General features: G+C 45.3%; 4 protein-coding genes and 2 pseudogenes across 12 annotated transcripts; 5 read left to right on the top strand and 1 right to left on the bottom strand.

Annotated features, from left to right (window-relative positions):
• The first annotated feature begins 21,142 nt into the window (after positions 1-21,142).
• LOC103065533 (cytochrome P450 2J4-like) lies at positions 21,143-37,054 on the top strand. The gene is made up of 9 exons (XM_025176763.2): positions 21,143-21,316; positions 23,628-23,790; positions 25,273-25,422; positions 27,448-27,608; positions 28,747-28,923; positions 30,128-30,269; positions 31,954-32,141; positions 34,006-34,147; positions 36,876-37,054. The coding sequence occupies exons 1-9, from the start codon at positions 21,143-21,145 to the stop codon at positions 37,052-37,054; spliced, it is 1,476 nt and encodes a 491-aa protein (XP_025032531.2).
• Positions 37,055-50,107: 13,053 nt separating this feature from the next.
• Positions 50,108-111,368, bottom strand: LOC103060118 (cytochrome P450 2J5-like). 7 transcript variants are annotated; one of them, XM_088132307.1, is made up of 11 exons: positions 96,212-96,346; positions 95,281-95,506; positions 88,938-89,326; positions 85,539-85,701; positions 84,592-84,741; positions 77,830-77,990; positions 77,379-77,555; positions 68,560-68,701; positions 56,995-57,182; positions 53,431-53,572; positions 50,108-51,758 (listed from the first exon to the last, which is right to left on the bottom strand). In XM_088132307.1, exons 3-11 carry the CDS (start codon positions 89,103-89,105, stop codon positions 51,568-51,570), a joined length of 1,482 nt encoding a protein of 493 aa, XP_087988433.1. In that variant the 5' UTR covers positions 89,106-89,326; positions 95,281-95,506; positions 96,212-96,346; the 3' UTR covers positions 50,108-51,567. The 7 variants fall into 7 exon arrangements, with proteins under 7 accessions (XP_087988433.1, XP_087988436.1, XP_087988434.1 ...); XM_088132310.1 differs by lacking the exons at positions 95,281-95,506; positions 96,212-96,346 and adding an exon at positions 111,284-111,368; XM_088132308.1 differs by lacking the exon at positions 95,281-95,506 and having other exon boundaries at positions 96,212-96,334.
• Positions 66,659-161,676, top strand: LOC148213506 (cytochrome P450 2J2-like). Its single transcript, XM_088132313.1, has 8 exons — positions 66,659-66,793; positions 147,578-147,727; positions 149,063-149,223; positions 150,776-150,952; positions 152,324-152,465; positions 154,309-154,496; positions 155,744-155,918; positions 161,554-161,676. Exons 1-7 carry the CDS (start codon positions 66,682-66,684, stop codon positions 155,789-155,791), a joined length of 978 nt encoding a protein of 325 aa, XP_087988439.1. The 5' UTR covers positions 66,659-66,681; the 3' UTR covers positions 155,792-155,918; positions 161,554-161,676.
• Positions 161,677-161,686: 10 nt separating this feature from the next.
• Positions 161,687-177,345, top strand: LOC148213505 (cytochrome P450 2J2-like; annotated as a pseudogene).
• A 5,824-nt stretch (positions 177,346-183,169) lies between these two features.
• LOC103066907 (cytochrome P450 2J4-like) lies at positions 183,170-205,287 on the top strand (annotated as a pseudogene). Its single transcript, XR_015794452.1, has 9 exons — positions 183,170-183,364; positions 184,429-184,591; positions 190,591-190,740; positions 192,079-192,239; positions 193,794-193,969; positions 195,341-195,482; positions 197,330-197,517; positions 198,686-198,827; positions 199,866-205,287. The product of XR_015794452.1 is annotated as a cytochrome P450 2J4-like (transcript).
• A 14,697-nt stretch (positions 205,288-219,984) lies between these two features.
• On the top strand, positions 219,985-236,349 carry LOC103063946 (cytochrome P450 2J4-like). 2 transcript variants are annotated; one of them, XM_088131787.1, is made up of 9 exons: positions 219,985-220,197; positions 222,029-222,191; positions 223,271-223,420; positions 224,811-224,971; positions 225,287-225,463; positions 226,731-226,866; positions 228,056-228,243; positions 233,844-233,985; positions 235,019-236,349. In XM_088131787.1, the coding sequence occupies exons 1-9, from the start codon at positions 220,027-220,029 to the stop codon at positions 235,207-235,209; spliced, it is 1,479 nt and encodes a 492-aa protein (XP_087987913.1). In that variant the 5' UTR covers positions 219,985-220,026; the 3' UTR covers positions 235,210-236,349. The 2 variants fall into 2 exon arrangements, with proteins under 2 accessions (XP_087987913.1, XP_087987912.1); XM_088131786.1 differs by having other exon boundaries at positions 219,986-220,197; positions 226,725-226,866.
• Positions 236,350-239,161: the final 2,812 nt, after the last annotated feature.

Below are 239,161 nucleotides of genomic sequence, written 5' to 3'. Positions count from 1 at the left end.
CATGAGAGTTTTTGTAGTATATAGATGGAATATTGTGTATAAAATGCAACATATTAAAGGCAGTTGAACAGAAAAGGTCAATAATGTCATTGATGAGGTGATGCCTGCATCTATCTAGTGTTACCAAAACAATTTGTTATCTTCTAGGATGGTTTTTCAAATTCCCAGTTTAGCCTCCAGTCCTGGGTTCTCCTAGTGGTCACCTATCCAAGTACTATCCAAGACTGGCCTGGCTTGGCTTCTGCGATTGGCCACAGTTCATTAGAATCTGCTACCAGTTGAAGAGTATTGGTGAAAGTTGCATTTAAAAAACACATTTTGAAGTCATTTTAAAAATGACACAGTAGGGAAATTGGCAAACAGTTTTCCCCAGCAGAAAAATAGTAAAATTTAACCTTTGATCTTATTGCATTGTAGATAGTGGCCAGAATTAATCAATCATTGGCAAGCCTGGTAAATGCCTTCTCTGTAATTCCTCTTGAATCTATGGTTCTGGGCTGGTCTACGGCAGATGGATACAATTTGTGTTCTGTTTTATTCTGCCTCTTTCTACCATCAATTTTCTTTCTTCCTGGTTTACAAGATTGTTTTTTTTTTAAAAGGGTGATCCCCATAATCTTCTTTTTCACTTCCCTGTTTGCCAGACTGTCTGGATATCAGCTGAGCAAAAGATGTGGAAATCAAATTCAGTCTGGGATTATAATCCTGGATATGTCTATTCAGTCATAAGCCTCACTGAATTTAATGGGATTTAGGACTGCAACCAATTAGTCTAGGCTAAAATGGGTTTAAATATTTTGTGTCTGGTTTGGTTTGTTGTAGGAGCAAGTCTATGTGCCCACCATGTTGGATGAACCAAGCCATCACATTAAACTAGAACAGTGTGTTTCAAATTTGGCAACTTTTAAAATGGGTGGACTTCAACTCCCAGAATTCCTCAGCTAGCATGCTGGGAGTTGAACTCTACCCATACTGGTTGGGGAATTTTAGAAGTTGAGGTCCTCACATGCTGTCTGGGGGAGTTGGTTGACTCATGCTAATTGGGGAATTCTGGGATTTGAGGTCTGTGCATGCTTGTTGGGGGAGTTGGTCCACTCATGCTGATTGGGGAATTCTAGGAGATGAAGTCACATATCTTAAAGTTGCCAAGGTTGAGAAACGTTGATCTAGACAAAAGGGGTAAAACATGCTTTAAGTCCAGAACAACAAGATAACATTTGGAAGTGACTCAGGCAGACGCCTCCCTGATTCACTGGGGTATGAGAAGGAGGGGGGGGTATAACAGTCAGACTTGCTTTTCCCCTGGACGTTAACATTTGCAGTGTTTATTTCAATTATACTATCACTCCCATACAAAACCCTAAAATGCTCCTTCTACCCTTCCCACACTTCGTTTTTATCCCAAACCATTTCATCATTTTTACTTTTAATAAGGTTTTTAACTCCATTCATTCTGCTGGAAGTGGGTGAAGCGTCAAATGTTGGTTTACAAACCATAGTCTGGAATTGTGCAGCCTGTTAAACCAGAATTAAGCAACACGCTAATTTTGTGTAATGTGTAAACCAGGCCTGGGAATCTGTGCCTTATCAGATCCACAAAGGGACAAAATAAACACAAGTTTTAAAATTTACTTCCCGGTTTTCCCCCATCACTGAACTTCTGACACCCACCCTAGGAGAAAGTAGAGATGCCACATTTCCATCTCACCTCCAGTCCTGGGGAAAATGCAGTCCCCGAGAGGAAACTATTATTGGAAAAAGAAAAGCAATCACATAAATCTAAAACTTACATGGAAGAGCATTCTGTGACTGCTTATTTTTTAAAAGCGTGCTTAAAACTCTGTTTCCCTTGGAACAGTCTTTAATTCTCCCCAAAGACAGATATTTAATACAGTACTAATAAGGATATTTAATACTGCTTTTCTCCAAAGAGATACTGAATTCTTCACTAATAAAATGACTGTTCAATGAATGATCTACTGAGGCTATTAAAGTGTCTTTCCCCCCCCCCCCCCCGATATTCACCTGGTGGTCCAGGAAATTTTCTGCCTTTGAAATATCACACTCTCTGCTTTTCCTTTGGGAGCCCACAATACTTTGTTTCTGCTGCCTTTTCTGGCTCCGATTCTGCCCTTGTCCAGATGTAAGATGATGCGATAACTGATCTTTTCTTTTTGAAATAGCTGTGGTGAAGGAGGATTTATGTGAGTCAAATGTTGATCTGGAGTCATTTCACCCACCCCAGCAGAAAAATCTATCATACTGGGGCCTTTGCCCCCAAAGTTGGCATTTCTACAATGTAGGCTACGTCAGGCAATATACTAAATTTGTCAGTTAAAATCCAAATGGAGGCATTTGCATAACATACGAAACATGCTTAGTATGAACCCCAATGGTGGGCGTCTGATTTTTGCAGTTGTTCAGCTCCGTTGTTTCATTTATGTGTCACAACTGAACAAAACCCTCAAAGCAGGTGAATTCAGTAACCAAGTTAAGTGTGGTACAGAAGACAGTAACAAGATCTTTTAAAAATATTTCTTAGAGAAAGGAAGGGAATAAAGAGAAGGAAATAATGAATGAAAGAACCCTAAATAATACTTTAAAATTTTAAATCTTTCCCTTTGTAATATGATTATATCGGTTGCAGGTAGTGGCCACTGCTTAGAGTCACTTTCACTGAAGCAGTTTATAAATTCACCAATAAATAAATAAGCACGCTTTTGATCTAGTAATTTAAAGTAATTTTACAGCTGTATTCATCTCCCACCTGAGATTCCCAGCGATATTAGTATATAATTCAAAGGAACATCAACAACTACTGTACAAAAACCCCAATGAGTTTTGAAAGCGCCTTTTACACATTTTAAAATTTTGGATGGAACGATACTTTTTATTTTATAAAGCACCCTGATAGGAAGTCTATTCTTCTGTCCTGAACCATTCGGCACTTCTGTCTCTGGGGCTAAATAGAAGGCGCTCGTCCTGTGACTTTCTCAGCTTTCTTTTCCTGAGGCGCACCAGACTTTCCCCAAGCTGTCTCAACAAGTTGGACAAGTGGATCCCGTTTTCTTAACCCTCGCCTGCCAATAGCTGAAATCTCTAAGTGCATCTCTTTTTTGCTCAGTGTTTTAGTTAGTTCAGTGTCTTTTTCATCCCCATTGTACTCATTTACACAAGTGTAACCAGGAATGAGTTTTTACTTCTGACAGCCAGGACTATCAGCAGGAATAGGGGTGGGGCAAAGAAGTTGAGATGGAGTCCCCAGAGTTCTCTGAGCTTGGCTGTTTTCTTGCAAACATTTCATTACCCGGCTAGGTAACATCTTCAGTGCACTCCAGGGACTCAACAGTTCAACCCTGAGCTACACATATTCTCTTCTATAAGTTGAGATGGGGAGGTGGGAGGGTACAATTGAAGCCCCAAAGGTTGCAGTTGCCATCTTGACTTTTTGACTGACCCCCCTGCAGATGCCCCATCTGGCTGCTGCAAAACTAAAGTTGAGGTCCGAATTCTGCATGAGGGGTTCCCATCAGTATCTTTTTTTTTGTTTTTCATCATTAGTTCTGTGTGGCCTACGTTTCACAGCCTCTCAGTCTTCATCATGCCCAGCAACGTCTTGCATAAATGTTCCCTCGGTCTTTCCCGCCCTTGCACCCTTCCTGTGCTTCTACAAACAAAGCTGAAGCATGGATACTCAGGAACAAGGGGAATATATTAGCAAAATCAGAACAACCTCAAGGTTTACTGGGATCAAGGGCAAATCATCCTTTAGGGTTGGAGAACTCTTTCTCCCCAAACACCCTGATACTGCAACAGCACGGAAGGTGGACATATTTAAAAAAAATAAGTAAGTCCCAGGAAAGGCATTGGAGTGAAGGGGCTTTGCGAGCTGCGTTGGTTACCTGCCAGTTTCTGGATGCAATTTAAGGGGCTGGTTGCCACTATAGAGTTCTTCATGGCGCAGAGCCTGGCTGCCTGAGGGACCCCCATCTTTAAGTGCCATCCGGTACGACTGGGCACCGTGGTGTGCCCTGGGTACCTTCTGTCAAATGGGGACATCTTATGGGAACTGAGGAAATGTGTCTTCTCGGCTGTGCGCCATCCCTCCAGAGATATATATGGCTCTGTTCTCAGGCCTGGGGTTAGGATGTTTATGAGCATGAGGCAACTTTTCTGGATTTTATTCATGTGGTTCTGTCCAGATGGTTCAGGTTCCTTAAAAAAAAAAAAAAAAAGCATTCTTTTGAATATTGTAAGCCACCCATTTGGGGCTCGACATCCAATAGAGAAGCAATCAAATAAAGCAGATATCATATTCTTATTAAATATTGCCTAAAGCAGAATGTGGTGGAGCCATTCTGACTATAATCCAGACACTGAGGCAGCTGACTCAAAATTAGGTCTGAATCTAGTGGAATCTCTAGCTTGTTCTCTGAGAAGCGACTTGTTCCCTATTTTGATATGCATGCATTTTTTCCTCCCATCTCAGTGCAGGGTTGTACTTCCATCTCTATCGAAATTCATTCGGGTTAATTTTGGCTTAGTTCTGCCAAATCTGCCAAGGGAATCTTGAATCATAATTTCTAAGGCAGTGTTTCTCAACCTTGGCAGCTTTCAGATGTGCGGACTTCAACTCCCAGAATTCCCCAGCCAGCAAGGCTGGCTGGGGAATTCTAGGAGTTGAAGTCCGCACATCTGAAAGCTGCCAAGGTTGAGAAACACTGTTCTAAAGTGTTTGCACTATGGTTTGTTTGCAAGTGGTTAAACTCTTCAGTGCAGAACTGTGTGCCCCTCTCCGCCCCCCCCTTTGTAGCCATCGGCAACTACAAACTCCTCCAACTGCCTCTAGCCAAGTCGCCAACAAGAATTTGGGCGGTCTGCTTTCAGCATAAGTTTTGCTGAAATAAAAAAAAAGCCCAAACCCTCAGGAAAACTTTATCCACATTTCTCAACGTGGCCAGACCTGGAATGCTAAAAGGATTTTGGCTTCTAATTGTGAAACCTGTGCTGATCATGCATTCCCCCCCCTCCCCCACCTAAATTACAAAGGGACTCCTTATGTATCAGTAAAGGAGGAGTCCCTGAGCCTGGGAATAAAAAATAGATTGAAGGGCATTATTTTGATACACAATTTTATATTCTATATATAAATATATATGCTTCACATAATGTATAACCATACCTGTAACAGTGTACTCTATTTTATTTCTAAAGGGTTAACCTGCTTTTGTTTTGTAAAGAGCACTGGTTTCTTGCCATACAAGATCATGTATCTCCATGATCAAAACTTTGTAGAGTTGTGTCTCAAGAACAGGAGAACAGTTTCATGCTCATTGCTTCAGTGATGCTCTCTAACCATCTCATCCTCTGCCGTCCCCTTCTCCTTTTGCCTTCCATCTTTCCCAGCATCAGGGTCTCTTCTCATCTCTTCGCATTAGGTGACCAAAGTATCTGAGCTTGAGCTTCATTATCAATCCTTCCAATGAGCAGTCAGGGTTGATTTCCTTTAAGATTGACTGGTTTGACCTCCTAGCAGTCCGGGGGACTCTTAAGAGTCTTCTCCAGCACCACAGCTCAAAGGCACCAATTCTTCGGCGCTCGGCCTTCTTTATGGTCCACCTGAGAAAAAAGACCAAATGTTTTCATGCCTCAGATGGTGTGGTCGCTGGTCCACTGCAAGGGAACTAAGTTGGGCGTCCTTTTGAATCTGCTAGTAGAAGTGATCCCGTTTCTATGTTCTTCCTCTAATCTGCTGTTTATGCTCCCACCCCTTATTACTTTTCCTAACCAGGAACAGCTGGCTTTACCTGTAAAATCTGCAGTGTAACTCCTATTACATCAGAGAAATCACAACCAGGCTTCTATAGGGCTTTCAGACAAGGTGGTGGTATTTTGGTCGATGCTTTCATTCATATTGCCACCCACTCGACATGTGACTCAGGGCAGCCTGCACAATTAAAAAGAAAACAATAATAATACATGGCAACTATCAGAAATAGAAAGTATAACACAATATATTATGATGGTTTCACTGGTAGAATTTCAATTAAAATGGAAAAATCCCAAGGCTGGTCTTTTCTCAAGAACCAGCACTGTTTTTCAAAAGCAGATGTTCAAGACACAGCCCAACGTACCTCGCAGGGTTGCTGTTCCTGTGGGGAAAAATGAGAGGAGGGAGGATTATGTATGCCAACACTGGCTGGAGTCCTGAATGAAAAGTGGGGTATAAATCTAGCCAATCAATCATTCAATCAATTATTGCCCTTGAAATTCTCAATGTATTATGAAAGCAAAGGATTAAAAGGAGGGAGAAAAATTCATATGGGGCAATACCCTTATAGTGCTAGGTCAAGCTGAAATTACATATGCAAATTTGATGCTGGTTTGTTCCCTAGACTTGATTGAAGTGCTTCTCCTGGTCTCTTTCCTCTTGATAAACACACCCCTGCAGCAAAACACAGGGGTGAGAGAGTTGAAATTTTCTGGCAGCTGATCTGCTGTAGAATCAAGTGCTGGGTTTGCTGAGGAAAGTCTCACAGTGAAATTTACCTGCTGAGGGGGATCTTAGCAGCTTACAATGAGGACTAGTGACTTTATTTTTTTTTACTTTACTAGGTTCAATTTTAGGAGATGCTCCCCCAACAGTAACTCAGCGGCAATGTTTTCAGACTGAAAATTATTTTAGGACAGTCTGATTTCCAGGATATTGGGCTGTGGATTTTTATCATCTGCCACGTTGGAGAAGAATCTGTAAGAGAGACCTTCTGAATTTATTTCCATCTCATTTATGACTTACAAGTTTTCTCTCCCTTCTCAAGATGAGGCTTGTTTGTCTACTCAAGCAGGACTCTAGAGCAGTGTTTTTTTCAACCCTGGCAAGTTTAAGATGCGTGGACTTCAAGTCCCAGAATTCCCCAGCCAGCATGCTGGCTGGGGAATTCTGGGCATTGAAGGCCACACATATTGGTTGGGGAATTCTGGGAGTTGGTCCACGATCTTAAACAATGCTTTAGAGTAATTCAGTCTCTAAAATGTATGATGGATTTGCAAAACCAGGTCAAGCACACATGAGCACTTTCAGTAACTCTCCATGGGCAAGAATTGAAACAGAGAAAATCAGGTGTATTTATAATTGAGCAACAAGGAATTACAGGAAAATAACATGATTTGTTCTCCTTCATGGATCACTGCCTTTTCGTGGCGAAGGGGCTTGCGTAACTCAGTGAAGCCATGAGCTATACCGTGCAGGGCCACCCAAGACGGACAGGTCATGACAGAGAGTTCTGACAAAATGTGGTCCACTGGAGAAGGAAATGGCAACCCACTCCAGGATCCTTGCCAAGAAGACCCCATGGACAATGTTAGAAGGCTAAAAGATATGATGCCGGAAGATGAGCCCCTCAGGTCGGAAGGTGTCCAATATGCTACTGGGGAAGAGCGGAGGGCAATTCCAAGTAGCTCCAGAAAGAGTGAAGCGGCTGGGCCAAAGCCGAAAGGACGTTCAGCTGTGGATGTATCTGGAAGCGAAAAGAAGGTCCGATGCTGTAAAGAACAATATTGTATAGGTACCTGGAATGTAAGATCTATGAACCAAGGCAAGCTGGATGTGGTCAAACATGAGATGACAAGACTGAACGTCGACATCTTGGGAATCAGCTAATTGAAATGGACGGGAATGGGTGAATTTAATTCGGGTGACCATTATATCTACTACTGTGGCCAAGAAACCCTTAGAAGAAATGGAGTTGCACTCATAGTCAATAAGAGAGTGGGAAAGGCAGTAATGGGGTACAACCTCAAAAACGACAGAATGATCTCAGTGCGTATCCAAGGCAAACCATTCAATATCACAGTCATCCAAGTCTATGCCCCAACCACTGATGCCGAAGAAGCTGAAGTTGACCGGTTCTATGAAGACCTACAACACCTTCTAGAACTAGCACCAAAAAGATGTCCTTTTCATCATAGGGGATTGGAATGCTAAAGTAGGAAGTCAAGGAGTAATCGGAATAACAGGCACGTTTGGCCTTGGAGTACAAAATGAAGCAGGGCAAAGGCTAATAGAGTTCTGTCAAGAGAACAAGCTAGTCATAGCAAACACTCTTTTCCAACAACACAAGAGACGACTCTACACATGGACATCACTAGATGGTCAATACCGAAACCAGATTGATTACATACTTTGCAGCCAAAGATGGAGAAGCTCTATACAGACAGCAAAAACAAGACCAGGAGCTGACTGTGGCTCAGATCATGAGCTTCTTACTGCAAAATTTAGGCTTAAATTGAAGAATGTAGGGAAAACCACTAGACAACTCAGGTATGACTTAGATCATATTCCTTGTGAGTACGCAGTGAAGGTGATGAATAGATTTAGAGGGTTAGATTTGGTAGGCAGAGTGCCTGAAGAAATATGGACGGAGGTCTGTAACATTGTACAGGAGGCAGCAACTAAAACCATCCCAAGGAAAAAGAAATGTAAGAAAGCAAAATGGCTGTCTGATGAGGCTTTACAAATAGCTGTGGAATGCGAAAAGCAAGGGTGAAAGGGAAAGATATAGGCAACTGAATGCAGATTTCCAGAGAATAGCAAGGAGAGATAAGAAGGCCTTCTTAAATGAACAATGCAAAGAAATTGAGGAAAGCAATAGAATGGGGAAGACTAGAGATCTCTACAAGAAAATTGGAGATATGAAAGGAACGTTTAGTGCAAAGATGGGCATGATAAAGGACAAAAAAGGCAGGGACCTAACAGAAGCAGAAGAGATTAAGAAGAGGTGGCAAGAATACACAGAAGAACTATACAAGAAAGATCTTAATGTCCCTGATGTCCACGCTGGTGTGATCACTGACCTTGAGCCAGACATCCTAGAGAGTGAAGTCAAGTGGGCCTTAGGAAGCATTGCTAACAACAAAGCTAGTGGAGATGACAGTATTCCAGCTGAGTTATTTAAAATACTAAAAGATGATGCTGTTAAAGTGCTGCACTCAATATGCCAGCAAGTTTGGAAAACGCAACAATGGCCACGGGATTGGAAAAGGTCAGTTTATGTTCCAATTCCAAAGAAGGGCAATGCCAAAGAATGCTCAAACTATCGCACAATTGCACTCATTTCACATGTTACCAAGGTTATGCTCAAAATCCTACAAGCTAGGCTTCAGCAGTACGTGAACCGAGAACTACTGGATGTACAAGCTGGGTTTCGAAGAGGCAGAGGAACTAGAGATCAAATCGCCAACATTCGCTGGATCATGGAGAAAGCACGAGAGTTCCAGAAAAACATCTACTTCTGCTTCATTGACTATGCAAAAGCCTTTGATTGTGTGGATCACAACAAACTGTGGCAAATTCTTCAAGAGATGGGGGTACCAGACCATCTTACCTGTGTCCTGAGAAATCTGTATGCGGGCCAAGAAGCAACAGTTAGAACCGGTCACAGAACAACCGATTGGTTCAAAATAGGGAAAGGTGTACGACAAGGCTGTATACTGTCACCCTGCTTATTTAACCTATATGCAGAGTACATCATGAGAAATGCCAGGCTGGAAGAATCACAAGCCGGAATTAAGATTGCAGGGAGAATCATCAATAACCTCAGATATGCAGATGACACCACCCTAATGGCAGAAAGTGAAGAAGAACTAAAGAGCCTCTTGATGAGGGTGAAAGAGGAGAGTGCGAAAGCTGGCTTGAAACTCAACATTAAAAAAACTAAGATCATGGCATCTGGACCCATCAATTCCTGGCAAATAGAAGGGGTAGAAATGGAAGCAGTAACAGACTTCATTTATTTGGGCTCCAAGATCACCACAGACGGAGACTGCAGCCATGAAATTAAAAGACGCTTGCTCCTTGGGAGGAAAGCTATGGCAAACCTAGATAGCATATTAAAAAGCAGAGACGTCACCTTGCCAACAAAGATCCGCATAGTCAAAGCTATGGTTTTCCCAGTAGTAATGTATGGTTGTGAGAGGTGGACCATAAAGAAGGCTGAGCGCCAAAGAATTGATGCCTTTGAACTGTGGTGCTGGAGAAGACTCTTAAGAGTCCCCTGGACTGCTAGGAGGTCAAACCAGTCAATCTTAAAGGAAATCAACCCTGATTGCTCATTGTAAGGATTGATAATGAAGCTCAAGCTCAGATACTTTGGTCACCTAATGCGAAGAGAGGAGTCTTTGGAAAAGACCCTGATGCTGGGAAAGATTGAAGGCAAAAGGAGAAGAGGACGGCAGAGGATGAGATGGTTAGATAGCATCACTGAAGCAATGACCATGAAATTGAGCAAACTCAGGGAGGCAGTGAAGGACAGGAAGGCCTGGCGCAATATGGTTCATGGGGTCACGAAGAGTCGGATACGACTAAACGACTGAACAACAAACATGATTTGTTACCAAACATTTAAAATGGGTTCTGTATGTTGTGTTGCACCTGTTAAATGCCAAACCACACCTCTCCACTGGTTCTAATGGCCTGACCAACTTCCTCTTGAAATCTAACCACTCATACAGGTAAAGCCATGCTAAAAACTTGCTAATTAGTGCCTGCTGTACTTAAAACTTTTGCCCTGCTCAGGAGCTCCATGCTAAATCATTTACTCATGTTCGAATTGCTTACATTCTTCCACAGCAGCAAACTCCCTCCCCTCAGACATTTGTGATGTAGAGCCATGGCAGGGTTGTAACATAATAAAATGGTTGTCCAGCTATATTTTCCCAATAAACGTTGTTTTATTTGGCCTATGCATTGTCTTTGTATGCCGCTGGTATTTTGCAGGAGGTACACTAATACAAGGTTTCCTTAATTCCACCCAGAGTTGTTTTGGATGGCACCTAAATCTAATTCATTTATTAATTAAATTCAAAAACAAGGCATTTTAGATTCTAATCTTCTCATCTCCTGCCTCAGGCCTCTCGTTCCAAGGTTGTGTCTATTTCTGAATTTCTATTGTGCTAAAATTTTAGAAATAGCATTTGAATGGCTGTGGAGGAAATGTGAATACTCCTTGGCCCTTCTCAAGGATTCCTCCATGTTGATGGACAGCCTGTCTTTAAAGCTTTCTTCCCCACAGGTGAAGCCCATTTTCCCCAGCGTTCTCAGTCTGCCTTGTGGTCGTGGCGAATAAGTCTGTGGCTGGGGAACTGCCAAGGTGAGTCAAGGGGTGGAAAAAACAAGAATGCTAACTAAAAAAAAAAAAAGTGAGTGGGAATAGTTTGCCCCTTGGAGGGATCATCCACATGGATGGAATTACTAAATTAAGCACTTTTGAGATTCATTTATGGACTTGCTAGGGATTACATCACAGAAATTCCAGTTTTTTTGGGGGGGGGACCAAAACACACACAGACACACACTGCTTCTTTTGCTGTTGAGAGATAAGGTGCTCAAAATGGGGCTACAAAACTGTCACTCGGAAAATGGAAAAAGCAATCACTGGAAGTATGTCAGCAAAATATTAGCCATCCCTCTCTACCCTGAAGGCAGTAAATAAATAAGGCACCCCACTCTAGAAGAAAACTAGCTGTAATAAGGCAAAGAAAATTTGCCTGAGAAAGAAATTGGCAGCGGAAGTCAGAGACCAATAAGTCAATTTCAGTTCTTCAGCTCCACAGGAATAGCTGGTCACAGGGAAATCCAAGAAGGAAAGGGGCAAAAAAGGCAAAATGGTGGCTGCAATTGTGCAACTGAGGCCCCACCTTTTTGTTACCATCTGCATATTAAAAAGGGGAGGGGCTTCAGTTGCACACTCATGGACACCATCTTGACTTTTTAAATCCTCCCTTCTAACAGATGCCCCTCCCCAGTTGCACAATCCTGGACTATTCTGCCTCCTTTCCCCCTATGGCTGTTTCTGCCTGGGCATCATCTTCTGGTTTCTTTATTCCACATGATTTTATGTTGGGGATGCCCAGATGGGTGTTGCAGACAAGCCAACCAGGATAAGACATGGTAGGAGGAGAACCATGTTAATTTATGGGAGCAAAACATCAGGGTGAGTCTGATAGCACCTTTTCTGACGAACACATTTGACTCAAAGGCACATGTTTACATGTGCTGCAGCTCGTTATAAAATGGGCTTGTCAAAAAAGGTGCTGTCAGGCTTGTCCTGATGTTTGGCGACCTAAAGAAGCCAGCCGGGGTCCTGACATCCATTCCTAGTGCTAGGATTGGTAGACACTTCTTCCCACTGGTTGAAGCTGTTGTCAAGCAGGTTTTTCCAAAGAGATCTCAAAGAAAAAAAACAGCATTCGACAGGCTGAAACAAAATGGTTTCATAAATCGTAGACATCGCGCTAAAAGGAGCAAGCAGCAAATCCATCAGGACAAGCCCATTCAGGAGTGACCCAGAGCAGGCTCAATAGGAGCCGAATAGGGATGGGCAATGGAGCACCTGTTTTTATGCACCCTGACATTGTTGCATGCTGACTTACGGGTGGGTGAGGAACACTTTAATCCAGCAATGTCTTTGCTGCTTGATCTAAGGGTGCAATAACCAGTACATTTTAATTCCTCCCTCAGCCATTTTTGGTTCTCCTCTTTGGACTGTCACTCAGCTTCCTGGGTCTATGGCAGTCAGGATTTGCATTAGGAATTTGTTCTTTCTAAAAGTCCTGGTCTTTGGAAGTTGGTTGACATCTCCCTTGAGTTTCTGATCGCTTTGAATCCAATCCGGTTGGGACACACCATCTGGATTCCCATTTAGATGGTCCTACCGGGACATTAAAATACTGTATTTATTGGTGTATAACACGCACCTTAATTTTAAGAAGGAAGTTTGAGTAAAAAAATTTAAATTTAAAATAAAAATGCTGCAAAGAGAGGAGGGAAACTCGCGGTACTTTAGTGACATCACCTGCGCGGTCCGGCACGTAGTAATGAATCTGAGTGCTGGACCGCGTGGGTGATGTTACTAAAGACTGCAAACAGAGGAGGCATGGTTTAAGTGCCATCAATCAGAGGAGGAGGTGGGAAGCGTGTGGTTGCAGCCCTGGTTACAGCCCTGGCTCAAATGAAGGCTCCAGTCTCCCAGCCCTGCTGCTTGAGGTGAGAAGCCGTAGGGTTTATACAGGGGCTTATACATCGGCGTATAACATGCAGCTAGGATTTCAGCCCCAAATTTTAGGGAAAAAAATGTGGGTTATACGCCGATAAATATGGCAATGCTAAGTGAGATTGTACACTGGTTTGGCTTAAAAGAACCAGGGTCTTTAAGGGTTTAACTACTTGCAGCCTGTGATTTATGAAACCGTTTTGTTTCAGCCTGTCGAACACTGTTCTTTTTCCCTGAGATCTCTTTGGAAAAACCTGCTTGACAACAGCTTTGCATTGTTACTGTTTTAAATGTCCGTCTCCCTCTTAAATGTTTGCTTCGCTATCATGATGGTTTATATTGGGTGGTGAGATTATCTTCTGGGAAGCACCCGGGGAACTGATTGCTTCTGATTGAGGCAGAATTAATACCATATGCACCATATTGTGTATGTGTGTGTGTGTGATTTATTTTCAGATATGTAGTGCACCATTTCAGATCTTTATTTGCAGAAATTCTTCCCCACTTTTTTCCTTCAAGAGGCTTCAATGGTCAGAGATTTCCTGATTCATCTTTACCCTATGAGGCATCTCTGCTTTCCTAGGTAAATGAACGGCCAACTTTGCATACTACATGGGCTATCTTTGGCAATTTATTTGACATGCTATGGAAGCTGTGTGGCCATGTGATAGCACTAAAATGCTGGTTTCATTCTCATGATCACTCTCAAATAACTTTATGGAGAAATCAGAGTTAAATATGGCAAGGCAATCCTTTTATTGGCAGAATATAGACTGCGTATCTTAGATCTTCATGCCTAAAATTAGATGTTGAGTCTTTCTTATTAAGAACTGTCACACAGGCTCATTTGCTAATGATACAGAAGAGCAATGTCTTCAGTACACCCTTCTTCTGACATCTAGATAACCCCAAGCATTTCTATATCCCCTCTAGTAACAGAAGATTTAACATGCATTTTACAAGGTAATAAGGCTATAATAATGACCTATAAAGAATATTTGTTGAGGAGGCATGGCATAAGGAATTCCAGTGTCCAGTACAGGAATGTCAATAGAAGATCATTTTTATGTCAATATGCCATTTCTGGGGTTAATGTGACACACAAATACCATTTACAGGTAGTCCTTATTTAGCAACACAACTGGGACTGGCAACTTGTAATGTGAAGCGGTCGCTAAGTGAAACTGCAACTGTGCTTACCATCTTCCTTCAGTTTTCTTTTGCTTTACAGACCTGTGGAAGTTGTAAATGCGAGGATTGATTGTAAAGTTACTTTTTCCTCACTGTCATAACTGCAAACAGTCACTAAATGAGGCAGCTGCTAAATGAGGACTACCTGCAGGGTCTGCTGGGCACCTTGGTGTTAAGAAGCAGTTGATAGGTTCAGCCAATTATAACACAGAATGCAGTCTGGCTCTTACATTGTAGCCCTTTTGTATATTAATTTTGTTTTGGAAGTCTCACTGGCTTTTGTAGATCCTTGTGTTCTTTGAATGATTATACCGACAATTTAGAATCTAACAGGAAAGCAGCAGAAAGGGATATGTCATATTTTTATGAACACAATAATCTCCCAACATTACAAGAGTGGCAGGACATTTTAGTCTCCATTAATTTTTCAATGAACTGAAAAATTCACCTCTTTTTCTATATACAGTGGTACTTCGGGATACGAACTTAATGCGTTCCGTGACTCTGGGCATATCCTGAGTTGGTCGTAACCCGATGCAAATTTCCCCATAGGGTTCAATGTAAATCCGGTTAATCCGTTCCGCCCTCCGAATTTGGTCGCACCCCGAAACAAATTTTCCCATAAGGTTCAATGTAATTACCGTTAATCCGTTCTGGCATCCGCGGACCATGCGTCAGGGGCGGGAGAACGGCCGGGCGCCGCGCGGCATGGCGGGAAAAAGGCCAGGCGCCACGCAGCGCTGCAGGAGAATGGCCGGGCGCCGCGCGGCGCGGCGGGAGAACGGTCGGGCACAGCGCGGCGCGGCAGGAGAATGGCAGGGCGCCGTGCGGCGCGGTGGGAGAATGGCCGCGGACCACGTGTCAGGGGCGGAAAAATGGCCGCGGACCACGTGTCAGGGCGGAAAAATGACTGTACCCCGAGGCGGAGTTCGCACATCAAGGTAAATTTTTGCGGCCGGAGCTGGTCGTAACCCGAAAAGTTCGTTAGTAGAGGCATTCGTATCCCGAGGTACCACTGTATGACCAAGTCAGGCACCGCAAACCTCTGTTTTTATGAACTGCTCAATTCTCAGCTGATTCAATATTGGCAGTGATTGCTGACTAGTCCATGCAACATTAAAAATCAGCACCCAACAGGAGAGGGAAAAAATTGCTGCAAAATCTAGCAGCTTGAGATGACAATCAAATACAACACTCAAAGAGATGAAAGGACGTGCTCCGGCCGAAATTATCAAATTGTTTCATTGCATTCAATAAATTGAACAGTGAGAACTTAGCTGAAGCCACCTGCTGTAGCTTTGTGTTTTAATCCTTGTAACTTGTCACTGTGGTGACATGGGTGGTGATATAAATCATTTAAACAAACAAAGAAATAAATCTGACACTCTGTTATCAGCAGCCACTGAAAATGGTGGTACCGAGAAATATAATCGAGAAGGCAGTGCTGTGAGGACTTTGGTGCCCCACCATATAAGGCACTGGAGGCCAAAACTAGCACTTTGAATTGCGCCTGGAAACTTATTGGCAACCAACACAACGGCAGGTGCCATAAAACAGGTGTTATATGACCATAGTGATTTTGATTTGCTAACATATAGGCCTCTACATTTTGCACCAACTGCAATTTCTGGTAGTCTTCAAAGGCTGCCCCATGTAGAGTGCATTGTAGTAGTCCAAATGGGTATGAGCATGAGTTATTGTGGCAAGGCTTCCCCCCCAACATGTATGGCTGTAAGTAGTACACCCACCAAAGCTGGTTGAGGGCCCCTTTAGCCACACCTTCACCTGCCTTCAAGCAGTAACTGTGAGTCTAAGAGGATCCCTAAGTCATGGACGTGTTCTTTTAGTGGGACTCCCACCCATTCAAGACTTATCGCTGGAGATGACAAAGATCCATTCTGCACAAACAGCAACTCTATCCCGCTTGGGTTCAGCTTTGACTTATTTCACCCCATCCAAACAGCCTCCAACTGGTCCAAGACTTCCAACGCACCTTCAGCTCAGCCTAGAGTGGAGATGTATAGCTGAAAATCATCAGCATACTGAGGGTATCTTACATCACACTGAGAAGTGACCTCTCCTAGCAGCCTCATATATAAGAGAATCAAACCCTATGGGACCCCACGAATGAGGCCTCACAAGGCTGATTTCTCTTTCCCCACTGCTACTGACTACTACCAACCACTCAGGTGGGGAAAACACTGCAGCACAGGGCCCCCGATCTCCAACTCTTGTAGTCAGTCCAGGAGATAGTTGTGACTGATGGAATCAAAAGCTGCTGGGAGGTCTAAAAGGACCAGGAGGGGTGGGTGCTCCTCCCATCCACATTTCAGTGGTGGTAATCTACCAGAGCAACCAATGCTGTTTTTGTCCCATGGCCAGGTCTGAATCCAGACTGAAATGGTTCTAGCTAATCCACTTCCTAAAGAGTGTTCTGCCATTTACAACCCATCATTTTCTCAACGACCTTTCCAAGAAAGAGGAGGTTGAAGAACTGGCAATAGTTGTCTAAAACTGTCGGGGATGGCTTCCTAAGGAAAGAGCCTCTTTCAAGGCTGATGAAAGGAGGCAATGACCATCCTGTGACCCATCATACCATCTACTTCCTGGCTCCCTGAAGAAGCCAAGAGAAGCATGGAACAAGCTCACATGTGGCACCTTACCATAGATACTACAGGTTGAAAAGAATCCCAGATAATATGGCAATGGGTTTCTCCAGGCAACATCTCCAGGCAAAACCACCTAACGGAGGTTTTTGCATCTTCAAAAACAACAACAAGAACCTTTTGCTAAATTGATGAGCTAGTTTCCATTCCCAGGCATAACGGCGTATGTCTGAATCTTTTAATCTAGGACTTTTCCCCTTATGCCAACGTCAGCTTTTCTGGAATTAATTCCTTAAGCGCTTGTAAGCAGCAATTCTCCCACAAATCTGCTGTGCTAGGATAGATTTCAAACCTTGAGTTTCAGGATGAGATATTGTAGTGATGTATGAGTTTATGTCTAAATTAAGTAGCATGTATTATAGTGTTGAGTAATTAGGGAGATGACATTTCTGGGTTAAGTCATAGGCCACCTAAAACTCTCACCCCTTCTCTGGTGTGACTTGGAGTTTTAGGGGGGGAAAATCCCACTGGTGCCAAATTTTCCCTTTGGGGGCAACAAGGAAGTGGAAAGTTAAGGAAAGCGACCAACGAGTGGTCTAGGTGGGTAAGATGCTGGTCAGGAAATCCCTAGTTACTTTAATTGAATTAAAGTTTTGAGGGCCCAAATGTTCTAAGGAACCAAAGAAAACCTTCTGTATGAAAGCCATTACTCCAAATACAGCTGTGGCACCTCAGGAACCTTGCTATCCCTCATAGTATTCTTCATATTAAAAACAGATTTGAAGCAAACAGCTATTCAAAGAAAGGATGCTTTAAAATAAAGCATTGCTCATAAAGGAAGACCCAGAGTTATCTGAAGTTCTGTCTGTAATATCTGCTATAATTTAGGGCTTTTTCTCTAACCCCCCCCCATCTCATCAATCTTTAATTAATTCCTCATTTTATTATATATTCACTTTACCTATTATACACCTCTCTTTTCCATCTACAGGTAGAAGACAATATTAAAGGACTGAACAGCAAAACAAAGCTCAGCAATTTCATTAGGACATTAACTGATCAGGTATGTGCCAGCAAGTTGGTGTTGACTCTTAGTGACTACAGAGATAGATTTTGTCTGTGACATTAGAATATACAATCTGGCATTAAAATGACTGTGAAGAAACAAAGCATTCAGATCTTCATTGTGTAATAATTTGTAGTGTTATGACATAGTAATAATTAAAGCGGAGGAAGATTCTCAGATTCTCTGCTCTGTGGATTAGTGTCATCACAGCGGTAACTTCACTCTTATACAGCCGCTTGTGCAATCTTACAAATACTGTGGCAGCAGTTTGAGCAATTGGCAATTAAACATACTCATGCAAACATCTGAAAACTTGCAACATCTTGCAGACAAGGTGATGTCTTGTAGCAAAAGATTTAATCAGAAAAAAAGGTTTTCTTTTTTTACCTGAATACTTTAGGAATTAACATTTATTTGATTAATGTGATTTTATATCTCATCTTTCTCTTTGCAAGGCACTCAGAATAGTAGGTGGAAAAGAAGAAGTGAGAAAAGTGGGAAGGGTATAAGAGAAGCAGAGACAATGGATTCAATGGGGTGAAGAAGTTCTGGAGAAGTTCTATGCCCTTCCACATTTTGGGAGCTCACCCTACTTCTTTCTTCTCCCCAGTCCCCTCACCCCCTGCCCCAAGGAGAAAAGGAAGATCAGGGAGAAGAAGGGATCCCATCTGAAGTTTGAACTGTTGAAAACAACCAAGTTACTGAATGATTAAAGGCAAAAATTCAGTAAAAGCACTTTGTTAGTGACTGAAACTTCCAGCAGCTGTTGTAAATGCTATTGTTCCTGCAGTACTGCTGTTGATGCTTATTCATTGGCTGTCTTCATGCAACAGGCTTGAGCAAGTCTTAGCAGTTGCATGTCTGCACGGTAAATGATCACATGGTCATGCCCACCATCTTGATGTTTTTGACTTCCCCTGCAGACATCCCTGCTGGTTAGACATCTCAGAGAAAGTCTGGGAAGTTTGAGGGAAGTGGGAAGAAAATGGGAAAGATGGTATGAGTCACTTGTTACATGATCAAACTTTCTATAAGAAAGATCATGACTTTAGTGAGTTAAAAGCTGATGTCCCTTCTGGTTTAGTGTCTTTGTAGATTTCTGGAAGGAGACAGAGCTCAACACTGGACATTCTAAACCAGTGTTTCTCAACCTTGGCAACTTTAACCGTGGACTTCAACTCCCAGAATTCACCAGCTAGCATTGCTGGCTGGAGAATTCTGGGAGTTGAAGTTCACACACCTTAAAGTTGCCAAGGTTGAGAAACACTGTTCTAAACTGAGGAGAGGCACCCACACCATGCAAAAGTCCACTTTGCACATCGTTCCCATTTACACCACAAACATGGATATTGGGAAAGGTTTGGAAAGGTCAGAGTGGACCCCCTCCCCTGCCTACCTACTGGCTTCCCTGGAGCAAAGCTAATAGTAACTGTAAAGGAACTCTTTGATTCCCATCAGAAGGCAAAGAGTCCTTTTCTGCTGTTATCTATGAAAATGGGTTTCATCCAGCAGACTCCATTCATTGCCAGTCACTCCCCTGGCTCAGATGAGTCAATTCAAGCTCTGGCTCACTGCTAGGCTTGGAACGGCCTGTTTCCATGATGTACTAAATCTTATCTGGGTACCAGGGTGCAAATGTCCTCCTCCATTCCTTACCTCAAAATAAAAAGGGGAGGAGAGTAGAGATAGGACAACTTTTTTGGTTTTTTTATTAGTAACATTTTTTAAAGTCATAGGAATATTGATCTCTTGCTCTGGAAGATTATGGAAGATCGAGAGATCAAGCTTCACTTGGTGAAAGTTAACCCCCTGTCCATGTATTGGAATCTCTCAGCACGTAAGAGAGGTTATAGATAACGTTTTATGAGAGCTGTACTCAGGTTTCAAAGGAAAAGTGCTCTGGAAGAAAGGCATGTGATGGTTCCATGTATACATCAACCCCCACTGTGAGATACTGATCCCCAGGAGATTGGTATTGTTTTGATTGTGCAAGCCAGATGTCCAGTTTTGCTTGCAGCCAAGATGAAGTGTTAGTAGTGTCCCAGCCACAAGATGCAGAACAAGTGAGCCTGTTCAGGGCAGGGTGGCTGAGTCAACTGGACCTAAGTAAATCACTTTCCCCAGCTGGGTCATCCCCACTAGGTCCCTCACCTTCTTACATTGTTGGGATGGCCAGCTTTGGGTAGGGAGAAGAAGGAAAACACTATTCTCAAAGCAGGACATCTAAGGATGGCCTTAGGCTGTGATAGCAGTGGGCTGGGGAGGAGATGGAGGTAACTCATGAGGATGGGTCCCTCAAAGCCAGTAAGGCATCTTCATGATGCAGCAAGCAAGATGTCATGTTCACTCATTGATTTCTCAAGCATCCACATTTCTGGCTTCATTTGGAAGACTAAAAAAAATGGGATTGCCTTAATTATTTTCATCCCATACGTTAGCTGTCAAGATCATTTTTAATTTTTATTTCTGTGTTCTGGGGGATTAGCTATCTACTCTTAGGTCATCTGCAAAGACAATGAACTGCTTTCATTTTGTTCTCATATTATGCTGCAGTGATTTTTAATTCCCCTGGAAGGCCAACCCAAAATCAGAATTTCATGCAGTGGAAATAAAACAGAAAGGGAGAGAAAAGGAAGACTTTCTGGATAGTTTTCTTCAGACTGTGGAACTCTTTTCTTAAGAAACTTACCTCCTCGTACCACTGGTTTCATGCTTGTGAGATTATTACTAATAATAGAGTAATTCGTAATTTTGCTGATTTTATTAATGTTCTTTATGTTTTCTTTAACTTGTTTATTAGTTCTTGGTTTTCAATGTAGGAAAAAGAGGAACTTACTCTTTTTTTAAATTTCAAAATAAAATTTATGAGTTTCTTACTGATCAAACAATGGGATAAAACATTTAGAAACAAAGAAATGAAGGTATGGAACATGTCACTTTGGAAGTAGATGGAGCAATGCCAACTTAATGTTTCACTTAAGGCACACCAGTGTAAGAGGAGTTACTCAGCAAGGCATGCAGTTTCGTTCATCAAACTTACAACACGATTTTTTGAACAAGCTCCAACCTAGAAAATGCCCTGAGCAGAGATGTGGGATGGGAAGAGGACATACCAAAGAGGGAGGGAAAATGGAAATCCTCCACCCATGGGACCAAAATTAGGAGAACAAAAGGGTTCTGCAGGTACCCATCCCAGCACAGAGCACACTCCTCTGAGAAGCTGCGCAGAAATGCTTGTGTTAAGCTCCATTTTTATTCTGCTTGTTCTATGCATTCTGATTGTCCAGCTGTTGAGGCTCCAGTTCCAAAGAAGACTCTATCCACCGGGACCAACGCCCTTGCCTTTCATAGGATGCTTATGGCAGCTCAAATTCCTTCGAATAAACCGTGAACTCTTGACTGAGGTATTTGCTTTCTAACCCTTTCATCAGCTGATTGACTGTGCCAAAGGATGCATGATTGCTAGGAGAGGTGAAGGGATAATTTATTGCTAAGGGACATTGTGGCTTTTGTGTGGCCAAAGAGATGGGGGCCAACAGTGTTTTCAAGTAAGGGCTACTGCTCGTGCCCACCATGTCCTCCAAATGGACAAATGTTGATCTTTTTTGATAACTCTAATGAGAACAAAAAACATGGAGTAAATGTTTTTCCTCTTCCATTGGCCTCTCTCTCTTTGGCCTGCCTCCTTCCAATATCAACATCTATGCTCAAGGCATTTTGTACATGGGAGCACATTCAGAACACTGTGGTATGGGAATTGGTAAAAGGAAAGGTACCCCAGCTGTATCAGATCTTTCATTCTTGAGGAACCCTGTAAAAATCCTCACAAATTATATGGCTGGAAGTAAGGTGGTGTTATCCTAGTTACCAAAAAAATTAGAAGACTGATGGAACTCCAGACTGAGGCATCTGACTTGGGCGATAGGAAGAAATCAGAACAAATTCTAAAAACCTTAATCTGGAAGTCTGGTAACCATGAAGAGATTAGTGGACATTACATAGATTTGTCAAACCTAGAACCTGCTAGAATAGCATTATCTTTTTTTCTGATCAGTTAGAAGCTTAATGTATTGTTGAAAAGCATGTGTTAAAGGTCCACATCATATTTTGCATTCCAAAACTGATTCAAGGTGAGTTATGGGATAGTTGTACAGTTAAGATGGACTAGCTGACGTTGGCTGATCTCAAAGGAATCAAAACAGGGTAGGATCTGGGCTATAGGAGACCATCAAGGTTTGATGGTTAGATTGGGAAACTAAACAGATATCCCAGAAGAACACGGTGGCAAACTTTCTCCACTGTTGCCAAGAAAACAACATGAAGTTATCTGGAGTTGAGTTTGATCTGAGGGAGGCTCTGAAAATGGTATCAGAGAAGAGTCCCTTGCTCTTAAAACATGAGGCCCATGTGTATTCTTGAAGTCCTGTCCCATGACAGTACTGTGCCATACTGTGAGGGGTTGGCTTTCTTCCTTTTGTGTGCTGTGCTCCAAAAATAAATTTGTGAGCAGCTTGAAAGGATTTGAACTGTGGCAGCTGGAAGAAGTGAACTTGCTTCTACTTGGTGTGGTGGAGTTGATGCACTAGGAAATGGCTATCTGGGCTGGGTGACGTGCATCTGGAATGATAATGTGGGTGTTTAGGGTATGTTGCCATATGTTTCTAGGTTCAATTCTAGGTACTGGAAGTGACCTATAAGGCTCTTCATGGCATGGGGTGGTTTACTTGTGGGACCGTCTCTTCCTGCTTATGTCTACCTGTCCTGTTAGATCCAGCAGAAGAGGCATACTCTAGGTCCCATGGATGAAAGAGTGTCATCTAGAGGAATCCAGGAAGACATCCTTTTCTGTTGTGGCGCCCACCCTCTGGAACACCATCTCCCTAGAGATTAGTCTTGCCCCAGCCCTAATAACCCAGAAGACCTGCTTTTGTTAGTGATCCTGGGGCCCGGGGCCCAGGGCCCTTAGCCTTATCATGGCTATGCTGATTGTGCTGGCTAGTTTTATCTTGCCTGCTATATTTGTTATTGTTCTGGTTGTGATGCTTTTATCTGTTTTCATTCCTTGTTGTCCCCCTAGAGTAATCAGTTGGAGATGGATGGCCATATAAATTGAATTTAAAGACAAAAATAGATAAATAAATAATTTTCCCAACCTGCCTTTCTGACCCTCTGTATTTGAAGAGCTTTCAATATCTACATTAGATACCGTTAAGTCAGGAGCTGCAAATCTTTGTTCCTCTGGAGATCTTTCAGAACACCCTGGACATATATTTAGACCTCTAGCTGGGTAAACCAGGTTGGAATGTGGGATATACTGTATTAAGGCTAATGGGCATACCAGGATTGCAGGTTATCCTTCTGACAAATCTTTACAAAGTTTGAGAAGCTATTGTAAGGACTGAGTTTAGAGAAACAGATGAGGGAGACAAGGGTATTTCATTCATTCATTCATTCATTCATTCATTCATTCATTCATTCATTCAATTTGTCTCCGCCCATCTCCCCCCACTGACAGCAGCCCGCCAGCCAAACATTTTGCTCGGGGACCTTCCCTTTTTTTCTAGTTCAAAGCAAGCATCAAACAAGTTTGATTGAATTCCTCCCGAGTCTCATATCATAGTCACGAATGCTATGAAGGACTCAAGCTTTTTAGGTCTAGACAAGTTAAAAAAGACAAGAATCTTAAAAGGCTGTATGTGGTCATTTTTCTAACAGATGGCAAAGATCTATGGGAACATCTTTACTTTGTGGTTTGGGTCCTATCCTGTGGTTATGTTAAATGGTTTCCAAGCTGTGAAGGATGGTCTCACCAGCCACCCGGAAGATGTTGCTGGCCGGCCTATCCCCCCATTTTTTAAAGCACTAGCAAATAATACAGGTAAGATTAATTGACTTTTTCAGGTGGGGGGCCCAGGCCCCAGGACAATATTCCTTTCCTTGGTGTCACCTCTATCGTGGTAGAGCTGCAATACACAAAGTGGAGTCCCTTCAATATGTTCTCAATTTTTTCCATATGAAATTTGCCATTTTTCCCCCTAGAAATTTATTGGCCTCTTGTTTTAAAAAGTACGGTGAATTAGAATAATTATTTCATGGGGATAATTCACAAAGATTAGAAATGACATTAATGTTAAGGTTTTTTTAGTTTAATAAGAAGTTATACCCTTAAATATTCACATACTGAGCAGACTGATTTTTAGAAATTAAAGAAATTTTCCAGGAATTTCAACTGCACCGGAAGGAGGTTTAGTTGCCCACCTAATGTTAAGGAAATTGATGTCACTCTTGGTATGATGGCATCTGGAAAGGACCCAGGGCCAGATGGAATAACTACAGAAAAAATTAAGGAGAGAATCAATCCTATGTTATTGGAGAAAACTTATTCGAAAGAGGTCCTGCCACCTTTATATTATGAACCTTGCAAACTTTAATTTGAAAGGTGGAAAGGTATGAATTGTACAAGGTATCATCTGATGCTGCTGTTAAATGCTGACACTAAGATTGGCAAGAAAGTTATAGAAAGCATGATCTACAATAATTCTTCCAGCACAATCCACAAACTTCAGATAATACTGGAGTCTTGGACAATGTGCTATTCTTAAAAATATGAATCGACAGTTTTGGCATTGCTGGATGCAAAAAAAGGTCTTTGTTCTGGTACAAATTACGTTTTTGGTTCAAGTGATGAAGAAGCGTAACTAATAAAAACTGACAGAATTTTACAAAGGAAAAATAACTTACTTAAAATGGCTGAACGGCAAAATATTTGACATGTTCCTTGTTCGGCTCCCCTGTCCTCAAGGCACTGAGTGTATTGGAGGCGCCTTCCCTGAGTCTAAACTGGCCGTGTATTACTATCATACTTAAAAAAAAAAAATTACAAAAATAACTTTGGATAATATACAAGATACCCAGAATAGAGAATTGTTCAAAAATTAAATGCTAACCATTTGTATTCGTCAAAAATTTAAAGTGGTAGAATGTTAATGTAATTTTGAAATTTGATGATTCATTAAACGGCTTTTTTAGTTTAGTTTTTTCTTTTATTTCTCCCCCCCCCCCCGTATTTTACTTCTTGGTTTGCTGGCTTGTTTCTAAATGTTTTTCCCCTCTTCTTCTTGTTTTGTTTTTCTTAATTTTTGGGGGGTCCCCTTTTAGTTAGATTGGTTTAGGCTTTCTTTTTACGCATGCAGTTTCTTACTAACTCCAGAGCCCATGCTGCCCACGTGGCAGAGGTGGACTTCAGGTTTTCAGAGGCAGCCTCCTACCACAATTTTCTAGGAAGTGGATTCTGCCTTCCAGCTGGGTTTATGGACTCATTTGAGGCCAATAATCTATCCTCGTGGTTCCGTGTCATCAGGGATTTTACTGGCCACCGGTCCTACCTGGAAACATCAAAGGAGATTTTCCATGATGGCTCTGAAGACCCTCGGCTTGGGGAAGAGCATTCTGGAGTATCAGATCCAAGAAGAGGCAGAATATTTGGTGGAGGAGTTTAGGAAAAGTGAAGGTACTACGAAGTTGAAATCTTTATTTTCTTGCCAGAAGCCTGTTTTTTGTTTTGGTTTTAATTTCACAAAATTTAAACGCTAAGGCAAAAAAGACATTTCTAACAGGGGTGTCTGCAAAGGAAGGCAAAGGGTCAAAAAGGTCAAGATGGTGGCTGTGCCCACACGATCGGAGCTCTGGCCCTTTTTACATATCTTGTGCAAGGAAATATGTAAAAGGGGTGGGGCTTTGACTGCACAGCTGTGGCTTCCATCTTGACTGTTTTGAACCTCTGCAGTCACCCCAGCAAGAAGAACTTTTAAAAAAACTTCATGAAGCATTTTCATTATATGCCTATTTAAATTCATTTGTGACCTATATGCCCCATCTGATCATCTACAGGTTACCCAATGCAATTTATCTTCCTGCAGAAAGTGTGTCCAAGCCTATTTTATCTCATTACTGTGTGGCTGGGTTCATTCCATATGACTAACCTGGTTTCTAAATTAACTCCTCTTTCTGGATTAGTACAATGCCTGTGCTTAGTTTAGTATGACCTAAATTAAGCAAATGGTTGACTTCACACAATACAGTAACCCACCCCCTCGGAAAACCCTAGTCAAAGTTAAAATAAGAAAACTTTGCATGTTGACAAATGCATCTACAGTACTGGGTTTTCCACTGAGCTGGTTCACTTCTGCTGTCCTGTCACTTTCAAACTGAGTTCGGTCAACCAAAATAACCCAGAATCCCAAAGCAAATGTAATCAGAGGTAATCTGAGGTAAACTGATCCAAACGTGGGAAAGGCAACCACTTCTAAAAACAGGGGCATGCATGGAAGGGATTGGGGTGTGTGTACTGTACGTGTCAGCCCTTCAAGGTAGACCAGACAAGGACATCAAGAGTTATGCATGCTAATACTACTTTTATTATAAGTTACAGCAACAGAATTTTGTAAGTCTGAATGTGCTTCCCTCCTTCCTGCCTTTATCTTCACGAGAACTAAGGAGGGTCTTGTCTGAGATGCTGTCTCAGGATACAGTTCTGCCCTGGACTCAGATTTCTTTTATCAGATCATTGTCTTGGTTGCAGCTCTTCCTCCTGTTCCTCAAGGTTATTCCTACTTTCCATTACAATATGTGTGTGTGTTAAAAAAAGTCAAGATGCATGTAAAAAAGGGCAGAACTGCAATTGCATGATTGTGGCCACCATCTTGACTTTTTTGACCTCATTTGCAGATACCCCTGTCTAAGAACATGTTCGTCAGAACTCAAGACCCTAAATTCTCTCTCCCCATCACACAGTCCTGCTCTGATTTGATGGCACATAATCAATCCAAAGGAAGTAAAGACAAGGTCAAACTCTTGTTTCCAGATCCTGTCGAGTCTTAGCTGAAACATGCAGGTTTTTTTTTTAACTTGGATTTTTACATTAAAAAAATAGATATATTTTTCCTTATTTTTTATTCTGTTTAAGTTTCTTTCTTGTTGTTTATTAGTTGGGGTTTTTTGGGGGGGTATTTTGGTGTTCTTTTGCATTTTTGTTGAGTTTTTGCAAACTTGTTATAAAATACAATAAAAAGGGGGGAAAAGAAGAAATGTGCAGCTTTAGTTTTAATGATTGTTATTCTAGCCAGAAAAAAAATCACTCTTATTCTTACATTCCAGATGTGGTCATGCAGAAGAAGGGCTAAAACAGAAACATTTGTAAAATATCTCAAGATCTCTAAATCGATATCCTCTCTTTACTTGGGAGAAATGGTATCCAAATGCTGTCAATAAATAAAAAAATAATAGAAGAACTACTCACTAGCCCAGTGTTTCTCAACCTTGGCAACTTGAAGATGTGCGGATTTCAACTCCCAGAATTCTGGCTGGGGAATCCTGGGAGTTGAAGTCCACACATCTTCAAGTTGCCAAGGCTGAGACACACTGCACTGGCCCATCTAGCATAGTGAATTCACGGCTGCCTGTAACCCTTCTCTGTGTGCCCTGTGCCATCTTTGCAAAACGCATGCCAGTTATGAGTCAATCTTTCTATTTGCAGGAAAACCGATGAATCCTTCTTTTGCCCTTAGCCTTGGGGTTTCAAATGTGATTTGCGCGGTTGTCTTTGGACATCGCTTCTCCACAGAGGACGAAACTTTTCTTCACCTGCTGGAAGCAATAAAAAACATTTTCCAAGTCGGTGGCACTCTCGCGAATCACGTGAGCAAAGGATCTCTTCCCTTTTTCTAACGGGACAAACATCAACATGTTAGGGTTACTGAACAGGCCCCAAGCGGGAGAAAAACTTGCAGTGGGCACTAAAGGCTAGCAGGGAAGCAGGGCTATCTGCAGGAAGAGAGGTCAATAAAGTCAAGGTGGCAGCCATGACGGTGCAATTGAAGCCCCACTCCCTTTCTTTGGGGATCATGCATGTTTCACAGGTATAAAAAGGGCAGAACTTTGATTACATGATAGTGGCAGCCATCTTTTCGACCCCACCTTGGTTGTCATCCATGCTGGGGGAAGTTGGTTGGTATTCCCATCTCTATGACAGCTGTCTCTTTCTGATTCCTTTTAGTTCAGATGCTGGTGTACAAAGGTCCCTGCCTACAGTATTTTGAAATCCCGTATCTCTGAGGTTTTGCACCAAATAATCCAAACAAGAACAGCCAAATTTTAAAGATGAAAATCCTTGATAATGATACTCTCAAATGTTCCCCTGTAAGGGGAAATGATACTCTCAGACTTTAAGGGGCGCTTAGATTAATTTCAGACTCTAGACTTAATGGCCTTGTGTTTCCCTCCTTTATAGGATGATCTGTTTCTTTATTTAATGGGGGGGGGGGCTGGAATATTGTCCCAGAGTTTTGTGTTCCACTGAAATAAAAGGAAAAAAATGCCTTGCCGTTCTCAGCAACCGTTCAAGAATACAGTGTTGATACACTGCAAATACAGCAGAAAGATGAAAAGAGGAAAGTACTATCAAACAGAAAAATAAGAAAAGACCACTCATTGGCCCTCAGAACTTCCTTTATGCCTCTTCCTACAAAGATTTTTAAAACAACTAGGATTTAATTCATCTTGGAGTTAAAAGAGGATCTAGTGAAGGATGTCCCTGTTGCATTGTCTTAATAACTTCTCCAAAGGCCATTCACAAGAGAGTGACCTCCTGCATCCTTTCCCCAGGCTTTGCTCTCAAATCAATCCTATTCCCTCCATTTAATATGTATTTTTTATTTATTGTCTTTATTTATTATCTTTATATATTTAACTATTAAATTTATATTTACTGTATATATTTATATCTCACGTGACGTGACTCTGGGCAGCGTGCAAACGTTTCTTCTCTTCCCTCCAGCTATATGATATTTTCCCTTGGATTATGCAGTACCTCCCAGGACCACACAAGAGGGCTTTATTCTCACGTGACTTTGTGTGGGCGTTCATAAGAACTGAGATCAGGAAGCACCAAGAAGCAGGCGATCAAGAAAAAGGCCAAGACTTCATTCATTTTTACCTTGCTGAAATAGAGAAAGTAAGTGAGTGCTCTTCCATGGGACTATGAGACACCTGATAATGGCATCTTCTTATTTTCAGCTGTAAGGACAGTTATATTATGCAGGTTGGAGAAGTACTGTAGCACGATGTCCTGGGAGACATTTTGGTGAACTCAGATATCAGAGTTTCAGGTGTGAACTCAGAGTGTAACCAGCCAATTGAATCCCTTCATTTCCTGGGCATGTGCATTGAACCATAAACTAAATAGGGCTGGATCCACACAACGTACTATGCCACCCAATGGGCCACCAAGATTAACGCTAGCCATGTTTTGCATGTTGTAAAAAAGCAGCCACTAGCCCTCAGCTGAGTAGGATCATCAATCATCCTCAAAAGCTTTCACATTAGGGTGACAGTACTGTAAGTTGCATGTGGAAGGATGGGCAATTTAAGAAGGAAAAGACAGAGAGCTTCATTTGTTTTATCGTATGCAATGAAGTAGGGTGGAAGGGTTTATGAAAAAGGAGAAAAAAGTGAGTGATTACAAAGAAAACGAGAGAGAGAGAGAGCAGACATGAAAAGTCAGTTTGAGAGAAAAAAATAAATCACAATGCAGAGAATATCTGGCTGAAATTGATAAAGACCTTTTTTACACTGACATCAGGGAGAGTAATTCGAAGTAAAGAAGTGAAACCACCCCCTATAAAAAGTTGGTTTGGCCTCAGAGTTCATTCTTGAAGTGTGAAAAACCACTGGAGGTCTCCTTGAATATGAGAGCAGGGGGACTGGGAGGTGGGGGGAGTAAAGATGGCATTTGTGACTGTGTGATGAAAGCTCTGCCCCTCATTGCATTTTTTATCCCCCTTATGGATGCCCCTGCATGAGGAGCGCAATATTTCCTGTTGGGGAGAAAAGCAATATTTAAATTTAAATATTAAATATTACATTTCATTTAATAATTATTTGGCTGGGGAATTCTGGGAGTTGAAGTCCACACATCTTAATGTTGCCAAGGTTGAGAAACCCTGGCCTTGAGAATCATTTTCACTGGGGATCGTGACAATGCACCATCGGAGGGGACTGTCAGGGCTTTGTTACTCCATAGGAACAAATGCTTTTTTGGCACTGCCTGCTGTCCTCTTCCCCAAGGGGAGAAGGTTGAAGCTGTTGGAAGTGGCAGGGACAGGATGGAAGAATGACCTTCCAAGCTTCACAGATATTCATTTCTCTTTGTTCTGTAGACAAAAAACCAACCTGAACCACCCTATGATGAAAAGAACATGGTTCAGAGCATCTTTGATCTCTTCCTGGGTGGAACAGAGACGTCAAGCGTCACTCTCTACTGGGCGTTGTTATATATGGTGCTTTACCCAGACATTCAAGGTGAGAGAAGAATCATAGGATGGAAGAGTTAGACGGGACCTTTGTAGTCCAACCTATGCTTGGTACCTGAAGCTACTAGAAGCAGCTTAACCTGTAATTGACAAGTATTATTGGGAGAATTCTTTGGTACTCCCGGTGGTCCAAATGACAAGATATTATTTCCCACTCAAAATATCGGATGATCCAAGCAGGCCTAGCCTTTGTCTCTTCAGGCCACTTCAACTGGCATGATAAGAACAGATACTTCAGAGAGGGTGATGGTCATGTGAGGTATTTGGGGAAGACTACTAACTGTTAACTGTTGAGTAAACACAGCAGGTGTTCAGGGTGTGCCAGATACACCCCAGGTACACTCCCTTAGCATTATAGATCAGTGCCAGTGTTCATCTGTTCTCAATACCCAAGACCATGGTTTATCTGTAGCTTTTGATGTAATATTTGTCTGAGCTTCATCCAATCTAAATTACAGATTGTTACCAAATTTTATGGTGTTGCATGTTTCAGAAATTACTCAGAAGTGGGTTGGAACTTAGGTGAGTGCAAGCACAGGCCCTTTTAGCTATTCCTTAAAACACTGTTTCTTAAAATATGGTGCTAGGACTTCTGGGGGTCCCCCTAGATCCTTTCAGGGGTCTGTGAAATCCAAATTATTTGCCAGGCTGTGTTGAAATACAATATTAAAATCCCATCAAATGACCGTGAGAAGCGGGAGTGGCAGCAAATGCCTCAATTTTTATTTTTAATATGGTAAATATCAATAAATATAACCTATACAAACAAAAGCTCTTTGGGGGTCCTCCATAATTTTTAAAAGTGGGAAGGGGTCCTGAGAGAAAAAAAGTTTAAGAAAGACTTCCTTAAAGCATGTGAAGGAAGCTACCAACTGAATGACAGGCTGACCTGCATGGAGGAGGGCAAAGGGAACAGAAATGGGTTTAATGTTCTTACAGAAGAGCACTAAATCCATGTTCAAAAGGAGAAGTCATCTGTGCAAAACACTTGTACAAACCCAGAGCAAATTTTGACAGATAGCTAAATGGGCTGAGCCATCCATCTGTCGAAATTTGTCTGCTCCTCAGCCCCAATCTACTTTAAGGAGGGTGATAGATAGATGATTTCCTACTAGGGTGTGACATTTAGTGGGTGGAGAGCAAGAAAGTGCCAGGAGAATTCACTAATCCCTATCCTTTATATGCCCTGCACATAGTAAATAAGGCTACAATCATTTGTTGCATTGAGCCTGTGGCTGAGTAAGGACCAGCAGTAGGAGTAGCAAATTATGTGTTGGTAAAATTTTCTGTTGATTCAAGGACTGCTGGAGAGCATTTTTACTTGGCTGAAGGGAATTACCTTCTGATGACCGTGGCTAAGAACTAAATCTTTGCTGTAATTATGGAATGGCAACCATAGCAAAGAATTGGCAGTCTCTGAATGGGCAGGAAAGATGATACAGAACGGACGGTACCCAGTCTTTCAAAACCTATTTACTCCCCCTCCCCATCTCATCCATGCATTGAGGACAGTTGCATGTTTACATTCTCAGCATTCCTGCTTTCTTGTCTTTGCAGTTCACTCCTGCTAGGCTGAGCCTCTGCCATTAATAGACCATAGACAGCTGGGGCCATACTCAGATGCTTATTAATCCTAGCGCTAGTTAATGTGCACAATATTTGCTTCTCCTCAGACAAAGTTCAAAAGGAAATGGATACAGTTCTAACCCCAGGGCAGTCACTCTGTTATGAGGATCGCAAGAAGCTTCCGTACACAAATGCTGTGGTGCACGAAATCCAGCGCTTTAGCAATGTCATTGCAGTTGGGATGCCCAGATACTGCATAAGGGACACAATGATCCAGCAGTTTCTCATTAGAAAGGTAACCAAATCCTTGTGGCCTAGAGTCCTCCTTTCTTCTGCTCACGGTATTGCTAGATGAAGCACACGCAATTATAGGTAGTCCTCAGTTAACGATGGTAAATGGGACTGGGAATTCTGTTGCCAAGTGACATGGCCGTAAAGTGTGATGTCACGTGACTGCACCATCTTACATCGGTGGTTCCGGCAGCTCCAGTTGCTGTCATTAGGCAAATCCCACACGGTTGTTAGGCATGACATCACGTGATTGCCATTTGCAACCTCCTGCCACCTTCCCCATTGACTTTGCTTGTCAGAAGCCAGCAGTGAAGGTCACAAACGGCAACCGCTGACTGCAGGATGCTGCGACTGTTGTAATTATGAGCTGATTGCCAAGCGCTTGAATCACGATCAAAGGACCACAGGAATACTGCGATGGCTGCAACCTTGAGGACAGCCGTAAGTTTCCTTGTTCAACACCATCATAACTTCAAAGAGTTGCTGAACGAATGGTCGTTAACCGAGGACTACCTATATTTATATATGTTCATAACTGCTACTGTTGTCCTCCAATTATGTTTGGTCAGTATAACCAAAAGCTGGAGCAGCGTGAGAGAAGAAGCCAAGCAGATTTGCGGAGTGCCAAGTCGGGGAAAGCGGTGTGCCCCCACTCCCATGGCCTTCAGGAACAGTGTGAAATCTTGGCTATGCCAGATGGCCTGAGGGCCGGATGGGGGCTTGCACCAGTGGAAGTGGCTTGTGCTGTAATTGTTTTTACGCCCCGTCATCCTGAATGTTTTTAGTTTTTTATGTATTGGGTTCTTTTTATATAGCCTGGCTTTTAATTAATGTGGGTATTTATTTTTTTAACGGTTTGTGGGTTTTATTCTAATTGTGAGCCACCCAGAGTCACCCACTGGGGGAGATGGGCAGCATACGAATTTAATAAATAAATAAATGAATAAATTATTGGCCTGCTGTTTTTACACCTACAAGATCATGCCCAAAGCCATTCCCAAGCATCAAACAGGAGTAATAACTAAAAGTAATAGACTTTTGCTATTTCCTGACACCCTTTTTACTGCTGCAGAGCAGAGCAAATGAGAACAAGAAAATGATAAAGTGGGTATCAACCATCATGATGCCCCTTATGTGCCCATCATCCAAAGTCTAAAGGGGGGAGGTTGTGCCGTGACACTGTGATGCACATTTTGTCATCCCTGGGGTTAGCTGGGGGTGCATCTGTTTCCAATGTCTGTTCTTCACTCTGATTTCTTGACTAGCTTGTCAAGTTAGTTCTCGTCAGTCTATGCATGAAGTTAGGCTCATTCTTTGTTAAGGCTGAAGCACAAACATTTAAAATACATGTAGCTCTCTTTTTCTTCACACACAAAAAAGTGGATGTTTGCTCTCTTTTGAGTTGAGCTCAGCTCCTGGTCACTTCATAGAGACATATATATCATTTTTATGGCAACAAATCAGAAGTGGTTGGCCATTACTTTTTCCACAATGGATGTGTTTTTCAACTGCCCAGCCTAACATCGAGCTCACGTAAATTTCCTGGTGGTTTCTCATCCATGTGGTCCAACCGGCTTAACTGTTTAAGATCATCCAAGGTCAGTTTCAAAAAATAGAAGGTTTATTAAGATTCTTCTTTTTTTTTTTTTAAAGAAGTATTTTAATTACTGTTTGTTTAACCTATTTGCATTTTTTAGAAGAAAAAATCTTCTTTCTTCTTTCTGATCTTTAAAGCTGTGTGTTTAAATTGATTATGTAATTTCCTATTGATTTCTTGCCTTGGACTCTTTTGTCAGCAGATATAACAAACTCTTTTTGTTCCCTTAGAATGAAAAGATGAACTTAATTGCTCATTCTCTTTTTGGCAGGGCTCCACCATTTACCCAAACATGGCTTCTGCCTTGTATGATCCCAATGAATGGGAGACGCCTCTCTGGTTCAACCCAAATCATTTCCTTGACAAGGATGGGAATTTCACCTGCCGAGAAGCTTTCATCCCATTTTCTCTAGGTGCTCATTCAGCTTGTTAAAATTTCACTGAGTCTTTAATGACATGCATTGAATGTTCCTTCTTCAGGCATCAAATACTACTATAAAGAGATATTTGGTGGAGTACTTGATCCTCTCTGAGCTTGGTTGTTTGCTTGCAAACATTTCATTACCTGACTAGGTAAATCATCAGTGCTCCAAGTATTCCCCGCTGTCCAACCATTCATTCAGTGACTGTTCGAAGTTACGACAGCACTGAATGAAGGGACTTACGACCTGACCTGAAGTTACGGCAATCTGGACCCTTGGCAATTGGTTCGCCTTATGACTGGTTGCCAAGCACCCCATCATCATGTGATCACCATTTGCAATCTTCCGTGCTGCCTGCCAGGAAAGTAGGCGGCAGGAAAGTCACAAGCCGCCGCTGCCGCCTGCTGAGAGGACTTCCTCTCATCTCTGAGGGCTGCCTGATTTTGGCACAGGCAACCCTGAAAACTTTGTGCTGAAATCCTGTTTGGATTTCCAGCATGAAGGTTTTTCAGGCAGCCCCCAAAGCCCCATGCAAAGCTGTTACAGGCAGCTGTAACAACTTTGCACAGGGCTTTGGGAACTGCCTGAAAAAAGCTTTGTGCCAAAAATCCAAGCAGGATTTTCAGCCATGGAGGATGGGGGAGGGAGCAGGTGGGGAGGGAGGGAGGGGGGGCAGGGGGGTGTGTGGGAGGGTGGGGTGGGGTGCGTGGGTAAGCGGTGTGGGTTGGGTGCATGAGGATGCCCCTGCGCACCCAACCCCACCCTCCCACCCAGCCCCATGCACCCCCTCGCTCCCTCCCCCACCTGGGGCTTGCAGCTTCCTTCCAGTTTCCCCACTGACTTGACTGTGGGAAGCCGGCAGGAAGTTGCCTCACCCAACGGCCAGGGCATTCACTTAATGATGCCAACTAGGACTGCCAGAATTGTGGTTGCTAAGCAATGCGGTCATGTGATGTTTCACCTAATGACCGCATTGCTTAGCAGCCAAAGTTCCAGTCTCAACTGTGGTTGGATAGTGAGGACTACCTGTAGTGCGTGAGGGGTTTGTTCCCTGTTTTTATACAATAGCTTGCCTTGCCAGGGTTGCCTTGCCCAAGAAGAAAAAATGGGAGCCATCTACACCATGCAGTGTAGGGACTGTAACAGCCACTACATAGGACAGACAGGCAGAAGGCTAGCAGAGCACACCCATGAACACCAACTAGCATTCAGAAGACACAATGAAAACTCCTTAATCTCATAACATGTGGACAGACTCAACCATAGTTTCAGCTGGGAAACTGCAAGCATCCTAGACCAAGCTAAATCCAAAAATGCTAGGGAATTTCTGGAAGCCAGGCATTCAGACAAGACAGCCATCCATAGACACATTGAGATAAACCACACTGACACACCATTCAAAAGAGACAATAAAAAAGCTAAGAAGGAAACAAGAAGACCAGAACACATCCTCTCCAGCAACCAACACCCAGATAAGCAGGGATTAACCCCAGACAAACAATCAAGCAGAAAACAATATCCTAATCAAGGATTTACCAAGGAGAAAACCACACCAACACTGGCAGGTCAAGCTACTATATATAAACGGGGCAACCCCCCCCCCCCGCCACACTAGCACTGATGTTAGTGGGTAATGAAATGTCTGCAAGCAAACAATGAAGCTCAGAGAGCATTGAGGACTCCACAGTTCAACTCTGAACTACTATATTCTCTTCTATTGGATGTGCATTTCATGATGGACATGACTTCTCATTATGGGCAGCATGAAACACATATTTACTGTCAGCAGTACACTATTCCTTTCATGAATAGTAATCTGTACCAAGAATGTTTTAAATCAGAAAAACAATTTTGTGGTGGGTTGGCAACAGGAGTGTCTGTAGATTGTTGTCCAAAAAGCTGAGATGGCAGCCATGATGGTGCAATCAAAACTCCACCTGGTTTGTATATTCTTCAATTGTACTGCTGTGGCCGCCATCTTGATTTTTTTAAACATATCCTGTGGGCACCCTGTTGGGCATATCACATCCCAGTATTAGCTGGTCTGCAGCAGTAGCCTAGTTCAATGGAATTGCTATATTAATGCATACTGTGGATCAGCTCCAGCTAGGGATAGGAGATATTATATGTTAGGAAACACAATCTCTGATTATGTAAATATACACATACGTGTGTTCCAAAAATGCTGATAGATATCTCAGCTAAAAAACAGATGAGGTAACCAATTGAACAGATAGAACTTTTATGAACTGGGGAAAAAAAAGAAAAAGAAGAACATGGTGTGTGCTTACGGGTTCAGGTTTAATGTCTAGATCATACTACACAACCGAAGACTAAGTGGCTGTGTTCTTATGTGTGAGAGATTGTGAGGATGATGGGAGAGGAATGGAAGGAATATTACACATATAGAATCAAGAGACAGGAGGGGAGTTTCTTGTTGTCTTGTCTCATAAATGGCGAGAAACCTGGGAAGAAGCATTTAAGATCCTTCAAAGAGACTCCATCTTAATTCATTCACCGTCAAGGGGGGTGCTAAATTCTTGCACTTTCCCAGATTCTGTATTTACCCCAGAGAAGCATTATGGTATTCCACCTCTTTGGTTAGTTGTGTCTTGGGTAAATCCAGAATATGGGTTAATCCAACAACAGATTAAGCACACTATAACCCCTAAACAACCATCACCAGCACTGATTGTTTTTTCCCCCTCTTCATTCCTAGGTCATCGAGCATGCTTGGGAGACAATTTGGCAAAGACAGAGGTCTTCCTTTTCTTTGGCAACCTTCTGCAAACGTTCAAATTCCAGTTGGCCGATGGATCAAAAGACGTAACGCTTGAGCCTGTTTGGGGAGGCACTCTGCAGCCTCACTACTTTGAGATCTGTGCGATTCCTCGATAGGGCCTGTATGTCAGGTTGAATAGCAGCCGTGGATACTGGGACTGGGTATCCAAGCATCTGGGTTTGTGTCCTCCAACTTTTGTCCGAAAACAAAGAGCAAGTTTCTAGCCCTTGTTGTTGTGGAAGAAAAATCTATACAACCTAGGCCCTTTCTGCAACATGGGCTTTTGAGTACAGCCTGGCCAGCATCATCAGTGTTGGGCTGCTCTCTATATTCTTGTCATTTACCTAGTTCCACTTGCACCCTTATAACTGGGCTCCTAATCTGACCACATGTTTAAAATTAAGTTTTATTATTTGCAAAAAGGAAGAGAAGCAAGGGAAAAGGAAAAGGAAAAGGAAAACTTTAGATGATTGTTCACCACTCTTTGAATAGTCCCTTTTTTTATATATAAACTTCATAACACACAGCAAACATGTTGACATTTAGTTCAGCCTCCCTGACTTTAGAAGAGAAAGAGGAGAGTTAAAGATATAAAATAATATAAGCAGATCAAATTTTGCAGTAATTTTCCAGATGAGTCTCCCCAAAAAGGGATGCTAATTATCGCTCTGTTCTAGATGTCCTTTTTTCGTGCAATTTTGGTTGAATTTTCTTTGCTTTTTTTCTTAGTGCTTTGGACCTGTCAGAGGAATCTTGTTCACAGAGCTGCCTTTTGGGGGAACCCAGATTTAACATTAGGATCATGGATAAAGCAAGGAATGGAGACTCCACCTTTTGCTGTCTTCTACCATCTCATGAGATGCATTTTCCTTTGCTTTTAGCTATACTTGGCAGTCTAGAATTGCATATTTTGAGTTGCTGTGAAGTCAGACTTAGGCTAGAATAGGGAGTAATACTTAGCCAACTTTGGCTAGTCTCAGAAAAGCTTAGCAGGGTTAGACTTGGTTAATAGTTACATGGGAGGCCAGCACAAAATCCCTGGATAAATTGACCTACATTTGGGTAATTAAAAAAAATCCTAGAAGGAAACTACACGGACACTGAGGAGTTGATCTTGACTTGAAGAAGTCTTAAGTCAGACTTAAATTACTTTGAAGTGGAGAAGCCAGAGATAGTGCAAATGGTTTACTTATGCCTTGGTCATATCCCATCTTGATTATCTAAATCCAAACTTGGCAGCCTCCTGATGCAATATCCACGTCTACCACTAGGTGTCGGCCACACACTGTTTTTTAAACTTTTCTAAAACTAAATGGACACTTTATCAATTCTCCTTCACCCAGATGTTCATAGAGCAGTTGGCAACTGAGTAGTATCTGCTAGGATTACTGGATGCCTCTTCCCTTCAGCTTACTCCTGTGTAGCCATCATCTCAGAAATGAGCAGGGGAATCCTGTAAATACATGCAAAATCATTTTTTTTTAATGAGAAAAACACAATCTGTGGAGAATTTTATATTATGCCTACATATAGTGCCAGATTTTAAAAACAACATGGAACTTTGAAGAGAAGTAGGAGACATGGAAATTAGAAGAGAAATTAGGATCCAATATTAAACACCAATTTTTAAAAAATCTCATTTAATATTTGAAATGTGTTTTATTACTAGGTGTCCCAACCCTTTATGAAATGCTAATATTCTATGTGCAGGGAATTTGCTGTAAGAACTAGGGATGTGCAAAATGTCCAGTTCCAAGAAGTCTGGAACATTCCATTCTTCCCAGGGGTGTCCACATGGGTGTGTGTGGTTATGCATGTGCAGGTATGTGTCAAAATGAGTAAGATGGTAGAAATGGGATTGCAGCGCAAGTCCTACCCCATACAAAAGAGGTGAAGTTTGCATCATATGCCATGTCCACCATCTTGTCTGCATTAACTCCCCTCCTCCACAGATGTTGCTGGTTCTTCCTCCAAACCATGACTTTTGGCAGGACAGTGGTGGTGAAACCTGGCAAATAAGCTTTCTAGAACAGGAAATAATTTATAGTGTCTTGGAATGTATGGACATTTCAGACTAATTTTACTTCTGGAAAACTGTCCGCCCATTTCAGAACTTGCACCACTTGGCAATTTGCATTGCTCAAAATAGAACATTAGCTGTGTCTATTGTTGTTGTTTAGTCGTTAAGTCGTGTCCGACTCTTCGTGACCCCATGAACCATATTGCGCCAGGCCTTCCTGTCCTTCACTGCCTCCCTGAGTTTGCTCAGTTTCATGCTCATTGCTTCAGTGATGCTATCTAACCATCTCATCCTCTGCCGTCCTCTTCTCCTTTTGCCTTCAATCTTTCCCAGCATCAGGGTCTTCTCCAAAGAGATCTCTCTTCGCATTAGGTGGCCAAAATATCTGAGCTTGAGCTTCATTATCGATCCTTCCAATGAGCAATCAGGGTTGATTTCCTTTAAGATTGACTGGTTTGACCTCCTAGCAGTCCAGGGGACTCTCAAGAGTCTTCTCCAGCACCACAGTTCAAAGGCATCAATTCTTCGGCGCTCAGCCTTTTTATGGTCCAGCTCTCACAGCCATACATTACTACTGGAAAAACCATAGCTTTGACTATGCGGATCTTTGTCGGCAAGGTGACGTCTCTGCTTTTTAATATGCTATCTAGGCTTGCCATAGCTTTCCTCCCAAGGAGCAAGCGTCTTTTAATTTCATGGCTGCAGTCTCCGTCTGCGGTGATCTTGGAGCCCAAATAAATGAAGTCTGTTACTGCTTCCATTTCTACCCCTTCTATTTGCCAGGAATTGATGGGTCCAGATGCCATGATCTTCGTTTTTTTAATGTTGAGTTTCAAGCCAGCTTTTGCACTCTCCTCTTTCACCCTCATCAAGAGGCTCTTTAGTTCTTCTTCACTTTCTGCCATTAGGGTGGTATCGTCCGCATATCTGAGGTTGTTGATGATTCTCCCTGCAATCTTAATTCCGGCTTGTGATTCTTCCAGCCTGGCATTTCTCATGATGTACTCTGCATATAGGTTAAATAAGCAGGGTGACAGTATACAGCCTTGTCGTACACCTTTCCCTATTTTGAACCAATCGGTTGTTCCATGACCGGTTCTAACTGTTGCTTCTTGGCCCGCATACAGATTTCTCAGGAGACAGGTAAGGTGGTCTGGTATTCCCATCTCTTTAAGAATTTGCCATAGTTTGTTGTGATCCACACAATCAAAGGCTTTTGCATAGTCAATGAAGCAGAAGTAGATATTTTTCTGGAACTCTCGTGCTTTCTCCATGATCCAGCGAATGTTGGCGATTTGATCTCTAGTTCCTCTGCCTCTTCGAAACCCAGCTTGTACATCCGGTAGTTCTCGGTTCATGTATTGCTGAAGCCTAGCTTGTAGGATTTTGAGCATAACCTTGCTAGCATGTGAAATGAGTGCAATTGTGCGATAGTTTGAGCATTCTTTGGCGTTGCCCTTCTTTGGAATTGGAACGTAAACTGACCTTTTCCAATCCCGTGGCCACTGTTGCGTTTTCCAAACTTGCTGGCATATTGAGTGCAGCACTTTAACACCATCATCTTTTAGTATTTTAAATAACTCAGCTGGAATACTGTCATCTCCACTAGCTTTGTTGTTAGCAATGCTTCCTAAGGCCCACTTGACTTCACTCTCTAGGATGTCTGGCTCAAGGTCAGTGATCACACCAGCGTGGACATCAGGGACATTAAGATCTTTCTTGTATAGTTCTTCTGTGTATTCTTGCCACCTCTTCTTAATCTCTTCTGCTTCTGTTAGGTCCCTGCCTTTTTTGTCCTTTATCATGCCCATCTTTGCACTAAACGTTCCTTTCATATCTCCAATTTTCTTGTAGAGATCTCTAGTCTTCCCCATTCTATTGTTTTCCTCAATTTCTTTGCATTGTTCATTTAAGAAGGCCTTCTTATCTCTCCTGGCTATTCTCTGGAAATCTGCATTCAGTTGCTTATATCTTTCCCTTTCACCCTTGCTTTTTGCATTCCTTCTTTCCACAGCTATTTGTAAAGCCTCATCAGACAGCCATTTTGCTTTCTTGCATTTCTTTTTCTTTGGGATGGTTTTAGTTGCTGCCTCCTGTACAATGTTACGGACCTCCGTCCATAGTTCTTCAGGCACTCTGTCTACCAAATCTAATCCTCTAAATCTATTCATCACCTTCACTGTGTACTCACAAGGAATATGATCTAAGTCATACCTGAGTGGTCTAGTGGTTTTCCCTACATTCTTCAATTTAAGCCTAAATTTTGCAGTAAGAAGCTCATGATCTGAGCCACAGTCAGCTCCTGGTCTTGTTTTTGCTGTCTGTATAGAGCTTCTCCATCTTTGGCTGCAAAGTATATAATCAATCTGGTTTCGGTATTGACCATCTGGTGATGTCCATGTGTAGAGTCGTCTCTTGTGTTGTTGGAAAAGAGTGTTTGCTATGACTAGCTTGTTCTCTTGACCGAACTCTATTAGCCTTTGCCCTGCTTCATTTTGTACTCCAAGGCCAAACCTGCCTGTTATTCCGATTACTCCTTGACTTCCTACTTTAGCATTCCAATCCCCTATGATGAAAAGGACATCTTTTTTTGGTGCCAGTTCTAGAAGGTGTTGTAGGTCTTCATAGAAGCGGTCAACTTCAGCTTCTTCAGCATCAGTGGTTGGGGCGTAGACTTGGATGACTGTGATGTTGAATGGTTTGCCTTGGATACGCACTGAGATCATTCTGTCGTTTTTGAGGTTGTACCCCATTACTGCCTTTCCCACTCTCTTATTGACTATGAGCGCTACGCCATTTCTTCTAAGGGTTTCTTGCCCACAGTAGTAGATATAATGGTCACCCGAATTAAATTCACCCATTCCCGTCCATTTCAGTTCGCTGATTCCCAAGATATCGATGTTCAGTCTTGTCATCTCATGTTTGACCACATCCAGCTTGCCTTGGTTCATAGATCTTACATTCCAGGTACCTATACAATATTGTTCTTTACAGCATCGGACCTTCTTTTCGCTTCCAGATACATCCACAGCTGAACGTCCTTTCGGCTTTGGCCCAGCCGCTTCACTCTTTCTGGAGCTACTTGGAAATGCCCTCCGCTCTTCCCCAGTAGCATATTGGACACCTTCCGACCTGAGGGGCTCATCTTCCGGCATCATATCTTTTAGCCTTTTAACATTGTCCATGGGGTTTTCTTGGCAAGGATCCTGGAGTGGGTTGCCATTTCCTTCTCCAGTGGACCACATTTTGTCAGAACTCTCTGTCATGACCTGTCCGTCTTGGGTGGCCCTGCACGGTATAGCTCATGGCTTCACTGAGTTACGCAAGCCCCTTCGCCACGACAAGGCAGTGATCCATGAAGGGGTGTGTCTATTGAGTCTGGGTCAATTTGGTATGGGTGGTTCAGAAAAAGAACCTGCGACACACCCGTCTTCCATAAATAACTCTGGCGTGTATGTTCTATTCCCGATTAATATGGTTTCCAAATATAGAATTCCCTTAATTGCTAAAGTTCAGTCAGAGTTAACCAAATCATTGACCGAGTGTTGGTTTCATTATCACGGGATGCCTGCTCACCTACATTCTGATCCGGGGCAAAACATGAACTATTGTTTGAATTCTCTGGGTTAAAGCTGAAGAGGCAGAGCTGACAGACTGCCTGAAGACCTGGCAGGCTATAAGACACCAGCTATAGGAGACCATGAATCTGATCCAGTGAGATCTTATTCAGATAATGTGAGACCAGATTCTGGCAGGGTATCTAATCCGGAATAAACTGGCACTTACAAAGGGCAGAGCAGAGGTGATCAACATGCTTCCTTGACAACAGAGGGAACCTACTTAAATCACACCAGCACAAGAGTTGTGAATGCTTTAATTGTACCTACTGTGAACATTGCTATCAGGAGGTGGAGAGAATACCTTAGATCCCTAGTTTTCCCATAAAGTAGTAACACTCATGCTTCTACAGGTTGTTCTCCATTTTATCTCTTCTTTGGAGAGACCCTAAAATGCCTTTAGGTCCTTTGCAAGTTGTCCTAGAGGTTGGTGCTGCTGCTGTTGAAATTCTTGATGGTTTTGGACCATTATTGAAGATACAGTGCAAGAGGGAGAGAATGTACGGTTGGAAGGCAGGAGGTGCCCTAATACAACTCTGAGACTGAGTGTTGGTGAAATAGTGTAGAAATCAGGGAAGAAGCAAAAATGGAGACTAAAGGAAAGTCCAGAACTCATCACTGTAACGCATCAAGATCTTAACTCACCTATATCTGTCATCCCCATGTGAGAAGTGATAAACATCAAATGTTTATCAAAGAGTAATGAGATCCTGGTTCCTGTAAGGGAAAAGGGAAATATGATAATCCTTTGGAGAACAATTTTCCAGAATTATTGTTACAGGAGCCTGACATTGCATGTGTAACTGTTGGAGGATGGGAAACGGATAGGATCTAATACAGTCCTCCACACACATTTGTTCTTCTGCCAACTAAAATTACTTGTATCATTAATCATTTGCACTTATATTTCCAGTAGACAGTGGCTCTCTCTTCTATGTGTGTGCACATCACAGTCTACTATCTATTTATTTACAGAGCTGCTTTGAAGGTCCTTAGCTTTGTTAACTTCTCCTCTAGAAAGTTTTGCTTTATTGCTCCTGGCCTTTTGTAACATCTTGTGTGGATTCAGGTAGTGACTTAGTGGGTGTGTAAAATTTATTAAAAAAAAAAAAGAGTTAGTAGGTGCATAAAAAGGGGGCAGGCTTCAATTGCACAGAAACAGCCACCCTCCTGACACCCTTGTCCAGTCCTTTCTTTACACTAAGCTTTTTGGAGATCAGCCAAAGTAGGGTAGTGGTGCCTAAGGGCCAAGGTCTAGCTATTTGGGCATAGGGTGTCAGGGGAACCCAGTAACTCTGTTTAGATAACCCAAGTTTTTGGCATATTGTACGAACCTAGCCACTAAACCAGTCCAGCCTGTTGTTGGCTAAAAATTTGATGATCAAGATGGGATTATAGTTTTATCAAGTTTATTTCTCCTGGATCTTGACCTTCAGTGATATAGCTTGATTCTTACGTTGTGCCTAGCTCCTTGTCCTTGGATATTCTGAACTCTGCTTCTTGATCTCCCTTGCTTGCTACTTTTCTTTCCTTTTCTTGATGCTTGGCTCCACCCTCGGTGCACTTGTAGCCCAGGATTCAGTGGGATGACTGTGACTGGTGCCCTTCAAGGAGAGGGACATTTGTGACACTTTCCCCCCAGGGATTTGACATCTGGATGAATTAATTTCTTGATTGCTGCCCCAAGAGCTGAACCTCTCAGAGCAGTTCACAAAATTTCACAGACCTGGTAACCACAGCCTCTAATCAGTCACAGATGCACCCATCTGCTGGGCTCTAGACTGCCTTTGGGACTTGGCTTGGCTTCTCCTGCACCACTGGTTGCACTTCATGTCAGGAAGAAGCTGGCCACACAGGACACACTTCCTGGTGAAGCAGATGGACAAGGACAGAATGACCATGGTGCAAAGGAGGAAACAAGGAGCAGGCAAGGTAGAACTCCATGTTTGGACTTCGGGATACTCTTGATTGCCACCCCAAGAGATGAACCTCTCAGGGCAGTTCACAAAATATCACAAAATAACCCTGGTAAGTTGTCTTCTGATAAATGCTGATGCCCACAGCATGTCAAAAGGGGCTAGGCTAGGTCTCCATGTGCAGCCTGGAAACTCAGGGCCCCTGTTGCCTTGTCTTGAGCCTGACTCAATCCACCCTGGGCTCACCTTGGCTGTTTTCTCCCAACACGCAAAGCTTCAGAACCCAGTTGAGAAACCCCAGTGGCAGGTTTTTTATGCCCAAGTAAACCATATGAAGGTGTAAGGGGAAGTTTGATTACCATTAATTGTTGAGATGATGGCTGAATTCCCATGATATCTTGATCCACAAACTCTCCACTCTGCTTGAGCCTAGTCCATTGTGTCCTGTGAATTTTGTTTTACTTTCCTAGGGGAAAAAACATTGGCAGATGAGATGTTGTGCTTCGAAATACTGACAGATCTCTCTCCATCTTTCCTATTTATAGTAACATGGTAGAAACTGGTGGAGACATTTTCCTCTCCCACTTTTGGTTATACGTCAGCTGCTTTATTTGGAAGTCCTTTCCAAGCAGTCTGCAATATGGAAGTTACCCTTTTCACTTCTGCTTTGTCCTAACTTTTTTTACATCACAGGAAAACCTTTTCTTCGTTAGTTATTGACAGAGTCCCCCAAACTGCCGGGAAAACCCAATTTTACTCGTTCTCCCCTGATGCTTCTTCCATGATCAATTCCGATGTGGTTCTCGTGTTCCATTCCACCAAATTTAAGAGGCTTCTTTCTTGAGCCACTGCAACTGCAACAATGGCTAACCCTTGTAATCCTTTTCCCATGACCAGATCAGCCATGATAGTCTTACACTTGGTTACTTGCACTTGGGTGACAGCGACAAGAAGCTGGTGCCTCTACCTTAGTATAGAAGGTACATTAGACCTGCCATTGGCTGTTCACCAACCAATCAGCATCCTCAGGGTATTGCTCTGTAAGAATGACATCTTTTGGTCATCTTCTGCAAACTGCAAACACTGCATTCACACAATATGGTGAATCTGCTCGTTAAATTAACCCATTTTCTGGCTTTACCAGCTAACCAAATAGTCTGGGTTTGCACAAAACACTGAATCACAAAAATCTAACAGCTGATTGTACAGGATGCAGCTGCTAAGGTCTTCGAGCAAGTTGGATACATTCAGACATCCATGCATTAACCAAGTTTCACAATGTGCTAAGCTTGCCTTGTGTGTTGCCCTTTTGATTACTTTATGGTCCAGTCTTTTGTGAGTTCAAAAAAAGCTAATTCAGGAAGCAGGTTAAGCATATCATGTGAAAATGTCAAAACATGATCATGGCCTGTTTGGGGTTTAATTGGTCCAACCAAGTTTTGCAATGATGTCCAGATCCAGGCTGATGTATCAATTATGTGGCATTAAATTGGTCTCAAGTCTTAACAACCCCATAGATAGATTTTTCTCCAGGACCCTTTGGGTCTTCCAATGATGCCCCCATCACTGCTGTAACTGAGTCCTTCCACCTTGCTGCTGATCATCGTCTTCTTCTCTTTCCCTCCACCTTTCCCGGCATCAGAGCCTTCTCCAGAGGGCTGGGTCTTCGTGTAATGTGCCCAGAGTAGGATAATTTGAGCCTGGTCATTTGTGCCTCAGTGAGAACTGTGGATTGACTTGTCTGATGATCCATTGGTTTGTTTTCTTGGCCACCCGTGGCATTCTCAGGAGTCTTCTCCAACAAAACCTTGGCTAATGGCTAATTAAAGTTCAGAAGTATAAGCCCACCAAGAAACCAGAGCAGAATCTTGGAAGAAGTGCAAAGCAGAACTCCTTCAACACCACCCTTTCCATGGCTTCCTCATTTTTGGTTTCCCAAAGGCACCTGGGGGCACTTGGGTGCTGCCTTAAAGACCAAAGAGCTGGGGAGGGCCAATCCAATGAGAAGACGCCAGTCTCAACAGAGGTCCTTCAGCTCAGTTTTGGCATTATACTTCTGCAGCTGCTGCATTTTGTTTGCAGTTGCAGTTTCTGAACATTTTTTCTTGTAAAAATCAAATTTGGACGTCCCTCAAGCATCAAAGACTGTGACTGGATTGCATTCTCTCTGCAGTTAACGGAGATGCTGAAGAACGTGGAAATGGAGCTGTGGATCAGGCAAGCTAATGGATGAATTATTGCTTTATGAGCTGTAAAGAAAAGGAAGAACAATACAATTGTATGCAATAGAAAATTCACTTGTGGAATTTCCTGCCACGAGGTACTGCAGAAAGGACTGGAATGAAGAAAGTGTGGTTTGCAGACTAGATATTTCCTGCATGAAAGACTTGCTACCCTTGGTCTGGATTCACACAACACCCTTTCCCAAGCCAGTGAAAGATCTAACATTCTAAGCCAGATGCTGAACTTGGTTCGATTTTGTGTGGCATGTGGTGATGTAGGAGTGGCCTACAGTATTTGGATAGCGTCAAGGTCAGATATTGTTTGAACCCAGAACAATGGTTAGTTCAGTAACCAAGAAGCCTTTTGTGCTCCCATTTGACTCTTTTGACCCCTCCAATGGGTGCCTCTAACAGCACCTACGTTTACAGTGCTGAGAGTTCCCCCCTCCTCCACCTTTGGACATCTTCCTGATTGTGTTCTCTGTGAACACCTTGGATAGGTTCATTTGGAAGCTAGAAACCATGAGATGTTAATCCTACTTCAATTTGGATTGGAAGGAGCAGGAGTTGGAGTTGGTGGCTTCAGTGACCCCTTTCAACTTTCAGCTCCCTCGATTCATTCACATAATCCACTTACAGTACCTGAATTAACTGAGGAAGTTGCACAATGCATTGAACAGGAACCAAGTGGACGGATGCTAAACTACATAAACCATGATTCATACTCATTAATTTTCTGGTTTTCATATCAAATATGTCTAATTCATATTTGAATTTTATATAATTAGAAGTAATATTCTTTTTGACGTGCTCATGTAAATAAGGCAGAGACTTCCTTTTACCCTAAGTACAGTGGTACCTCTACTTATGAACGCCCCTACTTATGAAAATTTCGAGATAGGATCAGCTCCGGCCCCAAAAATTTACCTCTACTTATGAATTTGTCTTGACTTACGAGCCATTTTTCCACCCGTGCGACGTGGTCCGCGGCCATTTTCAGCCCATTCCACGTGGTCCACGGCCATTTTTCCGCCCATGCCACGTGGTCCGCGGCCATTTTTCCACCCGTTCCACGTGGTCCGCGGCCATTTTCTGCCCGTTCCACGTGGTCTGCGGCCGTTTTTCCGCCCCTGACACGTGGTCCGCAGACGCCGGAACAGATTAACAGTAATTACGTTGAACCTTATGGGAAAATTTACTTCGACTTGCAACCAACTCGACTTGCGATCAGAGTCATGGAATGGATTAAGTTCGTAAGTAGAGGTACCTCTGTATTTGTATCCTTCTGGGGCAAATTGATTTATGGCATTTCCATTCATTAGCTGTAATCCATCTTCTTCAACAATTTTGTCTCCTTCCTTGGTACATTAGGCAGAATAACAAACACATTGAATAAATTCTTACAGAAATATTTCAACTGTATCAGCTGCAGATTAATTTTAAAAAGCCCACTTTGCTGGATACACATGATATCTTTTGACGTTACGTGGAGAGTTCCAGGGTTTCTGGTTGGAACTTGAATTTCCAGAGAACACCAGTCAAAGATGTGATTCCTGTTTCTTCGTTCTGGGCTATGTTCCTGGGAGAATGGCCAGCCTGCCCCAGCCTCAGTGCTCTTCTTTGCGACCTTAGGAATACATTCAACTGATTTTATTACTGATCTCCTCCCTGTACAGAGGCATAGAGTCCTTCAGAGGCATTTGCGTGAATGTAGCCTTATTTTCTTTTTTTAATTTAGCTTCTGGGTGCAGCTGTAGCGTCACCACTCTGCAGCCGTTTCACTGATCTTTTTCACTCTTTTTGGCAGCTGGAGAATGAATGCCCTCAGCAGCTGACCAAGAAGGACCATCCTTGCCAGCTGCCCTCCAGGTCACACTCAGGACTCTGCAAAGAAAATCACAGGAAGATGGGAAGGACTTTTCCCACTTTCCTCCATCAGGCACCGAGCAGCTGCACCCATTCACTTCAGCGCCCCAAACTTTCCGGCCCACTTTTCAGATGCTGCACTTTGGAAGTGGATAGTTTGGGGGAACGCAAACCCTCACTGACTCAAGTCTCCCAGAGAGCTCCACGATCAAGCTGGGATTGGACCTGGTTTCCCAGGACGCACTTTACTTTTCCCCCTAACAATTATTTTATGTCCCAGTGTTTTCCCCCCCTTCTCCTTTCCTTCCTCTCCTTTTGTGAGAGAGCGGGCAGGCTGGGAGCTCGGCCTGATGAGGTGGCTACGTAGCTTGACTGCAGCCATGATGCAGCCAAGGTTTGATTCAGCTTGCTCGGTTAAGCTAATCGGGGCGAGAGAGAGGGAAGGAGAGGCCCTTGTAACTTGCAGTGAGGAAGGGGTGACAGAGCAGAGAATACGTGGGAATGAGACGGGAGGAAACTGCCACGATTCCCTGTGCGGCTGGAACCTGAGGGGGAGAGACCCCACGTTTGCTCACGGATCGATTCTGCCTGTTGTTGAGCCAGGTAACTGGAGGCCGAGGATGCGCAGGCAAGATATAGGCTGAAATCAGGCTAATTAGAAGCTCTTTGCATTCAAATTGTACGATGAGAGTAGCACAGCAGTACAACGTCACGCTTGGCTGTGATTAACGCCTTTGTTTTTCTTCAAGTTTCGTGTCTCTGTAAGAGCCCACCCCAAGAAGGGATGGGCTTTGCAAGAACCGTGTAAACGGAACTCGCCCTAAGGGGGGGGGGTGCTGGCTCTGGATTGCTTTTTCTTGCACCCTTTATTTGCGCAAATAAAGGTTTACTCCAGCCTCTACTCTCGGTCTGTGACGGGCTTTGCATGCTGGGCCAAGCCGATTGCTCTGGAATGACGAGCCTTTCCTCCCTTTGGGGTCACCTGGATGGCCAGGTGTAATAAATAAAGGTAATAAAGGTTTCCCTCATCCTTTTTTCCTCTCCCTTTGTGAGGGACAGAGCAGGCCAAGAGGTCAGCCGTGGCCTTTCCCTCCTTCGGGGCCGCTTGGGCAGCAAGCGAGGCTCCCAGAGAGCAGGGACGCTGCGTGTCCCCCGCCATTCCCCAGAGGTCCTTTTTCTTCCCATTTTCCCCTCAGCGATGTCTCTGGCTGAGGAGCGGCTCCCGCTTCCTCAGCCCCTCCGAGAGGCAGCGCGAGCAAGATGGCGGAGGAGAGAAGCCCTCTGGCGGGAAAGGCCTCCCTTGTGCAGCCGGGCCCCCTTTCCTGGGGGAAGAAGCCGTGGGCCCTGATCTCCCCCGGCCTCTGGTGCACTAGAGGGAGGCCATCTTGCTTCCCTTCTGACAGAAATCCAGCAAGAGGGAGGTTTTCATGGCTCTGGCATCGCTCCCACCGTGGCCTTTGGCCAGAGACCCAGGATCAGGACCGGCACCGTTGCGTTTCCCAGGGAGGCACCGACACGGTTCTGCAGCATTAATTCCCTTTATTAAAGCTTTTCCTTCCCCTCACAAAGGAACCCAAAGAAAGAAGGTGATATTCACACTGCCCATTGAAAGAGGAATAGCAGAAACCCGAGAGTCCAATTTTCCCCTTCGGTCAGCCCGTTTCGAGGAAAGCAAGCCCATAAAGCTGCCTCAGCTGGCAGGCAGTTGGCAACCTCATTGTAGGGGCAGTAAAGAGATTTATTTGTCTTCCTTAAATCTGTATCCCACATCACCCTTGTCACAGAAAGAATAATTTCCAGATATTTGCGTTGCCCAGCAGCTGTCCCTGTTGACTAGACAAGAGTAGGAAAATAACCAGGATTTATTCTGCAATTGCAAACCTTGAGTCAAATGTGGTGCCTTACCAGGAAATTCTTATGCCAAAGAATATGCAAATATAATTGGGTCATGATTTCCGTGGTGAAATCAGGTCATCACCAAAAGTAAGTTTTCACTACTGATCTCTAAGATTCAAGGCTCCCCCAACTTATTGTTACATTTTCCAAAACTTACTTAAGATTCTCCTATTTAGAGTAAGCCTAACTAACACCATCCTCTGACACGCTAAAGGCTTTTCAGGGAGAATCTCCCTTCATTCGAACCCCACAGCAGCAACCTTGCTAGCAGTTAAGACCGGCATGCACACAAGACACTAAACCTGGTTACCCTTAAATTTCATTAGGATTTCTTTGAGACTTAGTACGTTGTGTGAGCTCAGCAGTTTCACCAGCTTATGATCCACTGCATTATGCAAACCAAGAAAATGGGTAATTTCAGCCAGGTTAATACTGTATGCTATGTGAATGCAGCTGTGTTCAACCCATTTTCTGATTGTGGACAATCTATAATGTACTGAACCATCTAACTAACAGGTTTACAGAAACACACTGACCCACTTGAAAAACTAACCATGATTATCGCTAATCAAATGAATGGATTGCAAACTCACTCCTTGCACCTACTGTATATTAACTGCAACTCCAAGATCTCAACACTGAACCTTGAAGGTGAACAATCTACAAATGTTGATTGAAACAGAGAGCGATAGTAACCTGTGTTGCAACAAATAAAGTTCTGTACTGTAAATGCTCTGATATCTAAGGAAAATAAACTCCCATTTTGAGAGTTCAAAGTCGCCACTTGCTTTCCCCAGGAAGGGCCTAATATCCCATGAGCCCTTGCAACAGGACGGTAATGGCAAGGCTGCATTACATCATAGCCCCTTCCCCTCTTGGTCAGGTATGTAGTAGTAGCCGCTACCAGCAGGCAGCGTGTGACAGCTATCTTTGCACTGCCTGGGACGCATAGGAAGCTGACTGATGCTGAGAGATGCTGGGAGGAGTCATTCAGCAAGATAAGAAGAGACAATCTTGAAGGTGATGGATCTACTAAGTGTTGAACCAGACAGACATCATAACATGGGAAGCCGCTCTTGTTATTGGTTCATATTATGGTGTCCTGGTACGAGGAAGAGCACAAATCTTGTAAGGAGGGGGATGCAGAGTCAACCCTATTATGGATTCTTGACTGAGCTTTTCCACTCCTTCTGGTAGCTCCAACCTAAATTCCCTCAGCAGGCTGGTAAAGACGATGAAGAACTCAGTCTTTGCAAGGAGTTCCCCCAAGCAGGAACGAGTTCCTACACAAAAAATGAAGGAAAAACAAGAAATCAGTAATAATCCATTTTGCCTATTCGTTAAGCATTTCCCCACTTTGCAACGATCATGTGAAGGGAATTTGAGCTGATGGGTGAAGTCCTCCTCCTTCAAGAGAAGCATCCTAAGTGTACCTTAAATGCTAAAATGCTGAACTTGGTTAGTGTTCAATGTGGTCTGTGTTTCTGTGTTTTATCTCACTGTGTGAGCTCAGCCAATTGGGTAATTCATGTTTTAAAAGATCCAGTGAATCTAGAAAATGAGTTATTTCACTAACCAAGTTAATCATATTAAGTTAATGCTACAAAAGTATTGGTCTTTTTCCTTTATTTTGTGTCTTGCAGAACTGGATCATCTGTTGTGACAATTCATTCCTATTAATTTTTTTTTTCAAGTCCCATTTCCACCATGGAGGATAATGGGATGTTTTTCACCCATCCGCCTTTGCCTTTTTCCTCTCTTCCTTCCCTTGTTTCTTCCCTCCTTCTCTGTTGACTTCTGTTGTTGTTGTTTAGTCGTTAAGTCGTGTCCGACTCTTCGTGACCCCATGAACCATATTGCGCCAGGCCTTCCTGTCCTTCACTGCCTCCCTGAGTTTGCTCAGTTTCATGCTCATTGCTAGAGCTCCAAAATATTCCTAGGTCATATCATAGTAGTGTTATATTGTCACTCCAACATTCTCTAACAATGAAAAGAAGCTGTTACTTGGACAGGAAATTTTAAGATGGCCAGAAAGGGCAGAGGGATGCATGAATTCCCCTAAAATGCAGTGGTGGGGATTCTTTGGCAGATCCCTTTGCCATCCTCAGGGGGCTGCCATTCTGCCCTTCGGCTCAGGATACAGATTCAGGGACAGACCTGTGGAGGGATTCCATATTTTACCTGAGGCTCCACTGACTTTTTCTCGGTGCTTTTCCTATGATGCAACCCAGCAACTCTGAGTCACTGCTGTCATCATCACACACCAGCAGCACCTGATATGGGGTGGCTGGGTCTGCATGGCAATGGCCAGTTTTACACCTTTCCAGCTGCAGTGAAGGTACCTAGGGGACACCCATTTCCTGATGAACTTCCTTTTGCTTCCCTTATTTTCTCTACTTGGAGCAAACTATCCTTTAAGGAATACCCAGAGGAAAAAACAAAACCTTGGCCATTGTGAAAAGATTCAAGGGTGTCCTACTCACTTCCCACCTGTTTCTGGTCATTCTTGAAGCCCACTATGTGGCGGGGGGGGGGGGGGGGAGAAACCAAAAGCCATAGAGAGAGAGTGCCCACAAAGGACCCATTTCTATGGGGCCTCTCTAGGAAGTCTGTCTGGATGTCAGGAGAAATATGGGTTAGGTAACCTCGTGAACGGTAGTTCCCACAAGAGGAGACTGCCTGGAGTTAGTTTAACCGACTAGATTACTGAATCTGTTTAGAGTAAATTTAAGACCATGAGGTTTACTTCTCTGTATCAATTAACTCTTTCTAGAGTTCCAATGAATCTTAATCTTTCCCTCCATTGATCCAGTTAAGCATGTTATGGAAAGAGAGTCCTTCATTTTACATTAGTCAAATCCCCAGATGTCATGGAGCAAATATTTCTTTGCCTTTTTCTCCCCCCTCCTAAAATAAGTATCATTTGCCAGTCATAACTGCTTTTCTACACATTACCGGCTCCAAAGGGAAGAAATGCTTCTTTTAGCACAAAATTCCCTTCCTTGTCCAAAAAATTATTTGGGTTGAACTCTTCAGGCATCTCCCAATGTTCAGGATCCGAAAGAACAGAACGTAAGTCTGGAAGAATAACAGCTCCCTGTAAGGAAGAAATAAACTGACTTAAACATCAAGACAAGCATGCCTTGCATTTCCCAGCTATTCCATTTCTCTTAGGATTCAAATGTATTTAAAACTCTACATGCATTTAATTTAGAAGGCACTAGCAGATTTAAGACATTTAACAAACAAAGAAGCTGAGATGGAGATTGGCGGGAACAACAGGCTGGGTTGATCCTCCACTGAGATAGTTAGTGTCCCCAAAGAGTTATGGGGCCGGGCTTTTTGTCCACTTTTTCTTTAACTGCCCCATATGCTGTCTATAAGCTATATAATCTCACTGCTTACCATTTAATCCACATCATTTACAAACAAACGTAATAGTGCATGCCCAAGACCATTCTTAGGAAGAAATCTTGGCTATATCCTTTCATTGCGAGAAGAGTAAGCTTGTCTCGCTTTTCCAAGTTGCATCAGAGCCAGTCTCCCATGGTACAATACAGTTCCCTACTCGCAACAGTTTCCTGCTGAAGCCAATCCTTCTGCAGCCACCAGGACTGGCCCGTACATAATGTTACCAGCACAACTAAGGCCTCCTCCACAGATCTCCCTCTCCCAGTTGCAAGACACACTGCTCATTGTTTCAGAGGACATGTCCTCACAACAGAGCCTCCATCTCAGGGCCAGCCTACATTAAGGCAAGCTGAGGCCAGGTGAAAGTGGTGTCTTCCCACCAAAAACAGAACAAGCCCTCCTTTTTATATGTCACAGGGATAAGGATCCTGAAGGATGTTAGCAATCAACCCTTTTCATCCAGCTACTTTTGCTTTGGTGACTTGGAGAGCAGAGAGCCTCACCTGGCAGCCAAACTGATTGATTTCACTGAACTTTTCTCTTCCAGCATAATCCCAAAGATACTCAGCCACACTGGGTGGCTTACATATAATATAAAAAGGTAATTTAAAACATCCATGGTGAAATCTAGAACTTACCCCTAGTCAAAAACATCATAAATAACAATATTAAACTACACTGAGCAAAGAAAAAGGCAATGAAAGTTAAAAGTTGAGGATGGGAACATCACATCAGGGAAGGCGGCAACAGAAAAGCAGCACCTCCTTGACTCAGCCCCTTGAACTTTCCCAGAACGTAGAATTTGCAGCAGTATGTCTAACTGATTGGGCTGAAACTGACTGGATAACTATCTTATCCATTTTTTAATTTATTTTACTAGATGTATGAACCACCTGATTCCCAGTGATAAGTTAGTCCTGTAGGTATCCAGGTGCTAATCTATGAAGAGCTTCATAGATCAAAACCAGCACCTTAAACTAAAACCCAGAAACCAATTGGCAACCAGTGCAGGGTCCACAAAACTGGGGTTTTGTGCTCCCAACATCAGAGCCCAAAGGTATGCAGGCTGATGCATTTTGGACCAACTGCAGTTTCTGAATATTCTTTAAAGGCAGCCCCAAGTAGAGTGCATTACAGTAGTCTAGGTGGCAAGTTACACTTGCCAGATCCACCTGCCCAAGTAAGGCCTCAATTGGTGCCCCAACTGGAATTGTGATAGGCCCCTCTGGCTACAGTTTCCACCTGCTCAATCAGCAGGAGCTGTAAGGACCCCTAAGTCATGAACATGCTCCCTGAGGGGTAGTGCCTGGCCATCACAGAGTAATCCTGGTAGCAACAGAGATCTCCAATGTGACAGCAGCAACTTTGACTTGCCAGGGTTCATCTTCAGTCTGCTTTCTAATATCCAGACCCTGACAGCTTCCAGACACTGGGAAAAGATGTCGACGGCATCTCCTTCACAGCCTGTGGTAGCGATGTATGGTTGGGTATCATCAGCATACTGATGATAGTGAATCCAGAATCATCAGAAGACCTCTCCCAGCACTTTCATATACACGTCAAAAATCAGAGGTGAGAGGACCAACCCTTGCAGCATCCCGCACATCAAAGGCTACCAGGCGAAACTCTGTCGCTGCCAGAATTACTCTTTGATGGACGGGCTCTACCCATCAGAGACAGGGTGCTGTCTCAGTTCTCTTCTGCCACTTGCCATTTGGGTCCCTGCCCTTCCTGATTTGTAAGGGAAGTGAGTGGGCTGATGAAGCTTCTCCTCCCTTCTTACACCTACGCTCGGTTGGCTTTGGTCTGCAGCTCTTGGCCCACAGCTGGAGGCATCATTAATTCAAGTCTTCCAGAGGCTTGGAACAACTTTTTCTCTGGCGATCCTCTTGCTGGAAGGATCTGCCCTTGGGCAGTGAAGGGGAGAGAGGCAAGGATTCCCACTCTCCAGAACACTCATACACATGCACAAACACTTCCCTTGCAACATTTTGTGGTGGGTTATTCTTGCTAGCTGGAGAGGAAAACAAAAGCTACATGCTTTCAGAGACCACACACTGTATATCATATGACTTGCTCAGTTTAGGCTGAACTGCCTGTTACATTCAGTCTTACGCTAACCCAATGAACTCGCTTCCCACAGCACGCTCCACCACAAAATATCTAAGCAAGTATATCATACTGTGCAAGTCCATCTGCCAGGTCTTTTCATTCTTCTTTTAAAGGCATTTCTGTTGTTAGAATAATGAAATAGGAAGGCAACACAAAACTACATACATACAGATAGTAACCGTTGAATAAGGCAAACAGCTACCAAGCCTAAATAAAAACATTATGGGAAGGCTTTCTAGCGACACATTCTCCCCTTCCCTTCCATTGTTTCCCCGTCAGTTTTGCCAATGCTGCATATTCTTCCATTGGTCTCCCAACCTGATGTTACTGGCAAGATTCCTCTTTTCCAATGTTGTGCCAAATTTATTGTTGCAGCTGTCGGCATATATCCTAGTAAATTGCAGTATTTTTCACTTATGCTTTCTGGGATTATATCTAATAGAAATATTTGTGGTTTCAGTTCCAATTTTATTTTCAGGATTTTCTAAATTTTTGATGTATTTCTTTCCAGTACTTTTGAGGGTTTTTTTTTTACATAACTACCACAGATGATACAATGTTCCTTCTTTGTTGTGGCATTTCTAGCATGTATTGTTACATAATTTGTCCATCTTGCTAATTATTAATATAGTTATATATCATCACTAAAGTATTTTGTACCAATTCATCTGCTAGGTCTTTACCTAACGTGGTCAGCAGACTCTAGCCACTGCTTTGTCTGAAAGCCATATACTTGAGATTGTGACATAGCTTTCATTCATTTGTGAAATGAGAACTCAGGTTTTCAGCTGCACATTTTCTGAGTTCACACGCAGTATTAAGTATATTTTGCTTAACCATGTTTTACTGAGCTAACCCTAATTGGCTGAATTCACACAACACCCTAAGTTAAAAGACACATATACATACAAACAGAGTAGGAGCTTAGCCAAAGTGTTCCTACATGAGGATGGAGCCCTTAAACTGCAGCAGTCCAGAAGAATCCATATTCTGTACCTTGGGGATGATAAAACCATTCAGATAGACATCCTTCACACATTGTCTCGCAAGCCCAAACAATAAGGCATATTTGTTTCGCATGATCTCATGAATTACGGCACTGGTGTAGGGCAGTTTCTTCCAATCTTTGTAACAGATTGAGTGAGATGAATTGAAAACTTCTTCCAGCTCCTTGTGGACTTTATCTGTGAAAGAGTGAAAGTGGAAGGTTTATTTCAGATCCTGTAATTTGTCTCTGAAAAGAAATAAGGTGAATATTGAGAGATATTATACCACCATTAAAATCTTGACATCAAGGATCTAAGGACTGGATTGATCTGAGACTGAGACACAACAAGTCTTGCACTCCAGTTATGTTTTATTTTATCCCCCTCTGGACTAAGGGGAACTTTATTTCACAATGTCAAACCTTGCCTTGACATAAAGAATTATACACTTCTGCTTCTTTTACAGACCTTTATTTATTTCTAACTTAGATTTCTATTACTTTTTCTTTCCAATTCCTTTTGAGTTCTCTGGTTTTCTGTCTTTTTGCACAAACAACAGGTAATGGGTCTACTATAGCTCTTCTCTTCTGCCTCTGCTTCTTTTAAGCTTATGAAGAAACCTGGTAGGTTTTTTATTTTCAGATTTAAATACAAGCTTTTTCCTTCTTTCTGACTGGGGAGAGGGGAGAGGGAAAACCTCAATTTTCCCAGCAGCTGTTAGCCCCGCTGCCTCCTCTTCTTGGCATGGCTTCCGCTCCACAGCTAGATCTTTTTTGTTTTTATTTTTCTTTAACTTTGTCCAGCGATCCCTCAGGGCTGAGGGAAAAAAATCTCCTCCCTCTACAGATGGTCCAAGAAAGAATAGATGATCTAGATCCCCTTCAGTCAGGATTCAGGCTCAGTCATAGGACAGAAATGGCCTGGGTCCCTTTGAAAAATGACCTTTGTTGGGATCTAGATAGGATGTGTATGCCCTTCTTGGCCCTGTTAGATCTCTCTGCATTATTGCATACCTTGGTGGCCTTCTGGAGGGCTGCAAGGTTTCAGAATGGAGGCACTGATCTAGTTGGCGGGCATGGCAGCAAAGCACCAAACCCCGAGGGATCTCCAGTATGGGACTCCAAAGTGCTTGGTGTTTTCCCCATGTTGCTTACCATCTACATTAAACCTCTGGGAGAAGTCTTCTGCATGGTGATGGCACTTAATTACAGATTGCCACCCCAGTGGAAACCAGAGATGCCATGGAAGTCTTTAATTGCTTTTAATATTTAATATACTGTCCCCAAAATACATAGTCTGTGATTTGGGGGTCCTCCTGGATTCTTGGCTCCTGCTCAAGCATTAGGTAGAAGCTGTGCCCAGGGTGGGGGGTGGAATTGACCAGCTATGGCTTTTGTGCCAGTTAAGACCATAGCTACCTGATCACACTTATCACTGTTTGACTGGAGTACTGCAATGTACTCTAGCTGAGGCAGAGTTTGGAGATGATCCAGAAGTGCCAGCAGATAGAAAACATAGCCAGACACCTGGCCCTAAAACTCCACAAGGGATGACTTACACGTACATTACAGTCATTACACTGGTTACCAGTAGGCTTCCATCAGTGCCTTGCCAGAGCTGAGTCTGGTGGTCTGCTGAAGGTCCCATCTTGCAAAGCACATGGGATATAGGTGGGAGAGCACACTTTGTGTCTTGTAGACCCCAGTTAGTAGAATACCCTCTCCCCAGAGATGTGTCAGAACCTGCATTACCCAACTATTGTTATTTTACATTGTATTGCATTCAATGGGAGTTGGATTGATTTGTTTCTGCGAATTGTAACTATGGGGGGGTGTTGCAGTTTAAGATTGTAATAGGAGTAGTAACGGAAGGTGGGATGGAGCTTAACCATATATGGGCAATTTAGGCTGGCCTGATTGCAGGCAAGGCAGCTGGGGCCCAAAGAGCCAGGAAGGAACTCGGGTAGGAGGGGGAGGAAGGAAAGAGGTCAACACCAGGTGAAGAGGAATCGAGACGCCAGGCAATTAGAGGAGGGGGGATAAATAGAGGGAAGTTTACCCAAGGCTTTAGTTTTAGCAATGTTTTGTTTGCAAGCTACATGTACCACTTAATAAAGAAGTATTTTTCTGAACGAAGCCTGGTTGTGTGAGAATGCTTCTGAATTGGGTTTTGGACACTGTGTACTTGACATTTTGCTAAAACTCCCTGATACTGGATTTCACATGAGAGGAAACTCTACGAGGAATTTCCAGCAACTTAGAATGGCCTCTGAGGAGCTGCAGATAAGTTTGCCTGAGGCACCAGCAGAAGAGGAGAGAGAAATCCTACAAATGGAGGCAGATAGGGCAAGACTGAACCTTGGAGCAGGGGTGGAGGGCGGCTGGACCAGCTCCCCACCAACAAAAGTAGAGGAATGGCAAATCCCCCTCACTGAAGCGCTAGCGGGCGCCATACCGAAGGATCCAACAAGGCGCCTGGCCCACCGCTGGGACCCACTGAGAGACCTGAGCATCTGGGAAGACGCTGGAAGGTTCACCCCAGAGGTGGCAGCCCGCCCTCAATGATCGAGAGCCATAGGAACAGCGACCGGAGTTACAACACCCTGGGATGAGGGGCAACGAGTGAGGAAGCTGGAAGGCGAAGTGCGCACCCTGAGGGAGGAATTGGGCAAGCTGGGGATTATGGTGTGACCTCCTGTGCAACCTCCCAAAGCCAGACAGGGGCCGGCGCAGCTCACCCAACCCTCCCCGTTCGCTCCATGGGAACCACCGAACTTTCCCCCCCCCCACATCCGGTCCAGCCCCCCCGCAGGACACGGCTGGGAAGCAGACCAATAGCAAGCCGCCCAACAACCTCATCAGGAGGAAGGGGACCTATTGAGAAGATGGGGGCTAGTAGAGAAGTACGACGGAGACCCTGCCCAACTGCCTGCCTTCTTGAACCAGGTGAGAATCTGCATGGGCACATGCGGGCGCCTGTTTGCAAGCGATGCCTGGAGGGTGCTGTATGTATCCCGCTTCCTAGTAGGCATGGCAGCTGAGTGGGTGAATGACTTGAATGAAGTGGAGGCCCCAGAACTGGGGGACTTTGACCGATTCATCACAGCTCTACGGGACCGATTTGAAGACCAATGTGCCCGCATGCACGCAGCGAAGACAATCAGGGAGCTGAAACAAGGGGCGCGCCCAGTGTCCGAATACGCGCTGGAGTTCAAATAATTGGCGGCGAAGCTCCCAGACTGGCCAGAAGGGTTCCTCGTGCGGGTGTTCCAGGAGGGGCTGGACCAAAGGCTATTCAAGAGGGCCGTGGTGCGAGGGTGCCCGGAGACCTTGGCGGGATGGATCACCCATGTCTCCGTATTGGAGATGCAACTGGCCAAAGTCAAACCGCACAGGACAGAGGCGAGATGGCGGCCCCCTAGCGCCACATGGCAAACAGGGAGGAAACCAGCAATGAAGGAGTTAACCCCCTTGGCAAGGTCACAGGCCACGGGGAAAGCCTACTTCATTTGTGGCGAGAAGGGGCACTTCGTGGCAGCCTGCCCCAGAAGGGAAAAGGGAAAAAAGCCGAAAAACCTGCAAAGCCGATAAAAGCAACATGGAAAAGTACAGCGGCGAGAGGCGAAGAAGAGAGGCTGAAAATTTCCTACCTCTCCGACAGCGAGGACGAAGGGGAGAGTGCCGGCGAGTGGGAGGAGAGCCCGAGGCACGACCAGCCGATCTTGAGCAAATCGATCGAGGACATCCGGGTGAGTCCGATGACATATGAGGTAGTGATCCGGGCACCACGATCGACTCGTCGAGCCCGGCTCACAGCATTGCTTGATTCAGGTTGCTCCCAGAGTTTAATCAGCCCCGTGATCGTCACTGGATTAAATTTAAAAGTTCACCGGCTGAAAACTCCCATAATCTTCAGGCAAGTGGATGGAACAGTGGTGGGGGGAGGTGCGGTCCGCTACTATACCGAGGCTTTTGAGTTAAAAGTCGGAACGCACCGGGAAACTTTAAAATGCCTGGTCACGCCGCTGGCTAGTTACCCCCTCATTCTGGGAATGTCCTGGCTGGAACTGTGGGACCCCCACATCAGCTGGCGGGAAAAGACTCTGACCTTTCCAGATGGCAGGCATGGGATTGTGAAAGGGGAGCCCAAACAACGAGGGGAGCTGGGGTTAGCAGCCCTGAATGAACAGCGCCAAGGGAGGAAGCCCCATGCGGGAGGAGGGGAAGAAATCCCCTGGCAATATAGGGACTTGGCAAAAGTCTTTAGCGAAAAGGAGTCTGACCAACTACCGCCACACTGCCCCACCGACTGCGAGATTGAGATGGTGCCAGGGGTGAAGTACCCAACCCCAAAGATGTACTCAATGACCCCAAAGGAAATGGGGGCGTTGAGGGAATTCATTGACAAAAACTTGAGCCGGGGTTTCATAGTGCCCGCCAAATTCCCCCTGGCGGCGCCAGTATTGTTCAGAGAAAAAAAAGACGGGACTTTACGCTTATGCACGGACTATAGGGGGTTAAATGCAATATGCACAGAGAACTAGTACCCTCTGCCATTAATGAAAGACTTTTTAGCTCATTTGGCAAAGGGAAAGATTTTTACCAAACTAGATTTGAGAGAGGCATATTTTCGCATGCGAATAAAAGCTGGACACGAATGGCGCACCGCCTTTAGATGCCCTCTGAGACACTACATGTATCGAGTTCTCCCATTCGGATTAAAAGGCGCACCCGGGGTATTCATGCAACTGATTAATGAGGTGTTGCACGAGTTTCTCTACCAAGGAGTGTTGGTGTACTTGGATGACATTTTAATCTACACCAAAACAATGGAGGAACACATGGAATTAGTCAGGAAAGTATTGGAGAAACTGCTAAATGCGCAGCTGTATGCAAAACTATCCAAATGTGAATTCCATAAAGATTGCATTGACTATCTGGGCTACAGAATATCTAATAAAGCAGTGGAAATGGACCCAAATAAGGTGCGGGATGTCCTAGCCTGGGAGGCCCCAAAAACCAGGAGATAACTGCAAAGTTTCCTTGGCTTTGCCAACTTTTACAGACAGTTTATTCCTAATTTTGCACAAGTAGCCCTCCCTTTGACTGATTTATTAAAAACAAAGGACAAACCCACGGTAGCAGCAAAAGCCCCAGGGGCCTCTTTAAAATGGACAATAGAATGTCAGGAGGCTTTTGAAAGACTCAAGCAATTATTCACTGCTGAACCCATCCTGAAGCACCCGGACCCAGCAAGGCCTTTTGTCATTCAGGCAGATGCCTCAGATGTGGCAACTGGGGCAGTCCTCTTACAAAAGGACGGGGAAGGAGTGTTAAAACCATGTGCTTACTTATCTCAAAAGTTCTCTGAAACTGAGAGGAGGTGGCTAGTGTGGGAAAAGGAGGCTTTAGCGGTGAAATGGGCTTTAACGAATTGGAGACATTTGCTGGAAGGAGCGGAGGACACTTTTGAGGTTTGGACAGACCATAAGAATTTGGAGGCTTTGACATCACCCAGAAAGTTGTGTCCTAAACAAATAAGATGGGTGCAATTCTTCAGCAGATTTAATTTCACTTTAAAATACATCCCGGGGGGGCGGAACTTTTTGGCAGATGCTCTATCCCGGCTGCCTCAGCACAATAGCCAGCGGGAAAAGGTGGTATCAGCTGTAATCCCCAACCGGAGGGAGCCAGAATTGGCAGCTGGGGTCACCATATCACAAAGTAAAGCCACCAAACCTCTCCTTAAATCAGAGTTATTAACAGACTTAAATCAATTCCTGGAACAGGATGAATGGTTCCAGGAGAATAAGGAAGAACTAACCCAGAAGGAGGGGGCATGGTGGAAAGCAGATAGACTGTACGTTCCCAAGAGGCTGGTAAGCAGGTACTGCAAAGAGGCCATGATGATAAAACAGCAGGATACTTTGGATTTGTCAAAACTTTACATCTACTATGCAGGCAATTTTGGTGGCCTTCTCTCAGAAGAGATGTAGCGGAATATGTAAATACCTGTCCTGTATGTGCTATGGCCAAACGGCAAGGGGGGAAACCATGTGGATTGTTACGAACTGAGGCAAGCCCTGCAAGACCCTGGAAAGAGATTGCAATGGATTTTATTGTAGGTCTACCAGAGAGCAGGAAAATGACTGTAATTTGGACTGTTACTGATCTCTTCTCTAAACAAACTCACTTCATGCCGTGCAAAGCCATCCCCTCAGCGCCTGAACTAGCTGCATTGTTTATCCAACACATATACAAATTACACGGTTGTCCTGAAAGAGTGATCAGCGACACGGGGGTCCAGTTTTCATCTAAATTCTGGAGGGCATTTTTAACCCTTTTGGGGTCCAAGCAAGCAATGAGCTCTTCCTTTCATCCTCAGACAGATGGAGCGACAGAGAGGAGGCATGCGGGGTTGGAACAATATTTAAGATGTTTCATTAATTATCAACAGGACAATTGGGTGGACTTATTACCTTATGCTGAAGTGGCTTACAATAATGCTGTCCACGATAGTACTGGGCTGTCACCTTTCCAAATTGTATCAGGGCAAGACTTTGTACCTATACCTGAACTTCCTCATGCTCAGACAGGGGTTAAAACAGTGGATGAATGGGGTAACAGGATAAGACAATTGTGGCCAATCGCTACAAGCTATTGCAAAAAGCCACAGAAAGTTACAAAGCCCAGGTAGATAAGAAGAGAGCCCCACATGAACCGTGGAAAGTGGGGGACAAAGTGTGGTTATCTACTAAGAATCTGAAATCTTCCAGAGCATGTAGAAAACTTGATAATAAATTCATAGGACTTTTCATGGTGGATAGAGTAATTGACCCTGTTTCTGTACGCTTGAAACTCCCCAAAACCCTCAGGAAGATTAATCCTGTTTTCCACAGTGAACTATTGAAATCATACAAGGAATCTGATAAGTGGAGGCCAGCAGTGGCCCCTCCTGACCCTATTATGATCGAGGGGGAGCAACACTTTGAAATCAGGGAAATATTGGACTCTAGAAAATTTAAAGGAGACAGTCAGTATTTGGTGCATTGGAAACATTTCCCTAAATCATTAGCTGAATGGGTCTCCAAAAGACATGTTAAGGCTCCTGACTTAATTTTGGACTTTTATAAAAAATATCCAAACAAACCCAGGTAAACTTGTTGGACTCTATGGACTGTATATCTTCATAATTCCAATTCTTCTATTTATTATTTTCCAGGTTTCCAGACCATCGTGGTGAAGAGGAGTGTTTTTTTTGCGGGGGCAGTATGTCAGAACCTGCATCACCCAACTATTGTTATTTTACATTGTATTGCATTCGATGGGAGTTGGATTGATTTGTTTCTGTGAATTGTAACTACGAGGGGGGGGGTGTTGCAGTTTAAGATTGTAATAGGAATAGTAACGGGAGGTGGGATGGAGCTTAACCATATATGGGCAATTTAGGCTGGCCTGATTGCAGGCAAGGCAGCTGGGCCCGAAAGAGCCAGGAAGGAACTCGGGTAGGAGGGGGAGGAAGGAAAGAGGTCAACACCAGGTGAAGAGGAATCGAGACGCCAGGCAATTAGGGGAGGGGGGATAAATAGAGGGAAGTTTATCCAAGGCTTTAGTTTTAGCAATGTTTTGTTTGCAAGCTACATGTACCACTTAATAAAGAAGTATTTTTCTGAACGAAGCCTGGTTGTGTGAGAATGCTTCTGAACTGGGTTTTGGACACGGTGGACTTGACAAGATGTATATACAACCCCCACTTTGTTGAAGGCAGTTTAATTCCAATGAGCCTTTTGGCCCCAGTTCATTAATTGTGGGCACCTATTTTGAGTTTATATTTGTTTTGCGATGTTTTTAATTGCGGGATTTTTTTTCTTTTTCTTTTTGCTTATATTTGTTGCTATACCCCATCTACGGCACCCCAGGACTTGAGTGAGTAATAAGTACCATTAAATAAATCAATAAATAGTTTATGGTAACAGTCATACAAAAACCTCTGGTTTATAGGCTGCTTAGCTTTCAGATTACTTTTAGTTATTCAAGGGAATATATTATGCACAGCGCTCCTCTAAAAAGGCTAGGAGAGAACTCAGAAATCACTGCATCCACCATGAGTAATTCTTGACTGACAGATAAGAGGTATCCAGAGAAAGCGTGAGCGGTTGGATGGGGATGCTGGGACAGTAACAAAAAGAATGTTAGAGATCAACAGCCAAGCGATCAGAGGGGAGTCAGTTGGTAGCTCATCTCAGAAATACCAGCTCAGTCCAGGGTACAAAATGCCCAGGAAGAAAAGACTGAATATCCAAAAAAATTCTGTGTTAATGAACTCATTAATAAATTCTTCTCACAGTTTCCAAGGTTCTGTATTTACTCCACATCTTAGCATTAGGAGTAGCTGCTCCTTGTGAGTAGAACGCAGGGATCAACGTTTTGTGGTCCGCTTATGAGTTGAGCGGCTGGGAGTCAAGGGAGGAACCATCTTTGCTCACAGTTGTCAACACAGCCTTTTTTAAGGACATAAAGCTTGACCAAGCCTCAATTTTAATCACTTTGGATTTCTTCTTCTTTTTTTTACTACCTTGGAAATATTAAGAACCTTCAGAATGGCAAGTTATACAGTATTCACTGGGTGAGTCACCTTCTCCTTGGAGAAATAATTTTTAAGTAAGATTTTAAAGGTTTGGAAAAATATTGTTTTTTGGATTAAACAACAAAAGGATGCTTGGAGTATAGATTTTGGAAAGTTAACAATGGATTAAGGGCCCAGATGGATTTGGAATTACAATTTTGAAATAATTAGAAGAATTCTCCCCCTGATTTCAAGTTAAGGAGAAGAATCTGGATCGGGAGGCCCTTCTCTCAGTCACTCATGCCCTGGTCATCTCCCTTATGGATGATTGCAATGCACTCTACAAGGGGCTACCCTTGAAAAGTATTCGAAAGCTGCAGCTGGTGCAGAATGCGGCAGCACAGGCAGTTATGGGCACCTCTAGGACTGCGCATACAACCCCTCTGCTGCGCAAGCTGCACTGGGTGCCGATCTGCTTCCAGGTCCAATTCAAGAAGTTGGTTATGACCTTTAAAGCCCTTCCTGGCATGGGCCCAGGTTACCTGAGGAACCGTCTCATCCCCATCACATCAGCCCATCCCACCCGGTCTGGCAGGAAGGGTATGTTACAGACCCCACCGCCGAGACAGTTCCGACTGGCAGGGCCCAGGAGGAGAGCCTTTTCCGCCGTGGCTCCAGCCCTCTGGAACACCTTGCCCCCTGAGGTGAGATTGGCCCCCACTCTGTTGGCCTTCCGAAAAGGCGTCAAGACCTGGCTCTGCCAGCTTGCATGGGGACCCAATGGGGGTTCACAGCACCAGGGATGGCTGGTAGCCAGAGCATGCTCTGCCTTTTTAGTTTGAACCATAGTTTTAACTTAGTTTTAATTTTAACCTTTTGTAATTTTTAACTTGTATATTTTTTTTCTAAGATTTTATCGTTTTTTACTTGTAATGCTGCCTAGAGTCACTTGTACAGTGAGATGGGCGGCATATATAAATTTGGAAAATAAATAAATAAAATAAATAAATCCTTCCTGTGATTGTTTGGGTTGACTATTTGAGTTTCTTTTAGAGAAAACATGTTAATGGGACTTCGAGGATTTGACATTAGAGGAAGCTAGAGGATAATAAATCTGTCTTGTCAATAAAGAATGGAGCAACAAACTCTGATAGATATTTTTGAATGCTGGTCTTCGAAATTACTTGACGTGATAGACAGAGGGTGTGTTAATGAAGTTACAGAAGGAGAACAAGCTACCCCAGGTAAGTGTGAAACTAATCTGAATGTGGATTTAAACGTGGCAAGCAATGAGAAGGATATGGAGAAAGATGTAGTAGATATACAAACAAAACTGGTTCATGTTTCACTGCTTAAAGAAGATGTACAATTATTAAATCAGAAAACTGATTTGTATAACTTTCTCTTACCGGATATACAAAAGAGTTCTGTTAAAGCTTTGCAAGATTGTTGGGACAAAAAAAAAGATGAACAGAAATCAAGCTCTGGGTCTTTATCTGAAGGGGTTAAAAATTAAGATTGTTAAAAGCACAGGGAAGGAATACAGGGGTGGCCCATTCGATCAAGGTTAACAGATAATTAATTATGTCTGGTATCCCTTACTGGAATTTCGTTGATAAGGAACGAATGACAAGGCTTTTGGATCTTGTCTTTAGTCAAGAGATGAGTTATGGGGTGAAGAGAATATATGTTGTATTAAGAGATTGTGATAAGCTACTAAAATTGTTTATACTTGCTGGGATGAAGGGGAAAGCTACTTCTCTCCTCTCCTTTTTTCATTTTTTTTTGGACACTATTTTTATATTTTTTGTAGATTATTAGTTTTTATTCTTTCTATTTGTAATCTTTAATACAGTTATTTGGGAAAAAAAAGGAGCAACTTTGGATTTACTCAGAATATAGGTCAGTTCCAGTGGTTTAGTTTATGATGATGATGATGATGATACAGGTAGTCCCCAGTTTAAGAACAAGTTCCATTCCCAAGATCTGTCCTTAAGTCAAATTTGTACGTAAGCCGGAACAATATTATTGTATAATACTGTATAAGTAGCATTGTGTAATTAATTCGAACCATTGTGTATTTAACTTGAATCACTGTGTATTTAACTCAAATTTTGCTATAGTAGGCTCCGTTCTTAACCATGGTTCATCTATAAATCTGGCGTTTTTAGCCCAGGGACTACCTATAATTTATTAAATACATATGCCTCCTGACTCCCAGAGACTCTGGGCAGTTTAATTTAAATGAATTCAAGTTTCCAGGGCCAGATGTATTACTTTTTAAGGTGCTGTAGGAATAGCTGAAGTGACTGCAGAAATACTAATCGTAATCTTAGACCTCCTGGAACATTAGTGAAATTGGGCTCTTGATGTTCCCTGAGCTTGGCATTTTCCTTACAGATGTTTCATTACTTTGCTTGGTAACAGAATCGATTTATTAGCATCATTGTATTAATATGGAGTCTGGTGGCTGTTTATTTACAGAAGGTTTTCTTACCAGCTTTTGCTTTTGTTTGTTCACTGATTGTTGCTGCTGATCTGTGGTGGTTCCTGCTTCTCTGGATGTTGATTATTAGGTGGGAGAAGAGTGTAAGGTAATTTGAAAATCATTTGTCTATATGTTTGCTGATGGCTAAATTTATCAGAGTGCCAGGCTTTGAGGAAATCTCTCGCCTTCTTAGACTTGGCTTAGTCAAAAATATGTCGAGTTTCCTAAACTATGAAACTATGGTTGAACTGTGTGTTGTGAAATTACAAAATCTTCCTCTTGTCTTTTGACTGCCAACTGATGTTCATGGATGTGTTCTGCCAGTCCTTTACCTGTCTGTCCTACATAGTTATTTTCACAATCTTTGCATTTAACTAGGATTTGTTAAAAAGTAATGCCTTCACCTCCATACCTTTGGTTTAAACAGGGACATTTAAATAAACAAAACAGAAAAATAATCCTTGAAATAGATTTGTTGTCTGTATTATATCCTATTGTCACCACTACATCACTTTGTCCCACCTTGGATATCCAGATGAGTCGCCATGAGAAGCAATGCCCAATGGAGAGAAGCTGAGGTTGTATCTGTCCCAGCAATAAAGAGGTCAACAATGCACTGAGCCATGTTGTCTTCATCATAGGTAGAATTGGGATCATCCTTGCTCTAGAATTAACAGTAAGAAGGGTGAAATAGCATTGTTACCAATACTTCCCCAACCTAATGCCTCCCTATTCTACTCCATGGGCCATCTTGTCTGGGGAAAAGAGGACTGTAGCTCAAACCATCAGGATGGCATAAGATTGGGGAGGATGAACATAAACTTGGGACAAGTTCAATATTAAGAACTTTAATAGAAGAAAATATTAGGAGCAATTGGAACACCATTGTTGAGCTTTCCCCTGCCTGGTGAACTAACAAAGCTGTGCAAAATGGCTCTGGACGCATGATAATTAGAGGGGGAAAAATGTTTCCACCTCTTTCACTCTTCCATGTGGATACTGTAATCTTGCAGGGTGAAAGACATCTAGCTTTGCCTTGTATTGGACTACCAGCCTAATCATCAGAAATGAAAAGGAATTCCAGAAAGATGGAATTCCACCCCTTAAACCCCATATCCAAGTTTACAAAACACAATTTCTCCTATCACACAACATGCTAACTCCAAACAAATACACTACATTATGACTTAAGACACTATAGTCTTATTCACACTATATATATTAAGGCAATAGTTGGATGTCGTGGACCACCACAAACTTTCCAACATCATTTGGGGGTAATTTAGTGTGTTCAATATCATATCTTTTAACCATATCTGTCCAACAGACAGCACCACACATGGTCTTGGTCACTCTGACATCCTGCCTGTCTTTTCTCCTGACAGTGACATAGTCCATGAGATGCCAATGCTTACAGCGGGGGTGCATCCAGGAGGTCTTTTTTATGGGTAGGCAGGTGGAAAGTTATTCTGGTGATGAGGAGGTCACGTGCTGCACAGGTCTTCAGTAAGAGTAGACCATTACTGTTATACTTGCCCACTCGTCTCCCAATGACTCCCTGCCAGGCTGCAGAATCACACCCTACTCTTACTGCCAAGTTCTGCTCACTGCTGATAGTAGGGTATCTAGTTTTTCATAGGACCCATCTTTCATTTCGTCGAGGTTGGTCATGGGGTGGCATGGGCACTGATCAGGGTGGCTTGACTTCTATTCTGCAGTGGAAGCTGCAGTGTCATGAGCTGGTCGTTCACACCCTTGGGGAGACTAACAAGTTTCCAAACAAGGTGACTCCTGATGGCAAATCCAATGCCAGCATCGTGACGCTCATCACTGCCATGACCGCTCCAGAAACAAAGTGTATCCATCTCCAATTTCAGTCAGCTGACCTTCGTTGGCAAGATGAGTCTCACTCAGGGCTGCAAGGTCAATGTTACATCTGTCAGGTTCGGTCAGCACGAGGCTTCAGGGAAGCACGGGGTTGCAGGGAAGCTCGCAACCAGACCACGCGGAATCCACCGGCGGTAGCTAGCGGGGAAAAGAGGAACCGAAAGCGCCGCTAATTAACGAGCCACCTGCGGCCAGCTAAACAGGAAAACCGCAGCGGAAGCTTTTAATTATGAACTGATAACGGCGCGAGCAAGCAAGGAACGGGGCCGCAGGGCAGCGAAACAAGATCGCAACGCAGCACAGAACCCGCGGGTCTGCACGTAGCAGGGAGGGGCCAACCCAGCCGGAGGGGGACTGGCAATCAAGGACAATGGACTCTGACCGACCCTGCCATCATGAACGATCAGGGGGACATTGGGGGGCCTAATAGCCCACAGCCGCAACGCGATCACGAGGCGGGAAAAAGCGCGGGAAGGGGGAATATAACAAGTGATGCAATTGTACCAAGCCAGTCCTGGCTTTGCTTGTGACTACTACGTTACGCATGAGTAAACCTTCTTTGTGAACCACACGTGTCACGAGAGTTTCTCTGTCGAACGGGGCAAATCTCACATAAAGCCAGGACTCACCGTCAGCGCTACCCGGTACCACCGAGGAGCGTTTTCTTTCTCAATACAGGCATGACCAGCGACGAGGAATCCGTGGGTCAGCTGGAGCGCGAGGGATCCAGGCTCGCGGAAGGGCGGTCGGAGCCGCCCGGGAGCGACGGGGCAGCGGCCAGGGCCGGGCGCACTCCATCCGAGCGGTGGTCGATGGGCGTGAACCAAGGACCAGACGATTCGGGCGTTACGATGACCCGGGGTTCGGGGTTCCGGAACCGTGAGTGGAGCGAGAAATTCGCCCGACTAGAGGAGAGAGTCGAGCGACGCCTAGACGCCGTGGAGGCGATGCTCCAGACCCTACTACAGAGAGTGGGGCCACCGGCGGTGAACGAGGAGGCGAGCGACAGGGGGCGGTCCGACACCCCCGCCGGCACCACCCACGGCGCCCCGGTCGGAGGACCAACGGGCGGCAGACGCCCTGAGACTTCGAGGTATCACTGGGAAGTTCTCAGGGGACCCCGAACAGCTGCCGCACTTTCTGACGCACGTCAGGGGGTTCATGCAGAGGGGTGGTCACCTATTCGCTAGAGACGAGGACAGGGTATCCTACGTGGCCGAGCTGCTAGATGGCCAAGCCGCCAGCTGGGTGATCGGGCTGTACGATGCCAACGCGGCGGAACTACGGAGTTTCCCGGACTTCATGCAGGCGCTCCGGGACAGATTCGAGGACACATTGAGCGCCAAGCGGGCGGAGGGCGACATCCTACAATTCAGGCAGCGGGGCAAATCGGTATCGGAATATGCCCTGGAGTTCCGGAGGTTGGCCGAGAAGCTCGCGGACTGGCCGGAGTCCCTGAAGGTGAAGTATTTTAAGAGGGGACTCAACCCAGAGATCCTGGAACGGGCACTGGGGCGGGACGACCCGGCCACAGTGAAGGATTGGATCTGGCTGGCCGGAACGGCGGAATCGGCGTGGCGGCAGATCCAACAGAGCACAAGACGACGGGACCAGACGAGGGACCGGCCGAGGGAGAGGACCCCCGAGGAGAGACGGAGCGGTCGACGGCAGTCCACCGGGAGGCGAGAGGCGACCAGAGCCCCGAATCTGTGCTTCCGATGCGGAGGCAGAGGCCACCGAGCGGCGCAGTGCCCGACGGAGCGGGAAGGCGCCCCACCACGGCCCGAAGTCAAAACCCCGCGTGCGAACGGGAAAAGGACCGGTGACCGACCGCGGAAGGGGGCAGTGGCGGCGGTGACCGAGAAAGGACGCGGGGGGTGGTCGACCCCGGAGACAGCATCCTACGGAGAGGACTCGGAGCCGGCGGGAAACGAGGCGCGCTCGCACTGAACGGCGTCCCAGTGCGAGCAGGGGAGTCGAGGCGCGCGGACCCAATAGGAGACGAGGACTGCCCACCGTTCCGGGTGAGGATACACGTCCGGGGGTGAGATCCGGAGGGAGGCGCAGCTACGGGCGCTACTGGACTCGGGCTGCACCCACTGCTTGATGCACCCAGCGGTGGTCTCGGGGCTCGGGCTACAGCTGAGGCGCCTCCGGGAGCCCATTTCATTCAGCCAGTTAGATGGCACGCTGGCAGGGGGGGGGCCAGCTCAGTATTACACCGAGCCGGTCCAGATGACGATCGGGAGTCACCGGGAAGAACTGAGGTTCGTGGTGGTCCCGGTGGCCGACTACGCGGTGGTACTCGGCTTGGCGTGGCTGCGGCGGCGGAACCCACGAGTCGACTGGACGGCGGAGGCAGTGCGGTTCGGGGTCGACAGACCGGCGAGGGGCGAGAGCAGAGGGGACCGAGCCGTGGAGACGGAGGCAGCCGCAACCACCGGCGGGCAAGCGGAGGGTCCGGGACACCGGGAGACGGGGCGAGAGCAGATGGGGCCCGAGACCCGGGCGGCAACAGCAACAGCAGCAGCAGCAGCGCCGGGACCCCGGAGACCCGCCACGATCCCGAGGCGAGGGAGGCAGCGGCGACTGGCGAGGCGACCGCAAAGCGAGGGGCCGGACCCGGGGAACCCCCGACGGGCGGCGGAATCCCGAGGCAGTATCGAGACCTGGCGGCAGCGTTCGGGGAGAAGGAGTCTGACCAGCTCCCACCACACCGGCCCAGTGATTGCGCCATCGAGCTAGAGCCAGGAGCGACCCTGCCTAAGCCAAAAATGTACTCCCTGTCGAGGAGGGAGATGGGAGCCCTGCGCGAGTTCATAGACAAGAACCTAGCACGGGGATTCATCCAACCCGCGAAGTCACCATTAGCGGCCCCGGTGTTATTCCGGGAGAAGAAGGACGGCTCGCTCCGTATGTGCGTAGACTACCGGGGGCTGAACGCAATCAGCACGGAGTACAAATACCCCCTCCCCCTGATGAAGGACTTGATGTCGCATCTGTCGAAGGGGAGGGTGTTCACAAAACTGGACTTGCGCGAAGCCTACTTCAGAGTTAGGATCCGCGCAAAAGATGAGTGGAAGACGGCGTTCAACACCCCGCTCGGAAGCTACCAGTTTTCCGTGATGCCGTTCGGATTAAAAGGGGCCCCGGGGGTATTTATGCAGCTAATTAATGAGGTGCTGCACGACCTACTCTACCGGGGCGTCCTGGTCTACCTGGACGACATCCTCATCTACACCGAGACCCTGGCGGAGCACGTGAGCCTGGTGCGCACGGTGCTCCAGAGACTGCTGAAGGCACAGCTGTACGCAAAGCTCTCGAAATGCGAGTTCCATCGAGAGCAACTAGACTACCTCGGCTACCGAATATCCAGCCGGGGAATTGAGATGGACCCGGCGAAAGTAAGGGATGTCCTGGGCTGGGAAGCGCCGCGAACCCGGAGGCAACTCCAAAGCTTCCTAGGGTTTGCGAACTTCTATCGTCAGTTCATCCCGAACTTCGCCCAAATCGCCCTTCCCCTAACCGACCTGCTAAAAACCAAGGGCACTGGGAAACCCCCAAGCCCAGCATGGCACTCGCGTGGACTGCAGAATGCCAGGGGGCGTTTGAGGAACTAAAACAGCGGTTCACCGCGGAGCCGATCCTGCGCCATCCCGACCCAGACCGGCGGTTTATAATCCAAGTGGATGCATCAGACGTGGCAACGGGAGCAGTCCTGCTCCAACCCAGCCCGGAGGGGCCATCCACCCGTGCGCCTACGCCTCCCGCAAATTCACCGAGACGGAGAGGAGGTGGATGGTGTGGGAAAGAGGCGTACGCGGTCAAGTGGGCGCTGGCCACGTGGAGGCATCTACTGGAGGGGGCAACTGAACCGTTCGAGGTGTGGACGGACCATAAGAACCTCGAGGCCCTGAAGACCCCGCGTAAGCTATCCCCCAAACAGGCACGGTGGTCCCAATACTTCGGGAGGTTCAGGTTCACACTGAAACACATCCCCGGGAAGCGCAACTTCTTAGCGGATGGACTGTCTCGCATGCCCCAACACGCCAGCCTACGGGAGGAGATCGTGGACTCCGTCATCCCCGCCAGCAGGCTGGCTGCAAAGGCGGTGACCCGAAGCCAGACCAAGGGGGAGCGACGGGACGCGGCGTCTGAAGTAAGGCAAGGGTTCGCGGAGGCAGCGGAGCGGGACGGTTGGCTCAAGCAGAACCGAGAGGCGTTAACCGGCCAAGAGGGGTTGTGGTGGCACGAAGGAAAGCTGTACGTGCCCGAGGGTTGCCGACGGGAGGTCATGGAGAGAGCCCACGACAGCCGGAGCGCGGGGCATTACGGCTTCGTAAAGACACTCCACTTAATCCGGCGGCAGTTTTGGTGGCCCACGCTCCGGAAGGACGTGGAGGCGTACTCGGGGGTTGCCCGGTGTGCGCAACAGCGAAAGGAGCCAAAGGCAAACCTAGAGGCCTACTCCAGCCGGTAGCGGAACCCGACGGGCCTTGGCAAGAGGTCGCCATGGACTTCATAGTGGAGCTCCCGGAGAGTAAGGGGAAGACCGCCATTTGGGTGGTCACGGACTTATTCTCCAAACAAGCGCACTTTGTAGCGTGCCGGCGAGTCCCCACGGCCGAGGGGCTGGCGAAACTGTTCGTGCAACATGTCTACCGACTCCACGGCGCACCTCGACGTATCGTCAGCGATCGGGGCGGCAACTTCATCGCGCGGTTCTGGCGGGAGTTCCTGAAGCGGGTGGGGACGAAACAAGCCCTATCCTCCGCGGCGCACCCGCAGACGGACGGAGCCACGGAACGCCTGAACGGGGGCTCGAACAGTACCTGCGCTGCTACGTGGGGCACCAACAGGACGATTGGGCGGAGCTACTACCATTCGCGGAGGTGGCATACAACAACGCCGTCCACAAGAGCACCGGGTTCTCTCCGTTCAAAGTAGCCACCGGGAGAGATTTCGTCCCCATGCCGGAGCTGCCTCAGCCGGAATCCCAGATCAACTCCCTGGACGCCTGGTTCGCCCAAATCGACGAGACCCGGCGAGCGGCGCACGCGGCATTGCAAAGAGCCAAAGCCGACTACAAGAAGCACGCGGACCGCAAGAGGCTCCCCGAGGAAAAGTGGAAAGTGGGGGACCAGGTGTATCTGTCAACCAAAAACCTAAAGACGCACCAGGCATCGAAAAAACTCAGCCCGAGGTTTGTGGGGCCGTTCCCCATTTCGGAGATCATCAATCCGGTGACCGTCAGGCTGACGCTCCCGAAAAGCCTCGGGAAGATCCACCCGGTGTTCCATTGCAGCCTGCTAAAGTTGCACCAGCCGGGGAACGCCAGGCACAAGGCGGAGGGAGTACCACCACCCATCATGGTCGGGGGGGAGCAGCATTTCGAAATCAACCGGATACTGGACGCCCGGAGGCACAAGGGGCAGACCCAGCTCCTAGTGCAATGGAAACATTTCCCCAAGTCCCACAGCGAATGGGTGAGTAAAACCCACATAAGGGCGCCGGACCTAGTGCGGGACTTTTACAGTAAATACCCCGGGAAGCCGAAATAGGACCGAGGGGGGGGAGTTGTCGTCAGGGGGGCGGCATGTCAGGTTCGGTCAGCACGAGGCTTCAGGGAAGCACGGGGTTGCAGGGAAGCTCGCAACCAGACCACGCGGAATCCACCGGCGGTAGCTAGCGGGGAAAAGAGGAACCGAAAGCGCCGCTAATTAACGAGCCACCTGCGGCCAGCTAAACAGGAAAACCGCAGCGGAAGCTTTTAATTATGAACTGATAACGGCGCGAGCAAGCAAGGAACGGGGCCGCAGGGCAGCGAAACAAGATCGCAACGCAGCACAGAACCCGTGGGTCTGCACGTAGCAGGGAGGGGCCAACCCAGCCGGAGGGGGACTGGCAATCAAGGACAATGGACTCTGACCGACCCTGCCATCATGAACGATCAGGGGGGACATTGGGGGGCCTAATAGCCCACAGCCGCAACGCGATCACGAGGCGGGAAAAAGCGCGGGAAGGGGGGAATATAACAAGTGATGCAATTGTACCAAGCCAGTCCTGGCTTTGCTTGTGACTACTACGTTACGCATGAGTAAACCTTCTTTGTGAACCACACGTGTCACGAGAGTTTCTCTGTCGAACGGGGCAAATCTCACAACATCTTGCAAGCTCTGTGGCAACTAAGGCTGTTCTTCTCTCTGGTCTGTCTGCTGCAGGGTTGTCCAAAAGCATGCATATGTTCCAAGTGCCAATGATGAGTGGTATCACCTTGCATTTCTTGTGTTTGTTTGACTGCCAAGATGGGATCCCGGCCAGCTGCGGTAAAGTGACCAGGGTGTAGTGAAGCAGGCAATGTTTAGGGCACCTTTTCTAGCCCCTTCCTCATACTACGGAGCTGAGCAGTGCGTTCCTAGAGAGGGCTGCTCAGTCGCCCAGGTAGACGCCAAGTTTCACTGCTGCTTTGGTCAGTGAAAAAGTGACCGTTAGACCTGAGCTGCCTGTGTGCCTTCCAAGGTCTCATCTGCTCAGTCCGCCGGAGTCCGTCTTCACGTAGGCAGCTCCCCGTCTCGCCAAGGGTTTAAGGCCGGCTAAAGGTGAGAGCTGAGTGCCAGGTGGGGACCAAAGGTGGGCAAATCGCCTAGAAATGATGTGGCATGTTCCCCTGCCAAAGGTGTTACCCCTCCCTGACACCCCAAACACCCCATATACACATGCATACGATTTAAACAACAGCATTGCCATGTTGACAGTTTTCAATACCTTTTCTAATTGGATTTTCTTTTTTTATGCCTCCTGCGCACTGTTACCACTTTCACTGAACTACCATCAGTTGGCACCGAAGAGGGCTCTCTGGTCTTCTTCCTGCTCAGTTGCAAACAGCTCAGGCCACATCAATGTATATGTGAAGTTTGCCCCATTCTGCATCATCTGACACTTATTTAAATTTAACTAGTCATAATGAAAATTATGGAGAAACTCTACTTCTTACTTCCCTCTGTTGAGAAAACTGCTGAGTTTTTAAGGTGATCCAGAGTTTCACATCCCATTTCCCAAAGGTGCTTCAGAGTGGGCAGGATTGAAGACTGAGCACCTTCTCTCAGGACAGCCATGCACTCTGAAGCACTTTTCTTGAGATTGAATCTGAATTATTGGACACTTGGAGCATTCATTCCTAGTCTTTGCTTTCTATTTTTTAACCAATCAGCTACCATAAAAGGACAGGGCCAGTATTCCCATGACTCTAGAGCCTTCGATGAGGATCATTGTTGAATGCTTTTTAAAACAACTTCATTCTGGCCTCAATGTTTTGTTTTGTTTTAAACCATCAAATATTATCAGTCACTCAGGGAATCTTCTAACTGATACTATAGAAGACATGCGCAGGAATAGATGAGAGCTATGCACTGTTTCTTCATCAAGCAATATTCCCAGATAAAGCAAACACTTACTTTCTCCATTTGAAATATATAGAAGTCAATTAAATCCTGTGGCTCATGCAGGTTCGGGTTCTCCTTATGCTGTCTGATCTCCTTCTTTACAAATGAAACAATCATCTCCACAGCAGATAGGGCAGTCTGGTGAGGGCCTGGCAAATGTTTTAATATACACGGGAAAAGTTCATAGAGCTACCAAAAAGAGAGGGAGGGGGAGAATGAATGTAGTTACAATATTGGACTACAGGTTCCAAAATCCTATTCTCTGTTATTTCTTAACAAAAGGCAAGCTTTCATTCCTTGCAGTTAAGTCAGTAAGTGGACTGAATTTATATATGGACTGAATTTCTACACCAGTCTTCTGAAACTTCTGTTAATGACCATAGATCTATTGTTCTGCAAAATCCCAAATTAACTAACTCAGATGTGAAAGAGAAGATGGAGAAGCAAGAATACTGCTACTTACTATATAATAGCAGTTGCCTCCAAACTTTAAGGCAATCCAAAGGGCTTGCATCAACTCCAGGAAGTCCTCATCTTCAATGGAAAAGCAATGTCCAAAAGCTGTAGCACAGATTACATTGCAGACCGATTTCATGATGGGTAGTAATGGGTCAGTTGGCTGCCCTGAAAACAAAAGGATAGAAATGAATGTTCACATGAATTTTCCTTCTCCTGATTATACCAAAACTGAGATGTCTTGTAGAGCGTATTAGAGACAAAGAAGAAAAGTTGGGCTCCTTATTTATTTATTTATTTATTTATTTTTGATAGCTCACTTTCTGTTGAAAATACAAAACTCATAAGTGTAGCATAGCCAACGTAATTGGAAAAACCTATCAATGTTCAATTCTTGCTCTCCTTGATCTCTCAGCGGCTTTTGATACCGTCGACCACGGTATCCTATTGGGATGGCTCAGGGACTTGGGGGTGGGCGGCACAGTCTTGTGCTGGTTCACCTCCTTTCTCCAGGGCCAATCCCAATCAGTGGTGATAGGGAGCGAGAGGTCCCATCCTCGGCCCCTCCTCTGAGGGGTGCTGCAGGGTTCGGTTCTCTCTCCGCTCTTCTTCAACATCTACATGAAACCGCTGGGTGAGATCATCTGTCATCATGGGATGAGGTATCATCAGCATGCTGATGATACTCAACTATATATCTCCATCCCTGGTGAGGTAAGTGATGCCGTGACCGCCCTCTCGTGGTGTCTGGAGGCTGCAAGGGTCTGGATGGGGAACAACAGGCTCCAGCTAAACCCTGGTAAGACGGAGTGGTTGTGGGTTAATGGCTCCTCTGTATCCGGGACATTGTCATCGTTGGTGCTGGATGGGGTAGCGCTGCCCCAGACAGATCCAGTATGTAATTTGGGGGTCCTCCTGAACTCACGGCTCCTGCTCAAAGAGCAGGTGGCAGCCATGGCCAGAAGGGCTTTTGCACAGCTCTGGGTTGTGTGCCAGTTACTCCCTTTCCTGGATCAGAATGCCCTTCGGTCACTTGTGCCCTTGTTATCTCCCAGATAGACTACTGCAATGAGCTCTACATGGGGCGACCCTTGAAGAGTATCCAGAAGCTTCAGCTGGTCCAGAATGCAGCCGTGTAAGCTATTTTTGGGGTCTGAAGAAGGACCCATGTAACACCCTTGCTCCGTGAGCTGCACTGGGTACTGGTTTGCTTCCAGGTCCAATTCAAGGTGTTGGTTATCACCTTTAAAGCCCTACATGGCATGGGGCCAGGTTACCTGAGGGACCGCCTCTCCTCCACGATTTCAATCCGTCCCACCCGATCACAGAGAGAGGGCATGCTCCGGACCCCCTCAGAAAAAGAACTCTGACTAGCGGGGTCCAGAAGGCAGGCCTTCTCTGCTGTAGCCCCCGCCCTTTGGAACGACTTGCCCCCGGAGGTGAGACAGGCCCCCTTACTCCAGGTCTTTTGGAGGGACTTGAAGATCTGGCTCTGCCATCTGGCCTGGGGTGGGGAGGGAGGTCATCAGATGTGGGGTTGGCTATCCCCCTAGAGGCCCGGTGTTGCTACCATTGGCCTCCTGGATTTCTTTTCCTTTTATTTTTGTAAATGTGTCTTGTTATAAATTTTAATTGTATATTTATTTTTTGTTTTTAATATGTTGTGAGCCGCCTAGAGCCCCCATTGGGGGGAGATGGGTGAGGGCAAGTTTAATAAATAAATAAATAAAATAAAATAAATTTCACCCGAATTCCTTGGCTATCAATATCCTTTCTCCACGTCCCTTAAGGTCTATTTCTCATTCAGGTTTTGTTTATGTATGTAATCAGAAACAGCTTAGCATTTACTGCCATGTAGAAGGTCATTTCAGAAGTGATCAACAGTACCTGGAAGCCCAGTTGGAGCTAGTACAGGATGCAGAGCAGTGGCATTATCTAGGCCACAAGAGGAACACCATTGCTGCATTCTGGACCAGCTGCAACTTCCAAATGCTCTTCAAAGGCAGCCCCACGTAAAGCGCATTACACTAATCAGAAGGGACATGGTGTAATATGTCATGTGTGGTTGTTCATCTGAGGTTGTATTTACCTACTTTGGAGAACTGCTAAGGACCAGATGATTTTTATGATGTCCTGATACGTAAAACCATAGAACTCAAAGAGGGTGTACTTTCTTTTTCACACAACTGTTGTTGTTGTTGTTTAGTCGTTAAGTCGTGTCCGACTCTTCGTGACCCCATGAACCATATTGCGCCAGGCCTTCCTGTCCTTCACTGCCTCCCTGAGTTTGCTCAGTTTCATGCTCATTGCTTCAGTGATGCTATCTAACCATCTCATCCTCTGCCGTCCTCTTCTCCTTTTGCCTTCAATCTTTCCCAGCATCAGGGTCTTCTCCAAAGAGATCTCTCTTCGCATTAGGTGACCAAAATATCTGAGCTTGAGCTTCATTATCAGTCCTTCCAATGAGCAATCAGGGTTGATTTCCTTTAAGATTGACTGGTTTGACCTCCTAGCAGTCCAGGGGACTCTCAAGAGTCTTCTCCAGCACCACAGTTCAAAGGCATCAATTCTTCGGCGCTCAGCCTTCTTTATGGTCCAGCTCTCACAGCCATACATTACTACTGGAAAAACCATAGCTTTGACTATGCGGATCTTTGTCGGCAAGGTGACGTCTCTGCTTTTTAATATGCTATCTAGGCTTGCCATAGCTTTCCTCCCAAGGAGCAAGCGTCTTTTAATTTCATGGCTGCAGTCTCCGTCTGCGGTGATCTTGGAGCCCAAATAAATGAAGTCTGTTACTGCTTCCATTTCTACCCCTTCTATTTGCCAGGAATTGATGAGTCCAGATGCCATGATCTTAGTTTTTTTAATGTTGAGTTTCAAGCCAGCTTTCGCACTCTCCTCTTTCACCCTCATCAAGAGGCTCTTTAGTTCTTCTTCACTTTCTGCCATTAGGGTGGTGTCATCTGCATATCTGAGGTTATTGATGATTCTCCCTGCAATCTTAATTCCGGCTTGTGATTCTTCCAGCCTGGCATTTCTCATGATGTACTCTGCATATAGGTTAAATAAGCAGGGTGACAGTATACAGCCTTGTCGTACACCTTTCCCTATTTTGAACCAATCGGTTGTTCTGTGACCGGTTCTAACTGTTGCTTCTTGGCCCGCATACAGATTTCTCAGGAGACAGGTAAGGTGGTCTGGTATTCCCATCTCTTTAAGAATTTGCCACAGTTTGTTGTGATCCACACAATCAAAGGCTTTTGCATAGTCAATGAAGCAGAAGTAGATGTTTTTCTGGAACTCTCGTGCTTTCTCCATGATCCAGCGAATGTTGGCGATTTGATCTCTAGTTCCTCTGCCTCTTCGAAACCCAGCTTGTACATCCGGTAGTTCTCGGTTCATGTATTGCTGAAGCCTAGCTTGTAGGATTTTGAGCATAACCTTGCTAGCATGTGAAATGAGTGCAATTGTGCGATAGTTTGAGCATTCTTTGGCATTGCCCTTCTTTGGAATTGGAACATAAACTGACCTTTTCCAATCCCGTGGCCATTGTTGCGTTTTCCAAACTTGCTGGCATATTGAGTGCAGCACTTTAACAGCATCGTCTTTTAGTATTTTAAATAACTCAGCTGGAATACTGTCATCTCCACTAGCTTTGTTGTTAGCAATGCTTCCTAAGGCCCACTTGACTTCACTCTCTAGGATGTCTGGCTCAAGGTCAGTGATCACACCAGCGTGGACATCAGGGACATTAGGATCTTTCTTGTATAGTTCTTCTGTGTATTCTTGCCACCTCTTCTTAATCTCTTCTGCTTCTGTTAGGTCCCTGCCTTTTTTGTCCTTTATCATGCCCATCTTTGCACTAAACGTTCCTTTCATATCTCCAATTTTCTTGAAGAGATCTCTAGTCTTCCCCATTCTATTGCTTTCCTCAATTTCTTTGCATTGTTCATTTAAGAAGGCCTTCTTATCTCTCCTGGCTATTCTCTGGAAATCTGCATTCAGTTGCTTATATCTTTCCCTTTCACCCTTGCTTTTCGCATTCCGTCTTTCCACAGCTATTTTAAAGCCTCATCAGACAGCCATTTTGCTTTCTTGCATTTCTTTTTCTTTGGGATGGTTTTAGTTGCTGCCTCCTGTACAATGTTACGGACCTCTGTCCATAGTTCTTCAGGCACTCTGTCTACCAAATCTAATCCTCTAAATCTATTCATCACCTTCACTGTGTACTCACAAGGAATATGATCTAAGTCATACCTGAGTGGTCTAGTGGTTTTCCCTACATTCTTCAATTTAAGCCTAAATTTTGCAGTAAGAAGCTCATGATCTAAGCCACAGTCAGCTCCTGGTCTTGTTTTTGCTGTCTGTATAGAGCTTCTCCATCTTTGGCTGCAAAGTATATAATCAATCTGGTTTCGGTATTGACCATCTGGTGATGGTCCATGTGTAGAGTCGTCTCTTGTGTTGTTGGAAAAGAGTGTTTGCTATGACTAGCTTGTTCTCTTGACAGAACTCTATTAGCCTTTGCCCTGCTTCATTTTGTACTCCAAGGCCAAACTTGCCTGTTATTCCGATTACTCCTTGACTTCCTACTTTAGCATTCCAATCCCCTATGATAAAAAGGACATCTTTTTTTGGTGCTAGTTCTAGAAGGTGTTGTAGGTCTTCATAGAACCGGTCAACTTCAGCTTCTTCGGCATCAGTGGTTGGGGCATAGACTTGGATTACTGTGATGTTGAATGGTTTGCCTTGGATACGCACTGAGATCATTCTGTCGTTTTTGAGGTTGTACCCCATTACTGCCTTTCCCACTCTCTTATTGACTATGAGCGCAACTCCATTTCTTCTAAGGGTTTCTTGGCCACAGTAGTAGATATAATGGTCACCCGAATTAAATTCACCCATTCCCGTCCATTTCAGTTCGCTGATTCCCAAGATGTCGATGTTCAGTCTTGTCATCTCATGTTTGACCACATCCAGCTTGCCTTGGTTCATAGATCTTACATTCCAGGTACCTATACAATATTGTTCTTTACAGCATCGGACCTTCTTTTCGCTTCCAGATACATCCACAGCTGAGCGTCCTTTCGGCTTTGGCCCAGCTGCTTCACTCTTTCTGGAGCTACTTGGAATTGCCCTCCGCTCTTCCCCAGTAGCATATTGGACACCTTCCGACCTGAGGGGCTCATCTTCCGGCGTCATATCTTTTAGCCTTTTAACATTGTCCATGGGGTTTTCTTGGCAAGGATACTGGAGTGGGTTGCCATTTCCTTCTCCAGTGGACCACATTTTGTCAGAACTCTCTGTCATGACCTGTCCGTCTTGGGTGGCCCTGCACGGTATAGCTCATGGCTTCACTGAGTTACGCAAGCCCCTTCGCCACGACAAGGCAGTGATCCATGAAGGGGTCGCACAACTGTACATCACATATAATAATTAATGATATTTTAGAAAGCTATAACCTCCTTGACATTTTTGTATCGCTAGCTTATTTATCCAAATTATAGTCTTTTATTCCTTTTTCATGTTCTCTCTTGCATTGTTTATACATTTTCTTTAAAGTGTTCTTTTAAAAAAACAGAACGGCCCATGTGCTAAGCCACAAAATCTTACTAGTTCTCAAAAATGTTGTAAGACTTTGCAACAAACAGTAATCTCAGCGTATCTCCTGGATAACACTAATTATAGCAGCCATTTCATTGCTCAAGGGAGTGGGAAATGAAGAAGAGCAGAATTGAAAGCGTTCTAGACACTATGAGAGGTGATAAATTAACTTAACCATGCAGGGGAAAAGTGGATCAAAGGAAGTCAGAGCAATCAGCTTGGCACTGGTACAGGGGAAAGATTGCCAGAAGCCAGCAAAGGTTTGGTTAGAAACAGGCCCTACCAGACAAATCATAATGCTTTATTTTTATTTTGCAAAGTGACTAGGTTAGTGGACCAAGGAAATGCTGTGGTTGTGCACTTAGACTTCAGTAAGATGTCTGGTAAAGGACCACAGCCTCCTCCTTGATAAAATGGAACATTATGGGATAGATGCTCCCATTGCCAGATGAATTTTCAGCTGGCTGAACAGTCAAAGCCAAAGCGTCATTCTTAATAGTTCTGTCTCAGTATGAAAGGTGATACCCAGTAGGATAACTGGGCTCAGTACTTTTCAACAGCTTCATAAATGTCTTAGATGAGGGGCTAGAAGGATGCTCATCAAATTTGTAGATACCACAAAGCTGGGGGCGAGACTGCTACCAGCAAAGAAAGGAGACTCAATGTTCAAAAGGATCTTGATGGATTTGAACATTGGGCATTGTCCAACAAAATGCAGTATGTTGGTGATAAATGTAAGTTTTTGTAATTGCGTAGGAAAAAACAGACATAAGGACAGTCTTCCATTACTTGAAGGCATGTCACAGGGAAGATGCTGTGGATGACGTGATGTGGATGATGTGAAGCACAGGACAAAAAGCAATACATGGAAGCTATACAAAAGGAGATCCAAATTTGAAATGAGGAGGAAGTTCCTGACTGTGAGAGCTACTCAGCAATGGAACAGGCTACCTTAGGAGCCACGGATGCTTGATCAGCTTGGATAGCCATTTATCTGAGATGGTACAAGGATTCCTGCCATGGGCAAGATGTTGGACTAGAAGACCGTAATCCATTCCAACCCTATGATTCTATGAATCTATGATCCAGCAGATAATGAACACCACTGAAAGATTTCTGTGCACTTACACTCATGCCACTATCATCTCAGATTATCACATACCCTTTGTATCTGCAAAGAATTCCACAAGCTGTTGGGCCTGCTCCTGGATTTGGGATTCCATGCCTTTTTTCCCCAGTCCCAACTTTCTCATGGTAACAACACCAAACCGTCTTTGCTGCTGCCAGGTGTGACCGTTTGAAAAGATAATACCTGAAGCCATCAAGGAACACCAAGAAATTATTGTATTGTATAAAGTACAATATACTGTATATATGCAATTTATCCTGCTGCATTGAACAATCTAACCCTTTCTATCCAGCTTTGATACTGAATAGTAATCTATGTCTCAGAAAATGTGGAGAAACCAACAATCCTCAAGGAAAATCTGGAGCCTTAATAACATAGGAAGCCTTGACTGATACAGAGTGATATTATAGAAGTTCACCTTTATTATGTGAGAGTTCTGAGGACAGTTTTAAGCTCACAGGTGGACTATTGAAATCCCATCGTCTTTCTCTATAGTCAAGGCTCCTTATATCTCATATAAATGTATGGGAGAAACCTCTGAAAAATATTATTAATACAGCCACGTGGCTGTCTATACTCCTGAACTTCCTCCACCATGTTCAAATAAGGTCTGTTCTACCTTGATTTGTCTATCAAAAAGTACCCATTTACTGATCTTGCTCCTCATGGGAGCCACCACATCATCTCCCTTTTGAGAATAAATTGCTATCATCGTTCTTGATTTATGTGAGCCTTACTGACCAGATGATGTGACAGCTTCCTTCCTCACAATGTGGTTGAGAAATACAGTGCAGAAGGTACTTCCAGATTTACTGGAATCAGGTGGGATAGTCAAAGGAAACTTGGGTTCCTTTTCATGTGATGCTTCTCCAGAACTACCATCATCGGTTCCCAGGACAGCATGACTGTTGGCCATGTTGGTGTTCAGTGCCACAGTACAACAAGACAGAACACAGTAACTACCTACAATTTTGACTTACCCCTTTTTTTGTTGGTAGCGAAAAGGAAAGGTGAGACTGGGCGATCAACAAAGGCTTCTGAATGGTCTATCAGTCCTTCTTTCACAGCTTGGTATCCACAGAGAACTATGCAATGATAACCGCCTCCCCACAGAGAAAAGATGTTCCCATATTGCTTTGCCAGCTGCGGTTTGAAACAGAGAAGAGAAATGTTCTACATTTTTACACATAATTGCAGGTCAATATCAAACCTTCGGTTCCAGTTTCCTATCTCTTGCCTTCTCACCTTCCTTTTTTCTTTTACAAGAGGCATTGTGAACGCCAGTTTGCAGCACTATGTGCCCCACAGAAACAATTTTTAGTTTTGATCAGTTGATAATGCTGACTGCAGAATAGTAGCTGTAGTTGCAGTAGTAGTACTAGTAATAGTAAAAGACCTTTTTTTTTTCCTCAGCAGGTGACTGTTGTGGGGAAATGGCTCCCCAGAAAAGGTGCGGAGTTGGGACTGAGAATGGCGTGTTCCAGGATTTGTGGACTGTGGAATTCTTATTTTATAAATGGAAATGTTCTTTTCCTGATTTGGAGGAAGCATTTCCTACCCAGCAGAAATGCAACGTTGATGGGATCTTCTTCACCAGACGGAGTACTTATGAGTACCTGAAGCACAAATCTGTGGTGACAGGAAAGTAGAGCTAAAACAGTGGCAGATAGTGAACTAGTGTCAACAAAGCTACTGCCATCTAGTGAAGGGGAAGAAGTGCTTCATGGAGCTACGTTGCTCACGCCAGACAGGAAGAAATGTCTGGAAGCATGAGCTATTCATGGAAGAACTGTTGCACACTACATTCGTGACACAGCTATGATATCGAGGCCTTCTGGACAGAAAGTGCTAATCGTCTCTCTCTTAGGGGAAACACCCAGCTGTAGGGAGTTCCTCTTTAAGAAAGAGAAGCAAAGAATCGTTGTGGAACAAAAATGGGCCAGTGACAAGAAGTTGAGTCTTATGATGAGACACTGAAAGAACTGGGAATGCTTACTCGTGAAAAGCCTGAGTGGGGACATGATAAAAGAGGAAAATAGAAGTACGTCATATAGAAGGATTTTGAGATCTTTCCTCTGTTATTTCAAAGCTCAGGGCACAGAATAGTGGATCTGAATGCCAGGAAGACAGACTGTCATTGAAGAAAGACGCTAAGAAAAACGTCCGAAGAGTGAAAGCAGTCGGACAGCAGAATCACATTCCCAGAGAAGCGGTAGAGCTTCCCCTCACTTGGCATGAGGCTGCCCAGCCATCTGCCCCAGATGCTTCAATTTTCATCCTGCATTCCAGGAATTGGACTTGGGCTTAAATGTGTTTATATCATGTGCTTCATCTGCTTCCTGAATTAACCCATTTTCTGGATTTGCACAATACATGCATTAGCCAAACAGTCTGGGTTTGCCAAGCAAACTAAAGCACAAGGTGTGAGAAAACACCAGTATTAAAACTGATGAAGCTTAGTGTGTTGTACAAATGAAGCTGGAGGGCTTTGGTTGTCCTAATTAAGTGAGCTGTACCAAGAAAGCCTCCGATTCTTTGTTCCCTGTATCCTCTTTGGTGGAGCGAACGAGTTACATAAATTTGCCTGTGACAGTTTGAAAGGCAGCTGGGACATATTGCACCCTATCCTACATTATCAAGTGAAGAGAATGAAGATACACGTGACGGACATGTCCTTTCATGTATTTGTTCTGTGTTCCCAAATAGGTCAACGCATAGGAGACCGTCTTTTTATAATAATCTCTTAAAAGCCATTTGTAGTGCTGAAGCACAAACGTTCTGAGAACAGCACATAGAGCAGTGGCTGCAAGTGGTTGGACAAATGGTAAGAGAATAGCTGACACCCAAACTTCAGGTCCGTTGTTATGTCCTCCCCTTCCTTCCCCCAGTATTAATTCAGAAACGGGACTTGGCAAAACTCTTTTATCCCACGTGAGCCTAAGACTGGCACCGGAGGCTCCTCGGGTATCCCACCCCCACTGGATTAAGGCAAGTAGGCAGGGACTCAGTTCTGAGCAATGGCTTGTCCTCGCAGAAGAGGTTGGCTTATTCCTGTCTTTCCTCGTCCTTTAAAGAACGATCAAGGCATCTCTTTCAGCAAGCCTTGGTGTCTGATGTATTCTTCTCTACATCCTTTGATCAGCTGTGATTTATGTACATAGAGAGCTCAGGACAAGCAGGGCGCTCCAAAGCCCTGCAGGATGGCCCAGCATATAGAAGACCTCCAAGGTCCCTTCCAGCCCTGTGATTCTATGACATCAGGCTAGAAAGATGCAGCTGATCGAAAGGTTGGTTGCCGCAAATTGGAGATATGATAAAGGCCCCCCTTATCTTATTATCTTTTCTTATCTTATCTTATCTTATCATTATATTATATCACAGGATCATCAGCCCTCACCTTGAGCAAACTCGGGGGGGGGGGAATCTGAGGTCAGGATTTCCTAATTAAAAACAACAACAAAACCCTCCAACTGCAGAGATCAGAAGAATCTGCCAGGCTTCAGAGCTCTCTCTCCAATTACATCGAGAAGAATTGAAATAGCCTATAGCCACTAGGACATTATGCAGTGGGAAAGTATTGAAGATTGACATGAAAGACATGGAAGATTTCCTTGTAAAATTCCACAAAGGAGCCGGGGAGATTGCACAATCAAAACCTCGCTGAGAAACACCCACAATGTCAGCAGTTTGGGGTATATGCTAAATTAACTATTTTCAACCGAACACCTTTTTGTGACGGATGAGATTTAACTTGGACCAATGGAGACAAAATATATCCAAGTACAAAAAATCTAGCCTAGCAGTAAATTATTCCCGTGCAAACTTTAATAAAGCCATGTTCATGCAACACCCTTATCAACATTCATTCAAACCCGATAGATGCGTTCACATAACTTATTAAATCCGGTGAGTTTTCACCTTGTTTTGTTTGGGTCTGCTACACCCTGCTACACCAGATTGCTTGAATCCTGCCTGTTAGTTAAGCAACAAGCTAAGGGGGTGGTGTGAACACAGCCACTTGGTAATTGACTGAATGCGAGTCCATAAATTGGAATTGCTCCAGAGGCAAAAAATTATCTTTTATAAGCAGTGCATTAGAGTGATAAGTGGAATTCAACTCAGCCTGGATGGGATTTTCATTCCCACTAATGCTGAGGAGCCAAATGATGTAGTGGTTCAAGTGCTTAATTAGGAGCAAAAAGACCCTGGTTCAAGTCCACCCTCAGCCATGGAAATTCTCTGGGTGGCTTGTCCCACTCGCTCTCTCTCAATCCGCCTCTCCCACACGGTTCTTGTGGGCCTCTAAAGGAAATAAACAGAACAGGAATTTTGCAGCTTCCCCTTGCCTCTTGTTGGATGCCATATTTAGGAAGTCATACCTTCCGGAAAGTTGTCTCTGACAGACTAATTCCAACTCGCCACGTGCTTCCTATCATGGGAAGTGGAAAAGGCCCTGGCGGATGGCGTTTGCGTGAGCAGATCTCTTTCAGATGCCAGAGAATCAGGCGTGGAATCCAAAGGATCAGAATGAACAGTAGCTTCAACATTCTCCTGCCTTCTCAGTCTCCAGCCCTACCATCTGCTGTAGAACTTGTGCCTGGACTGCTTTTTTCTCTTAGCTCATTGCCTTCTTCAGAGAAGTTTGTTCTTTCGATGTCTTTGCTATGACACTCTTCTGTACTCTCTCCTGACGTCTCAATTAAGCAGTTCTGGAAGGTGCTCCTCCATGAATGTTTGAGGCAAGCAGAATTTCAGAGTGCTATTAATTCTGAAACAATTGATGAGCTGGTTAGTATCGAAGGTCACAATTATCCAACTCTAGCCTTAGAGAAGACCAATTATGGATTGCAGATATTATAGATAACCAAGTTTATATGTAAGTAATCTATAAGGGATCCTTTTATTTCCAGAACCTTCCATAGTTCCTTATCCTAGATATCAATGCAAAGAGATCTTTATTTGATACATTGATTTTTCAAATGCCTTCTTCAGCTCTTTTTTCCCATGCCTCCCATCAACTTCTAATACATTTGCCTTTGTATTAATTAAATTACCACTAGAAGAGAATATAGGTAGGTCAGGGTTGAACTGTGGAGTCCTTGGGCTCTCCAAGCTCGGTGGTTTGCTTGCAGACCTTTCGTTACCTGGCTAGGTAACATCTTCAGTGCACATAATTACCACTAGTGAATCTTAATATCTTTTGTTGTCCCTTCAGAAAACCAGTTTAATATCCAGATCTACTGAGTTTATCATACCTCTGGGAAGTAATTGTTAGTCAGCAATAGTGAATAGCTGTGGGTTTGTGTCATTCCAAAATGCAAACATGTTTTAATCTGACATGGCTAATATTTTCCTGCTTATGATCTAGCCAAGAAGCCCTGGGTTAAGTGGAGCGTGGTGCCATGGATGCCATCAAATGAGCTAAGCCTTCTCCAACCTCATATCTTCAAACCTTTACCCTCCAGAAGAACAAGTTAGCAACACTCCCTGTATTCCCTGCTTCAGGACTCAGTCAAAGAACAGAGAGCAAGAAACATCTAGGTCAACCTTCCCCAAAGTGGTATATTTGAAATGTATTCCAACTGTACTACCCAGAATTCCTGTCCAGCATAGCTGGAAGCTCTGGGAATTGTGGTTTTAATTCATCTGAGGATACCATAGTTGCAAACACCAATCTCAGGGGATTTGCTTAATCTGATTGTTGAAAATGAAGAACATCTTTACAGGTAGTCCTCGACTTATGACCACAATTGTGACCGGAATTACGGTCAGTAAGTGGTGTGGTCATAAAACCATACATCACATGACTGCATCGCTTAGTGATGCAATCCCAGCAATTCCCCTTGCTGTTGTTAAGCAAATTTTACTGGTCGTTAGCCAAGGACCCATCCAAAGCCAAGCCATTCCAGGTTTCGCCCCTCCCAGCCCCGAGCCTCAATAAGGTAAGGGACTGCCTCCAACTCCCCCCACCCACCTATCTCCCCCCCATCTCTGCACTTTTGGCTGCCCTGTACCTTGCCTTCGGGGTGGCAAGCAGTCCCAGAGCTGTGCAGCTCTGGGCCGCAAGAAGCCCCTGAGCCACAGGGCAGCTGGAAGCCGCAGCCACTCCTGGAAGCCTCAGACGCTGCAGCCCGCCCCAGGAAGCACCAGCAAGTTACAGCAGCTGGGAAGCGCCAGTGTCAGCTAGCATTCGTTCACCCAGCTGCCTTTGCTGTCTCCTTGGGGTTCTCTGAGCTTGGTTGTTTTCTTGCAAACGTTTCATTACCCAGCTAGGTAACGTCTTCAGTGCTAGAAGTGAGTGGGGTTTGCTCTCTGTTTATATACTCTGTTTATATTTGCTGTCTCCTTTTCGGACCCAGCTTCTCCTGCAAACGTTTCCTCCATGTGGCTCCCTGAGCCTTCGGAGAGCTGTCCTCTCTTTCCGAAGAATAAGTGCTTCTAGGGATACTAAATATCAGCCTTAAAAGCCTTGTCTGAAAAATGTCATAGTTAAAGGTTGTTCAGAAGCTGGATCTCTAATAAAAAGGAATAGAACTTGATTATAATAAATACAAAAGTCACTGAATTTGATGATCACCAGTAGATTACCAGAGTTTTAACAAGCTACTTACCTGTTTCCAGACAGGAAAATGCTAAATTAGCATAGCAGTAAGAAAAAAAAAGAGATCAGTGTGATAATAGCCTATCTGCTACACTTGGGAATGATTTGTTGTTTTTTCCATAATTATTTTAAATACTAGACAATCTGCGACCTATTGGGTCATCGTTCCTTCCTTCCTTCCTTCCCTCCCTCCCTTTTCCTTCCTTCCTCCCTCCCTCCTTCTTCCCTCCCTTCCCTCTCTCTTCCCTCCCTCCCTCCCTCCATTTCGACAGATAATATAGGCTTGCGCCATTTGCCCTCCACTCATGACCCTCAGGAGCACCTCAGTGAAGCCTCCTCCTCCTCCTCCTATGTTGTACACGTGCAGTTGCTTAGTTGACCATGAGAAAAACAGCACCCATGGTCCCCATTCTGGCATGTTCCCAAGGGCCCCCTCCCTTCAGGGAGGAAGAATGCTCATGTCGACCACCGGCACCTCCTAGGCAGCCCTACCTCACCAGCAGGCATCCATGTCACTCCCTCATCCTTCCCTCAATGCCCACCACCGTTAAAAGATTTCAGATTTTTGCCTCGTTTCCAAAGCAGCGAATTGCCACTCACCCGTTCGGCCGTGCCGCCAGCCGACCGGGTGCAGGAGACAGGAGGAGGCAGGAAAGAGGTCGAGGATACATCCATGACAATCATGTGGCCTGGGCTGACCACGGTGGCAGAGCGGCACAGCAGTGCTGAAGCAGCCACAATTTCCCAAATTTCAGTCCTACGGGAGTAATGGGTCCCAGATTTTGGACACATTCGATAAGTTAGTCCATCTGAAGTACTTGGTTCAAAAATTCTTGCCTATGACACACCATTTCAGCCACTTGAAGGTTACAGGCACAAGAGTTTTAGCAGTATATAGATAGTATTACAGTAATTATTGAGTGCTATGATCAGTAAATGCATGACACCATACATTAGAAGTGGGATCACTCCTCTCGCCAACCTTCACCAAGAGAAACAGAGCAGCTCTTAGTTTTTTTGCTCACGTTAAGAAATAGTTTGAAAGGCAGTGAAGCAAGGATCTATCCCTATTTCAGTGCACTTCAAGCATTCTTACAACCCATGATGCATATTGTATGCAGATGCCACATTCGCACAGCATACTCACCACCGAGTTCCTGAATTAATCCACTGTAATCTTAGGAACAACACCGAGAACTATTGATCAACCACAAAGGCACTTGTGTTCATACAGAACATAGAAAACCCAGCCAGGGTTAACACTAACCAAGCTTTGTATGTGCAAATGCGTCTATTAGACCTTAGTGGGATTTCTTCAGATGTGTTTCCTGGAAACAGTCAGTTGGTAAATGCTAGAAACATCTGATCCAAATTCTTATTAATCCCAAAGACTGTTATTTTTGTTTATTCATCCGACAAACATTGCAGTGTTTAGATTGAGTATTCTATTTTGCAAAAAGAAAATGTTGTGGAGGACCGCAAGAAGAAATTAAAGGACTTTTTTGAGATCAACCTAGATAAAGGTGTAGTTTTAAAAACTGTGTGGGATGCCAGTAAAGCGGTTATGAGGGGAAATTTTATGCATCATAATCGTATTCCTAAGAAAAAGTCTCAAGAAAAATTACAAATGATTTTAGATCAGATTAAGTTGAAGGAGAAGGAACTCCAGAAAAAACCGTCTGATAATAATATTGTTTATCAACTTAAGTTACTACATCAACAAATTTCAGTGTTGACGGTGAAAGAAATTGAAATGAAATTAAGATATGCTAGACAGAGACACGTTGAATTTGCAAATAAACCAGGAAGATGGTTAGCATACAAATTAAGGAAAGAGGGAGATAAGAAAATGATTTCTAAAATTCAAGAAGGAAATGTGGAACTATTGGACAATAAAAAAATTTAAAAAGCATTTCATAATTTCCTTTCTAACTTATATAAAAAACAAGAATTTTTTTTAGAAAAGTTTGATGAATATTTGAACAAGCAAAAATTACCAAAACTTTCACAGCCACAGAAATTAATATCGAACAGTCCTATAACTACGTTTGAAATAGTTGAAGCTATAAAGAGAACCAAACTGGGAAAAGCACCAGGACCTGATGGATTACCTGCAATATATTATAAATGTTTTGAAGATGAGATTCTTCAAAAGAACCTTTTAAAAGATTGATGAATTCTATATTGTTCGGTGTGGCAATGCCTGACTCATGGAAGGAAGCCAACATTGCGCTTCTACCTAAAGAAGGACAGGATCCTCTTTTAATTAAGAATTATAGACCAATTTCATTGTTGAAGAACGATTATAAAATATTTGCTTCAGTGTTGGCAGAAAGGTTAAAAAATTTTTGCAGGAATTTATTCATCATGATCAATGTGGATTTTTGCCTAAAAGACAATTAAGAGACAATGTTAGAGTCATGTTGGATATTATAGAATATTTACAATATCATAATGAATGTCAAACGGCTCTTATTTTTTGGAAATGTTCATAGGGTGAAGGAACCTTTTATCACTTGTGGTGGACTTGTGAAAAGGCTAAAAAATTTTGGGACCAGATATGCATTGCTATTCAAAAGATTCTTAAAATGAATATTAAAAAAAAACCAGAATTGTTCTTACTGGGTTTGATGGAGAAAGGATTGGAGAAACAATATGGATATTTGCTTCTATATATGATCACAGCTGCAAGACTGTTAGATGCACAAAGATGGAAAGACTCACAAATAGCTACAGTGGAAGAGTGGATTATTAAACTAATGGACTTGGCTCAAATGGCGAAGCTAACAGCTTTAATAGGAGATAATACTGTTTCTAAATTTGTCTCCTCATGGCAACCCTTCCTAGATTACGTGCTTGGGTTGGGAAAAATGAAGCTTTGATTGTGGGATTTAACAATTAGATGGTTTGTGTTGGCAGAAATAATGTGAATTAGGATTAAATAGTGGTAAGAGATTAAATTTCTTTTTTAATTTGTACTCATATCAGTATTGGAGACAGTCGGATGTCACTTTCTGTTTTATCTTTCTACTTGATCTCACTCTTTTAGTTTTTGTCTTTTTCCTTTAGTTCTATCTTCTTTCTCTTCTATACTTTCTGATTTGTATTTTAATTGTACTTTTTATATATCTTAATAAAAGTTTTGATAAAACAATGATCTGAGATGTGGGAGGCATGGACAGCTGTGGCATGACAAAGCTAAGGTGAATGTAGATTTTAACAATCATTATGTCAGGAGGGCTATTCTTGGAGTATGGAATAAATATAAATTTAGGTTCTTCCTGAAAATACCTTTGTGGCACAAAAAGCACTTTATAGACGAGAAATGATAAGTAAAAATAAATGGTTAACTTATGGTGATATACTAGAATTTTCTCAAAGGGATTATAAAATAAAATCAAGAGAAATAACAGAAGGTTATACTTGTCAGTGGTTTTCCTATGTACAATTATCAGAAAGGTTTAAAGTGGATAAAAGATTTTATGGTTTGCAGGACTGAGTTTGAAATAGAATTAGGTACAAATGATGAACATGTTATTGCTAAAATGTATAAACTTTTGTTGAAATAGGAGACAGAAGAACAAGTGAAAGAATGTATGATAAAATGGACTAAAAAGTTTGGTTACAATATAGAAATGGATCAATGGGAAAATACGTGGTTGACAGGGTTGAAATTTACATTACATTCTAGCCTTAAAGGGAATTTTTATAAAATGATGTCCTGTTGGTACAGTACTTGTCACCAGAGGAATTGTCTAGAATGTATAAAGGTACTTTGAATTTATGCTGGAAATGTGAACAACATGAAGGGACATTTTATCCTGTAGGGCGGACATGTGAAGAAGCCAAAACATTTTGGATACAGATAAATACACTCATTCAGAAGATGCTACAAAAGAACACACGCGCGCACGCACACCCACACACCCTCGTTTATAAATAAGGCAAGCTACTTCTTGATGTCATCTCGAACGTCAGTCCATACCAGTCAATGGGACTCATGACAAACTTAAGCATTAACCGATTCTCTGGGTGTGCAGGAGACGCTGAGCCTCAAAGTAATCAAACGGGTTACCCACCAAACGGGTCACCAGCAATCGAAAAGAGAAATTAACACTAACCAGGCTTAATATGTCGTACACGCACAGTTGCTTAATCGATCCGTTCAGATATGTTCCGTGAACACACCCTGCATTTGTGCAGGTAGTTCCGTGGGCTCCGGGTTAATTGTCGCGCGGAGAGGCTCCGTAGTAGAATCGGAGGCTTTCTTGGAAAACCAAGGGCTTGCTTCGGCTACCCCAGGCCGGACGCATTCAGCACACGGAGTAGTTTGGGCAGAAGAGGCAACTGCAAGCAGAAATCAGATAAAGGCGGGGGGGTGCGCGCCATCGCACGCAGGGTTGGGGCAGCCCCAAGCCCTTGGCAACTTGCCCGTTCAGGTTGCAGAACCCGTTTCCAGCCAAGGGCTGCTTGCTCGCGGTGGCTCCCCCCGTGGAAGAAAGCAAGCCCCGGTGGGAAAGCCCTTGCCTCGCGAGGGGCTGCCCAGAGCTCCTCGGTGCCTCAGAGCTGGGAGGACGTCCTTCAGCAGCCCCCCCCCCCCCCCGCCCCGCAATGTGCCGCTCCCAGCCGCCCCACCGGCCCGCCCACCGTGCCTGCCTTCACTTTACTGCCGGCTCCTGAAGCCCCGCGAACAGACCCCTGCTTGAGCTCTCAACTTCAGCAGCCTTGCAGAGCGCCACCGTTCCGCTCTGGACTTGGGGCCGGGTCAGCTCAAAGACACCCCCTTTCAGCTCCAGGCGGACGAGACCTCCCCGACCGTCCTCCAGCTCCAGATCGCAACCCCGGACTCAGAGCCCAACCCTCAGCCGTGGCCCCAGCTGTAGGAGGAGGAGGAGGAGGAGGAGGAGGCAGCTGAAAAATGCTTAAATGAGCTCAACCAAGTGAATACAGCTCTTGGCCTGAAGATCAGTAGAAAGAAAACCCGATATAAGTGCAACCCGCTTCATGAAACTAAGCTAGGAAATAAGCAGATAGAAGATGTTAGATTCTTACCTCTCTCTTGGCCGAGAACTCAAGAACATATACAAAATCGACCAAGAAATATTGCGCAGGACAGCAGCATGGCTCGGCTCTAATTGCATAAAACAAATCTCCAAGAGATGGGCAACACCAGGAACAGAGCTCCCTCCCTCCCCTTCATCCTCTCCTTCTCCTCCCTCTGCCGCCCTCTCCTCCCTCCCTCCCTCCCTTTTTTCTCCCTCTCCTCTCTCCTTCCTTCCTTCTCTTTTCCTCTCCCTCCCCTCCCTCCCTCCCTCCCTTCCTTTTCAATGGGCTGTTCAGTCCCTTCATATTAGTTGAAAATAGTTTCATTTGCCAATAGAAGCGAATCTGTGTAGCTCAGGGCTGAACTGTGGAGTCCTTGGGGTTCTCTGGGCTTGGCTGTTTTCTTGCAAACATTTCGTTACCCGCCTATGGGTCACATCTCCAGTGCTAAAAGTGAGTGGGGTTTGCTCTCTGTTTATATACTGTGGCATGCCCTGCCTGTGTTGGTGGGGGTGGGGGTTTGGTTTTGTTCTATTTTTTCCTCTGGCAGTCCCTTGATTAGGGTATTGTTCCCTGCTTGACTGTGTGTCGGTGGTAACCTCTGCTTATCAGGGTGATGATTGCTGGTGAGGAGATGTTCTGGTCTTTTGTTTTCCTTTCTACTGTTTTTTCATTTGATGATATAAATTCTTGGGTTAATTTATGAAGAAATAGCAGCTGCTTGGCCCAATTTTGATCTTCCATCTGTTCTCAAACTTTATTCCCCTGTCCTGTTACAGTTAACCTTGGCCATAAAGACCTCTAGATGAAACATCTATATCTAATATTTCTGTCCTGAAGAACAGTTGTCAAAAATCTGATTTGTCCTCTTTCTATGTACAGTATAGTTCAGAGGTGCATCTGGTAGAATCTCAATTTTTGTATCTCCAAGTTTTAAAGGAGTTTCACTCCTTTTTAATTCTATAATGACTTTTTTGTTTTACAGTGTATTAATTGTACAAGTGGCAGTTTTCTCTTTCATGCTGTCCAAGAATACAAACTAAATTCGGAAAGAAAAAGGAAAATAAAGAGAGTAGAAAATGCAAGAAAAGAAAAAAGAGGAAAAAATAAGAAAAAGGGAAAAGAAGTATTTAAAGAAGTTATCCAATCTTCATCACAAGTACAAACAAACATAGTGATACTTCACCCTTATAAGGATACATGCAAGTATCTCTTCTTCCCATAACCTATCCCTTAGCCATATGCAAATCCATAAATCATTAACACTTCAGTCCTGGTATCAGCAAAATATCCAGAAAGGCTTCCCCGAATTTTATAGATACATGTCTTATTTTAATCTTGGTCAAATAAATCAATTGTGTACTCCTTCCTTTTGCTTCTAACAATCTTGATCTTAATTCATTCAGATGTTGTCATAGATTTGATCTCTCTTTAGTTTGTTTGTTTTTCCCCATCTCAATGGCTTCTTCAAGGCTTTAGTAAACCTCTTTTGTAAATCTAGTAAGGAGTCATTATCCAGGTCATTGTCACGGCTTGTCATTTGTATTTCCACTTTAACTGTCATTTATAATCCACCATTTTTTTTAAATTTTCCAGTATTTCAACAATTTATAATCTAATATTTCTGCATCAGATGACATTTGCTTCAGATCTTTATCCTGTAGATCCTCCAAGGCATTCCCTTTCACTTTTGTCATTTCGTCTTTAACACCTTTTGGACATAATCTATCCATAGAAGCAGACATCACTGCTGACATTGTAGCTGCTAGTTTCTGTCCCCATTCTTCAAATATCTCCTGGAGTATTTCAAGTGTTCTACCATTTTCTGTGATTTTGTCTCAATGCTGAGCAAAGCCAAAAGGCAAGCCTGTCTCTCTCTCTCTCTTTTCTTCCTTTTATGCGTGAAATCTTTAGTCCCCTCTAGTGTCCAATTTCCAAAATCATAGTCTCAAGTTTCTGTTGCGGTTTTGCTGTCCGCATCAGGGTGGGCCACTCATGGGGTCTCGACAGGCGAGAGTGAAGACAAACACGCAGGTTTTCCTCGAGGTGAGTGAGCCCAGAGCGTGTTCTGAACTACTCTTTTATTGGGTATTACAAGTCAGGAAGCAGGTGGTGGGGGCATATAGCCTTTTATAGTCATGCAACAGCTTTAAGCAACACTATTGGTTTATTCTATGTTTCCTGTATAGCCTGTCATGGTTATACGTTTCCCTATTTGCTTACGTAGCATCAGGTATTTTTCAAGCAGTGATCGCCTTATCGTGCTTTTAGGTGCTTTTATTATCTGGTACCTTCCCTCATCCTAGGTTTCTGGTTCGTGTGTCAGCCACTGGCCTGGCCACACTGCAGAAGCCTGAATCAAGTTTCTGATAAGCAAGCATTTTATTCCAACATCTCCTCCGTTTTTGTTTTAAAAGTAAAACTGGTGGATTCCAACTCTTCGTCAGAGTCTAATATGCGGAGGGATGCTTTTTCCATATTTTCTCCAGACCGTATTGGTTGGTAATGGTGGCGTTCCAGTACCATATTTTCCAAGGCACCTATTTTAGTTTCCACAAATTTTGTTAGGCGAGATAGAATGCAGGGGCCAAATGTACATGCAAGGAGTAGCAATATCAGTGGTCCTGCTATGGTACCTATCAGGGTGGTCAACCATGGGGAAAAGTTGAACCAGGATTGAGACCATCCTTGCTGACCCTCCCTCTCCTTTTTACGTTTATCCAGGCCCTCCCTGAGTTTGGTCATGGAGTCCTGCACTATGCCAGAGTGATCTGCATAGAAGCAACATTCTTCTCTTAAAGCCACACATAACCCCCTCTTTTAGAAAAAGTAAATCAAGGCCTCTTCTGTTCTGCAAGACCATTTCTGAGAGGGAGGTTAGGGATTTTTGTAAGTGAGAGATCGAAGTTTCTATTCTCTCTAAGTCTTCATCGATGGCTGCCCTAAGGTGGTGGTATTGGACATACTGATTTGCAAAGGATGCTATCCCAGTTCCTGCTCCTGTTAGGCCAAGTCCTACCAAGAGAGCTACTGTGAGGGTGGAAATGGGTTCACGCTTGTGTCTTGTGAGTTCTGACCCTGAGTAAATGTTGTAAACTTCTTCTTCTGTGTGGTAGTATATGCGTGGCATGACCTGGACAAGGATGCAAAAACCTTTGGTGCTTATTACATGACCATGGGCACAGGCCGTGAGGCCTGTAGAGCAAGCCCACCATCCATCTGTGGGTGGTATGTAAAAGAGTGTTGTATCAACCTCACTATGTGTTGTGTTGCAGTATTGTTCGTACTGTGTGGGAACCTGTCCAAGGCAGGTTCCCTTGCCTGAGATTGACTGCAATGTTTGTGAGCCATGTTTCCATCTGCATGCCTTGTCATTCGAGGAAGTGTTGTATGGAGAAACAAGCCCTACAGCCTCATAATATGGGGGTCGAACATCGTAGCAAAACCAGCAGGCTGTAGTAAGGTTGGGATTGGTGTCATTGACCATGTGATAGGTGGCTGTGACGATGTCCCAAAGAGGGTTCCCAGGGCGGCTCTGTGAAGGGGAAAAAGAATAACCGATGGAAGTAGGCGAACTTTTCCCGGGAGTGGGGGTGGGTTGTGGGGGTGGCTCCCTGCGGTTGGCTGGTATTGTCTTGGGGCCCACCGGTACCGGGGGTTCTATGGGGGTTTGTGTTAGGCGTATAGTAAAAATATTCCCCGGCTCCCCGGTTTTATCATGAACCCGGCCTCCCCAAGTGACCCCTGACTGCCACCCCGTGTGTCGTTTTCCCTCAGCGGTGAAAGAGATTTTAACCGGATTACAATTAACATATGTTCCAAATTGGTTTTGCTCACATCATACGTTCCCACCAGTCCGTCTGAGCGTAATAAGATCACCTCTGAAAGGAGGGTTCCATGTTATTTCTCCCGTGGAGACGCAGCTCCAGTCCGCACAAAAGTAATCGTTTTCCCCACCACACTTCTTCCGGTATGTTGTTGCCCTGACATGGCCGGGGCAGACATAAAGGGGCCATCTCTTGATCCATCTGTGGCTAACCATACCCGGTCTGTTGGGAGAAGTGGTGGTGTCCATCATCACACCAAAGTCAAAGTACAGGTCAGGAAACCAGGACCCCGGCACCGCCATAGATGAAGTGGAGTTCAGGATGTCTGCGTGTGCGTCCAATACCGCCCACGTTAGGTTCTGGGGTTGATGGGGATTGTGCTGCGCATAGTTAGGTGCGCAGAGGGCAACGCTCAGTAGCTGAAGGGCAACCGGGAACCACAGTATACTTCCCAATTGAGGCAGATGTGACATTTTGACTGAGGCCCTTCCCTTGGTCTACCTTCTGTTGTCCCTGCTGTCCTCTTCCTCGGCCGTACGTTGAGGGTCAGCTTCCGGAGTGACACCAGTAAGGCCTCTTATGTGGGGAGGAGGAGGGGCGTCTTGGGCGTCCGGCGAAAGCGGGAGATGACAAGGACAGACGCAGCGACCAGGGACCCACAGAACCTTATCGGGAAGCTGAATGGCCGCGTAACCTCGACCCCAGGTGATGAGTTGCGCAGGCCCTCTCCAGGCGGGGTCTGGCAGGCAACGATAGTAGACAAGTGGTCGTTGGTGGTCAGTGGCAGGTTGTGAGGCAAAGTGACGACAAGCAGCAGAAGTGGCAGGTAGTCCGGTCAAGTTGAGAAAGTTAAGAGTATAGAGGCAAAGGTTGAGAATGTCTTGCACCGCTGGGAGGCTAGGGGGCCCTTTCCCCTTTGTTTCTATATATCTGTCAAGAGCATGTTTTAAGGTCTGATTTGCTCTTTCAATTATGGCTTGACCTTTGCTGTTGTATGGTATGCCGAATTTGTGTGTGATTCCCCATTTCTGGCAAAAGGCGGCAAAAGCACTGCCTGTATAGCCAGGCCCATTGTCTGTTTTAAGTTCTTTTGGGCGTCCCAGCGTTGCAAAGGTTCGAATACAATGATTAATAATGTGTTTAGAGGCTTCGCCCCTTTGAGGGGTGGCCATGATGAACCCCGAGTAAATGTCAATGGAAACGTGTAAGTACTTCCATGGGGAAAAGGAAGCATATTGGGTAACATCCATTTGCCAAATTTGGTTGCACTCTGTCCCCCTGGGGTTAACTCCCATGGGCACAGAGTGCGCTTGTTTGCTACAGGTGGGGCATTGCTGTAAAATTGCAGTGGCCTCTGTAGCAGAAATTTTGAACTGCTTAATGAGCGCCTTTTTATTCTGGTGGAAATAGGAATGACTTTCCCACGGAGTGGGAGAGGAAAAGGCAAAAATGAGTGGGGAGGAAGATGCAGCCGCGGCCACAGCGTCGGCCACGCCATTCCCTTCCTGGAGGATACCAGGGAACGGTTGGTGGCTACGAATGTGTGCAACATGGAAAGAATGAGTCCTTTGAGAAATGAGGTGTTGTAAGGACAGAAACAAAGATAGAAGAGTTGGTTCGATAGAGGGGGATAAGTAGGCTTGATAAATGGAGGAAATAATTTGGGAAACATAAAGACTGTCAAGAATAAGGTTAAAAGATTGATGAGGAAAGGCCTCAAAAGCAAGGATGGAAGCATAAAGCTCTGCCCGTTGGGCGGAGGATTGTGGAGGGGTGGTTTTTGTGTGCCATTGGCCGTCAATCTGCCAGGCGCAGGCGCCAAATTTTTTGCTGCCGTCGGCAAAGACAGTGACTGCATCATGAATGGGGAAAGGAGACATAGGAGTTTGCCAAATAAAGGGAGTGGTTTTGAGAAGTTGTACCCGAGGGTCTGGTGGTGGATGGCAAGAGACAGTGCCAGGCCAGTCAGCGAGGGCAAACTGAAGGTGGTCGCTGACCGCTAGCAGTGACTCCCATGTGGAGAGAGAACAAGGAACATAAATGACAGAGGGTTCAACACCAGCTAGGGCCTTAGACCGCAGCCGACCTTTGGTAATAAGGGAAGCAAATTGAGCGGGTTTAGTAGTAAGCGTTGCACGAGGCGTGTGAGACAGGTGGATCCATTCAAGGATTAGCAACGAAGGTGTCACCTGAACCACCGTACCTGTTGGCAGTGTCAGCGTGTTCAGTAGGAGCAAAGAGAAAGGCAAGTTGTCTTTCATGCGATCCACCCATTTGGTACGTAGGGCCTGATTAATTAATTTTACAGTGTCCAATTGTTCCTTTTGCAAAGGGATGACATCTGCAGGTTGCTTTCCTTTAGTTAGTGCCGTGAATAAGGGAGAAAGTTGAATGGTGGAAAGACCTATGTAGGGGCGGATCCAGTTGATGGATCCCAAATATTGCTGTAATTGTAGCAAGGTAGGCGCAGGTGGCAATTGAATGTTCGGCAAACAGGGGTTAGCGTGTGATTCAAGCACCTTGTGTCCCAAATAATGAAAAGGTGATGAAAGTTGTACTTTGTCTGGTGCAATATGTAATCCTCCTTGTTGCAATATGTGTTGTAGGTGAGGCAATGTTTTTAAAACAGTACCTTTGGGTCCTGGTGCAGCAACCAGAATGTCATCCATGTAATGATAAACTAAAAATGACGAGTATTTATCCCTATAGGGTTGTAAAACCTGCGATACAAAGTATTGACACATGGTGGGGCTGTTCAGCATTCCCTGTGGCAAAACTTTCCATTGATAGCGAGAAGTTGGTTGAGAATTATTGAGCGCAGGTACAGTAAAGGCAAAGATATGTTTATCTTTAGGATGCAAGGGTATAGAGAAAAAGCAATCTTTAAGATCAATGATCATCATATCGTAATTTTGAGGAATCAAATTTGGATTTGGGAGGCCGCATTGCAGCGCCCCCATTGGTTTGATAATTGCATTCACCGCCCTAAGGTCATGAAGAAATCTCCATTTACCGGATTTCTTTTTAATTACAAAGACTGGAGTGTTATAAGGGCTTAAAGAGGGCTCAAGGTGCCCATTGTCCAATTGTTCATTGACCAATTGTTTTAATACAGTGAGTTTTTCCACTGTGAGCGGCCATTGATCTATCCAGACTGGAGTTTGAGATCGCAATTCCAGCCGCAAAACAGCTGAAACAGCCATTATTGCAAAATAAGCTTGATTTGAAATTGGGACATCAAATCTCGTCCCCACAAGTTAGTATGTAAAGGTAAAACTACGGGCTTAATGAAAGCGGTAACAGGGCTTGTGGCTGACGTGACTGAGATCCAATTGCAGCTGATCTGAGCCGTCTGGATCCCTCCTACCCCTCTGATGGATGGGGCAGGGTCAGTAGGCCAATCGGCAGGCCATTCAGCTGAGCAGATGACCGAGACGTCGGCACCGGTATCTAGAAGACCGGAAAAAAAACGTCCATTGAGTTTAAACTCGGCTACTGGCCTTTTGGAGTTGACGTTTTGCTCTATAGTCATACAGTCAGAAAAAGTCTCAAGGGGGATCATTGTCGCCACCACATCTCCCTGTTTGATGGTTACCGGAGAATTAACCATAATTGCCAAGGCGAAATCAGAAAAGGAGTCAGCACTGCGCAAAAAGGGGGCAGCTATGACTCCTTGAGCGGTAAGGTCCAAGTTAGGGAAAACAAGCACCGGCATTTGGGGGGGCAATGTCAAAGGCAAGCGAGGCGATATAAAAAGATGATAAACATGAGCGGGTAAAGAATAGGTCACAGTCTCGTCCGCAGTCATCTCTACAGAGTGAGGGGACGGGTCCTCATTGGGTAATTCAGCCTTGGGGGTGGGGCTGGCTGCATGCCCCACAATTAGTTTCCCGAATTCTGCTGACTTTGATTAAAGGACCTGCATTGGTTGGCCCAATGAAATCCTTTTTTGCATTTTGGACAAACGGTCTTAGGTTTGACTGCCTGTTGGGAGGAACTGCGATGTGCGCCCCCTCCTGGTGCCCTGCACTGAGATTTGAAATGACCAGGTTTCCCGCAATTGAAGCAATTTCCGGCAGGGCGTGACACAGGAAGTGCGTCTTGTGGCGCGAGGGAGGAAGAAGAAGGCGGAAGCAAGGTTGTGGTAATGGCGGAGGCCAGCGCAGCCATTTTGTGGCTGGTGGTTCCGACAATACGACATGCTTGGAGAAAATCAGCCAGGGTGATGCCAGGTTTGTTAGCTATGGGCTGGAGCACCTTTTGACAGTCCGAATTAGCATTTTCATAAGCCAATTTCATACACAGTTCACCTCTAGCATCTACGTTGTCAATTTGGCGTTCTAATGCAACTTGAAGGCGACTAATAAAGGAAGAATAGTCTTCTGTAGGCGATTGAATTATTTTAGGAAAGGTTTGCAAAGGTTTGCCCTGATTGTCATCAACCTTTCGTAAGGCCGCTAAGGCACAATTTTTAATAATAGGAAAAGCAGCTCTATCGGAGTTTTGCTGTTGTGCGATAGTGCTGATGGTGCCAGTCCCCAGGACATCGTCAGCAGTAACATTTTGAGGGAGTCCGGCATTTATGGCAACGGCAGCCTGTTTGCCGTACTCCGAATTCCAAATTACATATTGAGCAGGGGTTAAAATCATGCCAAAAAGCGACTGCCAATCTGCAAGCAGCATTTCCACAGCAGCAGTAGAAAGCGAAGTAAGCAAGCCCATAACATAACGCGACTGCAGGCCATAATCTCTAACAGCACTTTTAATCTCTTTGATTTGTTTGTAATCTATGTGCGTATGCACCGGCTGGCCGGGAGCGCCCGCAGCAGCTCCGGCGGGCACCACCCAGGTCACCGGAAACATTGCACACGCTTCAAGATCCTCAGCAGAGAGTTGACCTGACTGCTGAGCAGTCTGCATAGCTCTGATTATGTGACCCCCCCTTTGAGGTTTTATAGTCAGGGGGGGACTTGGAGCCATGGGAGCCGTGGGACCATTGGCTGGATCAAGGCACCCAGAACCTGCTGACATGGGAAGTAAAGTGGCCGGAGAATTTTTAACAGAATCATACGGGGGTGGTATGGGTTCTGCCGGCATTTGGTTGTCGAATTTATGGTGAATCATTAAGCATTCCATGACCACACGCCATGAGGTCAGAATTTGGACCGGGGCCCTAGGGGCCGCGTGGAAGTATTCCCCCAATTTTGTCCATGTGGATATTTTCAGTGACCCTTTTTCAGGGTATGATGGACATTGTTGCCAAATGTAAGACAAAAGGCCAATTAATTCTTTGTTTTTCAAACGGGGGAGGGTTTTGCCTCCGTTTGAAGAAATTTTAGAGGATGATTCGGTTAATTCCCTCAATTCCTTCAGATGCGCTGTCTGTTGTTGAGAGAATTTTCCGCCCATACTTACGAATATCCAGCCGTGTTTCAGACGGGATGAGTGCACAGCTCCCCTCGAGCGAATAAGTAAGGACGGTCCGAGACGCACCTCGTGAAATCACGCGATCACGTCGGGGTCACCACAATGCAGTTTTGCTGTCCGCATCAGGGTGGGCCACTCATGGGGTCTCGACAGGCGAGAGTGAAGACAAACACGCAGGTTTTCCTCGAGGTGAGTGAGCCCAGAGCGTGTTCTGAACTACTCTTTTATTGGGTATTACAAGTCAGGAAGCAGGTGGTGGGGGCAGGTTGTGGGGGCATATAGCCTTTTATAGTCATGCAACAGCTTTAAGCAACACTATTGGTTTATTCTATGTTTCCTGTATAGCCTGTCATGGTTATACGTTTCCCTACTTGCTTACGTAGCATCAGGTATTTTTCAAGCAGTGATCGCCTTATCGTGCTTTTAGGTGCTTTTATTATCTGGTACCTTCCCTCATCCTAGGTTTCTGGTTCGTGTGTCGGCCACTGGCCTGGCCACACTGCAGAAGCCTGAATCAAGTTTCTGATAAGCAAGCATTTTATTCCAACATTCTGTTATGACCTAAGGCAGAGTAAACAATTTAGTTCCCATGAAGGTGCTGATTATTTATATAATTATTTCCAAAACGTTATAGCAAAAGTCCTAATATTCCAAATTTGTCTTGTCCCTTAATTTGTTTATAACCTTCTTGAATTAAAGTCTTATTTCGCTTTTTGCCATTTATTTCAAATTCTTTAAATTCTTAAGCTTATAACTAATTTTCTTTTATTCTGAAATGAAGGTAAACTCAGCAGGTAGCTTTACAAACTTGTCATTTTGAAGATCTCTATTAGCCTTAAGACAGTTGAACAGGTAATTTTTGAAGGTAATGGGAAAGTGAGGTTAGCAAACCCTGTGTCCTTTAAAAGGCTCCACCACAGTTGAGAGCATGACGGCTTCCTTTCATCTCCCAGTACTCAAACCCCGAGAAACTGCAATCCTGCATTCTCCTTGCAAGGAGCAGCCATCCAGGGCACAAGTGGGTGATCTCCCATTCTCCCCTTATCTGGAGGGGTTGTATGGGACCAGCCTACTTGCCACTTCTTCAGTCGTGGCCATGATGTCATCTCCACTCATTCGGAGATGTGCTAGCTTGCCATTCCTTACCCTGAAGTCCTAATCTTCAAGATGTTTTTGAGTAATTCTGTTTCAGCTACTTCTAATTTCAATTCCAGTTTGTTTAATGTTGTCTTCTGAAGCATGTGGATAGTTCCAGATGTCCTCCCTGCAAATCTGTAGTGCCTTTATTCTGATGTTCTGAGTTATTCATCTATCTAGTTATTAATCTAATATGCAGTTCACTTCTTCCAGTTTTGATTCTTCAGCAGTAACCTTAATTCCAGAGAACATAGTCTTTGTTTTGTCAATGCATCATTGTCTTTGTTGTACCACCCTCATTACTTCAAAGCACCAGCCTGACCACCTCACTTTTTCTGATCTGTTTTGCTGCTATATTTCAGTAAATACTTTATTGTATTTAGTACTTTGGAAATTCAGGACATTCCCAATATTCTAATTAGTATAAAGCTATATATACATCTAGGGGTTGTGCCCCCACAACTCTTTAGGTATTGCTCTAATATCTCTGGTACTCTGATCAATCATTTGTGCTTCAATGGAAGAATGTGACTGGTGCCATGGATGCCATCTAATGAGCTAAGGCTTCTCCAACCTCCTATCTTCAAACCTTTACCATCCAGAAGAACAAGTTAGCAACACTCCCTGTTTTCCCTGCCTCAGGACTGAGTCAAAGAACACAGAGCAATAAACATCTAGGTCAGCCTTCCCCAAAGTGGTCTATTTGAAATGTATTGTGACTGTACTACCCAGAATCCAGTCATTTGTGCTTCAGTGGAAGAATGTGACCGATGCCCATTATTAAAGATGGAGAAATTGTCTTCAGTACTAACAATTCTTCTATTCCTAATACAAGTTCTTTGACATTCATATTACAAGGTAAAAACAGTGATGGAACTAATCTGATCTGACAAGAAGCCAGCTCAAAAATCTCCAATTTATGAGGAAGACCCTTTAAAAGATGGGTTTATTGTTAACCTTGCTCTGGGTATATTGTGCCTGGAGATATGAGCTAATGATAGCGTGAAGCCAGATTTGCAAGATTTATAAAAAAACTAAAGATCCAGAACACAGAAAGAACCCTCGACAGTTCTTCCAGCAATGTTTGAAGCCATGTGATGTTCAACCCTGCACTTCACAAAATTCCACCAAACTTGATGATAAATGTTAAGAAGCCTCTTCTTTCTTCTTTATTATTTATGGTCCCAGACCAAGAAATCATAGGTACAAAATTTAAAATACAGAAAAACTAAAGTTGAGACAATTAATAATGAAAAGAGGGTTCCAACCAACTTCTGCAAGCCATAGCAATGGCTAAAAACTTGACAACTTTTTTAGCGGTGGCCCATATTTAACCTTGTGGAAGGAGGTTGGCAGTGAAGATTTCGGACAATTGGGTTTACGAGTGCCAAATGCCGTGGGAGGTACAAGGGGCAGTTTAGTAATACATGGGTTACTGACTCAATCTCTGTACAGTTACTGTATAGGAGATTACTATGTTTGCCTGTGGTCTCCATAATAGGTAGCACGCCAAGTTGAGCCAGGGTGAAAAATCTCCAATATGGAAGAAGTAAGATATGATAGAGATAACTAGGAATTGTTCACGGAGAACCTGCAATTATACCATAATAAGGGAGGGTGATTTTAGCCATATAATCTTGCAGATCTACATCCCAGATCCTCTTAAGTCTGATGCTTAAGGCTTTATCTGGGCTGAATGATGAATTTGCAAAGAATGAGAAGCCACAATATGCCAGATCAGAGTCAATTTGCCTTTGTCCAGATGGAAAATAGTACTAACTCCTATGTAATAGGGGGTAAAATCATCAACCTATAGTCTGGAAGTCCCTCTGGAGCTCCAGAAGATGAGTGTACCCTCTGTGTCACCTGGAGTAGACCCATTGAGGACCATCAGGCCAAAAATGAAACAGCTTGAGTGATTGCATGTCCCTGGTAACTCAGGAGGCAATTCAAGATGGGACAACTCCCTGATGGAGATAATCATTCCTGTTGAGAAGGTAGATTAACTTTTCTCATGAGAATATCGCCATGCTGCTGAATGCCTCCCCTTGTTCTTGTCATTAAGGCCAGATTTCAAAAAGGGTCATAAAGGCTTGATTGTGATCTAAAGATCCAATCAGGGTAAATGTGGGTAAATCTGAAAAGATGCCAAATAATTTTGAGATTTCTTAATAGCAGAAGACAAATACACACATACACACACACCCCCACACATACACACACATACTGGGGAAACATTCTTCCTGCCATGTTGAAAATGGCTGAAATTATACAGAGAAAACCACCTGGGGATAAACGAAAATGTGTTCCTTCATCAGCCAACCAACACAGAGAAAACGTTGCTGAAGATCTGAAGAAGAAAGTATTATAACAAATTATACAGTGAGGGTGTGTTTGACGTAGAGTGGGATGAAAGTACCGATGTTTCTGACCTGTCTTACCGTACAGTATTTGCCAAATTCTGTTTCAATCATGAGAAGCTACTTTTTGGTGAGCTACGAAAGGAAAGTTGTACGGGAGAAGCTATATGCTCACAGCAAAGGACACTTCATAAAAACAATGTTTTGTGGAAAAACTGTAAATGTAACCAACGATGGAGTTGCAGCTTCTTTGACTAGAATTTTGAAAAAGGTCTCCTGGATAAGGTTACAGAAATAGCAATTCAAGTGAAACTCACTCACTGCATCATTTATAAGCAAGCTTTTGCCGCAAAGATGTTGGAGCCCAAAGTGCACAAAATGCGGCAGGGCGTCATCCGTGTGCTTAATTATAACATAACGCAGATACGTGCTTCTAAATAGTAGAATCCAGTTTGGTTGGTAGACCCAGTTTGGCATAGTATTTCAGGCCCCAGGCTGGTAATTGGGAGCCTGTGAGTTCTGGTCCCACCCAGGCACAAACTCTAGGAAGCAGGCAAAGGGAAACCACTTCTGAAATCTTGCCAAGGAAACTGCAGAATCTTGACAATACTTTGATGTAGGGACTTGTCTGGGCAGTTGCCAGGAGTAAAAAACCAAACCAAACCAAACCAAACCAAACCAAAAGCTGATTCAAAAGCACCAAAAATAAAAAAAAGTACAATCTTGACAATTCTTTGAATGAGATGAGGGGCAGCTGTGAAAATCTTTTGTAGCACGCGGCCATTCCCTGGCTAGCTGGTGGCAAAGGGTGGAAAAGACTTGCGGGACTTAAAGATGGGCTGCCGTGTTTCTCTTACAAAGAGAAAAGTCCTCCAAACTTGCTAGTGTTTGTTGTGATGACAAGCGGCTTTCAACACTATGGTACCCTGCGGGTATTTTTTCTAAAGAAATAAACACACGTAATCCGTCCCTTCAAGAGGGAGTAAGAAAATGACTGTGTTTCTACACAGACAGAATGTTGAAAACGGGTGTTTGGAAGTGTTTCTTTCATTATTTGATGCTGTTTCCAAAAACAATATAGGTGTGTCATCCATAAAAGTGCTCATGTTGCACGCAGTAGAAACTGGGAAACAGAATTTTTTTCTAACCTGTTTCCTAATGTTCCGAACGAAGAGTTTCAGTGGGTTTTGAATCCGTGTTTTTGTTTGAAAATCTAAAAACGCAACACCTTCTGATTTGTTTGCAAGAACAAATGAGTGAGATCAGGGAAGATGGAAATCTACTAGCCAAAGTTCAACAAAACGTTTGCGTAATTGATGGCTGGGAGTGAAAAATGAGTATCGTGATTTAGTAGCTACAAACAACAAAACATTTCTTCCATCTCAAACTTCGTATAAAATAATAATCTTAATAACAATAATAAAATAGTAACTTTTAGTACGTACAAAATATTTTGCACTGTTAACAAATGAAATACAACTACTTTAAAAATACTGCTTATTTCACCTTTATCTCTTCCTTTCCAACTTTTTATTTTGTGTAGTATCTTTTAGAAAGTGCATATTAAGTGTGTGTGTGTGTAATATTTCAAAATAAATATACATATATTGGGGTGGATACTCTAAAAGGTTTTACTCATCAGGGAATATAATTGCAAAGGTTTGGCAACCGCTGCCTTAGATTATCATCTAGGCTGTCCTAGCCAAATAGGGATCAATAAGCGGCATTTTTATACTCTTTAATAATAGAGTATAAAAGTGAAAATGAAAGACCATAAGTTTCCAGTAAAGATTTGAGAAAGGGATCTTCCCTCTAGTTCACTCTCATTCTTATACTGAATGTCCTTTTCAGGATAAAGCATGAATTCACCCAAGGCTGTTTGCTTGGCGTGAAAGCAATCACGTATTTTCCTTAGGTTTTCAGGAGAGTTTACAAGGAGAAAGGGGCTTTCCACAACTGCAGCAAACCAGGAGACGAACCCATGCTGGCAGCCTCTCTTTTCCAGCTCTTGTTCTCATTCATCTCTTTCCCAGAGATGAACGAGAGAGCCTCAGATTGTCCTTCCAAGGACTCGTTGCTTGCAAGCACTTCCAACCAATGATTGGCTGTTACATGGAAGAAGAACTCCATGTTGCTCCTAGTTACGGCACAGATTTTGATAGTATTTCCTGCAGCCCTTTTTAAATTATTTTGAACTAATCTATACCATAATTAATGAAATAGTTCTTACTATTGGCAAGAGTCACAAGGCGAGGCCTTAGAGAAGATTGTGTTGTTGTCTATAAATTAAAAAGCAGCATTGTCCTAATAATGATTAAACAAGAACAAACCTGGCTGGTGTGGGTCTTCCGGGCTGTGTGGCCGTGGTCTTGAAGTCTTGTTTCCTAACGTTTCGCCAGCACCTGTGACCGGCATCTTCAGAGTGCAGGAGCACAGACAGGAGCAGTTCTCTCTGTGCCCAGGGTGAAGTGACCCTTCTGTGGGTATTTATAGAGATCTGGGGGGGGGGTTGGGTTACTGAGTGGCTGCTTGTTTTGGAGTCAGCATCTGTGTGTATTTTCCTGGGGATTAGGCAGGGTTTTTCTTCTACTGAATTGTTAACGAGGGGCTGCTGGGGGTGATTAGCAAGTTCATTGTGTGAACTGTTCACATGTCCTGGTGGTTGAGCTGAGTTCGTTGACCTTTTGCAGGCTGTATTTTTCAGGATTGGTAGCCAGGTTTTGTTGATTTTTAGACTCTCCTCTTTTTTATTGAAACTGTGCTGGTGTTTGTGAATCTCAATGGCTTCCCGGTATAGCCTGGTATAGTGGCTGTTGGTGTTGTCCAGTATCTCTGTGTTTTCAAATAGGATTTTGTGTCCAGTGTGCTTGAGAGCATGTTCAGCTACTGCAGATTTTTCTGGTTGCTGTAGTCTGCAGTGTCTTTCGTGTTCTTTTATCCTGGTATGGATGCTGCGTTTTGTGGTCCCGATGTATACTTGTCCGCAACTGCATGGTATGCGGTATACTCCTGCAGCGGTGAGGGGATCCCTTTTGTCTTTTGCTGATTTTAGCACTTCTTGTACTTTTCTGGTGGGTCTGAAGATTGTTTGGAAGTTGTGTTTTTCCATCAGTTTTCCCATGCGGTCTGTGACCCCTTTGATATAGGGCAGAAATACTTTATTGGTGGGTGGCTGTTTTTCTTCTTCAGTCGCATGTTGCTTTCTTGGTTTGATGGCTCTTTTTATTTCATTCTTGGAGTAGCCATTCGCTTGTAGGACCCAATTAAGGTGGTTAAGTTCAGAGTTTAGGAATTGGGTTTTGCAGATCCGATTGGCACGATCCATGAGGGTTTTGATAATGCCTCTTTTCTGACATGGGTGGTGGTTGGAGTTTTTGTGTAGGTACCGGTCTGTGTGGGTGGGTTTTCTGTAGACTTTGTGTCCTAATTTGAGGTCTGGTTTGCTCAACTCAACCCCACAGACAAACTGGTCAGCTTTGACGTGGTCTCCCTGTTCACTAAGGTACCAGTGAGGGACACCCTGGCACTCATCAAACAGATCTTTCCAGAAGACATCACAGCCTTATTTCAGCACTGCCTAACAACCAGTTACTTCCTATGGGACAATGAGTACTATGAACAGATGGACGGTGTCGCCATGGGAAGCCCCCTGAGCCCAGTCGTAGCAAATTTCTACATGGAACATTTTGAAAAACGGGCTTTAGAAACCGCACCCGTTACCCCAACAGTCTGGTTCCGATTTGTGGATGACACCTTCGCAATTTGGAGTCAGGATGAAGAAGACCTACAGAAGTTCCTGAACCACCTAAACAGCGTCCACCCCAATATACAATTCACCATGGAAAAAGAAGTGAACGGCTAACTTCCATTTCTAGACACGTTGGTCATACGCAAACCAGACCTCAAATTAGGACACAAAGTCTACAGAAAACCCACCCACACAGACCGGTACCTACACAAAAACTCCAACCACCACCGGCAGGAAAACTGATGGAAAAACACAACTTCCAAACAATCTTCAGACCCACCAGAAAAGTACAAGAAGTGCTAAAATCAGCAAAAGACAAAAGGGATCCCCTCACCGCTGCAGGAGTATACCGCATACCATGCAGTTGCGGACAAGTATACATCGGGACCACAAAACGCAGCATCCATACCAGGATAAAAGAACACGAAAGACACTGCAGACTACAGCAACCAGAAAAATCTGCAGTAGCTGAACATGCTCTCAAGCACACTGGACACAAAATCCTATTTGAAAACACAGAGATACTGGACAACACCAACAGCCACTATACCAGGCTATACCGGGAAGCCATTGAGATTCACAAACACCAGCACAGTTTCAATAAAAAAGAGGAGAGTCTAAAAATCAACAAAACCTGGCTACCAATCCTGAAAAATACAGCCTGCAAAAGGTCAACGAACTCAGCTCAACCACCAGGACATGTGAACAGTTCACACAATGAACTTGCTAATCACCCCCAGCAGCCCCTCGTTAACAATTCAGTAGAAGAAAAAACCCTGCCTAATCCCCAGGAAAATACATACAGATGCTGACTCCAAAACAAGCAGCCACTCAGTAACCCAACCCCCCACACACCACACCCCCCCCCCCCGATCTCTATAAATACCCACAAAAGGGTCACATCACCCTGGGCACAGAGAGAACTGCTCCTGTCTGTGCTCCTGCACTCTGAAGATGCCGGTCACAGGTGCTGGCGAAACGTTAGGAAACAAGACTTCAAGACCACGGCCACACAGCCCGGAAGACCCACACCAGCCATCGTATGCCGGCCGTGAAAGCCTTCGACAATACAAAGAACAAACCTGTTGGTGGTGTGTGTTGAAGGCTTGTCTAGTTGAAAATAAACCAGGTAATTTAGAAATCTTGCGTGAACTCTTATTAGAAGCATCCTGTGGGTGTCTTATGTTGAAAACAGTGTGATAAAGCTAGCCATGGAACCCACGGGAAGCTTGTTAGCAGCCTCAGCTGTTGGACCCCATGGGAAAGATTAGGAAAGCAACCTCACATTTCTGATCATTGAGGGATTCACAAACGTCAACAAATTTCCAGTCTTCTACAACGGTGTTTCTCAGCCTTAGCAATTGTAAAATGCATGGAATGCATCTTCAACTCCCATGATGGCTAGGGAATTCTGGGAGTTGAAGTCTACACATCTTAAAGTCGCTGAGGATGAGAAACACTGTTCTACCAGAAGGTAATTTTTGCCTGAAAACGAAATATGTGGGCACTCAGAAGCAGTCCAGATCTAGGATGATGTGGTATATTTTCTTGAAGCGCAACAGAATGGACAAACTTACAATGTCTAGGCTTAGATCTAATGTTTTTGGGAGAGGTGAGGTCCATAGCACTGGGTGATGGTGCAAAATGAATAGCGCTGTTACAACATGGCCAGCCTGGGATTTTTTTGTTTGGGGACTGGGTTTAAGTAAACAAATAGTCTGACTGATTCAAGGCAAGATCATAAGTTAAAAGATTTATCCCTATACATAGACAGACATACACTCTATAATTTTCTTTGAGATTTCTTAGTATGATATTGCTAATTTCATAATATGCTTTGAATAATTCCTGTAATTAATTTTTCTTTTGTTCAGAGTTGAAGTTAAACTCACCTGGTGACTTCTCAGATTTGTCATTCTGAAGGTCTCTAATAGCTTTAAGATAGTTCATCTTTTTTACACACACACACTTTATTAAAAGTTTTAAAAAGAATATAAAAACTTACAAAAACTAAAACAAAGTAAAGAAACAAAAGAAAGGCAAAAAGAGAAAGAAAGGAATGGACAAAAGTGGAAAAAGAAAAGAGAAAAAGAAATAGAAGAAGCTTCCGATTTCCTTTGCAGCAAATTCAAGTAATTATCTCTTACTCTATGGTTACAAAAAAGGTTACTCTTTTCTATTATCTAATATTTTCTAATCATCAAAACCACAAATCCAAAGTTCGTTTTTGTCTGTTTCATGCAAAAAATCTGTAAGGGGTATCCAGTCAGCCATAAATGTAGATGTTGTTTTTTTCTCTAATCAAAGAAGTCACTTTAGCCATCTCTGCCAGTTCCATCATCTTCACCAGCCACTCCTCCTTTGTGGGTAGTGCCAAACCTTTCCACTTCTGAGCGTGTAACAACCTTGCTGCAGTTGTCAAATATAAAAACAAAGTTTCATGACTTTTTTCCAGCTGTTTGTCCATCAATCCCAAAAGAAAAGTCTCTGCTTTCAATTGTACATTAGTCTTTAAAATCTTCTGAATTAGTGCATGTATTTGAATCCAACATTTTCTGGCTTTTTTACACATTCACCAAACATGATAAAATGTCCCTTCATGTTGTTCACATTTCCAGCATAAATTCAAAGTAACTTTATGCATTCTAGACAATTTCTCTGTTGTCATATACCAATGGTGCACCGTTTTATATAAATTCTCTTTAAGGCTAGAACACAGTGTAAATTTCAAGCCTTGCAACCACATATTTGCCCATTGTTCCATTTGTATATTCTAACCAGTTTTTAAGCCCATTTTATTATACATTCTTTTGCTTGCTCTTGATCCGTCTCAAACTTCAACCAAAGTTTATACATTTTAGCAATTATGTGTTCATCATTTGTACACAATTCTATTTACTTCTATTATTTACAACACTATCCAAGATATAAAAGTGATATATACAAACGTGTGTGTCAGGCCTAGCCCAAGGAATTCCCAGAGACCATGTAAATTCAGTCCAGCAACGTTTATTAGCTACAACCTCTAGCAAGAGTCTTCCCAGACTGAAACCCCAGCTCCCTAGCAATGCCAGCCACAACATTGTGAATTCCTCAGGGAGGTGCCAGTCTCATCCTCCTATATTTCCCACACTCTTCAGGAGGTGAAAGAACATGTTTTTCTCCCTAAGCCTGGCCTTCATAATTCCATTCCATCACAGTGTGTGAGTTGTTTCTATAACTATTCTCTTAACCTACACTCTGTTTACTAAACAATTTTCTCTATACTATATTCTCCTACTATTGCTATTACTATACAGTATACTATTAATTCTACTACTTATATTTTTTATATTTTTAAAAGAAACTTTATTAATTTTCAATAAAGAATAAAATATAAGGAAACAGAAAAAACAAAGAGAAAGAAAAGGTTAAAAAAAAATAAAGTTAAAAGTACAGAAAAGAAAAATGAAGAGAAGAGAAGAGAAAGAGTAGGTGATTTCCAACTCTCCCTGTTGCAGATACAAATATAGAATACATACGTCTTTTACTCTAAGAATATAACTAGCACAAAATACTTCTCTAATCCTAAAATTTAATAATTATCAAAACCCCAGGTCAACATGGCATTTTACAATCCCAAGCAAAAAAAGAAAAACAAAAGCAATTTCCGGACAGGAGCAGGGCTACCCCCCTTTTTAATTTCAGTGCACTCTGTCATCTGAAAAAATCCTCCCGGCAGTTTGCTCTCTTAATAGCCATGGTCAATGGCGTTCTCTAGCATCAAAAGTACAAATTACATTCTATCCAAAGGAAATGGTGAAAGGGAGAACGTCTCTGTATCTTGCTTAAAATTCCTCTCCCATCAGGGCCAATTAAGTAAGAAAACAAAGCAGAGTCCACACAGTTCCCATATCCACATCCCAATATTACAAACCCAAGCGCAGATTCACCAGGAAAAAAATAAATAAAAAGAATTCCTTTTCCCTTGTTTCTTAAAAATTAATAAAAAGTCCAAGCCTTTGCTTTTTTTTGCTGAATATACAAAACTATTTATCCTAATCAAACAGAGAAAGCAAAGTATCTGTAGTAGCCAAAAGGAAAAAATATACTGTAACTAAAAGAAGCCTCTCTTTAACCCTATAGAAGTTTTTAAAAAATGTGATTTTGGAAATGAGAAGGTCAGCGCAAGTGTCCGCTACCCCCCCCCCCCTTCTGCACAGCTGGGAACTTGCGGTTAACCCCGCCTCCCAGCTGATCACTGGCCAGTAGATCCCAAAAGTCTCCTTTGCGAGGTCTTCTGGCTGTGAAAAGCTGTCCGGAGGTCGTATGGGGTGATTTCTACAGTAGGGTTCTCCTTGGATCTGGAGAATTCTTCAGGCTCCAGGAAGCCTGTCTGAGCCAAAAGGGTCTGTGAAGAAGACCCTCTGCTTGAAAAGGAGAGCCTAACCCGTGGCCGTTACTCATGGGACGTCGCTATTACTTCTACAGTACTACCACTACCATTACTTCTACACTATTCTACCACTCCTGTTACTCGTGCGCTGTTTCTGTTGCTCTTTTGCTCCTACTGTTACTAGGATGCCCAAGTCTCTCTCTGTCTTCCTCTGGGATTTCTTCTGCTTTTTCTTTTAATGGCCACCTTGAAGAGCTCTTGCACCTCTTTCCTCCTCGTGCTTTGTCCTCCTTGGCTGCTAAACGTCCTTTCCTCTCCTTTGGACCTTCAGCAGCTGCTTTCGTGTGGCGGCAGCGGCTGCTAAACCACGCGTGTCTCCTCCGCCCTCCTCTCCCACCTGTCCAAGGTTACGTTGGACATTTGCAAGATCTACACCTTTAACAGTATTAACCATAGAGTTAATAAGAGATTGTTTTTGGCTGTGAACTATTAGAATCAGGTGGCAAACTCTGTATAAGAGAAGCATCCTTCCTCTTACTTGTTCTGCTGCTTTCCTGATTTTACCTTTTTAGGCTCACTGCTTATTCCCTGCTGTCTGGTATATTTGTAATATATTATTTATATTCTTTGTTGTCACTTTTGTATTGCTGAAGATATATTTTACGTTTAAGTTGACCTTTTGTATATTTTAAATAGATACTGTATAAAGGTTGATAATTTATATTTGTTGTCTCCTCTTAATCTCATTACCCGACAGGTTGCAGCTTTGTTGGCACCTCTGCCTGCTGACGCAGGGGGGAAGGCTCAGGTAGGAGGGGAGCGAGGTGGCACGGGGGCCTGCCATTCTCTCTCTGCAGCCTTTTCTTCCACGTGCATCATACAAAAATGAGATTAAAAATAAACGGGAAAATAATTTGAAAGATGAATTGAAACACCTATGGGCACAGATGCCCAACTACGTTTTGTACAGAGAAATACAGAAAAAGAAATATGAATTAACTACTATGATATCACAACAGACAGAATTTATGCCAACATGTTTACGACAGATACTGGGAGACTGTGAAAGACCCGGTAAGATCTTGGCTAATCGTTTAAAGCAAATGAATAAATAAATACAAAATAGGGCAATGATTAGAGGTTAGATTATTGGGCAATGATTAGAGGTGAAAGAGATGAAATGTATAAAACTCCAGTGGATATTAACTGTCAATTTTTAAAATTCTATTCAGAATTCTATAGCAAACCAGAGGATGTATCGAATGAAGATATAGAGGCTTTTAAAAATAAAATTAACTTACCACAATTAGATGACACACATAAACAACTCTTATTCGCTCCACTATCGGAGGTAGAGATTAAACAAATAATTCTAAAAATGGCAAGTGGTAAAGCACCAGGATTAGATGGATTTCCTATCGAGTGGTACAAAAGATTTACAGATCTTTTGGTGCCAAAACTTCATGAAATACATGAAGAGATACTTGATAAGGGAATTTTATCACTGGCATTTAACCAGGGTTATATTACAGTTACACCAAAAGTAGGTAAAGATCATACTCAGTGTGCGAACTATCGTCCAATCTCATTGATTAATGTCGACACAAAGATCCTAACAGCAGCGCTAGCAAACAGATTACATGAAGTGATATTGTTCGTATTAAGAATGATCAAGCAGGGTTCATAAAAACTGGGCAAGCAGCAGAGAACATTAGGTTAGCTGTAGATTTAATAGGCTTGAATAGAAACAAGCCGATTTGTAATTTTATCATTAAATGCTGAAAAAGCCTTTGACAAAATACCCAAGCGGTATATGTTTGCCGTATTAAATAGATTTCGATTTCCTTTGGAATTTATAAAATGGATTAAGATATTACTGTATATGAGTCACCCACTTCTAAAGTAAAGGTTAATGGTATGTGTTCTCCTACTTTTCCACTATTAAGAGGGACTAGACAAGGATGTCCACTTTCACCCTTGCTCTTTAACATTTGCGTGGAACCCTTGGCCTGTGCTATTAGACAACACAGGGAGATCTACGGAGCAGTTCACAATTCAGTTGAACATAAACTGGTTTTATTTGCAGATGACGTTCGTTAGTTTATCTCTAAACCTCACACTACTATTCCAGTGTTGAAGCAAATGATAGATGCCTTTAGTCAAATAGCTAAAGGTCCAAATTTTAACTGGTCCAAATCAAAATTGATGCCAATAGCTCAAAACATGGTTACCCATTCATTTAAGGAATATCGATTCCGTATTTGTACCAAATCTATTAAATATTTAGGTATGTCTGTACCAAAGGATGTAACTCAGTTAGCAACATGTAATATAAATAAAATATAGAGAGAAGTTTCTTCAGATATCAATAAGTGGGAGTCATTAAACTTCACCCTTTGAGGAAAAGTGAACGCTCTCAAAATTAATCTTCTTCCCAGATTCATTTATATTCTGAGAGGAATTTGGGTTTTTATATCTGGAAAATATTTTCAGAAAATAAATTCTTTCCTTAGAAAATGTCTATGGGGATCTTTACAGAAAATGCAATTATCACTTGCTGAGGGAGGATTCGGTCTCCCAAATCTGGAGCTATATCATCATGCTTACTATTCTCAAGTATTAAATACTGGAAGCCAGCAAGTGGTGTTAATTTTCCGATCTGGGCAACTTTGGAATATGCATAGATAACAACTTTGTTCGGATGGACAGTATTAGGATCAAAATACACTGAAACTCTAATATCTCCATAAACTATGGCTGGTGTGGGTCTTCCGGGCTGTGTGGCCGTGTTCTGGAAGTTTTGTTTCCTAACCTTTCGCCAGCATCTGTGACCGGCATCTTCAGAGAGCAGGAGCACAGACAGGAGCAGTTCTCTCTGTGCCCAGCTCCTGTCTGTGCTCCTGTCTGTGCTCCTGCTCTCTGAAGATGCCGGTCACAGGTGCTGACGAAAGGTTAGGAAACAAAACTTCCAGAACACGGCCACACAGCCCGGAAGACCCACACCAGCCATCGTATTCCGGCCGTGAAAGCCTACGACAATACATCTCCATAAACAATTTTATCAGAAAGCTATGGAACATAATGTCTAATAAAAAAAGATTTGACTCTTTTTCCCCTGCCAAATTGATTTTATGGGGGAAACCCAACTTTAACGATTGGGAAAAAGATGGTTATATGGAAAAATTGAATGGAAGAGTGGATACTGACTTTGGACCAACTGACAGATGATGAAGATGATTTTTAACATATGCTCTATGAAGAGTTAAATATCATCTATCAGATGTAACCCAATGGCAATACTTACAGTTACAACCTTTGTTAACAACATTGTTCGGACCAGCAGCATTTTCAGTTTCTGAGACACCTGAGACATTAGAACAACTTGTTAAATCCTTTAAAACTAAAAAAACCTACTATTAGTTTGTATAGATATTTGTTATCAATAAATCAATTTGATATGCAGATGCTAAGGGATGAGTGGAATAAAGAATTAGAGGTTTCTATATTGCCTAGACAATGGGAGAGTGCCTTAACTTCTATAGCAAGAGTGTCAGTGGACCTTAAGCTACAACTTATGCAACAGAAGAGAATATTTAGAATTCACTGGACTCCACTACGTCTGTATAGAAAAGGATTTTCAAAACCAGCAGGTCCAAAGTCAAGGGAGGTTGTGAAGACGATCCGGAGCTGTCTCTCTTTTTAATCCCCTTGGATAAGTAAAAGAAAGACGTGGACACAGAGAATGCCGAGATCTTAGCATAGTTGCTTTGATTTGTAATGCTACCATAACAGTAGTAATATATGTTGTGGGAAGTCGTGTCTGAATAGCAGAATAAAAGCAGAGACTAAGGCAGAACTGGAGCAGAGAATGCATAAAATGAACAAGTGGGACTTATTTAAGATGGGTTGACCAGAGAAACACCTAACTCTGTTCAGCGGAGGACTGCACTGCATCTTTATTCACCTACTGGTTTGCCTCCTGGCGATCATTCTCAACAATGACCACAGTGAAAATGCATGGCTTAAATGGCATAATTCTGATGTAAATGAGTTCTTTCTCTCTTCCTCATGCAGCTCTATGATTTATTCCCACGGATTATGAGATACCTCCCAGGCTGTCAGGTTCAGCCCAAAGAACTCCAAGAGACAATGCAAATACAGTTCTGCTGCGTTTATTAGCTACAACCTCCAGACAGAAAATCTGAACCCTAGTTCCCAAGCCAGCCAGCCACAACACCATGAATTCCTTAGGGAGGTGCCAGCCTCATCTTCTTGAACTTCCCACGCTCCTGCTGTGGGCTAAGAACACACTTATCTCCCTGAGCCTGGCCTTCATAAGTCCATTCCCTCACACAGGCCCTCACCAGAAGGCAATTGCTTTTGCTGACTCCTTACTTTCTTTTGCAATGAAGGAGATCAGCAGTCATGAGAAGAATGGGTCACTAAATGATCCACGGGATTTCACTGATTTTTACTTGGCTCAGATGGCAAAAGTAAGAGATGACCCTTAGTATACCATTCTCCAAATTCAAATTTGTCTAGGCTCAGTAAGTATCTTCTTCCCAGCAAGTTCTCAGCAGAACCCCATCTCTGCTGCTGTTCTATCCACTCTTTGCCCTTGGTAGTTCCAAGCTTTTGGGCAAGAAAGTCAGGATATTATTTTTCAACACAGGTCTGCTGTATCATCTGTGATGGCTGAGGGTGGTTGAGGGATTAATTTCAGAGCAAGAGCCATCACGGTGGTAGAAATTAAATCCTTCTTCCTTCTGCTTCTTATCCTCTTTTCCCCATTTCAGCACCAGAAGGAAACCAGAGGGGAGAAGAATGTCCAGTAGAAGAGACTTCTGAGCAAAGGCTATCAGAGGGTGGTGATCTATCACCAATCAGTAGCCCCATCTGCTCTTGCAACTGGTTGTTCTTCCCCATGTTTTATGTGTGATTTTGATGAAGACACATTTAAGTTGCAAAGCCTTTTATCACCATGCCTCACATGGGTAACAGCGTTGTCTTGAGGAATCTTGCTCAGACTTTCAGAGGAAAACTCCTAGGCTGAGAGAATTGGAAGCCAGTAAGATTATACAGGGATTGTGGTGTTACCACTAAAGAGCCTTAGTTTCCTCTTCCCTCTAAGTTCCAATGGCGATGTCAGCCCAACAAGGTAGACCAGACTAAGAAACCAGTGCCGCAGAGGTCAGGACTACTTTTATTGTAACAGCTGTAGGAACAGAATCTGCCAAGTCTGGATGGGCTTTCCCTTCCTTCACTTGATCTTCCTGTGAACTAGGGAGGGGCGTGACTGAGACGTTTTCTCAAGTTATTTCCTTGGCCCGGGCTCAAGTCCCACTTATCTGTTTCCTTGATAGCGGCTCTTTCTCCTGTCCTTCAAGGCCATTCCCTATATCCTTTACAGGTGGTCATTTACCAGAGCAGCCAATGCCATTTCTGTCCAGGACCAGGTCTGAACCAAGTCTGAAAATAATCCAGGACTCATTGTAGGTGATGCATCACCACCTTAGCTCAAAAACCTTCCTTCGGAAGGGAAGGTTGGAGACTGTGCAAATGTTATCAAGCACAGCTAGATCTAATATATAATATATAATATGACATATGATATATATCTATACATGCACACACACACAAACATCTATATGAAGATCTTGGGAGAAGTTATTACCAGTTTGGGATGCAGTATCATCAATACGGTGCTACCAAGTTGTACATCACTGTCCCAAGCTTTCACCACCACTGAGATCCTGTGCCAGTATCTGAAAGCTGTGAGTGTCTAGATGGTTGAAAACAACCTCAGATTAAATCCCTGCAAAATGATTGATTCGTGATTGATCTGCTTTGATTCCAGATCCAGCTTTGACTCTGGATAAATTTGCACTATCCCTAATGGAGCAGGTCCATGATTTGGGGTCCTCCTGAAATCCTGATTCCTGGTAAAACAGCAGGTGAAGATGTGAAGTAGGGTCATCTTTACTCTGTAAAGGCAAATCAAGATGCTCAGGTGAAGGGACAGGAAGAATCTATCTATCTATCTATCTATCTATCTATCTATCTATCTATCTATCTATCTATCATCTATTTATATTTTGAATTCTGAAGGGACAGGAAGCATTTATTTAGTTATTTATGTATATTTCCAATTTGGACACTGCCCATCTCATGAGGAAGTGACAAGAATGTGAGACAGTTTGGATCCACAAGACCTGCATTTGTTTCATAAGAAGCTTGATTAAGAATCAAGTCCCTTGATTAGAACCTTGGTTAGTTGATACAGAGACTGGGCAGAAGATGCTAGATTCCCCTATTAGGAAAATCTGGAAATAAATCTCAATCAAAGCCTACTCAGTCAATTTTGCAGCTGAAGTGGAGTCTTGGATCAAGACACTGTCCACCGTCCACTCCTATGATCACTATTCTGTACTGAGGGATTTGTTTCCAGTGCTGTTGTGCTAAACAATTGGACAGTCACTGCAAGTTAGATAAGATGGTACTAGGTTACTTGTTCTGCTGTCCTAAAAGGCTGGCTTGCTTGTATGTTTATTGGCTGTGTATTTTCCAGAGGATGCAAAGTGTTTTGCAATATCAACATTTAAAACCACTGGCAATCTAACTTAATTGACATAATACTCAGCAGCATCAGCACATAAAATCAGTGTTGTTAAGGTCTTACCAAAAAGTAGGTGCTGATGAGTATTGCTTAGGTAAGGAGGCTTGGTGTTCCACGGGGTGGGGGCAACCATTAAGAAGAGGCAATACTGACCTCCCACCACCTTCACCTCTTGAGTGGTGGCAACTCACGGGCATTCCTTCCCTTCAAGGCTGCACAGGGCAGGCACAAAATTATTCTACTTTGGCAGGGGGAGATTTGTGAGGTGGGTCATATGAGGGAATTTGAAACTTAGGGTGCCAGTGCTGAAAAGTCCCTTTGTTTTTTCTCTTTTCATAGAGAACGTCAGGAAGGGCTTCAGTACCAGATGTGAAAACATGTGCAGATAAGAATGATGCTTCTGAATGGTTCCTTAGATTGTTACATAGGCCATCCAAGACATTTAGCACTAAGAAATGAACTTTATACTCTCTAATAATAGTATACTGTTTTATTGCCATGCACAGCTACAGTGGGCTGCTGGCCACCAGAATGTAAAAGAGCCCCAAACTAAGCAAGGTTAAGGGTTATACACTCCTAGAACTGTTATGCAGAAATGATAATAAGCAAGGTGAATCATACCAGAAGTGCCTCTCAAAGAGATGGCACCGTAACGCACCCCAGATAATGTTCGCATTCAATTTTTGTTTTAGGAGTGCGTACGGAGGGGCAATTTTATTTTGTGATAATTTAAACAAATTTCTTTGTTTAAGAAGAAAGGCATCCAGCACCCTGTTTTTAAATAATAGGCTATTATTGGCGTTATTTGAGTTCAGAAAGAATTCCGGGAAAAAACCAAAGGTGCGCATGGATAAAAATGTAAACCAATTGGTACAAGAAAGAGTGGAGAAATTCATTTGCTCCAGGAGGCCCTGCTTAACAAGTCCAGGATCAGGTCGTTCAAGGAGTCCAGCCCAATAATTAAATGCCCTTACAATTATTCTAGGTTTAATTGGGTATGTGCCAGTTTCTGCATAGAGAAAGGGGATAGGAGCGCCATTGGGTACACCTAAAACTGTTCTAAGGAGCTTGTTTGGAAAGATTTCCATATCACAAGGGGTAGAAATTCCCCATAATTCTGCTGCATATGAAAAGTAAGGAACTGATTTGGTTTTTAGCAGAGTTAGGATTGGAGGAATATGCACTTTATTATTCCTGGCAAAGCTTTCTCAGTTTTTATTTTTTGGGCCTGATAGTGAGAATGCCAACTGCTTGAAGCATTAAAAAGGATGCCCCAGGATCTCTCAGAGAGAACTGGCTCTATATTATATTCCCCAATTCCCCTCTTGTGTCTTTTCCTTTTCTCCCCAAACACCACCACCTTTGATGTTTCCACATTCACCGCTAGACAGTTGAAGAAGCAACAGCTATCCAAAGCGCTTAACTGTCTGCGAAAGCCTATCTGGGAATGAGATTTAAGCAGTAAATCACCTGCATAAAGCAATACAGACAAGCTCCTATTTCCCGCCTTGACTGGAAAAAAGTGTTTCTCCACTCAGGGCTGGAAAAATATCATTAATAAATAGATGAAATAATAATGGTGGAAGCATACATCCTTGTTTTACTCCTTTAAAAGTCTTGATATTATCTGTCAGATGCCCTACTGGGGTGAACCTAATCTGAATCTGAGTATTTGTATATAAAGCCACGATCAAAATTACTCACCTTCTATCCAAATTCAACTGATCTAGTTCAATCCATAGTTTGTTTCTATCAGTAGAATCAAAAGCTGCACGAAAATCCATGAAGGCAACATACAGTTTCCTGTGGGCATGTTTTACATCCTTATTTATCGGATGATCCAATACAAAACGATGATCAGTTGTTGAATAACCTGCTCTGAACCCGGCCTGTTCCTCTGCAAGGATATTGTTATCGATGACCCAAAAATTCTAACTAATTAGCTAGCTGTTTTGCATAAATGTTAGCTGCAATATTAATTAGACTAATTGATCTATCATTCTCCGGGTGGCTCCGATCACCTTTTTTGTACATTGGGATCATTACGCTCATATTCCAACCTTGGGGGAGTTGGCCAGAGGAATTAATGTTATTAAACAGTTTAGCCAAAATAGGCTTCCACCAGACAATATTAGCTTTTAATAAATCACCAGGGATGTCATCTTCTCCAGGGGCTTTGCCTGATGACAACGCCAGGATCCGATATTCAATTTCTTTTAAGGAGACAGGGGACCAGGGTGTAGCGTCACAGAGTTTTAGATTAATTGGGGAATTAACTGAAGTGGGATGGGGAGCAAACACTGTAGCATAACGGTTCTCCCATTCCTCTTTGGACACTCGAGCCTCTAAGATGGTCTTATTTTTGCCCAAATTGGCATTTACCAGTTTCCAGAATAATGTTGTGTCTTTAGAATCTATGGCAATCAGGAGAGAGTGTCAAAGAGTCGTTTGGTATAATATCTTCTTATGCTTTAGGAGAAGTTTATATTCCCTTTTCTTCCTAAGCAATTCCATAATTATCTATCTTTTGCTCTCCTTGCCAAATTCCTAACCATACCACGTGCTGTTCGACATTCCATATCAAACCAGCGGCTACGTTGTTGGTGAATTGAGCTTAACTTAGAGGTGTCCTGCCTTAATTCTGGTTTTAAGTTGTCAACTGTTTGTTGATAGTGGCTCAGGAAAACAGGAGAACTTGAATCAGCATTAATCAATTTAAGTTGAATATCTGCCAGATGGTTTGAGTGAAATAGTGATTTTATCAGCTAAATTTACAGACCATTTAATTTTTTTTTGGCCTGAAAGTTTTAATGCAGGCATGTGATCATTATGAATTTTCACCATTCCACTATCTTCAAAGCCAGTATATTGGAATGTGATAGGTTGGTGACCAATGCAACCTTGTGAAATAACCTTCATGTTTTGAAATTTTCCTATTTTGGCAGAGGGGATACATACATAGTCAATTATTGATGTTCCATTTGTCGATGTATGTAAAATTACCTGGATAGTCTCTAGGGCAAGAGCCATTCAGAATGTGAAAATTCCGTTTGTAAAGTAAATTTAGAAGTTTAAGCCCTGCCAGGCTTGCTTTAGAGTCCTTCAACGTATGCCCTTTTTGCAAGGAAAGTATAGAAGATTTTACCCATTATTTATTGTATTGCCCTATTTCTGCTTCAGCACGTGGAAAATTTCTGGAGTCCCTTTTGATAAGAAAATAATTTTGGCCTGATTCATTTAAAATTGAGTATCTAACGAATTTAGACAAGGAGACACCGCCATGGAAATTAGCAAGCTTTGCACAGGCTTTTGCTAAACAGAGAGAATATTTTATCAAATGTTCCTAATGTTTTCTAATATTTTACTGGTTGTAATAACACTGTTTTGATGTTTTTACTGATTTTTGTCTGTTTTAATGTATTTTATGAATGTATGGCCACTTTTGTGCAGGTTTTACCTTATTTGTTACGACCTGTGGTCAAAACAATAAATAAATTGAATTGAAATACTACAAGCTTTTCAGCCAGAATGTAACATCTGATAATACAATGGGATGCCCTTACTATGTTCTGGCCCAGTGCCCCTGAATTCCACATTCCTACAAAAGCTCCAAGGCTGTCCTCTTCTACTAATAGCAGCGTCTTCTAATATAAATAATGTCTTGTGTTGCGCCTATATAGAGCCTCTTTTCACATCAGGAAAACACAACCACCTGGTTTCTATTATCTCCTTCTTCCCCTTCAGGGTCATCCAGCTGTTTCGGTTCTGCTACCGTCTCTCATACAGGCAGTCCTCGCCTAACAACCACAATTGGGACCGGAATCTCAATTGTTGAGCAAAGTGGTCATTAAGTGAGATGCCCATGTGACTGCTTCGCTCAGCGACCAGAATCTGGGCACTCCCAGTTGCGGTCGTTAAGCAATCTCCCGGGTAGTTAAGTAGACAGAGTGAAAGGACTTTCTACTGAAGGATTTCAGCTCCGCGCAGAGCTGAAATCCTTCAGCAGACAGCTCTTTCGCTCCATCCTCTTTCCACTCCCCTCTCTCAGCAGTGTGCAGGAACAGAGCTCAGATCTACTGGGTTCGAGCCCCATTCCTGCACACTGCTGCATCCCCTCCGCTTGCCACCTTCCCTGCAGGCTTCCAATGGGGAAGCCGGCAAAGAAGATTGCAAATGGCGATCACATGATCGCGGGGTGCTTGGCAGCTGGTCATAAATGCGAGCTGGTTGCCAAGTGCCCAAAATACGGCCACATGACTGCAGGGGGAGTGGCATGACATTTTATGACAGCCGGAAGTGCTTTATAGGCCATAAAGTATCTTTCCAAGGCCATTGTAACTTCAAACCATCGTTAAACCAACAGTCATTAAGTGAGGACTACCTGTACACACTTCAGAATCATAAGAAAAGTCTAGAATGTTATTTGTCCCCCACATATATGTTTGGGTCCAGCCAATTGACCCTAATTTCCAGGTTCGGGACTTGGTGCGAGGTAGACAAAACACCAAGACGAAAATCAGACTTTTTCTATCCACTTTATTTTAGAGCTCTAAACAACCTGGAGACTCCCAGCTAATGGAGGGAGTCCTGATTACAGATTTTACATAGCATATATACTTTTTCTTCACAGGATCCACGTGACAGCTTAAACAAAGAAACCGGTTAACTTCTTACAAACATCTGTTTCACCAGGTCTCTGTGACTTCAACCAAAGATGGACATCGTTCCGGCTATACATTAATTATTACTCATTATCCATCTTAAACCTATCTTAACCCCAGCTCTCTTCCCCTTACCCTGTCAGGATAATAACATTACAGCCTTATGGATCTTGTCTGTCCTGTCAGTTGCCCAAGCCATGACCCCTTATCAGACTGATCTTATCTGTTCTGTCAGTTGAATAACGTTACAGGCATATAGGTCTTGTACGTCCTGTCAGTTGCCTCAGCCATGGCCCCTTATCAGACTGACCACAACTGGTCTCTCCCATCTCTGCTATAGGATCAAGGAAATCAGAAATCATACAACCATTCTTATCTTCAAGGATACAACGAAAGCATTAAAATAGTATAGCTATCTTTAAAGCTTAAAGATTACAAAAACAAGCAAGGGGGTTACAAGGAAGTCATAAAGCACATAACTATCTTTAGAAATTGCATGCGCATGTCATTGGGAAGGAATATATCACTCTTGACAAGAACACTGAACACAGTTTCTATCACAGATGCACACCCTCTCATATGCTAGCCCACCACACATGTCTTCATAGGCAGGTACAACTTCCACATACTCTGGTTCACTATCAGATTCAGTCCCGATGTCCATTCCCATCATATATCTGGTTGGTAACACACAAAAAGGCCCTGCAAAAAAAACAAAAAAACAAAACCTGATATAATAAAATGGAAAAAGTAACAATCCTTCAATGCGAAAATTTCAAATAAATACAAATTCTGATTGGTGGGAATGAAAATCTATAGAGCACATCTCTGCTCCTGAGTACACAAATTAACGAACAGAGCAGGTGATTCTCACTGGTACAATTATACAACCCAACAGGGGAAAAAGGAGCGCAAGTTCGACAATTTAAGGAAGGGAATAATATTTACTAAAAGCAAAGCAGAGAGAAAGGAACAACAATGGATTGGGGGGGGCAGGGAGGGAGAAGGTAAAAAAAAAAAAAAGGAAACCAGAAAATACATACTGTTTCCCTAAGAGATTGTTTCTCAACCTTAGCCATTTTAAGATTTGTGAACTTCAGCTCCCAGAATTCCCCAGCCAGCATGCCTGGCCTCCAACTCCCAGAGTTGGGGAATTCTGGGAGCTGAAGTCCACAAATCTTAAAGTGGCTGCGGCTGAGAAACCCTGGTCTAGGATACGCTGATAGAACAAGCAAATGTGTAATCGAGAGGCGAAAATAGAGCTTGACAGCCCGGCTGCGTGAACCGTAAGGGCAGATCTGTGATGGAATGGAATTATGAAAGTCGAGCTCAGGGAGAGAAACATTTTCTTAGCTCTCCAGAACCGCGTGGGAGGATCAAGAGGATGAGACTGGCACCTCCCTGAGGAATTCACACCGTTGTGCCTGGAGGACTTTGGGAACTGGGGTTTTAGTCTGGGAAGATTCTTGCTAGAGGTTGTAGCTAATAAACATAGCTGGACTGAACTGGCATTGTCTCTCGGAGTTCCTTGGGCTAGGCCTGACATCAATCTGTGAATTCCTCAGGGAGGTGCCAGTCTCATCCTCTTGATCCTCTCACGCGGCTCTGGCGAGCTAAGAAAATGTTTCTCTCCCTGAGCTCGGCCTTCATAGTTCCATTCCATCACAAGATGGTAGGAAAAGGCCCTCCTGCTCCTTCAGAAGCTGTTCTAAAGGATGAGGCCTTTCAGAGCTTTCACGGGATTTGCATAACTCCGCAGGAGCCATTCGCGCCTCTCCCAGCAGCTGCCTACGTTGCCCCCTGGTGGGAGGAAGGTAACAGGCTGGCTTTCCCCGGTAATCCAACCACACCACAGTTGTCTGCTTCCGGCTGTGACTGTTGATACTAGAGCAAATGAACAGTTAATAAAAATAACTCTGTTGGGAGCTGAAGAATGCAGATGGCTATCAGACTAGAGCTGCGTCTTAAGCGGCAGCCAAGATTTTCTCTCTCGCTTCAGGCAAACGTGGTCCACTTACTCCAAAATGGTCCTCATACACGGCAGGGGCTCTCCTGCGATTCGGGTTTCCTGCCCGGTTTGGAAATCCTAAACCTGCATCAGGGACTTTTCCAGACATGAGTGCACCTGGGTACATACAGAACCCAGCCGGTAACAGAGAATGGAGCAGATTCTGCTCATTGCTGGAGCAGATCTGGAGTCTTCCCCTTAAGGGTTTCTATTTCGGATGTGTGAATTGTATGAAATCTTGTTTCTACCATTGTCTACTAGCGCCAAAAAATGGTGTTTGGAAACTCCATCAAAATTGTTTAAGAAACCACTAAGAGGCCTTTCCTTCTTATGTGACACTAGCTTTCTCAACCAGGTTGCTTTCAGATCCATTGGACTACAACTCCCACTATCCCCTGCCATGGAGGTTGAAGTCCTCTCCATCTGCAGGACTCCAGTCTGGAGGGGAATTATTTATGTCAGCAGGAGATGAAACCGCTCGTAATGCTCACAGCCCTTCTTGTTGCCTTTCCTCCTGCCACTCTGGTGTAGGTCAGCGAGTCTGTTTGGGAGAAAATTTAGCCAGGATGGAACTCTTCCTTTTCTTCGCCAACCTGCTGAGAAGGTTCCACTTCCAGCTCACAGAAGGAGTGACCGAAGTGAACACAAACTACATTAAAGGCATGACGTTGCAGCCACACCCACAGATGCTCCGGGCTCTTCCTCGCTAGCTGAACCTTACCTTGTGAGTCGCTGAAAATCCATTCCGCTGGTCATTTGGGTATTGGCAGTTGGTGTCGCCATCTTCCTGTTCCAACAGCCTCATGCATCCTGCTATTCTCTTTGTATTTCAGAGACTGAGGTGCCTGTTTCTTTACCAAGAGATTCTTACGCATGGTCATTAACATTGCACCATCTGAACCGCAGCTTACAGGTGGTCCCTTTTCTCCCTCTTTCCAGTCAAGTTCCACAATCATGATGGCAGCCCACCAAGTCCTGTGACATAACCTTGCTTCGACCTGAAATATACCTCCCTAGTTCAAGATCAAAAACATTGTTTGACTTTACCGAATTCTGGGTTGGGTTCACACAACATGTTATGCTGCAAAAAGAAAAAAGAAGGAACACTTGGCAAGCTTAGCTTGTTATGCACATAAGGCTGCTAGGCCTTTAGATGGACTATGTGAATATAGCCATCTACAGACACACAGAGATAAACCACATCCCATTCAAAAGAGACATTAAAAAAAAAAACTAGGAGGGAAACAAAAAGGCTAGAACATATTGCCTCTAGCAGCCAATACTCAGATAAAAGGGACCAACAGCAGACAAACAATCAGGCAGAAAACAATACTCTAATCAAGGAGCCACCAAGGAGGAAACTGCACCCTTACCGGGACGGGCAGGGCAAGCTAATACATATAAACAGGCAGCAAACCCCACGCTCACTCTCACTGAAGGATGTTACCTAGTTGGGTAATGAAATGTGTGCAAGGAAACATTTTCCTGCCAATTGGCATGAACCAGAACTCCCCAGGGCACACGGAGAGCCCAGCTATTATGGTGCAGCCCTCTGACATGACTTGTCTACCATCCAACTGCCCTTCTTCTCCACAGCCTTGCAATATGTTGAAGATTTACGCGTGTGCATAGGGACTCTGCTGTCCTTCTCTGTCACTTAGCAGAGCAGGGCCGTAGGGCTAACCTAGCCACACTACAGTTTTGCAAGATGCTGGTAGGCCATTTGATATCCCAAGGACCAAAGTCCTTGACAAGCTGTTTTAAGACTCTCGTCCCACACCTCAGAAAGGGAGCTTTCCACATGTGGGAGATGATTGGCTGTTGTTGCCCACGGATCCTGGATTTTGTAATCTGTGTTTATCCTATTTGCGATTCATAGTAATCCAAGCAACCCCCTTTACTAACACTAACCCAGGGTTTCCCATCCTCAGCAACTTTAAGATGTGTGGACGTCAACCCCCAGAATTCCACAGCCAGCGTGGGAGTTGGTCCATACATCTTAAAGTCGCTGAGGTTGAGAAACACTGCACTAACCTGTCACCCCATGAAATGCTCGTGCGAAGCCTAACCCAGGAAGTAACCAGTTTCAGACCTCTGGCTCTAACCCAAGCCTTCAGCTGCCCCATTCCATGCTGAGGGGCTTAAAGAGCTCCAGAGGCAACCGTGCCAGCCCTTCCCTGAGCCTGCTGAACAAGCAGCACAGCTGGAGGAGGAGGATTACATGCTAATCCAGGTCCATCAGGTGGAAGGGACCCTCCCAGGCTCTGGTGGTGGCCCCTCAGCCATCAAGCCTACAGGGAAGGCGGGACTGGACACCCATCTCCCACTGCAAGAAAGTAGGCCCATCTCCTCCTGCCAAGAACGATTCTGCCCCCCTCTTGTCCCGGTTTTGATTGGAAACCTTGGTGTCAGAGTTGCATTTTGCATAAAAATCCATGAGCTCGCTGAAGAGGGGAAGAAATATTTCCCAATACGTGCACCGGGACTGGGTGTCACTCCCAGGATGAGGAGCAATCCGGTGGCCCTGGAGGTTAGGAAAGGAAGGGGGAGAGGTTGGCACTCGCGTCCTCCGATCCGCAAGAGGTGTGGATCTGCTTATGGGCAGGACAGGGAAAGATCTGTAACAGCATCCACAACGTCATCAATATCATCAGGGGAGAATGTGAAGGTGATGCCTTGGAGAGGGCACCTTTGTTCGGACTCGCACGAAGACCTGAGGAAAGTCAAGCCTGCTGTAACGCGAGAGTGAGAGGCGCTTCTGGCAACTTTCTTCCAGCTCAGAACCTGGGAAACTATTCTGGAAGACCGGTAGGGCAGAGAACAGGCTTGTTGGAGAAGGTAAGCAGCATCAAAGAAGACATACATCACACAGAAGGGAAGTCCAGCAGACAACACTGGCTTCCTGCAATAATCCTGCAGAAACAATGACGGTTGCGGAGACATCCTTGTGGAAGGACTGCCTGCCTGAGCAGGTGAGAGGCACCTGTGCCCCTCCCTTCCTGGCCCACCCCCATCGCCAGGATGACCCGGCTGCCAATCACACAACAGCAGCCAATGAAACGGCAGGCTTGGGCAGCGGGGAGGAGGGAAGGCAAGATGGCTGCCCTGGAGCCACTCAGCCACGGGCCTCCTGAAGCAGAGGCGGACTGAGCAGAGCCACAGCCCGGGCAAGCTAAGCGATGAGCGGCCCTGAGGAGAAGAGGCGACCGGGAAGGGGCAGCAGCTGAGGAAACCGAGGGGGGGGGCGTTTTTTCCTTCTCTCAGGACCGGCGTGAGGGAAAAGATCTCCCAGCCGTTTCCCTCAGATGGAGCCGAGAGGCAGGAGAGGAGAAGAGTCGAGAGGCCCAGCCGGGAGCCCCCGAGCCGAAAGGTGGGGAAAAATGGAAGACTTGGACAGAACAGAAATGGAAAACAGGAACCGGGGAAGATGAGAGACAGTAGAAGGAGTGTGACACTGGAGATATATTAAGGCCACAGAAATGTAGAAGTCAGCCCTAAAGAAATCTCTTGAAGATATAGAATAGAAAGAGGTGAAAATATAGTGAAATTGGTCTTCAAAGAATATAGTGTAGGTAAAGAGCTTATAGAAAATAGATGGTTAAAATAGGGAATCGTTTTATTATTATTAATTTCTACACTAGTCTTCAACTTCCTTTCTTTTATTTGTAAGCTTTTCTTTTGTAAAATAAAAGTCTCTCCTAGCCACTGAAGGGAGATACAAAAGCCCAACCAGGTGTCCAAGTTACTTTTTATATATATAATTTTTATTAAAGATTTTCACATAAGTAAAAGATAAACATGAAATTATATAGACTGAAATTAAAAAGAAATAGAGGTAAAAGACAAAGTAGAAAAAAGCGCAGGTAGAAAAGAAAAGAAAAGAAAAGAAAAAACTTCCAATCTTCTTTACAGTAGTTACAAACAAGTTCATTACTTCTCCCTCTTTAAAGTTACAACATGGTTCTCTTCTTCCCATTTTCAATCCCTTTTTAATCAGCAAATCCATAAATCACCAACTGGTTTTGTTCCCCCACATTTTCACCAAGAAAGTCCATAACAGGTTTTTAATCTTATAAAAGTACTTCTTGTCTTATCCCTGATCAAACAGGTCAGTTTGACCATTTTGACAAGCTCCGCCATCTTCACGATCCCCTCCTCCATTGTAGGTATTTCCGTATTATTCCATCTTTGTGGATATAATAGTCTCACTGAAGGTACGATATACAAAATCAATCTTCCATAAGTCGTATCTAATTGGCTATCCATAAGTCTCCAGCTGTCCAAGTTTCCAGTGCTTTCTGTCTATGGAGTCTGGGTCAATCTGGTTATGGGTGGGTCAAAAAAAGGACGGGCAACAACTGGTGGCAGAGGTAGGATTGCCTCACTCAAGGAGACCTATAAGTGCTGTGAACGGAAAGGAAAAAATAATTGGAGGCAGAGAATTTTGTCCGTGTAGATGACATACCCTACAGGCACTGTTCAGCATATTGACCTCAGAAACAAGACCACAAACCAGAGGTTATAGTAGGCGAGTAGGGTCGGAAAAGACTGAGGGTGCTACTATTCCTGTGGATGCCAAGGGCGCTGCTCCTTCTGCATAAGCAGATATCCAGCCTCAGCCTAATGTTAAGTCAAAGGGAAGGTTGGAACAGTTAGAAAGGGGGTTAGATCCTGCTTCTTTGGCTAATAGTATTACAGAAATGCTAAAGCAATAACAGGAAGAAAGGGCTCGATTAATCATGAAAGATGAACGTGAGTGGATTTGAAGGGAGGCTGAGTAGAAGGAAGGGTTGGAATGGGAAAAGTGTGAGAGAGAGGCACATAGATAAATGTTTAGGGGATTGCTGGATCTAATAAAGGGAGCCCAGGCTCCGCGAGAGGTCCCTTCCCCTCCAACAGCTCCTGAACAGGTAGGGAGGGGAGGTGGCCCCAAAGATATATAAAAAAACAAAATTAACAGAGGAGGAAGATTTGTTGTTTAGTCGTTAAGTCGTGTCCGACTCTTCGTGACCCCATGAACCATATTGCGCCAGGCCTTCCGGTCCTTCACTGCCTCCCTGACTTTGCTCAGTTTCATGCTCATTGCTTCAGTGATGCTATCTAACCATCTCATTCTCTGCCGTCCTCTTCTCCTTTTGCCTTCAATCTTTCCCAGCATCAGGGTCTTCTCCAAAGGAGGAGGAAGATACTGAAGCATTTTTTTTTTACTATGTCTGAGCGGGTTGCTGACCATGCAAATGGTCTGAAGATGAATGGATGGCCTGGACGGCCCCCAGTTTAACAGGCAGAGCCTTAAGCACCTATACCAGTCTTCCATCCAGGAAGGTAACAGATTACCGTTATGTTAAAAAATGTGATCCTGTACAGATATGATGTAACTCCTTTCACATATCGAAAAAGTTTAAAAATTATACTTAGGATGCCAGGGAAGGGTTAAGTGAATTATGGGCAAGACTGGCTGATTTGGGTAGAAAATGGCTACAGGCAACATACCACATAATGAGGCTGAGCCAGATGCTGTTGAAGCTGGTCTTATCAGTGCCTTTGGATCCCTGCCCAAGGATGAGCAAGAGACCATTCTATTAAAGCTAGATAACCTTAAGAGAACTGTACTGGCTACTATTGCCACAGCCGAGCCTCTTATTGATCTTGTGTTTCCCATCATCCTCAACCGTTGCCCTCCTATGGCAGATTAAGAGTCTGCAGGAGTATGTCCTCTTAATACTCTTTGTCCTTGCCTCCATGCAGCAGAACAGGAGTTGGCTAGAGCTTGTCAGTGTCAGATTCAGCACGGCTAGTTTTTGCCCAGCCCCGCTGAGTCAGTTCTACCGCCGCCTGCAAGCCGAGAAAAAGGGGAAGTGAAACCCGCGGCTGATTAATGAGCCACCTGAGACCACTTAATTAATGAGCCACCTGAGACCGCTTAACAAAAAACCGCAGAGCGGATATTTTGTATCGACGCTGATTAGCCGCGAGCGCCGAGACAAAGGGTTGAGCAGCGGCTCGTGGAAAAGCGATCAGCGCGCGATTGGAAAACCCCGGCTTTGCGTGCAACTGAAAGAACCAAGAGGAACCATGACCACGCCAGCGGGGCAGAGCAATCAAGGAACAAACAACAACTGAACTGAATCTGCCATTTCGGTGGAAGGGGGGATTAGACCAAGAGATTTGTAACATGGCAACGGAGCAAAGCGCAGGAAGGGGAGAACTATAAATTGTATCACAAGATGTGCCAAGCCAGTCCTGGCTTTGTCTGTAATTACGTACGTTACGCTTGAGTAAACTTCTTTGTGGAACACACGTGTCACGAGAGTTTCTGTAGACGGACGGGGTAAACCTTACAGTCAGGTCATGTCATTTGTGATGGAGGAGGTACCTTCCACTCCCCATGATGATGCTGAACGTTCTCTTTTAGAGTCCAATATTCCACCCTGTGAAATTCTACAGAGCCTTTTAACACCCTATCCCATTTTTCCAATGTGGAGCTCACTATAGTAGTTGCTGCAGCTACTCAGTTGAAAGTTGCCCTCCAAATTCAGAGGGTGATGCCTTTAGTGGGAACTCCAGCTTTGGCTTCATCTTCATCTCAGATTTCTGTTGGGCTAAAGCAGTCCTCTGATGTTTATTTCCCAGATTTAACAGAAAACTAGCTAAAGATTTCTCTTTTGAATTCAGATGCCCTTCTTCAATTGCATTCTCTAATATGCTCATCTGATTCTTGTGAATAGGCAATGTTACTTTTTTTTTTAATCCGTTCAGTCACGTCCAGTTCTCAGAGACTGCCTGGACAAGTCCCTGCAGTTTTCGTGATGAAGTTTTTCAGAGGTGGTTCGCCACTGCTTCCTTCCTAGGGCTGAGAGAAAGTGGCTGGCCCAAGGTCACCCAGCTGGCTTTGCACCTAGGCGGGACTAGAACACACAGTCTTCCAGTTTCTAGCCTGATGCCTTAACCATTACAGCAAACTGGCTTTCCAATACTTTATTACTTTACAATATTAATAAATGTTAATATTTATATTAATTATATTATTCATATTAATACATATTCATAGATAATATTAAAATATTACTTTACAGTCTATTATCCAGATTCTTCAAATCCCACTGACAAGATTTCCATCAGCCACCTTGGGTCCTTCTTGTATGAAGTCCAAATCTTGGTATGATGCAGATTGCATCAAAGCTAAAAATACCCTTTTGCATGCGCTAAATGTGTTCTGACAAGGCAATTTACCTCATGTCCAATTCTCCAAGTGCCTTTCCATTATTCAAAGAGCAAAAGAAAAATTTAAAAAATATTTTAAAATTAAATAAAATATAACCTGTGAAAGAGGAAGGGAGGAATTTAATTGCAGCAGCCAAACATAAGAACCCTTCCCATATGACTAAAACCAAGCTATTGTCATTTCATTCTATAAACATGACAGAAATAGACTTGACCCTACAAATTACCAGCCAATTAGTTTACTCAATACTATACAATAAGTAAGCTCTGTGTCAGATTTTTATATACAAAATTTCTGGAATGGGTCCAAAGTGATAATGTTTTTGCAGAAGAGCCGCTGCCTTCAGAGGGGAATGATCAACTATGGACCACTGTCTGGTCCCTGATCATCTGGCTGAAGAATACTCTCTTCCCCTCACCAAGGCTCTCTATTTGCAACCTTTCTTGACATTAAATCAGCCTTTGACCAATCCCAAAGGGAACACTGTGGGTCAGATTAGAGCAATCCCCCAGAGATAGAAGGTTGCTCTTACTTATCCAGTCTCTCTAACACCTTTTTGAGAGGTAGATGTTCCTCCCAGGGCCACCTCTCTGAAGCTGTTCCTACATACAGGGAAGTGAGGCAAGTCTGCATACTAACCCCCTTACTTTTCAATATCTACATCAATCCAATAACACAGGCACTCACAGTCCCTGCTCATCATCCTCCTGTTCTAGCAGAACGTGTGATCCCAGCACTTTTCTTTGCAGATGATGTAGTTATCAACTCCATTTGGTTTTTCCTTGTCAACTTCTGGTAAAAATTCATTTTCTTCCCTATAGGTCTGGTCCCTTTGGTCCTCAGAGACAGTTTTAAATCAATGTGGCTTAAGAAAACTACTGATAAAATCTATTTATTAGGTTTTGAATGGAGAGCCTCTGCTCCTTAGGTTTGGAAAAAGCCAGGTGTGCGTTTCAAGCAACGGATCTGGGACATGGACCTTCAATCTAATCTACGTCTAGTGTTTAGTCCCATAAGTCGGGAGATTCTTCCAAAGGGCTTTATGCCGGCCTCCTACTGATCATCTATTACAACGTTGAAGGTTTGTAGGGCTTTTACTTTAGCCAGGCTAAATACGCTGCCTTTATCAGTCCTCTTTCAGTGCATCAGAGCCTATGCCCATGTGGCGATGGCTCAATAGAGTTCCTTTTACAGAGACTCTAAGATGAGTCTCATCCACCCCATCCTGAAGACATGTACAGGCAGAGAGCACAAGTTTTATTTTTCGGTCCCCTTATCTGATAAGATCCCAAGTATATTCTCCCAGGTCGCCAGGTTTTCTGGTTCTGTGTGTGCTATGCGTTCTACTTATAGTCCTATTATTTACTTACTGGTATTTTATGTTATCTTATTCTATCATTATAGTACTTTTATCCCTGCATATTTTAAGATTCTATATTTCATTCATATTACATTTTTAGTTTTTGTTACAGGTAGTCCTGTAATTGGTAATTAGGATCGGCAACTCCGTCGCTAAGCGACTTGGTCATAAAGCATCGCGCCATGTGACCGCACTGATTTACGATGGCCGTTGCGGCAGTTCCAGTTTCCTTCATTAGGCAAAGAATTAAGAAAAGAAATCCCTGCATTCCTTACTCAGTTTGTTTCATCGGACACCATACAATTGCAAGAACAGCTCCAAAGCACAAACTTTCTTAAACAACTGGCATTCTCACAGACATCAGTAATCATCTGAATGAACTCAACCTGAAGCTCCAAGGAAGGAACCAGCTGATGTCAAATCTAGTGGGAAACATAAATGGGTTTCGTAATAAGCTAAACCTTTTCAAAGTTCTTTTGGAAAAAATGACCTTGCCCATTTTTCAAGCCTTCAGCAACTAGCTGAAGAACTTAAAAATGAAGAAATACTGGATTTTTCTGAATTCAGTGCAAATACCGAAGAGAACATGAATGAGTTTAACACAAGATTTAAAGAATTTGAAAGACTAAAAAACAGCATCCTGCTGTTCAACAATCCCTTGGTGTCCACACTGAAGAAGAATGAGCCAACTTTCAACTTCAATTGTGTCACGTGGAAGCTGAGGCATTCCTTCAGACCAGGCAAGAAAAGGACCAGATTTCTTCAAACTTCTTTCCAATGAACATTTTCCAAACCTGATAGTTTTGGATGAAAAATGACCTTGAGGTTTGGTAGCACCTTCATATGTGAAAATGTGTTCTCCACAATGAAGTTTCTCAAGAAGGCGACAGAAGTTGTCTCACAGATTCTTCTCTGCTTCCCCTTCTGAGATGGGCAACTACAGAAATTGAGGTGGACATTCCTGCTCTGGTTAATGCAGCAGATTGGTCCCAACTGTCACATGGAACATTGATCTTGTGGAGAAGTCTCATTTTTATTGTAGATGTTTTTCAGTGCATCAAAAAGTGAGTATTTTTTAGAAGAAATAGATTTGAATTTCATATTTTTGAATCGGAAATTGTAATATTTATTATTTTCTTTTGGTTGTTTTTTGGGCAAGCCTAATTTAGAAAACACTTGCACTAACCTGAACCAAAATTTACTTGACTTCAGAAATCTAGGTTAGGCTAGTTTAGGTAAAGTTTAACTTTAGTTAGAATATTTTTTTTTTCTGAATTAGAAGATATAATCAAAATATTTAACTAAAAAATTGTGCTTGCTTAAATTCCTTTTTTTCAAAACATGTAAAAGCATCTTGAAAGACGTGAAAGGCTAGTTAAACAGTATCAGTTCACCTTTACTTCAGAAGTGTCACTTTTTCTCATTTTTATGTAATTCGGCAAAAACTGGTTGATTAGATGCAGCCCACCACTTGACTCGTGAATACAGTTGTGGCCCTTGGGCTCTTTGAACCTGGATACCCCTGGTATAAGTATTGTAAATCCTGTCCTGTCTGTCAGGTAATCTGTTCTATCTTGGAAACTTCAGGAGCAATTTTTGTTTTCTGTTTCTTGTATGTTCACTTCTTCTCAGTAGTATGTTAGAAATGAAAGTATGCAGTGAAGGGATATTTTACCACGTTTGGTGGTGTTAGGTACTAGCCTTTGTTTATTCATTTACCCAAGTTTAGAGAACCAAATTAACCTGAGACGAGGCTTTTATTTAGCTAACAGAGGTTTTATTGGCCAAGGAACCTTCTGGATGGTTCATCCAACACCGTGGCAGGAGTGTTGCCCAGAACCACACCTTGCAAAGCAAGCAACAAAGATTTTATAGGCATATTCAGATGTATTCAGATAGTACATCCCCTCATATCCATACAAGGGAATTTTGGGATGGTCCAGGGAGGAGTAAAGGTGGATCCTAAAGAGGTGAATCTAAGTTTAACTTTTTTCTTCTGGTTACCAAGGAAATAGCCCATGTCGGTCCTTATCTCTTCTTTGTTCCTCTTCTTCTGTTACCAAAGAAATGCCTACCTCCTTATCTTTCTTTGGCTTTCTTTGTAACTTCTTTGAAATTTGGTGTCTCTGCCTGCCCCGTACAAATCTAATTTATAGCTTACTTGTTCAGTCAGGCATCTGGCCAATTGCTTCTAAAGGAAATGGGGTGGGGGAATGGTGTGCTCTCTTGGAAGGCAATCAGGCATTCAACAAAGAGATAAGGTGGGGGAAAGAAACGCTGTGCTCTTTACAAAGCAAGTTAATCCTTTGTAAATAAGATAGAGTGCACTGTCACATGCATTCCCACACATTATGAGAGAGTGTAAAATTGTATAACAAAACAATGCCCTTCATTTCCTCCCTTTGCTTTTGAACATAAGATGCTTCTTATGTATGTGATTTTACTTATACGTTTTCGGAAGAAAGCGAAGGATCATAAGTTTGGCAGATGTTTGTGCTTGATTTCTGTGGGCTGTAACTTCAGTTAAACCATTGGTTCTCAACGGGGGTGGTACTGCCCCCCGGGGTGGCGGTGGGAGTATGCTGAGGGGCAGTGAACTTGTTTTGGGTGGTAGGGGGGCGGTGGGCATGTTTTGGGTGGTAGAGGGGCGATGAGCATGTTTTGGCATTCAAACTTAATTTTAAAACACCCCCAAAATTTATTAAATCGATTATCTGGTTTACACCATTTGTACCAGCAATAAAACGAACTTACGCGACGGCTGCCCTCACGCACTTCTAAGAACGGTGAGACGAATTTGTATTCTAGGTAGGCTGACCTTGAAGAACTCGACATGACGATTCTTCTCCGATCCCAACCAGCACAGCGCATGCATCAGCTGTCTTCCTGCACGATTAATCGCAGTGCGTGCGTTGAGCGTCCTTTCAATATGAATGTTTGATTTGACCCGTGTTTCTTGAGTTGCTTTTCATTCGCTTCATTTCTGTTTTTTCCCCTCAGTTTCGATTTACTTTCATTGTTTATTTGGCCAGTCGGCTAGGTAAGTGCGCTTATTAGTTCTTTATCGTGGTCGTGAATTATTAATTTTGAGAAATAGTTGAGAAATAGCCTTCCCTTCCTTCTACCTTGTCGAGCGAGGATTCTGTGCTGTGACTGATCTAATTACAAAAAAGAGAAGTCGACTCCAAATCGTGGAAAGAGGGGACTTGCGCCTTCATCTCTCTAACAATATTGAACTGAACATTCAGAAAATGGCTCTGAACCATCAAGCACAACCGTCCCACTGACATAATCAAGCATGTTTCATTGATATTACTCTTTTAGCGTATTTTTTTGCTGTTTTTTTTTAATTATCTAATTAAGAATAAAGAATTTTTAAACATTAAAAAAGCATTTGCAAAAATAAATAAATAAATAAAATTAAAAATTAAAAAAAATTAAAAACAAGCATCAAAAAAATAAATAAATGTATTTACAGCATTTTGAAATAAATGTATTTACATAAAACAGCATTTAAGCATTTTTTTTTTGCATTAGTCATTTTAATTTTAATAAAAGGAATGCAATTACCTTCCAGGGCAAAAGTATCGAGTTAAATCGAACAAATTTGGTTTGTAAGTCTACTGAAAAAAATTACTTAAAATTTTTGCCTTTTATAATTCAGTAACTCCCCCCCCCCCATACCCTAAATTACAGGATTTTCACAAAGGGTGGCGTTGAAAAATTTTCTGCTCCTTAGGGGGGCGGCAGCTTCAAAAAGGTTGAGAATCACTGAGTTAAACCATCATTCATGGAAACAACAACATTTCCTTTCCTTTCCTTTCCTTTCCTTTCCTTTCCTTTCCTTTCCTTTCCTTTCCTTTCCTTTCCTTTCCTTTTTACACACACACATATACACACTCTATGGCAGTTAGCAGTCCACAGCCATTGCTCATCACACATCCTGTTGCCCGCACCTGCTCGCTCACTCGCTCTCTTGCCCTTTACATCCATCAATCTTTTCCTGTGATCTTTCACTAAACCTCCAGTGAAAATCTCAGTTTACAAAATATGAGGAGTCTTCCCATTGTCCCTCTTGGGACCTTTGGGGAATAGGGAAAACAATTTTGTCCCTTCTTGCTCTTTAAGAGCCAAGGGGGGAGATCGAATTGGCCGCAGGCAGGTTTATCCAGACACCAGTTCTCTCTCACTTTTCCTTGCACAATAGTTATTCTGGATCGTTTGGTTAAATACACATTTTTGATCTGTTTTGTAAGTGCATACATAGCTTTCATCATCGTGAGGGTATGATTACAAACCACTGAAATCACCATAGAACAAACATTCACATCAATTCTTCCCACTTCCACTCGTTTCTTAAGTTCATGAGGATCATGTTGCTGAACACATATTGGTGGTTTTATCCAACATTTCTACTCCAAGAGCAACAGCCCCATCTATGTGGGGGCCCTGTTTCAGTCCCATTCCCAATATCATCCTCTTAAGTGTATCAAAATAAGCTTGAGCAATTCCACTCTGGGGTCTTTTCCCAGTGAAAACCAACTTAGTCCTGATTTTGTACCACCATTCTGCTGGGACAGGAAGGGCTTAGTGAACCCCTGGGGCTATAGGTAAACATACCCAACAATCTCTTGCTATTTTGGGGTTGCCTTCCTGCAGCAGAGTTTGGGACAAAATCACAGCATGCATTATGTGTCTTATTAAGCCATAAACGGGACACAAACTCCTCTTTATCTTTTCTACGTATTACCTTATAAGTCAGTGCAGATGGAGTGGTTTCCAAACTCCATACCTTTGGATATAAGCATCAATATTGTCAACCAAAAGGAACACCTCAATTATCAATAGCTTATGATCAAATTTTCAAACAAACACTCTTTGATTTGTCCCTGGGCATCCAGGGCATTAAAACATCTTCCCTCCAATAAATAGTAATTCTCTTCCCCAAAAGACATGGGGAAACCAACAACAAAGGAAAAGTATTTCAGAACAAACAATCAACGCAATAAAAACAATATCAGTTTCACAACTTAGTTTGTGGCAAAGCCAGCACGTCTAGGGGTTATGTGGCTGGTAGAATCTATGATGCCAAATCTTGTTCTTGAATTAGGTCGCTACTGGTGGACCTAATCAATCTTTGAAAAGATCTGTTGGAGAAGCTAGAGAGTGCTGCAATTTTAATTTGAGTCTATTGACCGAGGAAACTCGCCAAATGTCTGGGGGTTCCTTCACCTGCTCGATCCTGGATCCGTGCACCCAAGCTTTGATGCCCTCGATTTTTACAGCAGTTGGCATGCTCAGTAGGACTTGCTTCAGCTTGGACCACTTCAGATCAGTGCAGGATGGGAACAGCTTCTTCACTCTGACCCACTGGCCTGGCTGGGCAATGGGTGGTACGTCAGGAACAATTGGCAAGGCATTTTGGACCTGCAGGGAAATATAGAACGTGTGCCAGCTTCACCTGTCCATGCAGTTTGCACTTCATGGGGTACAAACAGTCTCCCATAAAGCATTTCGAAGGGGGACAGCAATAGTGGCCCTCTGAGCATAGCCCTGATACGTGTTAAAGCAAGGGGCAGTATTTTTGGGCCACAGCAACTGAGTCGCTTTGCAAGCTGAGCTTTTAAAGTATGATCTTCAGCCCCCTTTCATGTCTTCAGCCCTGGCTGAAACCTGAGGCTTGTAATTAGAATGTGAATACCAAGGAATGTCCAGGAATTTACTAACTTGCTGAATGACTTCAAAGGTGAAGTGCCGGCTGTTATCTGATTTAACCTTTTAGGGACCAAAAATCTTGGAATGATGTACTCCACTAGGGCCCTAACCACTTTTCCTGCACATTGGAAGCAGGGAAGGCTTCAGGCCATCCGGAGAACAAATCCACAAAGACCAAAAGATGATTTTTGGGTCCCTTTTTGGGAAGTTCAGTAAAGTCCACTTGCCAGGCTTCTCCTGGGTATTGAGCAGTACGGAGGTGGCCTGGAGGGGTAGGTTTACCACTCTTTGGGGTATTTCCATGGCAAACAGTGCATTGAGCTACAGCTGATTGGCAAAGGTGCCTCAGCTTCTTGTTGCTGTATCTTTGAGAAAGCCACTTAAGAAGAGGTTTGGGGCCACAGTGGGCCATGACATGACTTCTTTTGATAACCATCCTCTGCTACCAGTGGGCGATCAGGCTTTACAGGAATGAGGGGCAAAAGTTGGTGAGTTTCTGCAGGCATGGCATCATCCCCACGAGCAGCTTGTTTTGCCCAATAATCAGCAGCATGATTGCCATGGGAGATTTCACCTCGATCAGTCTGGTGGCCTCTGCAATAAACTATTGCTAATTGGGTAGATCAAGAAGAGATTTCATTTTCACGGCTTTTCCATTCCACATATTCTCGGGCCTTCCAAAAAGCAGCACGTGTGTGAGCAGCTGTCAGTAAAAATGTTGGCAAGATAGCAAGCTTCTATGAGGGCTAACAGTTCAGCTGCTTGGGCTGACCAGTGGGAGGGCAATTTACATAGTCAAATAGGTCCATCAGTGGTGACCACACCCAAACCTGTCTGGCGGACCCCATTTTCAACAAAAGAAGAACCATCAGTTCAAAACTGACATTCTGCCAAGTTAAAGGGTTCACTTGGAGGTCAGGCCGAATTCCAACAATAGTCTCTAAAACCTGATGGCAGTCATGGGGGCCTTCTGATGGGCCAGCCCCCTCTGATGGTCAAGGCAGGAGGGTGGCTGGGTTGAGCGTGTTGTCGGGGCTAGGAATGCACAAGGTCACACTTCTGTGAGAACCAAAAGTGGTGCCTAGATTGAAGGGGGGACAAGGGGGGTAAAAGTAGAGGGAAAATGACGCAGGCTTTAGTTTTAGCAATGCTTTCCTTAGAGCTACATGTATCCTCCAATAAATGAAATCTTTTCTGAATCTGCTTTGGATTTCAAGAGATTTGTCCATATTGGGGCTTGAACATTGTAGACCTGACAATCACCTTCCAAGAGGTGTAAAGTTCTTTTTACTTCTGCCATTCACCATCCAGTGCAGTACTGGGTAAAAGGTTATGACCACTACAGGAATGTTTTGCTAGCATCTAGTAGCTGTCTTGGCTACGCAGCCCAGATCTGGGAGCCCTAATATTACCTAACACTTGTCATCAGGGATCGATAGGATTTTGTTTTAACTTCCCCTGTAGCTCTACGAATTGTTTCCATGGCTAATGAAACATCTCCCCGGGCCTCATCAGAAGATAGTAGCATCCATGGAGACAGGTATGTTACTTGTGAGTGAAGCAACCGGCGGTAGACTGGGACCTGGCCACGGCCAGGGGAACCTGGAAGGTTGTAGGACACTGAGGGAGCCGCCGCTCGAATCGACGGACCCAACAAGGACGACCCAGCTGGAGGCGAAAGGCGGAGCCCAACCCCCAAGGGAAAAGCAGGGAAAGGGAGCCGAGCCGGAGCTGAGGCGGCGCTGTGCGGAGGCGAGCGAGGGAGACCCCTGGTTGGTAAACAACAAGGACTCCCTGAAGAAACAAGGGACCTGCTGGGAGCACAAGGGGAGGCTCTACGTTCCAGAAGCTTGCCGGGTGGATGTGCTCCGGAGAGGGCACACCGAGGACACTACGGGACACTGTGGGTTTGTTAGGACTTTCCACCTCCTGCGTGAACAGTTCTGATGGCCGTCTCTCCGGAGGGATACGAGGGAGTACCTGGCCAGCTGCTCGACGTGCGCAGCGGCGAAGGAAGGGAAGGAGGGGAAGGAGAACCTTCGGGGACCCGTCCTATAAGTGACTCGGCCATGGTAAGGCCAAAACCCCAAGTCAAGGAAAGGCACACCGTTATGGCAGGTGGGGGGCAGCACCCTAGTAGCCCAATTAAGAGGGGGACTTGTCTTCAGGGGGGCGGTATGTCAGGTTCGGTCAGCACGGGGCTTCAGGGAAGCTCGCAGCCAGCGAACTCCACCGGCGGTAGCTAGCGAGGAAAAGAGGAACTGAAAGCGCCGCTAATTAATGGGCTACCTGCGCCCAGCCAAACAGGAAAACCGCAGAGGAAGCTTTAACTATACACTGATAACGGCGCGAGCCAACAATGAACGGGGCCGCAGGCAGCGAAACAAGATCGCTGCGCAGCACAGAACCCTCGGGCTTGCACGTAACGGGGAGGGACCAACCCAAGCCGGAGGGGACTGCCAATCAAGGACAATGGACCCTGACCGAACCTGCCATCATGAACAATCAAGAGGGATTATTGGGGGGCCGATAATCCGCAGCGGTAACGCGATCGCGGGGCAGGAAAAAGCGCGGGAAGGGGGGAATATAACGAGTGATGCAATTGTACCAAGCCAGTCCTGGCTTTGCTTGTGACTGCGACGTTACGCATGAGTAAACCTCTTTTGTGAACCACACGTGTCACGGGAGTTTCTCTGTTGAACGGGGCAAACCTCACATTCTGTATGTACAGGGAAGAGTGGAAAAGGTGTGTGAGTGGAGCTGGGAAAGAGTGCAAGGGAAGCTAAGAATAACTGGGTTGCAAGAAGCTTCAGAGAGCCATCTAGCTGCCTCTGACACTGCAATTGTTATCTGTTCAACTTGTAAGTCATGCTTATGGAGCTCCTTTAAAGTGTGAATCTCACATTGACTCCTCAGGGATTGCATTGGCAAACGGTCACACCTGGAAACAGCAGAGACGTTTTGCCTTAGGTGCTCTACGCAAGCTGGGACTGGGGAAGAAAGACTTGCAGCACAGAATTGAAGAGGAGGCCCATCAGCTGGTGGAGATCTTTGCGCGCACAAAAGGTAGGAGAAGTTAGACAATGATGATTGCATCGAGATTGGGAGAAAGTTCCACAATTCAGTTTTTTTGTTTCCCCCTCCCTCCCTGCCTCCCATTTCCGCATCACTTGTCTCCATATCAACTCTAGGCAGCTCACAACTTGAAACAAAATCACAAATATACAATCAGACTAAAAACATGAAGCATGAATCTGGCCCACACCAACAAAATGTGTCTTAGACGCCCAGCAAGGGGCTCCAACCAACTTAGCCCAGGGCCTGGGAGAAGGTCTTTAAGGCCCTCTGGGACACCAACAGGTTGGGGCCACCCAAATTTCGGGGGAGCCTCATTCCAAAAGGCAGGTGCCACGACAGAGAAGGCACATTTCCAGGGTCCCGATGGATGGTACAACTTAATTGAAGGAACCCAGAGCATGCCAACCCTGCTGGATAGAATTGTTTGGCAGACAGACCCAGGTGATAAGCACCCTCAGCTAACCAAACCCTATGCAATGTCGGGCTTTATAGGTCACATCCAGCACCTTGAATCATACTTGGAAGCAAATGGATAGTGCAGCTTGCAAAACAGAAGTATCACATTGGCATACCAAGACATGTCCATGACTGTCTGTGCTGTTGAATTCTGGACCAGCTGAAGCTTCTGCGTGGTGTGCAAGGGCAGCCCCATATAGAGCACATTGCACTCATCAAGCTGTGAGGTGACTAGGGTCTGGGTGACCTTCAGAAGGGCCCCCTGATCTAAGAAAAGGCACAAGCAGGGCACCAGATGAAGCTTTGCAAAGACCTTCCAGGCAACAGCTTCTACCTGTTCCGTGAGCAACAGCTGGGAGTCTGGGAAGAGCCCCCGATTATGCACCATTCTTGCATAGGGAAGTGCTACCCCATCCAAGGTAAAGATGGAATATCTCCAGGTCTAGGTGGCCCTATCTTCCACAGCCACTCAAACTTGATATGATTGAGTCAGTTCCTCCCCATCCAAACCTGCAGAGCTCCCAGACACTAGGACAGAACCTCACCTGGCTGGTACTGTGGTACCAAACCCCAACCTGGTGAAGGGCCTCACCCAGCGGCTTCATGTAGATGTTGTATAGGATGGGAGAGAGTTGAGCCCTGTGGCACCGCAAAGAGGAGGGGCCTAGGGAGCAACCTATTCCCCCAAACCAACACTGACTGAAACCAAACCTGAAGGAAGGAAGAGAACCACCATGAAACCGTGAAACTATTCCCATCCCTCAACAATTAAATGATATTTCTAACCATCTCCCTAACGTCTTCATGAGGTTCTGCTGCTCCAAACTGGAACACTATTAAGATGGCTGTGAATAATTTGATTTACAGGGCAGCCAATTGATCCTTTACTATCCATCAGTAATTCAGCCTGTAATGTGATTTGCCTTTTGAGTTTTGGACACTGGTTTTCCCATGAAGACACAAAGTTCCAGACGGCAATAGAAGACATTAATAATTATGCGAAATTCGGAGGCTCCGCTTTCTTGTTGGTGAGTGATCGTTTTCTTATTCAGTGTCACAGGACTCTCCAAGCCTCTTATTAGCACTCTGAAGACCACCATACTAGAGTGGCTGATAAATGTAGACAAGTAGACCAAAGTTTTAATTTACCCAGACACTTGGGCTAATTCTGATTTTAAAGTCGATACTATGGTCTGTTCTTTGGAGGAACAAAGTGTCCAATGTTAGCTTCACATTGCTTTCCAGAGTTAAATTGTTCCTGCTTGATTATTTTATGACCTGTTCTTCAGAGGCCTCTCCTCATTTGCCACTAAAAATTTGTCACAGGGCTACAATGGAAAGATGGTTTGGAAAACAACTCTCTTTAGATTTGGAGCCACCATAGGAAATTCTCTGTTTTGTGATTAGGCAAGTTTGGTGGAAGGTTAAGGTATTGGACTAGGCCCAAGGAGAGCAGGTTGAAGTTCACCTTCTGATACAGAACTTCATTGGAGGATTTGAGATCAGCCTCTTTTTCAGCTAATTTATCTGAGAGGTTGGTTGTTGTGGGGAAAAGTGGGAGGAGGGACTGCTAGATATGCCAACGTAAACTCCTGGAGGAAAGGCAGCCTAGAAATCTAAGAAAGAAATAAACAATTCTAACGATGGCGAGACACAGAGCAGAGTTTCAGAAGGGGGAAAGCAGTTCTGAAGATATTTTGGTCAAAGTGGGAACTGAGGGCCTTTGAAGGTCCACACCTAGTTTTGAACAGAATCTAGAAAATAGTTAACCAGTACAACTGACATCAGCATATCCTAAATTCTGTGGAGCCCCAATGCAACTGCAGTTCTGGACCAGTTAAAGGACCTGGGTGGCCCTTAAAGTCTACATCCAAATCGCAGGAGTTAGACTATTAGGGCTTGGATGTAACTACAACATGAGTCAGTGTGATGCTTCTTTCAAAGAGTTCATTGTCAGAATCTGCAGCAATCAAAATATATATCAACTAGAGGACTGTTTTATTAGTATAGTAAATGCCATTTGTATACTTTGATTTTAGGGAATGTTTTCTTAGCTTGCTTTGATTCTGCCATTCTCATTGGTGAGTGGGGGAGTGAAAGAAGACAGAGCCGGAGGAAGATTGAAGGCCAGGGAGAAGACGTGTTATCGGGGCTAGGAATGCACAAGGTCACACCTCTGTGAGAACCAAAAGTGGTGCCTAGATTGAAGGGGGGACAAGGGGGGTAAAAGTAGAGGGAAAATGACGCGGGCTTTAGTTTTAGCAATGCTTTCCTTAGAGCTACATGTATCCTCCAATAAATGAAATCTTTTCTGAATCTGCTTTGGATTTCAAGAGATTTGTCCATATTGGGGCTTGAACATTGTAGACCTGACATTCACCTTCCAAGAGGTGTAAAGTTCTTGTTACTTCTGCCATTCACCATCCAGTGCAGTACTGGGTAAAAGGTTATGACCACTACAGGAATGTTTTGCTAGCATCTAGTAGCTGTCTTGGCTACGCAGCCCAGATCTGGGAGCCCTAATATTACCTAACACTTGTCATCAGGGATCGATAGGATTTTGTTTTAACTTCCCTGTAGCTCTACGAATTGTTTCCATGGCTAATGAAACATCTCCCCGGGCCTCATCAGAAGATAGTAGCATCCATGGAGACAGGTATGTTACTTGTAAAGGAAGAGATGGAGAAACACAAGCAAGATTTGGCCCTGCGTGAGCCCCAGGATTTCCTAGATCTCTACCTTCTCCAGATAGAGAAGGTAAGGATCCCTTGGGGAATTCTACTCGTGCCTGCTGGGCTCTGCAGGCATGCCAAGAGGATTTTCCGAGCCTTCAAGAACAATTCACAGGACTGCTTTGTTCTTTGCCCATACAGGTTATTTATTCATACACAAACAATAGTGTATAAATCTCTTTATTTCAGTGTTAATACTATCACTGGAACTCTGCTATCCATTCTCATATCAAGAAATCCTGATGGGATTAATATTCTCATATCAACCAAGTGAACAGTTTGAGTGGTGGTTTAATACTTCTTCTTTTAAATTTTTTTAAAAAGTACATCAGTTAAAATCTTGGGGAAAATTAAAACAGTGGAACGAGCAGATGAGGTGCTCTAAGAATGTGCAAAACCTGTGGAATTCAAAATACTTCAAGCTTGAAATGGGTTAGACTGGCTTCACTGAATGTGTTCTGTCACTGTTCCTAACTGGAAGTGTTCTGGATTTGAAACTTTTCAAATTCAAAAACACTGGCACACCTCTCCTTGATCCCAATACCAACAAGAGCATCATAGGTGGATGGACGGATGGACGGATGGATAATCTGTTTAGAAATCCCTATTAAAGGTGATCAATGGAACTTACTTTGGTCTCATGGCTTCTTGTAAATTAATTCAAAATTAAGAACCAAGTATTCAAAAACACCCTGAACCAGCTGTTTGATGTCATCACACGAGGGTAGCACAATGATCAGATAATCTTCAGTGTGACCTGTACATGATAAACAGGGATGCACATTCTGTTCTGAGAATGGAACATTACAGAGAACTGCAGAACATTCTGTTTCTTCTCCAGCCGTGCCAACCTGGTGGTTCCAGATGGTTCAGTGATTTCTTTGATCTGGAAGCAATTCATGGCATTCCATGTGGGTTTCACTGCTGAAACGATCCTGTGTCATTTCGAATCCCATGAGCTACTTCCAGTGTATAGGGTTCGCTTCTGGGAAATTAGCTTTTATTGTGGATCACAACAGCTCAATCAACATGATCCAGAGACAAAGTGGAAAGTTCCAGATTTTTCTGGAATGATCTATTCCTGAAAAAATAGATTTTGCATATACCTAATTCTAATTAAGACCAGTTAATTAGAAACCAGTTCGGTGTAGTGGTTCAGGCATCAGGCTAGAAACCAGGGAATGTGAGTTCCAGTCCCACCTTAGGCACAAAGCCAGCTGGGTGACTTTGGGCCAGTCACTCTGTCTCAGCCATAGGAAGCAGGCAATGGGAAACCACTTCTGAAATCTTGCCAAGAAGACTGCGGGGACTTGTCCAGGCAATCAGCAGGAGTCAAGACTGATTCAAAAGCACCAAAATAATGAATAATTCTAACTGCAATCTCCCCCTTTGTTAGAAACAGAGTGAGCCCAGCTCTACCTTTGATCATGAAAACATGGCTCATTGCATTTTGGAATTCTTTGTTGCTGGGACAGACACAGCAGGAGGTTCTCTGTATTGGGCTTTGTTCCTCATGGTGACGTATCCAGATATCCAAGGTAAGAGCAAGAGTAGTTCTGGCTCATCTAGGAAATAAGACTGAATAAATGATCACAGAGGCAAATGTCCCTCATGCCCAGCCTCATCCTGAAGGACGCACCATCATATCTGCCAAGGAAATCCTCAATTCCAGGAGATAGCCCCATTTTTCTGAAGATCTTCATGAGATAATGGGAGGGGGGATCTCTATGCTTCTTGTTTTCTCAGTACCATTTACGAAAGTCATGCATGGTGACAGTGATCCATCTGATCTTGGATCACATCTACCGTTTCCATGAATAGGCCTTTTGTCATCCGGCCACCAGCCTTGACCCATTGAACAGGGGCATGTGGAGAAGGTATCAGGTGAACATGTCAGGGTCCTGGCAAGTAGATATGGGAAAGTCTGCGCAAAGGGCTTATCTCCTGAGAATTATCATAGCACGTTGTTTTAATTATGTCTAAATATTTAGATATAATGAAACTTTTTGTTTTTTCTTTTCTTTTTCTATTTCCTTTTCACTTACTCATCACTTTTCTTTATTTTTTTCCCTTCCTTTCCAAAATTCATATTGCTTTTATCTCATTAAAAATATTTCATAAAAATTATATATATTGTATGGCACCTTTTATTTCCCAAGTTTCAGTAAAGCCAAATAAGAAGACTTGAGATGAGGCTTTTTAATTAACAGAAGTTTTATTGGCCAAGGAACCTTCTGGATGGCTCAGTCAACACCGTGGCAGGAGTGTTGCCCAGAACCACACCTTGCAAAGCAAGCAACAAAGATTTTATAGGCATATTCAGATGTATTCAGATAGTACATCCCCTCATATCCATACAAGGGAATTTTGGGATGACCCAGGGAGGAGTAAAGGTGGGCCCTAAAGAGGTGAAAACTAAGTTTAACTTTTTTCTTCTGGTTACCAAGGAAATAGCCCATGTTGATCCTTATCTCTTCTTTGTTCCTCTTCTTCTGTTACCAAAGAAATGGCTACCTCCTTATCTTTCTCTGGCTTTCTTTGCAACTTCTTTGGAATTTGGTGTCTCTGCCTGCCCGGTACGAATCTAATTTATAGCTTACTTGTTCAGTCAGGCATCTGGCCAATTGCTTCTAAAGGAAATGGGGTGGGGGAATGGTGTGCTCTCTTGGAAGGCAATCAGGCATTCAACAAAGAGATAAGGTGGGGGAAAGAAACGCTGTGCTCTTTACAAAGCAAGTTAATCCTTTGTAAATAAGATAGAGTGCACTGTCACATGCATGCCCACACATTATGAGAGAGTGTAAAATTGTGTATCAAAACAATGCCCTTCAATATATATAAAGAAATGTAATAAAAATGAGAGATGACACATTATGTTACTACATGCTCCAATTTTAATGAAAAAATCAATGATTGAATTAACTCCAGATAAGAATTTACTTAACATATGGTTCTTTTTATTAATTTGTGGTGGTTGTATTCAGTTCACTTAACTATGTAATAGTTAAATGCATGAAGTACAATAAGATAATGTATTAAATATTATCACCTTTTGGGTTTGCATTTTACTGTTTTAACAATGAAGTATTTTTAATGCACAAAGGCTTTAAATATGGGTTTAGAGATGGGAGATATGAAATCAGATGTTAAGCCCTAAAGAAAATATTCCATGCCATTTTATCACACGTATTGCCCCAAAAATGACAGTGGGTTCTTGGATCCATTTCGTAGTAAATGGGACCTCACCAGATGGATCTCACCTTGTAGTAGCATTATGCAGCTGGAAAGGATTGTAGAGATCATCACCTCTAACACCCTCTGCAATAGGGTGGTTTATTTGAGCTGAAATGCAGCAATGTCGTTTTCTACCATTTCACCCAGATAAAGTCTACAACGAGATGGAGACTGTTTTGGGTTCCTCTGACTCAATCTGCTATGAAGATCGGGGGAAATTGCCTTACACCCATGCTGTGGTTCACGAAATTCTACGTTCAAGATATGTCTTATTGTTTGGGGTTCCCAGGCAAACAGCGAAAAATGTAAACACATGTGGTTTCTCTATTCCAAAGGTAAGAGAGTGGGGGATGGCTTAATTCCTGAGAGACGAGCATCAGAGGGTGCCACTTTATGCCATAAATCCTTAGAAGAACATCTCGTGTTAGGAAAGTCTTAGAGGCACAGATGCCCTTTCACACTAGAGAAATCGAAGGAACAAGGACCTTTACAGTTCATGTATATGCTTACAATCAGTCGCACATACATTCTCTCTTGGGTTTGTTGGAAGAAAGGTTTATCTTACCAGGTCCGTTTCTGAGCCGGGAGTCAGGTCCCGGGAGTCAGGTCAAGACAGTTTATCTGCTTACATGAATTGCCTTCCAGTCAGGAAGAGGCAAACCATGAGGGCAGTTAACGCATCCTTGAGATATTGAGAAGTGTTGAGGGTCACATCCTCAAAATGGAACCTTTTGATAAGGTGACTGGGATGATCCTTACGGTCAGCTGCATGTGGCATGGGTGCAACTGAGGCTGATAAGCTGCCCTATCTCTTCTCTACTTTACTAAAAGCCTCAGCTGAGCAAAGCCATGCTGTGCACAGAGAAGGAGCTACAAAGAAGCGAGTCATTAATCAACACTACACAATGGTTGGTGAAGATGATGGAACTGTAGAGATGTCTCCGTTGACTTCCTTGATTAGAGAAAAAACAGTATCTACATTTATAGCTGAATGGAAACCCCTTATAGACTTTTTGCATGAAATGCGAAAAATGCACTTATTGTGGTTTTGATGATTAGAAAAAAACTGGATAATAGAAAAAAAGGAGGTTTTTTTGTAATCACAGAGCAAGAGTTAATTTTGTAATTGTACTTATTTTTCCTCCAAAAAAATTGAAAGCTTCTTTATTTTTATTTTTATTTTTGTTCTCTCTGTTTGCACTTTGCACACCTTTAAAGATACATGCCTTTGAAAGCGGGCCGTAAGTATATTCTTTTTTTATTCTGACATTTGAGTTTTTATAAACATTCCAGTTACAAAGTGGGTTCTCATTTCTAGCCAAGTAAACCCTAAATGGTGCAAACAGTCTATCAAAAGTGGCACCCACCCAGAAAAGATTAGAATTAATCCAACTTCTGTTTTTTCTTTCAAACTGTCTTCTAAAGCAAATTTTTGTTTTGCGTACTTTGAACAGAAAAACTGTTCAAACCCTAACCCTAGCAGACTTTGTTCAGCACCACTTTTCATATTGCAGCAGACTCTGTTTTGGCAGAGAGCCACAACTGGCCCTCCAAGATCTCCAACGCTGTTTTTCTTTTACAGGAGGCTGCAATTGGAAATACTCAACAGGATACAGTAGAAAAGAAATAGGCTACCATTGACTATGGAATCCCTCTTGAGATTTCTCCCAAGGACTTTATCATCTTGTCAGAAAACGACAGACACGGGTTCGGTTGTCCAGTAGACAGAAGTTTTTTTATTGGGCACGTTTGCAAAGGTGGGTCCCTCCCGCAGCAATGGAGGATCCCCGAAACAAGGTCTGACAGGTTTTTTTATACCCCCTATCTGTCCTCCCCCTCCTAAGAGGGCTTGGCTCACAATCTCACCTTTTTTTACCGCCCCGGAGAGCCGCTAATTAACGGCAAAACCGCAGACATTCCACTTTCCGAATCCAATCAGCGCAATACACATTCCAATCCCCACTTGACCCGACAGCCGCCCCTGCCGTTTCTCTCCACTCTGGTGCGAACGTGCCTCTTGCCTGCAGTCTTTCCTCCCTCCTGCCGCCCCTCTTCACTCTGGTGCGAACGTGCCTTTTGCCTGCAGTCTTTCCTCCCTCCTGCTGCCCCCCCCAAGGCTGCCCCATGGTGCACAGCGCTCTCCCCTAGCAAACATGGTTCGTTTGAGGCCCTCACTTCTCCCTGCCTTCTCACAATCCCCCCTTTTTCTTTTCACGCCTCTGTTGGGCCTCAAACCTGGCTAACAGGATTGCTCCCTCGTCCCGGACCAGGGGCTTCACACACTGGGACAGGTAATTCCCACAAGCAGGAAGGCATTGCATTAAGCAACATACTAGGACCAGTAAGGCAATGAAGCCAATAGCTAGCACAGAAAGTTGTTTTAACCAAGCAAAGTTAGGTATCCAACTAGTGAGCCACGACCAATTCCATCCCTCTGGATCCTCGGATATGCGAGAGGCTAAGGTCTTCAACTTGGCTAGTTTTGCTTCAATATAATTCTCATTGTTGGTTAGGTTAAAGCAACAAAGACCTTGAAAAGATTCACAGCCTTGTCCTGCCCTTAATAGGAGATAGTCTATAGCTATCCGATTTTGAATGACCGCCCTCCTGATCTCAGTGACTTCTTCAGTGAGAGCTGCAATGAGAGAGGATGTAAGGTTGACACTTTTAGCCAGGAGGCAGGCCACCTTCCTTAGGTCCAGGTAAGCTCTTCCGCTTAGTGCAGGAACCCCTACTAAGGAGAGGGCCAGAGCCATGGCTTCTGTTTCGGACAAGAGTGTCACATCACTCTCACAATCAGATGGCAGCTCCCTTTTTCTTTTTTCTTTTGATGGGTGCGCTTGCATCGGAGGCAGGGCATATAGAGAGGTCAGGCGCCCTACGGCACAAGGGCCCCCTGAACTATAGGCTGGAACATAGGTATAAGCTTCATGTCCACACAACAAAAAGAAACCTTTAGGTAGGTATAGAGGGGTTGAAGCGTAAGGGATATTATAGACCCCTCCACAAGTGAAAGCAGGACCTTTTGAGGGCAATGGGTGGGTACGGTTCTGGGTATTGTTGAAATATACACATTGAGTTGCATTGGTTATCCCCAAAGATTTAGAGCCATTTGCCTTTGATTAGTCCAGGGTCTTGGTGTGGGAGAAGACCCAAAATGATAGAACATCCCCCCCCACGGGGGATCATCCCCAGTGATATCAATATTCGCTATCTGAGTAACATTCTTCAGTGCTTCCAAGCTGATGGGCGTTCCAAAGAAACAGGTGGAAGTGACACCATTCACAGTCAAGAGTTGCCCCACACAAAAAGTTGAGCTGTTCAAAGCTGTCTGTGCCAATTCTACAAAAAAATTGTTGTTAGAGCTGTGCTGTAGAGCATCTAAGCAGTGACATAACAGAATAACCTGGATGCAAGCCTTTATGTTGGTCATCTCCTCCCCTGCCTTAGTTCAGTTCCTTTTAAGTTTTACTTTGAGTCCATCTCCCGGTTGGGCAGTCCATGGTCGGGGGTCAGGAGCTCGCTTAACCCGATGGTAGTGGGTCCAACCCCCCTGTCGGGTCCGAACCGCTGATTCAGTTGTCAGGAGAACTTGGTATGGTCCCTCCCAAGACGGTTTCAGCTTCTCATCCTTCCACGTCTTTATCAGGACCCAATCCCCTGGCTTGTGGGGGTGTTGGTCTTCCAGCAAGGGGGCCGTTGAGTGAGGAGTCCCTGTTTTCTTAGAGACAAGAGAGATTGTGACAGTACCCAGAGATACTTTCTTAGGAAGGCATCCTTTAGTGAGACCCTTCGTGCAGTTTCTCCACCATCCCCTCATGTCAGCACGGCTCGCTACTGGGGTCCCCTCAATTGTAACCCAACAACCTGCTTCCTCCCTGCAATCTTCCCTTTCCAGCAGCTGTGAGTAAACCCCGTTCCAGCCAAATTTTCCCGAAAGTGTGCACTACTCCCCCAGGCGTATCGCGAGTCTGTGTAAACGGTGAGGGTCACTCCCTTTCCCAATTCTAGTGCCCGTTTCAAAGCGTGCACTTCACACAGCTGGGCTGACCAGTCCGCTGGTAGTGCCCCCTTCTCTACTGTCTCTCCCTCCGCCGCCACTATCGCATACCCTGACTTCCTTTGTCCCTGCTGTACTCGGCTAGACCCATCCACAAACCAGACCTCACCCTCCTCCAGCGGGACCTCCTGCAGGTCCTGCACCAGCCTGTAACTATTGTCCTTCTTCACAGCTAAGATAGGGGAGTTGAAGGGGGACATAGCCGGTTCCAACAGCCCTTGCCGCCTCAGCCCATCTATGATGGGCTTCAGCCCACGCCTCCCATCCCAGGACAGCAGGTATTGGGCTTGCCGCAAACCCGTCACCCCCGGTTTCGAGGGGATGCTAATTGGGGCAATGCGAAACCGACCCGCCCCCCCCTCCCCTGCCCATACCTCAGGGTTCACAACCTCCATGTCTGCCTCCCCTGCAACAAACACATCCTTTCTGCCTGTTCCACATTCCACAACTCCACTCCTAGACTACCCATTAGATCCCTTCCCAGCAGGTTCACTCCCGCCTGTGGGATCAGTAACACATCTGCAGTTACCTCCTTCCCATTCCACTCCAATCTTACTCCCTCCAGTACGTCTGCCTTGACCGGAGAACCTCCCACCCCCATCACTGATACCGACGCGCCCCGGGATTTTGCAATCCCTGGGATCGGTTGGCACAGCGATGTTCGAGAGGCTCCGGTGTCCACGAGGAACTGCCGTTCCTCGCCAGTGGGACCCACCGTGATGTTTACCAAGGGTTCCCCGTGGGTCCCGGTTGGGGAACCATGACCCTCCTAGTCATACAGGGGGAAACTCCTCTCATGTTCTGCCGATGCTCAGCATTATTGGGATCCCAATTTGGGTCCGCCAGAGGGAATTTAGTATCCGCGGCTGGGGCACTCGGGACGTTTGCATTCCTTCGCTCCCAAGCCCCGAGCGCGGCTCGCCGAATCTGGCCCCTCTCTTCTGGCGTATAGAGGTGGGCTAAAATGTAATTCAGTTCCCCCCAGGAGTATTCCACCGGGCTGAGAAAAAGTTCCAATTGTTCAGCGGCAGTATGGGCGTCCTCTTGCATACGAGGGAGGGTCTTTTTTAATTCCCTCAACTCACTGGGTTTGATGGGAACCGTTATGTAACTGGTGACGGCCACCCCCTGTGCGTTCATTCCGTTCGGGACCTCCCAGACGGGGAAGGCACTGGCCGACCTTAGAATAAAGGGCAAGTTCTGAATGTCTTGGTTCAGCTGGTCCAGCTCTTTCCGCAGCCCGGGATAGGCTGGGGGTGCCGGAGGGGGAGCGATAGGAAGAGGAGGAGGAGGAGGAGGTGGCGGCCCCCATTGGGGTCCAGTCAGCCAGAAGTCCTCCTCATCCTCCTGTTCTTTTTGGACAAAACCTTTGGCTAACTTGGGTCGAGGCCCCTCCCAGTGAACATGGAACCAGACTTCTACATCCTTGGTTAACAATTTATGCTCCACAATGTAGTTTTTTTAGTTGGGTCACCCAGTAATTACTGGGGATTCCAAGAGTATCCCAATGGTAGGGGAATTCGGGGTCCACTAGTGGATATTTTGGCCATTCTTTAGTGCACAAAGTTATCATGGTCGGTTTTTCCAGACCCCTGGTGAATGGACACAACCAGGGTGTCTCCCATTGTTGCAACAATTGTCCTAATGGAGAATCCGTGGGGATTCCCCCTACTGCGTTTTTCCCATTGGCCCCTGGCCTTACACGCTTACTCTGTGCCTTACCCATCCTTCCTGACTACGTTTCCCACCTTACAGAAGGTCCCGGACTCTTCTGTCCCCTTGCAGCGTCCAACGCCTCGTAACCACGCTAATCTCCCCGAGATTATGGGTAGGCTGTACTCACCAGACCTCCCAGAGGTCCCCTCGTCAGCGGACTTCCTCTTTACTTCTGTCTGACTGGCGATTGGAGTCCCGTCCCGGACCCGACTCCGGGGAAAACGGGAGACACCTCAACGGGGTGCTACGACCAATTACTCACCGGTTCCCCACAGTCCGGTCCACGTCGAGGACTCCTGGCTGACTCGCCAATTTTGTCAGAAAACGACAGACACGGGTTCGGTTGTCCAGTAGACAGAAGTTTTTTTATTGGGCATGTTTGCAAAGGTGGGTCCCTCCCGCAGCAATGGAGGATCCCCGAAACAAGGTCTGACAGGTTTTTTTATACCCCCTATCTGTCCTCCCCCTCCTAAGAGGGCTTGGCTCACAATCTCACCTTTTTTTACCGCCCGGGAGCGCCGCTAATTAACCGCAAAACTGCAGACATTCCACTTTCCTAATCCAATCAGCGCCATACACATTGCAATACCCACTTGACCCAACAGCCGCCCCCTGCCGTTTCTCTTCACTCTGGTGCGAACGTGCCTTTTGCCTGCAGTATTTCCTCCCTCCTGCCGTCCCCCCCAGGGCTGCCCCATGGTGCACAGTGCTCTCCCCTAGCAAACATGGTTCGTTTGAGGCCCTCACTTCTCCCTGCCTTCTCACAATCTTTTCTTTGTAATCCCTTTAGGGTCTTTTGAGAAGAAATATGCAAGAGAAAGAGAGATGGCAGCGGGTGTAAAAATGCAGAGAGAGAGAGAGAGAGAGAGAGGATGGAGGAAGGAGAGGGAAACTGCCTATCTGAGTGTGAAATCTGTGAAGCACTCTCTATATGGCTAATCCTGTTGCATGAGATTCTAATCGTTCTGTGAAAGAGCCACTCCCTCCTCCTCCATTTCCCACAGAAACAATCCTTTGAAGTAGGCCAGACTAAGAGAGGCCCAGAGTCACCCAGTGAGCTCCAGTGGCTAAGGATGGACTTGAAACAGGAGCTTCTCAGCCCTGCTCCAACTCCTGAACAACATTAGATTTTTTTGCACTGGTACTGTGAGACATTTGGAGGCTATGATCTGGTCTTGTGCAGCTGTAGCCTGATGGCAGACTCTTTCAGATCATCCTCAGAGACCATTTCTTTCTGTATCACAAGGTGGTCCACACTGAGGCATCCAGTTCTGGACTGTGCAAATCCAGAGAGCCACAGCAAAGAAGTCGTATTCAATATCTGTTTGGTTCCCCAGATGTCTGCAGCCCAGAGATGAGAGGTCATTTCATGCTTTTTGCATTACGTACCTTAATTTCGGGGACTTCAGAAAAAACTGTCAAGGTTTCTAGAGAAATCAGGGTCTTCCCAGTCAGCTCCATGACATTACTGAGTATTCTTGTGAACTATGGACAAAAAGGTCTAGTTGTGACTATTGCTTTACTTTTTGCATTTTAAGATATAAGCTTTGCTACTGGTTTAGTTGAAACATTCTGGTTTTATATTTATCACTGTGGCTTTCCTTTCTTGGAAATAGAAAGATTTGGAACAGATCAATTCCAGGATCCAGACCAGGATTCTGGGATGTCCCAAGAAGAGACTTGGCAAATGAATTAGTGGGGAAGGAAGGACAAATTCAGAGTGCAGCAGAACACAGAAGAGAAATCAGAATGGCAGGGATCTGGGAAGTTCTCACTGCTGTGCTGGTGGGATTTCTGATCCTGGATTTCCTAAAGCTGCTCTGGTCAAGCAGATGTTACCCTCCTGGGCCTCTTCCACTTCCTCTCATTGGTGGACTCTGGCGCCTTGGGACCAAGCTTTCCAAGGATACTTTCACTAAGGTACTTCCTTCTAAGACACTAGCTGCAGAAGCTAAGAGTGAGAAATTATTTGGTTAATCAGGATAGGAACACTATTTCCACCCTGCAGTGCCTGAAAACCTGCTTTGTTGCATACATGACAAATGTTTGGATATTGACCACTCTTGAAATAGGGTGTGCCATGGTGATAGGTCAGGTCAAATGACTCCTTTCACACGTGCATGATTCAATGATAGAATAGAGTTTGGTTCCATAAATATAACAAGGCCTGACAAGTTGGATGTCTTTGAAGGCCAGACATGTGGATCGAGGGAGGAGTAATTAACTGCTACTAGTGATTAGCTGTAGCTGTTTCTCTGCAGCTTCAGTGATATGCTCTCTTGCTTTCGATTCAGGAAGAAAGTAGATTGACCTTAAGTGGACTGCCCCCACAACCTTCATTTATCTCCCACTTGATTTTAGGCTTTTGGCCATAGGATGATCAGTCCCCAACCCAGATTATCAGGATTATTGATACTCCCATGGGGGAAAACCCAGATACAATTATGAGAGGGACTGAAGTGGGTAGGAGCTCTCTGAATCTGCATTCAAGCTCAGAGGAACCTTTGGGGGAAAGCCAATGTTCTTGGTTCTCTTGATAGAAAAAGATGTCAAAACTCTTGCACTGAACATGGCTTCTTTGACCCAACTACCAATTTCCCAAGTGGTCAATAATCTTCTGAAAGAATTTCACAGATGCTACCACCTAGAAATTTTCTAGAGAATTGCAGGTTGGAATCTTCTGATCGATTCTTACCTGGAGCTCATGAGTATTTCTCTTTTGGGCACCCCAGGAATTAAATAGGTTAGGGAAGCAGGGAAGGGACCCAACCAGATTGGACAGGAAATCCCAATTTCTATGGAGCTGTTCTTCACTCTGCTTAATCCAAGAGTGCCCAGAAATATGGCCTTTTTGATCACAGGGGAGATGTGCTAGTAACCCTGGCTTCTCTCTCTCATGAAATGTTGATGAAGGAATATGTTAACTTAATCAGTCTGCTTTGAAGTCACAGATGTTTTCTCCTTTTTGCCCCAAATGTCAGCTGAGAAAGCGATATGGAGACATTTACACTATGTGGGTGTGGAATCGTCCTATAGTAGTTATTTCTGGATTTCGTGCTGTAAAAGAAAGCTTGATCAACCATTCAGAAGATTTTGCTGAACGACCCCGTTCAACATTTCTTTTAGAAGTATGTAAAGGTAAAGGTACGTTCTTCTGAAGACCGAGCTATTTCATTGTCATCTTAGCAGAGAGATGTCAGAAAAGGAGGACATTATTTGTCCCCCACATGAAGTTCAAGCATGGAGAGGCTCCAGGAATCATTTGAATTGGACTCACCTCCAGATGTTTTCTCCAGGATGTGAATTGTGCTTAGTACCATGTGACTTGGTTCTAAGATGGTTCCATTCTCTTGGAGACGGTAGATTTCTGCAAATCAATCAAATCAGTCAAATCAGCAGAGACTCGGGAACAGAAACCTGCAGCCCAAAGGCAAGGGCCTCAGCAGGAGTCCTCGGACAGCAAGGGAAAACTTCAGTTGTGGAGCCTCAAGACCACTGAGAGGCAGAGCTGAGAGACGGGGGAGGAAAAGGGCCCAATTAGAGTCTGCAAGCCTGCAAACCACACCAAGCCCACTGCTGCAGCAGCCAGGGCAGAGCTCTGCAAACCAGCTCCAGGAACAGAGGACTGGGAGTGCTGGGAGGAGGGGGAGAAAAGACCATTGGCAAGTCTATCAAGGAGTGAAAAGGGCTTTTACATGCAAATGGCCTGAGATTGGTTACAAGAGCTGAAGACCTGGGGGAAGAGAAAAGACTTTAAAAGCTTAGAAATCGTTTACATAAGAAAACATAGGGCTACAAAACTAGCAGCAGGAACATAGAAAGACCATAGAGATAGAAATGGATAGATTAAATGAGAATAGAAACAATTGTAAACTTACAGTAATAGGAGGATAGTAGAACAAGACAGGAGTTTAATTTTGTACAATGAAACAGTTTTCTTTGGAAAAACAAATACTGTCTGTTGCCTGCACCAAATTAACAAAAACCCTAACATGCCCAAACGATAAATATTGTTATTTATTTATTAATCAAATTTATATAGCTGCCCATCTCACAAAAAGTGACTCTGGGTGGCATACAACAGTCCAATAAAGCAATAAATGTATGAACAATCATTACATAAAACCATTATATAGTAATTATTAACAACTATAAAAACAAAACTAAAAGAGAAAAGAAAAAGAATAGGAGAAGGGATGTTAATAATGGAGCCACCTCACTAGTTCACCTGTTCCCTGGGGTCCCCAGGCCTGCTGACATAACCAGGTTTTCAGGGACCTTCGAGAACTCAGGAGTGATGAGGCCAATCTCATCTCTGGGCACCAAAGCAGAAAAGGCCCACTGTCTAGGCCCACCAAATGTAGCTCCCTACACAATGGGACCCGTAACGTGCCCACTCTGCTAGATTTAGTGGGACAGGCAGATGAAATCACAGAGAGGCAGTTCCTCAACCCAGGCCCATGCCATGAAGGGCTTTAAAGGTCAACACCAGCACCTTGAATTGGACCTGGAAACAGACTGGTAACCACTGCAGCTCACGAAGCAGTGGTGTAATGTGGCTTCTACCAGAAACACGCATAACTGCCTGCGCTGCCACATTCTCCACCAGCTGAAGCTTCTGGATACTCTTCAAGGGCAGCCCCATGTAAAGCACATTGCAGTAGTCCAAATGTATATGCTAGTTTGCCCAAATGATAGAAGCTAAGTCATTGTCATATATATCTTCTTATTCTTATTGCTTTGTTTCCTTGTGTTTCTATTTTGGCCACAACAGAAGTGACTCTTCTGTGTCAGGTTCGGTCAGCACGGGGCTTCAGGGAAGCTCGCAGCCAGCGAACTCCACCGGCGGTAGCTAGCGAGGAAAAGAGGAACTGAAAGCGCCGCTAATTAATGGGCCACCTGCGCCCAGCCAAACCGGAAAACCGCAGCGGAAGCTTTAACTATACACTGATAACGGCGTGAGCCAACAATGAACAGGGCCGCAGGCAGCGAAACAAGATCGCCGCACAGCACAGAACCCGCGGGCTTGCACGTAACGGGGAGGGACCAACCCAAGCCGGGGGGGACTGCCAATCAAGGACAATGGACCCTGACCGAACCTGCCATCATGGACAATCAAGAGGGATTATTGGGGGCCGATAATCCGCAGCGGTAACGCGATCGCGGGGCAGGAAAAAGCGCAGGAAGGGGGGAATATAACGAGTGATGCAATTGTACCAAGCCAGTCCTGGCTTTGCTTGTGACTGCGACGTTACGCATGAGTAAACCTCTTTTGTGAACCACACGTGTCACGGGAGTTTCTCTGTCGAACGGGGCAAACCTCACATAAAGCCAGGACTCACATTGAGTGCTACCCGGTACACACCGAGGAGCGCTCACCTTTTCCCCTGCAGCCAAGACTGGAGAGGAATTGATTAACGGCACCAGGAGATGGCAAGCGATGGGGAAACCGCTTGCCAGCTGGGCAACCAGGAGCCCAGATCCGAAGGCGTGATGGCGGGACCAGTCCGGGGCGAATGGCGCACGGACACAGCCAAGAGGGCGCCAGAGGACGGGTGGTCGTTCGGCGGGGGCAGGAGCCCCAACGGGTCGCCAGCATGGGGGGTCGCGACGAGTCGTGACTCGGAACCCGAGGCCCAGGAGCGTGAGGAACGATTCACCCGACTGGAGGCCAAGATCGAGCAGCGGATGGACGCTGTCCAAGTGATGTTGCAGACCATCTTCCGGCGGGGCAAGGCCCCAGGGACAGAGTCGCAGGCGAAGAAGGAATCGGGCGATACCGGCAGCAGTGAGGGTACAACCTCAAGAAGCTGCACGGAGCCTAGACCAGAGGTTGTGCAGATGGCTCCAGTCCCTAGCGTGAGGAAGAGGGGACCCACAACCACAGCCAGTTCGCGGGGCGCCAAGTGGGTGCTCAGCAGCGGGACAGAGCCAGAGGGCTTGACGGGACGTGCGATTCCCGGGAGCAGCGGCGCAGGGTCCAGGAGCCAGGAGCCGGAGGAAAGGCTGGACAGGCTGGAGGGCGACCTCCAGCAGCAGACGACAGCTGTACCGGGCATGCGGGAGGCATGGCGTGGCGGACCCAGGGCCCCGGCTGGGGCAGCCGCAGAGGGCGGCATGGAGACCAGGCTAGCAGAAGTGGTCAGCCTGACGGGGAGCGCGAAGGGGGGTCGGCAGCCAGCAGAAGCGCCCCGATTCAGGAGCTCAAGGAACGAGCTCTCGGGGGACCCCGAGCCACTAACCTATCTCCGTACGCAGGACAGGCTCCACTCAGAGATCCAGGGGGGAGCACCCAGTAGGGACAACCTGGAGGCTCTAGTGAAGTGGAGCTGGCTGGTGGAGACGGTGGGGGATGCCGGAGACCGGGGGAAGCGAGAGGCGCGAGCCCTGATACCAGCCACAGCGGACCAAAGTGAGGCGGCACCGGAGGCGAGGCGCAGGAGCCGATGGAGGATCGAGGTTGGAAACGCCCGGCAGACTGCAGGGACCTGCTACCGGTGTGGAGGCAAGGGGCATCGGATGGTGCAGTGCCCGTCGAGCCAGGGGGTCTTGGCGAGCTGCACAAAGGACGGGGGCCGGTGATTCCCGGCTACAAGGAACTCCGACCGATCCTGGGAGGAGACAACAGCTAGTGGAGCGGTGTGCAGCGGAGCCGGCTGGCTCAAGAGGAAGCCCGGCTCTGCGAGGAGGGGAGAGCGAGCCAGCGGGAGGCGACGGCCGGCGATGCTGAGGCGCACCCCAGAGCAGCCAACGGAGTGGCAGCATGAGGAAGGGCGGGACAGAAGAAACTACTCGCCCATGAGGATCAGGGTCCACCTCAAGGGGGTGAGATCAGAAGCAGAGGCGAAAGTCGATGCCTTGCTGGATTCGGGATGCACCCACTGCCTGATCCACCCGGTACTGGCATCCGCGCTGGGGCTCAGAGTGAGGAGACTCAGGAAGCCCCTCACACTCAGCCAGTTGGATGGATCGACGGCAGGGGGGGACCCGGCGCAGTATCGCACTGAGCCAGTCAGTTTGACAGTGGGGACAAGCTGGGAGGAGCTAGGCTTGGTAGTTGCCCCGGTGGCCGACCATGCACTAGTGCTGGGGCTGGCATGGCTTACGCGCCAGAACCCGCACATCGATTGGGTGGCCAAGACGGTGCGGTTCGGCGGCACCACCGAGCAGACGGGGTCGAGCTGCGGAGGTGGCACGAGAACAGGGGGCCCCACAGAACTCGGTGAGGTGGCGGCTGGGCGACGGCGAGCCGAGGGCCGGCGAGCTGCAGCAGCGACGGCAATGGGGCCCGGGCAACCAACTGCACATGCGGTGAGGGCAACGCCGAGGGAGACCGGCAGAGGAGCCAGGGCAGCAAGCGCACGAGAGGGCGTGGCAGCAGAGATGGTGTGATTCGACGGCACCACCGGGCAGACCAGATCGAGCCGCGGAGGCGGCGCGGGAGCTGAGGACCCCACAGAGCTGGGCGAGGTGGCGACTGCGCGACGGAGAGCCAAGGGCCGGCAGGCCGCAGCAGCGACAGCAGTGGGGCCCGGGTGACCAACTGCATGTGAGGCGAATACGAGGACGGCGCCAAGGGCGACCGACAAACGAGAGGGTTCAGAGACCGCCGAGGTGGCAGTGGCATCGACGACGAAGGGCCCCGCAGCAACGCAGGGGTCGGCTACAGCAGAGACGGTGGCAGCGGGACCCGAGGGCCCCGTGGCAAAGCAGACAGCGATCACACTGGCATCAAGAGCGGGGACAGGAGCGGCGTCGGGAGCCGACTGGTCCGCGCCAAGCGTGAGTGAAGCAACCGGCGGTAGACCGGGACCTGGCCACAGCCAGGGGAACCTGGAAGGTTGTAGGACACTGAGGGAGCCGCCGCTCGAATCGACGGACCCAACAAGGACGACCCAGCTGGAGGCAAAAGGCGGAGCCCAACCCCCAAGGGAGAAGCAGGGAAAGGGAGCCGAGCCGGAGCTGAGGCGGCGCTGTGCGGAGGCGAGCGAGGGAGACCCCTGGTTGGTAAACAACAAGGACTCCCTGAAGAAACAAGGGACCTGCTGGGAGCACAAGGGGAGGCTCTACGTTCCAGAAGCTTGCCGGGTGGATGTGCTCCGGAGAGGGCACACCGAGGACACTACGGGACACTGTGGGTTTGTTAGGACTTTCCACCTCCTGCGTGAACAGTTCTGGTGGCCGTCTCTCCGGAGGGATACGAGGGAGTACCTGGCCAGCTGCTCGACGTGCGCAGCGGCGAAGGAAGGGAAGGAGGGGAAGGAGAACCTTCGGGGACCCGTCCTATAAGTGACTCGGCCATGGTAAGGCCAAAACCCCAAGTCAAGGAAAGGCACACCGTTATGGCAGGTGGGGGGGGGCAGCACCCTAGTAGCCCAATTAAGAGGGGGACTTGTCTTCAGGGGGGCGGTATGTCAGGTTCGGTCAGCACGGGGCTTCAGGGAAGCTCGCAGCCAGCGAACTCCACCGGCGGTAGCTAGCGAGGAAAAGAGGAACTGAAAGCGCCGCTAATTAATGGGCTACCTGCGCCCAGCCAAACAGGAAAACCGCAGAGGAAGCTTTAACTATACACTGATAACGGCGCGAGCCAACAATGAACGGGGCCGCAGGCAGCGAAACAAGATCGCTGCGCAGCACAGAACCCTCGGGCTTGCACGTAACGGGGAGGGACCAACCCAAGCCGGAGGGGACTGCCAATCAAGGACAATGGACCCTGACCGAACCTGCCATCATGAACAATCAAGAGGGATTATTGGGGGGCCGATAATCCGCAGCGGTAACGCGATCGCGGGGCAGGAAAAAGCGCGGGAAGGGGGGAATATAACGAGTGATGCAATTGTACCAAGCCAGTCCTGGCTTTGCTTGTGACTGCGACGTTACGCATGAGTAAACCTCTTTTGTGAACCACACGTGTCACGGGAGTTTCTCTGTTGAACGGGGCAAACCTCACATTCTGTATGTACAGGGAAGAGTGGAAAAGGTGTGTGAGTGGAGCTGGGAAAGAGTGCAAGGGAAGCTAAGAATAACTGGGTTGCAAGAAGCTTCAGAGAGCCATCTAGCTGCCTCTGACACTGCAATTGTTATCTGTTCAACTTGTAAGTCATGCTTATGGAGCTCCTTTAAAGTGTGAATCTCACATTGACTCCTCAGGGATTGCATTGGCAAACAGTCACACCTGGAAACAGCAGAGACGTTTTGCCTTAGGTGCTCTACGCAAGCTGGGACTGGGGAAGAAAGACTTGCAGCACAGAATTGAAGAGGAGGCCCATCGGCTGGTGGAGATCTTTGCGCACAAAAGGTAGGAGAAGTTAGACAATGATGATTGCATCGAGATTGGGAGAAAGTTCCACAATTCAGTTTTTTTTGTTTCCCCCTCCCTCCCTGCCTCCCATTTCCGCATCACTTGTCTCCATATCAACTCTAGGCAGCTCACAACTTGAAACAAAATCACAAATATACAATCAGACTAAAAACATGAAGCATGAATCTGGCCCACACCAACAAAATGTGTCTTAGACGCCCAGCAAGGGGCTCCAACCAACTTAGCCCAGGGCCTGGGAGAAGGTCTTTAAGGCCCTCTGGGACACCAACAGGTTGGGGCCACCCAAATTTCGGGGGAGCCTCATTCCAAAAGGCAGGTGCCACGACAGAGAAGGCACATTTCCAGGGTCCCGATGGATGGTACAACTTAATTGAAGGAACCCAGAGCATGCCAACCCTGCTGGATAGAATTGTTTGGCAGACAGACCCAGGTGATAAGCACCCTCAGCTAACCAAACCCTATGCAATGTCGGGCTTTATAGGTCACATCCAGCACCTTGAATCATACTTGGAAGCAAATGGATAGTGCAGCTTGCAAAACAGAAGTATCACATTGGCATACCAAGACATGTCCATGACTGTCTGTGCTGTTGAATTCTGGACCAGCTGAAGCTTCTGCGTGGTGTGCAAGGGCAGCCCCACATAGAGCACATTGCACTCATCAAGGTGTGAGGTGACTAGGGTCTGGGTGACCTTCAGAAGGGCCCCCTGATCTAAGAAAAGGCACAAGCAGGGCACCAGATGAAGCTTTGCAAAGACCTTCCAGGCAACAGCTTCTACCTGTTCCGTGAGCAACAGCTGGGAGTCTGGGAAGAGCCCCCGATTATGCACCATTCTTGCATAGGGAAGTGCTACCCCATCCAAGGTAAAGATGGAATATCTCCAGGTCTAGGTGGCCCTATCTTCCACAGCCACTCAAACTTGATATGATTGAGTCAGTTCCTCCCCATCCAAACCTGCAGAGCTCCCAGACACTAGGACAGAACCTCACCTGGCTGGTACTGTGGTACCAAACCCCAACCTGGTGAAGGGCCTCACCCAGCGGCTTCATGTAGATGTTGTATAGGATGGGAGAGAGAGTTGAGCCCTGTGGCACCGCAAAGAGGAGGGGCCTAGGGAGCAACCTATTCCCCCAAACCAACACTGACTGAAACCAAACCTGAAGGAAGGAAGAGAACCACCATGAAACCGTGAAACTATTCCCATCCCTCAACAATTAAATGATATTTCTAACCATCTCCCTAACGTCTTCATGAGGTTCTGCTGCTCCAAACTGGAACACTATTAAGATGGCTGTGAATAATTTGATTTACAGGGCAGCCAATTGATCCTTTACTATCCATCAGTAATTCAGCCTGTAATGTGATTTGCCTTTTGAGTTTTGGACACTGGTTTTCCCATGAAGACACAAAGTTCCAGACGGCAATAGAAGACATTAATAATTATGCGAAATTCGGAGGCTCCGCTTTCTTGTTGGTGAGTGATCGTTTTCTTATTCAGTGTCACAGGACTCTCCAAGCCTCTTATTAGCACTCTGAAGACCACCATACTAGAGTGGCTGATAAATGTAGACAAGTAGACCAAAGTTTTAATTTACCCAGACACTTGGGCTAATTCTGATTTTAAAGTCGATACTATGGTCTGTTCTTTGGAGGAACAAAGTGTCCAATGTTAGCTTCACATTGCTTTCCAGAGTTAAATTGTTCCTGCTTGATTATTTTATGACCTGTTCTTCAGAGGCCTCTCCTCATTTGCCACTAAAAATTTGTCACAGGGCTACAATGGAAAGATGGTTTGGAAAACAACTCTCTTTAGATTTGGAGCCACCATAGGAAATTCTCTGTTTTGTGATTAGGCAAGTTTGGTGGAAGGTTAAGGTATTGGACTAGGCCCAAGGAGAGCAGGTTGAAGTTCACCTTCTGATACAGAACTTCATTGGAGGATTTGAGATCAGCCTCTTTTTCAGCTAATTTATCTGAGAGGTTGGTTGTTGTGGGGAAAAGTGGGAGGAGGGACTGCTAGATATGCCAACGTAAACTCCTGGAGGAAAGGCAGCCTAGAAATCTAAGAAAGAAATAAACAATTCTAACGATGGCGAGACACAGAGCAGAGTTTCAGAAGGGGGAAAGCAGTTCTGAAGATATTTTGGTCAAAGTGGGAACTGAGGGCCTTTGAAGGTCCACACCTAGTTTTGAACAGAATCTAGAAAATAGTTAACCAGTACAACTGACATCAGCATATCCTAAATTCTGTGGAGCCCCAATGCAACTGCAGTTCTGGACCAGTTAAAGGACCTGGGTGGCCCTTAAAGTCTACATCCAAATCGCAGGAGTTAGACTATTAGGGCTTGGATGTAACTACAACATGAGTCAGTGTGATGCTTCTTTCAAAGAGTTCATTGTCAGAATCTGCAGCAATCAAAATATATATCAACTAGAGGACTGTTTTATTAGTATAGTAAATGCCATTTGTATACTTTGATTTTAGGGAATGTTTTCTTAGCTTGCTTTGATTCTGCCATTCTCATTGGTGAGTGGGGGGGAGTGAAAGAAGACAGAGCCGGAGGAAGATTGAAGGCCAGGGAGAAGACGTGTTATCGGGGCTAGGAATGCACAAGGTCACACCTCTGTGAGAACCAAAAGTGGTGCCTAGATTGAAGGGGGGACAAGGGGGGTAAAAGTAGAGGGAAAATGACGCGGGCTTTAGTTTTAGCAATGCTTTCCTTAGAGCTACATGTATCCTCCAATAAATGAAATCTTTTCTGAATCTGCTTTGGATTTCAAGAGATTTGTCCATATTGGGGCTTGAACATTGTAGACCTGACATTCACCTTCCAAGAGGTGTAAAGTTCTTGTTACTTCTGCCATTCACCATCCAGTGCAGTACTGGGTAAAAGGTTATGACCACTACAGGAATGTTTTGCTAGCATCTAGTAGCTGTCTTGGCTACGCAGCCCAGATCTGGGAGCCCTAATATTACCTAACACTTGTCATCAGGGATCGATAGGATTTTGTTTTAACTTCCCCTGTAGCTCTACGAATTGTTTCCATGGCTAATGAAACATCTCCCCGGGCCTCATCAGAAGATAGTAGCATCCATGGAGACAGGTATGTTACTTGTAAAGGAAGAGATGGAGAAACACAAGCAAGATTTGGCCCTGCGTGAGCCCCAGGATTTCCTAGATCTCTACCTTCTCCAGATAGAGAAGGTAAGGATCCCTTGGGGAATTCTACTCGTGCCTGCTGGGCTCTGCAGGCATGCCAAGAGGATTTTCCGAGCCTTCAAGAACAATTCACAGGACTGCTTTGTTCTTTGCCCATACAGGTTATTTATTCATACACAAACAATAGTGTATAAATCTCTTTATTTCAGTGTTAATACTATCACTGGAACTCTGCTATCCATTCTCATATCAAGAAATCCTGATGGGATTAATATTCTCATATCAACCAAGTGAACAGTTTGAGTGGTGGTTTAATACTTCTTCTTTTAAATTTTTTTAAAAAGTACATCAGTTAAAATCTTGGGGAAAATTAAAACAGTGGAACGAGCAGATGAGGTGCTCTAAGAATGTGCAAAACCTGTGGAATTCAAAATACTTCAAGCTTGAAATGGGTTAGACTGGCTTCACTGAATGTGTTCTGTCACTGTTCCTAACTGGAAGTGTTCTGGATTTGAAACTTTTCAAATTCAAAAACACTGGCACACCTCTCCTTGATCCCAATACCAACAAGAGCATCATAGGTGGATGGACGGATGGACGGATGGATAATCTGTTTAGAAATCCCTATTAAAGGTGATCAATGGAACTTACTTTGGTCTCATGGCTTCTTGTAAATTAATTCAAAATTAAGAACCAAGTATTCAAAAACACCCTGAACCAGCTGTTTGATGTCATCACACGAGGGTAGCACAATGATCAGATAATCTTCAGTGTGACCTGTACATGATAAACAGGGATGCACATTCTGTTCTGAGAATGGAACATTACAGAGAACTGCAGAACATTCTGTTTCTTCTCCAGCCGTGCCAACCTGGTGGTTCCAGATGGTTCAGTGATTTCTTTGATCTGGAAGCAATTCATGGCATTCCATGTGGGTTTCACTGCTGAAACGATCCTGTGTCATTTCGAATCCCATGAGCTACTTCCAGTGTATAGGGTTCGCTTCTGGGAAATTAGCTTTTATTGTGGATCACAACAGCTCAATCAACATGATCCAGAGACAAAGTGGAAAGTTCCAGATTTTTCTGGAATGATCTATTCCTGAAAAAATAGATTTTGCATATACCTAATTCTAATTAAGACCAGTTAATTAGAAACCAGTTCGGTGTAGTGGTTCAGGCATCAGGCTAGAAACCAGGGAATGTGAGTTCTAGTCCCACCTTAGGCACAAAGCCAGCTGGGTGACTTTGGGCCAGTCACTCTGTCTCAGCTGTAGGAAGCAGGCAATGGCAAACCACTTCTGAAATCTTGCCAAGAAGACTGCGGGGACTTGTCCAGGCAATCAGCAGGAGTCAAGACTGATTCAAAAGCACCAAAATAATGAATAATTCTAACTGCAATCTCCCACTTTGTTAGAAACAGAGTGAGCCCAGCTCTACCTTTGATCATGAAAACATGGCTCATTGCATTTTGGAATTCTTTGTTGCTGGGACAGGCACAACAGGAAGTTCTCTGTATTGGGCTTTGTTCCTCATGGTGACGTATCCAGATATCCAAGGTAAGAGCAAGAGTAGTTCTGGCTCATCTAGGAAATAAGACTGAATAAATGATCACAGAGGCAAATGTCCCTCATGCCCAGCCTCATCCTGAAGGACGCACCATCATATCTGCCAAGGAAATCCTCAATTCCAGGAGATAGCCCCATTTTTCTGAAGATCTTCATGAGATAATGGGAGGGGGGATCTCTATGCTTCTTGTTTTCTCAGTACCATTTACGAAAGTCATGCATGGTGACAGTGATCCATCTGATCTTGGATCACATCTACCGTTTCCATGAATAGGCCTTTTGTCATCCGGCCACCAGCCTTGACCCATTGAACAGGGGCATGTGGAGAAGGTATCAGGTGAACATGTCAGGGTCCTGGCAAGTAGATATGGGAAAGTCTGCGCAAAGGGCTTATCTCCTGAGAATTATCATAGCACGTTGTTTTAATTATGTCTAAATATTTAGATATAATGAAACTTTTTGTTTTTTCTTTTCTTTTTCTTTCTATTTCCTTTTCACTTACTCATCACTTTTCTTTATTTTTTTCCCTTCCTTTCCAAAATTCATATTGCTTTTATCTCATTAAAAATATTTCATAAAAATTATATATATTGTATGGCACCTTTTATTTCCCAAGTTTCAGTAAAGCCAAATAAGAAGACTTGAGATGAGGCTTTTTAATTAACAGAAGTTTTATTGGCCAAGGAACCTTCTGGATGGCTCAGTCAACACCGTGGCAGGAGTGTTGCCCAGAACCACACCTTGCAAAGCAAGCAACAAAGATTTTATAGGCATATTCAGATGTATTCAGATAGTACATCCCCTCATATCCATACAAGGGAATTTTGGGATGACCCAGGGAGGAGTAAAGGTGGGCCCTAAAGAGGTGAAAACTAAGTTTAACTTTTTCTTCTGGTTACCAAGGAAATAGCCCATGTTGATCCTTATCTCTTCTTTGTTCCTCTTCTTCTGTTACCAAAGAAATGGCTACCTCCTTATCTTTCTCTGGCTTTCTTTGCAACTTCTTTGGAATTTGGTGTCTCTGCCTGCCCGGTACGAATCTAATTTATAGCTTACTTGTTCAGTCAGGCATCTGGCCAATTGCTTCTAAAGGAAATGGGGTGGGGGAATGGTGTGCTCTCTTGGAAGGCAATCAGGCATTCAACAAAGAGATAAGGTGGGGGAAAGAAACGCTGTGCTCTTTACAAAGCAAGTTAATCCTTTGTAAATAAGATAGAGTGCACTGTCACATGCATGCCCACACATTATGAGAGAGTGTAAAATTGTGTATCAAAACAATGCCCTTCAATATATATAAAGAAATGTAATAAAAATGAGAGATGACACATTATGTTACTACATGCTCCAATTTTAATGAAAAAATCAATGATTGAATTAACTCCAGATAAGAATTTACTTAACATATGGTTCTTTTTATTAATTTGTGGTGGTTGTATTCAGTTCACTTAACTATGTAATAGTTAAATGCATGAAGTACAATAAGATAATGTATTAAATATTATCACCTTTTGGGTTTGCATTTTACTGTTTTAACAATGAAGTATTTTTAATGCACAAAGGCTTTAAATATGGGTTTAGAGATGGGAGATATGAAATCAGATGTTAAGCCCTAAAGAAAATATTCCATGCCATTTTATCACACGTATTGCCCCAAAAATGACAGTGGGTTCTTGGATCCATTTCGTAGTAAATGGGACCTCACCAGATGGATCTCACCTTGTAGTAGCATTATGCAGCTGGAAAGGATTGTAGAGATCATCACCTCTAACACCCTCTGCAATAGGGTGGTTTATTTGAGCTGAAATGCAGCAATGTCGTTTTCTACCATTTCACCCAGATAAAGTCTACAACGAGATGGAGACTGTTTTGGGTTCCTCTGACTCAATCTGCTATGAAGATCGGGGGAAATTGCCTTACACCCATGCTGTGGTTCACGAAATTCTACGTTCAAGATATGTCTTATTGTTTGGGGTTCCCAGGCAAACAGCGAAAAATGTAAACACATGTGGTTTCTCTATTCCAAAGGTAAGAGAGTGGGGGATGGCTTAATTCCTGAGAGACGAGCATCAGAGGGTGCCACTTTATGCCATAAATCCTTAGAAGAACATCTCGTGTTAGGAAAGTCTTAGAGGCACAGATGCCCTTTCACACTAGAGAAATCGAAGGAACAAGGACCTTTACAGTTCATGTATATGCTTACAATCAGTCGCACATACATTCTCTCTTGGGTTTGTTGGAAGAAAGGTTTATCTTACCAGGTCCGTTTCTGAGCCGGGAGTCAGGTCCCGGGAGTCAGGTCAAGACAGTTTATCTGCTTACATGAATTGCCTTCCAGTCAGGAAGAGGCAAACCATGAGGGCAGTTAACGCATCCTTGAGATATTGAGAAGTGTTGAGGGTCACATCCTCAAAATGGAACCTTTTGATAAGGTGACTGGGATGATCCTTACGGTCAGCTGCATGTGGCATGGGTGCAACTGAGGCTGATAAGCTGCCCTATCTCTTCTCTACTTTACTAAAAGCCTCAGCTGAGCAAAGCCATGCTGTGCACAGAGAAGGAGCTACAAAGAAGCGAGTCATTAATCAACACTACACAATGGTTGGTGAAGATGATGGAACTGTAGAGATGTCTCCGTTGACTTCCTTGATTAGAGAAAAAACAGTATCTACATTTATAGCTGAATGGAAACCCCTTATAGACTTTTTGCATGAAATGCGAAAAATGCACTTATTGTGGTTTTGATGATTAGAAAAAAACTGGATAATAGAAAAAAAGGAGGTTTTTTTGTAATCACAGAGCAAGAGTTAATTTTGTAATTGTACTTATTTTTCCTCCAAAAAAATTGAAAGCTTCTTTATTTTTATTTTTATTTTTGTTCTCTCTGTTTGCACTTTGCACACCTTTAAAGATACATGCCTTTGAAAGCGGGCCGTAAGTATATTCTTTTTTTATTCTGACATTTGAGTTTTTATAAACATTCCAGTTACAAAGTGGGTTCTCATTTCTAGCCAAGTAAACCCTAAATGGTGCAAACAGTCTATCAAAAGTGGCACCCACCCAGAAAAGATTAGAATTAATCCAACTTCTGTTTTTTCTTTCAAACTGTCTTCTAAAGCAAATTTTTGTTTTGCGTACTTTGAACAGAAAAACTGTTCAAACCCTAACCCTAGCAGACTTTGTTCAGCACCACTTTTCATATTGCAGCAGACTCTGTTTTGGCAGAGAGCCACAACTGGCCCTCCAAGATCTCCAACGCTGTTTTTCTTTTACAGGAGGCTGCAATTGGAAATACTCAACAGGATACAGTAGAAAAGAAATAGGCTACCATTGACTATGGAATCCCTCTTGAGATTTCTCCCAAGGACTTTATCATCTTGTCAGAAAACGACAGACACGGGTTCGGTTGTCCAGTAGACAGAAGTTTTTTTATTGGGCACGTTTGCAAAGGTGGGTCCCTCCCGCAGCAATGGAGGAGCCCCGAAACAAGGTCTGACAGGTTTTTTTATACCCCCTATCTGTCCTCCCCCTCCTAAGAGGGCTTGGCTCACAATCTCACCTTTTTTTACCGCCCCGGAGAGCCGCTAATTAACGGCAAAACCGCAGACATTCCACTTTCCGAATCCAATCAGCGCAATACACATTCCAATCCCCACTTGACCCGACAGCCGCCCCTGCCGTTTCTCTCCACTCTGGTGCGAACGTGCCTCTTGCCTGCAGTCTTTCCTCCCTCCTGCCGCCCCTCTTCACTCTGGTGCGAACGTGCCTTTTGCCTGCAGTCTTTCCTCCCTCCTGCTGCCCCCCCCAAGGCTGCCCCATGGTGCACAGCGCTCTCCCCTAGCAAACATGGTTCGTTTGAGGCCCTCACTTCTCCCTGCCTTCTCACAATCCCCCCTTTTTCTTTTCACGCCTCTGTTGGGCCTCAAACCTGGCTAACAGGATTGCTCCCTCGTCCCGGACCAGGGGCTTCACACACTGGGACAGGTAATTCCCACAAGCAGGAAGGCATTGCATTAAGCAACATACTAGGACCAGTAAGGCAATGAAGCCAATAGCTAGCACAGAAAGTTGTTTTAACCAAGCAAAGTTAGGTATCCAACTAGTGAGCCACGACCAATTCCATCCCTCTGGATCCTCGGATATGCGAGAGGCTAAGGTCTTCAACTTGGCTAGTTTTGCTTCAATATAATTCTCATTGTTGGTTAGGTTAAAGCAACAAAGACCTTGAAAAGATTCACAGCCTTGTCCTGCCCTTAATAGGAGATAGTCTATAGCTATCCGATTTTGAATGACCGCCCTCCTGATCTCAGTGACTTCTTCAGTGAGAGCTGCAATGAGAGAGGATGTAAGGTTGACACTTTTAGCCAGGAGGCAGGCCACCTTCCTTAGGTCCAGGTAAGCTCTTCCGCTTAGTGCAGGAACCCCTACTAAGGAGAGGGCCAGAGCCATGGCTTCTGTTTCGGACAAGAGTGTCACATCACTCTCACAATCAGATGGCAGCTCCCTTTTTCTTTTTTCTTTTGATGGGTGCGCTTGCATCGGAGGCAGGGCATATAGAGAGGTCAGGCGCCCTACGGCACAAGGGCCCCCTGAACTATAGGCTGGAACATAGGTATAAGCTTCATGTCCACACAACAAAAAGAAACCTTTAGGTAGGTATAGAGGGGTTGAAGCGTAAGGGATATTATAGACCCCTCCACAAGTGAAAGCAGGACCTTTTGAGGGCAATGGGTGGGTACGGTTCTGGGTATTGTTGAAATATACACATTGAGTTGCATTGGTTATCCCCAAAGATTTAGAGCCATTTGCCTTTGATTAGTCCAGGGTCTTGGTGTGGGAGAAGACCCAAAATGATAGAACATCCCCACGGGGGATCATCCCCAGTGATATCAATATTCGCTATCTGAGTAACATTCTTCAGTGCTTCCAAGCTGATGGGCGTTCCAAAGAAACAGGTGGAAGTGACACCATTCACAGTCAAGAGTTGCCCCACACAAAAAGTTGAGCTGTTCAAAGCTGTCTGTGCCAATTCTACAAAAAAATTGTTGTTAGAGCTGTGCTGTAGAGCATCTAAGCAGTGACATAACAGAATAACCTGGATGCAAGCCTTTATGTTGGTCATCTCCTCCCCTGCCTTAGTTCAGTTCCTTTTAAGTTTTACTTTGAGTCCATCTCCCGGTTGGGCAGTCCATGGTCGGGGGTCAGGAGCTCGCTTAACCCGATGGTAGTGGGTCCAACCCCCCTGTCGGGTCCGAACCGCTGATTCAGTTGTCAGGAGAACTTGGTATGGTCCCTCCCAAGACGGTTTCAGCTTCTCATCCTTCCACGTCTTTATCAGGACCCAATCCCCTGGCTTGTGGGGGTGTTGGTCTTCCAGCAAGGGGGCCGTTGAGTGAGGAGTCCCTGTTTTCTTAGAGACAAGAGAGATTGTGACAGTACCCAGAGATACTTTCTTAGGAAGGCATCCTTTAGTGAGACCCTTCGTGCAGTTTCTCCACCATCCCCTCATGTCAGCACGGCTCGCTACTGGGGTCCCCTCAATTGTAACCCAACAACCTGCTTCCTCCCTGCAATCTTCCCTTTCCAGCAGCTGTGAGTAAACCCCGTTCCAGCCAAATTTTCCCGAAAGTGTGCACTACTCCCCCAGGCGTATCGCGAGTCTGTGTAAACGGTGAGGGTCACTCCCTTTCCCAATTCTAGTGCCCGTTTCAAAGCGTGCACTTCACACAGCTGGGCTGACCAGTCCGCTGGTAGTGCCCCCTTCTCTACTGTCTCTCCCTCCGCCGCCACTATCGCATACCCTGACTTCCTTTGTCCCTGCTGTACTCGGCTAGACCCATCCACAAACCAGACCTCACCCTCCTCCAGCGGGACCTCCTGCAGGTCCTGCACCAGCCTGTAACTATTGTCCTTCTTCACAGCTAAGATAGGGGAGTTGAAGGGGGACATAGCCGGTTCCAACAGCCCTTGCCGCCTCAGCCCATCTATGATGGGCTTCAGCCCACGCCTCCCATCCCAGGACAGCAGGTATTGGGCTTGCCGCAAACCCGTCACCCCCGGTTTCGAGGGGATGCTAATTGGGGCAATGCGAAACCGACCCGCCCCCCCCTCCCCTGCCCATACCTCAGGGTTCACAACCTCCATGTCTGCCTCCCCTGCAACAAACACATCCTTTCTGCCTGTTCCACATTCCACAACTCCACTCCTAGACTACCCATTAGATCCCTTCCCAGCAGGTTCACTCCCGCCTGTGGGATCAGTAACACATCTGCAGTTACCTCCTTCCCATTCCACTCCAATCTTACTCCCTCCAGTACGTCTGCCTTGACCGGAGAACCTCCCACCCCCATCACTGATACCGACGCGCCCCGGGATTTTGCAATCCCTGGGATCGGTTGGCACAGCGATGTTCGAAGGCTCCGGTGTCCACGAGGAACTGCCGTTCCTCGCCAGTGGGACCCACCGTGATGTTTACCAAGGGTTCCCCGTGGGTCCCGGTTGGGGAACCATGACCCTCCTAGTCATACAGGGGAAACTCCTCTCATGTTCTGCCGATGCTCAGCATTATTGGGATCCCAATTTGGGTCCGCCAGAGGAATTTAGTATCCGCGGCTGGGGCACTCGGGACGTTTGCATTCCTTCGCTCCCAAGCCCCGAGCGCGGCTCGCCGAATCTGGCCCCTCTCTTCTGGCGTATAGAGGTGGGCTAAAATGTAATTCAGTTCCCCCCAGGAGTATTCCACCGGGCTGAGAAAAAGTTCCAATTGTTCAGCGGCAGTATGGGCGTCCTCTTGCATACGAGGGAGGGTCTTTTTTAATTCCCTCAACTCACTGGGTTTGATGGGAACCGTTATGTAACTGGTGACGGCCACCCCCTGTGCGTTCATTCCGTTCGGGACCTCCCAGACGGGGAAGGCACTGGCCGACCTTAGAATAAAGGGCAAGTTCTGAATGTCTTGGTTCAGCTGGTCCAGCTCTTTCCGCAGCCCGGGATAGGCTGGGGGTGCCGGAGGGGGAGCGATAGGAAGAGGAGGAGGAGGAGGAGGTGGCGGCCCCCATTGGGGTCCAGTCAGCCAGAAGTCCTCCTCATCCTCCTGTTCTTTTTGGACAAAACCTTTGGCTAACTTGGGTCGAGGCCCCTCCCAGTGAACATGGAACCAGACTTCTACATCCTTGGTTAACAATTTATGCTCCACAATGTAGTTTTTTTAGTTGGGTCACCCAGTAATTACTGGGGATTCCAAGAGTATCCCAATGGTAGGGGAATTCGGGGTCCACTAGTGGATATTTTGGCCATTCTTTAGTGCACAAAGTTATCATGGTCGGTTTTTCCAGACCCCTGGTGAATGGACACAACCAGGGTGTCTCCCATTGTTGCAACAATTGTCCTAATGGAGAATCCGTGGGGATTCCCCCTACTGCGTTTTTCCCATTGGCCCCTGGCCTTACACGCTTACTCTGTGCCTTACCCATCCTTCCTGACTACGTTTCCCACCTTACAGAAGGTCCCGGACTCTTCTGTCCCCTTGCAGCGTCCAACGCCTCGTAACCACGCTAATCTCCCCGAGATTATGGGTAGGCTGTACTCACCAGACCTCCCAGAGGTCCCCTCGTCAGCGGACTTCCTCTTTACTTCTGTCTGACTGGCGATTGGAGTCCCGTCCCGGACCCGACTCCGGGGAAAACGGGAGACACCTCAACGGGGTGCTACGACCAATTACTCACCGGTTCCCCACAGTCCGGTCCACGTCGAGGACTCCTGGCTGACTCGCCAATTTTGTCAGAAAACGACAGACACGGGTTCGGTTGTCCAGTAGACAGAAGTTTTTTTATTGGGCATGTTTGCAAAGGTGGGTCCCTCCCGCAGCAATGGAGGATCCCGAAACAAGGTCTGACAGGTTTTTTTATACCCCCTATCTGTCCTCCCCCTCCTAAGAGGGCTTGGCTCACAATCTCACCTTTTTTTACCGCCCGGGAGCGCCGCTAATTAACCGCAAAACTGCAGACATTCCACTTTCCTAATCCAATCAGCGCCATACACATTGCAATACCCACTTGACCCAACAGCCGCCCCCTGCCGTTTCTCTTCACTCTGGTGCGAACGTGCCTTTTGCCTGCAGTATTTCCTCCCTCCTGCCGTCCCCCCCAGGGCTGCCCCATGGTGCACAGTGCTCTCCCCTAGCAAACATGGTTCGTTTGAGGCCCTCACTTCTCCCTGCCTTCTCACAATCTTTTCTTTGTAATCCCTTTAGGGTCTTTTGAGAAGAAATATGCAAGAGAAAGAGAGATGGCAGCGGGTGTAAAAATGCAGAGAGAGAGAGAGAGAGAGAGGATGGAGGAAGGAGAGGGAAACTGCCTATCTGAGTGTGAAATCTGTGAAGCACTCTCTATATGGCTAATCCTGTTGCATGAGATTCTAATCGTTCTGTGAAAGAGCCACTCCCTCCTCCTCCATTTCCCACAGAAACAATCCTTTGAAGTAGGCCAGACTAAGAGAGGCCCAGAGTCACCCAGTGAGCTCCAGTGGCTAAGGATGGACTTGAAACAGGAGCTTCTCAGCCCTGCTCCAACTCCTGAACAACATTAGATTTTTTTGCACTGGTACTGTGAGACATTTGGAGGCTATGATCTGGTCTTGTGCAGCTGTAGCCTGATGGCAGACTCTTTCAGATCATCCTCAGAGACCATTTCTTTCTGTATCACAAGGTGGTCCACACTGAGGCATCCAGTTCTGGACTGTGCAAATCCAGAGAGCCACAGCAAAGAAGTCGTATTCAATATCTGTTTGGTTCCCCAGATGTCTGCAGCCCAGAGATGAGAGGTCATTTCATGCTTTTTGCATTACGTACCTTAATTTCGGGGACTTCAGAAAAAACTGTCAAGGTTTCTAGAGAAATCAGGGTCTTCCCAGTCAGCTCCATGACATTACTGAGTATTCTTGTGAACTATGGACAAAAAGGTCTAGTTGTGACTATTGCTTTACTTTTTGCATTTTAAGATATAAGCTTTGCTACTGGTTTAGTTGAAACATTCTGGTTTTATATTTATCACTGTGGCTTTCCTTTCTTGGAAATAGAAAGATTTGGAACAGATCAATTCCAGGATCCAGACCAGGATTCTGGGATGTCCCAAGAAGAGACTTGGCAAATGAATTAGTGGGGAAGGAAGGACAAATTCAGAGTGCAGCAGAACACAGAAGAGAAATCAGAATGGCAGGGATCTGGGAAGTTCTCACTGCTGTGCTGGTGGGATTTCTGATCCTGGATTTCCTAAAGCTGCTCTGGTCAAGCAGATGTTACCCTCCTGGGCCTCTTCCACTTCCTCTCATTGGTGGACTCTGGCGCCTTGGGACCAAGCTTTCCAAGGATACTTTCACTAAGGTACTTCCTTCTAAGACACTAGCTGCAGAAGCTAAGAGTGAGAAATTATTTGGTTAATCAGGATAGGAACACTATTTCCACCCTGCAGTGCCTGAAAACCTGCTTTGTTGCATACATGACAAATGTTTGGATATTGACCACTCTTGAAATAGGGTGTGCCATGGTGATAGGTCAGGTCAAATGACTCCTTTCACACGTGCATGATTCAATGATAGAATAGAGTTTGGTTCCATAAATATAACAAGGCCTGACAAGTTGGATGTCTTTGAAGGCCAGACATGTGGATCGAGGGAGGAGTAATTAACTGCTACTAGTGATTAGCTGTAGCTGTTTCTCTGCAGCTTCAGTGATATGCTCTCTTGCTTTCGATTCAGGAAGAAAGTAGATTGACCTTAAGTGGACTGCCCCCACAACCTTCATTTATCTCCCACTTGATTTTAGGCTTTTGGCCATAGGATGATCAGTCCCCAACCCAGATTATCAGGATTATTGATACTCCCATGGGGGAAAACCCAGATACAATTATGAGAGGGACTGAAGTGGGTAGGAGCTCTCTGAATCTGCATTCAAGCTCAGAGGAACCTTTGGGGGGGGAAAGCCAATGTTCTTGGTTCTCTTGATAGAAAAAGATGTCAAAACTCTTGCACTGAACATGGCTTCTTTGACCCAACTACCAATTTCCCAAGTGGTCAATAATCTTCTGAAAGAATTTCACAGATGCTACCACCTAGAAATTTTCTAGAGAATTGCAGGTTGGAATCTTCTGATCGATTCTTACCTGGAGCTCATGAGTATTTCTCTTTTGGGCACCCCAGGAATTAAATAGGTTAGGGAAGCAGGGAAGGGACCCAACCAGATTGGACAGGAAATCCCAATTTCTATGGAGCTGTTCTTCACTCTGCTTAATCCAAGAGTGCCCAGAAATATGGCCTTTTTGATCACAGGGGAGATGTGCTAGTAACCCTGGCTTCTCTCTCTCATGAAATGTTGATGAAGGAATATGTTAACTTAATCAGTCTGCTTTGAAGTCACAGATGTTTTCTCTTTTTTGCCCCAAATGTCAGCTGAGAAAGCGATATGGAGACATTTACACTATGTGGGTGTGGAATCGTCCTATAGTAGTTATTTCTGGATTTCGTGCTGTAAAAGAAAGCTTGATCAACCATTCAGAAGATTTTGCTGAACGACCCCGTTCAACATTTCTTTTAGAAGTATGTAAAGGTAAAGGTACGTTCTTCTGAAGACCGAGCTATTTCATTGTCATCTTAGCAGAGAGATGTCAGAAAAGGAGGACATTATTTGTCCCCCACATGAAGTTCAAGCATGGAGAGGCTCCAGGAATCATTTGAATTGGACTCACCTCCAGATGTTTTCTCCAGGATGTGAATTGTGCTTAGTACCATGTGACTTGGTTCTAAGATGGTTCCATTCTCTTGGAGACGGTAGATTTCTGCAAATCAATCAAATCAGTCAAATCAGCAGAGACTCGGGAACAGAAACCTGCAGCCCAAAGGCAAGGGCCTCAGCAGGAGTCCTCGGACAGCAAGGGAAAACTTCAGTTGTGGAGCCTCAAGACCACTGAGAGGCAGAGCTGAGAGACGGGGAGGAAAAGGGCCCAATTAGAGTCTGCAAGCCTGCAAACCACACCAAGCCCACTGCTGCAGCAGCCAGGGCAGAGCTCTGCAAACCAGCTCCAGGAACAGAGGACTGGGAGTGCTGGGAGGAGGGGGAGAAAAGACCATTGGCAAGTCTATCAAGGAGTGAAAAGGGCTTTTACATGCAAATGGCCTGAGATTGGTTACAAGAGCTGAAGACCTGGGGGAAGAGAAAAGACTTTAAAAGCTTAGAAATCGTTTACATAAGAAAACATAGGGCTACAAAACTAGCAGCAGGAACATAGAAAGACCATAGAGATAGAAATGGATAGATTAAATGAGAATAGAAACAATTGTAAACTTACAGTAATAGGAGGATAGTAGAACAAGACAGGAGTTTAATTTTGTACAATGAAACAGTTTTCTTTGGAAAAAACAAATACTGTCTGTTGCCTGCACCAAATTAACAAAAACCCTAACATGCCCAAACGATAAATATTGTTATTTATTTATTAATCAAATTTATATAGCTGCCCATCTCACAAAAAGTGACTCTGGGTGGCATACAACAGTCCAATAAAGCAATAAATGTATGAACAATCATTACATAAAACCATTATATAGTAATTATTAACAACTATAAAAACAAAACTAAAAGAGAAAAGAAAAAGAATAGGAGAAGGGATGTTAATAATGGAGCCACCTCACTAGTTCACCTGTTCCCTGGGGTCCCCAGGCCTGCTGACATAACCAGGTTTTCAGGGACCTTCGAGAACTCAGGAGTGATGAGGCCAATCTCATCTCTGGGCACCAAAGCAGAAAAGGCCCACTGTCTAGGCCCACCAAATGTAGCTCCCTACACAATGGGACCCGTAACGTGCCCACTCTGCTAGATTTAGTGGGACAGGCAGATGAAATCACAGAGAGGCAGTTCCTCAACCCAGGCCCATGCCATGAAGGGCTTTAAAGGTCAACACCAGCACCTTGAATTGGACCTGGAAACAGACTGGTAACCACTGCAGCTCACGAAGCAGTGGTGTAATGTGGCTTCTACCAGAAACACGCATAACTGCCTGCGCTGCCACATTCTCCACCAGCTGAAGCTTCTGGATACTCTTCAAGGGCAGCCCCATGTAAAGCACATTGCAGTAGTCCAAATGTATATGCTAGTTTGCCCAAATGATAGAAGCTAAGTCATTGTCATATATATCTTCTTATTCTTATTGCTTTGTTTCCTTGTGTTTCTATTTTGGCCACAACAGAAGTGACTCTTCTGTGTCAGGTTCGGTCAGCACGGGGCTTCAGGGAAGCTCGCAGCCAGCGAACTCCACCGGCGGTAGCTAGCGAGGAAAAGAGGAACTGAAAGCGCCGCTAATTAATGGGCCACCTGCGCCCAGCCAAACCGGAAAACCGCAGCGGAAGCTTTAACTATACACTGATAACGGCGTGAGCCAACAATGAACAGGGCCGCAGGCAGCGAAACAAGATCGCCGCACAGCACAGAACCCGCGGGCTTGCACGTAACGGGGAGGGACCAACCCAAGCCGGGGGGGACTGCCAATCAAGGACAATGGACCCTGACCGAACCTGCCATCATGGACAATCAAGAGGGATTATTGGGGGGCCGATAATCCGCAGCGGTAACGCGATCGCGGGGCAGGAAAAAGCGCAGGAAGGGGGGAATATAACGAGTGATGCAATTGTACCAAGCCAGTCCTGGCTTTGCTTGTGACTGCGACGTTACGCATGAGTAAACCTCTTTTGTGAACCACACGTGTCACGGGAGTTTCTCTGTCGAACGGGGCAAACCTCACATAAAGCCAGGACTCACATTGAGTGCTACCCGGTACACACCGAGGAGCGCTCACCTTTTCCCCTGCAGCCAAGACTGGAGAGGAATTGATTAACGGCACCAGGAGATGGCAAGCGATGGGGAAACCGCTTGCCAGCTGGGCAACCAGGAGCCCAGATCCGAAGGCGTGATGGCGGGACCAGTCCGGGGCGAATGGCGCACGGACACAGCCAAGAGGGCGCCAGAGGACGGGTGGTCGTTCGGCGGGGGCAGGAGCCCCAACGGGTCGCCAGCATGGGGGGTCGCGACGAGTCGTGACTCGGAACCCGAGGCCCAGGAGCGTGAGGAACGATTCACCCGACTGGAGGCCAAGATCGAGCAGCGGATGGACGCTGTCCAAGTGATGTTGCAGACCATCTTCCGGCGGGGCAAGGCCCCAGGGACAGAGTCGCAGGCGAAGAAGGAATCGGGCGATACCGGCAGCAGTGAGGGTACAACCTCAAGAAGCTGCACGGAGCCTAGACCAGAGGTTGTGCAGATGGCTCCAGTCCCTAGCGTGAGGAAGAGGGGACCCACAACCACAGCCAGTTCGCGGGGCGCCAAGTGGGTGCTCAGCAGCGGGACAGAGCCAGAGGGCTTGACGGGACGTGCGATTCCCGGGAGCAGCGGCGCAGGGTCCAGGAGCCAGGAGCCGGAGGAAAGGCTGGACAGGCTGGAGGGCGACCTCCAGCAGCAGACGACAGCTGTACCGGGCATGCGGGAGGCATGGCGTGGCGGACCCAGGGCCCCGGCTGGGGCAGCCGCAGAGGGCGGCATGGAGACCAGGCTAGCAGAAGTGGTCAGCCTGACGGGGAGCGCGAAGGGGGGTCGGCAGCCAGCAGAAGCGCCCCGATTCAGGAGCTCAAGGAACGAGCTCTCGGGGGACCCCGAGCCACTAACCTATCTCCGTACGCAGGACAGGCTCCACTCAGAGATCCAGGGGGGAGCACCCAGTAGGGACAACCTGGAGGCTCTAGTGAAGTGGAGCTGGCTGGTGGAGACGGTGGGGGATGCCGGAGACCGGGCGACGCGAGAGGCGCGAGCCCTGATACCAGCCACAGCGGACCAAAGTGAGGCGGCACCGGAGGCGAGGCGCAGGAGCCGATGGAGGATCGAGGTTGGAAACGCCCGGCAGACTGCAGGGACCTGCTACCGGTGTGGAGGCAAGGGGCATCGGATGGTGCAGTGCCCGTCGAGCCAGGGGGTCTTGGCGAGCTGCACAAAGGACGGGGGCCGGTGATTCCCGGCTACAAGGAACTCCGACCGATCCTGGGAGGAGACAACAGCTAGTGGAGCGGTGTGCAGCGGAGCCGGCTGGCTCAAGAGGAAGCCCGGCTCTGCGAGGAGGGAGAGCGAGCCAGCGGGAGGCGACGGCCGGCGATGCTGAGGCGCACCCCAGAGCAGCCAACGGAGTGGCAGCATGAGGAAGGGCGGGACAGAAGAAACTACTCGCCCATGAGGATCAGGGTCCACCTCAAGGGGGTGAGATCAGAAGCAGAGGCGAAAGTCGATGCCTTGCTGGATTCGGGATGCACCCACTGCCTGATCCACCCGGTACTGGCATCCGCGCTGGGGCTCAGAGTGAGGAGACTCAGGAAGCCCCTCACACTCAGCCAGTTGGATGGATCGACGGCAGGGGGACCCGGCGCAGTATCGCACTGAGCCAGTCAGTTTGACAGTGGGGACAAGCTGGGAGGAGCTAGGCTTGGTAGTTGCCCCGGTGGCCGACCATGCACTAGTGCTGGGGCTGGCATGGCTTACGCGCCAGAACCCGCACATCGATTGGGTGGCCAAGACGGTGCGGTTCGGCGGCACCACCGAGCAGACGGGGTCGAGCTGCGGAGGTGGCACGAGAACAGGGGGCCCCACAGAACTCGGTGAGGTGGCGGCTGGGCGACGGCGAGCCGAGGGCCGGCGAGCTGCAGCAGCGACGGCAATGGGGCCCGGGCAACCAACTGCACATGCGGTGAGGGCAACGCCGAGGGAGACCGGCAGAGGAGCCAGGGCAGCAAGCGCACGAGAGGGCGTGGCAGCAGAGATGGTGTGATTCGACGGCACCACCGGGCAGACCAGATCGAGCCGCGGAGGCGGCGCGGGAGCTGAGGACCCCACAGAGCTGGGCGAGGTGGCGACTGCGCGACGGAGAGCCAAGGGCCGGCAGGCCGCAGCAGCGACAGCAGTGGGGCCCGGGTGACCAACTGCATGTGAGGCGAATACGAGGACGGCGCCAAGGGCGACCGACAAACGAGAGGGTTCAGAGACCGCCGAGGTGGCAGTGGCATCGACGACGAAGGGCCCCGCAGCAACGCAGGGGTCGGCTACAGCAGAGACGGTGGCAGCGGGACCCGAGGGCCCCGTGGCAAAGCAGACAGCGATCACACTGGCATCAAGAGCGGGGACAGGAGCGGCGTCGGGAGCCGACTGGTCCGCGCCAAGCGTGAGTGAAGCAACCGGCGGTAGACCGGGACCTGGCCACAGCCAGGGGAACCTGGAAGGTTGTAGGACACTGAGGGAGCCGCCGCTCGAATCGACGGACCCAACAAGGACGACCCAGCTGGAGGCAAAAGGCGGAGCCCAACCCCCAAGGGAGAAGCAGGGAAAGGGAGCCGAGCCGGAGCTGAGGCGGCGCTGTGCGGAGGCGAGCGAGGGAGACCCCTGGTTGGTAAACAACAAGGACTCCCTGAAGAAACAAGGGACCTGCTGGGAGCACAAGGGGAGGCTCTACGTTCCAGAAGCTTGCCGGGTGGATGTGCTCCGGAGAGGGCACACCGAGGACACTACGGGACACTGTGGGTTTGTTAGGACTTTCCACCTCCTGCGTGAACAGTTCTGGTGGCCGTCTCTCCGGAGGGATACGAGGGAGTACCTGGCCAGCTGCTCGACGTGCGCAGCGGCGAAGGAAGGGAAGGAGGGGAAGGAGAACCTTCGGGGACCCGTCCTATAAGTGACTCGGCCATGGTAAGGCCAAAACCCCAAGTCAAGGAAAGGCACACCGTTATGGCAGGTGGGGGGCAGCACCCTAGTAGCCCAATTAAGAGGGGGACTTGTCTTCAGGGGGGCGGTATGTCAGGTTCGGTCAGCACGGGGCTTCAGGGAAGCTCGCAGCCAGCGAACTCCACCGGCGGTAGCTAGCGAGGAAAAGAGGAACTGAAAGCGCCGCTAATTAATGGGCTACCTGCGCCCAGCCAAACAGGAAAACCGCAGAGGAAGCTTTAACTATACACTGATAACGGCGCGAGCCAACAATGAACGGGGCCGCAGGCAGCGAAACAAGATCGCTGCGCAGCACAGAACCCTCGGGCTTGCACGTAACGGGGAGGGACCAACCCAAGCCGGAGGGGACTGCCAATCAAGGACAATGGACCCTGACCGAACCTGCCATCATGAACAATCAAGAGGGATTATTGGGGCCGATAATCCGCAGCGGTAACGCGATCGCGGGGCAGGAAAAAGCGCGGGAAGGGGGGAATATAACGAGTGATGCAATTGTACCAAGCCAGTCCTGGCTTTGCTTGTGACTGCGACGTTACGCATGAGTAAACCTCTTTTGTGAACCACACGTGTCACGGGAGTTTCTCTGTTGAACGGGGCAAACCTCACATTCTGTATGTACAGGGAAGAGTGGAAAAGGTGTGTGAGTGGAGCTGGGAAAGAGTGCAAGGGAAGCTAAGAATAACTGGGTTGCAAGAAGCTTCAGAGAGCCATCTAGCTGCCTCTGACACTGCAATTGTTATCTGTTCAACTTGTAAGTCATGCTTATGGAGCTCCTTTAAAGTGTGAATCTCACATTGACTCCTCAGGGATTGCATTGGCAAACAGTCACACCTGGAAACAGCAGAGACGTTTTGCCTTAGGTGCTCTACGCAAGCTGGGACTGGGGAAGAAAGACTTGCAGCACAGAATTGAAGAGGAGGCCCATCGGCTGGTGGAGATCTTTGCGCGCACAAAAGGTAGGAGAAGTTAGACAATGATGATTGCATCGAGATTGGGAGAAAGTTCCACAATTCAGTTTTTTTTGTTTCCCCCTCCCTCCCTGCCTCCCATTTCCGCATCACTTGTCTCCATATCAACTCTAGGCAGCTCACAACTTGAAACAAAATCACAAATATACAATCAGACTAAAAACATGAAGCATGAATCTGGCCCACACCAACAAAATGTGTCTTAGACGCCCAGCAAGGGGCTCCAACCAACTTAGCCCAGGGCCTGGGAGAAGGTCTTTAAGGCCCTCTGGGACACCAACAGGTTGGGGCCACCCAAATTTCGGGGGAGCCTCATTCCAAAAGGCAGGTGCCACGACAGAGAAGGCACATTTCCAGGGTCCCGATGGATGGTACAACTTAATTGAAGGAACCCAGAGCATGCCAACCCTGCTGGATAGAATTGTTTGGCAGACAGACCCAGGTGATAAGCACCCTCAGCTAACCAAACCCTATGCAATGTCGGGCTTTATAGGTCACATCCAGCACCTTGAATCATACTTGGAAGCAAATGGATAGTGCAGCTTGCAAAACAGAAGTATCACATTGGCATACCAAGACATGTCCATGACTGTCTGTGCTGTTGAATTCTGGACCAGCTGAAGCTTCTGCGTGGTGTGCAAGGGCAGCCCCACATAGAGCACATTGCACTCATCAAGGTGTGAGGTGACTAGGGTCTGGGTGACCTTCAGAAGGGCCCCCTGATCTAAGAAAAGGCACAAGCAGGGCACCAGATGAAGCTTTGCAAAGACCTTCCAGGCAACAGCTTCTACCTGTTCCGTGAGCAACAGCTGGGAGTCTGGGAAGAGCCCCCGATTATGCACCATTCTTGCATAGGGAAGTGCTACCCCATCCAAGGTAAAGATGGAATATCTCCAGGTCTAGGTGGCCCTATCTTCCACAGCCACTCAAACTTGATATGATTGAGTCAGTTCCTCCCCATCCAAACCTGCAGAGCTCCCAGACACTAGGACAGAACCTCACCTGGCTGGTACTGTGGTACCAAACCCCAACCTGGTGAAGGGCCTCACCCAGCGGCTTCATGTAGATGTTGTATAGGATGGGAGAGAGAGTTGAGCCCTGTGGCACCGCAAAGAGGAGGGGCCTAGGGAGCAACCTATTCCCCCAAACCAACACTGACTGAAACCAAACCTGAAGGAAGGAAGAGAACCACCATGAAACCGTGAAACTATTCCCATCCCTCAACAATTAAATGATATTTCTAACCATCTCCCTAACGTCTTCATGAGGTTCTGCTGCTCCAAACTGGAACACTATTAAGATGGCTGTGAATAATTTGATTTACAGGGCAGCCAATTGATCCTTTACTATCCATCAGTAATTCAGCCTGTAATGTGATTTGCCTTTTGAGTTTTGGACACTGGTTTTCCCATGAAGACACAAAGTTCCAGACGGCAATAGAAGACATTAATAATTATGCGAAATTCGGAGGCTCCGCTTTCTTGTTGGTGAGTGATCGTTTTCTTATTCAGTGTCACAGGACTCTCCAAGCCTCTTATTAGCACTCTGAAGACCACCATACTAGAGTGGCTGATAAATGTAGACAAGTAGACCAAAGTTTTAATTTACCCAGACACTTGGGCTAATTCTGATTTTAAAGTCGATACTATGGTCTGTTCTTTGGAGGAACAAAGTGTCCAATGTTAGCTTCACATTGCTTTCCAGAGTTAAATTGTTCCTGCTTGATTATTTTATGACCTGTTCTTCAGAGGCCTCTCCTCATTTGCCACTAAAAATTTGTCACAGGGCTACAATGGAAAGATGGTTTGGAAAACAACTCTCTTTAGATTTGGAGCCACCATAGGAAATTCTCTGTTTTGTGATTAGGCAAGTTTGGTGGAAGGTTAAGGTATTGGACTAGGCCCAAGGAGAGCAGGTTGAAGTTCACCTTCTGATACAGAACTTCATTGGAGGATTTGAGATCAGCCTCTTTTTCAGCTAATTTATCTGAGAGGTTGGTTGTTGTGGGGAAAAGTGGGAGGAGGGACTGCTAGATATGCCAACGTAAACTCCTGGAGGAAAGGCAGCCTAGAAATCTAAGAAAGAAATAAACAATTCTAACGATGGCGAGACACAGAGCAGAGTTTCAGAAGGGGGAAAGCAGTTCTGAAGATATTTTGGTCAAAGTGGGAACTGAGGGCCTTTGAAGGTCCACACCTAGTTTTGAACAGAATCTAGAAAATAGTTAACCAGTACAACTGACATCAGCATATCCTAAATTCTGTGGAGCCCCAATGCAACTGCAGTTCTGGACCAGTTAAAGGACCTGGGTGGCCCTTAAAGTCTACATCCAAATCGCAGGAGTTAGACTATTAGGGCTTGGATGTAACTACAACATGAGTCAGTGTGATGCTTCTTTCAAAGAGTTCATTGTCAGAATCTGCAGCAATCAAAATATATATCAACTAGAGGACTGTTTTATTAGTATAGTAAATGCCATTTGTATACTTTGATTTTAGGGAATGTTTTCTTAGCTTGCTTTGATTCTGCCATTCTCATTGGTGAGTGGGGGGGAGTGAAAGAAGACAGAGCCGGAGGAAGATTGAAGGCCAGGGAGAAGACGTGTTATCGGGGCTAGGAATGCACAAGGTCACACCTCTGTGAGAACCAAAAGTGGTGCCTAGATTGAAGGGGGGACAAGGGGGGTAAAAGTAGAGGGAAAATGACGCGGGCTTTAGTTTTAGCAATGCTTTCCTTAGAGCTACATGTATCCTCCAATAAATGAAATCTTTTCTGAATCTGCTTTGGATTTCAAGAGATTTGTCCATATTGGGGCTTGAACATTGTAGACCTGACATTCACCTTCCAAGAGGTGTAAAGTTCTTGTTACTTCTGCCATTCACCATCCAGTGCAGTACTGGGTAAAAGGTTATGACCACTACAGGAATGTTTTGCTAGCATCTAGTAGCTGTCTTGGCTACGCAGCCCAGATCTGGGAGCCCTAATATTACCTAACACTTGTCATCAGGGATCGATAGGATTTTGTTTTAACTTCCCTGTAGCTCTACGAATTGTTTCCATGGCTAATGAAACATCTCCCCGGCCTCATCAGAAGATAGTAGCATCCATGGAGACAGGTATGTTACTTGTAAAGGAAGAGATGGAGAAACACAAGCAAGATTTGGCCCTGCGTGAGCCCCAGGATTTCCTAGATCTCTACCTTCTCCAGATAGAGAAGGTAAGGATCCCTTGGGGAATTCTACTCGTGCCTGCTGGGCTCTGCAGGCATGCCAAGAGGATTTTCCGAGCCTTCAAGAACAATTCACAGGACTGCTTTGTTCTTTGCCCATACAGGTTATTTATTCATACACAAACAATAGTGTATAAATCTCTTTATTTCAGTGTTAATACTATCACTGGAACTCTGCTATCCATTCTCATATCAAGAAATCCTGATGGGATTAATATTCTCATATCAACCAAGTGAACAGTTTGAGTGGTGGTTTAATACTTCTTCTTTTAAATTTTTTTAAAAAGTACATCAGTTAAAATCTTGGGGAAAATTAAAACAGTGGAACGAGCAGATGAGGTGCTCTAAGAATGTGCAAAACCTGTGGAATTCAAAATACTTCAAGCTTGAAATGGGTTAGACTGGCTTCACTGAATGTGTTCTGTCACTGTTCCTAACTGGAAGTGTTCTGGATTTGAAACTTTTCAAATTCAAAAACACTGGCACACCTCTCCTTGATCCCAATACCAACAAGAGCATCATAGGTGGATGGACGGATGGACGGATGGATAATCTGTTTAGAAATCCCTATTAAAGGTGATCAATGGAACTTACTTTGGTCTCATGGCTTCTTGTAAATTAATTCAAAATTAAGAACCAAGTATTCAAAAACACCCTGAACCAGCTGTTTGATGTCATCACACGAGGGTAGCACAATGATCAGATAATCTTCAGTGTGACCTGTACATGATAAACAGGGATGCACATTCTGTTCTGAGAATGGAACATTACAGAGAACTGCAGAACATTCTGTTTCTTCTCCAGCCGTGCCAACCTGGTGGTTCCAGATGGTTCAGTGATTTCTTTGATCTGGAAGCAATTCATGGCATTCCATGTGGGTTTCACTGCTGAAACGATCCTGTGTCATTTCGAATCCCATGAGCTACTTCCAGTGTATAGGGTTCGCTTCTGGGAAATTAGCTTTTATTGTGGATCACAACAGCTCAATCAACATGATCCAGAGACAAAGTGGAAAGTTCCAGATTTTTCTGGAATGATCTATTCCTGAAAAAATAGATTTTGCATATACCTAATTCTAATTAAGACCAGTTAATTAGAAACCAGTTCGGTGTAGTGGTTCAGGCATCAGGCTAGAAACCAGGGAATGTGAGTTCTAGTCCCACCTTAGGCACAAAGCCAGCTGGGTGACTTTGGGCCAGTCACTCTGTCTCAGCTGTAGGAAGCAGGCAATGGCAAACCACTTCTGAAATCTTGCCAAGAAGACTGCGGGGACTTGTCCAGGCAATCAGCAGGAGTCAAGACTGATTCAAAAGCACCAAAATAATGAATAATTCTAACTGCAATCTCCCCCTTTGTTAGAAACAGAGTGAGCCCAGCTCTACCTTTGATCATGAAAACATGGCTCATTGCATTTTGGAATTCTTTGTTGCTGGGACAGGCACAACAGGAAGTTCTCTGTATTGGGCTTTGTTCCTCATGGTGACGTATCCAGATATCCAAGGTAAGAGCAAGAGTAGTTCTGGCTCATCTAGGAAATAAGACTGAATAAATGATCACAGAGGCAAATGTCCCTCATGCCCAGCCTCATCCTGAAGGACGCACCATCATATCTGCCAAGGAAATCCTCAATTCCAGGAGATAGCCCCATTTTTCTGAAGATCTTCATGAGATAATGGGAGGGGGGATCTCTATGCTTCTTGTTTTCTCAGTACCATTTACGAAAGTCATGCATGGTGACAGTGATCCATCTGATCTTGGATCACATCTACCGTTTCCATGAATAGGCCTTTTGTCATCCGGCCACCAGCCTTGACCCATTGAACAGGGGCATGTGGAGAAGGTATCAGGTGAACATGTCAGGGTCCTGGCAAGTAGATATGGGAAAGTCTGCGCAAAGGGCTTATCTCCTGAGAATTATCATAGCACGTTGTTTTAATTATGTCTAAATATTTAGATATAATGAAACTTTTTGTTTTTTCTTTTCTTTTTCTTTCTATTTCCTTTTCACTTACTCATCACTTTTCTTTATTTTTTTCCCTTCCTTTCCAAAATTCATATTGCTTTTATCTCATTAAAAATATTTCATAAAAATTATATATATTGTATGGCACCTTTTATTTCCCAAGTTTCAGTAAAGCCAAATAAGAAGACTTGAGATGAGGCTTTTTAATTAACAGAAGTTTTATTGGCCAAGGAACCTTCTGGATGGCTCAGTCAACACCGTGGCAGGAGTGTTGCCCAGAACCACACCTTGCAAAGCAAGCAACAAAGATTTTATAGGCATATTCAGATGTATTCAGATAGTACATCCCCTCATATCCATACAAGGGAATTTTGGGATGACCCAGGGAGGAGTAAAGGTGGGCCCTAAAGAGGTGAAAACTAAGTTTAACTTTTTTCTTCTGGTTACCAAGGAAATAGCCCATGTTGATCCTTATCTCTTCTTTGTTCCTCTTCTTCTGTTACCAAAGAAATGGCTACCTCCTTATCTTTCTCTGGCTTTCTTTGCAACTTCTTTGGAATTTGGTGTCTCTGCCTGCCCGGTACGAATCTAATTTATAGCTTACTTGTTCAGTCAGGCATCTGGCCAATTGCTTCTAAAGGAAATGGGGTGGGGGAATGGTGTGCTCTCTTGGAAGGCAATCAGGCATTCAACAAAGAGATAAGGTGGGGGAAAGAAACGCTGTGCTCTTTACAAAGCAAGTTAATCCTTTGTAAATAAGATAGAGTGCACTGTCACATGCATGCCCACACATTATGAGAGAGTGTAAAATTGTGTATCAAAACAATGCCCTTCAATATATATAAAGAAATGTAATAAAAATGAGAGATGACACATTATGTTACTACATGCTCCAATTTTAATGAAAAAATCAATGATTGAATTAACTCCAGATAAGAATTTACTTAACATATGGTTCTTTTTATTAATTTGTGGTGGTTGTATTCAGTTCACTTAACTATGTAATAGTTAAATGCATGAAGTACAATAAGATAATGTATTAAATATTATCACCTTTTGGGTTTGCATTTTACTGTTTTAACAATGAAGTATTTTTAATGCACAAAGGCTTTAAATATGGGTTTAGAGATGGGAGATATGAAATCAGATGTTAAGCCCTAAAGAAAATATTCCATGCCATTTTATCACACGTATTGCCCCAAAAATGACAGTGGGTTCTTGGATCCATTTCGTAGTAAATGGGACCTCACCAGATGGATCTCACCTTGTAGTAGCATTATGCAGCTGGAAAGGATTGTAGAGATCATCACCTCTAACACCCTCTGCAATAGGGTGGTTTATTTGAGCTGAAATGCAGCAATGTCGTTTTCTACCATTTCACCCAGATAAAGTCTACAACGAGATGGAGACTGTTTTGGGTTCCTCTGACTCAATCTGCTATGAAGATCGGGGGAAATTGCCTTACACCCATGCTGTGGTTCACGAAATTCTACGTTCAAGATATGTCTTATTGTTTGGGGTTCCCAGGCAAACAGCGAAAAATGTAAACACATGTGGTTTCTCTATTCCAAAGGTAAGAGAGTGGGGGATGGCTTAATTCCTGAGAGACGAGCATCAGAGGGTGCCACTTTATGCCATAAATCCTTAGAAGAACATCTCGTGTTAGGAAAGTCTTAGAGGCACAGATGCCCTTTCACACTAGAGAAATCGAAGGAACAAGGACCTTTACAGTTCATGTATATGCTTACAATCAGTCGCACATACATTCTCTCTTGGGTTTGTTGGAAGAAAGGTTTATCTTACCAGGTCCGTTTCTGAGCCGGGAGTAAAGACGCTGACGAATTGCATGAAGTTAGGAGATTTATTCTTCACCCAAGAGCAGAAGCAACAACAGCATGCAGTTAGATGGGCGGCCACGCTGGGCCCCCTCCATGCAGCACATTATATACCTTTCGTTACATTCAGACCTACGTTAAGATGTCATGACTTTCTGATCCAATCAAAGCCAGTTACCTTGGTCCATACTCCTCCCCTTACCCAGGACCCCTCTCTCTGGTGCTGATTAAGGTTCTTCCTTTCTGTATGTAAACTAATTTCTATCACCTTGAGTGTTAACGGCCATATGTAAACTATCCTTTATCACTCATTGTCCACCAGGCGCTGTCCTGATTTACATCCCTTAAGAAATAAGGTCAGGACCGTTTATCTTTCTTTGTGATGGGTCATCTGAGCAGGAAAAGACTATCAGGTCAAGACAGTTTATCTGCTTACATGAATTGCCTTCCAGTCAGGAAGAGGCAAACCATGAGGGCAGTTAACGCATCCTTGAGATATTGAGAAGTGTTGAGGGTCACATCCTCAAAATGGAACCTTTTGATAATCTAAAGTGAAGCCAATCACTGTGAGGTCAGCCATACCAACAGGAAAGGGAATATTGGCATATTGCTGAGCCTGCTTTTACTTCATGTTATACAAACAGATAAAGGTAAATGTTTAAACAGCTAAATGTCTAAATATCTAAAAATGTCTAAATTTCCCAACCTTCTAACATGTTCATGCAGACGTATCTAAAGTCATAATAACAGTGTAATTCTTCTGATGACTATCGAGAAGGAACTAATCCTATTGTAAATTCAGATTAGCAGTGTTGGATTGCAGCCTAAGATGTGTGTGATTTTAGTCAAAGACAATGCTTGAGTGGGCTCATCCAGATGCTTCTTTGTCAATTGTCTTCCCTTCAGGGAACTTTCATTATTGCAGATATCCACTCTGTTCTTCTGGATCCAAAGCAATGGGAGAGCCCTGAAGAATTCAATCCAAATCATTTTTTGGACAAGGACGGAAATTTTTTGAGTAGAGAAGAATTCCTGGCATTTGGAGCAGGTAAACACTGAATCGTTTTCCTGCTGTTTGGTGACTGCCTTGAAAGAGGATTGAGAGCCAAAGTGGTGGAACATCCATGATTGGATCTCCTGCAGTTTTGAAAGGGAACATCTGGGAGCAGGTTTTGGTCCTGTCCTTTTGTGCTGTTTGAAATCCAGTTTCCTGACCTCTCTTTTAGAGCAAACGGCACCTCTGGAGATGCCCTCAGGTCTGGGAAACTGATTCTTCCAGGAAAAGGGTTGAGAATCTTTCCTCCAGTACCAAAGTCCAGAACTGAATTGGCTGCATTTAAATCCTGCACTTTGCCCTGTTTTTAAAGAAGTGACATAGTATAACTCACTCTGTCTCGCTTAGCTATATCTGAGTTTTGGGGGGGGGGGGGAAGAAAAAGGATACCGCATTCCTGGTTGTGCTGTGGGATATCTCTCAGTAGTTGCTCATATAATCTATCAGAGCATTATCTAATTCTGGTTAAGATGAGAGATTGAAAATGGAGCCGTAGTATTACGCGGGCTTGCTCCTAACTGGATAGCTGATCCTGCGTGGAAGAGCGATTGCTCTGTCCCATGTCAGTTAAGTGATGTGGCCCTCAGGGCTCGATTCTGTCCAGTCTTGATGACTGTGCCGTTTCCTATGTTGGTTTTCTCATTATTTGATTTTGTATATCTGTTTCCCTGCCCAAAGAGCTGTAATGATTTAGTACTCTGGCACCAACGACATACCACATCCCGTTATTCCACCTTTTCTGTCTAGCCCTGAACTAAGCTGTCAGTAGCCTACTGGGTGGGGTCATTTGCCCTCAAAGGAAATGTACGAGAATTTAAGCTGATTCACAACTTGGGAATTTGGCACAGAAGAAGAGAGCATCCGAGCCCCCCAACATGTGGAAACACAAAGCAATGGTTTGCTTCAACTCCTGCTGGCCTTGACAGATGCCAGAACTGCCCCCATAGTGGTTGGAAGGGATTGCAATGAGACTGTGTGCTTTGGATCAAAGCTAGCTCGTCCCTTGCTGTTTTTCTGTTATTTCCTTTGCAGGGGCTCGTGTATGTCCGGGAGAACAGTTAGCCAGGACTGAGTTTTTCCTTTTCTTTACCAACCTGCTGAGGACCTTCCGATTCCAGCTGCCAGAAGGTGTGAAAGAACTCAGTCAGGAACTGGTAGTGGGAATTAAGTTACGTCCTCAACCTTTTAAACTCTGTGCTATTCCTCGCTGCAGGTCATCCTAAAATAGATGAAAATTGATGTAGGGAGAGCACATCATTTCTGTGGCTTTTAAAATGATTTCCAATTTCTCTGCCCTGTTTTATGTGTGTTATCCATGCAACGTGTGTCAGGATATCCGCAAGCTAGAAATCAAAGCATAATTAAAATGCAGAATAGTGATGCATGGTTGACAAGGTTAAATGTTAGAATGGTTAATTGGAGGCCCGCTTGCTTGTTCCTGCCATAAAGTCAGGAGAGGCTTTACGTCTAGAAAAGGGAGGGGCTTTGATTACCTCCTCACAGCCACCATCTTGACCTTTTCGACCAACCCTGCAGATGCCCCCAGTTGTGAGGGGATGCAAACAATGACAAATTGTGGTAGAGAGGTACCTTTTCTACTGGTACACCACCCAGAGTCATAAATTATAAGGTTGGCGGCTGTCTAAATTTTATAAAAAATAATAAAATAAAACAAACACAAGCATCTTCAAGGAGGAAACAATCCTAAAGTGAAAAGGGGATGACTTTTGGTGAAGAAAACAAAAGCTTGATAACTTGGAATGGTTTGGGGGGAAAAGTAGACTTTCTGTAGTAACTTCCTTTTTGCTTGCTTAACAAAACCCTAATTACTTTTGCATATTTATGTCTTTCTGCTTTACGTCTTAAACCTGCCATATGTGCTAGCAGCAGAGACAGCTACAGTACAGTGCAAATTTGACCATGTTGCCTCCCACAAACGCTCCTAGGAGTGGGTTGTATATCACATTTGCCACTGTTGTAAACAGGATTCTGGTCCTGATGGAGCATTGTGTGAGCAAGCAGAGCTTGCCTTTTATTCTTAAAGCTCATTGACCCCTGCACTTGGTGGAACAATGGCTGCAATATATATAAGGAAGCAAGTCTGCCAAGAACTATGGACCAAAATATCACATTCAAATTACAGGATTACATGCAGTTATGGGATGACAGATAGTTATATTTAGCCTGCTCCACTTCTCACATAAAGGAGGAGGAGGAGGAGGAGGAGGAGGAGGAGGAGGATGATGATGATGATTGGTCGCACAGTCCTTCCCAAGGAGCTGGGGTAGGCAGATGTAGTTGTTTAATGCTGTTAAATGTATCGTCACAGGATATAAACTGTTTCAAGTAAAGCTGCCTTTTGCAATTGACTGATGGTGATTTTGTCTATGCCAGTGGTGTTCAGGTGGTGCTCCAGATGTTTTGGGATTGCACCTAAGGTGCCCATAACTCTTGGTACTAGCTTTGCTTTCCTTTGCTATAGTCGTTCTACTTCTATTTGCAGGATTACTATTATTACGGTTATTATGGTTATTACTATTACTCCTCTAGAGGCATTCATGTCAGCCACAGTGGATGCCAGAGTGCTGAACTAAATAGGTCGTTCTGCGAAAAATCACCTCTTCGGTTCTCATTCTTCCCTAAAGCATAAGGTGTCACAGGAAACGTGTGATAGGAATCTTCATGAAATTAGATGGGGGTTCAAGGCGCTATTTTTGCCCAATAAGGTCCTAAACAGCTTTGGATCAGGACACCTAGCAGATCTTCTCCCCAGGGTAGATCCAGCTGATCACTGAAATCTTTGGTGGGGGTCATTTTGCTTGTGCTACAACTTCCATGTTGCCATTTTAAAAAGCAGACTTTCTCTGTGGTAGCATCTAATTTCTCTAATCCTTTTCTCCCAAATACTGTGATTTTATTCGCTGGTACTAATTTTAGCAGTGAACCCTATTTTTAGGAGTTTTAGTATAAGAATGTCACATCATAATGTATTAAGCCAACCGACTAATAGAGGAATAAGAATGAAAAACTGATTCACAGTCTACATGCTGGGATTAGATGCTCATGAAAAACTGCATCCGGGAACAAGGTTGATATGATCGCCTGACCCGGCCATTCTCTCAGACTGCCCAAAGGCAACTATTTAGGTGCCTCTTTGAATTACTTCTCAGACTGATAAGGGGTGGCACTGGGGGATGGGAGTCAAACACTGCAAGAAGGCGGGTGCTAACCTCCTATCTTCAAGGCAAACAATAGCCCTACTGAGAAGAAGAAACAAATCAGTTCAAGGTGCCAAAAGCCATCCTCCTTCAAGGCAGATGCCTTGGTAGTTCACACCAGCTCCAAAGGTGCTGCACATTCTTTTATGTTTCAAGGCGCTCCACCTCTAGAAATCTACTTTCTTCACCCAAAAAATGTATTTTCCCCACACTAATTTCTAGAATTCTCTTTCAGAATTGTTCCTCTTGAGGCATGTATTGTGACCAAGCTAAGAAGGAAACTAAAAGACCTCAACACATGCTCTCCAGCAGCCTACACCCAGATAAGCAGGGATTAACCCCAGACAAACAGCCAGGCAGAAAACAATACCCTAATCAAGGAACACCTAAGGAGAAAACCACACTTCCACCAACACTAGCAGAGCAATCTACTGTATAGAAACAGGGAGCAAGCTCCACGCTCAGTTGCACTGATGATGTTACCTAGTTGGGTAATGAAACGTCTGCAAGTGAACATCCAAGCTCAGAGAGCACCAAGGACTCCAGAGTTCAACCCTGAGCTCTCTCCTATTGAGCTGTCATTGTTGACTCTTGACAGGTAGCACTCTCCCAGAGTCGGGGCACAATGTGGGGGTCCTCCTGGACTCACTGCTCCTGCTCAAGGAGCAGATGGCAGCGGTGGCTGGGGGAACCTCTGCACAGGTTCGCCTTGTGCACCAATTGTGCCCTTTCCTGGACTGGAAGGCATTGCTCAGTGTCACTCACACCTTAGTCAACTCTCAGTTGGATTACTGTAGTGCGTTTTACATAGTGCTGCCTTTGAAGACCATCTGAAAGTTGTAGCTGGTTCATCTTTTGCTTGTGTTATACAGCTGCTGCATGAGCTCCACTCCCAGTTCTTCCTGGATGCAATTCAGGTTGCTGGTTATTATCTGTAAATCCCTACATGGCACAGGGCCATGTTATTTGAGGGATTGCCTCTCCCTGAGGGTGTCTGCTCATCCCCCCAGATCAGATGGGGTGGGTGTGCTCTAGGTGCCCTCCCTTAAATGTTGGAACCTGGTGGGACCTTGGAGATGTACATGTTCCATGGCTATCCGGCCCTTTGGAATAGGCTCTCCCAAGATTCGGAGGGCCCCCTCCCTATTGTCCTTCTGGAGGGCTTTTCACCCAGGCATTGGGTAGGTTGGAGGTGAGCTGAGCTAACGTAAAAGCAATTGCAGAGTTAGTGGGGTGTCATGGCACTGCAGTTGGGATAGATGGTGTTGTGGGTTTGGGTGGTAATATTCACTTTGCTTCTCTCGGATGTCCTTGTAAGTACAGGACGTCTTGGTAAGAACAATTAGCGCTCAAGTACTAAGGTATCTCAGAGCTACTATGTTGTCTTTCGAGGAATGCACCTGTAACGTTTTCACATTACACCACGAAAGCATACCTTTTTCGGTTACCTTGTATCCCTAGCCGCTTTTAAGTCATTCTTCCCCAGTTGAGGTCTCGCACTCTCACACACCCTCCCTGACTCTCACCACGGACTTGGTTGTGGGAAGCCGGCAGGAAGTTGCACCACCTAACTGTGGGATTCGCTTAACAACAGCAACCGGGATTGCAGGGATTGCTGTCTCTAAGCGAGGCAGTCGTGAAACATTGCAACTTACAATCGCGTTGCTTAGCAATGGAAATTCCGCTCCCAATTGCTGCCGTAAGTCGAGGACTGCCTGTATCACTGAAGCGATTAACTGGACCTTCTTAGTATGTCTTTTGCAAATGAGAAATAGAGTTAAATGTTCTGGAGCTTTCCCTCCTTATTTTTGGCTCCCCCCCCATCTGTGTAAGCTGATGGTTTAGTTCAGTTTCTCTCCTCCATTTTTAAGGAACCTGCACCCTCTAGAGGCACTTTATCTGCATTACAGTAAATAAGAAATTCCATAAACAAGCTGGAAGCTGTAATGAACTTTATTTATGTGGTTAAAATTAAATATTTCATATGCAAATATATTATCAATTTTAACATTAAATATTTAAAACATATCTAGCATGTGATAAAAATATAAAACAAGCTATTCAAGATCAATAATGGTTATCTAAAGAGGGAGTAACAGATCCAAAATTCAATTACGTTGCACTTTCAGTAAACACTGAAGGAGGAAAGTTAACACTGGGTCCTGAGTATAATTCTAAAGACTTTCAAAACACGGCCAGTCAAACATTTAAGAAGAATAGGGCAATATACAGAAGGCGAACCAAAATAATGTTCTGAGTAACAACGTATTTACTACTTGCACTGTTCGTTAGCCAGCTTCATTGAGTTTTTCAAAAAGAAGACGTGCATAATGAAATAGTTTAGAAGACAATGATAAGATTCATAAAATACAGCAAAGAAAGCACTTTTTCCCGCAAAGGAATGCTCCGGAAGTAATAGAAGCAGCAAGTATGTGTGTGTGTGTGTGTGTGTGTGTGTGTGTGTGTGTACCTGGTGTGTGTGTGTGTGTACCCGGATCCCTAGCCTTTGTAGCTGCAAAGGTAGGTGTGATTCCATGTAATCCAGTGTTTTTCAAACATGGCAAATTTAAGATGTGCAGACTTCAGCTCCCAGAATTCTGAGTTCAAGTTGCCAGGTTTGATAAACCCTGATGTAACCAATGGTTGTTGCAATTAGAGGAGTGGAGAAGTCAGATGTTTTGCAGCGTGGATGAGACTGAAGCATCCCGATTCCCCAGAAGACCAAAGCAGAAATTGTGCAAGAGAGTCCAGGGGAAATAAGTTGATCCCTTGAGGGACACCCTTTTTGCCAACCGCAGCTGACAAAAGGACCTGAGGACAATTCATGTAGCAGTTTAAGGTTGGTTGAGGATTCTTTTTAATATCAAGGAAAAGCTGGCGCCTCTTGAACACTGTATCAGCACCTGGGTGTCAGGTTCGGCCAGCACGGGGCTTCAGGGAAGCTCGCAGCCAGACCACGCGGAATCCACCGGCGGTAGCTAGCGGGGAAAAGAGGAACTGAAAGCGCCGCTAGTTAACGGGCCACCTGTGCCCAGCCAAACAGGAAAACCGCAGCGGAAGCTTTTAACTATAAACTGATAACGGCGCGAGCCAACAATGAACGGGGCCGCAGGCAGCGAAACCGCGGGCTTGCACGTAACGGGGAGGAACCAACCCAGCCGGAGGGGAACTGGCAATCAAGGACAATGGACCCTGACCGAACCTGCCATCATGGACAATCAAGGGGGATTATTGGGGGGCCGATAATCCGCAGCAGCAACGTGATCGCGGGGCGGGAAAAAAGCGCGGGAAGGGGGGAATATAACAAGTAATGCAATTGTACCAAGCCAGTCCTGGCTTTGCTTGTGACTACTACGTTACGCATGAGTAAACCTTCTTTGTGAACCACACGTGTCACGAGAGTTTCTCTGTCGAATGGGGCAAACCTCACATAAAGCCAGGACTCACCGTTAGCGCTACCTGGTACCACCGAGGAGCGTTTCCCTTTCCAATACAGGCATGACCAGCGACGAGGAATCCGCGGGTCAGCTGGAGCACGAGGGGCCCAGGCTCGAGGAGGGACGGTCAGAGCCACCTGGGAGCGACGGGACAGCGACCAGGACCGGGCGCCCTCCAGCCGAGCGGTGGTCGATGTGCGTGAACCAAGGGCCAGACGGTTCAGGCGTCACGATGACCCGAGGTTCGGGGTCCCGAAACCGCGAGTGGGACGAGAAGTTCGCCCGACTAGAGGAGAGAGTCGAGCGGCGCCTAGACGCCATGGAGGCGATGCTCCAGACCCTGCTACAGAGAGTGGGACCATCGGCAGTGAGCGACGGGGCGAGCAACGGGGGTGGCGGTCCGGCACCCCAGCCGGCACCGCCCACGATGCCCCGGTCGGTGGACCGACGGGCGGCAGACGCCTTGAGACTTCGAGGCATCACTGGGAAGTTCTCAGGGGACCCTGAACAGCTGCCGCATTTTTTGACGCACGTTAGGGGGTTCATGCAGAGGGGTGGTCACCTATTCGCTAGGGACGAGGATAGAGTACGTGGCCGAGCTGCTAGATGGCCAAGCAGCTAGCTGGGTGATCAGACTATATGACGCCAACGCGGCGGAACTACGGAGTTTCCCGGACTTCATGCAGGCGCTCCGGGACAGATTCGAGGACACATTGAGCGCCAAGCGGGCGGAGGACGACATCCTGCAGTTCAGACAGCGGGGCAAGTCGGTATCGGAATACGCCCTGGAGTTCCGGAGGTTGGCAGAGAAGCTCACGGACTGGCCAGAGTCCCTGACGGTGAAGTATTTTAAGAGGGGGCTCAATCCAGAGATCCTGGAGCGGGCACTGGGACGGGACGACCCGTCCACAGTGAAAGATTGGATCTGGCTGGCCGGAACGGCGGAATCGGCATGGCGGCAGATCCAACAAAGCGCGAGGCGACGGGACCAGACGAGGGACCAGCCGAGGGAGAGAACCCCCGAGGAAAGGCGGAGCAGTCGGCGGCAGTCCACTGGGGGGCGAGAGGCGACCAGAGCCCCGAACCTGTGCTTCCGGTGCGGAGGCAGAGGCCACCGAGCGGCGCAGTGCCCGACAGAGCGGGAAGGAGCCCCACCACGGCCCGAAGACAAGCCCCCGCGTGCGACCGGGAAAAGGGCCGGTGACCGACCGTGGAAGGGGGCAGTGGCGGCGGTGACCGAAAAAGGACGCGGGGGGTGGTCGACCCCGGAGACGGCGTCCTCCGGAGAGGACTCAGAGCCAGCGGGAAACGAGGCGCGCTCGCACTGAACGGCGTCCCAGTGCGAGCAGGGGAGTCGAGGCGGGCGGACCCAATCAGAGATGAGGACTGCCCTCCATTCCGGGTGAGAATACACATCCGGGGGGTGAGATCCGGAGGGGAGGCACAGCTGCGGGCGCTACTGGATTCAGGCTGCACCCACTGCTTGATGCACCCAGCTGTGGTCTCGGGGCTCGGACTACAGCTGAGGCGCCTCCGGGAGCCCATTGCATTCAGCCAGCTAGACGGCACGCTGGCAGGGGGGGGGCCAGCTCAGTATTACACCGAGCCGGTCCAGATGACGATCGGGAGTCACCGGGAAGAACTAAGATTTGTGGTGGTCCCGGTGGCCGACTACGCGGTGGTACTCAGCTTGGCGTGGCTGACGGAACCCACAGGTCGACTGGACGGCGGAGGCAGTGCGGTTCGGGGTCAACAGACCGGCGAAGTGCGAGAGCAGAGGGGACCGAGCCGTGGAGACGGGTGCGGCCGCAACCACAGACGGGCAAGTGGAGGATCCGAGACCCCGGGAGATGGGGCGAGAGCAGACGGAGCCTGAGACCCGGGCGGCAACAGCAGCAGCAGCAGCACCGGGACCCCGGAGACTCGCAACGATCCCGAGGCATGGGGAGGCAGCGGCGACTGGCGAGACAACTGCAAAGCGAGAGGCAGGGTCCGGGGAACCCATGACGGGCGGCGGAATCCCGAGGCAGTATCGAGACCTGGCGGCAGCGTTTGGGGAGAAGGAGTCCGACCAGCTCCCTCCACACCGACCCAGTGATTGCGCCATCGAGTTAGAGCCAGGCGCGACTCTGCCTAAGCCGAAAATGTACTCCCTGTCAAGGAGAGATATGGGGGCTCTGCGGGAGTTCATAGACAAGAACCTAGCGCGGGGATTCATCCAACCCGCGAAGTCACCATTAGCGGCTCCGGTACTATTCCGGGAGAAGAAGGATGGCTCGCTCCGAATGTGCGTGGACTACCGGGGACTGAACGCAATCAGCACCGAGTACAAATACCCCCTCCCCTTGATGAAGGACTTGATGTCGCACCTGTCTAAGGGGAGGGTGTTCACAAAACTGGACTTGCGCGAAGCTTACTTCAGGGTCAGGATCCGCGCTAAAGATGAGTGGAAAACGGCGTTCAACACGCCGCTCGGAAGCTACCAATTTTCCGTGATGCCGTTCGGATTAAAAGGGGCCCCGGGGGTATTTATGCAGCTAATAAATGAGGTGCTGCACGACCTACTCTACCGGGGCGTCCTGGTCTACCTGGACGACATCCTCATCTACACCGAAACCCTGGCGGAGCACGTGAGCCTGGTGCGCACGGTGCTCCAGAGACTGCTGAAGGCACAGCTGTACGCGAAGCTATCGAAATGCGAGTTCCATCGAGAGCAACTAGACTACCTCGGCTACCGAATATCCAGCCGGGGAATTGAGATGGACCCGGCGAAGGTAAAGGATGTCCTGGGCTGGGAAGCGCCGCGAACCCGGAGGCAACTCCAAAGCTTCCTAGGGTTTGCGAACTTCTATAGACAGTTTATCCCGAACTTCGCCCAAATCGCCCTTCCCCTAACCGACCTGCTAAAGACCAAGGGCACTGGGAAACCCCCCAAGCCCAGCATGGCACTTGCGTGGACTGCAGAATGCCAGGGGGCGTTTGAGGAGCTAAAACGGCGGTTCACAGCAGAGCCGATCCTGCGCCATCCCGACCCAGATCGGCGGTTTATAATCCAAGTAGATGCGTCAGACGTGGCAACGGAGGCAGTCCTGCTCCAGCCCAGCCCGGAGGGGGCCATCCACCCATGCGCCTACGCCTCCCGCAAATTCACCAAGACGGAGAGGAGGTGGATGGTGTGGGAGAAAGAGGCGTACGCAGTCAAGTGGGCACTGGCCACGTGGAGGCATCTACTGGAGGGGGCAGCTGAACCGTTCGAGGTGTGGACGGACCATAAGAACCTCGAGGCCCTGAAGACCCCGCGTAAGCTATCCCCCAAACAGGCGCGGTGGTCCCAATACTTCAGGAGGTTCAGGTTCACACTAAAACACATCCCCGGGAAGCGCAACTTCCTAGCAGATGGACTGTCTCGCATGCCCCAGCACGCCAGCCTACGGGAGGAGATCGTGGACTCCATCATCCCTGCCAGCAGACTGGCTGCAAAGGCGGTGACCCGAAGCCAGACCAAGGGGGAGCGACGGGACGCGGCGCCTGAAGTAAGGCAAGGGTTCGCGGAGGCGGCGGAGCGGGACGCTTGGCTCAAGCAGAACCGAGAGGCGCTAACCAGCCAAGAGGGGTTGTGGTGGCACGAAGGAAAGCTGTACGTACCCGAGGGTTGCCGACGGGAGGTCATGGAAAGAGCCCACGACAGCCGGAGCGCGGGGCATTACAGCTTCGTGAAGACGCTCCACTTAATTCGGCGGCAGTTCTGGTGGCCCACGCTCCGTAAGGACGTGGAGGCGTACTCGGGGGGTTGCCCGGTGTGCGCGACGGCGAAAGGGGCCAAAGGCAAGCCTAGAGGGCTACTCCAGTCGGTAGCAGAACCTGACGGCCCATGGCAAGAGATCGCCATGGACTTCATAGTAGAGCTCCCGGAGAGTAAGGGGAAGACCGCCATTTGGGTGGTTACGGACTTATTCTCCAAACAAGCGCACTTTGTAGCGTGCCGGCGAGACCCCACGGCAGAGGGGTTGGCGAGACTATTCGTGCAACATGTTTACCGGCTCCACGGCGCGCCCCGACGGGTCGTCAGCGATCGGGGCAGCAACTTCATCGCGCGGTTCTGGAGGGAGTTCCTGAAGCGGATGGGGACGAAGCAAGCCCTTTCTTCCGCGGCGCACCCGCAGACGGACGGAGCCACGGAACGCCTGAACGGGGGGCTCGAACAGTACCTGAGCTGCTACGTGGGGCACCAACAGGACGATTGGGCGGAGCTACTACCATTCGCGGAAGTGGCATACAACAACACCATCCACAAGAGTACCGGGTTCTCTCCGTTCAAAGTAGCCACCGGGAGAGACTTCGTCCCTATGCCGGAGTTGCCTCAGCCGGAATCCCAGATCAACTCCCTGGACGCCTGGTTCGCCCAAATCGACGCGACCCGGCGAGCGGCGCACGCGGCATTGCAAAGAGCCAAAGCCGACTACAAGAAACACGCGGACCGCAAGAGGCTCCCCGAGGAGCAGTGGAAAGTGGGGGACCAGGTGTATCTGTCAACCAAAAACCTAAAGACGCACCAGGCATCGAAAAAACTCAGCCCGAGGTTTGTGGGGCCGTTCCCCATTGCAGAGGTCATCAATCCAGTAACCGTCAGGCTGACGCTCCCGAAAAGCCTCGGGAAGATCCACCCGGTGTTCCATTGCAGCCTGCTAAAGCTGCACCAGCCGGGGAACGCCTGGCACAAGACAGAGGGAGTGCCACCACCCATCATGGTGGGGGGGGAGCAGCATTTCGAGATCAACCAGATACTGGACGCCAGGAGGCACAAGGGGCAGGTCCAGCTCCTAGTGCAATGGAAACATTTTCCCAAGTCCCACAGCGAATGGGTGAGTAAAACCCACATAAGGGCGCCGGACCTAGTGCGGGACTTTTACAATAAATACCCCGGGAAACCGAAATAGAGCCGGGGGGGGGAGTTGTCTTCAGGGGGGCGGTATGTCAGGTTCGGCCAGCACGGGGCTTCAGGGAAGCTCGCAGCCAGACCACGCGGAATCCACCAACGGTAGCTAGCGGGGAAAAGAGGAACTGAAAGCGCCGCTAGTTAATGGGCCACCTGCGCCCAGCCAAACCGGAAAACCGCAGCGGAAGCTTTTAACTATAAACTGATAACGGCGCGAGCCAACAATGAACGGGGCCGCAGGCAGCGAAACAAGATCGCAACGCAGCACAGAACCCGCGGGCTTGCACGTAACGGGGAGGAACCAACCCAGCCGGAGGGGGACTGGCAATCAAGGACAATGGACCCTGACCGAACCTGCCATCATGGACAATCAAGGGGGATTATTGGGGGGCCGATAATCCGCAGCAGCAACGTGATCGCGGGGTGGGAAAAAAGCGCGGGAAGGGGGGAATATAACAAGTAATGCAATTGTACCAAGCCAGTCTTGGCTTTGCTTGTGACTACTACGTTACGCATGAGTAAACCTTCTTTGTGAACCACACGTGTCACGAGAGTTTCTCTGTCGAACGGGGCAAACCTCACACTGGGCACTTAAGACGGCAGAGTAAGCAAAGGTGTGGCGCAGAGCAGATAAAGAGTTCAACAGGTTCTGGGATTTGTGCATAAGGATGAGCCATAACAGGCTAGAGGAAAGAAGCTAAGGTGAGGTCCCAGGTGAGTAACCCCAAATAAATGCAAGTAGCAACATCAGTCCTCGTTATAATGGTCAGCCTCCTGTATGCAATCACATTTCAGCTGCCAGAAGGTGAGAAGGAAGCAAGCCAGCAATAACAATTGGTGGATTCTTGCACAGCCCCCTCCCCGTGAGCCCTGCGTTATTCGTCGCTGGACTGCAGGATGTACTCCTAGCAGGCTGGAAATGTGGAAGTTCCTTGCGGCAAGACCATCTGCTATTCCTCTTGCCGATGAAGCACTGTTAAATGCGTGGCTTCGCAGCTCCAAAGGGTCCTGGAGGAAATGGATTTTCTGGACCCTTATCAGTCAGGTTTCAGGCCTGGCTATGGAACAGAAACGGCATTGGTCGCACTTATGGATGATCTCTGGCAGGAGCGGGATGGTGGAAGTGTGACCATCCTTGCTCTCCTTGATCTCTCAGCGGCGTTCGATACCGTCGACTATGGTATCCTATTGGGACAGCTCAGGCATATGGGGGTGGGCGGCACAGTTTTGTGCTGGTTCACCTCCTTTCTCCAGGGCCAATCCCAATCAGTGGTGATAGGGAGCAAGAGGTCCCATCCTCGGCCCCTCCTCTATGGGGTGCTGCAGGGTTTGGTTCTCTCTCCACTCCTTTTCAACATCTATATGAAGCCGCTGGGTGAGATCATCCACCATCATGGGATGAGATATCATCAGTATGCTGATGATACTCAACTATATATCTCCATCCCTGGTGAGGTAAGTGATGCCGTGACTGCCCTCTCGCGGTGCCTGGAGGCTGTGAGGGTCTGGATGGGGAACAACAGGTTCCAGCTGAACCCTGGCAAGATGGAGTGGCTGTGGGTTAATGGCTCCTCTGTATCCGGGACGTTGTCATCGTTGGTGCTGGATGGGGTAGCACTGCCCCAGACAGACCCAGTGCATAATTTGGGGGTCCTCCTGGACTCACGGCTCCTGCTGAAAGAGCAGGTGGCAGTCATGGCCAGGAGGGCTTTTGCACAGCTTCGGGTTGTGCGCCAGTTACGCCCTTTCCTGGATCGGGATGCCCTTCGAACGGTCACTCATGCCCTTGTTATCTCCCAGATAGACTACTGCAATGTGCTCTACATGGGGCTACCCTTGAAGAGTATCCGGAAGCTTCAGCTGGTCCAAAATGCAGCCACGGGAGCAATTTTTGGGGCCCGAAGAAGGACCCTTTGCTCTGTGAGCTGCATTGGTACCGGTTTGCTTCTGGGTCCAATTCAAGGTGTTGGTTATCACCTTTAAAGCCCTACATGGCATGGGACCAGGTTACCTGAGGGACTGCCTCACCCCCACGATTTCAACCCGTCCCACCCGATCACAGAGAGAGGGCATGCTCCGGACCCCCTCGGTAAAAGAACTCCGATTAGTGGGGTCCAGAAGGCGGGCCTTCTCTGTTGTAGCCCCCACCGTTTAGAACATCTTGCCCCCGTAGGTGAGACAGGCCCCCTCACTCCAGGCCTTTCGGAGGGATTTGAAGACTTCGCTCTTGCATCTGGCCTGGAGCGGGGAGGGAGGATGTCAGAAATGGGGTTGGCTAGCCCCTTAGTGGCCTGGTGTGGCCTCTATTGGCCTCTTGGATCTTTTGATCTTTTTTCTATCTCTGTAAGTGTGGTTCTCTTTTTATAACTTTTAATTATGTATTTATGATTTTAATTTGATGTAAACCACCCAGAGTCCCCCATTGTGGGGAGATGGGTGGGGACAAGTCATTTAGTGGGGACTAAATAAATAAAAAAATAAAAATAAATAAATGTAGCAATGGAAGCAAATATGTGTAGCTCAGAGTTGAACTGTGAAGTCCTTGGGGTTCTCTGAGCTTGGTTCTTTTCTTGCAAACGTTTCATTACTGAGCTAGGTAACATCTTCAGTGCTAAAATGGGATGAGGTTTGCTCTCTATTTATCTGCTGTGGCCTGCTTTGCCAGTGCTGGTGGGGGTGGGGGTTCTGCTTTGCTCCTCTGGTAGTTCATTGATTAGCATCTGTTGACTGCTTGATTGTGTGCCTGGTGGTGAACTTTGCTTATCTGGGTAATGATTGCTGGAGATGATTGCTGGTGATTGAATGCTGGTGAGGCGATCTTCTGATCTTTTGTCTCTTTTGAATAGTATGTAGATGCTGTTAATCTCTATGTATTTCATCATTTTCATCATGTCTTCTGACTGCTAGAAGACATGAGCACCAACTAGCAGTCAGAAGACATGATGAAAATTCCTTAATTGCACAACACATGGACAGACTCAACCACAGTTTTAACTGGGAAACTGTCAGCATTTTAGACCAAGCCTAATCCAAATATGCAAGAGAATTCTTGGAAGCGTGGTATTCAGACAAGGCAGCAATTAAGAGACACATAGAGATTAACAGCATCTTATATATGCTGATAACTGAGATTTCCAATTTGATGGATAGTTGTTCCCTATTATTTCTATTGGGTATTACCTACATTGAGAGCCAGTCTGGTATGTCGGTCGAGGCTGTGAGTTCCAGTCCTGCCTTAGGCACAAAGCCGGCTGGGTGCTTTGGACCAGTCCCTCTCTCTCAGCTAAGGAAGAAGAAGGAAAGAGCAAACCGCTTCCAAACATGTTGCCAAGAAAACTGCAGACTAGTCCAGCAGGAGCCAACAGGGACTCACAGGGCAGAAAGGAAGGAAGGAAGGAGGGAGGGAGAGGGAGAAAGGGAGAAAGAAAAGCAAGGAGGGAAGGAAACTACATTAGGTATTAAAAGCAGGCAGACATTTAATGCATCCTGAGATCCATGGGTACCTGCAGGTACTTGCTAGTTAGTGGGATGCAGACAACAGTATGCTGGCTTGCAAGACAATCTTGAGATTCAAGATCTTCACTTGCACAGAATCGCAGAAGCATCCTTGGGGCAAAAGTGGCCCTGGGTTGCAAATGGGCCCAAGCTGACTGGGATGATCCTTACGGTCAGCTGCATGTGGCATGGGTGCAACTGAGGCTGATAAGCTGGCCTATCTCTTCTCTACTTTACTAAAAAGCCTCAGCTGAGCAAAGCCATGCTGTGCACAGAGAAGGAGCTACAAAGAAGCGAGTCATTAATCAACACTACACAATGGTTGGTGAAGATGATAGAACTGCAGAGATGGCTACGTTGACTTCCTTGATTAGAGAAAAAACAGTATCTACATTTATGGCTGACTGGAAACCCCTTATAGACTTTTTGCATGAAATGGGAAAAAATGCACTTATTGTGGTTTGGATGATTAGAAAAAAACTTGATAATAGAAAAAAAGGAGTTTTTTTGTAATCACAGAGCAAGAGTTAATTTTGTAATTGTACTTATTTTTCCTCCAAAAAAATTGTAAGCTTCTTTCTTTTTCTTTTTCTTTTTGTTCTCTCTGTTTACACTTTGCACACAAAGATACATGCCTTTGAAAGCAGGCAGTAAGTATATTCTTTCTTTATTCTGACTGAAGGGCATTATTTTAATACACAATTTTAAATTCTATATATTTGACTATCTGAAGTCTATATATCTGACTATCTGAAGTCAGATAGTACATGCCCTATACCCATACAAGGGATTTTTGGGATGGTCTAAGGAGGGGTAAAGGTGGTCCCTAAAAAGGTGAATCTAAGTTTAACTTTTTTCTTCTTCTTATCTCTTCTTTGGAAATCTTTGGAAATATATATTTCACATATATATATATATATATATATATATATATATATATATTTCACATAATGTATAAAAAGGCATGTGACAGTGCACTCTATCTTACTTATAAAAGGTTAACTTACTTTATAAAGAGCACACCATTCCCCCCACCCCATTTCCCTTAGAAGCAATTAGCCAGATGCTTGAAGCCATAAATTATTTCTGTACCAGGCTGGTGTTAGGCTGGTGCTAGCAGAAAGAAGTTTGATTTCCAAAGAAGAGATAAGAAGAAGAAAAAAGTTAAACTTAGATTCACCTTTTTAGGGACCACCTTTACCCCTCCTTAGACCATCCCAAAAATCCCTTGTATGGGTATAGGGCATGTACTATCTGACTTCATTTGTAAACGTCTATAAAAACTCTGATGTTTGCTTTGTAAGGTGTGATTCCTTCAACATTCCTTTCTAATGTGTTGATTGGGGTCACCCGGCTGTGTCTTGATCAAAATACATCTGCTATTTTAAAGAAGTCTCATCTCAAGTCTTCTTATTTGGCTTTATTGAAACTTGGGAAATAAAAGTACCATACATGACATTTGAGTTTTTAAAAACATTCCAGTTGCAAAGTGGGTTCTCATTTCTAGCCAAGTAAACCCTAAATGGTGCAAACAGTCTATCAAAAGTGGCACCCACCCAGAAAAGATTAGAATTAATCCAACTTCTGTTTTTTCTTTCAAACTGTCTTCTAAAGCAAATTTTTGTTTTGCGTACTTTGAACAGAAAAACTGTTCAAACCCTAACCCTAGCAGACTTTGTTCAGCACCACTTTTCATATTGCAGCAGACTCTGTTTTGGCAGAGAGCCACAACTGGCCCTCCAGGATCTCCAACGCTGTTTTCCTTTTACAGGAGGCTGAGATTGGAAATACTCAACAGGATACAGTAGAAAAGAAATAGGCTACCATTGACTATGGAATCTCTCTTGAGATTTCTCCCAAGAACTTTATCATCTTTTCCTTGTAAACCCTTTAGGGTCTTTTGAGAAGAAATATGCAAGAGAAAGAGAGATGGGAGCGGGTGGAAAAATGCAGAGAGAGAGAGGATGGGGGAAGGAGAGGGAAACTGCCTATCCGGGTGTGAAATCTGTGAAGCACTCTCTACATTTATTTTATTTATTTATCAAACTTATCCCCGCCCATCTCCCCCCAATGGGGGACTCTGGGCAGTGTACAACAGATTAAAACAATAAATAAATACATCGTTAAAATTTATAAAAAAACCCACACATTTACAGAGTAGAAGGAAGAAGAAAAATCCAGGAGGCCGATGGAAGCAACACCAGGCCTCTAGGGGGCTAGCCAACCCCATATCTGATGACTTCCCTCCCCACCCCAGGCCAGATGGCAGAGCCAGATCTTCAAGTCCCTCCAAAAGACCTGGAGTAAGGGGGCCTGACTCACCTCTGGGGGCAAGATATTCCAAAGGGCAGGGGCTACAGCAGAGAAGGCCTGCCTTCTGGATCCCGCTAGTTGGAGTTCTTTTGCCGAGGAGGTCCGGAGCATGCCCTCTCTGTGTGATCGGGTGGGACGGATTGAAATCGTGGGGGAGAGGTGGTCCCTCAGGTAGCCTGGCCCCATGCCATGTAGGGCTTTAAAGGTGATAACCAACACCTTGAACTGGACCCAGAAGCAAACCAGTACCCAATGCAGCTCACGGAGCAAAGGTGTTATATAGGTCCTTCTTCGGACCCCAAAAATAGCTCGCACAGCTGCATTCTGGACCAGCTGAAGCTTCTGGATACTCTTCAAGGGTAGCCCCATGTAGAGCACATTGCAGTAGTCTATCTGGGAGATAACAAGGGCATGAGTGACCGTTCGAAGGGCATCCCGATCCAGGAAAGGGCGTAACTGGCGCACAACCCGGAGCTGTGCAAAAGCCCTCCTGGCCGCGGCTGCCTCCTGGCTGCGAGCTGTGAGTCCAGGAGGACCCCCAAATTACATACTGGGTCTGTCTGGGGCAGTGCTACCCCATCCAGCACCAATGATGACAACGTCCCGGATACAGAGGAGCCATTAACCCACAGCCACTCCGTCTTGCCAGGGTTCAGCTGGAACCTGTTGTTCCCCATCCAGACCCTTGCAGCCTCCAGACACCACGAGAGGGCAGTCACGGCATCACTTACCTCACCAGGGATGGAGATATATAGTTGAGTATCATCAGCATACTGATGATACCTCATCCCATGATGACGGATGATCTCACCCAGTGGTTTCATGTAGATGTTGAAAAGGAGCAGAGAGAGAACCGAACCCTGCAGCACCCCACAGAGGAGGGGCTGAGGATGGGACCTCTCGCTCCCTATCACCACCGACTAGGACCAGCCCTGAAGAAAGGAGGTGAACCAGCACAAAACTGCCGCCCACCCCCAAATCCCTGAGCCGTCCCAGTAGGATACCGTGGTCAACGGTATTGAAAGCCGCTGAGAGATCAAGGAGAGCAAGGATGGTCATACTTCCACCATCCTGCTCCCACCAGAGATCATCCATAAGTGCGACCAATGCCGTTTCCATTCCATAACCGGGCCTGAAACCTGACTAGAAGGGATCCAGATAATCTGTTTCCTCCAGAACCCTTTGGAGCTGTGATGCCATCACTTTCTGAACCACGTTCCCCAAAAAGGGAAGCTGGGAGACTGGATGGAAATTGTCCAGTATAGTAGGATCCAGGGCGGGCTTCTTGAGGAAGGGGTGCACCAACACCTCTTTAAAGGGCACTGGAAACACTCCCTCCTGCAAGAATGTATTAACTATCACCTGGATCCAACCACATGTCACCTCCCGAGCTGCTTTCACCAGCCAGGAGGGGCATGGGTCCAGATGACAAGTGGTGCCCCTCACAGTCTGGAGGATCCTGTCCACTTCCTCAGGAACAACAGAATCAAACCGTTCCCAGATAACTGGGCAAGAATGATCCCCTGTTATCTCCCCAGACCCTGCGCCACGCTCGGAGTCCAACTTGGAACGAATCCAAGTGATTTTATCCTGCAGGTGCTCTGAGAATTCCTCCATGCGGCCCTGCAAATGAATCTCCAGATCCCCCTTACCAAGGAAGGATTTAGTGATCCCAAACAGGGCCAGTGGGTGTCACTCTGCGGACGCGATAAGGGTGGAGAAGTATTGGCACTTCGCCGCTCTTATCACCACAACGTAGGCCTTAATAGCGGCTCTAACGTGTTCGGTCGGATTCGGTGCGTGTCTTCCTCCAGCGGCACTCTAGACATCTCTTGGCCCTCTTCAGCACCCTCAACTCCTCCGTAAACCATGGGGAGTGTTGGGGCCGATGTGGCAAGAGAGGTCACATAGGCGTGATCCTGTCCAAGGCCCCAGCTGCCTCCGTATTCCAAGCAGCAGCCAAGGCCTCCACCGGACCATGCAGCAGATCCATGGGAATGCTCCCCAGCTCCCTCTGGAACCCTAACGGGTCCATCAGGCACCAGGGGTGGACCAATCACATGGGTCCTGCCTCCTTGCGGAGGGGGGTGGCATAAGAGAAACTCAGGATTACCAGGACATGATCTGACCATGACAGCGGGGAAAGCTGTAAATCTCCCCTCAGATCACTTTGCCATTGCTCAGACAAGAAAACTAAATCTGTCATATGGCCACTGTCTCGGGTTGGGCCCTGCACAATTTGAGACAGGCCCATGGCTGCCATGGTAGCCATGAACTCCCGAGCTGCCTCTGAGGACCGTCCCAGGGATGGCAGGTTGAAGTCCCCCAGAACCATAAACCTGGGGAACTCCACTGCTAGCCCCAAGATGGCCTCCAGCAGCTCAGGCAGGGAGGCTGCTATGCAGCAGGGAGGCCGGTACAGTAGCAGCACTCCCAACTGTTCGCAGGGACCCAATCTAAGAAACAGTGTCTCATAGCCAGAAACTTGTGGAGCAATACCCCTGAAGGCACATGGCTAATCCTGTTGCATGAGATTGTAATCATTCTGTGAAGGAGCCACTCCCTCCTCCTACATTTCCCACAGAAACAATCCTTTGAAGTAGGCTGAACTAAGAGAGGCCCAGAGTCACCCAGTGAGCTCCAGTGGCTAAGGATGGACTTGAAACAGGAGCTTCTCAGTCCTGCTCCAGCTCCTGAAGAACCATCACACACCTTTCCTTGCAAAGGGCCTTTCCTGCAACTAGCTTTCCACAATTTGCCCTTCACATTTCCAAGGACTATAAGAACTTACCTCCAGTTGTAGGTTCAAATCCTCTATCTCAGGAACCTGCTAAAATGACTAGTTTCCTTGGGCTGTTCCAAGAGTTGTCCTCTTGGCAAGCATTATGGGCACATTCACGTTCCAGTTCGTGTCCATCCAAGGATGCAGCCCGTTCCTATTTAATGAAGGATTAAAAGCTAACATGAAAATTAGTATTAATTATATATCTTAACAGGGGAATGAAGAATTGGAATATCCGATTTTGGAAGTGTTAAGTAAAATACAACATTTTACATATTTATGATTTAACAATATAATTAACAGAAAACTTTACTTTGTGTTTACTGTAAAACCCTCAAAATGTTTTAAAAAGTTGGCCATTAGATTTTTTTGCACTGGTACTGTGAGAAATTTGGAGGCTCTTTAAGTCAGTATGATCTGGTCTTGTGCAGCTGTAGCCTGATGGCAGACTCTTTCAGATCATCCTCAGAGACCATTTCTTTCTGTATCACAAGGTGGTCCCACACTGAGGCATCCAGATCTGGACTGTACAAATCCAGAAAGCACGGCAAAGAAGTAGTATTCAATATCTGTTTGTTTCTCCAGACATCTGCAGCCCAGATATGAGAAGTCTCTTCATATTTCATGCTTTTTCGATTACGTACCTTAATTTCGGGGACTTCAGAAAAAACTCTCAAGGTTTCTAGAGAAATCAGGGTGCTCCAAGTCAGCTCCATGACATTACTGAGTATTCTTGTGAACTATGGATAAAAAGGTCTAGTTTTGACTATTGCTTTACTTTTTGCATTTTTAATATATAAGGTTTCCTACTGCCCTAGTTGAAACGTTCTGAGTTTATATTTATAACTGTGGCTTTCCTATCTCGGAAATAGAAAGATTTGGAACAGATCAATTCCAGGATCCAGACCAGGATTTTGGGATGTCCCAAGAAGAGATTTGGCAAATGAAGAATTAACATGGGAAGGAAGGGCAAATTCAAAGTGCAGCAGAACACAGAAGAAAAATCAGGAAAATGACAGGGACCTGGGAAGTTCTCACTGCTGTGCTGGTGGGATTTCTGATCCTGGATTTCCTAAAGCTGCTCTGGTCAAGCAGATGTTACCCTCCTGGGGCTCTTCCACTTCCTCTCATTGGTGGACTCTGGCGCCTTGGGACCAGGCTTTCCAAGGATACTTTCACTAAGGTACTTTCTTCTAAGTCACTAAGCTGCAGAAGCTAAGAGTGAGAAATTATTTGGTTAATCAGGATAGGAACACTATTTCCACCCTGCAGTGCCTGAAAACCTGCTGCTTTGTTGCATACATGACAAATGTTTGGATATTGACCACTCTTGAAATAAGGTGTACCATGGTGATAGGTCAGGTCAAATGACTCTTTTCACAAGTGCATGATTCAATGATAGAATAGAGTTTGGTTCCATAAATATAACAAGGCCTGACAAGTTGGATGTCTTTGAAGGCCAGACATGTGGATCGAGGGAGGAGTAATTAACTGCTACTAGTGATTAGCTGTAGCTGTTTCTCTGCAGCTTCAGTGATATGCTCTCTTGCTTTCGATTCAGGAAGAAAGTAGATTGACCTTAAGTGGACTGCCCCCACAACCTTCATTTATCTCCCACTTGATTGTAGGCTTTTGGCCATAGGATGATCAGTCCTATTGATCAGGTCAAATGACTCTTTTCACACATGCATGATTCAGTGATAGAATAGAGTTTGGTTCCATAAATATAACAAGGCCTGACAAGTTGGATGTCTTTGAAGGCCAGACATGTGGATCGAGGGAGGAGTAATTAACTGCTACTAATGATTAGCTGTAGCTGTTTCTCTGCAGCTTCACTGATATGCTCTCCTGCTTTCCATTCAGGAAGAAAGTTGTTGTTGTTGTTCAGTCGTTAAGTCGTGTCCGACTCTTCGTGACCCCATGAACCATATTGCGTCAGGCCTTCCTGTCCTTCACTGCCTCCCTGAGTTTGCTCAGTTTCATGCTCATTGCTTCAGTGATGCTATCTAACCATCTCATCCTCTGCCGTCCTCTTCTCCTTTTGCCTTCAATCTTTCCCAGCATCAGGGTCTTCTCCAAAGAGATCTCTCTTCGCATTAGGTGACCAAAGTATCTGAGCTTGAGCTTCATTATCGATCCTTCCAATGAGCAATCAGGGTTGATTTCCTTTAAGATTGACTGGTTTGACCTCCTAGCAGTCCAGGGGACTCTTAAGAGTCTTCTCCAGCACCACAGTTCAAAGGCATCAATTCTTCGGCGCTCAGCCTTCTTTATGGTCCAGCTCTCACAGCCATACATTACTACTGGAAGGAAGAAAGTAGGTTGACCTAAAGCGGACTGCCCCCACAACCTTCATTTATCTCCCACTTGATTTTAGGCTTTTGGCCATAGGATGATCAGTCCCCAATCCAGATTATCAGGATTATTGATACTCCCATGGGGGAAAAACCCAGATACAATTATGAGAGGGACTGAAGTGGGTGGGAGCTCTCTGAATCTGCATTCAAGCTCAGAGGAAACTTTGGGTGGAAAAAGACAATGTTCTTGGTTCTCTTGATGAAAAAACCTGTCAAACCCCTTGCACTGAACACGGCTTCTTTGACCCAACTACCAGTTTCCCAAGTGGTCAATAATCTTCTGAAAGAATTTCACAGATGCTACCACCTAGAAATTGTAGAGATAATTGCAAGTTGGAATCTTCTGATCAATTCCTACCTGGAGCTCATGGGTATTTCTCTTTTATGCATGCCAGGAATTAAATAGGTTAGGGAAGCAGGGAAGGGACCCAACCAGAATGGACAGGAAATCCCAATTTCTATGTTGCTGTTCTTCATTCTACCTTAATCCAAGAGTGCCCAGAAATATGCCCTTTTTGATCGCAGGGGAGATGTGATAGTAATTCTGTCTCCTCTCTCTCATGAAAAGGTGATGAAGGTTCATACATGTTAGCATGTTATCTGTGACTTCAAAGCAGGCTGATTAAGTTGTTTTCTCTTTTTTGCCCCAAATGTCAGCTGAGAAAGCGATATGGAGACATTTACACTATCTGGGTGTGGCATCGTCCTGTAGTTGTTATTTCTGGATTTCATGCCATAAAAGAAAGCTTGATCAACCATTCAGAAGCTTTTGTTGATCGACCCCTTTCAACTTTTCTTTTAAAAATATGTAAAGGTAAAGGTAAGTTCTTTTGAAGACCGAGGTATTCTATTGTCATCTAACCAGAGAGATGTAAAAAAAGGAGAATATTATTTGTCCCCCACATGAAGTTCAAGGATGGAGAGCTGGTGATATCAGCATAACAGTCCTGTGAAAATCAGTGAGAAGGTTCACATGGAGGGCCCTTCTAGATCCATCAGGGGTGCCCTCCTGGACCCATCTGGATTCAGAAGGATGCTCTACTCAAACTTTCCCCTAGAAGAATTTGCACAAGCCTATCAAGCTGCAACATGAATCCAGAGGCAATAGAGATACATGAATTCCTTTTGGTAATGGTCTTGTGAATGGTCTGTGCTTTGAGGAGCTATTGAAAGAAGGAAGTCTTCTCTTTGAAAGAGAGAGGGGTGGGGTAAAAGGTACTGGTCCACACATGTGAATGGAGAGTTTGTTGTATAAAAAGGGAGCTGAAAGCAACTGTGTGCATTGGTGTGTCCAGAAAGGAGTTAAGCCAGGAAGACAGCAGAGACTCGGGAACAGAAACCTCCAACCCAAAGGCAAGGGCCTCAGCAGGAGTCCTCGGACAGCAAGGGAAAACTTCAGTTGTGGAGCCTCAAGACCACTGAGAGGCAGAGCTGAGAGACGGGGGAGGAAAAGGGCCCAACTAGAGTCTGCAAGCCTGCAAACCACACCAAGCCCACTGCTGCAGCAGCCAGGACAGAGCTCTGCAAACCAGCTCCAGGAACAGAGGACTGGGAGTGCTGGGAGGAGGGGGAGAAAAGACCATTGGCAAGTCTATCAAGGAGCGAAAAGGGCTTTCACATAAATCATTGTCATATGTATCTACTTATTCTTATTGCTTTGTTTCCTTGTGTTTCTATTTTGGCCACAACAGAAGTGACTCTTCCGCATGCACAAGGAAGAGTGGAAAAGGTGTGTGAGTGGAGCTGGGAAAGAGTGCAAGGGAAGCTAAGAATAACTGGGTGGCAAGAAGCTTCAGAGAGCCATCTAGCTGCCTCTGACACTGCAATTGTTATCTGTTGAACTTGTAAGTCATGCTTATGGGGCTCCTTTAAAGTGTGAATCTCACATTGACTCCTCAGGGATTGCATTTGCAAATGGTCACACCTGGAAACAGCAGAGACGTTTTGCCTCAGGTGCTCTACGCAAGCTGGGACTGGGGAAGAAAGGCTTGCAGCACAGAATAGAAGAGGAGGCCCATCAGCTGGTGGAGATCTTTGCGCGCACAAAAGGTAGGAGAAGTTAGACGATGATTGTATCGAGATTGGGACAAAGTTCCACAATTCAGTTTTTTGTTTCCTCATTCATTCATTCATTCATTCATTCATTCATTCATTCATTCATTCATTCATGGCATCACTTGTCTCCATATCAACTCTAAGCAGCTCACAACTTGAAATAAAATAGGAAATACACAATCAGACCAAAAACATGAAACATTAATCCAGCCCACACCAACAAAACGTGTCTCAGACACCAAGGAGGGGGCTTGAACCAACTTAGCCCAGGGCCTGGGAGAACGTCTTTAAGGCCCTCTGGAACACCAACAGATTGTGGCCACCCAGATTTCAGAGGGAGCCTCATTCCAAAAGGCAGGTGCCATGACAGAGATGGCACATTTCCAGGGTCCTGATAGATAGTACTGGTTAATCAAAGGAACCCAGAGCACGCCAAAACTGCTGGATAGAATTGGCCTGGCAGACAAACCCAGGAGATATGCATTCCCTCAACTAACCAAACCCTATGCCATGTAGGGCTTTAGCGGTCACATCCAGCACCTTGAATGATACCTAGAAGGAAATGAATAGTGCAGCTTGCAAAACAGAAGTATCAGATTGGCATACCAAGACATGTCCATGACTGTCTGTGCTGTTGAATTCTGGACCAGCTGAAGCTTCTGCGTGGTGTGCAAGGGCAGCCCCACATAGAGCACATTGAACTAATCAAGCTGTGAGGTGACTAGGGTCTGGGTGACCTTCAGAAGGGCCCCCTGATCTAAGAAAAGGCACAAGCAGGGCACCAGATGAAGCTTTGCAAAGACGCTCCCAGCAACAGCTTCTACCTGTTCCCTGAGCAACAGCTGGGAGTCTGGGAAGAGCCCCCGATTATGCACCATTCTTGCATAGGGAAGTGCTACCCCATCCAAGGTAAAGATGGAATATCTCCAGATCTAGGTGGCCCTAACTTCCACAGCCACTCAGATTTGATATGATTGAGTTGGAAACAGTTCCTCGCCATCCAAACCTGCAAAGCCCCAGACACTGGAACAGAACCTCACCAGCTGGTTAGGTGCCCGGTACTGTGGTACCAAATCCCAAACTGGTGAAGGGCCTCTCCCAGCAGCTTCATGTAGATATAGATGTAGATGTTGTATAGGATGGGACACAGAGTTGAGCCCTGTGGCACCACAAAGAGGAGGGACCTAGGGAGCAAACTATTCCCCCGCACCAACACTGACTGAAACCAGCCCTGAAGGAAGGAAGAGAACCACCATGAAACAGTCAAACTATTCCCATTCCTCAACAATTAAACTGATTGTTCTTCAATCCTCAGTTCTTCATGAGGTCCTGCTGCTCCAAACTGGAATGCTATTAATATGGCTGTGTATAATTTCATTTACAGGGCAGCCAATTGATCCTTTACTATCCATCAGTAATTCAGTCTGTAACGTGATTTGCCTTTTGAGTTTTGGATACTGGTTCTCACATGAAGACACAAAATTCCAGATGGCAATAGAAGACATTACTAATTATATGAAATTCGGAGGCTCCGCCTTCTTATTGGTGAGTGATCATTTTCTTTCTTATTGCATCTCACAGGACTCTCCAAGTCTCTTATTAGCACGGATGGAACTATAACATGAGTCAGTATGATGTTTCTTTCAAAGAGCTCACCTTCCAAGGAGTGTAAAGTTCTTCTTGTTACTTCTGCCATTCACCATCCAGTGCAGTACTGGGTAAAAAGTTATGACCACTACAAGAATGTTTTGCTAGCATTCAGTAGCTATCTTGGCTACGCAGCCCAGATCTGGGAGCCCTAATATTACCTAACACTTCTCATCAGGGATCGATAGGATTTTGTTTTTACTTCCCCTGTAGCTCTACGAATTGTTTCCATGGCTAATGAAACATCTCCCAGGGCCTCATCAGAAGATAGTAGCATCCATGGAGACAGGTATGTTACTTGTAAAGGAAGAGATGGAGAAACACAAGCAAGATTTGGCCCTGCGTGAGCCCCAGGATTTCCTAGATCTCTATCTTCTCCAGATAGAGAAGGTAAGGATCCCTTGGGGAATTCTACTCGTGCCTGCTGGGCTCTGCAGGCATGCCAAGAGGATTTTCCGAACCTTCAAGAACAATTCAGTCAGGACTGCTTTGTTCTTTGCCCATATTAAAGTCTGCCAGCTTATTTATTCATACACAAACAATAGTGTATAAATCTCTTTAGTTCAATATTAATACTATCACTGGAACTCTGCTATCCATTCTCATATCAGGAAGTCCTGATGGGACTAATATTCTCATTTCAACCAAGAGAACAGTTTGAGTGGCGGATCTAATACTTCTTGTTTTAAATTTTAAAAACTACATCAGTTAAAACTGGGGGAAATTAAAACAGTAGAACCAGCAGATGAGATGTTCTAAGAATGTGCAAAACCTGTTAAATTCAAAATACTTCAAGCTTGAAATGGGTTAGACTGGCTTCACTGAATGTGTTCTGGCACTGTTCCTAACTGGAAGTGTTCTGGATTTGAAACTTTTCAAATTCAAAAACACTGGCACACCTCTACTTGATCCCAATACCAACAAGAGCATCATAGGTGGATGGACGGATGGACGGATGGATAATCTGTTTAGAAATCCCTATTAAAGGTGATCAATGGAACTTACTTTGGTCTCATGGCTTCTTGTAAATTAATTCAAAATTAAGAACCAAGTATTCAAAAACACCCTGAACCAGCTGTTTGATGTCATCACACGAGGGTAGCACAATGATCAGATAATCTTCAGTGTGACCTGTACATGATAAACAGGGATGCACATTCTGTTCTGAGAATGGAACATTACAGAGAACTGCAGAACATTCTGTTTCTTCTCCAGCCGTGCCAACCTGGTGGTTCCAGATGGTTCTATGATTTCCTGAAGTTAATCTCTGAACTGCATCACAACAGCTCGATCAAAATGATCCAGAGACAAAGTGGAAAGTTCCAGATTTCTCTGGAATAATCTATTCCTGAAAAAATAGATTTTGTGTATACCTAATTCTAATTAAGACAGCCAGTTCAGTGTAGTGGTTCAGGCATCAGGCTAGAAACCAGGGAATGTGAGTTCCAGTCCCACCTTAGGCACAAAGCCAGCTGGGTGACTTTGGGCCAGTCACTCTGTCTCAGCCATAGGAAGCAGGCAATGGGAAACCACTTCTGAAATCTTGCCAAGAAGACTGCGGGGACTTGTCCAGGCAATCAGCAGGAGTCAAGACTGATTCAAAAGCACCAAAATAATGAATAATTCTAATTGCAATCTCCCCCTTTGTTAGAAACAGAGTGAGCCCAGCTCTACCTTTGATCATGAAAACATGGCTCATTGCATTTTGGAATTCTTTGTTGCTGGGACAGACACAGCAGGAGGTTCTCTGTATTGGGCTTTGTTCCTCATGGTGACGTATCCAGATATCCAAGGTAAGAGCAAGAGCAGTTCTGGCTCATCTAGGAAATAAGACTGAATAAATGATCACAGAGGCAAATGTCCCTCGTGCCCAGCCTCATCCTGAAGGATGCACCATCATATCTGCCAAGGAAATCCCCAATTCCAGGAGATTGCCCCATTTTTCTGAAGATCTTGATGAGATAATGGGAGGGTGGATCTGTATGCTTCTTGTTTTCTCAGTACCATTTAAGAAAGTCATGCATGGTGACAATGGTCCAGCTGATCTTGGATCAGACCTAGAGTTTCCACGAAAAGGCCTTTTGTCTTCTGGCCACCAGCCTTGACCCATTGAACAGGGGCATGTGGAGAAGGTATCAGGTGAACATCTCAGGGTCCTGGCAAGTAGATACGGGAAAGTCTGTGCAAAGGTCTCATCTCCTGAGGTTTATCATAGGACATTGTTTTAATTATGTCTAAATATATAGATATAATGAAACTTTTTGTTTTTTCTTTTCTTTTTCTATTTCCTTTTCACTTACTCATCACTTTTCTTTATTTTCTTTCCTTCCTTTCCAAAATTCATATTGCTTTTATCTCATTAAAAATATTTCATAAAAATTATATATATATATATATATATATATATATATATATATAAAGAAATGTAATAAAAATGAGAGATGACATATTATGTTACTACATGCTCCAGTTTTAATGAAAAAGTCAATGATTGAATTAACTCCATATAAGAATTTACTTAACATATGGGTCTTTTTGTTAATTTGTGGTGGTTGTGTTCAGTTCACTTAACTATGTAATAGTTAAATGCATGAACTACAATAAGATAATGTATTAAATATTATCACTGTTGATTGTAGACCTTTTTGGGTTTGCATTTTACTATTTTAACAATGAAGTATTTTTAATGCACAAAGGCTTTAAATATGGGTTTGGAGACGGGAGATATGAAATCAGATGTTAAGCCCTAAAGAAAATATTCCATGCCATTTTATCATACGTATTGCTCCAAAAATGACAGTGGGTTCTTGGATCCATTTTCTAGTAAATGGGACCTCACCAGATGGATCTCTTGCTCTCACCTTGTAGTAGCATTATGCAGCTGGAAAGGATTGTAGAGATCATCACCTCTAACACCCTCTGCAATAGGGTGGTTTATTTGAGCTGAAATGCAGCAATGTCGTTTTCTACCATTTCACCCAGATAAAGTCTACAACGAGATGGCGAGTGTTTTGGGTTCCTCTGACTCAATCTGCTATGAAGATCGGGGGAAATTGCCTTACACCCATGCTGTGGTTCACGAAATTCTACGTTCAAGATATGTCTTATTGCTTGGGGTTCCCAGGCAAACAGCGAAAAATGTAAACACATGTGGTTTCTCTATTCCAAAGGTAAGAGAGTGGGGGATGGCTTAATTCCTGAGAGACGAGCATCAGAGGGTGCCACTTTATGCCATAAATCCTTAGAAGAACATCTCGTGTTAGTAAAGTCTTAGAGGCACAGATGCCCTTTCACACTAGAGAAATCGAAGGAACAAGGAACTTTACAATTCATGTATATGTTTGTAATCAGTCGCACATACATTCTCTCTTGTGTTCATGCAGAGGTATCTAAAGTCATAATAACAGTGTAATTCTTTTGATGACTATCGAGAAGGAACTATGTTAGGGTGTACTCATAAGCAAAGGAATTTTCCTGTGTGAATAACATAGAGAATGACAAAGCAAACCACATAGTCGGAGCTCATGGCTAATGAGCTAATTGCCAGCAACTGACTAGGAATGAGTCAGCACAGTGTAAGGAACATAAGCAGCATGGGTGGAACATATGCCTGCTGGGTGTTTCTGCGTGTTGTGGAGTATTGTTGGTTAGTAGGTAAGTTAGGTGTGTGCTGTATATATAGGAATTACTGTATTTCCCTGTAAGAATTAGCTTGTGTATGTAATTGTAAATAGTATTGTATGGCACCTTTTATTTCCCACGTCTCAATAAAGCCAAATAAAAAGACTTGAGACGAGGCTTCTTTAAGATAACAGATGTATTTTGATCAAGACACAGCTGGGTGACCCCAATCAACACATTCAGAAGAGATGTTGATGAAATCACACCTCGCAAAACAAACATCAAAGGCTTTATAGACATGTAAATCTGTAATCAGATAGTACATCCCCTCACACCCATACAAGGGATTTTTGGGACGGTCTGAGCAAGTGAAAGGTGGTTCTTAGGAAGGTAAACTTAAATGTAACTTTTTCTTCTGGTTACCAAGAGAATGGCATACAAGATTTTTCTTATCTTTTCTCTGGAATGCAGGGCCCCACAACTGTTGCAAAAGCTTGGTACAACATTGAGCTTGTACTCGGCTAATTGCTTCTTCGAAGACAATCGGGCATTCAGCAAAGAGATGATGGGGGGGGGGGAGAAGAAACCAGTGCTCTTTACAAAGCAAAAGCAAGTTAACCCTTTAGAAATAAAATAGAGTGCACTGTTACAGGTATGGTTAAACACTGTGTGAAGCATATATATACTGTATATATATAAAATATAAAATTGTGTATATATAGAATATAAAATTGTGTATCAAAATAATGCCCTTCATTTCCTCCCTTTGCTTTTGAACATAAGATGCTTCTTATGTAGTCAGTTTCACAACTTGGGTTGTGACCAAGCCAGCACATCTAGGGGTTTGTGTGGCTGGTAAAGTCTATGGTTTCAAATCTTCTGTTCCTGAATTAGGCCTCTACCGGTGGACCTAATTAGTCCTTGAAAAGATCTGCTGGTGAAGCTAGAGAGCACTGCAATTTTAGTTTAAGTCCATCAACTGAGGAAACTTGCCAGGTATCTGGGGGTTCCTTCACCTGCTTGATCCTGGATCCGTGCACCCAAGCTTTGATGCCTTCAACTTTTACAGCAGTGGGCGTGCTCAGGAGTACTTGCTTCGGCTCGGACCACTTTGGATCAGTGCAAGATGGGAACAGCTCCTTCACTCTGACCCACTGGCCTGTCTGGGCGATGGGTAGTACATCAGGAGCAACTGGCAAGGCGTCTCGGACCTGTAGTGAAATAGAACATAAAACCTGCGCCAGTTTCTGTAGATATTGAGAAATGTTCTTTTCACCTGTCCATGCAGTTAGCACTTCATGAGATACACACGGTCTCCCATAAAGCATTTCAAAAGGTGACAGCATCAGTGGCCCTCTGGGCATGGCCCTAATACGTGTTAAAGCAAGGGGCAGCATCTTTGGCCAGGGGAGCTGGGTTTCTTGACAGAGCTTTGCAAGCTGAGTCTTTAAAGAGCGGTTCATACGTTCCACTTTGGCTGATTGGTGCCATTTCCATAACTCCTGTTGCACCAATTACAGGAGCAGAGGGAGTAGTCAGGCAAGGGATATTTTTGTCATTTAAGACACTATAAGTTGCGCCTGTGTCAATGAGAAAATGATAGGGTTGCCCCCCGACATTTAACTCAACCAGAGGATCGGGGGAAGACAAAAGTCCTCTGGAGCCCCTTCAATATGAATTGTCCTCAGGGTAAAATTCAGGGGCTTGAGCACTTAAAAGAGGCAAGGGGGGTCCAGACCTCTGCTGGGAGTTTTGAGGTCGGCCTCTCTGTGGCTCTTGGCCTTGCAGTGTTGGTCCTCTTCGCCCTCTATTGGCCCTTGAAAGTTGGGCATTAGGCTTGGCATTCCACGAACATTCATTTTTCCAGTGGCCAATTTGTCCACATTTTGCACATTGATCTCTCTGTATGCGTCTCTGGGAGGGAAGGAAAGAATCTGGCCTGGAAAAAGAGTCTTGCCTCCCTTTGCTTTGGGGGCGAATGGCCAGTGCAAGACGAGATGCTTGCTTACGCATCTTCTTGTCTTCTTTCTTTTCATCCTCTAACTCTCTCTGAGAATAAACAGTGAAAGCCATCTGGATAAGGGTTTCAAAATTTTGGGTGGATGGGGCAGGTAACTTTTGGAGTTTTTTCCTAATATCTGGAGCACTTTGGCCAACGAAAGCAGCTTTAATCATAACTTCATTGGCAGGGGCTTCTGGGTCAAGATCAGTGAAGCGGCGATAGCCATCTTTAAGGCGTGTCAGGAATTCCATAGGGGATTCTTTGGGTTCCTGAACAATTTGGTGGACACGATGAAAATTCACTGTCTTTGGCACACCCAGTCGCAGTCCCTGAAGGAAAGCAGTTCTAACCCTTTCCAAAACTAGTGCCCCATCTGGAGTATTGGGATTAGCCTCATAACTTGGCACCAGAACATCTTCAGCAGCTGGCCAAGCTCCAAGCGGGCGGCCAGCCTGCACATCCACATTTCTTGCAGCTGTGTATGCTTCAGTGGCTGCTTTAAGTACTTGACGCTTCTCTTCTGGTGATAAAAAGGCTGACATCAAAGTAAAAAGATCTGGGATGGTAGGTTTGTGAGTACAAATGATGCGTTGAACAAGATCCACATATTGCTGTGGAGACTCATGATAAGGAGGCAATCCTTCTCTCCAGTTAAATAAATCACTGGTAGTGAAAGGAGTGTGAATAAAAGCCAATTGGTTGCCCATTGGTACTTGTCTAAGAGGGGCAAGGAGATTAGGGTCCTGCCCCCATAGTGGAGCAACAAAAATATCAGGAGAGTCAATGTTGTAAACAAGTCCTGTCCTGGTATGTGAAGGGCTACTCACAGCCGCTGGTGACTGTGAAGCTGCCACTAAAAATTCTTGAGAAGCTGGCTGAAAAGCAGCTGCAGAGGTTAAAGGCAGTGGGGGGGCAGTCCCAGCTGCGGGGGTTGCTGCAACAGCAGAGCCCGTGGGGGCTGGCAATGGAGATGCCTGAGGAGCTGATGCAGGAGGCGGAGGAGGGGCCGTTGGAGTACAATAAGGGGGGGAAATTCCTCCTCCTCCTCCTCCGTTTTGTGCTTTAGCTTTGTTTCTGTGTCCTGCTCAGCTCTCGGCTGCAGGGAAAAAAGTTTTACAGGGTTGGTTTTCAGCCCACATAGAACTTGAATGTCTGGGCGAAGGAAGAGGTTAAAGAAAAATTTAGCATATATCTCTTCCTCAATTCTGCCACTTGAAGCCAAAAAGCTGGCAAAAATATTTATGAACTCTCCATCAACAGTACCTTCTGGTGGCCAAAATCCTACATTTGGGCCAATATAATAATGTGGCCAAACGAGTTCACAAAAAGTTTTTAGTTTATTCTTTTTAAAACTCAATTTCATTGCAACTCTGGGTTTTAAAATGTCCCAGTGCTTGATAACACACTCCAGTGGCTGAGGGCTTTTTACCCGCTTACAGCTTTCTGCCACGGTTTCCTTCCTTGCTGTTTCACTCAGGCGGCTGTTGCTGTTCCCCATAGTGCCACCTAGTGGATTTTCTTCTTTTTCTTTTCTTTTCTTTTTTCCTCTTTTTTTTTCCTCTTTTTTCTTTTTAAGCCTTCTATTGCCGTGAGTTATGGTGCGTGCTGCCTAGAGGATTTCTCAGGTCTTTCCTTCAACTCGCGATTCTTTGAGAAAGAGTTGCACAGGAAAATTTCTCGGGCTGCCTGCTCCCTGTTCGTCTTTCCCTCGACGCAGGGCCTCAGCTCGGGATTTCTAGGAATTTCTCAGGCTGATTTTTCCTTCAATCAGCTCGGGGTCTGGCCAGAGTACCCTCCCTAATGTGAAATCCTTTTCCATGTAATAGTGCACCCTCCTACCTTGGAATCCTCCTCTAGGACAATATATTCCAACACACACACAAATCAACCACGCGGATCGTCGTGGCCTCTATCGCCTCACATGGGTAATCAGAGGAAACGCACTAAGATCCTCACACACTCACTTCATGGGCAGATCTCTAACAGAAGTTTCCCATGTCTCATTCACGCACTCACAAGGCACCACTCCCCACCTAATAAAAGCATACTCACCCTTCCCAATCCGTCTTTATACAACAGAAGGGAGAAGCCTCAATTTTGGAGCATTCAGGCCCAGCAGGAGCGGAGTCTGCCGACGGCGATCAGCACAAGGTCACTGGAAAACTTCCCAGGCGCGCGCTTGACATTGATGGATGGTCTCCGTCGATTTTCCCCGTCCGCTGTTGTGAAGGCAATGAGGGGGGCTTAAAGCAGCCTCCCCAAGGAATCCCTGCCTTCGGGACTCCTGGCTGGCTCGCCAAAAATGTATGGCACCTTTTATTTCCCAAGTCTCAATAAAGCCAAATAAAAAGACTTGAGATGAGGCTTCTTTAAGATAACAGATGTATTTTGATCAAGACACAGCTGGGTGACCCCAATCAACACATTCAGAAGAGATGTTGATGAAATCACACCTCGCAAAACAAACATCAAAGGCTTTATAGACATGTAAATCTGTAATCAGATAGTACATCCCCTCACACCCATACAAGGGATTTTTGGGACGGTCTGAGCAAGTGAAAGGTGGTTCTTAGGAAGGTAAACTTAAATGTAACTTTTTCTTCTGGTTACCAAGAGAATGGCATACAAGATTTTTCTTATCTTTTCTCTGGAATGCAGGGCCCCACAACTGTTGCAAAAGCTTGGTACAACATTGAGCTTGTACTCGGCTAATTGCTTATTCGAAGACAATCGGGCATTCAGCAAAGAGATGATGGGGGGGGGGAGAAGAAACCAGTGCTCTTTACAAAGCAAAAGCAAGTTAACCCTTTAGAAATAAAATAGAGTGCACTGTTACAGGTATGGTTAAACATTATGTGAAGCATATATATACTGTATATATAAAATTGTGTATATATAGAATATAAAATTGTGTATCAAAATAATGCCCTTCAGTATAATATGTGGATAGTACAAAATCAGAGTCCAAGTTGTTTTTTTCCAGCACCACTCGCAGCCTGGCATATAGTGCTACTCTGACAAACTAGTCACACTGTGAATTCAGATTAGCAATGTTGGATTGCAGCCTAAAATGTGTGTGATTTTAGTCAAAGACAATGCTTGAGTGGGCTCATCCAGATGCTTCTTTGTCAATTGTCTTCCCTTCAGGGAACTTTCATTATTGCAGATTTCCACTCTGTTCTTCTGGATCCGAAGCAATGGGAGAGCCCTGAAGAATTCAATCCAAATCATTTTTTGGACAAGGACGGAAATTTTTTGAGTAGAGAAGAATTCCTGGCATTTGGAGCAGGTAAACACTGAATCGTTTTCCTCGTGTTTAGTGACTGGCTTGAAAGAGGATTGAGAGTCAAAGTGGTGGAACATCCATGATTGGATCTTCTGTAGTTTTGAAAGGGAAAGTCTGGGAGCAGGTTTTGGTCCTGTCCTTTTGTGCTGTTTGAAATCCAGTTTCCTGACCTCTCTTTAGAGCAAACGGCACCTCTGGAGATGCCCTCAGGTCTGGGAAACTGATTCTTCCAGGAAAAGGGTTGAGAATCTTTCCTCCAGTACCAAAGTCCAGAACTGAATTGGCTGCATTTAAATCCTGCACTTTGCCCTGTTTTTAAAGAAGTGACATAGTATAACTCACTCTGTCTCGCTTAGCTATATCTAGGTTTTTGGGGAAAAAAGAAAAAGGATACCGCATTCCTGGTTGTGCTGTGGGATATCTCTCAGTAGTTGCTCATATAATCTATCAGAGCATTATCTAATTCTGGTTAAGATGAGAGATTGAAAATGGAGCCGTAGTATTACGCGGGCTTGCTCCTAACTGGATAGCTGATCCTGCGTGGAAGAGCGATTGCTCTGTCCCATGTCAGTTAAGTGATGTGGCCCTCAGGGCTCGATTCTGTCCAGTCTTGATGACTGTGCCGTTTCCTATGTTGGTTTTTGCATTATTTGACTTTGTATATCTGTTTCTCTGCCCAAAGAGCTGTAATGATTTAGTACTCTGGCACCAACGACATACCACATCCCGTTATTCCACCTTTTCTGTCTAGCCCCTGAACTAAGCTGTCATTAGCCTACTGTGTGGGGTCATTTGTCCTCAAAGGAAATGTTTGAAAAATTAAGCTGATTCACAACTTGGGAATTTGGCACAGAAGAAGAGAGCATCCGAGCCCCCAACATGTGGAAACACAAAGCAATGGTTTGCTTCAACTTCTCCTGGCCTTGACAGATGCCAGAACTGCCCCCATAGTGGTTGGTAGGGATTGCCATGAGACTGTGTGCTTTGGATCAAAGCTAGCTCGTCCCTTGCTGTTTTTCTGTTATTTCCTTTGCAGGGGCTCGTGTATGTCCGGGAGAACAGTTAGCCAGGACTGAGTTTTTCCTTTTCTTTACCAACCTGCTGAGGACCTTCCGATTCCAGCTGCCAGAAGGTGTGAAAGAACTCAGTCAGGAACTGGTAGTGGGAATTACCTTACATCCTCAACCTTTTAAACTCTGTGCTATTCCTCGCTGCAAGTCATCCTAAAATAGATGAAAATTGATGTAGGGAGAGCACATCATTTCTGTGGCTTTTAAAATGATTTCCAATTTCTCTGCCCTGTTTTATGTGTGTTATCCATGCAACGTGTGTCAGGATATCCGCAAGCTAGAAATCAAAGCATAATTAAAATGCAGAATAGTGATGCATGGTTGACAAGGTTAAATGTTAGAATGGTTAATTGGAGGCCCGCTTGCTTGTTCCTGCCATAAAGTCAGGAGAGGCTTTACGTCTAGAAAAGGGAGGGGCTTTGATTACCTCCTCACAGCCACCATCTTGACCTTTTCGACCAACCCTGCAGATGCCCCCAGTTGTGAGGGGATGCAAACAATGACAAATTGTGGTAGAGAGGTACCTTTTCTACTGGTACACCACCCAGAGTCATAAATTATAAGGTTGGCGGCTGTCTAAATTTTATAAAAAATAATAAAATAAAACAAACACAAGCATCTTCAAGGAGGAAACAATCCTAAAGTGAAAAGGGGATGACTTTTGGTGAAGAAAACAAAAGCTTGATAACTTGGAATGGTTTGGGGGGAAAAGTAGACTTTCTGTAGTAACTTCCTTTTTGCTTGCTTAACAAAACCCTAATTACTTTTGCATATTTATGTCTTTCTGCTTTACGTCTTAAACCTGCCATATGTGCTAGCAGCAGAGACAGCTACAGTACAGTGCAAATTTGACCATGTTGCCTCCCACAAACGCTCCTAGGAGTGGGTTGTATATCACATTTGCCACTGTTGTAAACAGGATTCTGGTCCTGATGGAGCATTGTGTGAGCAAGCAGAGCTTGCCTTTTATTCTTAAAGCTCATTGACCCCTGCACTTGGTGGAACAATGGCTGCAATATATATAAGGAAGCAAGTCTGCCAAGAACTATGGACCAAAATATCACATTCAAATTACAGGATTACATGCAGTTATGGGATGACAGATAGTTATATTTAGCCTGCTCCACTTCTCACATAAAGGAGGAGGAGGAGGAGGAGGAGGAGGAGGAGGATGATGATGATTGGTCGCACAGTCCTTCCCAAGGAGCTGGGGTAGGCAGATGTAGTTGTTTAATGCTGTTAAATGTATCGTCACAGGATATAAACTGTTTCAAGTAAAGCTGCCTTTTGCAATTGACTGATGGTGATTTTGTCTATGCCAGTGGTGTTCAGGTGGTGCTCCAGATGTTTTGGGATTGCACCTAAGGTGCCCATAACTCTTGGTACTAGCTTTGCTTTCCTTTGCTATAGTCGTTCTACTTCTATTTGCAGGATTACTATTATTACGGTTATTATGGTTATTACTATTACTCCTCTAGAGGCATTCATGTCAGCCACAGTGGATGCCAGAGTGCTGAACTAAATAGGTCGTTCTGCGAAAAATCACCTCTTCGGTTCTCATTCTTCCCTAAAGCATAAGGTGTCACAGGAAACGTGTGATAGGAATCTTCATGAAATTAGATGGGGGTTCAAGGCGCTATTTTTGCCCAATAAGGTCCTAAACAGCTTTGGATCAGGACACCTAGCAGATCTTCTCCCCAGGGTAGATCCAGTTGATCACTGAAATCTTTGGTGGGGGTCATTTTGCTTGTGCTACAACTTCCATGTTGCCATTTTAAAAAGCAGACTTTCTCTGTGGTAGCATCTAATTTCTCTAATCCTTTTCTCCCAAATACTGTGATTTTATTCGCTGGTACTAATTTTAGCAGTGAACCCTATTTTTAGGAGTTTTAGTATAAGAATGTCACATCATAATGTATTAAGCCAACCGACTAATAGAGGAATAAGAATGAAAAACTGATTCACAGTCTACATGCTGGGATTAGATGCTCATGAAAAACTGCATCCGGGAACAAGGTTGATATGATCGCCTGACCCGGCCATTCTCTCAGACTGCCCAAAGGCAACTATTTAGGTGCCTCTTTGAATTACTTCTCAGACTGATAAGGGGTGGCACTGGGGGATGGGAGTCAAACACTGCAAGAAGGCGGGTGCTAACCTCCTATCTTCAAGGCAAACAATAGCCCTACTGAGAAGAAGAAACAAATCAGTTCAAGGTGCCAAAAGCCATCCTCCTTCAAGGCAGATGCCTTGGTAGTTCACACCAGCTCCAAAGGTGCTGCACATTCTTTTATGTTTCAAGGCGCTCCACCTCTAGAAATCTACTTTCTTCACCCAAAAAATGTATTTTCCCCACACTAATTTCTAGAATTCTCTTTCAGAATTGTTCCTCTTGAGGCATGTATTGTGACCAAGCTAAGAAGGAAACTAAAAGACCTCAACACATGCTCTCCAGCAGCCTACACCCAGATAAGCAGGGATTAACCCCAGACAAACAGCCAGGCAGAAAACAATACCCTAATCAAGGAACACCTAAGGAGAAAACCACACTTCCACCAACACTAGCAGAGCAATCTACTGTATAGAAACAGGGAGCAAGCTCCACGCTCAGTTGCACTGATGATGTTACCTAGTTGGGTAATGAAACGTCTGCAAGTGAACATCCAAGCTCAGAGAGCACCAAGGACTCCAGAGTTCAACCCTGAGCTCTCTCCTATTGAGCTGTCATTGTTGACTCTTGACAGGTAGCACTCTCCCAGAGTCGGGGCACAATGTGGGGGTCCTCCTGGACTCACTGCTCCTGCTCAAGGAGCAGATGGCAGCGGTGGCTGGGGGAACCTCTGCACAGGTTCGCCTTGTGCACCAATTGTGCCCTTTCCTGGACTGGAAGGCATTGCTCAGTGTCACTCACACCTTAGTCAACTCTCAGTTGGATTACTGTAGTGCGTTTTACATAGTGCTGCCTTTGAAGACCATCTGAAAGTTGTAGCTGGTTCATCTTTTGCTTGTGTTATACAGCTGCTGCATGAGCTCCACTCCCAGTTCTTCCTGGATGCAATTCAGGTTGCTGGTTATTATCTGTAAATCCCTACATGGCACAGGGCCATGTTATTTGAGGGATTGCCTCTCCCTGAGGGTGTCTGCTCATCCCCCCAGATCAGATGGGGTGGGTGTGCTCTAGGTGCCCTCCCTTAAATGTTGGAACCTGGTGGGACCTTGGAGATGTACATGTTCCATGGCTATCCGGCCCTTTGGAATAGGCTCTCCCAAGATTCGGAGGGCCCCCTCCCTATTGTCCTTCTGGAGGGCTTTTCACCCAGGCATTGGGTAGGTTGGAGGTGAGCTGAGCTAACGTAAAAGCAATTGCAGAGTTAGTGGGGTGTCATGGCACTGCAGTTGGGATAGATGGTGTTGTGGGTTTGGGTGGTAATATTCACTTTGCTTCTCTCGGATGTCCTTGTAAGTACAGGACGTCTTGGTAAGAACAATTAGCGCTCAAGTACTAAGGTATCTCAGAGCTACTATGTTGTCTTTCGAGGAATGCACCTGTAACGTTTTCACATTACACCACGAAAGCATACCTTTTTCGGTTACCTTGTATCCCTAGCCGCTTTTAAGTCATTCTTCCCCAGTTGAGGTCTCGCACTCTCACACACCCTCCCTGACTCTCACCACGGACTTGGTTGTGGGAAGCCGGCAGGAAGTTGCACCACCTAACTGTGGGATTCGCTTAACAACAGCAACCGGGATTGCAGGGATTGCTGTCTCTAAGCGAGGCAGTCGTGAAACATTGCAACTTACAATCGCGTTGCTTAGCAATGGAAATTCCGCTCCCAATTGCTGCCGTAAGTCGAGGACTGCCTGTATCACTGAAGCGATTAACTGGACCTTCTTAGTATGTCTTTTGCAAATGAGAAATAGAGTTAAATGTTCTGGAGCTTTCCTCCTTATCCCCCATTTTTGGCTCCCCCCCCATCTGTGTAAGCTGATGGTTTAGTTCAGTTTCTCTCCTCCATTTTTAAGGAACCTGCACCCTCTAGAGGCACTTTATCTGCATTACAGTAAATAAGAAATTCCATAAACAAGCTGGAAGCTGTAATGAACTTTAT

The sequence above is a fragment of the Python bivittatus genome, unplaced genomic scaffold (assembly GCF_059951505.1).
Source record: "Python bivittatus isolate LINGU-HERP-01145 unplaced genomic scaffold, Pbiv_v1 ctg000980_np1212, whole genome shotgun sequence".
Classification (NCBI taxonomy): Eukaryota; Metazoa; Chordata; class Lepidosauria; order Squamata; family Pythonidae; genus Python; species Python bivittatus.
Note: the sequence above shows the minus strand (reverse complement) of the source record. Positions and strands in the feature narration are given on the sequence as shown.

Bases quoted from the DNA above. Each gene is read 5' to 3' on its own strand.
- LOC103063946 (XM_088131786.1), top strand. From the start codon at position 220,027: ATGACAGGGACCTGGGAAGTTCTCACTGCTGTGCTGGTGGGATTTCTG. The intron at 220,198-222,028 runs GTACTTTCTTCT...CCCAAATGTCAG, and splicing joins CCAAGGATACTTTCACTAAG to CTGAGAAAGCGATATGGAGA. The intron at 226,867-228,055 runs GTAAGAGCAAGA...CATTTCACCCAG, and splicing joins GACGTATCCAGATATCCAAG to ATAAAGTCTACAACGAGATG.
- LOC148213506 (XM_088132313.1), top strand. From the start codon at position 66,682: ATGGAGCAACAAACTCTGATAGATATTTTTGAATGCTGGTCTTCGAAA. The intron at 150,953-152,323 runs GTAAGGATCCCT...CCCCTTTGTTAG, and splicing joins ACCTTCTCCAGATAGAGAAG to AAACAGAGTGAGCCCAGCTC. The intron at 152,466-154,308 runs GTAAGAGCAAGA...CATTTCACCCAG, and splicing joins GACGTATCCAGATATCCAAG to ATAAAGTCTACAACGAGATG.
- LOC103065533 (XM_025176763.2), top strand. From the start codon at position 21,143: ATGCTTGTGTTAAGCTCCATTTTTATTCTGCTTGTTCTATGCATTCTG. The intron at 28,924-30,127 runs GTAAGTGAGTGC...TTTGTTCTGTAG, and splicing joins ACCTTGCTGAAATAGAGAAA to ACAAAAAACCAACCTGAACC. The intron at 32,142-34,005 runs GTAACCAAATCC...TCTTTTTGGCAG, and splicing joins AGCAGTTTCTCATTAGAAAG to GGCTCCACCATTTACCCAAA.
- LOC103060118 (XM_088132310.1), bottom strand. From the start codon at position 89,105: ATGTTGAAGCTACTGTTCATTCTGATCCTTTGGATTCCACGCCTGATT. The intron at 68,702-77,378 runs GTAAGTGTTTGC...TGTTAATTCTAG, and splicing joins ATATATTTCAAATGGAGAAA to AGCAAGGATGATCCCAATTC. The intron at 51,759-53,430 runs GTAATGTGTAGA...TTTTTTGTGTAG, and splicing joins ATTTCTTCCCTTTGGAGCCG to GAACTCGTTCCTGCTTGGGG.